Source organism: Orbicella faveolata, unplaced genomic scaffold (genome assembly GCF_042242905.1).
Source record: "Orbicella faveolata isolate gen_17 unplaced genomic scaffold, um_ofav_v1 contig_13, whole genome shotgun sequence".
NCBI lineage: Eukaryota > Metazoa > Cnidaria > Anthozoa > Scleractinia > Merulinidae > Orbicella > Orbicella faveolata.
The window spans coordinates 5883551-6168045 of NW_028301540.1; the positions used below are offsets into that span (position 1 = coordinate 5883551).

At 40.0% G+C, this 284495-nt stretch overlaps 23 protein-coding genes, 1 long non-coding RNA gene and 2 pseudogenes across 28 annotated transcripts in view; 15 read left to right on the plus strand and 11 right to left on the minus strand.

Moving 5' to 3' along the window:
• Positions 1-7447, plus strand: part of LOC110051904 (ATP-citrate synthase-like) — a 19936-nt gene extending 12489 nt beyond the window's left edge. The window contains exons 19-32 of the mRNA XM_020757992.2: positions 97-283; positions 367-477; positions 627-692; positions 1230-1291; positions 1782-1875; positions 2201-2305; positions 2874-2923; positions 3042-3106; positions 3331-3416; positions 4201-4344; positions 5004-5117; positions 5565-5647; positions 6141-6217; positions 6967-7447. Of these exons, the coding sequence (XP_020613651.2) occupies positions 97-283; positions 367-477; positions 627-692; positions 1230-1291; positions 1782-1875; positions 2201-2305; positions 2874-2923; positions 3042-3106; positions 3331-3416; positions 4201-4344; positions 5004-5117; positions 5565-5647; positions 6141-6217; positions 6967-7082 (1360 nt within the window). The 3' untranslated portion in view covers positions 7083-7447. The remainder of the gene's footprint in view (positions 1-96; positions 284-366; positions 478-626; positions 693-1229; positions 1292-1781; positions 1876-2200; positions 2306-2873; positions 2924-3041; positions 3107-3330; positions 3417-4200; positions 4345-5003; positions 5118-5564; positions 5648-6140; positions 6218-6966) is intronic.
• Positions 7448-11200: 3753 nt separating this feature from the next.
• Positions 11201-40830, plus strand: LOC110051903 (uncharacterized). Its single transcript, XM_020757991.2, has 27 exons — positions 11201-11575; positions 17027-17137; positions 18073-18167; positions 18250-18325; positions 19019-19188; positions 19572-19714; positions 20287-20390; positions 20706-23645; positions 24646-24732; positions 26992-27055; positions 27181-27619; positions 28065-28147; positions 28598-28700; positions 29205-29303; positions 29688-29775; positions 30481-30577; positions 30666-30749; positions 30837-31121; positions 31790-31903; positions 32417-32569; positions 33710-33808; positions 34173-34302; positions 35318-35464; positions 36162-36276; positions 36763-36848; positions 37766-37878; positions 38318-40830. The coding sequence occupies exons 1-27, from the start codon at positions 11326-11328 to the stop codon at positions 38427-38429; spliced, it is 6387 nt and encodes a 2128-aa protein (XP_020613650.2). The 5' UTR covers positions 11201-11325; the 3' UTR covers positions 38430-40830.
• On the minus strand, positions 15255-18311 carry LOC110051905 (uncharacterized). Its single transcript, XR_002296991.2, has 2 exons — positions 18229-18311; positions 15255-17642 (listed from the first exon to the last, which is right to left on the minus strand). It is a non-coding gene; the product is annotated as an uncharacterized LOC110051905 (long non-coding RNA).
• Positions 40831-42245: 1415 nt separating the features above from the next.
• On the plus strand, positions 42246-51524 carry LOC110052086 (serine/threonine-protein kinase 17A-like). Its single transcript, XM_089284272.1, has 9 exons — positions 42246-42510; positions 42607-42828; positions 42924-43080; positions 47346-47472; positions 48013-48061; positions 48676-48702; positions 49052-49204; positions 49453-49616; positions 49813-51524. The coding sequence occupies exons 1-9, from the start codon at positions 42446-42448 to the stop codon at positions 49851-49853; spliced, it is 1005 nt and encodes a 334-aa protein (XP_089140398.1). The 5' UTR covers positions 42246-42445; the 3' UTR covers positions 49854-51524.
• Positions 51525-52596: 1072 nt separating this feature from the next.
• LOC110051918 (uncharacterized) lies at positions 52597-82794 on the minus strand. Of its 4 annotated transcripts, none has more exons than XM_020758019.2 (15): positions 82484-82794; positions 70786-71232; positions 68973-69120; positions 67409-67545; positions 66650-66785; positions 66044-66139; positions 65352-65482; positions 64268-64359; positions 63765-63849; positions 61135-61206; positions 60497-60595; positions 59584-59703; positions 58853-58891; positions 58304-58399; positions 52597-56113 (listed from the first exon to the last, which is right to left on the minus strand). In XM_020758019.2, the coding sequence occupies exons 2-15, from the start codon at positions 71182-71184 to the stop codon at positions 55661-55663; spliced, it is 2103 nt and encodes a 700-aa protein (XP_020613678.1). In that variant the 5' UTR covers positions 71185-71232; positions 82484-82794; the 3' UTR covers positions 52597-55660. The 4 variants fall into 4 exon arrangements, with proteins under 4 accessions (XP_020613678.1, XP_020613677.1, XP_020613676.1 ...); XM_020758018.2 differs by lacking the exon at positions 82484-82794 and adding an exon at positions 81421-81598; XM_020758017.2 differs by lacking the exon at positions 82484-82794 and adding an exon at positions 77002-77124.
• A 3146-nt stretch (positions 82795-85940) lies between these two features.
• On the minus strand, positions 85941-124305 carry LOC110052090 (protocadherin-like protein). The gene is made up of 21 exons (XM_089284273.1): positions 121967-124305; positions 119436-120072; positions 117133-117227; positions 116171-116643; positions 115622-115761; positions 113896-114347; positions 111728-111955; positions 107040-110243; positions 104863-105722; positions 103198-103497; positions 100877-102809; positions 99922-100200; positions 98420-98626; positions 95967-96130; positions 94882-94997; positions 92992-93275; positions 92036-92370; positions 90858-91602; positions 90082-90321; positions 88083-88482; positions 85941-87466 (listed from the first exon to the last, which is right to left on the minus strand). The coding sequence occupies exons 1-21, from the start codon at positions 124122-124124 to the stop codon at positions 87172-87174; spliced, it is 13545 nt and encodes a 4514-aa protein (XP_089140399.1). The 5' UTR covers positions 124125-124305; the 3' UTR covers positions 85941-87171.
• Positions 124306-126525: 2220 nt separating this feature from the next.
• LOC110052092 (uncharacterized) lies at positions 126526-130760 on the plus strand. The gene is made up of 2 exons (XM_089284274.1): positions 126526-127210; positions 128970-130760. Exon 2 carries the CDS (start codon positions 128979-128981, stop codon positions 129801-129803), a length of 825 nt encoding a protein of 274 aa, XP_089140400.1. The 5' UTR covers positions 126526-127210; positions 128970-128978; the 3' UTR covers positions 129804-130760.
• Positions 130761-131112: 352 nt separating this feature from the next.
• On the plus strand, positions 131113-134628 carry LOC110051860 (uncharacterized). The gene is made up of 2 exons (XM_020757940.2): positions 131113-131667; positions 133486-134628. Exons 1-2 carry the CDS (start codon positions 131614-131616, stop codon positions 134296-134298), a joined length of 867 nt encoding a protein of 288 aa, XP_020613599.2. The 5' UTR covers positions 131113-131613; the 3' UTR covers positions 134299-134628.
• A 3728-nt stretch (positions 134629-138356) lies between these two features.
• Positions 138357-143740, plus strand: LOC110052094 (uncharacterized). Its single transcript, XM_089284275.1, has 2 exons — positions 138357-138625; positions 141809-143740. The coding sequence occupies exons 1-2, from the start codon at positions 138572-138574 to the stop codon at positions 142619-142621; spliced, it is 867 nt and encodes a 288-aa protein (XP_089140401.1). The 5' UTR covers positions 138357-138571; the 3' UTR covers positions 142622-143740.
• A 79-nt stretch (positions 143741-143819) lies between these two features.
• On the plus strand, positions 143820-151689 carry LOC110052151 (cytochrome P450 3A2-like). The gene is made up of 3 exons (XM_020758282.2): positions 143820-145445; positions 146846-147561; positions 148543-151689. The coding sequence occupies exons 1-3, from the start codon at positions 144923-144925 to the stop codon at positions 148831-148833; spliced, it is 1530 nt and encodes a 509-aa protein (XP_020613941.1). The 5' UTR covers positions 143820-144922; the 3' UTR covers positions 148834-151689.
• Positions 151690-153041: 1352 nt separating this feature from the next.
• Positions 153042-154339, plus strand: LOC149114749 (uncharacterized). Its single transcript, XM_089284276.1, has one exon. The coding sequence runs from the start codon at positions 153695-153697 to the stop codon at positions 154127-154129; it is 435 nt and encodes a 144-aa protein (XP_089140402.1). The 5' UTR covers positions 153042-153694; the 3' UTR covers positions 154130-154339.
• Positions 154340-155402: 1063 nt separating this feature from the next.
• On the plus strand, positions 155403-156027 carry LOC149114750 (uncharacterized). Its single transcript, XM_089283943.1, has 2 exons — positions 155403-155427; positions 155549-156027. Exons 1-2 carry the CDS (start codon positions 155403-155405, stop codon positions 156025-156027), a joined length of 504 nt encoding a protein of 167 aa, XP_089140069.1.
• Positions 156028-162010: 5983 nt separating this feature from the next.
• On the plus strand, positions 162011-163780 carry LOC149114751 (uncharacterized; annotated as a pseudogene).
• A 1138-nt stretch (positions 163781-164918) lies between these two features.
• Positions 164919-166590, plus strand: LOC149114752 (uncharacterized). The gene has a single exon (XM_089284277.1). The coding sequence runs from the start codon at positions 165090-165092 to the stop codon at positions 165594-165596; it is 507 nt and encodes a 168-aa protein (XP_089140403.1). The 5' UTR covers positions 164919-165089; the 3' UTR covers positions 165597-166590.
• A 3940-nt stretch (positions 166591-170530) lies between these two features.
• On the minus strand, positions 170531-175191 carry LOC110052008 (uncharacterized). The gene is made up of 2 exons (XM_020758124.2): positions 175114-175191; positions 170531-174032 (listed from the first exon to the last, which is right to left on the minus strand). Exon 2 carries the CDS (start codon positions 173987-173989, stop codon positions 171110-171112), a length of 2880 nt encoding a protein of 959 aa, XP_020613783.2. The 5' UTR covers positions 173990-174032; positions 175114-175191; the 3' UTR covers positions 170531-171109.
• A 512-nt stretch (positions 175192-175703) lies between these two features.
• LOC110052009 (cytochrome P450 3A2-like) lies at positions 175704-180252 on the plus strand. Its single transcript, XM_020758127.2, has 3 exons — positions 175704-176537; positions 178110-178822; positions 179573-180252. Exons 1-3 carry the CDS (start codon positions 175919-175921, stop codon positions 179843-179845), a joined length of 1605 nt encoding a protein of 534 aa, XP_020613786.2. The 5' UTR covers positions 175704-175918; the 3' UTR covers positions 179846-180252.
• A 350-nt stretch (positions 180253-180602) lies between these two features.
• On the minus strand, positions 180603-191092 carry LOC110052095 (plexin domain-containing protein 2-like). Its single transcript, XM_089284279.1, has 13 exons — positions 190988-191092; positions 190568-190685; positions 189624-189751; positions 187940-188135; positions 187515-187637; positions 186542-186595; positions 186216-186280; positions 185918-186020; positions 185499-185594; positions 184630-184717; positions 183928-184000; positions 182870-183040; positions 180603-181951 (listed from the first exon to the last, which is right to left on the minus strand). Exons 1-13 carry the CDS (start codon positions 191018-191020, stop codon positions 181859-181861), a joined length of 1341 nt encoding a protein of 446 aa, XP_089140405.1. The 5' UTR covers positions 191021-191092; the 3' UTR covers positions 180603-181858.
• Positions 191093-194743: 3651 nt separating this feature from the next.
• On the minus strand, positions 194744-208266 carry LOC110052122 (plexin domain-containing protein 2-like). Its single transcript, XM_089284281.1, has 13 exons — positions 207510-208266; positions 206731-206885; positions 206002-206162; positions 204732-204854; positions 203921-203990; positions 203198-203320; positions 202939-202998; positions 202284-202348; positions 200893-201088; positions 199936-200023; positions 198582-198654; positions 197784-197966; positions 194744-197034 (listed from the first exon to the last, which is right to left on the minus strand). Exons 2-13 carry the CDS (start codon positions 206795-206797, stop codon positions 196942-196944), a joined length of 1302 nt encoding a protein of 433 aa, XP_089140407.1. The 5' UTR covers positions 206798-206885; positions 207510-208266; the 3' UTR covers positions 194744-196941.
• On the plus strand, positions 207649-216403 carry LOC110051792 (deoxyribonuclease TATDN1-like). Its single transcript, XM_089284283.1, has 13 exons — positions 207649-207713; positions 207849-207869; positions 207946-207990; positions 209082-209131; positions 209441-209504; positions 210814-210963; positions 211427-211469; positions 212434-212519; positions 213367-213407; positions 214207-214283; positions 214389-214459; positions 215223-215355; positions 215696-216403. Exons 1-13 carry the CDS (start codon positions 207674-207676, stop codon positions 215790-215792), a joined length of 918 nt encoding a protein of 305 aa, XP_089140409.1. The 5' UTR covers positions 207649-207673; the 3' UTR covers positions 215793-216403.
• Positions 215935-228694, minus strand: LOC110052099 (beta-secretase 2-like). Its single transcript, XM_089284280.1, has 19 exons — positions 226915-228694; positions 226704-226757; positions 226128-226173; positions 225663-225757; positions 225005-225077; positions 224817-224873; positions 224433-224497; positions 223848-223919; positions 223110-223214; positions 222211-222274; positions 221884-221945; positions 221256-221352; positions 220718-220772; positions 219758-219909; positions 219416-219448; positions 218373-218505; positions 218190-218227; positions 217552-217665; positions 215935-216894 (listed from the first exon to the last, which is right to left on the minus strand). The coding sequence occupies exons 1-19, from the start codon at positions 227128-227130 to the stop codon at positions 216719-216721; spliced, it is 1707 nt and encodes a 568-aa protein (XP_089140406.1). The 5' UTR covers positions 227131-228694; the 3' UTR covers positions 215935-216718.
• Positions 228695-228817: 123 nt separating this feature from the next.
• On the minus strand, positions 228818-238659 carry LOC110051861 (BTB/POZ domain-containing protein 6 pseudogene; annotated as a pseudogene). Its single transcript, XR_016205889.1, has 3 exons — positions 237801-238659; positions 232382-232470; positions 228818-231118 (listed from the first exon to the last, which is right to left on the minus strand). The product of XR_016205889.1 is annotated as a BTB/POZ domain-containing protein 6 pseudogene (transcript).
• On the plus strand, positions 233568-236405 carry LOC110052136 (3-galactosyl-N-acetylglucosaminide 4-alpha-L-fucosyltransferase FUT3-like). Its single transcript, XM_020758266.2, has one exon. It carries the CDS (start codon positions 233618-233620, stop codon positions 234983-234985), a length of 1368 nt encoding a protein of 455 aa, XP_020613925.1. The 5' UTR covers positions 233568-233617; the 3' UTR covers positions 234986-236405.
• Positions 238660-238823: 164 nt separating the features above from the next.
• LOC110052137 (chloride intracellular channel protein 4-like) lies at positions 238824-240388 on the minus strand. The gene is made up of 2 exons (XM_020758267.2): positions 240241-240388; positions 238824-240128 (listed from the first exon to the last, which is right to left on the minus strand). The coding sequence occupies exons 1-2, from the start codon at positions 240262-240264 to the stop codon at positions 239439-239441; spliced, it is 714 nt and encodes a 237-aa protein (XP_020613926.1). The 5' UTR covers positions 240265-240388; the 3' UTR covers positions 238824-239438.
• Positions 240389-240496: 108 nt separating this feature from the next.
• Positions 240497-250044, minus strand: LOC110052074 (actin nucleation-promoting factor WASL-like). Its single transcript, XM_089284282.1, has 11 exons — positions 249858-250044; positions 249607-249747; positions 249435-249521; positions 248506-248605; positions 247756-247860; positions 246604-246793; positions 245116-245158; positions 244090-244273; positions 243435-243907; positions 242653-242773; positions 240497-241963 (listed from the first exon to the last, which is right to left on the minus strand). Exons 1-11 carry the CDS (start codon positions 249954-249956, stop codon positions 241905-241907), a joined length of 1602 nt encoding a protein of 533 aa, XP_089140408.1. The 5' UTR covers positions 249957-250044; the 3' UTR covers positions 240497-241904.
• Positions 250045-250961: 917 nt separating this feature from the next.
• LOC110060774 (general transcription and DNA repair factor IIH helicase/translocase subunit XPB-like) lies at positions 250962-276454 on the minus strand. Its single transcript, XM_089284285.1, has 39 exons — positions 276247-276454; positions 275915-275949; positions 275790-275832; positions 273262-273314; positions 272689-272763; positions 272428-272508; positions 272099-272133; positions 271735-271780; positions 269124-269198; positions 268626-268700; positions 267964-268095; positions 266977-267027; positions 265811-265894; positions 265199-265254; positions 264501-264572; positions 263894-263933; positions 263529-263595; positions 262840-262914; positions 262380-262408; positions 260623-260695; positions 260322-260392; positions 260180-260228; positions 259615-259659; positions 259352-259416; positions 258882-258974; positions 258724-258789; positions 258410-258451; positions 257801-257823; positions 257613-257684; positions 257108-257204; positions 256444-256491; positions 256264-256293; positions 255842-255881; positions 255251-255300; positions 254197-254265; positions 253477-253506; positions 252773-252823; positions 252203-252274; positions 250962-251470 (listed from the first exon to the last, which is right to left on the minus strand). The coding sequence occupies exons 1-39, from the start codon at positions 276284-276286 to the stop codon at positions 251333-251335; spliced, it is 2388 nt and encodes a 795-aa protein (XP_089140411.1). The 5' UTR covers positions 276287-276454; the 3' UTR covers positions 250962-251332.
• A 300-nt stretch (positions 276455-276754) lies between these two features.
• Positions 276755-280962, plus strand: LOC110060781 (riboflavin-binding protein-like). The gene is made up of 3 exons (XM_020767582.2): positions 276755-277174; positions 279165-279234; positions 279591-280962. Exons 1-3 carry the CDS (start codon positions 276890-276892, stop codon positions 279965-279967), a joined length of 732 nt encoding a protein of 243 aa, XP_020623241.2. The 5' UTR covers positions 276755-276889; the 3' UTR covers positions 279968-280962.
• Positions 280963-284495: the final 3533 nt, after the last annotated feature.

Here is a 284495-nt window from a genome sequence, read left to right on the forward strand (position 1 = left end):
AGAACTTGAAAATTACCACACTGTTAAACGTTAGCCTGAGGTGTTGAACTGGACCTTCCGGTTATGAAATAAAGAAATTCTTGTTTTGCTTCGCAGCGTTGCTTACGTGTCTCGATCCGGCGGCATGTCCAATGAACTCAACAACATCATCTCGCGGACCACAAATGGTGTGTACGAGGGCGTGGCCATTGGCGGTGACAGGTATCCGGGTACAACGTTCATGGATCACGTGATGAGATATCAAGAAAACCCGGATGTCAAAATGATCGTGGTTCTTGGAGAGGTACATTTTCTGTTCGCGTTAGAATGAATAGTTGCGACCATAAAAATTCCCTCGACTCAACTCTGATGTTCTTTTGATACCAGGTTGGTGGTACTGAGGAATACAAGATTTGCGAGGCCATAAAGAGTGGCGAGGTTACCAAGCCTGTCGTTGTGTGGTGTATCGGGACATGCGCAGGAATGTTCACGTCGGAGGTGGGTAGACTGGGTTCTATTCCTGCGTTAACTCGTACCCAGTCGTCTTGTGTTATTTTCTGATGAGAATTTTCAGAGGTAATGTAAAAAGAAATTTGTCGCAAATAGTCGGTGAATGTTGCCTCCTCTCTATTGTCTTCGTCCCTCAGGTGCAGTTCGGTCACGCTGGAGCGAGTGCTCATGGTGAAAACGAAACAGCAGTCGCCAAGAACAACGTAAGTTTTTTTTAATGAATTCACAAACTAAACGTAAAATATTGCAGGACAGTTCTTATGAAATGCTCTTTAATTTGACAAAATCCACAGGCACTTGGTAAATTGTTAGGTAACTTATCAGATTGCTTGAGAGTCTAGCGTGAGTCGTGTGTAATAGACTAACGTGACAAAATGGTGAGCAAGCACAATGCGTTGGGCGAGCCTTCACAGCTAATGGGTTGGGGTGGGGGAATCTTGATACTTTGTGTGCTGCCTGCCCGGTAATGGGGCTTGCCCCTAGCTGGAAATTAATTGGCCAGTTTTGATATTTCAAACTCCTAGACTTAGGAAATAAAACAATAGATATAAATTATTCTTCCTACAAACTCGACACGATTTCTCTTGTTCTATTCCCCTGGTTAGAATTTTAATATATCGAAACTGGCCTATTGTCTGCGATTACCCAAGTTAGTTGATGGGAGCCTGGGTTCCAGTGGCCCTTTGAATGCCGGGTATTTTCCGTAGACACTAACTCACTTTACTGTAATTCACCCACAGGCTCTGAAAGAGGCAGGTGCTTATGTACCAGACAGTTTTGATTCTCTGTTTGATATGATCAAGTAAGTCACGTCTTATTTGTGTTCTCCACGCCATTGATAACAGTTGATTATAAATTCCTTTTGATGGCTTAAAAAGTTGCAAACTGTGTTTACTTAGAAATGTGAGTACCTCTTACAGTAAGGGCACTCGAAACACGAACACTTGACATTTTATTTACATGTTTTCTTTTGGCCGCTATAGAAAAAAGGTTGTTCGTGCAATGTAAAAGATAAGCGTTTACAGTGTAAAAACGCTAAATACTCTTGTTAACAGAGTATGTGAACTGGTTAGCGTCTCTTGTGGCAGCCAGAGAAAGCGTAGCAGCTCTCGCAAGCTCGTAATTTTTTTGCTTGTTAGGAACTGTTATTGTTTTGGGGCTAGGGACATTGTTTCTGTTGTTTGTTCTATTGTCCTCTCAAGGGTATCAAGCCATTCTTGTGAGACCTTACGAGAGCTGCTACCCGACCCTGAAAACACGCTGTAACTTTCCTTTTTACTTTGTTTGTTTAGGGAAGTTTATGAAGTTTTAGTGAGAGATGGGACGATTGTTCCCAAACCAGAGAAGAATCCACCCACAGTTCCTATGGATTACTCTTGGGCGCAGGTGAGTAGAAAATGAAAACAGGCAGGTTTGATTAAGAATGTTAATTTTTTTGAATGAGAGAGAATGCAGAGAGAATGCAAAAGTGCTGGAAGGAGAAGGGGGTCACTTCCATGAAAGGGTAGCAGTAGCAGTACTCCCAATGGGCTAAAGCTACTGAAGTGCAGCCTATGTACAAGGCTACTTGACTTTGTACGCGTTTCTCACTTGGGACGACGTGCAGTTCATCCCTTCCTTGCGTGAAGAACACTTTGCATACATTAATGTTTTACATACATGTATCTAATTGATTTAACTTATTTAAATTCTGCTTGTTCTATTTTTGCAGGAGCTTGGTTTGATCCGCAAACCGTCTTCGTTCATGTCGAGTATCTGTGACGAGAGAGGAGCGGAACTCTTGTATGCTGGTATGCCCATTACGGAGGTGTTCAAGGTACGGACGTTTTAAAATTTTCTTTAATGCAGAAATCGTCAAACGAGAGGCAATAGATGTCAGACACTCTAAATGGTTTTAAAATCATCAAATGTATCTCCTGTAAGAGAGACTAGGATTGGACTTTTGTACCAACCAGAAATCACACAACCGACCCACCTACCCAAAGCTACTGAAACAACTATCTCTCGCAATCTCGTCTCCAGGACTCGCGCGTTTTCGGTCACCGCTGACCGCACGCTTGTCGCTCCGGTTCGAAATCAAAAACCGGTACCAGAAAATCCTCTAGCTGGTTTGATTGTGCCCATGTGTTCAAGTTCTAAAACATTTCCTTAACATGCGTAGAGAGGGTAACCGCTGCAAGTAATGCTGGCTCATGCTTATCTTCCAATTTCGCCAAGTCTTGAGTTTTTTTATTGCTAACCATGTGTATCGCGGCCTCTGGCAACGAGATTGCCAGCTGTCGCAGGTGAAGGCATGCTAAGCCAATGTGGCTCTGTACGTCAAGACGGTAAAAAGGTGTTAGGTGCAATTTATGACAATTGTTGCCTTGACTCATATCTTGCAGGAGGACATCGGCGTTGGAGGAGTTTTGGGTCTTTTATGGTTCCAAAGAAAGTACGTTTGCTCAATTCGTGTTTACGTTGTAACCTCATCTATTTACTTTTACTTACCCAACATGAAGAAATATAGGGCAAAGGCGCTCTGACTCGATTATCGTTTGTCTCGTCACCAGATTACCCCTCTACGCAAGTGAATTTATTGAGATGTGCCTCATGATAACTGCTGATCACGGACCAGGTTAGTGTCACGCAGTAGACGTAATTCTTATAGCACACTACGAGTGTCATGCAACGAAGGACAACTCTCAAATTACCGTGTGTAGTCGCGTTTTTTTCTCGAAGTGATTATGACCTAGCTTATGATTTTGTTTTCCTGATAATTACCGGATTTGTTCAGAGAAAGAGGTAAGGAAATTATTTTCGCTTTTGTAACGCAAGTTTTTCTTCTTATGTCACGCACAGCCGTTTCAGGTGCACATAACACAATCGTGACAGCTAGAGCTGGCAAGGACCTGATATCTTCCCTGGTGTCTGGTCTCCTTACAATCGTAAGTATTTCAAAGTAAACGATTAAACCTTACCCGTAATCCGAACACCTTAAATGTCGTAGCACTGGCATCTTTTAGGGTACTCTCGACGAGTCTGCCGTTACCTCTTCTTGGCTGTTACATAATCACTGCGATTCTTAAACACGCCATTGAGATATTTTTTATCATTATTTTTATACTTCTAAACGTTTAGTGGTCAATTTCAATTTCTTATTGGTCAGTAGGACCTGGAAACTCTTTGGGTGTTGTTTTCAAGGAGCTTAATGTAACATATATAACACCCCCTCTCCTACCCTAGGCCTTGAAAATGTTGGTATCTGCGCACTTTAATCGTGATTAAAACCAAACAAGGGTGGTGCGATTGTCTTCCTTTGCCAGCTGTTTGAGTTCCACTTCTTAAATGTGAAATGATGATTCTGCAAGTGTATATCGTCTGGCAGAATTTGCCTGTTTAACCTTATCCAGCACGCGAGCTGTACAAGATTTCCGTTAATTACCATAAGGTACTCCAGTAAGGCCTGGTTCACACTATTGACATAACGACATAAACATAACGACCTAAGAAGGACGTTATGTCGTTATCTTGGTAGTGTGAACAACGTGACATAGTTACATAAAAGCAACATAACAACATGAATATAACGACATAAGGAAAAAAAAATACTGATCTTTTCCTTACGCTTTTATCTCGATAAAGCTACTATTTCGTTATTTCGTTAATGTCGTTACTGATGTCACTAGTGTGATCTATGCCTAAGCCGGTTATGGACGTTTGTGTTTTCAGGGCGATAGATTCGGCGGAGCATTAGACGCAGCTGCTCGGCTGTTTTCTCACGGCGTGGACAGTGGACAGGCGCCCATGGAATTCGTGAATGACATGAGAAAGAAAGGACAGCTCATCATGGGCATTGGACATCGGGTGAAGTCTGTAAGTACTCTGCGAACAGGTTCCCCGATGTTGATCTCGGGTGGAGATATTTTGGGAAATAAAAGGTCCAGGAAAACCTGTCTTTTCTTGCGTGTACAATTCGCTATCATGTCGTATCGCTCTCTCTATTTATAACGCCTTGCAATGTTGCTTTTAATGGGCGAAGAACGAATGAAAGTTTCGAAATGGGGATGTTTGTCCCATTGTCTCTTAGCTTCGATTGCACAATCAATCTTCAGATTGGTTTTTCAATCTGGGATGAGTTGCTAGAGATCAGGAAAAGTCACTGGCGGGGTTCAGTTGTTTTTCCAGGTCACGGAATTTTGTTAATTGAAGGTTGTTACACGTTTTCTATTTTCCTATGATGACCGTCTTATTATAGTGGATGAAAATTGTTTTCTGTTCTGGGGGAAGTCAGGAAATAGAATTGTTATTTTTTCCGTGATGCAGCAATGAGCCTGTTAAGTTATGGAGAAAAGCCCATTGCTGACAAATTCAGCAGACAGTCTAAAATTTCCGTCGTCTGTGTCGAGAATTAGAGCAGTATCGGAAGGTGTCAAAGAAACAGGAAGTTTAGGTAAGGATTTCTTTTTAATACAAACTTCTCAATGAGACGTTAATTTTATTCGATGTTCTTTGTGTTTTTTTTCTTCTTTCAGCTAAACAATCCCGACATGCGTGTGGTGATTTTGAAAGAATTTGTGAAGAAACATTTTCCCACCACCACTGTCATGGATTACGCCATAGAAGTCGAGAAGATCACCACGTCTAAGGTACCTTTACACTAGAGAAAGAGTTAAGATTCCTGTTGTCCGTAGAGAGTCCCACAGTTATACTGCTTATTTGAATCCTAGGGATACTGCTTCCCCCAGGGGTTGAACGCCCCTTCCGCCAATCCCACTTCTCCCTAGTCATGTCCAAGATCCTAGGTTTTTCTAGTCTCTATGTTCTCTGCTCAGATTCCCACTAGTTTTGTTTTCCCCGATTTTTGACTGGGTTCGCTGAGGCAAAGTTTTTCAGTGTACCCAGATATTTCTCCTTATTCTGTTCCCAAATTCTGGGTTCCTTCCATTCACAAGATAGGAAGAACTTTTGTCACTACGTTGAGTTGCTCTCAACGAAATAATTAAATTATCCGGTTTGAAAATTGAAAGCAGGGTACTTTGCTTACAGCTAACAGCTTAGGTTACTAACGGTGAAATTTAACCTCTGTTTAACAGAAGCCAAATCTTATCCTCAATGTCGACGGCTGTATTGGCGCCGCCTTTGTGGACTTACTGCGTCACTGTGGAGCTTTCACAAGGTATTTCTTTACTTTTCGTTTTTCTTGTCTTCTGACCTTCGATCTACAATAGCGCTGGGAAATAACTGAACCTGCTGTCCAGTATCAGCAAGCGGTTTTTTAGAGAAATTGGAAACAGAGCGAAGAGTTGAACACTTGTTAGATTTACTTTAGGGAAAGAAAAGTGAGGATTTCAATTACATTTTTTATTTGTGACATGCTGTGTTTGTGTCTCGTTTCTGACGCCTTCATTTTCATGTTTCTTGCAGTTTCAACCGCAGACACTGAAACTACTAAGAATTTCACTTCTCTTTGTTGTCACAACGAAAAGTTGTCGTTGTCATTGTTGTAAGCATATTGAAAAACAGGAAGTTTCTACTTTCATGATCAGTGCTTTTCCACGTTTGTTGCAGTTTCATTCCCGGAAGTTCTTTTCGTTATTTTTGTAGTAGACTAAACGAAAAGTGGGCGTTTTCTTCATATTTAATACGAAACTGTTGTTGTACTGTTTCAGAGAGGAAGCTGACGAGTTTGTGGAGATTGGGGCACTGAACGGATTGTTTGTCTTGGGAAGATCGATTGGTTTCATCGGTAAGTCTGTTTTCCTGTTGCCTTCCAACGTTTCAGAAAACAAGTGCTTGTTCAGGCCCAGAAACACTGTTAGTCGCTGCTGGTACTAGCTATATTGATCACCTGGTCGGTTGTATTGCATCATGGTAGTCTGGTACCCAGACATTCCCTTCGGAGAAGATTGACAAAAACTGGGTACGAGGACTTGGGTTTGTATCCGACAGGTCCCTTTATTGAAATTCTCTGGATCTCGATATACTTTTCACACATACCTTAACTAACAGGAGAATCTTTGTTTACAATATTTGCCTCATTAGCTTAAGTGATACAGTTTCTGATGGAGCTACAAAAAGATTAGCTCTGAATATTGAAAGGACACAGCACGATTAACTGTCTCAAGGAATTTGAGCCCGATGTATTGAATACTTTTTGTGCGACGGAGGTTTAAAAATTCAAAATTATACAAAGAATGTATGAGCTCATTTGCGCTTTTACCACTCAGAAAGTTTGCAGCTTTGTTTTTGAAAGCCAATTTCTCCTCGAATATTACACCCAAAGAGCCAAAAATGTCACCAATGACAAAGTTTCACAAGCCCTTTAGATGTTTATACTCAATTGATATTTAGCGTAATGCCTTCTATGCGCTAAGTCGTATGTTAATGAGGAAAAATGTAAACAATGACGTCAGCAAAGATTCGCCCATAACAAACGGCTCATGAGAATTTGAATGTTGACACAGGTTGCTAAAACACAGTTTTCAATTTTCTTAGGTCATTACTTAGATCAGAAGCGTTTAAAGATGGGTTTGTACAGACACCCATGGGATGATATCACCTACATTATGCCCGACCATCTAAACGACCTGCGCCCGGCCAGCTTTGAATAAGGCGTGACAGTCACGCAACACAGGCACTGGTGTAAGCGAATCGGAGGGTGTCACCAATTCCATCGGGAACCTCGGAGAGGAATATTTAAAGGAAATTGGAAATGATGCTGAGAGGAACTTTTTGAAAGAGGGAACGAATTTGAGTCAAGCTGTGATAGTGTGGGAATGAATCTCAGTTGCTTAAACTCTTTATTGCTGACAGGTTGTTCAAGAAGAAGACCGAGGTTATATTGCAGAAGAAAATATGTATCTGGTGCTGTAATGAAGTTGGCTCTGATTGAATGCTGTAATTTAAAATCCGTTAAAACTCGTTTGAGTAAAAGACACATGCAAAGCGAATTGAAATAAAATGTACTTGCAAGGTATGAGAGAGTGTGTCTGTTTAGAAACACTTTTGAATCAAAACCAGCACGTCGCTATTCATGCGAGTAACGAGTGTACTCTCTTCCCGCGCTGTAAAAACGGTAGAAACTTATCATTAACTTTTGGTCGAAAGTTTCTGGCCGCGTGGCCAAAGGTGAGCCCGAAAGATCAAAGTTAGATCGCTGACTAACTCACATCTTTTGGTCAAAGGTGACGACGTGTTTTCGGCGGGTCATGTTCCCCTTCGTACTTACAGTTGATCTTTATCTCCTTGTTTCTCTTTTGATTTCTGCGCATGCCCGAACAAAAATGTCGAAAACGCGGTGCTGATGGAGAGTAAGGCATGCTGTCGTGTTGCAAATGCCTTTTGGAGTAGACTGGAGCTAATTTGGCCCATAACCAGGCTGAAAATGTCCGAAAAATGCATATTTAGCAAAGAGCTCCAGGAGTCAAATGGGTTTAAGATAGCTGAGACGGCAATGAGAATGTCATCAAATACAAGGCTTGATGAGCAGAACAATGGGAACGCACGTGCGTTATAAATCTTTGTACCTTTCTTAGCCTACTGTGCACAACAACAACGTGAGATGACCAACTTGACGTATTTTGGAGAACGTGAACAGAGACGGCGAATTTTTCGTACTTCCTTTTGGAACTGAACGCTGTCATTATATATTAAGTTTGAAAACGTTCTTAGACGGATGGGCGCACTGAACAGATCTAGGCAGTTGCTTAAATTCGAGGACAAAATATAAATTCATGTTTCCTCGAGGTCGCCGCGGTCATTGCTTAAGCTCCCTAAATAGGCTGGTTAACTAAGCAACGCCAGAAACGTTGCGGTTTAGCCAAGTGGGAAACTTGTTCGGGAAGTAACTCTCTTAATTTCCCTAACGCACGCTTTACTTGCAAACATATTTCCTGAGCGGCTAAAACCGAGACATTACTTTTATCGACAAATGTTTTCCACTTTAGCACTTGAGCGGAGCTAGCACAACCCTTTCGTGAAGGCGCTCACTTGCTATAACGCATTGACTAGACAGTGCATTTATTTTTCAAGCCTAATCCCAATTCTAAACTTGAATCAGAGTCGATTTTCCCGCGCGTCGTGTTCCCCTTTGCTGTTATCATTGAGCTTTATCTCCTTGTTTAAGATGTTTTTCAAGATCACTTAAAAATAGCACAATGAAGGGAAAAAACACACGCTCGTGCGTCAAACTGGCTTTTTGATAGCATTCTTTTATAAATAGTCTATTGTCTTTCATGTCATTAGTGTTTTCACTGGCCCGTGCCGTCACGGAAACACGCTGATTATTCAACATGATTTAATATAACCGAGACAACAATGAGTATGTTGGCAAAGGAAGGAAGAGTGCTGAATTTTGTGAATTTGTAGAGTTTGTGTTAGTTTTCTCATCCTTGATCTCTCTCTGGGACATAATAGGAATATAGTCTCTCTATACCTTGGCCCAACGAAACGTGTGATTGATCTAAAAGAAGAAAATGGGGATGGTATAAGAGTATGGTAAGAAACTCCAACCAATAACCGGTTATCATTATCAAAAGAATTTATCAAAGCTTTCCTGTTTGGCATGTTCCCATTTTCAGTCAAATATGTTGTGGTGTATGATATTTCCGGTTAGAAAAAGGGACGCAATTGAAGCAAGATTTACAAGGATTTCTTTTTTATTTTTAGAAACACGAATGAATCGGGATGTTATGATCCTGGAAGAAATCCTTCGGGCATCGCGTAGCCCTCTCGGTTTTTCTTATATTACGTTGTACAAGGGGCTTGTTTACAAGCAAGATATAGCAGCACGACTCTATTCAATATATCGGAAAGTAAACATGGTGAACCCACCTTGACGTGGTAGAAAGATCACATGACGTACATCCACTCAGTGATCGGGCGGCACAAAAGCCCGATACTGACTCATCAAAATCCAGACAAATCATGCGTTTGTCACAACGAAATGATTTATCGAACGCACTGAGCCCTCATTTCGTCGCTCAACGTGCATGGGCAAAAACAAATAGTTTGTCTTGATGAATTATTCATCTTCTGCCCTTCTTTTTACTGGCATGTTTAAACTTCTGGACACACAATTCGTCTAATGCCTGTCTTTATACACGCAGACGGGTTATCCTTCTCAGAGGTGGAAATATATTTCTCTACGTGTGTATGCATTATACTGTTTTCGCTATGTAACATGTCCATGCTTTCCTTCGACTCACTGAAACGTGCGTTAATGGTTTTTTTCGGCAGTCATTCGTGTTGTCACTCGAAGTTCATCTCTTAGTTCGTCGTCCGAGACGCACTTAAGCAGATGGTTCGACTTGACGAATTCCGTTTTGTGTCTATAACCAGAGGCACTAAAAATACTTGCCCAAGCTTGTTCCTGATGGACTATGCGTCTTAAATAGTGTGAAAACGGCCGCTAACGGTTTCGAAGAAGGAACTAAACAAACTGAAAATGACTACCTTACTAGTGTTTCTAACTGAAGTTTCATTTGCATGAAACAAAATAAAATAACGAATGCAATGATAACCAAATTGCCAAAGATTACACGCGGGTGCTGATATGATATCAGCTCAGCTTCTCTTTCTGTGGAAAACCATGAAAATCACTCCGGTTCTGAAGTTCTGAGTGCTGAAGGAAGGTGTAAATATATATCCGGCTATTCCAAATAGGTTACCAATCTTTAATTTTCAGAATTTCCTACAAATAATGACGGAAAGAAAAGCGCTACTAATACCCTAAAAAAACACCCAACGACAAGAACCTAACCGTAACACTCCCCCTCACGTCATGAAAGGGTGTACCCCCTTCCACCCCTCCCCTAAAAACACCGGGCAATATTTCCATGGTTCCATGGCTGCAGGATGGTCGAAAGCGGCATTCTTTGATGCTTTTGTGTAAATGATCGCCTCATGACCGGCTGACTTAACGCAATACAAGACAAAAGAAATTTAACGATGAAACGTGCTTACTGAGTTTTCTGTTTTTAACCTTCAGTTGCAAGGCCCACGGTCGTCTTCGTGCATGGCCTGCGCCAGAGTCGCGTGTGATTTATTTTGTAAAATTTTTTCCCATAAATTTTGACCCGTAAACATCCGTCAAATGTACAGCCTTACATTGAAATTTCTGAGTTTTGTTATACTGATTAAAATGGCAAGGAGAAATCAGAAATTTTTCATTTCATTGCGGGGAGATGAAGCTGTAAAACGATATGTTTCGCTCTTCAGGTTCCGTGAAAGACCGAGCTATCGCCGCACGGTATGAGGAAGTTGCGGTCGCAAGTGCTGTCAGTTAAAAATGAAACAACCCAGGGGCACGTAAAAATGTGGGACTGATTCCTAAAGGACACGCGCGAAGAAGCACAAACCAGACAAATAATTACTTTGTTTTCATCTTTCTATCAAAAATATTTTCAAATTAATCCTCAGGGAGTAGATCTCATACTTTGGTATGTTTATGTTTTCTTTTTTTAATTTCTTCGGTCCTGCGAATCCACTTCCGGTTTAATTGAAAAATGACTTCCTTTGTTATGTTTATTACCAAGCTCGTAGAAAGTGTGCGAAAGAGAAATAATAAAGAAAGAGAGTGAAAGCCTAAGTCACATAGCTTAAGCGGGCGCTAATGCACAGAGGAAACAACAACAAAGAAGGTAAAGAAAATCGTGTTAAACGGAAATGCGTCGGTTCTCCGTGTTCGTTGCTTGTTCTTGTATTTCCGGTTAAAGAATGCAATGCGCGCGCATTCAAATGAACGTGATCAGTTTTTGACAACATTTCTGAACAGTTGAAGTGCCGTTGTGTCTGTGTTTTGGCAGGAATGATTCGCCTGATCCGCGAAAAGTTTACCGAAGTACTAGGCTTGAAATGCCTTCAAACGACGTGATACTTTTGGGGTACCGTCCGCGCAGTGAAATACAAGCAACGCTAAATTTACGCCGCGCGGTGAGCGACGATCGTCTTCTGGAAGCTGTGCGAGAGGCCCGCCGACAAGGACCAGCGTTTTCAATGCTCAAACTAAGCAAGACGAGAATTTCTGTGGGAGATAGTGTCACTGTTTACTGGGATGTCAGGGAACAGTGTGGAGCGAATGACTGGATCGGGCTTTTTGATCTAGGTAAGTAAACTTGCTTTTTTTTTTTTTTTTTTTATAAAATCCTTGCCTTCCCATGCATGCATACACCCGGCTTCGCAATTTACTGCAGAATCGATCGATAGAAGCCAAGTTTTTATGGCGGAAGCTCAATGTTCCCTTAAGCTATAGCTCAACTTTTTCCAGACATATATTCACTGAATATGCGTTTTCATTATAAACAGATCTTGATCCCATGTGGAGTGTTACAAATCCAAATTTATCATTTCATCTCTGGGGTTAATATTTTCGGCACACAATGAGACTTGTAGGGGACCGAATCGGAACGAATGATATTGTGGCTAGCTTCAAGATGTGATTGAGAGTAATCGCTCAGTGATGACCCAGTGATTGTTTTTGCTGCCTTGTCGTTGAAATGATATATTGTGATTATGTGGTTTCAGTTCGACAGCTCGACTGTAAGATTTCGCTCTGGATGTCATGACAGATTCAGAATTACAAGATGTAGAGTCCATATTGTGATATTCACACTGTTCGCTTAGTTTAAACTTTATATCTTGTTTACATTTTCGATTTGGCAGTTAGTTGTAATCGCACAACCCAGGTAAAAGGGCTTGTTTGGGCAAAATGTGCTAAAATGTAATGCGTGCCGATAAAGTGGTGTCTTTGCCCACGTCGTGATAGCCAGGGCTTCGGGCAGGTGTGTGTGAAACATCGCTAGGACCATTTTACATAATTGGAAGCTGTATGGTTCCGATTAAATGCTAATCAAGTTTTGCTGGTAATCTCATTTCGTATTTATTCATCCGTTTGAAGCTATTTTGTAACGAATCGATGTTAGTTTTTCATTTTTATGATCCTATGTTAATTCGATGAGGCACTCTTTCGAAGTACAGTTATGCGACATCCGAAGACGATCGATGGCACCTCATTATTTTTATCTTTCAGCAGTGTGAATATTGTTGGTTAAGTTCCACTTGACTCGGTTCCTGTCAATATTGATTCCTGAAAAAATAGGGGAAGAAAGAAAGAAAACGAAGGAAAAACCTTATCTTCAGGCCAAGTGAATGAAAACTAGTTGTAGTCAACTCGATCGGAGATAGGTGTTCATGGCATCCTGTATTTTCCTTTTCGCTTATGGATAAAGAAATCTATGTCTGGCAGATTGTTGATTCTGACTATTTGTTTACAGTATGATTGACATGCCTTTAATTGGAAGTCATTTTAAAACTGTAGCCATATTTTTAATAAGGAATATCTGACAACTATCTGTTATAATTATAATAATAAAATCGGTCTGGCAGAGAAATTAATTTTAAAATGTGTACATGTTTATTGTTTAACTTTTTGTGTAAATAGGTTTTTATTAATTTCATTGTGGTAAGTAGTTTTACTATTAAACTTATAAAAAACCTTTGTTGGCTATAAATTTTTCTCTTTCTGTTAAAGACTGCTGTTAGTTTTCTAAACAGAGTTCTTTGATTCAAGATATTTGACAGCCACTTGGCCATGCTTATACCTCAAAACGTTTCTGATTTATAACCACTGTACCTGATTTATAAACTGCAAGAATACAATAACATCCACAGAGGCACTACTATCTGTCAGGTACTAAGATCTTTGCATTGGCGAAACAAGTGCATTGTCACTGTGACAAATGTTTAATTTACTGCTGGCTTCTTAAACGTGGATTTCATTGTCATAGAATTGTGAGCTGATATCTTTCATTAACTCATCTATGTAAACACAGCTATAATGATGTGTGTTCAGTTACACAAGAATCAGATGTTCTCTGCTGTATGTAGGCCAGCAGTTAGTGTTAAATATGCCAGACCATTATTGCACAGTTGGGCATCTGTGTAATGAATTTATACAAATTAAAATTCTTATACAAATTAAAAGTCTTGTTTTCGTTTAATTGCTTTAAAGCATCTAATATAACAGGAAGATCTTCTTAAAAGTCTGTAAGTAAGTCACCCTGTTTCTTGAATAATGAACTGCGTCAGATTTAGATTTGTTAAATATTTACCCTGATGTTATATTGATGTCATAACATTTTACAAACTTTGTGAATTTCAAAGAACAGCACCACATGTCATTAAATTTTAAACATCAAAGGATGCAGTATATACAATTTTACAAATAATGATATAGGGAATAAACAAGTCAGTTTTTCAAAGGCCACAAAGGGTTTTTGTAAAAGTGAAATCAAATGTGGTTTGAAATTTGCTCATGTTTTAAAATTTTCAAACTCCCGTTTCATTTATATTTTCCTTTGTTTCGAAATATGTTAATGAAGATACAACAAAGAAAAGCGTGTTGTAAATTAGTTTGAAAATATTCAAACCAAAACCAAATTTAAACCACAACAATTACTCTTTGTATTATTAGAGCTGTGATATTTTCATAGCAAATATGTCTTGAATAGTCTCATCCCTGGTAAGAATTAAATCTCTACAGTGTAATGCATTAAGTTTTGATTTCTGACTGAAATAAATTTGTGGATATGTTTAAAAATTATGTTTTGTTCGTGTATTCATCCACATGTAGCATGTAGATTTTTGTATATACATGTAAACAAGAGTAATGTATTATTTTGTGAGTAGTTTTAGTATGAGGAGCAAGTCAATTGTGTCTATATAATATAGAGGCACATATACATGTACTGTAGAAAAAATCTTTGGTGTAAGTATACAAATGAATTGGAGGCAAGTTGTTGAAACACCAAAGGCTTCAGATTTTACATGGGTTGCTGCTTTCAATTAATTGGTGATGATTCACATTTTTTCAAACTTTCATGTTCTTTGTTTTATAGAAGCACAAAATTTCAGAAAGCTTTCACCATCACATCAAGATCTCCTAACACGTTATATACGTAAACATGTCTTGTCAGAATTTTTGGCCACAAACATGAACAACAGTGTAAATTTGCTATAACTGAAAGTAAACAGTTCAACCCTCCAAGTTGCGACCATTTTAGTCGCCATGGTGACTAGAATTTTGGAGCTGGCGATCAAATTAGAACCCAAGTCGCCAGCTCGGCGACTAAAATTAACGTGACCTATGCGTCAGGAGCTTGAGCGGACTATCATCCGGAGCGAAAAGAAAAACAGTCTGAGCATTAAGAATTCACTTTGCAAAGCTAGTTGTTGTGGGATTTTAACCAACAGAAATGGAGACTGAATAAAATGAAGTGTTACACGGTAAACAAAGGTCATGGAATTGCATTCAGTTGAGCTTGGGACGCGACGAAATTCGTTCCACTCGACTGAACTTTGGCACGTGACAATGTTACCTGGAAGCGTGAGACAACGCACGCAATCCGGTCATTTGCCATCGAAAAGAAGAGGAATTGCAAAAGCTTGGAAAGCTCGACGGTGACAGGATCCACAATATATTTGAGAAACATCCAGATGTATTTGAGAAACGTATTTTGTTTCAGTGGACATGAAAATACTTTACAGCAAACTTGATAACACAAGCACGGGAGATTCTTTAAATAACAAAAACTGTGATGAAAAGTGGCTCGCAGTTGTAAATAAATTTCACTTGTGTGAACGAACCTGGGTTTATTTTTGAATTGTCAAAGATTTCATCAATAAAAAATATCCGTCTTAGTGGTTGCCCTAAAACTTGTGAAAGTATTTTCGCATTGAGTATTCGCGTTCCGCGGTTCGCATATTAAATTCAAAATGACAAACAATTTGAGCGTGAACTTTTCTGTCCATTTCAATACAGTCTTTAATTTTCAGATGAAGTTTTATTTCGTTTGCTTGTTCAAGCAGAAAACGAGGTTGAACATTTAAAAAAGATCATAAACGATAAGGTAAAAATAGTGTTTACTTTATGGTCTCAGCAAGAATTTGATGCCGCCTTGATAAACACTGGAAAACTTTCCGCCATTCAGCTGCGAATGAGGCTATCTGATTTTAATTTGGTATAATCTGTGCCGTTTGCACTGCTCCTGTTGTGTGAATTATAAATGATATACACAAATATTTCTGTGTTTTGTGAAGCGACTTTTTTTCTTAATTTTCATTTTCATTTGATCATCAATCATTCCAATAAAAGCATATTTGAATCAACATTAGGTAGTTCTTTCACTGAACGGGACTTCAATTTACTTGGTGGTTCAAGGAAAATGTTATTAATAATACAGTTAGATAATAATAAGATCATTATTTATTATTAATTAATTATTAATTTATGCATATATTTTGGCGACTAAAATTTTTCACTGGCGACCAAACCTGAACAGTCAGTGACCAAATGGCCACTAAGGAAAAAAGTTAACTTGGAGGGTTGCAGTTAGTAATAATAAGTACATGTAAAATGGAATACAATGTACATTCCTCTGTTTTGCTCTGATGCACTATAAAACATGAATTTATTTAACTGAAACATTTAACCAGTAGACAGTAGTGTCATAATTTAAAGTCAAGACGTCGTATTTTGTGCTCATTTAAGGCCAAAAATGGACAAAAACATAAAGCCTGGTTCACCTTTTTAGACAAGCACAAGGGTTAACACAAGCACAAGGCTGTTCACACTAGAGACATATGCATGTGCTGTGCGAGTTACATCACTGAAACAAGATGCCGATTGGTTGAATTCTTGCAGTTATGCTTCTGCTCATTTCATGCCAGCTCCCCACTGGTGAAATAATGTTTTTTCTTGTGTTTATGCTTATGCCTATTGCACTTCGGTGCACAGTTATGTTTTCTTGTGCTTATGCTTGCGCTTATTTCACCTCTGAGCATACTAACATTTTCTTGTGGTTACACTTGTACTTCTCTCCAAATGTCAACCAGGCTTAAGTATGCAACAACAACGAACTTTATAAAGATAGGATTGATCATCACAGTTACATATACACAACGCATTATAATTCTACTTGTAAAAACTTCCTTGGATAACTAATTAAAGTAAATAGATATTAAATAAGATAACAGATAAAGTTTCAAAATTTCCTAGCTGAGGGAAATTCTCCTTGACTAATTATTGTGGACACTAATTTTTCCATTTGATTAATCAATTAAAAATGTGAAAGTTACAATCACTTAACTTATATTTTACAATAAATATCTCAATATTAAAATGTGCACTGGGAACTCATGTGATGCATAGACCGCAACCCTTACAATTATTGATGTTGCTAACGAGAGCAGTGAGATCCTGTTTGGATATTCAAAATTGAAATGTTGTATAGAGAACTTCATAATATAAATGTCAAAAAAATCAAAAAAAATCTTATATGATTTTCATGAAACTGGTCAGTTTAGAAGTCACTCATTTTTATTAGTATATTCTGACTTGAAATGATTCAGTTTCATACATATACATACATACATCTTTTCTTGTTGGTATGTTTTTGTTATTGAGCATAATAACTTAGTATTTTGTCATAAGTAAGCTAGTACTTACATATTATGTGTTATTGTCACTAATCTTACAATATCTGATATTGGTGTTTAGATGGCCCAACATCACTGTCAAACTATTTAGACTGCAAGCAGAGAGGAGTGACTGGAGCAAAGCGAGGGGCTATCAAGTGGGCAATCAACAGAGACGTCACACTTGGAGAAGGTATAAAAAATTGTGTCACACTGTTGGAGCTAGTATCAGATTAAAGGGCAGCCAGCATGCTTATAGGCAAGACGCACCAACATAGTACAGTGCAATACTGAATGCAGTATTTAACACTGACAAGAAATATGTTCACACAACACTGTTCAGACTATTCTAAAGTTATCTAAACCCAGTTATAATTGCATGTGGTGTGTTTGGACTGGTGGTTTGATCTTTGGACTCTGTCAGATTGATCGGTGAGGGATCTGGATCTCTGTCAGAATGATAGGTACAGGATTGTTTTCAATTGTTGTCCTGTGTTCCTGGGTGTCACACTCTACTTTCACATCCACAGAAGGATTTGCAGGATTGGGCTCTTACTGATGTCTTTTTAGATGTGGGAAAGCCCCTTTATCTTTTTCATAGATCTTCTTCATCTTGATAACTAGAGCCTCTTTCTATCCAGCATTTAAAACAATTATTTTAGTTATCTAAGATTTTCTTTTCCTCTCAGTTTTGGTACCTGTAAATGCAAAGTACTCTTAGTTGGTGATTAAAAAAAAATGAAACAATACTTCTGTACATGTACAGTGCTTTTCATAGCCATACTTTACGGGCTGTATTAGGCCCTTGCATGGTATTGTGGTGAAATGTACAGCTGCCATCTTTTTTCCTATGGAGGATTGGGCTAGTGGATTTTGTCCTTCACTTGCCTGATAGGCAAGTAAGGTTTTGTGGGAAATTTTTTAAGGAAATACCGTTAAGAGATCTCGACTAAAGAATGTTTGGGAGGGTTAATGAGAATGACTTTCAGGTAGCACATCATATTTACTAGCTTGCCCTTTTGGGTTAGCTAGAAAATTTGTCTTTTTTTAATCATCCTGAATAGGAGAAGAACTTTCTCAACACTTGTCTGTTCTTTAATCATGATTTCATAACCTTCTATTTTTCAGTTGAAAACAAGTGTATTTTCAAGTACATACATGGCAACACCAGTTCTGTGAAAGCCATAAGCCCTACTCTTTACATCTACAACCCTTATGCTGAGGTAACGAAGTTGTTTTCTCGCATATGAGCAAGTTTGTCAGATGCAAATGAATTTCATTTACCTTGATTTCTATTTTCCACAGCTTGCGTCACCTCATGGGAGACCACGCCTTGGGTCACTGGTCCCCCAAGAGACTCTGTTGGAATTCTCCATTGCAGGTAAAATGAAGCTCATATCTACATGTATAAACACTGCCCAGGATTAGTACTTAAAATAAAGCTCACATTTTTCAACACTGTCCGGAATTAACCTTTAAACCTACCATAATAATTTATGGAGGAAGGAGCGGAGGAGACATTTAAAGTAAAATTTTAAAGTGCATCTTTCATACCTTGCCATGAACATGAAACTGGCCAGACTACACTGTAATACCAAACCATGCAACCTTACTGTTGATAACTGGAAACAGTGCATGCAATAAAGATAATACAGGGTGAGTACTTACAGCTGGTGTTCACAACAAAATCAGGAAAAAAAGAATGCTGAAATGGGAAATTTCTAATTAAGTGCTACACTAGAAAGAGGGTCAGTGTAGGCAGATGGTAACAAAGAAAGTTAACTTGGAAAAGTATGCAGTCATGTTACCTACCTGTACATTGTGCAGTGTAGACCTCTGGCCTTCTACAACCCAGGCTCTTGTGTAATTCACCTCTCCCCCCCCCTGCACACCAGAACCCAAACTTTCATGCATATGTCCCAGATCTCTTACACACCACAGCCTCTGGATATCACAATCAAGGCTCTAACTACATAACTGCATGTTACTGTTCTCCTCTTATTTTTTTACTCTACTAGCAGAAAACTACCTCCATGACATTATAAGGTTATTTCTTGATAATTGTGTTCAATAGGCATACAGGCAAATGGTTTGAAGAAAAACATATTTGGCAAGCCTAGTCCTTATGTAAAGCTATCAATTATGCCCTCACGACGGCATCTGAGGTCATGGAAACAGCACCACGGGCAGATTGCCAAAACATCTTCACAAACCAATACCATCAATCCAAAATGGTCTAGTGAGGTAAGCTCGGTCATGTACAGCTCTCATGCTGTTGGTGGGAAGTGTGTTATCCTACCTTAAATATAGTCGGTAGTTCTTTGTCATACATGTACGTTTATCAGATGTGTATCTATGATAAAGAGCACAAAAGGTGCAAACTTCCAGAGGAGTTCGGGGCCATGCTTCCCAAGAAATGTTTTGGATTTCACCCCCTGTAAGTCCCCTTTCCTGGGTTTCTGGGTCATTCTAAAAAATCTGGTCCACCTCTGTGTATCTGTAGTATCTCGTACTAGTAATTGTCACCTCCCCCAAGAGAGTAATTAACTATGTTCCCAGCTATCCCTGAAAAATCTTTATTTGACTGTGTAACTTTCTTAAATGCTTTATGAACATTACCTTTGTAGGAGTTTGTGTTTCTGGGTGGTGCAGATGACATGTTGGAAGTTGAAGTGCGGAATAAGTTTTCTGGTACACGCCCAGCCTTTAGCCGTTTTTTGGGGAAACTTACTGTTCCTCTTGTGGATATCTTTGAATGCCAGAGAAACAGGTTTGTTTCTTGATGTAGTTACCATGTGGAAATAGAAATGTCTCTCTGTCTGTCTGTCTGTCTGTCTGTTACCACAGGTACATTGTACTATTACTTAAGTTGTGGCCAGTGTTTGGCATAGGAGAGAAATGAAAATAAGTTGTAACTACATGAAGCAGGGTGCAAAGAAAACCGAAGTCCACTTTCAAGTGGCAGTCAGAAATTTCTTTCTTTGCACACTGAGTAGCCGAGTGTGAATGAATTGCATCTGCCGTTGTTATAGTCCTTTGTTTAAGAAACAATGAATTGCCTTTAGTTAGATTTGTCAAAAATAGCAACTTACACAGTAAATGTAAACGTGTGAAAATTTTATGTCAAGTGTGTATGTTGTAGGTCAAAATGAAATTCAGGTTTTAATGATATTCCGTTGTCTTCTAACGCTAATTATTCATGGTCGTGTTAGAAAACAAAGGAAATTGAGAATCAAATTAAGTTGAAATAATTTTAACCTGAATTTCATTTTGACCTACAACATATACATGTATGTACCTGCTGTTTCACCTGCCATATCCATGTTGTTTGGCACATAACAGGCCGGAAGAGTTCACTAAAACACTTGGTAGAAGGACCCCCGCTGACAGAGTGCAGGGCACAATAACACTGACCATCACTATTATTGAACCATCCACAAGTCCAGGTGAGTTGAAATAATGAGCTACATTAGGGGAAAAACAGAAGGTCAAATTGTTTCTTCTGACTGAGTCACTGTAGAAAATATTCGCACAGAACAGAGTTAAAATGCTAGGACAGGTTTTATGTAGGGAACATTAATGGTGCAGTGTCATCGGTCTGTTTAACACCACTCATTGGATAAATAACTATACAGTGGATACACCTGCAAATCATTTGAGTCACTTGGCCCAGATACACACTTCCACAACGTACATGTGTACTCTTTAAACATTGTTATAGATGACGGAATTAAGATGTTGTTTTTGCCTTCTTTCCTCAGCTGCTGCTTCCGCTGAGCAGGAAAATGTTCCACCCGCTTCACCCTCAGGAGAGACATCTACTGGAAGCCCTCTGCAAAATAACCCAAGGTGTACCTTATCAAACTCATCCCTTATGTCATCAGCACCTAATATTTTACAACCTCTTACCTTGAACTCCAGCAATGGTCTGCTTGAAACCATTTTCCCTGTGGACACTCCTTCTCCTTTGTCCCCGCATGGGACAAGTGAACAGGGAACGTTTGGTGACGCAGCAAATTGCAGAAGGAGATTGCCTGTACAATCTAGACCATTCTCCGAGCTGTACTCAGAGGAGTTTGTCCCCTTAGATGATGTTGATATAACCAACCCAGAGCTTTCACAAACCTCTCAAGCAGCAAGCGATGAGAATACTCTCAGTGGAAATGAAAGCACAGAGGGGGGTATTTCAGGCGAGAGCAGGACTTCTAGTAGTTTAGCAAATTCATTAGAAGTCGAATCTCCTGATGGCACAGTTATTGATCAACGGCAGGACTCACAAAATGCACTCGATAATGCAGATGGGATTCCTTGCCATGAAGGCAGTGAAACCTCCACACCAACTCAAGGACCTGGAGATAACAACCCAGACTCGGACAACCAACCAATGGAAATCCCCGAAGAAATTAATGGTGTCAACAGTTCTGAAGCAGAAATGAGTTCAACAGACGTAGGGCAAAGGAATAGTACTGGAAGCATTGAGCTGACAGAGGACTCACCGCTAAGAATTTTAGAGGAGTGCGAGAGGGTGCGTGAGGAGACGATTGCCCTGTCAAGGGAAAACCTTCTTCAAGGTCCCACTGCCGAATCAGATGATGAACTTGAACAGATGGATATCACTGACGAGACTATTACTACAGAACGTGATAGTTCACATAATTCAGACTATTCCATGGACGATGCGTTGACTAGTGAAAACCTCACGCAGTCAACTTTGAATGGAAGCAGTTCTACAGAAACCCAGCCAATGGCTGAGCAAGAAACCGATTTGCTAGAAGCTGCAAGTAGTGGCCTCCTTGATGAGGAGGTCAATGATGCGATTTTGTCGTCTCTTGAAGAACATGAGGGGTCCAGAACTTCACCTGCTGCGGTAGAGTGCGTGCCAGGACCTTCAGTTGCCACGGCATTGATAGAACCAGAGACGGGAGAAATGGCGGCTGAAGGGAACCTTCAGCAACCAGCGGAAAATACCGAGCACAATCCTGCAGAGCAGCAGGAGATCGGTGTTAGGGAGGAACCAGTGTCACTTCTTGAGTATGTAGATCAAATAATGGATGATGAGCCCGAAGAGCAGAGTGGGGACAATGCAATGATTATCGAGTCTGTTGGAGACAATACTCAAGAAAGTACATCATCGCCTGGTTCTAATTTGGGAACCTCTGAACCTTCTGGTGTGGATTCACCTAGTGTAGCAGTATCTTCTGTAACTCTTCCAATGGAGGCATCAGAACCTGTGTGCTTAGGTGCCACGTCAGTGCAGTCAACTTCAACTTCAGAAATGATAGTTGACACCCCACTGACAGTGCACAGTGGAGTGGGCGATGATGACAGGGCGATCCCACAGAGGCCCCCTCGAGGTAAACGTCTTTCTCGATCCACTAGTGATCCAAGAAGTGCCCACTCAAGGAGACTTGCTGAGAGAACAAGAAATGCGTCGCGAGGCTCTAACCAAGGAGAGAACTCCCCAAGGCTTACTCGTCCACCATTAATTCGACGAGTGACCGAACCCACCACCATGCCAACCAATGCTGTGGATCCCACAATTGTGCCTGTTAACACGGGTGTATCGTCACAAGCATCTAATACCACGGCTTTTGTTACTCCAGTAACTGAACCTGTGGCAGAAGCGGTAGTGTTGTCTCCGACAGAATCAGTTGTAATGGCAGTGCCGCTGTCTCCACCGCAACAGCGCAGCTCTTTATCGAGTGCACGTTCACCTGTTGTTGTAGCAGATGTTGTGGCTGAAGCTCCGGCATTAGTTACGCCATTACCATCACCTGATCTGGTTTCGGAGAGGACTAACTCCACATTTGATGAACTAACTGCCGTTGCTGCAGTTAGTCTGGAAGCGAGTGGAAGTGCTGCAGGTGAAGCTTCAACATCAAGAGATTCACCAGATGATTATGTGTTAATTGTGCCATCTGATGGTAGACAACCCTCGTCTGCTCCATCGACGTTAAGGAGAAAGGAAGCTGCTTCAGCTGTTGATTCACTGTTAACAAACGGAACACGAGCTTCCCACAGAAGAAACTCATCACAAGATAATTCTTCTGTTCTTTACGCTACGCCGCTATCAGGACTAGGCAGAGAGTTACCTGACCAGCAAAGTGCAAGCTTTCCTAGGCCAAGCAGCTCAGCAAGGGTCACTGCACTCTCAGGCGGCCGACGGCGCAGTAGTAGCAGTAGTAACAGTGGTTATACAGTTAGCAGGGCTGTGCCTGATGAATCTCAGTCTTTACCTCGGAGTTATGGACAAACTGCCTCTGCATCAAGTTCTCCTGCTGCTGCTACGAGTGCCACAGTAAACCCCGAACAAGTCAGGCATAATGCTCCTGAGAGAGTTAACAACACTTCCCCCGGTGCCGCCTCTCTGCCGGGACCTAGTAGCCAGTCTGGTAGTGATCTAAGTCAGTCACGCGAAGCAATACAAACCATGCTTAGGTCCTACTACATTAAGTCAACACAGGTGCCAGGCGGACAACCACCTGTAATACAGCTGCCAAGAGCATCCACCTCCTCGGCGCAGGAACCTGAGGCAGCTAGAAGACCATCTCAGCCAAATAATCGCAATGGGAATCGGAGAAGCTCTGGTCGGAGACAGCAAGGCAATCCAGTTCATGTGTCCATTCAGGACCAGCAGCAGAGCAGAGAGCAGCGGGCTCGGCCAGAACAGCAAGCCACGGAGGAAGAACCTCTACCACCTAGTAAGCAATTTGGAGGCTGTTTTAGAATCGCGTGAAGACTGCGTCGTAGTCTTTTGCCAAACATTAGTGTCTTAAGTTTCATATTGAGAAAAATGCCTAAAATCATTTTGCAAAAAGAAAAAGACTTTCAGAACAAGGCGGTTCGTTGAACGTGCTCGGTTCTAATTGCCCCGCTCCCTAGTACACTGTAGTCTGCATGCAAAAGTACTTTAAGTAGGCAATTTCCGAGTTACATTGTGCCTCTGTTTCAAAACGAGTCCCGATGAAAAACTTTTCATATGAAAATGAGTTTGATTTGCATGAAAATGAACCTGCAGGCGGAATTCATTTTCATATGAATGGTTTCGCACGGAGACTCGTTTTGACACAGAGGCAAAAGGCAACTCGGGAATAGGCCCTTTGCAGGATCCGGTCACATGGTACTGAATTAACTACGCTGGGACGCAAGTTACACAGTGGGACTTCCAAAACAAAGGAACTCGTACCAGTCCAGCCCGACTTTCCTTTGTTTTGGAAGTCCCACTGTGTAACTTGCGTCCCAGCCTAATTAATTCCGTACCATGTGACCGGATCCTGCAAAGGGCCTGTTAGCACCTACGGTTCGTTTACCAGATGAAATCTGAAGGTTGTCTTAACGGGGTGTATACAGAGTAAGTTAACAAATGAATCATGCTTTAGCGTGCATCTTCGAGTTACGATGCACGCGGGAAGTTTGGAAGGCATGAAAGAAGCGTAAGAGGTGCTCGATGCGCAATGGAAAATCGAATAGATATACGAAGACTACCACTCGCGCGAGAAAAAAAATTCTCTGGCGAAGCGAAGTTAACGTTGCTAATAGCGCCAACGTGTATTATTAGTAGCGCGAATGTATATTCTTGCATATCGGTCACGCTTATGAACAAACAAAGCGATACATACTCGCGTGGTTCGTCACTTCATTAAGCTTTTGTTGTAGCCTGTATCTTGTTTGGCGAGCACTGATAGAGTTTTATTTCTTTAGATTGGGAGCGGGGCGTGGATTCTCATGGAAGAGTTTACTACATTGATCATGTCAATAGGACGACTACTTGGAACAGACCTCGGACAAGTAAGACTTTCTTTTACCGCTGTGTTCTCACTGTTGGTTTGGCACTCTTTGTGTCAATGGTCAAGCCACGAAAGTTGGTAACAAAATGTACCAAAGCCGGCAATAATGCCTTGATTTTGTAAAATAGTATTTCACAAATAGCTGGAAGACATTAGAAGGTGAAGACGATTAACTATGTTGAAAGCGAATCTGGAAGATTGACTTTACCTTCGACTTGCTTTGAAATGTAGTAAAATTAAGATTTTTCTCAATTTTGAGTAATTGTTTTTCGGCCGTGATTTTGTTATGAACAACACAACTTGCATTGCACGACCAGAGTTAATATATGCCATCAGACAATTGTGACCCTTCCGTTGAGTGAGAATGCTAATGATACGAAATTTTCTTACCTAAAATGTTTGTTGAATAATAGTGTTTGAACCTTGCGTATAAGTATTGTCAAGTTTACTTTGGCGAACGGTTCGCGAAAAGTGCTATTTAGCCGTTCGATGTCGGCTGGCCGTGAGCAAAATTGGCCGCTATTTCAGAGCGGCCAAATAACTTTATGACGTCACTGGTTGAATTACATGTCTCGCTGAGAATGATTGAACATGGGACAAGAGACTAGTGGGAGTCTCATCTTAGGCACACTTCAGAGCTGTAGGTAGTCAATAACAGGTAGTCTCACTTATGATTTACGGGAAGAATTGATGCTTTAGCCTTTATCTAAGTTGGATTTTTCCAGTATATTTTACGCAAGCGATCGAGTGTGGTGTACAATGTACATAGTTCTTTATCTCATCCAGACATGTTATGACCTGCTAGTGAATGTGGTTAAGTAGACATAAATCCTCGGTGAACCGGCTTTGAAAATATTTATCCCGGGATTTGCTGCTCGAATTAAGGACACTGTTAACTCGCTTTGATCTGTAGACTTCAACAGGGAAGGTTTTAACTTTTGGTTTTTGTACGTTTTCATGGGTGAGTCCCCGATAGCTTCACTCAAAAATTTCGATTAAACATTGAAGGAAACTGTTTAGTGATTCAGAGGTTTTAGTTTAAGATATTTTTTTTCAAATTCACGCGCAACCAGATGCTACTTGCATTTGTTGTTTTATTATTTCATCTCCTCGGGCGTTTCTCCGGCAAGATTGCGTAACAAGTGTCACTCTTGTTTTTTGGTCAGGTGATATCAGCTAGACACTGTTACTCGCCCCTGCAGTAACAATTAATCAGAAACATTCTATTCTCTGAAAGGGATTTTCTAACTCAGCTCCTCAGCCATTTTCCTTTTTCAGACCACGAGTGAAAGTGTGACAGCGTTTGGGGTGAGAGGTCACATACGTGAAATAAAACCCTTGTATTTACCCCAAAGTAAGCTACTACGGTATCGAATCTCGTGATGTTCTTGTGAATTGCCGACTTTGATACTTATAAATACAGATTGCAGGTCGAAGTGTTAATGATTGTTAAAAGAATCTGAAGCAGCCATCCGTCAATTATTCACAGCCGATGGCATCGGCTTTGGATAATTGACGGATAAAAGTGTGAAAGTAAAAAGTGGAAATTCCTGTTGTTACGTTCACATGTGAATTAAAAGACCAAAAAACAAACCCGCAAATACTTCGTCTGCTGACCCTCAAGCAGAGCACAATTTTTGAAAGATTCTCTTGGTCTATTACAACAACTTCCACTTATTAAATCGTACTTCCTGCATGCGGTATGACGTCTGATTCCCTTTACCTCCTGAAAAGTTTAGCCTAAATTTTTCAAATTTGTGGTTTGTAATCTGTGTTAATTTTCTCCATCGTTAACTATATTTGTTCCTTAAGGCGTTGTTACTATTTCTTTAGTGTTTTTCCAGGTAAACCACTGTTTTCAGGTTTTCTTCAATTTAAAGGTTATTTTATACATGACCAAACTACCGTGACAAGGCTCTTGTAAGTTCCTTCAGTTATAATCATGCATAACGTGAGAATCCAAGCTTAAGGTTCACTAAATCGATTGATGAATAAAACAATGATTTCAAAACATGTCCATCAAAAATAAGTCACTTGAAATTGTACTAATAAGGACTTTACAGTGCTCGAACAATGTTTTACTCCAGAAGGTCAACAAAACACTTTTCAAAAGCATTTTAAAAACAAAATTCGCCATAAGTGTATTGGGCGAATAAAAAAACACGGACATATCATTTCAGGAGCAGTTTAAAGGGTGTGATGAAAAGTAGCTGAATTCAAGAGTTAAATTATTTAAATACACGATTTTTTCTTTCTTCAGATGCCCCTGAAAGTGAATCAAACATGAATGAGATTAACACCCATTGGCAAAGCCTTGATAGAAGGTAAGTTTCACGTGAAAATCCCTGATTTTCCTCAGCTGCGGTTATTCTCGAAAGATAAATTAAAGCTACCACTCCGGATGACAAAACGCTCCGTTTCATTTTTTCTCGCGTGTTTTTATTTCAAGATATCAAAGCTTCCGCCGGACGCTCCGTGGTCGAAGCAGCCGCCATTCACGCGTACCTCTACCCATGGTCGACAACCGGGAGAATCAGACAGCTGGCGAATCAAGTGCCAGTGGCAGCGCAGAAACTGGGGCTGCTTCGCTGAGACCTTCTCATCCACCAGGAGCGTCAGCTTCCTCCTCGCCAGTGGCTTCTACCCCCTCGACACCGTCTGCGTCCTCCTCACCATCTACCTCTAATGAACCGTCTAGTTCGTCCACACTGTCTACTTTTCACCCACCGCCTCCTCCCTCCACACCGTCCATCTCATCCGAACCCTCCTCGTCCTCTGCCCCGTCCACTTCTTCAGCATCTTCGTCAAGGAATGCCAATTATTTGCAGTCTCCTGCGGTGAAATTTCTCACCAGACATGACTTAATAGACTTTCTCAAGAGTAAAGGGGTATGAATTTGTTTTATTTTGAGTAAACGCTCCTTGTGAGTTTATATGCATGTGTTTTTATGTCAGAGAACAACCCGGAAACATAACTGAAAATGTGTTTCTGTGACTCCTTAAAAACAGTTGTGTGGGGTTCATAAAGACGAAGACTCCAATGAAGTTACGTCTCGGTTTTGCATCTTAAAAAGTTTAGCCTAAATTTTTCAAGTTCGTCGTTTGTAATCCGTGTTAATCTTCTCCATCTCTAACCATCCTTGTTCCTTTATGGTTTATTGTTATCTCTTTGTTGTTTTTCCATTTGGTAAGTCACTATTTTCAGGTTTCTTTCAGTTTAAATGTAATTTTGTACGTGGCCAATACAACTCAAAATACCACGGTGACTGAGTTCCTTTAAGCAAGTGGTACTACCGTCTATAACACTGGTCTAATCTTCATTCCTGTTCACTAGGTGGCTGGTCATTACTATTTCCAAAGCCAGATGTTAAAACTCATAGTTTCTAAGATCAGAAGCGAACCCAATCAGTTTGAGAGGTAAACGGGCTTCTTTTGATTTCCTATTCACTTCCTCTGTGTAACACGGCAATAAGAAGCACACAATCTCAAGCTCAAAAACATTACCAGATCATACGAAACACAAAAATAAAGCTATGATTTTGTAGAACAGTATTTGACAAACAGCAGGAACCCTATAAGAAGCGAGAATGACAATCAATGGCAAGGATTGAAATGGATTGCAATAGGAACAAACTTGAAAACAGAGACAGAAATCATAGGTGGATAGCAGGAAACCCAACAAAATGATATGATTTTCTAGAGCAATATTCGACAAAATAAGAAGACCCATTAAGGGTGTGAGGATGATTGACGATGGCAAAATGCACTAACTTGACGCGAGGCTTTTCGAGTTATTTCAAGTTCCAGGTACTTCGATTGTAAGCACGCATGCCGTTACCAGTGGATAACAACTGCCTTTTCTCCAAGGTATCGCCATCAAGTAGAGCTTGTTAGGTTTCTAAATCAGTTCGCCGATCCTCAGATGGACATGCCGGCTGGCTGGGATAAGAAAGTTGATCAATCCGGACGGGTAAGTCTCTGATCTGGTCTGATCTGATCTGATCTCTCTGTCGGTGATTAGAACGGTTTTGCTATGAATACAGACAGAGAAAAGGTATGTCCAGACCTGCAGAGTGTCCACTACGCAAAAACCCAAAAGGCCAAAACATACATGTAATTAGAAGGCTCGCCCAAAAACTGATCAGTTTGTCAACATTTCCAACTAGAAACTCAGCGCCACTTGGACTACAGTTCAACCCCTATTAAACGGCCACCCTCGGGGAAATGGATAGTGGCCGATTAAAGGGAGCTGGCCGCTTAATAGAGGTAGAAACAATAGATGAACCCTCATCGGGACTTTGATTACCGGCCGCGTAATAGGAGTGGCCGTTTAATTGGGGTTTAGTACAAAAAAAAGCATCCTACACTCTGTTGCAAATCCGAGAACTCCTTTCTAGAACCCTTTAGGTTTGGTGGTTTTGTTCGTCCATTAAAATAATGGTTTATGTTTTTGATGTTTTCTTCTTTGTTGTAGCTGTACTTCATTGATCACAATTCGCGAACAACGACCTTCATTGATCCACGCCTTCCCGTGGAGGAGACTCTTCCAAGACGAAACCGCTCGCAAACGGAGGTACATTTCTTTAATCGATTTGTGTGTCCTGTCGCGTTACGTGACTTGAATGCACGCAACACGACAGGTATATAAACAGTTCCATTATAGCCTCGCTCTTGGATAACTGTTAGCTTCGAGGAAAAGATATTGTCCTGGGACAAAATCTGAGCGTATTTGTTTAGTCAAATGGGGGCTGTTGTGTTTATTATCCTTCAAATATTTTTCACCACGCGCGGGATCCTCCAAAATTAGGGAATATCATTCGGCCAGCCAGTTTTGGCTAGGGCATATTCAGTCATGTGACCTATTTAGACTAATCGCGTGCGAGCGAAAATATTTGATGGACTATAAGTAATACTATAGCACAGTGTCGTTGAAAAGTTGTCTGTCATCTGGTTACAGCCTCGAGGCGGACGTGTTCCTCCGCCTAGGCCTCCACCACCAAGGACGCCGTCTCGGTCAAACAGTTTGAACAATTCCACGCCAATGAGTAAGTAAATGCTTTGCCGAGTGACACTTAAAATGATCACAGGTACTTGGTCACCTACTAAAGTATAAATATGTGAGCAAATGAACTGCCTACATGCACACATTCATTGCAACTTGAAAGTGTAATTCATTCTTTCCCAAAGGACCTAACCCCCACGCCCCCTTCCCCTCCCCTACACCTCCCTGCACGTCTAGGTTGTACTTTCTGTTCTTTCCTCGCTTACAACCGTCACCATACCGAAATAACTCCCTGATAACCGTTCTTCCGACCCCTTTCGGCATAAAAAGAGTATCAAATGTGTTCAGAATAGGGAAAAAAACAACTTACGTTGTACGTGGAAAAAGGTCAACATTTTCAAAATGTTAACCTTCGTATTCACAAAATTAACTTTGCATTTTGGCTTAAAGTGTGAGGATATTACGATGGTTAGCGATACATAAATATGTTTCGTTTCTGCCAAGGGACTCATCAGAGACCTTTCAGCTAACTCGTCAAACATCACGTTTGAAGTCCCGCTAGCATCAAAATGATGGTGGCAATCTGGCCTTATATCACATAAGGATTCCCAATTGCGTAATATGCCATTCAACTTGAAACAAGTGTGACATTCATATGCGGTTGATCATTCATTTTATTTCAGTCTTGCAATGTTGTATTTCTAGTCTTTTTATTTATCTGACAATTTTGTCTTCTCTCTCTTCGCAGCTTACAACCAGCAAGTCGTGGCGTTTTTGTCTCAACCGGGCATTGACGATATTCTTAAAGATAAATACCAAGGATACGCTCGAAGCCCCACTCTGAAGTGAGTAGCTAATTTGCCGCAATTACTCGTGTCTTCTTCTCAGCTGTAGTTCTGTAAGTAACTTATTTCAATGTCTCTTCGCTTCCAGAGCCAACGTGAGAAGAGTGCAGACAGAGGGCGAGAGGGCCCTGGCGCGAATGTCTAGTAATCTCGACTTCATTATGTTACTGAGGTAATATGTAGTGTTGTCTCTTCCATGACACCATGTAAGACTGTCAAGTGATTTCTTTGGTATTGATTTGTATTTTTTATGATCTAGTGTTATGGAGGAGAGCATTGTCAGCCATGTCCCAGTAGACGTAGCGCAAACAACTGAGCCCACATCCCAACCGTCGTCACCCACGCGTCACTCGCCTAGCCCCCAGGCCACTCCTGGAACCCGGTCAAGATCAAGCTCCACCGAGGTTTCGCTGAAAGGTGCAATGGGTGATTCTACTGCTAGTTCCAGTCCTGCTCCTTATAAACGCGATTTCGAGGCTAAAGTTCGCTCGTTCCATCGTCAGCTCTACCACAAGGGTTACGGTCAGGGACCTAATAAAATCAAGTAAGTGCTGTAACTGATTTCGTGACAAGCCAAAGAACGTCGACATTGGAGGCCCTTATCTATGTATAGTGGTTTTGCCTCTCAGAGAGAAACAGAGTATCATTAAGGCCCCGTCCACACTTGAATACGGAGGTTTCACTCTGAAAATGCATCAAATGTTTTCCGTCCACACTACGCCAGAGAAATTTAAAAACGCAACAATCACCGGTCATTTTGGATTTGTGTTTGAGGAAAACTCGGGCAGGCAAATCATATGATTATGGTGAGGTCAGCGTTTTCGAAAAGCTTCGTTTTCAAAATGTTTTCCGACCACACGAAAACGCAAAGCCGGCGTTTTCAAATTTCTCCGGTTTGAAGAGTGTTTTCGAAAAGCTCCGTTTTCGTGAAGGATTAGTGTGGACGGTAGGCCTAACGGTAGAAATAAAGCTGCGTTTTGAAAATTCTCTTGGGTAGTGTGGGCGCTGCATAAGTAAGATCGATACGTGCGATTCATACGAATCTTTCAAAATTTGCTTTTAGCTTTAATAGGTTTACCTAGTTGAGAAATGTATCTTGCCAGCTTGGTTATGAACTTGATTGGAACATCAAAGCAAAACATACATTACGTAACAAAGAAATCCGATTTATGTGCATCAAAACTGAAATGTTATTGTGGCTTCTCTCGGCAGGTTGAGTATACGACGGGACCATATTTTAGAAGACGCTTATGATCAAATCATGAAGGAGCCTGCCAGAGCGATTCAAAGAAACCGCTTAGAAATTCAGTTCGCTGGCGAGGAAGGGTAAGATATCATCGCGGAATTAAGCCTTACACTTGAACAGCAGCAATGATCCAAATCGAAAAACATTAACCAAAACTTATTTTGCAAACTGACTTTATTTGCATTTCATCAGAAGCTTTCCACTGAATGGTCATTCATTAGGTATTTATCCCCAGACTTAAAAGTTAGAACCATCTAACACAGCACAGAAAAAACACTTATTTTTTCACGAAGAACTCTTCCGTACCTTCCACAAGGGTTTCATCTAGAAACGATAAAATTAGAACCACTTGGTACAGCATCATAAAAAGTACTCCATGAAAGAACTGCCCAGTAGCTTTCATTTCAATGGTCACACACTAGGGTCCTCATACACAGACCTTAAAGTAAGGCCTCATTTGTTGACACGACATAAAGCTTTATTTCTGCAGTCCTGTAAATTCTCTAGTTTCAGTTTTTCCACGGTCGTTATTAGCAAACCACTGACAAAAAAATAACGTTTCGTAACAGAGGGGTTTTTTTTTACTGTTTCAGTTTGGATTATGGCGGACCAGCGAGGGAGTTCTTTTTCCTTTTGTCTCGTCAAGTGTTCAATCCATATTACGGCCTGTTTGAGTATTCTGCAAATGATACTTACACTGTGCAAGTGAGCCCGGTATCGCTGTATGTGGACAACTCTCACGAGTGGTGGGTATCGTGGATTTGTGTTTATACAATATTTAAGACAGTACGCGCTCTCTCATTGGCCGATAGATGTGTTTAGACGTGAGTATGTAAACACGGTTGTTACGTTTTAGATTCGCGCGTTTTCTTGAGAAATATTTTGTAAAAGTAACAGGGTACTTTTCCGTGTTTACATAGCCTCATCGAAACACTCGGAGGGTTGGAAGAATTTTCAAAAGTTATGTAGCCCCTTGACTGCGTCTCGGGTTTGGATAACTGTCTCGAATCCTCCAAACCCCTCATGTTTAGATGACGCTATGTAAACACGGAAAAAGTGCTTTATTGCTTAAATATACCCACCTTGTCTTAACACGCATTTATTGTGCTGATAATTTTTCCCTCTGTTACTGTACTAATAAATGTCTTTGTGCTTTCTCTGGCTTAAGCAGCGTCTGTAGCGACAGCACAACTGAAATCGGTTTTCTTTTTAATTTTGCATTAGTCTGTTTTTAATTGTTTACACTCTTCTCTGACAGTTGTTTTTAAACTGAACAACGGTATTAGTTTCTTAAGCAACTGTCAGGCTGCGTTTGTGGTAGTTAATTGGCCTGACGCTCGAAAACCTGAGCATCACAAGCTCGCTTAGGCGGTGAACTTACCTTTATCTTTTTCAAGATGATAAACAGCCTTAAACAGGCCTACTATGCTACTTCGGTTAAAATTCCTACACGTGGTCTTGGATGTTCCCTTTAGAGTAAAAGATGACTGAGGGCCCAACATAGGAGGCGGGATACGGGATGACATGACCTTTAATGGCGGGATGCGGGATAAAAATATTTCGGTGGGAGCGGGATTTACTCATTTTGACAGACGTGATTCAGGATAGCTTTAAAATTGAAGGCGGGATGTGGGATGAAAAACGGAAAATCACAGGTCGTAGACGTTACGTGGAGAACTGCGACTCTAACCAGGCTGGATCAGGATAAACATTCTGACTGTGGCGGGATGGCGGGATTGAGCCTAAAAGCGGGATGCGAGGTTGAAAAAAACCATGTTGGACCCTATGAATTCAGTATCCGCGGTATAAATATGCCCCAGGTGGCCTACACTACGGAAGCTGTTTTTAAGGTTGTAGAATTTACAGAAAAAAATGTTATTTTTCAGGTTCCGTTTCTGCGGGCGAATCGTTGGTCTTGTGATCATACATCAGCACCTGTTAGATGCTTTTTTCACTCGTCCCTTCTACAAGGCTTTGCTCAGAAGGTACAGTTACTTACTGCCTTGTTGGTACATCCACACTGCTTTATTTTGGGTCAGGTAACAGCTCTCGTAAGGCCTCAATACCCTTTGAGAGGACAATAGAACAATCAACAGAAACAATGTCCCTAGCCCCAAAACAACAACAGCTGCTAACAAGCAAACGAATTACAAGCCTACGAGAGCTGCTACACTTTTGCGGTTTTTTCTTTGCTCTTAAAAGTTCGTAAGCATTAATTTTACAGATTGAGGAATATTTCCTTCATTTACTTCAATGTTGATGGACTATCTGTCGTCCTTCGACCTTGCTTTTGTTTTGTTTTGAATTTTTTTGTTCCTATTCACTGTGTCTTTGGCTACGTTTTTTCAGTCCGTGTGATCTCAGTGACGTCGAGGCAATGGACTCTCTGTTTCACCAGAGCATGACGTGGCTGACGGAAAATGACATCACAGGAGCGCTTGATTTGTCTTTTACTGTTAGTGAAGAGATTTTTGGACAGGTAAGAGCTACATGTAGTCACAGGCGAACTGAGGCACTTGGTTCAGTCAGTTTTTTGCGTGATCTCAGTGTTATGTTTAAATGAAGTCATCATAAACACTTTAAATATCTAGGAAGAGCATTCAACCATGGACATTGCCTCAGTCACAATTGCTTCTGGCTACGGCCCTGGAGTGTTCTAAAGCTCGCTTGATAGATCAATTGGTAGAGCATTGCAATGGTATCGCAGAGGTCATGGGTTAAAATCCCGCCCAAGCCAAACATTTTTTTCAGGCGTTATTTTCACAACTGCTTTTGCACAACTTAAAAGTTGTGTACATAACTGTGGCGATCATTTATGCCTTTACATCTTTCTCCTCTCTTCAAATTTAATGCATTAAATATATTCACTTTTAAGAGTTTTCTACCAACCAAAGAAAGAAATGGTTTATTTTCCAAATCCTTTGCAATCCCGACCAAAACGAGAAGAGATACTGCGCCCTGACCATTTGTATCTTACGGTTTCTTTAGTCACAAAACTTTGGCCAAACATTTATCGCCCAAAATTCCACGCAAATGACGATTGTAAGCTTATCCTACCACACCCATCTATTGACTAATCCTCCATTTCAATTCCATACCTTGTAGGAAATTTCCTTTGCACAAGCGAATGCTGAAAAGCTGTTTAATTTTTTCCCTGTTAAAGCAGCCCTGTTTCTTCCCGACATCGCAGTTACCACTTTGTTTCCCGCCGAAAACTCGGCGTTCGGTGCGCGCTCGTTGCGCTACCCGTTTCCCGCCAAAATCTGCAGTTACCCGCTTTGTGATAAGTTTACGGGTGATAAAGACGTGGCTACAGTTAATGTATATAGGGGATATTACACGGCGGCGCGAAGAACTAAGCTTAAGTAAGCACTTTACACATCTACCTACTTCTAATTAACTTAAAGGCTCGTACCCTTCACCTGATGATTGCAGAACATCGCGAAACTCTCCCATAAATCTTCGCTCATTCATCAATCCTTCGACTCTTTCAGGTGACAGAGCGCGAGCTCATTCCAGGCGGCAAAGAAATTGAAGTCACAGAAAGCAACAAGCACGAGTACGTGGAGCAGATGGTGAGATGGCGCGTCGAAAGAGGAGTCGCTGAACAGATGGAAAGCATTGTCAATGGATTCAATGAGGTACTTGAACGCCGCGAAATTTGAAATATTTCCAAGACGACAGATTATTAATCAACCGCGGTCGTACTATCTGGATCTAGATCAGTGATTTTTCCGTGTTCGTTCACTGTGGGCGTCTTATGACACACCCTTAATCCTTTTGTACGTCATTTGGCGCTAATAGTAATCCGTTTGCGATCATCTGAACCTTGTTAACTTCACTTGGAACGAAGTTTTATCCAAAATTTATCATGGGCTGGGAGTGGCTTCGATACGACCTCTCTGGCCCTAACATTTTTTTTATTTTAGTTATTTATTTTTTTGCAGCCTTTTCATGAAAAGAAGAAAACAGCATAAAAACAATTAACTTCATTAGGCAAAAAACTACTCAGAATAGTAGGAAAACTAAACAAGCTGAGTAGGTTGGAAAAAAATTATGCATCCTGAAAACTGTTCTTTTGGTGAATCAGGCCTGACAATGTTGTACGGTTATTTTTACGTCATAAAATGAATCGCTTTGATTTTGGAAGTTTTATTTTTCTTTTGGCGAGATAAACTAACATAGCAGTTAGGAACCAAGTTAGAAACCTAACTCGGTTTAAAGGATATTCTCAGTTTCTGACAGCGTTTTACAAATTTGACTCAAACTTATAAGATTTTAACGCTATTTTTCGGGCAAACGGTATCCTATTTATTTACCGTAACCATTTTTCTCTAGGTCCTAGATCCTAACTTGATCAATCTGTTTGATGCCCGCGAGCTGGAACTTGTGATCTCAGGCACGGCAGATATCGACATCGAAGACTGGAGAAAGAACACAGAATATCGCTCAGGTAAAGAGAGAAGTCGATTGAACGTAGTGCACGAGGAATTTTCACTTAGCAAGGTTTTATTCGACAAGTTGAAACCTGTGAACAGACTCCCTTGTGAGGTATAGGGCGGAAACAAGACATCGGAAAGTCGACAGGTTCGCTCACTTGGCTTTCCGAGTTCCGATTATATATCGCCATATACTCCACTAAAACAATTCCCCCTTTTATAAAAAGCTCACCTCGTTCGAAAAGTTGGATGCTGACATTTTGACAAGAGGACTTCTCTATGGAAAAAATATTTTGTCGTACGTACGAGCAAATAAATCTTGTCACTGCCTTGTTGGCACTCTTACTCACGAGATCATGAATCTGTGAAGAGAGCTTGAGAGAGAAACCTTGCTTGTGCTTTTGCTTTACACTTTTGTTACTATTTTAGTCACACAGTCAAATAAAGAAGAACTTTCCTTTTTGATGTCTTAAATTGACCATTGCTATGTATAATTTCAGGTTACCATGGCAATCACAAAGTGATAAAGTGGTTCTGGAAGGTCGTCCGGTCTTTTGATAACGAGCAGAAGTTAAGACTCTTACAGGTATGTGCGTGTTTAAACGTACCATCACATTTCTAGCAGCTTCTAGGTTTTGGTCCAGAAATTTTACAAATAGTTCGGTGTCGACCGGTCTGCCGTTCCAGCTGCAAAAATGCAGTTTCACAGTTAGTAATCTGGTTTTTGTTGATTTGGCAGTCCGTTTTGTCAAGATTCCAATGTGTTCTGGGCTTTACGGCATTTTCTACGCTACTGTTGATCTTTGTTAAAACTTTGATAAGATTTATTAGAGTTTCGCGTTGTATGGCAAAATTGTGATCTCTTGGGAAATCCGATTTGGCTTAGAGTTTGTGGTTATATTTGATCTTTTAATAGTATTAACTCTGTCTTTGCTTTTCTCAAGCAAGCGTATTAGTCATTTCGCATTTAATCAAAATTTGATCACTACAGTTCATCTCTGTTAATCTGCTTTGCGTCTCGGATAAGCTTTATGTGTAAATCTCTACTTAATACAAAGTGAATCATACCATGTGATTCTTACTCTGAGTGTCAGAGGCCTTACGCGCGCTTTTTTCCGCGGCCTTTTTCAGTCAATTGCATTGGATATTTGTGTTAAGTCAGCATAAGAGATCCAAAAGTGTCCTTACGTGCAAGAATGTAGATGGCTTACAATAGCTGTTACTATCAGTGGTTTGACGTACAAACGAGGCGAAATTGTCCATTCAGCTTAGTATTGACCCTTTGGCCTCGTTCGCATGTCTTTTTTAAACAGGAGTATTTGACCGCAGACTCCACTGTAATAACAGCTATACTGTCCTTCATTTTGTGAATCACTAGAGCACCAAAATTGTATTAACTCTTGAGGTTTTTGCAGCTGGTAGCGTGCACACCTTTTTTCAGAATTATTCGGTGGCGTACACTGGGATTCGTTTTGCCTAACCATTGGTTTTGTTGCTTTACAGTTCGTCACTGGGACCTCTAGCATACCTTACGAAGGTTTTGCTGCTCTACGCGGCAGTACAGGACCAAGAAAGTTTTGTATCGAGAGATGGGGAGACTACACTAAACTACCCAGGTGGGTTTTCAGCACTTTGGCGGTGGCCTGTTAATTACAAACTCACTATAGAACCCTTGACAAAAGAGGTGGGGAGGGTATCTATTGCTCGCCATCTCCATACTGGTGTTCATAACAAGGAAACGGTGGCCATGTTGGTGTCTAAGACCAATCCTCTGGGAATTGAACTCTTTCCTTATGTAAACACCTCGTTTTGTTCGATAAATTTGCATGGGTGCTGGTGCCTGGCCACTTGAGTGAAGAGAATGCTTTGTTGGATCAGCATGCCATAAATGATTATGACAAAATGTATGAGACGGTGATTATCGGCGAATAATCAACCCTGGAACAGCCCATCAAATGGACTGGATCTCAATAGACCACTGCTAAACACTGGGTAAACTAACTGCTATATTGTTGTTACTGACAAAGTCTGCTTGTTTTTGTGTTTGCAACGCAGGGCTCATACCTGTTTTAACCGGTTGGACCTGCCTTTGTATCGCTCTTATGAAGAACTTCTGGAGAAGCTCACGTTTGCCGTGGAGGAGTCGGAAACCTTTGCAATGCAGTGATCTGTCAGTCAAACTGATCTACAAAGGATAGTGGAATTGAAGATACGTCAACTAATGCGAGTATTTGTCTGTTTCTACGGAAGGTGCTTTTCGTACACATATGAAATACACCGGCTGCTCTTTGGATTTGTAAGGATTGAAGCGATTCCCGCCTTGTGTGGCAGTTAAGCGGTGACTAAATTCCGCCCGGCTTGTCCTAAATGTAACATTAATCTACAAACGCTGGGAACGTTTAAATCACTATTTCAATTGAGAACTTTTAACTGATGCTTCAAAATAGTTCGGCGAGTCAAAAATAACACGAAAGTAGGTGGAGTGGTCTATTTGTCAGCTAAAGATATCACTGAATGTGATTGACATAAATATTTCTAAAAATTCTTTGTTAAGGTATTGTTGCAAAGGGAAGCTCTGTGAGTTTGAGTGAAAATTTTCACTCTCTTTGCTAGAAATCTTTTGGGCCATACTTACCGCTTCCTACTTAACCAAGTGGAGGTGCTATCTTAATAGAACAAAACGTCCTGCGTACAAAAAAAAAACTGGCTAAAATCGAGAATTTTCATCTACTTTGTCCTAGAGATGGAGAGGGGTGGGGGGGGGGGATTAATTGTACACATAAAGATAGAAATTATTATACTAAAATGTAGTAGAGAAAGAATAGTTTACATGATTTGCCATTGCAGACCTTTGAACGTCTTTAGATGATTCTGCGATATCAAGTGATAGCTTCTAGAATGGTTTTTAAAGTAAGAAGAAATGCAAATGCATTAAGGCGTGGAGAGGGCCGTTGTAATTCCCAGAAGTTCGTCTTGTCGGTAAAGCAGCAAAGATTTATCAGTGAATGAAGATGTCATTGTTATTTTTGCGTGCACGGTTCCAATGGGCGATAAAAATATAAAGATTTCTCCATATTTTCGTCGAACTTCGTAGCCTCTGTCGGGCTCAGCTTATAAAGAGGCTGTTCCTTATTGATAGGATTATTTGTGATATGTATCGAGGTGCCTTCATCGAGAGTAGTCGCTTTAGGTTTACCACTGGATTAAAAGTGATGCACAGATGGGAGGAAATTCCTTGAATAATTTCTTAATTTGTTATGAGTGAGAGCGTGGTTAAAATGTGTTTAAAAACTGATTCAGATCTGTGGTTATAGGTGTGACTGATTGACAGTTTTATTGGTCTGTTAAATGGCTTTAGGGGGTAGGAAACTGTGGACCGGAGGGTGTAGACCGGTGTGAAGTAGGGAGGGTAGTGTTGGTAGCAGGAAACTAAAGTTGTTTCTGTATACGCATATGGATGACAGACGAATTTTGAGTTATTTTGGCGCGCCCGCTCGCTAGCATACAGCTGTTTCGACAAAGGTCCTATAAGAGCATAATAGCGTGCGCGACAATGCCAATTATTGGTAATGTAGGTAGTGATGGTGTATCGTTGCTTGGTTGAAGTTCACACTGTTTCAGCAAGAATGAAGGGGAAGCATGAATACACGTGTTTGTGCTGCTTCCTTCTATCACACTGAAACACCTTGAGCTTCAATCAAGCAACAGGAAACCAACATCCACAATACCTTTCGACATTGTCACGCTCGCTTACACGCTTTTGTAGGGCAAACTTTCTTCAAACAGCTGTATGGAGGACAGACGAATTTTGGGTAATTCTGGTGCACCCGCTATCTAATATAGAATTGGATTTACTAAGTGTAAGTGTTGGACGCGAGGGCCCTAAATTTTTATCCGGCAAATTGTCTCCTCTTCAGGTTCAAGTGACAACTGATAAACGTCTAAAACGTGTACCGATAGGCCAAATTAGTGCTCCACGCCACCCATGTAGATCTAAAAATATGACAGGTAAAAATAACGGCAGATGTAAGAATAACTCGCTGGTACAGCTTTTCCATAGAAATTGTGTTAATTGTAGATATGTCGCGTTGCCTCGTGCCAATTTATTGACGCACAAGAGTTCTCAGCGCCGCTAGGAACCGGAATAGGTTCACCAATTGTGCAAGTAATCTATTTTAACATAAGACTAAAACATTATAAAAAAAAATCCAAATTAACTGTAATGAAAAGATAAATTATCTAAAGCTGTGAAATTGTAATATTTCCTCATTATGAGGAGGAAAGCACCCTTACTTTGGTCGTCGCGCAACCGGAGAAGCATTACGTGACAATCAAATTGCGTGACAATCGAGTTTGCGAGTCATAGGTCTTAAACCTAATAGGGTATTTATTAGAATTTTTAAATGTAAAGTTTCCGTTCTCTAAGTTGTTTTTCATTTGTATGAAGTAAATATAAATATGTATTAGGTTTTGTTTTCCTTAGTTTTGTACTTACAGTCAATATCTGCTGTGCTTTCGTAGTGATTTCTGTGAAATTTTTAACAAATAAAGAAAATTGAAAACAGGCATTTGACTTGAAAAATTAGTGTACTGTTGAGCGGAGGGGTGATGAAAATAAGTTTAAATTAATAAAGAACATTGTTTTTTTTGAGGGGGGGGGTGGTATTTTTTGACGTGCCAACAAAGTCTGAAAATGGACATTTTCCTGTGGTGGTCACGCAGCGAAGACTCAAATAGCTGCTTATAAAGGTAGTAACAGTTAATCGACTCTGTGCGGAAATCTCGGATATTCGGTGTTTGTGAGATTCCAGCCACCAGATGCCAGGATTGCTTTGCGCGCAGGTAAATACCAGCGTGACTTAACAAGCTTTGAGAGTGAGAGACGGACGAATGCACGTGCGTTGTAAACTATGAAAAATTTTGTTATGTAAGTTTTGTTGTGTATGTTGTGTCACACGGCAAGGGTCGCAAAAGGTTACTTTATTACGGTTTCAGGAATCGGTGGTATGGTTTCGTCCCAGAGATTAGGACATTGTTTACATGTTTTTGTCATTGACACGCAATTAGGTTCATAAGCCGTCGGTTGTTTGCGATAACCCTAAGTAAAATACCTTCAGATAAGATCGAATCGAAATGGAAAGCTGACGATGCTATCCGATTTTGGCAACAAAAATACGACAGAAACAACAGGATGTTGGATTGAAATGTCAAATATTTCCTCTGGAATACAATTTCGTCGATATTTCACATTCTCCGAACTAAAATAGCTCCTGAACGATTCTTTCTTGGTAGGTTGACAAACTGTAAACGTCTCCTTTTAAAGTACTTGAAAGTAAATTTGGCACGGGGTAATTTTTCCACAAGTGATGGTAATTTGAAGATGGACTATTGACCACTGTTTGCCCACCGGTAGCTAAAAATTATTGCTGTTGCACGAGCTATTTGTCCTAATGTTTTCGCATATACAAAAATAATAGTTTCTGCTTCGCCTGGAAGAGAACCAAAACAATCGAAGGTGGCGATAAACCGCACGTTGAAAAGAGTTGTTTATTTTCATTTTTAAGAATATTCCTGTCATCGCCTTCTTGGCAGAAGGGCCGGAGCGACTTTATTTCTTCTGTTATTCATGCTTAGATTTCGAAGAAAGCCATAGTCAAAACATGCCTTGCTGGCCATTATACCTTCCACCTAACGTCCCTTTTTCTTATACAATCATTCCGATCTCCTGTGCACTTCAACTTGAGTGCGAAATGTTTGGCGGTTTTACCTTTAACTGTTGTCAGCTAGTCGGAGGCTGAAAAACAGATGCGTTTTCTCCTCAAATCATTTTGGGAGATCAATCCGCTGAGAAACCAAAACAGGTTTTCTAAGGAGATTTCGATGACAGTTCGGCATTCCAGAGGGTGATCATACGGGAACTGCGCGAGTGGGCGGAAGTGACGATAAAGGGAAGGCGGACACCGAATAACATTCGACGATTCTGATTGGTCGATCAATTAGCAAATGCGCGGCAAGAACGCGCGGAGTTAATGAAGTACCTATTTTCTGAGCGAGATTGAGTGTGACAGGTCAAGGCTGCCCGAATATTTCTATACTGGCTGGGCGTACAGGAAGGTGACTTCGGATTGAAACTCTTCGACTTGTAGATTTGTGACAAGCGGGGAGCCTTGACTATCATTCACAATGGCCCTTACCCCGCGCACAGAACCGATTGAAAATTACTTCGATATTTTCGACGAAATTGGAAGGTGAGTACGGGAGCATGTTGAGTTGTTGCGTGAAATATATCTTAGATTCTTCTGTTCAGCGTTTATGACTAATGGCGTTAATCTTTCACTTTTCAGAGGGCAGTATGCAGTCGTGAAACGTTGTAGAGAAAAGGCAACGGGGAAGGAATTCGCTGCTAAGTTTGTCCGCAAGAGAAGGAAAGGCAAAGACTGCAGAGCCGAGGTCTGGCATGAAGTGGAAGTGTTGAACGCGACGAATTTTCCTCATCAACATCCACAGATAATCACACTTTACGATGTGTTTGAGACCAGGAGCGAGGTCATTCTCATCTTAGAACTGTGAGTATTTCTTCGTCGTTCGAGAATTTTGTTCGATAATTTTATTTTAAGGATAGAGCGGTCTGTGATGTTGACGCTGTGTGTTTTATCCACAGCGCACTCGGCGGGGATCTACATCGGCACTGCATCGCTTACGATAGCGACGAACCTGCTTCGAGTAGAAGCGAAAGAGAAGTGGTGTTTTTACTCAGACAGATTCTCGAAGGTGTCAAACACATGCACGATCAGGACTACGTTCATTTAGACATTAAGGTGAGAAGTGTGAGGCCTGTGGTGTTGATATTGTGTTTGAGTTGTTCTTGCTTCCTAATGTTTGTTTGGGTCTAAATTTTCGTGAGGGCTGTCGTTACGCCTGGAGACTTCAGCAAACATTGAACAGTCAATTTCTTTGTCACAGACAAATTCAATCAATTTACCCAGGGAGATGCTTGTTTGCTCAGCGGGTCGCGCGTAATGAGCGATTTCCAATTACGATTTACGGTTTTGCAATGCATGTACAATTATTCTCGAAAATTGAACATTTGTATATTGAAATACGCGTCTGGCCCTTGCTTGAGCAATGTATGTGGTCTGTTGCGTATTGCTCATCAAAAAAATCATTCTAGACGCTTTAATATTTCACGTCTACAGATCTTCGCTTTTCATTTCACAGGCATTTCAAAGCTCATTATTAATGAACACGGCAATGATCAACATTTAATGGAAATCTCGTAAATGAGCGTCTACACAAATAAGACTTAATTCCCTTCCGCGGCAACATAACACAGAGCTTATTTGCATAGTAGAATTAGGCGCATATAATGTTTGATACTTTCGATCTCGCCGCCTGGAGCTAAATTAGCCGAAGAAGTCGTTGTTATCAGTTGTAGACATTATGTCATGCGGAGAATGTTTTCTTGTAGACCCGGTTTATACAGTGACATGTCACACTTTTGTTGAGCAAGGAAATAATTTTAAAGTGTTTCCGAGATGCTGCGGTTCTACATATAGAAATCTCAAAGTGGGGTCGGACTTATTCAAGCTTAACGGAACAGTATTTTTTCGTGGGTTTCGTAAAATTATGCCACCTGCCTTGGTTGGTGAGTTTTCATGACAATCCGTGGCACAAAAGATTCATGTTTTCCTCCTTTGTGTAGGAAATGATGTCATTGTCATCGTAATAGAGTGTGACACATTTTTCAAGGGCTCAACTTAATGACTTCCCAATAATTTCATTCCTAAAATATGTTTGTAATTTTGTTTTTTTGCTGCACGCGGTATTGTAAAAATGTTGACCTGAATGTAATCGACCATCCCCGCAGAGAAACATTTTGCATGTCACGGTTAAAACGAAATGTATGTGGACAGACGATAAGGGAAGACTGATTTTCCGTATTGAAATTAAAAGCGTCGGTATAACTTCATTAAATCTGAGTTCTGTGCTGTTTTATTACTTTCCACGATTGTTTTAACAAACACGACTAGTTATGGTTTTTGCACCCCATCACGCAATCTTATCCTGTCAACAACATGCCCTTATATGGTCTTTACTGAAATACATGGTTAATCAAAGAGCCGGTATCTATCAAAGTACCTAAGAGGTCGTCAAAGAGTTTATTTAAATCTTTTATGTTCTGTTTATATCACACTCAAACCAGATCCTGTTTCATTCTCCTGCCGTCTGCCCCATGCCAAGCATTCCTTCTGTATTCCCTTGAATTTGGTAAATAAACGAAACAACATATTAAAAATTATTGTCAACAAAGAAGTGCTCAATACTTGTCTTGGAAACAGCATTTTGTTAGTGTTTTTTAATGTAGCAAAGTGTAAAACTGCAGGTTCTTATTTGTACGCATTCCTGTGCTCTGTGTGAAAGTGAACTATTTGTAGGTCACCACAAGAGGTTCTTGTGTTGTAGTATTTGCTTTCCTGTGTTAAAAACTGGTAGAGAAAAAATGACAGTTTATCTTGATTGGACGCAAGCAAGAGATTCACTTGTCACATAGTTTTCAAGAGGGGTTAAGCTTGTCTTTGTTCCATTTGGCTTTGTTCTATTGCTGAACTGTTGTACAGGCTGTTGTATGTTATGTGTGAAGCCTGCCTGAGAATGATTGATCAAATGGCATTTGGTGGGACTGCTTGTGTTGCATTCACATAACAAGTCTGCCTTACAAAAGAGCACTTCTGATTTTTTGCAGCTAGAGTATTGCTTTTAGACACGAGTTATATAAGGATGGTGAATGGTAAAATGTGCGACTTTGCAAGAAGTCAAGATTAGCATTTTTCTTTGCCAGCCCGAGACATTTTGACTTCTGCAACTGTGAGACTGAGTCTTCAAAATGTTTTACATGCAAGCTCCAGAATTTCAGGCTCTAAGACATTCAGACGTCATTTATTAAAAAAAATAAAATAAACATATTAAATACTTGGAGACTTTCTTAGCATTGCAAAAAATTAAGACTGCTAAACAGCTTAGTGAAAAAACTCGAGTACAAGACCTGTGATATTTAAATGACCATTCGCCACCCCTGATTTAACAGGGACTGAAGCAAGACTTAAAGTGTGGCTGTAATTGGCCCCAGAGTTTTACTTAGCTTACTTAGCCTGCAATATGGCATTGTTCTTTTCTGCAAAAGAAAAATCTCCTGCTTGTTTCCTCAAATTGTTGTCATGATGGCCTCAGTCTCAGATTTACAAAACATCACCTCATTAAATTAATCCTATAAATGATCAGCAAAAAATGTGGGTCTTAAGGTTGGCATGTGGTGCAGACCCCCTTGTCCAGAACGTGCTTAAGAATATACCCCATGCACAGAGGTACTTTAGAACTGTCAAGGACAGAAAAACAAATACAACAATTTTTTTCACCACTTTGTAGCATATTTTATAATAATAAAGTAGAACCTTCTAAAATAAAATAACATAAAATAGAAATGTCAACAATTAGATTTGTACTGCTATGAAATACATTGTTTTGGGAATTTGGTGGAAATATAGAACAAGGTAATTAAAACATGAAACTAAGTACTTAAAATGTTTAGTACAGTTCGGTATTATTTTAGGTCTGACATTTCCTTCTTAGTGCAAACCACAGACACAATATCTAGAGGTTGTTTTAGTAAATTAAATCAACTGCCAGAACCCCACTGCTAAGTGAACCATGACCTGTTAACTGCCTATTTTTAATTAACATCTTTTTGGCATTTTCAATATCTTTTAATGGCCTGAATTACCCAACATGACTGCAGGCAAGGTTAGGATTAAGACAGCCTTTATTCACCACAATGCAATATGAAGTTAATTGGCAGAACATCAGTAAGTAGAAATTAATCAAAGTAAAACTAATTACACTCAACAACAAAAACAAAGGCAAAGTTCAAGATAAACAAGGATACAAAAACCAATGTACATGGCCGTGAAGAATATTGTAAATGATGGCAACAAGGAGACTGAGTACCAAAACCCTAGAGGGGACTGTCAATGTCAATAGCGATTGCGATTGCTGGCTATTGCATACTGTGAATGAACTAAAAGTTTAAATATGCATGCTTCATATAGTGTGATTGTACTTTCACTAGGAGCTAGTAATCAATTATCTATAGAAATTAGGTACATGTACATAGGTACATACAGTGAAATTTTTATTACAAAATATATTGTGCAGTAAAGCTGACCGAGTCCCAGTAGACACTTCATAATTTAGACAGGCCTCACCAAGGATGCCAATGTCTTCCTTGGTTATGTTCCAGGGCTAGTATAATAAATACACTTGACCTGGATGTATGTAAGTGATGCAAAATAAGATTATGGACCCCTGGTGGGATGGATTTTTGCCAAGTTTGAGTTAAAAACATGGAGAAAATCTATCGACTAGAAGTTTGAATTTTTTGCGAAATGCACCATCGAATTCTGTTCTTTTTGGCTCTTCCTTTATCTGTGTGAAGGTTTCAATTGCCTCTTGAAGGGTTAAGTTTTGTGGAAACATTGGTAACATTTGGAATTATTTAAGCAACAGACCCACTTCTACTAAATATGACTAAGATCGTTTGCCTCCGTTGACTCACCTTCAATATTTTAAAATATGAACCCCTGTAGACCTGATGCTGAATTACGTGCACCAATTTTTCAAAATCAGGGTAGTTTTCCACATGCTACTGAAGTAGTCGGTGACCCCAGTTTTTTTTTTTTTTTTTTTTTTCGCATTTCTGACACAAGTAACTCATATTCTGACTGCAGTAAAAATAAAAAAAATATCTATGTTGACTGGAAAATTTGCACGCGAATGTCCTTAAGCGGTAAGTTTATGCATAGGTATATGAAAATGATAGTTTTACTGCACCCTCAAGGTTTTACAGCTAACGGAGAATCAACAAGCATATTATCAAGCTGTTATGTCTCAGCTAATGTTTGTTCCGCAAAGGAACTTTGGATGATTAAAATTTGGATGCTTATCAAATTTCAGACTTTTCATCCACAATTTTTCACAAGTGATGTAGATTTTAACAAAACCTTTTTTGTGTGTGTTTATCTCTTGGCAGCCCAACAATATACTTCTGATGACAGAGCATGCATATCCAGAGATCAAGATAATTGATTTTGGTTTAGCACGACAGATTAAAGATGGCGAGCAAATCTGCTTAATAGTTGGAACACCTGAGTATGTTGGTAAGCATTGTATTTGCACTTTTATCACACACCATTCATTTAACTAACTGTATTAATCTGTCCATAAAAAAAGGGCAGGGGTACTCATAGTAGGGTTTACAAAAGTGATTTTTGGTACCTCTTGGGGTTTCAGCCTCAAAAAGTACACAGCAGGAGCTTTTGCAGTAGCTTTTAGAGTATTGAGCCAAAAAAATAGGGCAGGGGATTAATAATTGTTGTTTCAGAATTGGTACCTCTAAGGGGTGAAAAAAAATTTCAAGCCACGCCCACAAAGCACGATCTTGGTACCTCTTAGGGGATCTTTTCAAACTTTTTGACAAGCACCCATGTCCTTTTTATATGAAAGTCCCTCCCCCTCCCAGGAGTTAAACCTTGAAAGCTTGAGAATTAGCTTTTGTACCCCAATATAGCTTAGGTAATAATCTGACAAAAGATCAAACTGTTTCAAAATTGTTGACTCTATTTAAACATGATTCAATATGTAACATGTAATGGATGCTTAATTATTATATATATTTTCTCTCATTACTTTGATTTTAGCGCCTGAAATACTTGAATTTGAGCCTGTGGGAAAGCCCAGTGATATTTGGTAAGGGTTAGTTGTTATTTTGCATGTAAGTATTTAAGTTTCAGGTGTAAATCGTAGGAAGTAAGAATCAATCAATTTACTTTTTACTGATAATCAAAGGTTGCATTTTTAGTTTAGATATAGTCGAGGAATCACTATTCATTAAATTAACTGGTGTTAGGCCTTTAGTGCTCTAACATCACTCAAGACTGGTATTAATATATGTAAAAACTGGACTTTGTTGTACAACAATTAATTGATTGAAGGATCAAAAACGTATTTATTGAGGCTGTGGGAGGTGTGGTGGCCTCGTGGTTAGTACGCTTATCTCCGGATCGAGCGGTCTGGGTTTGAGCCCTGGCCGGGGACATTGTGTTGTGTTCTTGGGCGAGACACTTTACTCTCACAATGTCTCTCTCCACCCAGGTGAAGAAATGGGTACTGGCAAACTTAATGCTAGGGGTATCCCTGCGATGGACTAGCATTCCATTCAGGGGGGAGTAGTAATACTCCTAGTTGCCTCATGCTACGGAAACCAGGAAAAGCTCTGGCCCGATGGGCCACTTGGCTCGTCCTAAGTAGTAAACCAGCACTGATGATGAAAATTTACTGATCTGTATTTTCTACGCTTTCAGGAGTATTGGTGTAGTTGCCTACGTCATGTAAGTTTCTTCTCAGTAAATTATTTATCATAAACCTCTGCATTTCAGTATACAGGCTTGGCAAGGTGGAGATAACTGGTACACCTTTTTATGTTGTGTTGCTGCAAATACCATTTTGCTCAACCATAACGTGTGCAAGTTACACTCCGCATCTCCCCCCTCCCAGGTGTTTAGATTTTAACTGAGAACTTAAACACTGCCTACTGGTCAGATTATTTTTTCTTTTTCTTTTTGAACCTTCAAAATTGTTTACAGGTGTTGATGGCAGCTAACCTCATCAGCTTACATTATCCTACATTATCCTACACTGACACACAATCTTTAAATTTGTCTTTGCAACTACTAACAGGCTGACTGGACTGTCACCATTTGCTGGAGAAGATAAACAAGAAACATGCTACAATGTTTCCTTAGCTTCGCTAGATTTTCCAGAGGAGTATTTTAAGAACATCTCTCACACTGCACAGGATTTTATTAAGAGACTTCTTCAAAGAGATGCAGAGTAAGTGATGCTTAGAGAAAGAAATGATAAAATTGTTATGTATGTAAACCTTATTTTAACCCTACTGTAAATTCTGCTTACGTATTGCACTTGTGTTCACGCATGGCTTCACCATCACAAAATCTTGTCAGCCATGCAGGCTAAGCTGCAGTGTAGACCTTGCCAGATGTAGACTTAACCTTCCCTCACTTTACAAATATGCAACCAAATCAAACCTTATCTCAAAATGGCTCTTGCTATTTTTTCAGTGACAGGCTGTCAGTCCAAGAATGTTTAAATCACCCCTGGCTAAATACAGAGGAACTTTTCCAACGAAGTCCCATACGGAAGAGTAGACGGTCTTATGGTTCAGAGCAAAGTAAAAAGAGGAAAAAGATTCGAAAGATGCAACAGCAAAATGGGATAGCTGATGGTGAGTAGTTTACAAAGTTGTTTAAAAGCTCTCTGTTTTTGTAATTAGCATATAATTATTATTTAAAATAAATGATATAAATCACTGATATAATCATAAATTATGCAGTTTTACGATATGTTGAAGAGTTAAGGTTTCATCATTTTTTCAAACAAAATCAAAAATTGAAAACACTGCTTCTTCAATTTTTTTTTAGGGAAAGTGATGACCATTGTGAATGGCAATGATTCAAGATGAGAAAACCTTCCACCACGCCATCATGATGTGCTCAGCAGTATTCCAGGAATTTGCATAATTGCGATACAGAAGCAGAAATTTTTGCTGTGGAATGTAGATACATTTGACTGGTCCTACTGTACATGTGGTTGCCCAGTATTTTATCTGAACCACAATGGATCCAAGTCTCCACTGGCTGGAAATGGTGAGAATTTCCAGGCCCAGTAAGATCCTGAACCTACAAGTTACAGAATGGAAAAGTATAATAATATATTTAAAGACTTCTGTTCTGGAATCTGTAAATGCCAAATGCCGTTACAGTAAAGGCACTTTTGGGACTGCAATGTCACATTTGTTTGCAGATACCAACAGGACTGTGTCGGGATAATTTGTTATCATTGTCATTTGGCTCAAATAAGAAAATATTTTTATGTTTTAATGATTAATTATGTATTTAGTACTGGATCATTTTTGTGTTCCTGGTAAAGAAATCAAGGCAGTTTAACAAAACACCAAACAAGGAAAACTGTTGTAAATGTAGAGCTTCAGAATATATTAGCCTTTAGGGGTGTTACTCAAGAACCCATTAGGGGCTACATCTAGAAATTAGAGAGCAATAAATTGTGTCAGGATTGGGTAATTAAAAGACTGAAGGCAACGTTGCTGTTATCGTAATGAAAAGTCCGAGTCTGTTGAAAAGTCTTTCTTTGAAGACCATAGAAATATAATGCTACGTTTTGTGAATATTTGCTTTCAAATTAGAGACTGCAGTTTGTTTTATATTTTCAGATGTATTCTTTAGGAGACTCCTGTATAAATTATTGTTCAAACATTTGTTGAAACATTATACTTTTGTGTACAGGCAGTTAATGTATTGCAAAAAGCAAACATGGCATTTAATGTTAACAGTTATTTGCTAGAGAGTTACGTCATTCTAGTATCTTAGGCTGTGTTGACACTTGGTACCTGAGCACTGGTGCCTGGGGGCTGGTATGAAATAGTGGTGTAGTACAAAAAAAGGTGTGTTCACATTAGTGCCCAGCAAAAATCATTTGGGCACCATGCACGGGTACCAAGTGTGAACATAGTCTTAATCATAATGGAAGGTTCTCCTCAAGTGTTAGTAAGTTATTGCTGCTGTCATGTGTTCAATATTGCCTAGTTTAAGACAAAGTCATCTCTTGGAGATCCTCACAGCTGCAAGGCGGGTCTATGTTGGCATGTCAGGAAGACATTGTTGATATCTTTTGTGATACCAATTTTTGAGGGTCTTAATTTTCTTTTTGGTGTAACGAATCACAGTTTGTTACAAAATCAAAAGAACCTCTTGCACTGAGGGCATCGAGAGTTAAGGTCCGTGGGGTTAAGGTTTGTTAGGCTAATATTTAACTTCTTGGGTTGAAAAGTTAACTGGCATAAAATAGCAAAATTAATTTATTTGACCTACAGTTTTCATTTCAAGGGAAAAGATATGAAAATTACGTAGAGTACTGGCTGCCTGAACTAGCTCTACTGGCTGCTGTACTTGGCAAGTATTAAGCTTAATTATTGCAAGTCAGGTGACTTTGCCTGTTCACGTGTAAATAACTGGTTTAACAATTTTGCCTGAAGCACCAAATAAATGTCAGCTGTGCCATTAGTAGCCTTGCTAAGTAAGGAAATCCTTTCTCCAATAAATGAAGCTTAAGTGTCGATTTACGTGTCAATTTCGATGCATTTAGTAGACTTGATAAAGGCGGTATTGCCCGGGCATATTGATTACAGATTCTGGACTGATACAGATTCTGCAAATGTCATACACCGCGCATCAACTCATTTGCGATCATACAGCCTTACCTTGTAGTTAAAAGTAGATTATACTGAATGTTTTGTTTGTATACCCAACCCGAAAAACATTCATCCGCAGCAAAGCGCAAGCAGTATTCGCAGTGGTGTACTATTTCTTAATAAATGTTGAAACAGGTCTCTCCGTCGAAATTCCCTAATGCTTCGACTTTCAATCTCCCATAAATTCTTAACGGCGGCAACACAGTTATTTTACAGTATGCTCAACCTCCAACTAGACAACCAAAATGACTTGAGCAATCGCTTACCATTTCTTAAGAGACAATAACGTTTTCCGGGGAAAATCTGTAAACATTGTTCCCAGTTGCCGCGACTATAGTCATTGTGTAAGATAAACAATCCACGATTGTCATTTACAAGTTTTTATGTTTACTTCATTAAAAAATATTCGATACGAATACAAAGAGCACCTCAAAATAAGTGATCCGACCAACTTCCAGCACGAAGTGAAGTGAAGAAGTGAAAGGAACCTTAATTTTAAAAAAACTGACATTTTATTGCTCTCGTTTCCTTTCGCAAACCACGGTGATCGTCATAGAGCACATGACATCACGACAAACATCGCTGTGCTTTGAATGAAACTTTCAGTCTGGCTCAAATAAAACACTTTAAAAACCACCCAAAAAACATAAATCTCCAACCCAGCTTTCTACAATGGGTAATTTTGTTATTCCACTCACTACACATTTTTTCCTATTGACATTTATGATGACCGACTCCGACTCGATGTTTTCAATCTTTTCAACTATGTGGCGACCGAACTTCCACTCTGTCCCGTTCTCAACGTGAAGTCAACCTTCTCACAATGTCCAAAATGGATCATTTTGGTTTCTGGTCAAAAATGCCCCGCACTTAGGTCCAAAAATGGATTTCCTCGGAGATTTAAAATCAGTCAATAATTGATTGTCATGAAACAACCTTTCTTACAAAAATAAACATTTTATTTCATGTAACACTATATGCAATGCACGTTACGGAAAACATTACCAAAAATGTATGATCATCATAGGAAAATATAATTCATTTACATTTCAATTTTGACCAGACTTTTAAATAAATTATATATTTTGAATAATTCACGTAAGTTGCTTTATGTATTCAACAGCTTTTGAGATGGACTAGCCTGCGTAACAAACGCTTCCTTTCCATTTCCAGGCGGGGAGATCAAGCAAGCGAGCGAGCAAACGCACGCACCTGCAGTTCAGCAAAAAATAAAGAGAAGGGGGAGGCGGTGGGGAAAAGCAATAATTTCCTTTGCCCTACCCCGTTCCCCTACTCCTTATTTTTTCGCACTCGCTCGAAGTTCCGTTCCCTTCGTGTGCTTTTGGAAATGAACGCCCGCTACGCATGCCATCTTTTTATAACCTTGTTTTACTCACGCCCCAAGAGCAAAGGAATGCACTGAATTGAAAGCCAACCACACGTGATCTATGTAAAATCCTAACGTGAACACGTGATCTTTGCAAAAGGGATAACATGCACACGTGATCCGTTGTAACCTGCAAACGAGATCTTTGTAAAAAAAAAAAAACACACGAGAACAGAAAACCCTTAAAGATGCCGTTAAATTCTGAAAATAAGCTCCGACTCTTACATGTTATTCCAGCACACCTATCCGCAAATCAAATATTTGAACTTTATAGTATTTCCGTGTAGAACAATATAACCTGGTTAAGGACAAAACGCGCAATATTTCAACACAACAGATTGCAGCATTGCAATTTTGGCTACCATGTTGCAATATTTTGCGTTAAAATATTGCGATGTCTTAAGGCTTAAGATATCCATTTGATAGCTGTGGAGCTTTAACAATTATCCTGCTACGTCGCTCGAAAATTCATGAATTTTCGCAAGGTCTAACAGGATAATAGACCAATTTCGATATATTAAAATTCAGCCTAACACAAAAGACCTCAGCACGAGGCCCTGGGGAATAAACCCAACAAACTCTGTAGTTATTCCCCCTGGGCCTCGTACTGAAGTCTATTGTTTTAGGCTGAATTTTAATATATCGAAATTGGTCTATCATTTAATAGTCAACAAATTGTCTCCGAATTGCATATTTTTACAGCTCGATAACTCTGGTTGTGCAACCCTTTGGAAGGTCTCGGAGTCGGACGAATCTTCTTGAACGCACTTCCAATCATAGCAAACTGATGTCTGTTGAGTACGGAAGACATTAAATGCATTTCTTGATCAAATATAGCCATCGTGACAATTTGTTGAATAACAATATCCGGTATAGTGGTTCGTAAGAAGTTGTTGTACATGGACATACATGCATATTTCATGCTGTAAGTCACCTTGAGATTATTTTCCAACAGTAACAAACAAAATCACTGATCGCAGTGGATTACAAAACCACAAAATGGACAGGGTCAGCTCCTAACCACCTCTTTTACATGGAAACTGACGGAGCAGACCTTAAAGGAGCTCAGTCACGGTTTGCGCAAATTGAAAAGTTTGGCCTCAATTTTTCAAATTCGTCGTTTGTAATCCGTGTTAATCTTCTCCATCCTTAGCCATCCCTGTTCCCTTACGCTTTATCACTATGTCTTTGGTGTTTTTCCATCTTATTAAACTGTTATTTTCAGGTTTCCTACCATTTAAAGGTAATTTTGTATGTGCCCAAAATAACTCAAAATACGGCGACGGAGCAGACCTTAAGTATAGGCCTCTCTTTTATAAACAAAGGTGCTTCGAAGAAGAAAAGAAAATAATGCATATTCTATTGACATGGTCATCCTTTGTACAAAAAAAAAACTTCAAAAATTTAAACAATTGGTCAACCTATACAACAAAATGTACATCAACCCAACCTTACCCAACCCACTTGTACTGAGCCTGTAGTCTCGTGAGATAATCTGCGGTGATCGTAAAGCGTTTACGTCACCAAAATAAAGGGCGTTTACCTCCATGTTCTACCCATATAATTGTCTAATACACTTGTAACCAGAGTATCAAAATTACAAGATTTAAGGGAAAAAGATACATCTCTTTTGTATTCTGACAATCACGTAACAACAACAAGCTTGTGCAGTTGCAAAGGAAGCTCAAGCATGGAAAAGAACCAGGCTTTAACTTGGATTCAAAAAAACTATGTCATCTGTAGCCACATTCACCAGCAAGTCCTTCGCTTTTAATTGTTTAAAAGACTTTTTCGGTGGGATTATTTAATTGTTTAGACTATTTACCAACTCCTATTGATTCACAACTCAGTACCACGGCGGTGTACTGACATCACAAAGTTCTTGGGTTCATTTCGTTGAAGCCTGATTGGTTTCCAGATTTCTTTGCCACCTCTTCAGTTATTACATATTTAACAGCTACGATAACTGTTTTTGTTGACAATTTTAACCATAGCTTCGTGCAATAAAAACTACAAGTTTAAGCTTAAATTTTGAGCCTGTTTAAAATATTTCCAATGTTAGTTTGACTAAATGTACTATGGAGTAAGCCCACCAAATTTCACTTTTACAAAATATCCAAACTTCATTATAATCTGACTGCTTTTCTCTATAACTGGTTTCTTTCTAAGATAAGTCCTCGTGAACCTTTTTGTTTCCCTACCGAGACCAGTGTAAATCTCTCCGTGGTAAAAAAGCACATATTTGTGGCTCATCGACAAATACGCAATCCAGGACATCCTCTAAGACAACTCAAGATTCTCGTTGTTCGCTTTGTTCTTCCGTGCTCGAGAAAGACGTCAGGAAGACCTCACTGATGACGTAATTTTACGGAGATCCTTGAAGTGCTCTGTTTGTTTGTAACTAACCCGGGAAAATTCAAACACGAGCAAGTACCAATCAGCCACTGCATCGATGTCTGTGGAGCTACGTCATCAGAATGGAATTTTTCGCGCCAATTCCAACGCCGTCATCTCTCGAGTTGAGAAGGAGAGAAAGAAATCTGTTTGCACAAGCTAACACAGAGTATTGTCGTCATACAGCCCTTGACTGGCAATAAATAGTATTAACTATAACTTAACTTGATATGTCACCAATTCTGGTATTTATTCGACCGCCAAGCCTTGGACTTCGTCCCACATCAACATCGACCTTTCTCGCGCTCGTCACACTGTCCCCAGACCCCTCTCTGTCAGTCATAGGTGGGTTCGTCCCCGACGTTTTTTTCTCATGTGACAGGGGAGGCAGGCGAAAGGCTAACCCTTTGCGAGCGGACGACTCATCCAGGCTTGATTCTAATGACGTGACTGAAGTCACAGAATTGCGCTGTTTGTCACTGGGTGAGTTAGAAGAGTCCAAGCGATCTCGTGAGACCTTTGTTGAAGTCTCTGGTGAGTTTGAGGCACATCTAACCTTAACAGTTACTCTTGATTGTTGGGGAGCAATGCTAGATGCGTTTAGTTTCTCCCTCTCTTTCTCCAAGCGTTGTTTGTACTCTCGAAGAAACGCCTTGGTCGCTCTTCTACCAGACTAGAGGAAAACGGGGAAATGAAAATAATTCAGCACTACAAGAATCTACATCACATCTCATATGTACTTTCTCATTAGGACATCTATACATTTGAAGACATGACACATCGTCTGTGCATTATCAAGCACACAGATGACAAGAACACTTATGTTCATGTTTGCACGCTAATTAGATGCATCACATCTGTGAGAAGCATCACAAACTGTCATTTTCATGTTACTTCATATTGACAGTATGCGTTGTGTTGACAACGTCGATTAAAAAATGAATTTATATTTTACCTAAGAATCTCGCGGTGCTCTTAAGGTGGCCGAACACAGTTTTCAAGTGCTTATGCCTAATTCACCATTACTTTTAAAATATTTATGCTTTGGCGCCCGTTTTCTGCGAGAGTCAAGGTTAACCACAGAAGGGTTTATTCTCGCATTTTGGCTAAGGGGTGTGCTGTTGCCATGGCAACGGAGCTGGTTGAAAACAAGGCTTAACAAATGGTTTTTGTTTCCTTAAAAGAAATCCAATCGTTAGATTTTTTTCATCATTTGCCCACTACGAATTGACATTAAATCCCTTCTGTCAACGCTGTTCTAATAAAATTTTGACACAGACGATTTTCGTAATTCGCCGTAAATCGTTTTCACTACATGTTCTGTATTATTGAAAATTCCCTATGTCAAAATTCAGATTTTTTGTGATAGATCATTTACGTGGTTTTTGAACTATTTTTTTGCCAAATTTCTTGAAATTCTAACGACTGGATCGTTGGAAATTGGCAAGTTTCTGCAAAAGCAATCGGTCTCAATTTTACGAGCAACTGCGCACGCAGTGCATTTAACTGGGTTGAAAAAGCTGAGAATTGCTGGGTTCTCTGCATCGTTACCTTTTCTAATATATCTTTGTAATAAAAGACTAAAGCCATCAACACACTGCGTTCAAAAATAGAGAAAAATAGCACACATAGTGCGGGTGTTGAGTAAATAAAATGATCGAGGGATCGCTCTATTGACGGCATATTTGTTTTTTCCAATCCTTGTGCGCGCGCTGAATTGCATCAGCAAAGCGCACACGAAAACTGTGTTCGGCCACCTTAAGTCATTTACTTTGTTTATCACTGTCAAAACAATCAGAAAACTAAGTCTGGAACACAGCGAAAAATTTGAAATAGGAATTTTAAAAAATTAGCCGTCGTGGTTCACATTCTCCAGACAACGCAGAATTCGGTCATTTCACTTTGTTGTTTTGCAGAGGAAGGCAAAGAAATGTACCAAGAATTATAACGCACGTGCACAGCCATTGCTCCGCTCATTAAACCTTTTGTTTAGCGACGTTCCCGTCGCCGTTGCCATCGTGGTTTTCTTAAACTCCCTATTTTACAAATGAAGATGCTTATCATAAAGAGCATTAATTTTGTCTCATTGGCGTGCAATCCTTGACGTTTCTGGATGAGACTAAAGAAAAGTATCAACTAGAAGGTAAATAGACTCATGGAAAAACCGTGTACAAATGAAGTTATCGTATCGTATCGATATTGTTTTGATGTGGCACCAAATTCAAATCATGAATAACATGAAAGGAAATCTTTGTAAATCAGTAGGAGCAATTAATCTTGAAATTATGTAGGGTTCAATCCCTACATAGAGCGGGAAAGGCAGAGTATAGGGACTGAACTAATGTCACTAATAGACCACTTTAACGATGTCACACAATGTCAATGTCACACAATGTCAACTGAGGCCCCGTCCACACGTATCCGAATATTTTTGAATCCGCAACTTTTTCTTTCCGGATTCAAAAATTTACCCGTCCACACGTAGCGTATCCAAATCGAAGTCGCCTGTCCACACGCATCCGATGGTATCCGGATTCACTCCAGAGAAACTAGGCCTTCACGTTGTGCCGCCAAATTGGTTTATTGTTCGGTAAGAGACTGGACACGATTTTACTACGTCATCGGACTCGAACATATCCGGATTCGCGGTCCACACGTTATCGGATTCGTTGCGGATTTATTTTTTTCCACTCTGGAGAGCGGATTCAAAAATATCCTGAATGTTTCGTCTTCTTCATACAACTAAGTTAAAAAAAAAAAACCTCCATTGCTCAATTGCTCATGGACTATCGGGAAAAGCGTCGAGCGTTTGAAGAGACGTGTCTGCGTGTACAAGGGACTTCATATGTAGAAAGGGTCTTACTTCAATGAGGAAGAGTTTGTCGGCAGGCTCCAAATTGAAGTCGTTTGTCTCAATGTAATCAGTATCGATGCCAATCGTTCGCTCGACGTCCTTTTTCTGCCGGTAAGAAGGGAAACTAAATGTAAGTGTTTGTAAGTTAATATATTGTACGTAAGTAATGTAATGTATTCTAAGTAGGCAATGCCATGTATTGTAAGTAATGCATGCAAGTGATAAAGCCATTGTAAGTACTGTTACGTAACGCATTGCAAGTAGGTAAAGTCGTATATAGTAAGCGATGCTTGTAAGTTGGTAATATGGTGCATTGTAAGTAGCTAATGTAAAATAACACTTTGTAAGTGATAGATGTAAAGTAGTAATGTGGCGTATTCTAGGTAGATTTAGGGCCTGTCTTCTCAGTGCAAGCATTGTAATGTGAGTGATGTACTGTGAGTGTAATGTTACATATGCAGTGTAAATAAAATTTAAAAAACAAGTAAAAGTAAAACATACACATTAGAAAGTAGCAGAAAACTGCGGCTTTCCAGTAATGCTTTAATCATCACTTACCTCTACATATACTCTCTTCACATTAACAGATAATGCGGTCTAAAAAACGTGGAGAAAAGAAATGTTACGATGTGCTCATTATACACTAAACTACATGTACCACCACGGAACCCCATGCATCAATAATCATAAATGGTTACGTCTACACAGTGCCGAAGTAGGAGTACACACTACGTCATGCTTTGGTCAACTATGTCAAGACAGTCGCAAGTAAGTCTTACATATAATCACATTGTACACGAAATTACTAAGCACGACCTTTTACCGTCTAAATTGGCCCTTTCGAAGTTCAAGCGACAATAAGTAGCGAAGGCGAGGACGGAAAACAGTTAAATTGGGTTTCGTTCTGGAAGGTTTCCACGTTTCGTTGGAATCTCACGAATCTTGCCACCTTGCGAAATTCTAGTTGTACATGTAACAAAGAATAACTGAAAAAGTTTCGTTGTGAACTTTCAGAAGTGTAGCAGCTCTCGTAAGCTTGTAATTCTCTTCATTGTTAGCAGCTGTTATTGTTTTAGGGCTAGGGGCATTGTTTCTGTTGTTTGTTCCATTGTTCTCTCAAAGGGTAGCACGCCATTCATGTGAGACCTTACGACAGCTGCTACATCAACCCGAACTTTGCCTTGAGCCTCTTCATAACGGTTTTAGTACGTTTCTGTTTTGAATTAAATTTCATTATTTCTGGATGGGGCGAACATCCAACAAAGGTAATCCCAAACAGTTAAACTGACCTGTAGTGTTTGTATAAACTCTCCTAAATGTTTGATATCCTTTCTAGCATAGCCCAAAAATCTTGTTTGAAGGTTTACCCCCTTTTTCTCAATAAACGCCATTAATTCTTGAAAGGTGATCTGCAAAGGAAAATAAACTTATATTACAGTGAAATGAAATCACCATGAAACAATTATAAGCCCGAGCTTGTCATACAGTAAGGTATAAAGAAGTTATGTTGGTTACCACGGCATATGACGTCATAAGATATCATTAGATCCGCCATCTTGGGTTTGAGTAATTTCTTATGACGCCAGAAAAGAGTTAGTTTACAAGAACAGTGTGTATCTAAAAGTGTTAAGTGCAGGTGATAGCACCTGGGTTTATCTAAATTTCGAATTCAAGTTTCAAGTTGAAGTTTCTTAATTTCCACACTACAAAATAAAGATTAAACAGAGATTAAAAAAACATAGAGCTTACAAAGGAGTTCACGTAACTGATCTTATAAAATCATATTTACTTCATGTACCTAGTGAACATAAATCTTACGAAGAGAAAATGAAATGAGCATGTGGCCTGGAATGCCACGACACATCCGGGACTTTCATACAGGGTCCGCGCGAAAATTCAAACCAATTAGCGCACAAAATAAAGAAAATGACCTGAAAATGGCTAACACCGTGTGGGTTTTGCGCATTTTTTAACTTGTTTATACTACTTTGCTTTCACAGTAGTCAGCATATTGCTTTTGTAGAACGCAAAACACTGCAGTCATGGAATAAACAGTAAGTCTCGGAACATTCTGTAAGGATCTAACTTTTGGAGCAACAAGCTTTTGAACAGACTACACTGAGTCGCTCTCTACGAGCTATTTTATTATAAGCCCCCATGTAAGGTCTCCGATTGCACTCCAACCTAAGAATCCTCTCTCACCTCCCCGTCTTCGTCTGTATCCAGCTCTTCAAAAGCTGCCTTGTAATCGGCATCAGGACCAAACAACAACTCCGCATCATCTTTGGTAAACTCTAAAGGCTGTTTTAGATAAGAACAATGAATATAAACACCATACCTTGAAGAGCACCGCAATTTTAGGTTTACGAAACTCTACCGACTTTACATGCACAACCTTCATCCCTTTGATTTCAATCTCGCAAACTCTTATGGCAAACAAACAGCCTCAAAATGGAGAAGAAATTCATGTGCAACCCTTCTTGTTGCTAGCAGTTTGAAGAAAAAATCGTCACACGATCGAGGACTTACTATCATAGTAAAAGCAGAGAGTCGTTTTACAAGTATTTCTCCAAATGTCACGAACTAATGGGTAAAAGAGTTCCTTTTCTTCAGCATTTGAAAAATTTTACGACAGCGCTTCCTCTTTGCAGTGTGAAAGATTTCCTTCAGAGCAAAGGTAAAAACGCACTGAAGAGGAAACTAACGAAAAAGGGGCTCAGAAATATGACGATTCCTTGGTGCTCGTAAAACGGGAAAACTCGCTAAGTGACTCGTTAAGATATTCCACCCTATTTTGAGCGAAAACAAATAGATGTCTTTGGAAACGTTTCTTTACTTACATTCCTAAAAACTCCTCTTAATTCTTTTAAATTAATAATGCTGTCTTCATCTAGATTGTTCCTTTGTAGTTCCTGCAAGAAAGACGTTGTCACTTAATTGTTAGAATACACTGTACTTGACGCGATAACCAAAGTGGATGCATGCCTGGTTGTTCAAAGACTGGACAATTCTATCTCCACGATAAATCTGTGTCCAGTACACAAGGTTCACGCTTGAGCCAGAGAGTTTTTGTTACCATCATCTGATAGGTCACATGCTGCCATCAAAACGACAATGTGAAACTGTAGTCAAATTCTGTCGAGTTCTACTTGTGAATCTAACTGGTTCAATTCTAACTTAAGTACAATTGAGTCACAGTAGAGTAATTGTATCAGTTAATGTACATTGTAATTCTTCTTTAATTAAGTAGCACCTTTTGGTTGAGAAAATGCAGAAAAATTATCACCACATTTTGTTTTCATTATGTAATTGTTCGTATCATAAATTGTCTTCCACTAACACAATCAAGGATGGAAATTTATTATCTCTGTTATCTCTCAGTTAGTACGTGCGTTGTGATTGGTCAGTTTAGCGGGCCGTGTTCCACTGTACGGCCCGCTAAAATTTAAGGTTACTTCCCACCTTCAGAGGTCAAAAAAAATCGTTTTTTCTTTTATTTGACAAAACTTAAGTTCGTCATTTTATCTAGTGTTTCCAATGGGAAAGCATTAAAAATCTCAAAAAGCGGCCGAGTTATTTGGAAAAAACGTATTTTCAAATAAAGTTAATAAACTAGGAAGGTGTCATAATCTTGTCAACGGGGTAGAACCCTGGGGAAATTTTCGCGGCAAACGCTCATCGCTCGTATTTCGTGTCATTTGCATATTTTTATTTACATCACGCACTTGACAAAAATTCCCACGTGAAAGCTCTTTACGCTAACTCCTATGGAAAAACCAAAAGCAGAAAAAAGTCCTTGGGTAAAGAAAACGAAAAAAACAGGCCCAGAGAGGAAAGAAAAAGTTCCATATTGTCAAGGAAAGAAAAAAAAAACAGAACCCTTGCCGGGAGTGACAAAGGCTCTTGGTTTGGCCAAACGCCTTCGACAATCTCGGCATCTGCTGAAGATCCGGAGCGTTCAAATATCCTTGGAACAAGTAGCTTAAAAATCAAAGTCAACGTCAGTGCAGGCTGCGAACAAGATTCTTCGTCGGAATCTGGCGGAAGCGATGAAGAAAATGAAACCTACCTGGGGGAACTCATTTCAGCAATAAAGGTATTTCCTAAGCTGTCCGTCGATTTCTTAACGTCTTGTTTTTCAGCGGCACATTTTCCGCCTTGAACATTTTTGGCGCGTATTTTGCCTTTGCCTTTGCCTTTGCCTTTGGCGTCTTTGCCCATTATATTACGTCGCCGTCCTAAACTGAACTCCACTGAGCGAGATAAAAAAAACATGTTGCAATGCGATGCTTTTCCCGGGAAATCTTGATCTATTGTCAGAGACACTAGGAGGTCCTGTTTTTGCATTGGTTGCGGTTTTATTAGGCGTGATAATCTCCGGGCGTGGCGCTAGTTGTTTACGAACCCTTACAAGCTAAAATCTCGGATTTGATTTTTGGCGGAATACATCCACTTTGAGCGAATTTATAGGGTATGCAGATTTGACGGATTTTCGTGAAATTTCGCCAGAACATTTCAGAGATAATGACAAACCAAAGTGTGTCGGGAAATTTTGATATTTAACACATTTTTCCCGTGGCGTCCATTTACGCAACACGTCTCGCATATTTTTAGCTACTCCAACTTTAGATGTGGATATCTAGACAACCAATCAGAATATCGAAAAAGCCCGACACACTTTTGTTGATTGATGCCTTGTGAATAAGACTGTGCAGCCATTTCGCTCGAACTGCGGAATCCGATAGCCTATAAATTCAATAGAAGAAGCCTCGGTCGTTTCACGCCTTACCGCCTCCTGACACTTCCTAAAAGAAAACATTGCTGAAATTGTATTTTTTTCGTAAAGTACAGTTGTTAAGCTTTCTTATGATATATAGTTTATTGGGGTTTTATTGAAACTGACGCGCGTACGATTTTTTTCCCAAAGGGCACCCGCGAAGGTGGGAAGTAACCTTAATGCTTTTGTTGCCAAAATGTTTCGTGATTTATCACGAATTGTTCTTAACTTTTGTACCAAGTAAAAGTTTAAAATTTTCTTTTACTTTAAATAGTTTATTAAAACGTGCTAACGACTTAACAACGATTTCAAATTGACTTGTTTTGCTTTCGAAGTGCCGCAGAAATTTGAAGCCGTTTCGCGTGAATAAAAATCGTTCCCGAAGCCGTCAGACACACCGTAGAGATAAAATAAATATCTTACTAACCTCGTCTTCTCGGTCCGTACTGTAAGTTACGGATTCTCGTTTTTTTCCCCGTCGATTTATGGCCCGCACGCTTTAGCGCTTGGGCCATAAATCGAAGGGGAAAAAACTCGGTTAGTAAGAGGTATGTATTCCACGTATCTGAGCTTTCCCGTCTTCCCCAATACACCCCTCCCTTAACACTCCTGAAGACGTTGTATAAAATTCCGAGGACCTAACTCCTAAAACATGGACTGTCCATTGTCAGTGAAAGGAAACCCTGCACATACCGCCATAAATCTACCAACAGCTTTCACCATGGTTTGATGTTCCTGATGCATTATGGCTTGCTGATGCTGCAATTTAAGTCTTTGTCTGAAAAATGAACCAAACAAGATTATCAGAAAAATGTGAAGTACACTGTACAGTGTGGAGGTGGGGTGGCCTCATGGTTAGTGTGCTAGGGTGGAGCCCTCGCCAGGGGTCACTGTGTTGTGTTCTTGGGCAGGAGACTTTACTCTCAGGGTCTGCTGGAATGCTGAGGGGGGGATGGCTATGCAATGGACAAGCATCACTTTCAGGAGGGGGGAGTAGAAATAATCCTTAGGCTAGTCATTTCATGCTACAGAAACCAGGATAAGTTCTGGCTGGTGGGCCACCAGGCCTACACTGTAAAATGTGGTTAAAACATCACAATATGTGCGACCATCGCTGGAAAAGTGCTCCACAATGTATGTTACTATGGTAATATTATGATAAATATTATAATAAGAATAATACATGTAATTATTACTTTGCTAGTTTGGTGACAGGTGGTTTTGGAGGCTTGTTGCCTTCACGTTCTGTAAGCAGAGTCTTCATTAATTCTGTCTCAGTATGGGAATACTGTAACAAAAGAGAAAAAAAAAATACATAAAGCATTCAGCTGCAAGCTAAGTATGGTCATTGCAATATAAGGCCCAGTTAAACTGGGAATGTTTTTTTGCAACTTATGTTGCAGTTTTGTTCCAACAGAGGTTGCATAATAAGATACTTAGGGGGGTCATGTATGGCCAATATAAGTCAATGTTGCATTCAACAACAGTAGCGGGGGTGCTATATAAGGCAGTTTCTGATCTACATGTGTTTACAACTTGTCTTTAATTTCGTTAAATTTACAAGTTGCAAGCTAAGTTAAAAAAAGACAACCCCTTGAACTAACATGTCTTACAACAAAGAGACATGTTCTGTTCAAATTCTGGGTTTTGCACAGTGACACATGTACATGCACTTACATGGCACAAAATATCATAACTTAATTGAAAATAGTGACTTAAAGAGACATATCAATATCCCATCTTTGCCGTGTGATCCTAGAGGTGTTCAACAGAGTGAGGTTTATGACATGTAACATGTTACTGTATGCACAAAGTAGAGTTCACTTACTGTACGCAAAAGTGTCCACTACTGGAGGTTACCTACTCATGAAGGGGGGAGGGGAGACGTCTACTCAAATAGACTACGAGTAGTCCCTCTTTTGCTTAGTCCACTGAGCGAGACCGGAAATAAATCGCATAGAAAAAATGGCCCTGTGAATTTTTTCTCTCATATGACAGACTAAGCAAAAGAGGGGCCACTGGTAGTCTACTACTCAAGGGAGGGTGACTCCACTCAGGACCGTCATTGTCTTGGTCTTCACAAACTAAACAAACTTGATGCTTTGTGGGTGAATTACATGTACAGCTGTATGTCAACAAAAGGAAGTTCACCCGTAACACCAAAGGCCCAGGTGTTGCAGGTTGTGGTCCTTATCACAACCTTTATGAAAAGTGTCCGTGTACAATACAAACAGTTTCTGGCTGTCAAGTGCCATTTCTTTCAAATGTTTCATTACTTACCAAAACTATTCCTAATGTTTTTGAGTTCCATGTCCCAAACCTCTCTGACTTTTCAAAGAGCTTTGCAAAGTCTTCAAGAGGTTGCAGTTTCTTGAAAAATGTGTCTTTAGGGTCCATGGACAACCACCAACCTTAAGGAAATTTTAAAAAAAGGCACGTGCACATCAGCAAAGAAACTAAATTATTCATTAAATTACAACATTTAGAGAGGAAGCCACACTGGCCTCAGCTGGTTTTCATGTTGGTTCTCTATCCTGGTCAAATTGGAATTTCGAGTGTTGGTTTCTCTGGAGGGAGGAAAACTGGAGAACCTTGAGAAAAACCCTCGGAGCAAGGCGAGAACCAGCAACAAACTCAACCCACATATGGCACCAGGCCACAACCGAACCCTGGCCACACTGGTGGAAGGCCAGCGCTCTCACCACTGCACCATCCCTGCTCCACAAAAGGATTGACCAAAGTATTAATCATACACTTGCTGAGTTCCGATTGGCTAAGAGGAATGCAATCGCATTTACAATCACATGAATTAAAGAATGTATTCATTGCACCTATAAACGTTCTCTCTATAATAGCAAAAAAGTAATGCAGATGTCCTTAATCCTTTTCTAGGAATCAAAAACTACATATTAAATTTTTTTCAATTGTTAAAAATGTAGCTTAAGTTTAATCTCCAAGCTTTAAGTACATACCATCAAATGCATGAATCGGGTAATTGCACAAAAGTCCTCCATCGACATAAACATCTTCATAGTCATTGTTTATTTCACGTACACACTGGAATACACCTGAAATATAAAAACCTCACATTGTTAACTGTCACTACATCTAGATTGCAGTATTTATGGTTCCAGGATGGCCTTCAGAGTCTGTGACTCCTTCACTGGTTCAAAGCAATTTATTGCTCACTTAATTTGAGTGCAAAGGAGAAACTGCTTGCACAGAATAATACAAAAATCATGCACTTTCACAAATAATTTTCACAAATAATTTTATTTTTAACTGATGTACTGCCCAATTCTAAAGACTGCAATCATTTTAATAAATTTTAACGATTAAAAGTACTTAAAAGTAGAGTGTAATATATATTCACTAATAACAGTACAATGAACATGAATAGAGCAGTTTTCACTTGAGTGTCGAACACTACATGTGCATTACTGCGCCGCATCATTGGCTTAAAAAAGTCAAACCGCTTTTTCATCCAATCAAAAGTAAAACCCAAACAAAATGTTTGCTTATTAATATTTCTGTAATATGTATTTCTATAAAATGTGATCCAGCAAGAGTTTACTAACCTGGGAGTGCAACTGACATTCTAACAGCTCTTCTTATTGGTGTATTTGGTGTTGTCTTGGGGTGAAAGTACTCCACTGACATCTGATTCAAGTTGGTAACAACGATGCAGAGTTCTTTACCAAACCTCTCCCATACCTACATGTACGTGTATTGACAACAAATAAACTGTTAACGCATATTCTCCCAACTAGTACATGTACTATAAGAAATGTACAGAGACCAACAACGAGAATTTGTATGTTGACCCTGGGGAGTACCCCCTATAATGGCCCATATGGAGAGGCTCTGCCTGAAAGGGGTAACATTTTCAGGCTTCAGGTATATAAAAGGTTAGGAATTTCACAAGTTGAAGTATATGAAAGGGTAGGGAAATCTGTCATTTAGTTATTTTAAAGGGCCTTTGCTTAAACTGTTTCAAGCAGACGCACCTTATGACAAGAAGACTTCCTTCTTAACCGATTCATTTCTAAAACAGGCCAGTTGTGAAAGTATGGGAAAGGGATACCTTTTTCAATTAAAGGCATACAAAAGGGACACCTTTTCTGTCAAAAATAGTATACAACAGAGTAAGGGGTTGGACCTCGGGGTGGAGCCTCCAGGTATAGAACTTTATAGAGTTAACCCCCCCCCCCTCCCCCCGTTCCGAGAGATGTTGACATATCAGAGCTATTAAAAAGGGATAATACATCATCAAATTCTCCCAGCTAGTACATCAAGAATGATGGACACCAGTAAGGAGAATTTATTTGTTGACTCACCTCTTTGAATGTAATATCACTATCACCAGTCCTCTCTTTAAGCTGCTCACCAAACCATCTCAACATCCTCTTTCCAGGATTCCATCCAAATCCCTTGAGCAAGTTAGGAAGAAGGCTACAGTATCCACAATTGTGATCTGTGAACAACAAAAAAAGATTTGGTTATTACATTCATGTGAAAGGACAGTGCCATCCCACAAATCAGTCATAAGACTAGAGCCACAGGGCTATAAGGTAGGGCTTCCACTGGAGTTTGTGACTCCTGATCTGGGATCTAATTAATGCAGTCAAACATTTACATGGATGACAACATGGTGCTCACTATTTTCCTGTTCTATACACCATAAAACAAATTTAGTTGTATTTGTAAGGGTGCATTCCATTGGGATGATCTGGATCTGGATCTGGATCAGTGATATCAGATCATCAGGATTATGGTGCATCAAAGGAACCCATGAAATCACTCTGAGCAAGGGTTCATCAGTTCCTTTTACCTATCATGATCTGAGTGATCTTGGATCGTAGATCCTAACAAGGCTCATTCCAAAGGAAAATTAATTAACCCTAAGAAACTACAGGGCCAATGAGTACGCTATGTCTTAAGACAGAAATATGGTACAGGAGTGCATGTCCTGTATGTTAGTCTTGAGAGAAGGAGGTGAGAAAAGTAATTTATGTCCACAGGGGCTTAACCAGTTACCAAAAAGAAATGTTTGGGAGGACTATGAATCAACACAGACAGCTGCTAAACCATTGAAAAGAGATACAGCACTTATGGTTTACAAATATTATTAGATTTCTGGTTTTTGTTGCCCTTGATGGAAATAGGAACAACAAACAAATGGTACACTGAGTTTTCCAGTGGTTCATATATGTATCAAGTGGGATAAAATAACTACCTCCAAATGAAGTCTACAATTTCCAATTGAAATTTCCCAAATTTGCTGTGGTATTCGCTTTTCGAAAAAACTTCTCAGGATTTTGGTAAGCCCCTAAGATTAGGAGAAGTGATAAAAAAAATGTGTATAGGGAAGATATCTGTTTACAAACATTGCTTTTGCTATTTAACTGTACAAAAAGTTAATCAAAAGAACTTTTAGTTTGACCAGTCAATAGTTCTCTGGCAGTTGGCATACTAATAAAATAGGTGACATCACAGTAGCTGATACATTGTTTTTGTATCTTTGCTACATTGTTCACGTATCATAGTAAATGGTTTGAACCCAGGACTATCAGTTATTCATATAGTGTGATTGTCCGGCTGAGGGTCACCAACAACAGTTCTTTTCAGAACTAACCTCACCCAGGCAATCACACTATACAAACTATTGTTCACATGAATGTTGTAGGTCAAAAAGAAATTAAGGTTAAAATGATTTTAACCTAGTTTGATTCTCAATTTCCTATGTCTTCTTACCCTAATATTATTATTCATGATCCATAAATAATTAGGGTTAAGAGACAAAGGAATTTCATTTTGACCCACCACATATATCTGTTTTCACACATCAGCAAGATTAGACATTACACAGCAAAATTATTATTATGCACTCAGTCAGCTCACCTACTAAAATTCTTCGTAGATCCTGCTCAAGAAATTCTCTCAGCTCACGAGAGTCATAACCAAGAGCTATAAGTGTTGCAATGATCGCTCCTGCACTAGCGCCAGCCACTCTTTTGATACTCTTCATGACACCAGCAGTCTCTAACACCTGTCAGATCAATAAAGGAAAATTATACGACTTTCATGTACATGAGAGGTCACTTGTTGTAATATCATATATTGTAATATAGCCATAGCGGAAGTTTAAGGTTTGAATTGAAAAGCATTCAAAACAAAACTCTCCACCTGACTGCCTTCATGTCACCCTTGCTAATTATTTGTTTCCTCACATCCCAATTTCCATAAGTATGCCTTGCCATTATTTTTAGTTTATTTATTTGACAACGATGACATTAAGTTGTCAAAACGTCATGTTGCGTTTTTTTGGTTAATTCTCTCGCTAACCTGACAAAAGAAAATATTTAAAAAATAACCTACTCCTTCTATAGTTGGGGTATATCCTTAAATTATAGCTTCATTTGCAGCTCTTGGTACATGGGTTATTTATTGTTACATATTTACTTGACCATCAAAGTTTCTAAGCAAAAAGTTGCAAAAAAAGAGGGGGATATAATTATATGCTAAAAGACCTTCAAACTTTTGCTGTTCAAGTAAATTTGATACAAGCTGATTAAATATTTTAAGCGTTGGTATTTTCTGCATTTAATTTAGTTCCACTACAAAATGTTAGTTCAAAACTTCTCTTTACAATCTTTTAGTTCCTGTCCTGACCTTACCGAATTAATCATATTCCACTAACGTACAGTGTTTAGTCATATACAAAGAAGACTGATCATCACACACAATGTACGGTCTTACAAATTTCATCAAATAAGTCAAACCTTGACAGTGAATTACACGCTCCAACCCATAAGAACTACAAGGCCATTAGAACACGTTTGTCAAGTCTCACGAATAATACATATTCGTGTTTTGAAAAATCTTCCTGACCTCAAAAATAATACCTCAGATCGATGAACTATCGCTCAGTCTGATGTATTTCTGTGTTAACGAATCAAACAAAAATAAAAACAAATACATGGATCGTCAGATATCGCTTTGCGAAATTTTTCGTTCAACCAACATGATGTACAATTCCCTCAAATATTGACACACATGCTGAGCGGCAAAGAAGACCTTCGTCTCGGGGAACATTTTCCACAGAAAACTATCCTGTTATCGAGGAGTACAGTAGAAGCAATTATTTCCTTTCCTTGTGGTAGACATCTTGACAGAAGCAAATTATGATTACATAAGTTAATATGTATTCACCCAATATCGTAGTTAACTTACTGCTGTATGTTAATTAATGAAGTGATTCACTCAAAACTTGAAGCACACAATCGACCTATATCAGTATTTTCTCTTAAATGGAGTGAAGAAATTTCAAAACTTTTCACAGTCCCTAAACAGGACATAAGATTTTGTGTTCTTCATATTTTTCGCAGATTGAGTAAACTAAATCTTGTCACCTAATAGCGTTTCTGAGCTTAAGAGCTAAGCTTACATGTAAGAGTTAACTTACTATACGCGAAGGAATTCACGGTCAACAAGTAAATTTTGATTTAGAGAAAGATGCGGCTGTCTAACGCAAACTAAGATTAATATCGGAATAAAAACATGCCGGAAACTTAAACTGACTAATATGATTCAAGTGGAAGTTCCATGGAAAATTCTTTGTGACCGCGCGGTAGCGAAGGAATCTGTGACCTTCATTTATCAAAACAAAAGAACACAACAACACAAAATAAAGGCATAAATGGAGAAAACATACCTGAAGTGCACCAACATAAGCCATTCCCTTGTTCCCACCGCCTTCGAACACCAAATTTTCAAATGGGAAAGGAAATCCTTTATAGATGTCTTCCTCATAAGAAGTACTCCCGCGCCGAACTCGTTCCGTTGTCTCAGCAGCTTTTAGCGAACCTACACTACCAAGCAACGTAGCCGCTTCGAAGAAAGTGTTCGGATCTAAAGAAGTCTTGGACACATTCCTCACTTTTCCATTCAGCATCTCATGATGTTTGACGTTCCCGTTCACATTCCTGTTGGCCATTCGAGCGATATCTGTTGGTTCGATTTTCCTACTCTCATGAAACTTTCTGGACGAAGAAACCCTTCTCACAGCTCCATGGATCACCCCATTAGCGTTTTGATCTGTTGTTCTGTGCATAGCCGGGGGAGACTATCCCACAATGCGTTGCGGAGCACCCGGTGGCATCTGTAAGTATAAAAACGAAAGAGATTTTGAGGCAAAAGATCAAGACTGCAGTTTAACGTAAAATATACTGAGGATAGGACCTATACACATCAACTCGATTGGACAAAAAGGAAAAAGTACGGCGTGCTCTGCATTTATTTAGCTTGCAGCGAGCAAGGTCAAAATTTTGGCTCAAATTCGAGCAAAGATTTCGGAACAGATAACTACAAACAAAACCCCGGCCTAAATGCGCTCTCAAGACAAATTGAACAACTGTAAACATTAATAAGCCAGAACAAACGAGTAATTGCAGCGAATTCCTCTTTTTAAGGTTCACACAAATTACATAAGCTTAGGTTACATTTACGAATCAACGTAATGCAAATCGACTTGGCACTGTTGTGTTGACGCAATGGCCACACAAGACGCAATTCGCACCTGATTCAGAAATGATCGAAGTCTTTCTTCTTGTGAGCTGTTCTCTTCATTGGTGATAAGTGTCTCGCACACTTTGCCGTTAATGTGAGGCTACATTGTATCTCGCGCACACTGCTGTGACATAACTGCATGCCATCGTGTCGTGTCGCGAGTTGGGATTTTCAGTTCTGCAGATTTGTGATGTCTTCCGAACCAATGGCAGAAAACTGAACTAGACAGGACGGGTAATTTGAATGACAACACACGAGGTCACACACACAAAAGACCTCCCCTTTATTAGCCAAAATAACTATTATATTGCTGAATGGCAGGAAGGTAAACAAGTTGCCATGGAAACTGGCGCGCGAACAAATACTGTGTGATTAAAGGCGAAAGTGAGTTTACCAACCTCACGGACAATTGCATTTTTTCTGGCCGGTGTTGCAATTTTTTTTTTTTTTTCATTTAAGAAAGGGACAATAGCAGATATGCAACTGCTATATTGTAAGTGCCACAATAGGCCGGTGACAAAAAGCACTTTAGATACTTTTAAAATACGATTTTCATTGTATGCGTTGAAATCAAAGCGGTTGCAGAAGAAATTAAATTATTCACAGCATTTTTGAACTTTAATTGGCTCTGTTTCTGTCAACCAGCTTAACTGTGTCATATGTGGTTTTCGAATTATAAGGCTTTCAAGCAAGGATGTTTACCACAACGTTTGATTTGCATTGTTAGAACTAAAAATCATTGTAGAACAATATCTCTCCCATGAGTCCTAAGTGAAATTACACGTTCTACTTCGTTTGTTTTCTTGTACGTACACGACAATAGTGTGCTTTGAATAAAGGTTGCTAGGACTTGCAGAATCAACAAAACACAATAAGTTTGTAATCCAGGCTTGTTTTAGCCCTCATCGGTGACTGATTCACAACCTCATGAGCGATTTCGCACAAAATCTTTCATTGAATAAAGATTGATTAGTTTGTCGAATTTCTCATGCGACTGCAAATTTCTACTTAATTTTCAGGCCTTTTAAATGCACTAATCTTATTAACACGATATAATGAGGCAAGTTCGTTTCTCTCAATCTTTTAATTCATACGAAAGAGCGGACAGGTAATTTGTCCTCGCAATATCGATGTCTTTTCCAAGTCCCGGTCAAGTAGATACTGCAATAACGGATGAGAGTGACGAGGATCGATAAAAAACAAAGATGTTGCCTTCTTGTGCATGTAAATAAATTCCCAGAGCTATCATTAAACTCAGAATTTCGAGCTGAAACCAGAATCTTAACCCTGCACTTTCCGGCCACTAAGAAATACGAAGATGACCTTATTTTGTTGATAGCTTTTGACAATCAGCCTCTGTAAACATCCGGATATGTACTCAAGAAATCGGCTGACTTTGACCAAAAAATCCTTAGTTTGCTGACTAAAAATATCTTTCAATTTCCTTTGACGTCGTAGTTTAGAAATATCCGGCTTTGCGCTGACAGCTATCCAGGTGTGTTATCTTAGGCGGTTTTCTTTGATCTGCAAACTTCAAAAAATATGTTTCATTTAGTAACATTTCATGACTTTTCAAGTCAAAACAAACTTTGATTTTCGAAGGGCTCTTTTAAAAGTTTTGTCGCGCGTTAATCGAATGCGTTAGTGGGTTATTTAAGATTTGCAAAAGCTTCCTTCAGGGAGAAAACGTGAATATAGCATGTTTAGGTTTATCAAAGGACATCGATCGAACTGATTTTTATACTTCCTGCAATGCTTAAAAGCTTTTTGAAAAAATAAGCATCACAAAACTGATAAATTCCATGAATAGGGTATCAGTTCCAGTTGCGCTTCGGAAGCACTCATCTTTTCACTGTGAACTAGCCACAATTCTCGCGTGTTGAAATCTCATACTGATTTAGATTTAATCTAGGCCATAGGTACTAGGTCGAGCCCCTCATCAGGAAAGCAGCGTACTTTAATATCTCAGTGCAGTAATTAGAAATGGCCGTCTTACCCACGGATTCTTTGGCTTTACCGCGCTTGCTGCGAGAGACAGTTTTCTTGGTTAGTCAACTGAACTTCTCGACCTTGCGAGAGTTCTTGCATGTGGGCTGGGCGTGTGAGTCCGTGCAAACATCGAGAGAAAGGACACCTATTAAATAAATTGTGCAGTGTATACACTGCAGGAAAAGTCAGTTAAAATATTCGGAGAGAAAAACTTTGACTTGTAGCTTAAATGAAGATGCTTTTGGAGAGCTTTGCAGCTCTATACTACACATCTATTTATTATTTCTCACGAAGATGTGAAATTGTAATCATCGCTGTAACATATCGAGACACATTCTGACTAAAAAAAAAATTACCGGATTCCGTTTCGATCAGTCGCCAGTTGCCGGCGTTTTCACCATATACATCGTTTGTATACCATACAGCCTAAGAAATTATGAACTTGACCTCTAGCTTGGAAAAAATTGAAACATGTTCACACAAATGCACTGTTCAGTGGCTTTCATTTGAATGGTTACACACTGACAACAAATTGAGAGGCACCTTGCTCTCGACAAAATATACAGCATCACTTCAAAATGCTGCTAGTTTTCTTCGAATTGTTAGATACATTGCAGGGCTTCATTTGTAGGCAAAACAAAGTCAGAACCACCTTTTACAATATAATTAACACCACCTCATGAAAGTACTGCTAAGTAGGCAGTCAAAAACATTAGAACTACCAAGAGCAAGTTTAAGGACGAAGGTGCTCCTCAACGTGTGATCGACATGAGCTCCACTTGAGTGGTTTCTAGAATCTAGGAACCGAACGATACGCATGTAATTGTTGCAAGCTTGTTAGATCCAGGGACGAAAAGGTTAATATATTACAGTTTGGTAAATTCGTAAATTGACCTACAATTAGAGAGAGACCGGAGTTTTAAACCGGCTGGCTAACTTGCCAGCCAGTTCTTCCTGCCTTCACGAGAAAGAGGTATAGTGAGTAGTATGTACGTTGAACATGTTGAACGGAAATTCTTGAAACACCGAACTAAGTTCCTATTGTTTTCTACTTCACACGAAAAGTGCTAAGAGGTTCTTCAGTTCTTTTGTAGGTTATAATTACCGGACCTATCTATAGGGACAATCAATCCCCCGGGGATCGGAAATGGGTATTCAAGCAAAGGATGGATTTTCGGAACTCATATTTTAGCAGTTTACCGCCGACAATATGTGACTCTGTGACAAGGAAAAAAATTTGATTTTTAGCCTGTTCCAGGCTCTCGGTCAGTGGGGACGATCGAAAAGCACACGGGCGACGACCGGGAAAAGGAGCTCGTCGCCCGCCCGCTTTTTCGATCGTCCCCAATGACCGAGAGCCTGGAATAGGCTATCTGATTTCAGACGTTGTAGTCAAAGGAAAGTGTAGTTAATTTTCATCGATTTTGATATGCGAGTAAGTTAGTCGTTTCGCTGATATTCGATCTTACATGGAGTAGGATACGTTTTTCAATCTCTGTGACATCGATTTAGTCCACGTCTTAACATGCAAAACAACCCCTGACATTCATCTACAACCGCAGTTCATATATGAATTATTTCATATAAACTTCACATCATTTCACTCCTCACGGGAAGATATGAACTCAATTAAGTGGCCTCGCTCCCAATGTGTGGCTTCATAGCTCAGTTGGTAGAGCATCGCACCGGTATCGCGGAGGTCACGGGTTCGAATCCCGTTGAAGCCCTGATTTTCTTCAGGCTTCTTCTTTCCAATTGCTTAAATTGGAAAATATACTGCGATGATCATTTTTCACTTTCATCTACAACCGCAGTTCATATATGAATTATTTCATATAAACTTCACATCATTTCACTCCTCACGGGAAGATATGAACTCAATTAAGTGGCCTCGCTCCCAATGTGTGGCTTCATAGCTCAGTTGGTAGAGCATCGCACCGGTATCGCGGAGGTCACGGGTTCGAATCCCGTTGAAGCCCTGATTTTCTTCAGGCTTCTTCTTTCCAATTGCTTAAATTGGAAAATATACTGCGATGATCATTCTTCACTTTCAATATTTGTTTTATTCTTGAATTTCAATTATTCTAGTTAAAAGTCCTCCTTGATCTATCGCCGCTGAAACTCGGCATAACAGGGACTAGCTAGTACGAAGGGTTTTTCGAATAGGCCACTTTCGAGATTAAAATTCAGCTTGATAGTGCGGCCTAGAGGACACAAACAAAAGAAATGAATAAACATGGTCATTCAATGTCCTTTGTTTGTGTCCTCTAAGCTTCGCTGCCAAGCTGAATTCTAACATATCGAAAACAGTCTATTGCGAGATTCACCAAACAAGAACCCGTCACCTCTAGATTTAAACTAAGATTTTGCGATCTAAAGCTGAAAATGTTGAGATCTAGAGATTCGACCCACATTCTGCCGATGATAGTTTCACAGGTGATTAAATTTTTAATCAGATGTTGATTAGTTCACATGCAGATCTGCATGTCATTGGCGCGCTCTGATTGGTTGGCTAGACTTTAGGATTCATGATGACGTCACAATAATGCCAACCGTCGGGTAGTAACCATAAGTAAGCTGACCGGAGAGAGAGAGAGATCTTGGAATAACTTAGTCATCGAGTCGAGTAAGCCCTGCTTCGCTTGCAGTTTCGGTCTGACCTACACAATTTTTTTTTTCTCATTTTCATTCTAAACAATCTGCACACGCACGTTTTCCACTCTGATGAGCATGCCAGTTTGCACGAGCTCAGCTAAGTAGATGAGGACAGTAGGGTGAACTGGCATATGCACTAGTTCAGAAAGCACAAGTTCATTGAGTCATTTTTGAGACTATACTCCAAAAGAAAAAAAAAAGGGCAGGAGAGCAAAGTGTGTGCACCCAACGAAATCGTGAAAATCAGTTACGTTGTGGAAAGAAAAGATTTAGATTCTATGATCCAGTACAACATTACAGTGTTTCAGTTTGGTTCAATCTGTCTGGTAATTATCTTTCAGGGTCAGATTATCCCATGTCTGCTGAAGCAGGACCATGCATGTAAAGTTTGCCTCCAAGTCACGTCCGCCCTAAACCCAGAATTTAATCATTTTCACTTCATTGTTGTGGTTTCACATGGTGAAATAATGTACCAAGATTTATATAAAAGAAAGCCTTTGTACAATCCTTGTAAAACAAAAGCGATCGTTTTCCACGTTGTTGCTGCCGCGGCAGACTTGGTCAGGTCTGAACAGGTTCCAGTGTCACTGGTTCTAGTGATTAACTCGCGGTCTTGCTTGTCTTACGAATAGCAGAACAAGTTCAGAAGTGTTTAGTGTGTCGGTCATGAAATCCCTAAGTTTATACGCCATTTGAAAAACATATGAAGCATACTTACGCCACGGTATTGCACAAGGAGAAAATTTGCCCTCAGTTAGAAGTTCGCTGTTTAAAATTCAAGCGAACGTGCGTGGGATCACATGATGTCCTTCCATATTGTCCGTCATCATAAACTGTTCTGTGTCTATTTCTATGCTCAACAATTGTTTAAATTGTTGAGGTAATCAGTTTGAAGAGTCAAGGGTGCGTGGTTTTATATGCCCGCCTGTCCAACCATTGAAGGGATTTATCGTATTATGTTATTTTTGTTCTGTACGAAGAACTCGTGGAATTCCACTGAGCTAATGAATGGGGAATTTTGTCTGACGTAAAAACTTTCGTCTAAAAGCTCTATTTCCGTGAAATGCACTGGTTTGAGTCTAGAGAAAAGACGATCAGAATCGGCCACAAAGAGTTGAAGCGATGTCCTTTTGTTCTGTTTGTTTAACAGGAATCATCGATTAAATGAGGATTAGGAACAATCGAAGTGTTTTCTATAGAGAAATTGTCTTCAAGTACACCATCCAGGTTAGTCAGATAACTGTTCAAGAAGGGTAGGAGGTGAATGGAGCAAACTCACGCATCAGCGACGTTTTGTAGCAGATGAACTCAGGAATTTTCAAAGGAAGATTTCAGGTATGCTATAATGTCAGACTTCAAACCAAATAATCCACTAGCTAGTCACTTGGAGTAATCAATGGTACCCATCAATCACAGTCCAGAGAAGAGAGACATGAATAGGGTCTGTTTTAAAGATTAAAATTCATTTGTGTCACACTTTATGGGCCAAATCTGGAAGTTTCTTTTGGTGAGTCGCAGCTTGTATATCTGTTTTGTTGCGGTAACAATTCAGTAAGAGCTTGCTGCAACCTTGAAAAAATCTCAGAAGTTTCCAAATATAGTATATAATAAGGCAGTCGGAATTTTTTTTTAATTTCTCGCCGCCGATAAAAAACTACGTAATCCAACTGAAGCACAGAACAGACTTTTACTAGGCATTAAGAACAATAATGGCAAAAATTAAGTTACCAGGAAAACCTCATAGCATGGTAATATTTGGAACACAGTAAAGAAAAATCGAAGAACTTATCGAGACTAAAGCTCTCAAGCTTACCCCGCGAGAGAAAATTGAACTTGAAGTTATCCATATTTTAATCAAAACAGACGTTTCGCGTTAGTTAAAAAAACACCAGAACACACGCTTTAAGCATTCTTACGAGGTTTCGCTTTAACTTGAGAAAGCTTGAGAATTTAATCACGGGGTCACTTAGAGAAATTAACTAAAGTGAGTTGATTTAAATAGTATTAATTCCAAAAGTTACCTTGCTATGAGTAGATTTTTAGCATATAATTTTTGCACTTATTGCTCAAACTTTGAGCGGAATCCGTCTTATTTGTTTGATTTTTAATAAAAGACAGTTAAGACTGCTTTTTACTGAAAAACTTCTAGACCGATTAGAAACAACGTGACTAGCGTTAGTGCACAGAAAAAGAGTTTCTCAGGCACCTGAGTTAACTAAGGCTAATATTGAAACTGTTTCAAATTAGGTTTTTTCAAGATCTGTTGAAATTGTTTTATTTAATGTTGATTCTCGATGGATGAAAATTTATTAGTCGCAAAATGTTCTCAATAGATGAAAAATTTTCGATCGATAAAAAAATTGCTCGACTGATAGAAAATCTTCCAGTCTTGACAGACATCTCGAGATCATATTGAAAAGGCGTTTTCCAAAGGGCACATACCTTTTAAGTTGTTGCACGGTGTCTCAAGTACTCATTATCAATTAGAATTTTACTGACCTCCCCGGATCATAAGGTGTGATTCAGAAATGCCACAGATTTTTTTGAATTGTTGCACGGTGCTTCAAGTACTCATTGTCAATTAGAATTTCACCGACTTTTCCAGATCAGAAAGTGTGATTCAGAAATGCCACAGGTTTTTTTGACTCGGTGCACGACGTCTCAAGTACGCACCATCAATCAACGTCTTAAAAGGTGGGTTTACATTTCGCTCGTGGAATGGCATCTGCGCTCAATGATGTGTCGTATTTGACTATACCAGGCTATGCTTCATTGGAAAATACTAAGGCCTCCTTACATACATATGTAGGTTACTTTATCTGGATTGAGTGAAGGATCACATCCGGACCTACCCACCACAACGAATAAGGAAGTTTTTTGTAATCTTTGTAACAGAACGCTACTGTGAGCAGGATAAGTAGGGAGATTAAGCAAACCACGACGAGGACGGCAACGAGAACCTCACCAACAAAAGGTTTGATGAGCGAAACAATAGCTGTGCACGTGCGTTATAAATCTTTGTACACTTCTTTACCATCCTCTGCAAAACAAGAACGTGTAATGATCAAGTTCTGCTTAGTTTGGTGAACGCGAGCGACGACGGCTAATATTTGTATTTCCATTTGCAATTGAATGCTGTCATTGCATGTTTAGCCTAAGCTCGTTTTTAGAGCCATAGGTGTACTGAACAGATCTAGACAATTGCTAATTTCGCTGGTAAAATATAAATTCATTTTTGACTAGGCGTCGTCCTCGGCGTCGCCGTTGTCGTCGGCTTTAAGCTCCCTTACAACAAATGTCGTCAACTGATCATGATAATATTAATAAGGTCTCTTTCTGACATGCAAGACCGTTTTGCCTTTTAATTCTTTCGAGGGAAGCTGAATGCATTGCTATGTTTACCGGGACTGAAATATAGCCAAGTTGCCGGCATGGTGTATGTAAAAGTCAGTTAGAAGGTTTCCAATCAACGTCTGCAGAGTTGTTTAACATATAATAGGGAGCTTAAGAAAACCACGACGGCAACGGCAACGTCGCTAAACACAATGGCTGTGAACGTGCATTATAATTCTTTGTACATATTTTGCCGTCCTCTGCAAAACAACAACGTGAAATGACCAAATTCTGCGTTGTCAGGAGAACGTGAACCACGACGGCTAATTTTCTAAATTTTATTTCGAATTTATCGATGTGTCCTAGATTCAGTTTCGTGATAGCTTTGACAGTCATAAACAAAGTAAATGACTTCAGGGTGCCACGAGATTCTTAGGTAAAATATAAAATCATGTTTCAATCGACGTTGTCCTCAGCGTCGCCGTCGTGGATTCTTAAGCTCCCTATTTTAATGCCGCCAAACCCATAGAATCTGTAAATTGCACAACTCGATCACTATTAACTGACGTATCAGACGGTCATAAAACATGCAGGTCTTTTGTCAATGTAAGAGAAATTTATTCACTCACCGTTGTATATATGCAGCCGTGCAACACGAACATTTGCAAACATTTGAGAAATGATCTGATATGCTGTACAAGTTAACCGCGGATTACTTTCCTATTGGCCCAAAATCCCAGCCAAACTTGTGTACGAGTATGCAAACTGTTCAAATTGATTCTTAATTCAATTTGGATAGTGTCCAAATTAACAAGTAATTTGGACAGTTCTCTGTGCAAAATAATTGATAAGTACGACAACTACCCCCTGGTCCAATTTGCAGATAATTGGATTCAAAAAAATCGTTTGAATTGATTGTTAAATTGGACTCGGCCAAGAGCATCGTCTAATTTTGGCTGTCGTTGGAATGTTTTTCGTCCAGTTGTTCGCAAATTAGACAGCATGTAATAAGACAATTGCTATTAATAGATGTACTAATTTAGTGAAAGTCAAATTATAATTTATATATCTGCCGGTTGATACAAAAATATACGCTTAAAATGTGTGTTACGATTTATATGTCATTAATCGTAGTTTCCTTTTTTCAGTGATCATGTCTAAATGAAGTCTGGATCATACAGATTCGACTGTTTTAAGTCAGTCAGAGATTTCCTGTTCTTCGTTGTCATGGTAATATAGATTTGTGAAAATACTCCATGCTGTGCGTATGATATTAATATCTGTCTAAAAGACGCACAAAAGCCGATTAAAATAGTTAGTTACGGTAAAGCGAAACCGCACCGAAACATTTTGAAAAGCACACATATGTTCTTCCGTGCTGCTCTTAGTCAGCAAAATTTCACTGTCTCCAGCGAGGCTTATATAATGAGTTTTCTAATCTTGCAAAACTGCGCACAATAATCTCTGGCAAACAACAATAGTTTAAGTGAATGTAAATAGCTATCACGCTTTGATTACAACTGAGAGCCTCAAAAAGCTCGCTGTTCAGTTGTTTGCACTAACATCATAGCACGAGAGTTAAAATCCAAGTTTAAATATCAATGAAATATTCCTCGGCATCAATTCAAAATCAGCAATTGATATTGTACGTTGATCGCAGTCTAGAACACAAGTTATCGAGAGACAATTACACACGTAAAAGTGCACTTAAAACTCATGTATATTAATGCTTTGGTAATTAAGATACACACAATACCTTTATGATTGTAGAAGGTATTTATTACCAAAAGCCTGGCTTTCTTACCTTGAACTTATACCGACCGATCAGTCCAATTTTTTTCTGCACACCGGCTTATCTTTAATGCAAGTCAGTCTGGTTTCACCCCACTGTTTAGCTGCTATTTTCACATCTCTGTGAGCATCTCGTTATGGTTCACTTCCTTAGCACGTCATGGCCATATGTAGACGGATGCTAAACTCGTCCGAATGACGTCATTTACCGAAAGTACGTCATAACCAGGAACAGTTTTGCTTGGCGTTGTCAGGGTTGCTATAAATGCTTAGCGGATTTGTATAAAACAACTGCAAATAAGGTAACTTTTTATTTTTAGCTGCGAACAGTCTTTGGATTTGTCAAACAACTGCGTCAAATAGAAAGAAAGGGTCAACTGAGAACTGAGGGGCAGTTTTGACCCTACACAACAAAATAGGATTAACAGATTGACGATAAGCTAATTTGCACAGTAAACCGTCAACAAGTGGGAATTAAAACACTCTGAACGTTCCTCGATCCGTCAATTCAAGATAGCAAGGACATAACAAGTCTGTTCAGAGACTACATTAAGCAGCTTGAAATTGAGAAAAGTTACAAAATTCTTCAAAAAGTTTAAAACCATGGACCTTTTAGGGCCTTAGCTGGTAACAGGCAAGGCGAGGCACTTGCCTCAGTCATTGTTTTTCACGAGTAGTGATAGCCAGCGTAGCGTAGTTAGAATGAGATATAGCAGTTAGTAAAGGAAGAAATAATTCACTCGCTCGATAGGTCGTGAACAATTTTTTGGTGGTAATTCCGGTCATTCAGATGACCAGGATATTTCACGAGAGGGTTGGCAATTGTGAACAGAATGGCTGCCAAAGGGAAAAATTGTTCTTTCGCGTTTGGAGTCGAATAATTGCTTCCAAATTGGTATGCAACAAAAGTGGTTGTATAATTCGATCCATCGATAACTTTGACAGCGGCTTCAAACCGCGAAACTTTGCCAAAAATCATGTGCGAAGGTTTCATGAATTATTTCAAATTTCCATGTCGTCTCACTTTTTCTTTTATCTAATTGTATTACTTTTATTTGTTAAATATTTTTATTTACCTGTTTAAACGCAAACCATCCTTTAGTAGCTTGAAGGCAAAAAAAGGTTCCCACGTCAGGATTGGAACGGACCTTCGATTAGACTCCGATTCCCTGACTTACACCACGGCGCCAACCTGCGATTATAAAGTCATCACGAGAAAAAAAGCTCTTTTTGAGTTATGTTACCATATGTATCGATGCTAACCTCGGTAGAGTGTAAGCTCGAAGTCCAAAATAACAACTCGTCAAGTATGTAAAAAAATATTCATGAATAATTCTGCACTGTCATGTAGGCTTTCCCTTAAATTCTGACCTCTGTAGATGATGAGCTCAAAGTCCAAAGAAAAACTCGTCAAGCATGTAAAAATATGCATGAATAGATAACATGACCAGTGAAACAAGTCATTTAGTATGTACATTGAGTGGTTTCACGCAGAAAACGCAGCTCGACCTTTCCTTCGTTCACAATGTCCTTGGGATATTTCAGTTGATGTTAAGAAACCAATTAATGATAAAATCCCAGATGATCTAACCAAGACAATGGGTTTATATTCACTAGTCTCCAAGTTACAGACTATTTGGTGTATAGCCAAGGTGGTTGCATAATTCGATCCATGCATCAATATAGTGAGGTTTCCGTATTTTCAGAGTAAATTGTTGCATCTTACGCGACAATAAGATTCTCAGGCCCGTATCTCTGAACCCATGTGATAGGCAGCGAACGACACTGAACAATTTTAAAAATAACATTAGACAAAGAGACCTTAATGTTTTCATTGAGGGCACGTGCACAAAGTGCGTTATCTGCACTACTTGATCAATTTATATAATATAGTCTTAAATACCTTTATCATGATTGCAAATAGATAATAAGCTTTACGTTGTACATTCTTAACCTAGGATAATTTTAACATGTGTGTACAAATCTAAATCTCTTATTCATTTATCTATCTACTTATTTTCTTGTTATTATTATTGTTATTATTATTGTTATTATTATTATTATTACTACTATTATTATTATTACTATTATTATTATTATTATTATTATTATTATTATTACCATGTCACGGATCAGGGCAAGAGTGTCTTTTGCGCTGCTGAGATCAGCATTACTTTGCTTAAGAGGCTCGCGAGCTTCTAGGAGAGTCCACTTAGAACTGTCAGACATTGACTTAGATATTAAAAAAGAACATGTAAACGCTATTTCTGGGGAACTCTTGCCAAAGCCAGGAATACTTAGCCAAGAAGTGTCTGTAATTTTTGTAGTTGACACTATTTATGCTTAATAATAACAAGCTGCGAGAGTACACTTCTGCAGTGTACTAATTTTAGTGGTTTGAAATGGGACATCGACAGCGTAGCTCGTGGAAAACTATGAGCTTCGAGGAACAGATAATGTCCAAACAAATATCTGAGCATATTTTCGTGCAAAATGGAGGCTACTGAGTTTATTATCCTTCAAATCTTTTTCGCAACACGCGTAGTGTTGAAAATTGGGGAATATTCTCGGATATTCCCCAGTTTTAGTTGGGGAATGTTCGGTCACGTGACGTGTTTAGACCAATCGCGCGCGCGAAAATATTTGATGGATTATAAGCTCAGATATTTGTCCTTGGGCATTGTCTGTTCCTCAAAGCTCACAGTTTTCTTCGTGCTGCGGTCTCGGAAAACTTTTCGCTTCTCGGAACAGGTAATGTCCGCGAACAAGTATCCGAGCATCTGTCCGCACCAATTCTTAATATATCCAACCCGCGCTCGTGGAATAATTGTTAAATTTACCGTGATGGCTAAGCCACTCTTGAATTGCGTTATCCAATAATCCAGTTTTTGATAATAAGAGATATATGGATTTTGAATGACAGCTAAATGTTATCAGTCATTTATTATACGCAGGGGGCATACAACCGGCATTTGAACGTCTCCTCCATCTTTATATACTGCAGCTATCGAACTACATTGGAGCGGAGTGGTCCGTCTTTACCTCGCTAACCTGAACCACGAGTCGCAGTTGAGTTAAATAGCTTACCGGGGTAATGGTCCAAGACATGGCAGTTTTCACTTTAACTATTTAACCTCCCAGCTGTGATAGGTGCGCTTGCAGAATTCTTCCAATAAAACTTATCGATTCTACGAGTTAAAGAATTAATGAGGTCGTATCCCAAAGATCTTACTACTAACTTATAATTTACTCTCTAGAGGTCAACACCTCATGCACATCGAAGCACAAAGCATTTATAACATTCCCCATCAGACTGCAGCCACACAACATATCAAACGCATCCCCCAATCTATGATCACTCCTAGACATAACATTATTTATATTGTAACTGTTATTATCCAAGGATTGTCGCGTGTAATATTGAACTATGAATCAATGTCAGTAGTCAATGTTACACGCTACATTCCTCAGATCAGTGATTCTGTCGTAAAACGCAGTACTTTCCCAAACGTGCCTTATTTACTTAACAGAATCAACTTTCCCCTCATAGGAATCGAGAGAAAATAATCTGATATGCTTGTTTAAGTACAATTCTAACCAAATTTCCTTCAAATAACAATTTTCAATTACAAATCTCTACTTATTGGATAGTATTAAACTTCATACTTTAGCAAAATCGCGCGCGGGTTGAATTGTTGTGTTCTGTTTGCAATCAGGCCCCGCTGGACAAAAAACATGGCGGCCCTACATTTTATCACAATACCATGCGAGCCTTACACAGTTCATAGAGTACAAGGAAAGCCATATTTTTGCAATATTTGTCCCTGTTCTTACGACATGGTGTATGCTGGATTTGAGAATATGGGAACTTTTCCGTAAGTTTTTATGAGCGTTGTTTAAGTTTTCGTGTGCTAAGAACTATGGGTAAATGTACCAGTCGCCATCTTTTTTCTTACAGTGGACTGGAAGCTGTTTACACGCGTTCCTCAGTTCAGCGAACTATTCAATTTTGTTCTAATATTAGTTTCCTTTCTCTAGCACTCTTGGGGCCAGTGTTGAACGATTCTGCAATATTTCAAACACTTCCTCTAATACACCAGAGAAACGAGAAAACGTCAAATTAATGGCCGAAGGTGTGCAATAGCTCAGCCAATCAGATTGCAGCTTTTGCATTGGTATACCTGTAGAATTGTACTAAAATGCCTGATAGCGTGGCGCACTTTCTCGTCCCTCGGTTTTATGTGCGCATTTTCAGTCTGGTCTGAAATTCTAGCTGTAAATGTTATTTCTTTAAAAATAACAGACAGAGTCCGACTTGGCGCGAAGAAAACGAATAAGAGTTTCCTAACGCGACACTGTAACTATCAGATACCTACTTGTAACCACTGCCTCTGTCTTGGTGTACTGTTAAATGCTTAGAACTGAAAAATGTAAAGCATCCAAAAAGGAGATTTAATTTTCAGATAACTCCGGACAAAGTAGACACAGGTGACAGTACTGAGTTTAGTTGAAGAAAAATGTCGACATCGTCCAAGCGGTTTACGCGAAATTTATTTGGCAAAAGCTTCTTGTCTGTCTGTACATGCATACATGTTACATTGAAGATAACTGTTTAACCAGTTCTATCTGTTACAAAAAGACTTGAGACCCTAGTTTGGCTTTATCTATGCAGAGAGCTTTGATTTCCCTGGTAAAAACTTCTTATTTTCTGAAGAGTTTCTAAACAATATTGCAATCACTGTGACTATTGCTATGCACTCGGCGACGTACAGCGAAATTGAAATATTTAACAAAGGCATGCTTCTACACAATGTTAACATCGTCAATGGCCAAACTCTATCTAGAAGAATGACGATGTCGTCTAATGCAGTAAAAACCAGGCGAAGCATTTATAAAATTCTAATCGTACATTGATGTTATCCAGATTTTACAAGCTGTGCTATTTCTGTGCATTACAAGTTAACTCCACGCTAAGAGTTCTCCGTCTCCTTGTGCGCCACAAAGGGCTAAACCAAGGCGGCTGGATCTGTTTTAGGTTGGGCCTGAGATAACCTCGCATCCTGAGTCTTCGTTCATCTTGACCTGCGGACGGAAAACGAGCGACCCTGGAAACATTTGAATTGAAGTCCGAAAATGTAGGACTTCCGGTTGAATTTCGCACGACTAGATGACAAAAACACGCGGCTCAATCGAGACGCTGGTGTTTTATTTTCGCTCATTTCCATTGTTTTTAAAATTAACCTATCAAAATCGAGTCAGTAACTGGACTCTCGAGAGTCGCTCGTATTCGTTAAAGAACGAAGACTCGAGGAATGAGATTGGAGCCTGAGGCGAGGCAGCATACTGGTCAAACAATACAACCAGAATGATGTCACGTGTATAGCGTAACCAATTTCCCAGTTCAGGGAAAAAGTTTTCATTGATCTACAACGAACTCATAAAATCAGTGTTTATCGATAACAAAATTGACGCTGCCTTTTAGTTAGCCTGTCTCCTGATCGTTCCTGATCGCTTTGCTCTTCGCCGCTCACGCGCGTGACTCAAAGGTGCGCCTGCTCGCAGATCACCTTTTAGTAAGCCGGTAGATCGAGAAAATTCGATTCGACATTAAGGATTTGATTAAAGTAATTGTAAGTTAGTCTCGACAATACAATCGTGTGCCTTACCTACTGTTGGTATGTGCTAATCAATAAAATATATTTGTCATTTTCAGTGTTTGCGTTGCGTCATTTTCTTGTCAAACTAAACCGTTTGATTTTAGAAATCATTGGCGGGTGAGTGTTATAAACCGTCTGTTCCAATTATCTTCATCCTGTCTGTCCCAGTCCCCGTCGTCTCCACTCCCTATCTCGCTCAGGTCATCCACGTCCGAGTCCATTCCTTCGTCTTCGAACGAGCGCACCTCGTCACGAGACAACGACAGATTGCTGTCGGCGTGCCTCACATGGTTCACGATCGTCGTGTGTAAGTATGACGTCACCACGGTCGTTGAACCGTGGAAGCCTGGATTGCTTGTTCCCACCTGACTGTGGCTCCCGCTCCCTGAGGTGACGTGATTTCTACAAGAAAAACGAGATCATTTTTTTTACAGTGAGCAATCATCTCCACACCCGCCATGTTGATTCCTCACAGCTTATAGGATACTTTACAAAGTAATTGTCGCGTAACAGAAATTAAATGAAATGTTTAATTTACGTAACTGGTGATTTGTAAAAGAAAGAAAGGAGAGAGGAAAAAAGAAGGGGCTTCGGGGACAAACAATGCTGTAAGGAAAGATCTTTTAGATGGAGCATTTGTACGATTGCACTTTTAGTGATGGAGATTTATATCTAAGCGACCTTTTCTCATGCGAGTTATGTCTGTTTCGCATCGCGTTCCCGAATCGAAAGTGGTTAAATACATTAAAAGGGCTCAGTCACGTTTGTGCACATTGAAAAGTTTAGCCTCAATTTTTGAAATTCGCCGTTTGTAATCCGTGTTAATCTCCTCCATCCTTAGCCATCCTTGTTCCTTTATGGTTTATCATTATGTCTTTGGTGTTTTTCCATCTTATTAAACTGTTATTTTCAGGTTTCCTAGCATTTAAAGGTAATTTTGTATGTGGCCAAAATAACTAAAAATACCGTGACTGACCTCCTTTACGAACGCTTTACGTTTTTCAAAAGAGTTACTTACGTGTGGGTCATCAAATGCGTGAGATCAAACTGGTGATTGTCAGTTCCACGGACACCCGGGTCCTTGTAGGACCTAATATTGGCGTGTTCATGGCCGTGCTCTAGATCCACTGCTCCCACTATCCTTTCGGTGTACATGTACTTCATCAGATGACGCAGGTCGTAGTCGCTGTTGTCCGCTTCCCCAGCTCCCTGATCAGAATACAACCTGACGGTACCGTGCCCAGATGGTGCCACTGCGGCCTTGGCAGGCCCTGTCGCCGCATCCACGGCGTCTGCCTTGTCCTTTTTGCAATTCCGACAGAGCAGATACAGCGCCAGCAGAATCAGGAGGATGAGTAGGATCAGAAGAAAAGCAAGAATGGCGGGCCAGTTCCATTTTTGCTTCGGTACGTCATCGGCTGAAGCAATGAAAAATAATTAATAATGCAAAAAAATAATGCTACGAGGAAGCAGCTTCGCCGAGTGATTAGGGCGCCGAACTTGAAATGCGGAGGTCGCGGGTTCAAGTCCCTCTTGAGCACTTAGCTGGAGTCGTTTCTCGGTAGACCCTAGTTCAATTCCTCGGTTATGCTTCTAAATAGCCAACTAGTTTGCCTCCCGCCAGTTGGTATTTTTAAACCTATTAGTGTTGATTTGAAATATGTGTTTCTTTCAGTTTAAGTTGCATGCCTTTGAACAAGCTAGATGTACCTTAGCTCGTTTACCACTATAAACAACAAAATTTGAACATTTGAACATAATTGACCCTCTAGTTGTCTCAAAAACTATTCATCTGTTATCTTCTGTAACTGATACTGATACTATCCTTGTAAAGGAATCTCTTTCAATGAATCCGTATCTCTTAATCTCCGATGCATTTGTTTGGCATTTAACATTTTTAAATCTTCAGGGCGTGGTCAATGCCCCATGGTGGGACCCTGTTGAGCTAGACTACTACTACTGAAATCCTCACATAAGAGTTTTCCTGCAAACATGCACAACTGGTACAGCCATGCACAGGAACAAACAAATGTGGTAATTTCCAAAGCATCTCCTCTAAGTTATTAGAAATGAAGACATGATTGATCTTTCATGTATTCACTTGCAAGTTATTGGAGTTATTGTTAACATAGAATTCTTTTTCCCAGACGTATATCAAAAGCCATAATTTTATGATTTCCAACAATGTTCTCTTATTATCAGGTAACGGGTATTCAAATTATTTTCAAACTCATGGGTTCTCTTTAAGTCGCCTCATACCTTTATTAACAGACTCAAAAGATACAAACATTTACTGCACTTTCAGCCTTTTCGCAGCCTGTGTACATCCGCCCCTACCCTAAAAAAAATCTGGTAAATGTGCACAGGCTATATTTTCATAAACTGGGGTCAAATTAATCGTAACGAGAGTTTTAGCGATACCGTTTGTGCCACTCGTGTAGCTCGTCCGTGCAATTCGTTCGTTCGCACGTTTTCGAGCAGGTTTACTCGTTCATTCGTTCATCCGTATATTCGCATGTTGATAGACCATATTCGTATTCTCGGTATTAGACTGGAACTAGCCTGTAATGGAGACTCATGCGAGTAATGTTATTAAAAAGAGATGAATGTCATTTGCATTTGAAACGACTCTCCGCATTAGCCTCGGTTGCACGCTAGTTCCAGTCCAATACCAAGAATACGAATGTGGCGTATTCGTTGGCTCACTGGTTTGTTCTTTTGTTGGTTGTTTTGTTGCTTCGTTAGTTCGCTAGCTCGCTCGCTCGTTTTTATTTCTCTTCTCCGTTTGTTCGTTCGTTCGTTTGTTTGCCCGGCTGCCGTTCCGTCCGTTTGTTCATTGTTTTGTTCGCCCGTCCGTCCCTTCACTCGTTCACTCAATCGTTCCTTTGCAAGTCTTTCGATTGTCCTCCGCTAGTTCGTCCGTGCCTCCGTGCATCCGTGTTTATCTGCTTCCGTCAATTCGTTCGTTGGTTTTTACCTGCGTTCTAGCCTTCGTTTAGAATATTAGAAATACTCACGTGGGGCGGCTCCCTTGATCGGAATTTTTTCATCCTTTTCGCATCGAAGTCCACCCCAAGTTCCAACACACTTGCATACGTTAACAAGTGGTGTAGTGACATTGACCACACAGCTTCCATTGTTAGCACAGTCTCCTTTTTCACACGGACATCCAAACACGACATTCTGACGCTGGACCTTTACTGGGCTTTTTTCCTGATCAAGATCCACGCCATTGAGTCGATTTTGTGGGATACAGCCTGGAATTAAAAAGATAAATAAAAATAAATTACAATGTTTGTAGAGGAAGCCACATCAGCCCTAGCTGATTTTCATGCAGGTCCTCTATCCTGGTAGAATTGGAATTTGGAGATGTTGGTTATTGCAGAGGGAGTAAAACCGCAGAACCCAGAGAAATACCTTCGGAGCAGGGCGAGAGCCAACAACAAACTCAACCTACATATGACACCCAGCCACATTGGTGGAAGGTGAGTGCTCTCACCACCGCGCAATCCCCACTCCCCAAAAATTAAGACTTTCTATGATAAGTACTCAACGGCAAAATGGTCTTCGAAACTACGAAAATTGTTGAATATGACTGAGCAAATATCTTCATGTGTCTGCTTATAAGTTTAACTCTGTTTCAATCTCTTCTGCTTGTCGCGAGGATCAGTTTTCTTTTTTTTTTGACTTTTAATGTAACGAGATTCAGCGAACCCCCTCACTGGTTAGTTGAAATTTTGACTTACTAGAAGGCCCTAAACTGCCCTAAAGTGTAGAAAAGAATACATCTCACCTGCATAAGATTCATCCACACCTTCTTTAGTTTGGTTTTTCTCTCCTGCGGTTGTTTGTTTTAACTCTATTTTTGAACCGTAGTTGCCTACGGAACTGATTTTCCCGCCACTGACCACGGCGTTCGTGCCAATAGCAGCCACGTTCCTAGCGCCGGCTGCTCCCTTTGCATTTTGCTGGTTTCTTCGCTGTAAGACCTGCTGAACGCTTTGATGACTGCTGTTGCTAAGGCGTACCTCGGTCACACTAACTCCCGCGCTTCCAATGACAATTTTCTGGGAACTTGAATTATAAACGGATCGAATGGTATGCTTCAGATACTGGCGAATGAGAGTTGCGTTTTTGAGCTTCGTAACGGAAACATCGCCTTTGTTGTTGATCGTTATCAAACTCACTCCGGACAAAGAACCCACGAACGAAGAAAACGTTGAGATAAGGCTCCCGTTTGCCGTTTGCACGATTGCTTTACCATTGCTTTTCACGATCGCCTGCAGCACCTTTAGAGCTGTTAGCTTTCTCAGTCCTCCAGAAAACAAAGCTCCACCGCCATTATCTATCAGGTGATTGCTGCCACCTGTGCTACCCTGCACTTTACCCGCATAATCGACCTGTAATGTGGCAGTGTTACCCATCCGTTCCACCTTGACTATGTGGGGTTTGTTATCGGTGATGTTTACATCAGGAAGCGAAAGTATTTTCGTCCTGCCCGCCATTCTGATCACGCAACGCAGTATTTGTTTGAATATCTGGAAAAGAAATCAAAAGCATGCATGTGGATTTCTGTAACTTTTGATTAATCGCGCGTCACCGATTTATTTTGGATGACAGATGCCCGGACTTGATTATCCAAGAGGTGGGAAATTATAAGTCCTTGCATGGGGTCATGTATTACTTCGTACAAACCAGCATAAAAAATTAAAACATAAATTTGCGATTGGACGGTTTCATAGTAGATTGAAAGGGCCAGACTGTAATGAAACTAATAAAATTCTCTCTGAAGTAGAACCTTTCGTTTCTAATGAAGTGTTGTTAAGTTTACTTTACAAGACATATTTGACATCAGACTCCCTTTGAAAGTCCTTAAAATCCTGATTCTTGTCAATTCCAATTGTATAATTTTCTCTTCCAATACTGGGATAATATCATATTTCACTGTTTAAATTAATTGGTGTAACTTACGCCAACCCTGACGAATTCCGTTCCAAATCTGTTGGTGATCAGGAATAGAAGACTGTCATTGACAGAAGGTTTGGCTGTGACCTTGAGCGCGATTAGAGTAAAGTATTTACTTGTTATTGGTTTAGGCGGTTCTGCAATTTCACGTCTTCTTCTCGACGAAGTCGATGAGGACGAAGACGAAGACGAAGACGAAGACGAAGACGAGGACGAGGACGATGATGACGATGACGATGATGACGACGACGATGATGATGACGATGATGATGTTGATGACGTCAACGATGTGTCCTCGTACTGAGAGTAGCTATTTTCTAAATAGAAATTTCCAATCGCCTCTGTATGAAGTTAAGCAAAAGAAACACTTTGAATTAGTGGCTACACAGGAAGGCAACATAGCAAATGTTGTCAGGAAGAGAACATAGTAAATGTTAGTAAAAAGACATAGTATCTGTTAATGTCCTCAGGGTTATTTCGTTAAAATGTGTTTCATAAGTTGTCAACAATGATTTCTGTTTTTTTTAAAAATTAATTTCTGGTTTCTTATTTTATTGAATGTAGCTCGTTTATCGTCAGTAAATTTTCAGCCTTTGAAGGAGCCGCAATATCTTATTCTTGGACAAGAAAATGTTCTCTCACTGTACTTCTCTCAAAAGATTAGAGAAGCTAACAAAATGGTAAGTAGATTTTAAATTAGGTTTTCATTTACCCGGCGTCGACGTCGTGATTGCGTCATTTAAAAACAAAGAAGTGGTGCACACAGCTACAGTGGTCGCTCACGATATTGCAGACTTTGAAAGCAATTACATACTCCTTCAGCGAAGCGGTTAGGATAAACAATACATGATCTGCTCAACAACGGTTCTAGACGTGAACGTATATACGGTGCAAGCAATATTACGTGGTACATCGTGCACAGTGTTGTATAGTGTGTCTGGGTCTCTACTGCGCATGCTTACTTGTCGCACAATTTGTGCCGGAGAATCCAACATCACAAACACAAACACTTGCTTTCTTCAAGTACGGCTCGCAGTACCCTTTGTTGTTACAATTCGGACAGCGCGCTTTTGTGCAGCCCTCGGGAGAATTTACTACCTTCAGTGGATCTTTGAGATCGTACATAAGCTTGTTGTTTGAAATCTTTCGTATGCAGCCAGTGAAGCCCGTGTAGTTAAGTTCCGGATACTTAATTTGTGGATTCTCGACACCTCCGATCTGTAGTGGCCAGAGACTGTTCAGGTAACTGCAGGAAAAACATTAATGCGTCGAATTCAATCATGAAAATTTAGCGGTATCTTTCTCTCTAACTGTATTCAGACACAAACTATGGGAAAGGAAAAAATTCTCTGAAAGGAGTAGAATCCATGGCCCTTCTCACGCTTCTCTGACTCTGTACGCGCTGAGCTTCAGGACACTAGTGGCAACCTGGGATATACAGCCGCACAAGGTTTATCTATGCCGTCACGAGTCTTCTCTCGCTCAGAGTTTTAGCGTCTTACCAATGTGCGGGAGGCCGTCATCCTACTCATATCAAGGGGAACACTTTGTATCATGCTCGCGACGCAGCTGTCCTTTTCGTAAACGTTCGATGCCATTTTCGCCGCACTTAGAAATTTTTTAACTATCAACGAATTTTTCTCTACTAAATTAATGAAAAAAGAAAATTTGTAAGTAAGCACTCAGTATCGAACACGGAACCTCTGTTGCCTAACATCCCTCTTTTACCACTACACTACCAGGCTGACCCGCCAAGTCTCCGCAAATTTAACTGTAAAACGTGACTTTCTTAACTATTAATGACAGATTTGCCCCAACCATCAAATAAAAGTTAACCGCAAGCAAACCAGTGTGAAGACGAACAATTAAGCATTTGGTGAGTGCCTTTTGCTCCATCAACAAATTTTACAGTTTTCAGTTTCTACGGTTCTACCAGGCCTTCCCTTGTCAATGAGGACCAACGAGGCAAGCTACGAACGTTAACACCTTTAAGCGTTTAGTTAAGTCTCATTTGTTCTCTAAGGCCTTTTGTTAAGATTTTGTTGTAAGTCCAGTCCTCGAATATATTATAGGATTTTAGGTGTTAAATTTCAGGAAGCGTTGGTAGTTTTAATTCTCAATTTGTAATTTGTAAGAATTTATCTAATTATAATGCACTTTTGACTATTTTTATAGAAAAAGCGCAGATAAGTAATAAATGTTGTTGTTGTTGTAAACTAAAGCAGATATGGCATCGTCCATTCTGAAAGGCTTGTATTGGTTACCAATGATGGGAAATGGCATCGACCGTTTGCGAAACAGAAATCAGCGCTCGCGACAGACGAAATACAATTACTAACCACCGTGGGGCCGAACTTATAATTCATCACCATTGTATTTATCACATCGAATATCTTTCATGTTGTTAGTTTCTTATACATATACTTTAATACGCGACTAAGTTAAGCTGCACCTTAAATTTAAGGGACCGTCCCCAATACGCTGGAGGAATTTGAGAAAAGCAACATCCTCGGTCATTTTGGATTTGTGTTTGAGGAAAACTCGGGAAGCGATATCACATGATTATCGGGACGACATCGTTTTCGAAAAGCTCCGGTTTCAAAATGTTTTCTGTCTCACGACAACGAGAAGCCGGCGTTTTCAAATTCCTCCGGCTTGAAGAGCGTTTTTGAATAGCACCGTTTTCGTGGCAGGTTAGTGTGAACGGTAGGCCTTACCAAAAGAAAATAAAGCTGCGTTCTTAAATTTTTCTGGCGTAGTGTGAACTTCGACTCAATTTTTTTTATAAAATGACCGCGATGTGTATGGTGAATTTAGAAGGGATCACTGGCTGGACTGTATTAGATACTTACTAGCTTGTTCCTCTGATGTTTCCTGATATTTTGCACTCGCTTTCATCTTCCACCAGCTCATCACCTAGTTGTATCATGCGTGCGTTCCTGCAGTAGTCAACTGTTACCGTAATAGTCTGTAAAACAAAAAAACGTTTAGTTACGATTCTGGGACGAAGTTTTCCCTTTCACAGTAGTTGGATCCTCTTGGATTAGGACCATAATGCTAGTTTAAACGGACCCGTTATCAATCTACAATCCATGCCTTTTCTTAGGATACATGACCTCCTAATGGGCCACGTTCGACATATCAATATTCTAACATGGATCCGAGGCTTTCGGGTCAAAATTGAAAAATTTTCAAGTCTCTTTTGTCTCTCAATTCCCAAAAGAGACTTGGAAACAAAGGAAACACCACCAAATGTAGAAGTTTGTCCTGAAAGCCTCGTGACCATGGCAGAATACTGATAAATCGAACGTGACCTGTTGAAACAAGGCGTTTAATACGGGTTTCCTCTAGAGATTTAAACTTTGAAATATATATCAGTACACGTACCGTTTATATATGCGTGCACTTCTTATAAGAATCATTTATAACAGTCATTTGTGATCACGTTGCTTGGTTAACCAATCAGAAGCAAAACCTACACCCAATCGTGGGCTTGCTTAGACGCGTTTCCCCGCGCTTGACACAAAAAGCGGAGGATGCGTGGCCTAGTGATCAAAGCGCTGGATTTGTAATCCGGAGGTCCTGGGTTCAAATTCTCTTCCCTGCCACTAGATGGATTTGTGTTAGGTGGTCCCGAATTCAGGTCGTCTTCGTCTTGAAAATAGCCAATTGGTTAGCCTCCGACTAGTTTTAAACAACAACTTGTTCTTTTTAAACAAGTTTTAATTCTATTTACACTATTTGTTTCTTCATTTTCAGTGTCCCTAATTGCCACAGCGGTGCTGAAGTGATTTATTTTATGCTGTTATTTGAAATATTTGTTAGCTTCTAGTTCTGACTTGTTTATTGAGTTATGTACGATTGTAGTGAGTTACAAGATGATGAGGTCGATGTCACGACACGTCACGACCACGGAAATTAAAGTGTATGTTAATACCTTCAGCTCCTGGCGCACTTCGACGTGATGCCAGTCACCATCATCCAGTCGAGGGCCACGTGCAACTGTTAATGTCAAAGGCTGGTCTCCTAATGATATGACGACACGGATGAATCCACCATACAGGACAATGGCCATGAAATCACGTGAGTCACCAAGGCCCACTGTACAAAGGTTTAAATAAAAAAAAAATAACAGCTCCGTCACATTTTTCCTTCAAATACAACTTCAAGCACAATTGACCACAGTTTCTTTTCAAACTACATAAATTATCAGCAGAGGTGTGATAAAAGTCAACAAATTGTAAATTACGAGATAAGATGAGGAGTGAGGCAGCTTATCTACACACAGTCCTTATTCTTAAGGTATCCCTCTCAAAGTATTTTTAGATTTCTCCGGATTTTAGAAATTCCAGGGGAGTCTAGATCAGCCAATCCTGTGACGCGGATTTTGCTCGCGTGAACAGCCCAATTTGATTCTCCACGAAAACATCCGCCCAACGCGCGCGGTAACATTATCCGCGGAAGAATTGGGTAACAGTCCTAAAAATAACTTGAGGGGATTACCTTGGGAATAAGGCCCATATGGGATATTAAGTCTTTTGTCCTTAATCCTTGCTTGTAAATAATCAGTGACATTGTCGAATGCAGCGAACCGGAGAATATGTCAAGTTGCACTGAGGGCAACCAGTATTTTTAGGAGGATCTCATCAAAAAGGCGTGTGTTGATGTAATCACCCCATTTTATGGATTAAGTGCCACGCGCACGCTGGGGTTGACATTGACGCAATCAACTACGCTACCAAATACACGACTGAAATGAAAGCAAAATTTTCCTACTGTGACCAAATCAAGTTTAATGAACCTGTACTTAAACCAGGAACACCAGAATAGCAGCATATTGCTAAGCACTAACTGTTAACGGCTTCCAGCTGAAAAACTAGCTGTTATCTGTCGAAAATTATACCGAAATCCAACTGTAACCTTTTACCTGCAGATGGCGTACGTAGTGCGCGCGCAAAATAAGTACGAGATACGCAAATGATTTACTTACTGGGGAGGTGACAAGAACAAATGTAACGGGCACCGTAAAAGTTTTCAAAAAAGATCAATAACTTTAAAAAACACGTGGTTACCCCTTCATTTTATGTTATGAAATGGAAGTGGCAAGGCTATTCAACACATGATTAGTTTCTGGTTGTGAGCAAAAGGTATTTAGACTGTATTTTAGCTGAACTAGAGGAATGCTGTCAGAGGCACTAACAGCACTGTTGCAACGATTTTGTTATTAAAAACATATCAAAAATGGTTTTTATGTTACCATTTACCATGTAGTTTTAATATCTTTATATATTTGTTTGCTTTTTTTTGTATGTAAAGGCGAATTCTAGGGAAATCTGTGAAGAAATATCATTTTCCCATTTTTTTCAGAAAAATGCTGACGTCAGCATTTTTGTTGAGCTTCAAGGCTAATTATCTCGAAAAAATGCGTGGCTACCCCATTTTTCTCTGTGGATTCCAATAGCCCTTGCAAAAATCTACTTTTTCCGCGTGGTCCTAACCTGGCGCAAAAACCTATGTATTTAGTAGGCACCGTCCTTAAGACAATAATGTCCTGTGCCTCTCGTTTGCCCGCCCGCTCACGTGCACCCACTAACTAACCCACATCTTGTTTTTGCACCGTGAATCTTGTCGTGTTAGCGAATTTTACCTAATGCATATGTGAAATGTGATGTAACAATTGTTTCAGTGGTAGGCCAGTAGTATTCTATCTAAAACTCTTGACTTGAGGCGGGGCTACAAACAAAAACACACCATTTTTTTATGGCTAAGATTTAATTCCAAACCGTGGCAAAGTATACATTTTTAGAAAAGTTTAAGACCAAAGATTATGAAAAAAAAACATTTTGTACCCTAAAACTGTATTGTAATCTGATACCATCTGATTAAATCTGTCACCTGCTGAGGAATGCTAAGGCTTACTTGAGAAAAGATAACTCCCACAAGAATTGATCAAAATGAATAATTTTTACATTTTTTAAAAAAAAAAGACAAATAGCTTACTGTTTTAAGCATAGAAATTTTTGAATAGTTAAAAACACATGAAATGGTGACCAGTGAAATCTGATAGAGAAAATCCAGCATAGACCAACATACGTTTCAATGCATAACTTCGACAAAATATACTGGATGGAAAAAAGTTCTATGCTTAAAACACAAAACTTACTGAGAACAACAAATCCTGAAAATTTGAGCTCAATTGGACGAATCCTTCTCAAAAAATCTTTTCTCAAAGACAAAAATAATTCTTTTTGGAAAAAACGAGCTTTGAACTCACAGTGGCAGAAATGTTTCTGAAAATAAAACTTTAAATTACGATTCAAATCCCGGAAAAACAAAAATTTGATCTTCTACAGAATTTTCATGTGTGTCCCCGCCTTAAGAGGTACAAACCTTCCAGTAAAGGCCCTTGATAAAGGATAAGTCCTTCTGCGACGATTGTCGTGAACTCCAACGTTACAACATTCCTTTCGTAAGCAGCCAGCGTTTGGAGCCAGATGTAGGATGTACCCAGACCTCCCTCAAACGTGCGAGTCGTTTCCTCGCAGAGAGGCCCGGGGACCAGCCCCTTTGATTTGTGCTTGCACTGGCAGATAAATCCTGAGCAAAACAAAGAGAAAAATGCGTGATTTCAAAACGCGTTGTTTAACCCTATATGGTCCGTGGAAAGCATAGGCTCGTAGTCTAATTGTTAATTAGCCCCCTCCCCCTGGGGAGTGTGTCACGTAGGGGTAAGTGAATTTTTTTCCTATTTCAGTTTTAGTTCTCGAGTTAAACAATTACAAAGAATTTTCGCAGCGTGGTTCTCATTCTGGTGCAGTCTTCGCACTAGTACACATCCCTTCCTTGTCAGCGGAATGCAATCTGCACAGCTATGCAAGTAACTCGTGGGCTCCCTCTGCAGTGACTTAGTTTCTACAAGCTATGCAGGATATGTTGGTTCCATGCAAGGTGGAGGTAGTCGTTATCAGAAACGCATTCGGAAGCAAAACACCAGTTCTGCTTATGACTCTATCGCTCATGATTTAGTGAAAACTTGATTTTCGGAGTCGCAAAGCTTGATTCCAGGCAATTAAATGTGATGGGTAAGCTCTTCCACTTATGCTTTGGACTCCAACAATCTAGTTTTCACAGGATCAAAAACGGCAGACTTGTAAACGGAATCGGAAGAAATGGAAACGTTCTGACTTTTCCGACTCCGATTCCGTCAAGCTTATGACTTCGCTTGCGACTCCCATTTTCGATTTTCACTAGGCCATTAAGGCGAATAAACGCCCCGTCGTTAGTGATAAGAAACACTTAGTGACTCGCCCTAGTAGAAACAGTGAGTTTTGTTTCTCCGAGACCCTCCCTCGAGGGGAAACAAAACTCACTGTTTCCCGTGGGGCCAGTCATTAGAGCGTGGTTCACACTTGTGGCATAAGCGTAACACTAGTGAAATAAGCAAGCTCCCACTTGTGAGATAAGCGTAACACTAGTGAAATAAGCACAAGAAAAAGAAACGTTCCTTTTTTCTTGTGCTTGCGCCTATGCTTATTTCACTTGTGTTATGCTTACCTCACAAGTGGGAACCCGGTTTAAGTGTTTTGTTTTCCCAATTCAAAAATAGGAAAACAACTGCGAAAAAATAAATTGCTAGAGCCGGCTGGCTAACAAATTTGCCGCGTCTTCAAGGTGCACGACCTGATCACGTGCAAGTCCAAAGTTCAAGTTGTTGTTTCCCTAGGGAGTTAGTGAGGTTTGTTCGCGGTAGGGAGTAAGTGAGTTTTGATCCCGGCCATGACACGTGACACGTTCACTTCCAATCGGAAAGCGTATTTGCGTTGGGAGGTGTAACAACCACCCTTGAGCGATATGTTGGGTTTTGCAAGTGGATTGATATAAACAACACTCACCGTCTGGCTTTACGTCATGGCATATCCCATCATTCAGGCATGGTTTGTCCGCGCATCTTTTTTTACTCATGATCTGACTCTTGAAGATCGGCGAGTACTCCGCTCCAAGCTGGACGTCGATGGACACAAACGTTAACGAGTTGTCTGGCGCAGGAAATTGACCGTAATCATCGCTGATAACTGTGAATGTGTTGTAAGCCTTCACTACGTTCTGGCAAACACCAGTTTTGTTGGTTTCCTTAGCGCAGCTGTCAATACCTAACGCTCCAATGGTTAAACCTGTAATTCAACGAAATGCAGTGGTGCAAATATTGAACTTTCCCGCTTTAAATGTTAGAATACTAATTGTCCTTTGTAACTGAAGATAAGTTCGAATCTGTCTGACGTTCGTCTAAGACAATTTTAGACACTGTCGGGTATAACCCAGGAGCCGAACCTGATAGACTTTCATTCTGATTGGTTGATCATGAGTACCCCATCAGAGGCTTCCCATGGAAAGTTAGTGACACCCAGAGTGCTCTGTTGGAAATTTACGAATCTTATTGGTTATCCCTAATCTGAAATCCTGCCTATGGAAAACAGTTAAACTTCAAACCCGGCGTCGTTTTTTCAGAGGGATAATTAACTCGAATGCGGCACGTTCACTACTCATTCGCAGAAATGAAGCCTCGTAGTCCAATTGTTAAATACAACACCTAGTTGCACCCACTCGATGATTTAAAATAATTTAAAATTACGGAAAAGTGGCAAACAAAACCATAAAGAAGGTTGTGGATCAGTTCTAGGTCTAATAAGTCATCCGTTGCGTAGCCATCTCCAGTATAAAGCATTAGCTTGTTGACCCTCGGTTTTCATCAGCCTAAAGAAATCTTGACCCTGAGGTCAAATTCTTAATTATTTCCTTCACTATATAAATTATAAAGCTATTCAAAATAACGTTCATTAATAATTTTACCGATTTTTTCAAGGGAAGCTCCCTTTTCATTCAGAATCACCAGGACCTCTGTCGAGGGCATGTACTCCACTGCAAACTGCACGTTGATAGCTTGGGGATTCTCTAAATCTGTTTGAATGCTGAAGATAAAAACATCGTACGGGAACACGACGTCGCCGTCTGCTTGATATATGAAAATCTCCTCCAAGGTTTCTTGGAGTCTAGAATAGTAATCACCAACAAGAATAGCTTCTTCGTGGATGTTCACAAACTGCACTGTGGTACTCATAGACACAGTCGTCTCTGAGATATTCCGAACAATGACGTTTACTCCAGAATACGCATCCTTAAGCTTCGATGCACCCTTTCTGTTTTTTTCTTTTATGTGAACAAAAAGCCCATAGGTACCCATTGGGATGTCTCTTTGCGCTGATAAATGACCAGTGTTTGCGTCGATATTGAAGTAAACTCCTGGGTTTTGGGTCAGAATCTTGTAGCCATTTTCGTCCACTTCAAAGTCGTTGTCTTTATAGTAAACCTTTCCTATGTCACCGCCTTCAAAACGTCCGTGAAAGGCGTTCAAAATAATCGTCATCGTGGCATTGAAAGGTTCGTTGTTGTTCTCGGAGTCTTTGACCACTATGTAAACCACGGTAATATTGCTCATGGCCGGGTTGCCACTGTCCGTTACTTGCACCCAAAGCTTCCATTCACGCTTGATTTCGTAACTGAACTCGTATCTCTCTGAGGAATAGATTTCCGCCGTGGTGCTGGTCTTAGAACTAGGCTCTATGTAGAAATTCCCGTTGACAGTGCCATTGAGTATCTTGTAATCAAACGGGGGTCCGTTCCACGGTTCATCAGGGTCATAGGCATTGAGTTTAACAACAAACTGCGGTGCCTTAACCTTTTCCACAATACTTCCTAAGTAAAGAGGCGGGACAAAATGCGGTCCGTTGTCGTTAACATCTAGTACTGTTACTGTCACGACGCAAGTGGCAAAGAGACCGTCTGCATCTTCCGCTTGTATCTCTAATATATAACCATCAACGGCCTCTCGATCCAGTCTGGCTGTTGTATACAAGATTCCCACACTAGAATTATTCGGATCCGGCCTGACATCAAAGATATTGGCAGGGTCTCCAAACAGCACGGTAAACCAGAGCCTCGTTTGAATGCCCTGATCGATATCTGTAGTTACTAGGCTTAACAAAGAAGTTCCAATGGCCACGTCTTCTTTAACAGAAATGGTGTACTCATCCGGCTGAAACACAGGGGAATGATCATTTGCGTCAAGTATGGTGATCAACACCGTCGCAAGCTCCAAAGAGGTCTGCTGAGGCATGCCTTGGTCCGATACATTTATTTTCAGGGTGTAACTCGGTATTGTTTCATAGTCTAACTCCCCTGAAACCAAAATCTCGCCAGTAGCAGGTTTGATGTAAAATGCGTAAGGTTCGTTTCCGGAAACGATCGTAAATTCTAACCGAGCGTTGTAACCAATATCTTCGTCCGAAGCATTTACTTTTGTGACGAAGAATGCAGGATATGCATTTTCAGGAACAGATGCCCTGTACTCCAGGGGATTAAACTTTGGCCTGTGATCGTTTGCGTCTTCTACTCTAATAGTGACGAGCGTTGTTCCACTAAGTGGGTTTACTGCTTTATCTGTCGCCCTAACGGTGATGTTGTACTCGTTGGACTTGCCTTCCCTGTCAAAGGTCATGGTGTTGGTAATGAGGCCAGAATCTTCGTCAATTACAAATCGACCATTACTATCGTCATCCAAGGAGTAGGTTAGGTCGGTGTGCCCGCCACCCGCACTCGGGTCATCCTCGTCAACAGCCTGTACCACGATCACACTTGTGCCCGGTGGCTTGTTTTCTTCAATTGTACCGATGTAGGGTGGATTTGGAAAGTATGGCGCTTCGTCGTTGATATCGAGTACCACAATCTGAAGGAAAGTATAAAAATCATGGTGTTACTATAAAGTAGTAACGTTTTCCCCACATAAAATAAAGGTAAAAATTATGGAGAAGTTACAATTTCAAAGCTAAAGGATTTGACGGTAACTTCTTGCTTCCCAAAATGTAAAATTGCTAACTTTGAGTTGTGTCCGCATATATAAGTGCATAGCGCGTCCTTAACAATTTCACGCACGTGTAGCGCTCGGGCATCAAGAAAATGATTTCTTTTCCTTTCTGCTTTTTCTTTTCGTAATCTTCTTTTTCTGTCTCTCTTTTTCTTTTTCCATGGCTTAGCTTACCAGAGATATAGACCATCATCCTCTGGAGCATTGCTCACCAAAATAAACATTTGAGGTTCGACCATGATAACCTCACCTTAATTCCAGCCACTCCAGTCCTTTCTTCCCCATCAGACGCTTTAACATCGAAATACAACACGGGAGTTTTCTCTCTATCGAGTAGTATTTGACTTGTTCTTAACTCTCCAGTCTTCGTTCCAATCGTGAAATACATGTCATCCAGTTCGTCTAACGAGTAGGAGATGCTATTTGAAGGGGTGTCTACATCTGTGGCGGTTACACTGAGCACGAGCTTGTTCGCGGGAGTACCTTCCACTACAGATGCGTCATACCGGAGCTGAGTAAACACCGGGGCATTGTCGTCGACGTCAAGGACCTAAACATCAGTTAAAATAGACTCAAAACACCCCAAGTTCCTTTTAGTTCTCTTGGCGAAAGAAAAGAACTAATGAAATTTAGAAGTAATATATCAAACACGAAAGACCATGTTTGACCACATTTCCAAACACCAAAAGAGAGAGTTGGAAATACGACGCGCAGCGGAGTATTTCTGATGAACTTCGATGTGTTTGGAAACGTGGTCAAGCAATGTCTTGAGTGCATGATATATCTTCACAATCGAAACTAAAACTAAGGAGAAAACGGGGATATAAAATCGTCAAAATCTATGCCAATTTAGATCAGATATCCAAACACTGTCACGGTATTGATTTTCTTTGTTTAAACTTGAAAGATTGAAACTGGTAGACGTGATCAAATTCCAAGGGTTAACAAACTCTGCCCCATTTCTAAATCTACTGAATCAACTTGAAGATGAATCTCACTTTCTTATATACCGCATTAAATACTCTATTCTACGGAATAAACTTTAAAGAAATATAGAGAATATCATTCCGGCTTTTAAACAATTATCTTCATTACAACCAATCGGCGAACTTATGACTTTTGACATTCAATTAGCAAAACTAATTTCATCTCGCTTTGATCTACGAAATATTCGTCTTTCAAATCAAACCGATGTAACTTGATTGCTATACGATAACCTTATTATATGTTCACCAAAATCATTACTGTTTAAGTTTACAAAAGCTTTTGCAACACTGAACGTATTTATGGTCATGCAAATATAGCCAGTTGTTGCTGTTGTCGACCTGGAGCCATTTGGCGTGTTAAAATCTAAGAATGCAGCCGTTAGTATTATCCCATGTACTCGGAATCAGATCTCACAGAAATTACTTGTCAGAGAAGAACGTATTCGAACTTTCGTCTTTGTCTCTGTTACTGTTCAGAATTTTGAAGGCAGCAAGGGGCACTGGTTTGCTTTTCTTTGGTTTTTAATTTGTACTTCTTAAGTACAAATGAATTCGAATTACGCGCCCCAAAAAATTAGAATTATAGAATCTTTTAGAAGTTTCTTTCAAAATTTCACCGGAGATCCTCGCAACCTCTCTTATGAAGGAGTGCCCCCCAGTTAATACATACCCAGTTGCTATGTTTTATGTGATCAGTGATAAGAGGTGGTCATTAAATTGAATAAAAACTTAAAAATAAGCCATGCAACTCTATTTAACCATTTCCTCACATTTGGGTGTAAAAAAGGCTGAGAACTAAAACAGATTTAACAACTGACTTCATTTGTTTACCTCACTTTTCAGGTACTAGTTTTTAACGAATGACATCTACAATCTTAGTATGGTTTAAAAATTTGGAAAAAATACCATAATGCAAAAGTCAGGCTTACTTTGATGATCACGTTTGCCGGCGATGGACTATTCCTCCTGCCATCCGTAGCAATGATCTTCAGTTTGTATTCCTTGGTCGTTTCATAGTCTAACTTGTTGTCCACAACAAGCTTTCCCCCAGTCGTCAAGTGAAACGCGTGAGCTTGATTTCCATCGGAGATGTAAAATTCCGTCTTCGTGTTGACACCGAAGTCACTGTCTTTTACAGTGAACTCGTATACAACTTTGCCCACAGGGACGTTTTCCTTAACAGTGAGCGAGTAGTCAGTTGGCTCGAACTTCGGGCCATTATCGTTGTCGTCAACTACTATGATTTCGATAGAGACTCCTCTTTTATTCGGGGAAACTCCGTTATCACGAGCTACACAGGTAATCAAAAACCGTTCTTGGTCTTTAGTCTCTCGGTCAAAGAGTTGAGTGGTTCTTATAACTCCAGTGTCGCGATCGACGGTGAAATACGGACTAAATGGGTCAATGGAGTATGTAACTTTTCCACCATCTCCTGTGTCTACATCGTGGGCTTGAATGCGAAGGACTTCAGTGTTTGGGGGAGAATTCTCAAGAACTCTGCCCTCGTACCAAGCAGCCCCGAAAATAGGCGAGTTGTCGTTGACATCTGTCACATTTATTAGCACGAGACACGTGGAAATAAGGTCAGTGATGGTGTCTTTAGCGAGAAACTGCATTCGGAATACCGAGTGTTCTTCGTAATCTATAGCCTTACCGCCAGTTGTAATCACTCCAGTGTTCGGGTGGATGTTGAAGTACTCTCGGTCTTTTTGAACTTTCCGGTTGTCAGATAAAACCTGGTAGCTCACCTGGTTCTGGGAAACGGCTTTGATTTGAAGGATGCTGGTACCTGACAATAGAGCACAAATTATGGAGTGAAGTGACTAGGTGATCTTCGAGTTGTTTTGATATATGTGTTGAAGCAAATTCGTTCGTCTAATTCTTTGTACCGAAAGTAGAAAGTAAGGTGAATTGCCACATGTCAGCCTAGGATCAATCTCGTTCCCAGAGTCTTCGTTCCCCTTGACCAGCGGCCGGAGAACGAGAGCTGAGGGAGCAACAATTTCAGGCATGCGCCATAGATGCAGACTGCGCAGTGAAACCGGATGGGCAGAATTCGGTTATTTCAAAATGGTTGCTCACGGAGCTCTCGTTTTCCGACCGCTGGTCAAGGAGAACGAAGACTCTGGGAACGAGATTGGCCTAGGGTATGTCAGCCTTGCGTGTAATTTCAAGTAAAGTGGAATCCCGCATCTCAAACTTTTAAAGAAACAACAAAAAGTTCCAGATAGAGGTGATCGAGATCAGGCCGATAGCTGAGAGTTCGAGATAGTGAGATGTCCAACTGTAACTTTCTTGGTAAATTCTCACCTTCGTTGTTGTCACGGAATTTTTTATTTCACAGAATTTTTAACAAAACTAACTTACTGCATTTTGTGAATGGCAAGTGGGACGCAGCATTTTCAACGAGAGTCGCGGTCAAAGCCACGTTCCCAACTCCATTCACAAGTTTTTTATCATGAGTAATTCAGCTTTATAATAAGTAATTCAGCTTTATAATAAATAGGATGCATTGCATTTCAATTTGATCGAGAGAGCATGAGAAGCAATGGGGTTTCTCCCACTCATAATTGGCCTTTTTTAAAACGTTATCATCGTCAATTTATTTTTAAATCAATTAAATTGGTTTTGGTTTACCACGGTTTGAGATTGGCTGGGTAGAGCAGTTTTCATTTGAGTATCGTAAAACCAAAACCCAATCAATTACTTACCAATTAGACTACTCAGCCAATCTCAAACTGAAGTAAAACCAAAACCCAAACCAAAGTAATTGCCTGATTACTTTCGACACTCAACTGAAAACCGTTGAAGTCCAATTGGTAAGTAATTGGTTTGGTTTTGGTTTTACGACACTCAATCAAAAACTTCTCTACCCATGGTACACACGAGCCACACACGCGTGTCATTATTTTGAAATTATAAGGTCTAAAAATATTAGAGGTAACAAAGAAGGAGCAATATGCATGGGTGAGGATTGCTAATTATATTCTACAAAAAAGCGTCTTTTTTCAAGATGTGCATTCTATGACGTTGCTACCTCAAATCTTTTGACTAAAGCTCAGCTGCAAATTTGAGTTGTAACCTTAATTTAGTGATCACAGATTACCTGTAGGTGTATTTTCGGTGAGCGTTGTGGTGTATATTTGCTTGGTAAACTTAGGAGGCTGCAGATCCGAAATGTAGATCTCAATCGTTGCACTGCGCAATTCAGGATCTACATCACCCACAGTCATAGGCTCCGTATTTGACGCGACGACCGACGAAGTTATCATTGTTCCTGTAAAAGACTGCAACGATACTTTGGTCGATATGACACCCCGGTCAGAGATCTTGAGTAGATCGTCAGGGTTCAAGTGGTATTCCACTTTTCGGTTCTCACCAGAATCGGGATCTAATGCGTGCACAGTCATGATGGAAGTCCCTACTACAGCGTTCCGTAAAACACTCCCCGTGTACGTTTTAATACTGAAGTAAGGATAGTTGTCATTTACATCTTCGATTGTTACTTTCAGAACGCAATATCTGAGAAGTCGTTCCTTTGCTGGGCGCCCATGACCACCGTCCTCAGCTGCGATAACAATCCTGTATTCAGGTCTCTTTTCGCGATCAAATTCCACGGTACTTGTTAATTCGCCGGTGGAATTATCAATATCAAAAAAAGATCTCTGGTCGGCGTTCACGATACTGTATTCCACCTCTCCGTTTTTACCTCGATCCTTGTCGGTAGCCAGAACCTGAGTCACCAGCTGTCCGGGAGGAAGATTCTCTCTAACTTTGGAATCCTCGCACTTTTCAAACACTGGGCGGTTGTTGTTCTCGTCCTTGATGTAAATGATAACTCTGGTGTCGCTATAGCTCCCATCCGGATCGCTCGCTCGGATGGTGTAAGTGTACTCCCAAGGGGTGCTTGGAATACTTTGCCTGACGGATATAATCCCTGTCTTGGAACCTACTTGAAAAGGACCGCTCCCGGCAATGATCGAATAGCTAATGTCAACATGGTCAGCGTCTTCGGCCACAACTGCTCCTATTCCAGTTCCGTCTGGTGCATCTTCGTAGACAGAAAACCTGTACTCTGAATTTTCAAACTGGGGCGGATTGTCATTCGAGTTAGTCACAGTTATGTTGACATACGCCAGGGCGACATGCGTCACATTTCCCAAAGTATCAGAAACCTGCACTTGAAAGATGTGAATCTGCTGGCTTTCGAAATCTAAAGACCTAGCCGGCGATATAACGCCAGTTTCTGGATTAACGGTAAACATCTCGGTTTTTTGGACGGAGTACTCCAGGTGCTCTTGTGGACAGCTGCCGTCCTGACCACAGTCACCATCTGTTGCACGTACTGTCAGTATGGGGCTTCCTATAGGCCAATCCTCTGCTATTGTCCTTGCGTAATCTCCCCTTTCAAACACAGGGTAATAATCATTAGCATTCAGCACAGAGACTTTTACTTTCACTTTGGAGGAGAGACCCGTGGTTATCAACTCCACTGCTTGCACCAGCAACTCATATTTCATCGCTTGCGTTTCGTAGTCCAGGAGAGAGTTCAGCCTTACCTCACCGTTACCAGTGATTTTGAATTTTTTATCCGGGTCACCTTTCACAATGGTGTATCCCACTCTGCTTCCTGAGGCACTCACAGCTTCGATTTTTCCTATTATTGTTCCAACTTTGGCGTCCTCTGGCACTTCAAACCTGTAACCATCATCATCGAAGTCAATAAATGTCGGAGGAGACTGGCTTAAATCCACTCGCACTTTAACAGGTAAGTTCTCGCGTCGAGGTATCCCAAAATCGAACGGACGTAACTCTAGGTCGAATTGAGATTGCGTAAGAGGAGGATTGCCAACTACAATAGTATCGTCCTCCGGGTTGATACCGAAAGGAGTGTTAGCAGTCATTAGCTGATAACCTGCAAGTCCATTTGGACCAGAGTCTGGGTCAGAAACTTGCAGTTGGAGCACCACAACACCTGCCCGTGAGTTTTTATTAACTCTCCCGTGTCTTCGCCGCATTTCAAACCTGGGGTTATTATCGTTTACGTCTACGACGGATAATTCCAAGTCAATGTCGTTGACGATCGGACCCGTCGACGCAAAACCTTCTTCCCGAACTGTCAAAGCGTGCGTAGTTCGAACCTCGAAATCAACCTCTTTCGCAAGTCGAACTTTTCCGTCTTCGTCCACAGTGAAATAGGTTTTCTCCGGATACAAAATCGACATCTTTCCTCCAGGGATGTATCTGGGAACCACGGCTATCACTTTACCCTCAGGCGTGTCTTCTCGCACCCTCACAGCCAGGGCCTCTTGACCTGCTTGGTACCTAGTAAATGCTAGACGTACAGGTGCTGTTACAGAATTCGGGGGAGTGGCACCATCAGTAGCTGTCACCTCAAATGAGAGTGACGACAGAGGATCAGTAGACCGCTTGCCTGGAACACTGTCTTTCAATGTTCTCTTAGCGCGAAGAACGGCCTGGGTGTCAATAGTAAAGAACGCCTCCCCCTCAGTAGACAGCTTGTATTCCAAGAAAGCCTCGTCATCGAGATCGTCCGCTTCTATTCGAGTCACCTCTTCACCTTCGAGGATTCCTGCTTGCACTCTATATTCCATTAATTTGTCGATAGAGTCTATATAATCGATGAAAATTGGATCGTTGTCATTGATGTCTTTAACGTTGATGGTAACATTTGCTTCCGCAGTTCGGCCCTTGATGTCCCGAGCTATCACGTGCAGCTTGTACTGAGAAGACTTCTCGCGATCCAGCTCCTCCGCTGTCACTAAATCGCCGGAGGAAGAATCAATTTTAATAACGCCATCCTCGTTTCCTGACAGTATTTGATACCTGAGAAACTCTGTGGTTGCTGCAGCCACAGACAGAAATGCACGGCAGGCAGGAATTCCCTCATCGACATCGAAACTCAGCGAAGGATCTGGGTACTTTGGGGGTCCGTCGGGAGGGAAAACATTCACCAGCACTTGAGCCTCATCTTTTTTATTTCGATCGTTTTCGTCGCAGGCTTCCACAGTTAAAGTAAACTTGTCTTGCGCGGCGGACGCAAGTGACTTACTGCCCAGGCTGATACGTCCGTTGGCACTGTTGATCGCAAAAATACCGTCCTTGTTGCCTTTTCTGATATTGTAGTATATCAGGCCGTTAAGGCCACTGTCCAGGTCAGTTGCCGACAGCTGGACCACGTGATCTCCCTGTTTAGCGTCTGCTGGTATCGAGGCTTGATAGGAAGAAGTCGAGAACCTTGGTAGGTTATCGTTAACATCCGTGACTCTGATAATCAGCTTGACCATATCTGAAAATACGAACGATATTGAATGTTTTTATTTTAGTTTGTACAGTGTTCAAGGAATCTTTATATGCATTGTGAACAATTCTCCTCCCTACAGCTATCTGGATTTGTTCTCGGTAGTCCCGAGTTCAACTCCTCCACCGCGTTGTGTAAATAGCCAACTGGTCAGCCTACCACCAGTTGGGATTCTTAATAGTTTATGTTCTATTTGCATTCATTGTTTATTCATTTACAGTGTCCTCAATTAGCATAACAGTGCTAAGTACATTTGACGCTTAAATAGTTATTTATTTTATCTTATTTCCCTTAATGAGGACTAGAATGAACGAATAAATGGATGAATGATGAGTCGATGGATGACTGACTGACGGGCTAACTGACTGATTGACTGGCTGGCTGATTGGCTGACTGGCTGACTGGCTGACTAGCTGACTGAGTGACTGGCTGACTGGCTGACTGACTGACAGGCTGACAGACTGACTGGCTGACTGGCTGACTGGCTGACTGGCGGACTGGCTGACTGGCGGACTGGCTGACTGGCGGACTGGCTGACTGGCGGACTGGCTGACTGGCGGACTGGCTGACTGGCGGACTGGCTGACTGGCGGACTGGCTGACTGGCGGACTGGCTGACTGGCGGACTGGCTGACTGGCGGACTGGCTGACTGGCGGACTGGCTGACTGGCGGACTGGCTGACTGGCGGACTGGCTGACTGGCGGACTGGCTGACTGGCGGACTGGCTGACTGGCGGACTGGCTGACTGGCGGACTGGCTGACTGGCGGACTGGCTGACTGGCGGACTGGCTGACTGGCGGACTGGCTGACTGGCGGACTGGCTGACTGGCGGACTGGCTGACTGGCGGACTGGCTGACTGGCGGACTGGCTGACTGGCGGACTGGCTGACTGGCGGACTGGCTGACTGGCGGACTGGCTGACTGGCGGACTGGCTGACTGGCGGACTGGCTGACTGGCGGACTGGCTGACTGGCGGACTGGCTGACTGGCGGACTGGCTGACTGGCGGACTGGCTGACTGGCGGACTGGCTGACTGGCGGACTGGCTGACTGGCGGACTGGCTGACTGGCGGACTGGCTGACTGGCGGACTGGCTGACTGGCGGACTGGCTGACTGGCGGACTGGCTGACTGGCGGACTGGCTGACTGGCGGACTGGCTGACTGGCGGACTGGCTGACTGGCGGACTGGCTGACTGGCGGACTGGCTGACTGGCTGACTGGCTGACTGGCTGACTAGCTGACCGAGTGACCGACTGACTGACTAACTGGCTGGCTGACTGGCTAAAGGACTAACTAACTGACTGACTGAGTGACTGACTGAATGAATGACTGACTCTGGAAGCTGAACTTATTGGCTAAGAGGACATTCTCATTCTGAACTGAGGATTATCGCGTGATCCTTGCCCATAAGAATTTTACCAAGTGACCTATTGTGAACAATCAGAAGGACACCCTACCGGTTCATCACTTACCACTTAACTGAGGAGTTGCGTTGTCTTGCGCCATGATAAACAGAATATGTTTGGCGGCCTTTTCGCGATCCAAGGATTTCTCGAGAGTGACCATGCCGGTGTTGGCGTCTACCGCAAAAAGATCAGTGCTGTCACTCCTAACAGTCTGTAGAATGGAGTATGTCACCCGGCCATTCTCGCCCTTATCCTGGTCAGTGGCTGTCAGTAGTTTCAAGTTGGAGCCGACGGCTGCGTAAACGGAGGAATTAAAACAAGAAGCGTAAGAATGCGACTCGTAATACTAACAAATTTTTTTTTTCATTTTGCTATGATTTTTAATGCCAGGGAGAACTGAGAGGAGGACAAATTTCGTTATTAATGTACGGTGGTGCTAGTGAGAATTTGTAACATATCGTGGCCATGTACTGGTAGGGATAATATCATGCGTTAATTTTGCAATGGAGTAGGCTAGATTCAGTAGTGGTTCCAGGAATTTTCAGTTTGAAATCTCTCAGATATGGTACCGGAAACATTTTTCTTAAGCATGGCTCAAATCCTCTCTCCTGTCCCTAAGAGATGCCAAGACAACCAGCTTTATATACCGTCAAAGGCTGGTTATAAGCTCGTGGCTTGGATAACTTCGTAAGACCTTTTGGTGGGTTCATAAACTTGATGAACGTATACCGGGACAGTTACACAACTTTTGTTATAAGTGGGATAATGAGCTGAAAAGAAACGACTTAGGCTCCGTTTACATTACACTAGAGATATTTGAGGACGCAGCTTTATTTCTCCGGTTAGACCTGCTGTCCACACTAATCCGTCAGGAAATCGGACCTTCTCGACAACACTCTCCAAACGGGAGGAGTTTGAAAACGCCAGCTTTGTATTTTTGTGTGGAGGAAAACATTTTGAATACAGAGTTTTTCATGAACGATGATGTTACGATAATCAGGTGATTTCCCTGCCTGGGTCAGTCATCAAAGGACCGCTGATTGCTGCGTTTTCAAATTTCTCCGGCGTATTGTGGACGGAAAACATTACCAATTCGTAAACCTGGGTGGAGAGAGGCACTCTGAGAGTAAAATGTCTTGCCCAAGAACACAACACGATGTCCCCGGCCAGGGCTCGAACCCGGAAAGTGGAGCGCACTAACCATGTGGCCACCGCGCCTCCACACACCATACACATTACGGTCATTTTAAACAAGAGTTTTTATTTAAGGTCCCGGGGGGTACTCCCTTATATGGGCTATATATTTATGTACGGCCCCAAAGGGTATTGTTTTTCAGCCGTTTTGGCCATAAATAAGGTATCGATTTCGGTCATTTTGGTCTCAAGTAGGATATGGTTTTTTCACTCTAGTCTTGAATTGGGTATGCTTTTTAGGAGAAGCTACTTTTTCATCATTATCGACAAGACCTTCATCAAAAGCCCTTCATAAATTATATTTAGGGCAACTCTGTCAGCCGCAACGGTCATAAATAGAGTGCTGAATTTTTGTTCAGTCATAAATAGGGTATTGGAAAATCGCAGATTTTGGTCATAAATAGGGTAGGGGTTTTGGGGCCGCATACCCCCTCCCAATTTTTCTGGGAGTACCTCCGGGTTTAAATTACAGCTTCACTTGTACATATATGTATAAAAACACTATTAGCATGAAAGATATTCGGCGTGATAAATCGCTAAAGGTAATAACTTATAGCTTAAAAGGTATCGCTTAAATGGACTCACTCCACGTGTTTAATCCCAAATGCAAAGTAGGAAGACTTCAAGTCGGTATTTTTTGCTGCTTTTTCCGTGATGGCAAGTTTTGACTGGTGCCATTAATATTCGGATCGACTAAGCTGATTTGTCGCAATGTTACAAGTTCAGGCCGCGCGAGTTTGGGAAACAACATCCAAACTATTTACAGAAAATGCGAAAGCGATAAACGGGCCTGCCACTTTGTGTCACTAGGATGCTAAGTGGCATGAAGCAAAGCATTTTCGTGGTGCATTGTTCAATTGACAACGTCGGGAGACCTCTGGGCGTTGCAAAGGCGGGAGGGTTGTAAAATTGGGAAACTCTTTTAGGATATCTGTTGAAGTGGCACTGTACATGTGATTTGAAATAAGTAAGAAATTCAAGAATTAACCGATTACAATATAAACATTCTATTGATAAACATTTATTTTTTTACAACAAACCTTGGTTTTCCGGAATCTCCATTTCAACAATGGACTTCCCAAAGGAAGGTGCATGATCATTAGCGTCCCTCAGGGTAACCTTGACAACGGTAGTATCGTTCTTGTTATCAAGGGACACCATAACCAAGAGCTCGTACGAAGGCACCTTCTCGCGATCCAGGGGCTGGGCCACACTTATTATGCCCAGGTAATCGATGCAGAACATGTTTTGTGAGTTGCCTTTGATGAAGGAATACTTTAAGAGGGCAGTAGAGTCATCATAAACTGCTGAGACGTCGATGACACTGGTACCAACCTTGCTGTTCTCACTGATGGTTTTGACGTATTCATCTTGCCTGAATGTTGGGGGTCTGCTGATGTCTAGGACTCGTATGTCAATAGCCGTTGCACTGATCCTTCCGCCTCCATCTTTAGCTCTCACCACCAAGGAGTAGCTGTTTCGCTCTGAAAATCTGATTACCAAAGACAGAGTGTCACGCACGACTTCTAGAGACTTATAGCTCATTTTATTCCACTGTTATTTTTTAGGATTTGAAATTTCACTGTATGGTCCTGTATATATTTAATCCTTAATGCTGACGTTTAGTTAATAGTTAATTAGTGTGTATCAGATGATAGAAAATTTTCAATGCTTTAGATTTTATAACCTTGTAAATTATGTAAATCTTTGTATTTTAGGAATACATGTACGTATATATTTTAAACGAGCTTGTACAGCTCTTAGACGTGACATTTCTAAAGAAACTATTGTATTGCATTGCATTGTATTGTATTGTAAGGGTCTGAACTGAGTGCGAGCGAACATGCGACTCATTCCGGTTAGCTTAAATGTTACAGTCTGTTAAGCCTCGATAGCATCTGGTTAGACTAAATAGCTCCCCCAACCCCCCAGATAATGGGCTGGCTTGTGAGCTTGTGGTAAGCCTTTTTATTGGGGTTAGGGATTGGGGTTAGGGATCCTGGCTCTCATGGCTCGCATGCTTAACTTGTTAGCTCGCTGGCTTGCTGGCCTACTGGCTCGCAAATTGTCCACCCTCGAGAACTAGCAGGAATCCTCAAAGAGTATGTTTTCACAAAAAAGATACGTTTATCGTGAAGAGAGAGGGTCGATCCCCGTAAAGGGAGAAGCAAAGCTTGCGGATAATGTAACGAGTCGAGTCAAAAACAAAACAAAACAAAACAAAAAAAATTAAGTGAGTGTTTTCGAGCTTTCATACGATAACTTAATTATTATATGACTAGGAAAATTGCGAACACGCGGGCGTTAATTTGCACTGCATTGCAAATTAACTAAATTTACGATCCAATCACAATGAAGTAATTTTCGCAGTCATATAATAAAGCTACAGTTGAACCCCGCTATTTCGAACCCTTCAGGAGAAACGAAAAATAGTTCGAAATAGCGGGCGATGTCGAAATAACCGATCACGGCAAATGACTGAACTGAGGGCAAATGCAAGGGTAATGACTCAAGTTGAGTTCGAAATAACGGAGAATTCGAAAAAACCGAGTTCGAATTAGCGGGGTTCAACTCTATTTTCAAGTTGAAACGTGCTAAAATTATGATCGTCTCAAATTCTACACAGTGTTTTTAGAATTGTTTGAATGTGCTATCAATGGAACTGCGACCTTCTCGAAACAGATAATGCCCGGGGACAAATATCCGAGCACATTTTGGCGCCAAATGGAGGCTATTGTTTATATACAAACATAAATACCTACATACATGATTTCTCTGTTGGTTCTGATAACGCCCGTATTCAGATCGATCGAGAATGGAATGTTGATGGTGGGAACACTTCCTGGCTTGTAAATACTGTACGTCACCGAGCCTGAGGTTCCTGTGTCCTTATCTGTTGCTTTCACCTACAGGAAAATAAAACAACGCATCAGTGCAAACTATGAGTTGATGAGAATAAATGATCACAGAAATGTATGGATGCCAATAAGGAGAATTTATATGTGCACATCAGAGCTTAACCCTCACCCTACTAACATATTTTACATACAGATCATACCAACTGGGATCTAGTTGGACTCCGTGAAAAAATGTTCTAAAATGCTAACTTTTGGAAAATCAATGTTGATTATACTTCCATTTGGTAATGCAAATATTAAAATAGCTCCGTGAAATTTAAGGAGAGTGTTTACGTGTCAATTAGACAAACATGCTTAGGCAATTCAATTGTCCAGTACTTCACTCAGTACACTTGAATTTTCCTTTTGCTTCGAAAAAACTAGCTAGAGTAAAATTATTTCAACATATTTAATTTACCTGCATAACTTCAGTCCCGCTTGGTGTATAGCTCTCTACAGCAATCTTAGTTGGGGACTGGTAAACAAGGAACCTGGGACTATTATCATTAGTGTCTTTTACAGTAACCACGCCTTCTGTCTCGGCTGTAACATCCGGGGAACTTCCATCAGAAAACTTGAAAGTTGCCCGGATAATCAACTTGAAGCTCTCCACAGTTTCGTAGTCAAGGCTCTTTGCTAAGGTAACTTTGCCGTTAGCCGAATTAATTTTAAAGGTGCTATCAAAATTGCCACCCACTATAGAGTATTCTAGAGTCCCAGCGTCTGAACCAGGGCGCGAGGCGCTGGCGGTGAACACGGTCGAGTCGTCAACGGGAGAGTCTTCGAGAAGAGACGCGCGGTAGCTAGGGCTGCTAAATTCTACTGCAACAAACGGCGTACTATGCACTGAGATTTTAAGAGGCACTTCGATCTCTTTTACTTTGTTGTTCCCTAGATACGAGACAAGGCAGAAGACAAAATGAGGATCTTTGGCCAGCTAGTATAAGTGATCACGTAGTCTCGTTGATACGTAATGTCAGCCTTGCTTTGTTGATCATTGTTATTCCATATCTATTGTTGGGTGATAAGATCTTTTACAGATCCTAAGTATACCAGCAGGATTTTTGTTGCTTTCCTTGCCACATTTGCATTTACTCTAAGAGTATTTTTATGAGAGTATAGGCTCACTAGCGCAGGAGTATAAACAGATAAGCAGCTTACTCAGACGCAATGAAATATTGAAAATAAAAAACTATAGGAATATTTCCAAAAGAGGCCCTATTTAAAATACGGGGAAGGAACGTTGCTGCGTCTGTGCCTGTGTGATACTAAAAACAAGCCTTAACCACTCCAAGGTGCTAAATTTGAGTGCTGTAAACGACGTTGCTGCCCTTAGCGAGTGCAAAAGTATCCGAGATTTAAGATGGCAAGCTTTGTTACCTGTTTCTTTAGCCGTGACTTTCAAGTTGAAAATTCTGTTTTCAGGCAACGTAGTTGACGTGGTGCTAACAATGCCTTGGCTGTTTATTTGAAATCTGGTAAAAAAGAAGAAATAAATAAAAAGGAAAGAGAAAACATTTTATGGATACTTCAGAGAAAATCTAAGTTCCTTCTAAGCTAATTTTCATCTCACGCGAAAGAACAGGAACGACAATTTAATATGGTAACGTTTCATGGTAATTTTCTAGGCCTCTTCCCTTCGGTATCTATGGCCCCAGTTATGATCACGGGTACCCAAGACAACCCTCCCCCCGAGGGAAGTTTAGCGAGCGTTTATAAGTGAAAACGTAGTCCCTGCAGGCCGAGTCAAAGTTGACTCAGCATGATTATTCATAACCTTTTTCGAACAATCAAATGTGCAAATATCCCTCTTTCTTTGAGTTTCCCGCGGTTATTCGATCACGGTGGGTTTTGCCGAGTTAATTTTCACTTCCTTGATACGAATTTCTGCTTTAAATCCTAAATCTGGAAATAACGTGACTCTCGCCACGCCGAGAGTTGTCCCGGTTAGGCGAACCAAAGCGTTTATGTGAAGAAAACAGTTGTCCCGCTTGCCAGAGTTACCCTACCTGCCGTGGCGGGACAACTCGTCCACCCGCGTTGTCTCGTCTCCCTAGACGGGTTCGCGATCCTAATGTAAACGGTTGGTTGAAGTTTGAAAAGAAATAAGCTTAAAGTTGCTAAGTGTTGTCTCGGGTATCCGAGACCATATAAACGGTTCCTATGTTTCTTTAAATTTCCAAGTTTCTTGTAAGCCCCCTAATTCCTAGGCTAATTGCTTTGCACGTTCTGAGAATATGGCACCACATCAAGATAGTAGGGAGCTTAAGCATACCACGACGGCAACGGCAACGAGAGCATTGCCGAAAAAATTCTAAGTTTAATCGTTTAGTCGTCTCAATAACAAAATTGTCGATCGTACCCTCCGCTTGCCTATTTGTCATGTAATCGGCGCGCGATCAAGTGGGTGTCCCATTACAGGTATTCAATTACAAAAAACGTTGTAATTGGATACGCCATTCGCACGTCAATTACCTGCGCTCTTATGGCTTCGCTCTTATGGCTTCCCTCTTAGTGTTTCTTACATTTTTTGAAACTTACGGACAACGCTAGTAACTTTTTGGCTCAAAAGAAGTTCTGAAAAGACGTAATTTCGAAATTTGTCGTTGGGTAGGCTGGAGTGTGGTAGGTATTCCAATAACTTCGAACATTTCCGAAAATGTTCGCAAAAATTCCAAAAATGTTCGAAAGTCTTCGGCGAACTTCGGGTGATCTTCGGCGGTCTCTAAGAAATCTTAGGAAGGGTTCGTCTGATTGTTGGAGGAGTTCAAAATTTTCGGGTGAACTTCGTACTCCTTCGAAATTCCTCGGATTACCATCAATATCCACGAGTGTCTTCGTATTAACTTCGGATGTCTTCTTTGTAACTTGCACTGGTGTTTCAAATTTGCACTGATGTTACATGAAAACTGCACTTCTTTTTAGCCAATCAGAATCGAGAATTTTTTTCAAGTGTATTATTACTCCCTGAATTGTACGATAGGAGGTTCGATTACTAATTAATCGTATCTATAAAAAGATTTCGAAATTAAAAAGGTATTTTCTTACGAATGAAAAAATCAGTTGCGCTTTGCATAAGTCTAAAAAATTGTAGAGAACATTAAAAAGTGAGCCATTGAAGCGCTTAATTGACGTGCGAATGGCGTAGGTAACTAATGACAGGTATCCAATTACAAAGAGATGTAATTGGATACCTGTAATTGGGCACTCACGTGATCGCGCGCCGATTATAGGCGCGCGGAGAATCAATCATGATCGAGAATTTAAGTTATAGGTACGATTACTCCCTGAACTGTACTCCACTCGATCCAGTTACTATTACTAATGAGCAGAACAATGGCTGTGCACGTGCGTTATAAATCTTCGTACATTTCGTAGCCGTCTTCTGCAAAACAACAACGTGAAATGACCAAGTTCTGCGTAGTTTGGAGAACGTTAGCCACCTCGGCTTTTTTGTTTTTTTGGCATATTTAGTTTAAGCAGGTTGTTAGACCGATGGGCGTACTGAAAAGATCTAGATAAGTCGAAGATAAACTGTGAATCCATTTTTACTAGGCATTGTCCTCGGCGTCGCCATCGCTTAAGCTCTCAAATATTGTGCTGTAGTTTATATTCTCCCTACAGCTAATTGGACTTAGAAAATAGATTTAGTCGTGGCTGATTAACATAAAATAGTCACACACCTTTCTTTAGGCAGAAGGTCATACACGAAGTCAGTTTTCCCTGGGTTATCCTTGTCGGTAGCTGTAACTTGTAACAGACTAGTACCCGAGGGAGTATCGCTGGCGACAGACACCCAATACGAGGATTGCGTGAACTCAGGAAGGTGGTCATCCGTATCTGTCACTTTGACTGTCACGCCAGCTGTACCGAATAGATTTCGCTGCAAGATGTTGGTCACGCGCACTTGGAATTTAAATTCTCGGGTGGAAAGCTGAATGAAATTTTTAATCACTGTTAATTGGCATTCCCAGCCGGCACGAGAGACTCGAAAGTGATCAAGTATGTCTGTTGTTTTGATATCATCCAAAGTACATTCAAAATCAGATGAAGATTTGTCTTCTTCGACAGAGAAGCGAAACGCTCCTTCGCCACCGCTGTCACCACTTGCAAGAAGTATGGTTCCCGAAGCCACGTTTTCCACTGTTGTAACGTCATAGTTCTTCTTCGTGAAGATTGGTGGTCCATCTTCATTTGTAATTAGCACTGTCACCGACGCAGGTGACGGTTTGGGAGAGCTTTCGTCTTTAGCTTCAACTTGAAATCTGTAGCCGCTTCTCTCGAGCTTGTAGTCGAACGATTTCTCCGCGGATAGCGTTCCTGTTGGTCAGAATGGATTTTGATCAGGATAGATTTTACTTCTAATGTATTTTAAGAGACCTTTTCATTATATTTTTAACATTGGCAACAATAGCGACCCTGTCCGCTTGTTTTTCTGGAGACCTGCGCATATTGTAACAGCATGTTTCCAAAAAAATGCCATTGTAGGATTAAAAAAACAAAAAGAAAATTTTACATTTTGACAATTTGGCCTCGTAATTTAAAGCGAGCGCCTCGGGAAAAGTATCGCAAGAAACAGTATAACTGAACTAAAAATTGAGAAAGAAACCTCTCTCTGAAAGCTACAGTTTCGTGAGATATGTGCTTACTTTTCGAGCTTTCCGTCGTTTACAAGGAGTCACACAGCGAACCTCCTCCTCTATTTTCAATGATATTGATTTTTTGGCGGATCCTCATGCAAGTGAACCAATTAAATCACGGGTTTATCTCCCCTAAGGTTTAAAACGCAACTGACACCTGCAGAGTTCTTTTCATTGAGCTAATAACTTTTTAATTAAAGTAAAAAACACCCTTCTTGTAAGCCAGAAATGAAATTATGTTTATACGAAAGTTAAATTAGCACAACTTAAACATTTCCTTTCGTCAAAAATCTTGGCAAATTATCTGGTTCTAATCACGAAATTTGATTCAAAATCCTCATTTACGATTCAGGAAAAAAAAATATTGTGTATACAGGACAAAGCACTGATTCATTTCAGATCAAAATAATTTGTGGTTTATGTAGAAAAACCAACTAGACACAAGCTTAATTAATAAAGCGCCCTGAAACTATTTTTGAGTTATTCTTCCAATTTCGATGTCGTCTATAAAAATAAGATAAGACTGAATGTAGTATTTGCTCCTAATTTTCCAAATATTTTGACGGCTGCTCAATATACTTTCACAAATTCAAGATCTAATTTCTGTCGCAACCTCAAACTTTATATCCTAAATAAATTGCTCGTTATCTATTAGTAAAGACAATCTGCAGTCTCAAAATGAAATGCGCCGATATTGATATCACAATTAAAAACATAATGGCTGTTTTGTCGTGGTTGCTTAAGATCTAGAAAAGGTTATTTCTTTCTTGTTAAAGAATGTCACGATTCAATATGGCAACATGTCCTTCCTCATATTCAGACTGATTTAATTAATTGATCAGTGGAGATAAAATGCAGTGTAAGAATTACGAGTCTAATTGTAAGGATAAGTCTGGTTACACTGAAGAAGGGTTTGTCAAATGCTTGAATCCGATAAAATTGCGGCCTGAAAAAAAAAGACCCAGAACTACAGTCCGATAAAACAAAAAGTTAAAAATAAACGCAGGAGGTGAATAATGGATCACTATATTTTTCTGGGAGGGAAGGGTTGCTGAAAAAAAATTTCTATAGGAGAAAACTCGAGAAAAAGTGCTGTGCAAAGCGAGTCACGAACAAGAAGTGTGTGGAACAAATAGAATCAAAAAGAATAACTATTACGTAACCTGAACCGAAGGAAAATCTTCCCACTCAACAGTATGATAATCTGTCTCTTACAGGAAAGGCGTTATTAAACTGCAAAAAGTTTAAAAGCCACTGCAGTGTCACTTATGCGTATTCTATTTAACAACTGAGAATATTGATTGCCCCGCGGACTAAACCAAATTGGAACAGCTTGGCTTAGGGGAGATCGAGTCTAGCGGTACGACCCGGGCCGTTCCCAGATCCGCGCTCCCCTGGAAAACCGGGTGGAAAACCGAGCACGAATGGGGTGAACAAGTCGTCTCGGTATTTATTGAAAAGCTATTACGTAGCTAGTGCGAACAATGCTCACCTAGTCGAGAAAGCGGCATTGTTGTTACTTATTTCAACTTTGCATATCGTTACGAGTGTTCTGAATAATGGTTAATTCTTACCTGTGATCTCGTTGATCTTAAATTTGTCTGCTGGACCAGATTTTAATGAATATTTCACTGCTCCGTTACTTCCGGTCGCGGCGATGCACAATAAGTTCGGCACCTTTCCCTGGCCTTCACGCACAGAAACCTTGTACGATTCCGAGTTAAATTTGGGAGCTGAATCTTGAGCACTGGTGACGTCGATATTTACGATCGCGCTCGAGGTCTTTCCTACTCCGTCCGTTGCCGTCACATAAAGTAGAAATCGTCTGTCGCCAGTTGCTCTGTCAAGCTTTCTTTTCGTTCTTATTACACCTGTGCTCGCTTCAATTTTAAATTCGGGCGAGCTGGAAACGTCGTAAGTGATAGAAGCACTGTCTTGATCTATTGCATGGATTACGGTGACAAAGGTCCCTTCTGGGTTACGCTCAGGCACGCTGGCGTCGTAAACTGGCTTGGTGAAGTCCGGGTAGGAATCGTCCACATCTGTTATGTGTATGACGAGGTAGAGATGGCTATGGCGGGGAATTTTCTCTTCGTTTCTCGCCTCTATCATCAAATCATACTCTGAGTGTGTTTCTCTGTCCAGTGGGGCGGCGGTCTTCAACACCCCCGTCTTCTCGTCCAGTTCGAAGTATGGCATCGCGGAACCGAAGATTGCCGAGTATACTACGCCTTTGCTCGAGCTTGAGCCGGAGTTCGCCGAAGCTCGAAATACAGATTTACCCACCGCAGTATTCTCTGCAACTGTTATAGCTTGTATGGGATTACTGAAGGTAGGATGGTTAAAGGGATCGTCAACATTCTGCACTTTGATTTTCACTTGGGCCTCGGCGGTTTTTTTAGGGCTACCCTGATCTTGCGCACGCACCACCAAACTGTATGTCTGTGCAGCAAGGTCATTATTCACTGTCAAAACACCACTGTAAGTGTCGAGGCTAAACTGACTGGAGGAGCTGCCTAGAGAGTACCGCAGCTCCTTGCTGGGTCCTGGTGGATCATCGTCCCGCGCATAGATGGCGCCAAGACTCGCCTTTACCGGAAATGACGTGTAAATTGTAAAGTGGCACGGTGCTTCTGGGAAGGAAGGGGCAGTGTTTTGTTGATCGGAGTTCGGGGACGCTTGGAAAGGATAGTTAGGGATATCTTTAGCCACAGTGATCTTAACAGTGGCTGACGTTTCCTTAAAGGGAATTCCTGCGTCACGTGCTCTTACCGTCAGTTGATGCAGGCGCTGTGCGCTCTGTGAGTAATCTAACTCGCGAACCAGAGTTATCTCTCCTGTGAAGGCATTAATGGTAAAAAAGCTTGACAAAGTCTGAAAGAAATAATACACCTCTCCACTTATTCCTTCGTCTTTGTCTGTAGCTTGCACCTTCATAATTGATGTCATGAGCGGGGTGTCTTCACTTATTTCTCGCTCGTAGCTGCTTTCGTTAAAAACAGGAGGGTAGTCGTTCACTTCTTCGATCCTGACGCCGATGGTTGTACGGGCTGTTAATGGCGGAACCCTCATGTCTTCAGCTTCGACGACCAACGTAATGAAGGGTGTGGTTTTCCCTCGCTTGATAGGCGTGTTTGTCGCTAGCAAACGCAAGAAACTTTTCACACCCACGTCGTATTTTTCAACTTTAAGATATCCCCTCTCGTTCCCTTTGATAATTTTGTATGTTTTTATCCCGGATTCATCGCGGTCTTCGGCGTGGCAGTTTTCCAAACCCAGAACTACAGTCCCTTCTGGCGAATTTTCTCTGATGGTACCATTGTATAAACTAAAAGGAAAAGCTGGCGGAAAGATATTCGCGTCTTGCACCGTCACCCGCACAGTGGCGGCCTGTCCTCCGTTTGTCTTCTTGGAAGATCTTCGGACGATCGTTAAGTCGTACTGGTTTGCTTTTCCTTTCTCGTAAATCAGAGGTTGGACTGTTGTTATGACGCCTATGTCGGAGACCTGGAATAAGACAACTTCGTAGAGCGAATCTCCTTTCTGGGCGTATAACAGCGTATACTTTTCATCACCGGTTGGATAAGGAAACTCATTGTAAATAACAGGGTCTTCTAACTTTCCTTCCGGCACGTTCACTTTGATAAGATTCTTCCATTCTGCTCTCGCGTCAAGCGCCAAGTGTGATAAAATCAGAAGCGCGCAAAATTTCGTGATGACAAACAGCCGCATTTTTTAACCAAGTTTACCGTTTTGTTAGTTGCGCCACAGCTTATCCAGAAATGTTTGCATCTGTTTAAAGTTTGAGAAAAGATCTGTCGCCACTAAATGTTATATTCCTGCGCAGATGCTTCAAAAACTCCTGAGTCTATAACTTTCAGTTGTGTTGTGCAACGCAGGTGCCAAACGTAAAATAATCGAGTGGAAAAATCATTTAAGGTATCCGTTGGATACCGCTGTGCTGAACGTCTGACGAGTTTGTCTGCGGTCCAGCACGAGAAGACATTTGTCTTCGAAAGACACCTTGCAACTTGCAGACTCACGACTTGCGTTTCAGTGTTTCCACGTTATGGTTTTCTTTGCTTGATTAAGTGCTAATGAAATCACGAAAGTTAACTTTTGGTTAGCTTTGTTTATAGTTGGCTTAGGCTCAGAAGCCGCCGAGATTTGCGAGTTAAGCGTTACAATCAAGTTCTGGCAGGCTAAATGTCGTCGGTAATTGGTTAAAATCGCTTCCTCCGCTATTTTGTGGCCGGCCCCTGCCAGCGCAAAGCGTGTAAACAAAACAGGTGAATTTAATTCCAGACGTAAATAAACATGATGAACGTAAAAGTAAGTAAAGCTGCGACGTGTTTGGCTATAATTAAACTGTTTTTACCTGCGCATAAGGAAGTTGGGTTTTTCATATGAAAATTGTTATTGTTGTCTATTTTAAGGAAGTTGCGCTAGCTGTAGGATAATTAACGTTAGGAGAAACTTGAATAGGAATCAAAGCCAATAAACGAATTTAAATAACTAATTAACACACCTGCAACATTGCATCATGTCTCCTATTTTTTTTGATCACAAGAATTTGTCTGTTAGCAATTATGCGGCATATCTCAAAATCAGGTCAGTTCTTGCACACAGCATCTAAATACGCTTAATATACTTTATTTTCGGTGGACTAAGAGAGGGCGTGTCTTAGGCAAAGATCCCACCACCCAGATGCTAGCAGCGAGCAGCTTCTCCTGACACATTGAACAATTCCCAGGGCCCCTTCCAGCTGGCTGGGAAGTGGGGGAGGGGTAAGTGCAAGTGTTGTCTTGCGCACGGGGGACTCCATGCTTAGAGGTCTTAGAGATGATCATTATTTGAAGCTAGTAATAGCCAGTGGTGAATAAGCAACGTTTCAAATCTTTCATTCGTTTCTAAGAAATTAATAAATCGTAAAAGGCCGGCGACACTGGTGGAGGGGAAGAGCAAGCTGCAGCGGAACATTAAAACATCCGAGATAATTGATTATAACAAGCGCTCTGAATTACTCTAAGCAAAAATAACAAGTAAAATAAATACGTTCACTTGATTAAGTTTCTTTTTTATAATTCTCTTTCGTCTGCTTTAGTCGTGTTTAATGCTATCTCCTGTCGCTACAACGAAAAAACAAATTTATTTCGGTTACATGGCTCCCTGCCACGCAAAAAGGCTCCCTTGAATAGGTCGCCGCAAATGAAATGTATTACTATAATTTCGAAGCTGAGAATGTGGCTATTTTCAGTCGCCAGTTAAATTAATTAAATATAATTGCAGACTCCTGTAATTTAACAAAAGCAGGTTTTGTCTTTGTGTGAAGTGTTGTTACCAAAATGCTCTAAGTAGCTTAAATGATAAGACAAAAAATAATTGGCATAAATATCATTTATGTTTTCTTTCAAATGCTCTGCCAGAGTAAACGTTTTTCCCTAGAACTGAACTCAGTGTTTCTGTGCGTGAAAAATTAGTAGTGAAGACTTTCTAGTTGCAGGGAAACTAAACATGTCATTTAATCCTTGTTGCCAGTAAAACTATTTACAATGCTGCAATTCGTAAAGAGAAAATGTCATATCGCAACAGGTACCAGTTTTGACTAATTCTACCAGTTTTATGGTTTACCTCCTCAAGCGGTGAGGTGAATTACGTAACTTGTATATTTGGGCTTGTTTTACTTTGAACCAATGAAAAACAAATGAACCGACAGCAAGGAAGTGAAAAGTAATTCTTAGCTAGTTTTTACCGATCACCATAGGCAGCCACCCCTCCCTCCCTCCGTCCTCTCCGAAATTTGTAAACAAGGCACTCAATCATAAATGAGCACAGAACTCGAAGGAAATACAAACACCAACAAGCAAGGAGAACTCGCTCTCGGTTTAAAAACTCGGCAGTGCTTGATAAATTTTTGATCTAACGTTGCGTTTCATTCAATTTCCAGAACGACCTTTCTGTAAACCTTTGTAAATTGATTGATTAATGCACTTTGACAGTTATAAATGCTTTATTGTTACAAATAAATTAAAGTGTCGAAAATACTACATTTATTCTTGGAACGCCGTCAGTTGGATTCCACGAAGCGAGGCGGTACAACTAATAAAGAACAATATACTCACAAGTTTTTTCTTCTGACGTTAAGGGTAAAATAACTCGTGACTTAAATAACCCAAAACGAGTAGATTCAATGATAACAGACCATAATATTTTGCCTGTCCGACTGCTCAGCATTTCGCAGACTTAAACACAGTAACTACATCCTACTGAACATAACGTATTCAGGCTATGGCAGAAGGTTTGATTCCCGAAAGAGTCCATAATATTCCAACGTAAAAAGGGGGGAATTCGAATTTTCATAATGACTTTACTCAATTCAGCCTGGCTGCGCCATGTAGCATCGCCGTGGGATGAGGCACCGTATTTCTTTAATAACATAACAGCTTTTTTACTTCCGTTTTTCGCGGAATGTCATCATTCAACAACATGCAACGAGATCAATCTTTTTTCTAAAGAAATGCGATCCAAAATGTTACTGATATTACCAAGCAGGCTACGGAAAATCAAGTCTGCATTATTTCACTTTATTTATGTCGCTGTGCAGTTCGTTTGGCTTGATGTTGACACTTATATTACGTCGTAGCAAGTTCTCGTAATTCACTTGCGGTATAGTACTGGGGAGAGTCACGCAGAACCATCCAGAAGTCCCGATTCACTGAATGTTTCCAAAGAAGGCCAAGCTGGCGATGAAATCGTAACTTCCACTTGAGCGGCGATCCAGTAGTGCGTAACTTAGTGAGAACTAAGTCAAGGCGTAAGTAAGTGCATTTTTATTCACGTTTTGGCAAGCACCGCACATAATTTTAGCATACAATTTAGTTTAAGAGCTGATTCGCGGACGCACTAGAAGCGGCATCGACCACCGGGGTTGCAACTGAGCATCGATTAATAAACCGAAGTTCATATGGTTCTTACAATCTTGAAAAGGTCTTGAATTCTAGTAGTTGTCTTGAAAAGTTCTGGAATCTGGTTAAGGTCCTTGAAAAGTACTTGATTTCATTATTAGGCCTGATAAAGCCCTTGAAATGTAGTAATTTGCAAATCACTTTTCTGAGAAATTTGAACATGATTTTGCTAATGAAATTTGTCAGTTAACGACAAAAACTAGCGATAACCATGGAACAAATGGTCGATATGAAATATGAACGGGTTCATGAAGCAAAATTGGATCTTTGCACGCTGAACTAGGCCTCTGATGTGGATTTGTCAGCCAAACTGAGGTGTTTAAGGGGCTATGTGATCGATATTGTGTATGGTATTTGGCGACGTATTTCATTTGCAATTTTAGGGAGCGATGCGCAAATGTGTATTCAGTCTTAAAGGCGACAAACACAAGGACATCTGTTGTGTTTGTCATAAAGTGATTGGTCCCATTATTCTTAACAAATTTTATTTCAGTGGGAGGCGCGGTCACCTCATGGTTTGTGCGCTCGACGATCCGGGTTCGAGCGCTGGCTGGGGACATTGTGTTGTGTCTCGATCAAGACACTTTACTCTCGCAGTGCCTCTCTTCACCCAGGTGAATAAATGGGCATCGGCGAATTCAATGCTGTTTGTAACCCTGCGATGAACTAGCATCCCATCAAGGGGGGAGTGGAAATACTCCTAGTCTCTACTGATGGGCCACTTGGCTCGTATGCAGACTTTACCTTACCTATTTCAAGTCAAATAGCCAGTGACTGTGAGCTACTGTGATCAGTTTAAAACCTGTTGTTACATCTATGGCTGGATTGTCTTTAAACTGCGAATGACCAAATTAAGTGAACATAGTCGACTAATTAGATACTAGCGTTACGTTTTGGAGTCACGGGGTTCGACTCTACTGACAGGGAGGAGGAGAACATTGCGAATGGTGTGGAAAGAAGCAATCTTTTTCCTAACCGACATTTCATCGACAAGGCAAAGACAAATCATTGACATCATTTCATCGACATCATCATCATTTTTAGAACGTCTTGTGATCAGATTATCTAAATTAGTTTATTTTAGCATTTTCTATTTCATTCTTTTATTTTTCAACATTTATTTTGACTGGTATTTTAAACTTTATGACCTTTTTGTTTGAGGACCTCCCTGAAACTGAACCACTTTTAAGTGATGGGAATATTCCTCTTAAAAGACTTCTGATTATTATGATTAAGATTCCATAATTAGTAGAACGTGTATTGTAAAGTTGAGAGTAATTTTCTTTTGTTTTTTATTATTTCTGGCGTACAATCGACGACACAAACCGCAGATACTTTTGTTACGTTTCGGCGACATTTTAAACAAGTCATTCTAATTGTCAGCTTTTTCCAGTTTTATTCATTTCTGTAAACTACATTTTGCTTCCTTTTTAAACGACTTTATTAGAATTGTTATTTCTAAATAGTTTTGTGCCGTAAATAATAATCACGCAACGTTTACGTGAAGAATTTGAACGAGCTCAATAAATAATTAATAAACATTTTCAAATTATAATTGTTATTATTATTATTATTATTACTGACAACACAACATCATCGTTTTCTTCCACAGCTTTGCAGAATGCTTGTCGATCTGGTTTCTTCGTGTTTTCCACCACTTTGCATCCTTTTCCAGCTGTTTAGGTTGGGTTCATTGGTGATGTTTTCCACATTCCAGGTGGACTGTATGTTATACCACGGTTCATCCACTGTGGACTGCACCAACTTTACAGTGTATGATACTCCAAAATGTGATGCATATTGTTGGAAGACTTTGTGGCTGATTTGCTCAATTTTAACGTCGACCGTATACATCTGTTTGCTTAACAGAACAGTGCTACCTGAACTAAGGCCAGTGGGGAATAAAGTAATATTGAAGAGCCTCGTCCGAAAGCCCTACTTCTGGTCTCTTAATACTATCACAGCTCTTGTAGTTCTGTACGATGTCTTAATTATGATTCAAAATAAAAAGGCAAAGATCGGTATCGAATGTTTAGTGACCGTTTCTAAGCTGTGGACGTTATATTTACTACTTCAACTGAATTTCACCTTTCCTCCTTGTACACAGAGAGGTTTTCGACGTATTTCAAGAGCTGCTTACTGCATCACGTTGTCCATTTACGTTCTGGACAATCTTTGCAAGTTGTTAGCGACTTCAGCTCAAGTCGCCTTTAAGTTTTATACAGTCAACAATAATAGTCGCGATATTTTGCCTAAACCGCTGGAAATCATCAACCTCATGCTGATGGTAGTAAACGCTTCACTGTATCATAGTTTTCTTCAATTCTTTTGGCAGAAACTTTTCCGTGGTGATAAGGATATTTTGAAAGAGGTCAAGCAGAAGTTTGTGGATGCCACGGGAATGAGAGGGCACATACAGAATGACCAGAATGGTAACCCAGTGTGAACATTGCAAAGTTAACATAGCATAGCACATAGAACATAGCATTTCCTATTTTTTTTTCTCTTTTACATCTGCAGTGATATGGGTAATTCCCTTTGCAGATTACACATGTAGATTTAGATGTAGAACATACAGTTTTCAGTTTCGTAAAAAGTTGTAATGAGTTGTGCATTGTGCACGGGGAATCTTTGTTTACAATATTTGCCTCGATCCACTTTCTGAGCAAGCTACAAAAATATCAGTTCTGAATATTGAAAGGGTATAGCACGATTTATCGTGCCATGAAATTTGTACACGGAAAAATAGACCAATTTCGATATATGAAGATTCAGCCTAACACAATAGACCTCAGCAAGAGGTTCTGGGGAATAAACCCCACAAACTCTGTAGTTATTCCCTAGAGCCTCGTACTGAGGTCTATTGTTTTAAGCTAAATTTTGATTTATCGAAATTGGTCTATTAAATGTATACTTTTTCTGCGACGCGGAAACTCAAATTTACACAAATTTAAACAAAATTTACAGAGGATGTATGAGCTCATTAGCACTTTTGCAACCAGAGATTTTGAAGTTTTGCAGTGAAAGCAAATTTCTCTTCGAATATTTCACCCAAAGGGCCAAAATACCAAGTATCATAAGCTCCTTAAATATTTGAAGTCGATAAGTATCTTGCATGATGCTAGGTCTTGAGAAGATTTGCAGTGAGTTAAATGAATTCAAGAGAAACATCCTTTTCAGTTTTTATAATTTCAATATCTAATTTTTAGTAATACTGATGTGTATGTTTTATTTTGAAACATTTTTCTTTTCAATAGTTAAAAATTGTACACATTCAACCGAGGCAAAAATGGGGGGTCGTCATTACTCGTATGCTTTATATTTAGTGTAATTTGTAAATTATTATATTATATTCTTATAGTTGTATTTTTAAATTTGTAGTAAACTTCAGTTGCACGCCGCATATTTGAACCTGGTTATTTCTAACTGATTTTGGTTTCCCTCAGCCTAATATCAACTCCATCGCTAGAGTTGAAAGAGTTGGGTGCATGCATATATGTTATGAATATTGAATTTTAAATCAGTATTAGTGAAATTCGTCAGTTATAACCACCCCACCCACCCACCCACCCACCAACCCAGTCACACACACGAGGAGTTAATGAGTTTTATCACTTTTACGTGTAAAATGTTCATATTTCGGAATATTTAGCGTTACAAATCGAACATATTTCGCTCTCCACACAATTCCTTATAAAGCTTTCAAATTCTCAACCGTTCCGAGCGTGACCAAACACCACGTCAGTTGACACTCCTCAGGGCTCTTTCCGCCCTGGGCTCACGCAACGCGTGACGCTTTCAAGAATAAATACGTACGTGTCCGAGAATCGATTTTTCGCTTTTCTCGAGACGTGAGTTTGGAAGGCCTGTCAAAAAACCAAAACAAATGTGTAATATTCATAATGATTTTCATTTAGCCGTGGCGACGGGCTTGTCAGCTTTATCTTATCGTACTTCCGCTTTTCTGGGAAGCATGTCAAAATGATTCCAGAGCAGTTGGGCATAAACATAAACAGGCAATCTTTTCTCAATAGAACTTTGACCCAACATATTATATTACTTTGAAGGCTTCGAAAAATCCTCGAAAACGTCTGCTCTTGTTTGACTTCGCTGTACATTTATTTCAGCCCAATGGTCTGATAATTGTATCGTAGAAAGCATTTGGAAGAAACAACAGTATATTACACAACATTTCAATGGATATAACATCCGATTGATAAACAAATGATCCCAAAGAAGGTGATGTGGGTTTCACGATGAATGAAGATCCAGAAGGTGCACAACTTATTCAAGACATTGCGCGGCCGCAAGTAAGTAAATTGATATCTACGTTTTGACAACTGGTGCGCATTCCTTTAACATCGATGGAACTCCAATCTTAGCGCAGAGAAAATTCAAAACACGCTGTTTAACAGAACTGAGTATCATCAGATGAATAAAGTTGAATCCCGTAAAGGACAAACACACTGTTTATACAACCGATTATCGATCATTGAGATGAATTAAGTTTGAGTAATTCCAAAAGAAGATACTAACCGATTCATTCTTCATTGTGGATTAATCGTTGCCAGACTTCATATAAAACCCATGGGATGCGTATCCAGAGGTCATCTTTTTCTAGGAAGCAGCTTCGCTGACTAAAAGCTCCATAATTAGAGACGGGTGACCTCGAACTTTGTTGCAGTTTTTTTTCACTGCTTGTCAACTGTCTTAAACTTTGTTTACCTTCCTGCACTTGGTTAGCTTAGCCAGCTTTAATTTTATACTTTTAAAAATCCCTCTAGTGTAATCCAAATTCGAGATGGTGGTTGGTGTCCCGGGTATGCTCTTGAAAGGGGCAATTCAACGAAACGAAACATATACCCAGTCCTTTCAAACGCAAATCTATCTTTATATTTTCATTACTCGGCTTGCCATTTACTGTTTTTCATCGTTCTTTCATTCCCTGAAACATGAAAACAATTTCCGAGTCTGATGCTATATCAACCATCCTGAATTCTAAGAATCGATAAGACGCCACATTCAGAATGTCACCTTGTCATGATGTTGTCGAGTTTCTCTCCGTGACTCGGAGAGCCGAAAAGACGGCGAATTGCGTCCGATCCAGCCGGTTTAACCAGATTGTCTGGTCAATACGGGTAGAAACATCATATACAGCACAGAGCAATCCCTGGAGAGTATTCCATTCAATGAAAAATTTCCGGTTTGAATTTCTGGGATTTCCAGTGACGAATGGTACAGCAGTCCCCTGAATTTCCGGAAAACTGGACAACCTTGTGAGGTATACCGAAATTTCCGGAAATTTCTTCCGGAAATTTGTGCTCCATTTGACTTTCCTCTCGGGATTTCCGGAATTTTCGGTTGAATGGTTTGCTTTTTGGAAATTCAACAATTTCCGGATTTTCTGGAAACTTTCTCAGGATATTTCCGTTCCATTTGTCCCCTTTTCGAAATTTTTGGAATTTTTTGTTGAATGGAAGGCGCCCTAGTTGTTTCCCATTTACACGGAGAAATCGGTTCGTCAATGGTTGTGCAAATGGTAAGCAAAAATGCCCGAAGGTAGGTTCCCTTCGGATTGGCCATTTACCATTTACTCAAAAATTCCCCATTGACGAGAGAAACAAGGCAGAGTTAAACATCCGAGATGGCGGTGAAGAATTGCAAATGTAAGCACATTTTCCACTCGGATATTTCGGTTGGAACTGAATTTTAGACCACCTTTCAAGACGTTCCGTTTATTTCGCAAATTTTCTGGTCAGTCGGGCCAAAATTTTCTAACCATGTACATTCTGACCAAAAATTCCGGAATGTTTGGGTAAATGGTATACAACCCTGGACAGGGGCTAACTCACCCTATCAAAAACCTCGTAAACAAAACTAGCCAAAGCATACTCCAGGTGAAGGAATGTTCCATTGGCTGAATTCCTTTTCAACGAAAGCTTGCATTTTTATGTATAGAGGATTCCATCATTCAATGACTAATTTACTTTCTTTTGTTGAAGTTTTTGTTAATTTAAGACTAGTTACAAAATAGCAAACTAAAAAGTAAACATGCACCACAAACTGTAATATTATTGTTAATGATTCAATTGGACACTTTTTTAATAATGAATTTCTTTCTTCTCCAGTTTCGCAGAATACTCATCAACCTGGTTTTGCCTGGCTTTCCACCACTTTGCGTCCTTTTCCAGCTGTTTAGATTAGCTTCATTGGTGATGTTTTCCATGTTCCTGTTTGACTGTATTTTGTACCACGACACAACGAGTGTGGATTGCACATACTTCACAGTGTACAATACTCCACCGTGCGATCCGTACTGCTGGAAGACTGTATGGCTGGTCTGCTCAATTTTAACGTCAACTGTGTTCATCTGTTTGCTAAACAGAACAATGTTACCTGAGCTAAGGCCAGTGAGGAACAAAGTAGTATTGAAGAGTCTCATCCGAATGCCCTACTTCTGGTCTCTTAATACTACCACAGCACTTGCAGTTCTGTACGACGCCTTAATTATGATTCAAAACAAAAAGGCAAAGATCTCTATCGAATGCCTGGAAATTGTCTCCAAACCGTGGACTTTGTGTTTGTTATATCAGTTGAATTTCACCTTTCCTCCTTGTACACAGAGAGGTTTTCGACGTATTTCAAGAGCTGCTTACTGCATCACATTGTCCATTTATGTCTTGGACAATCTTTCCAGGTTCGCGGCAGATACAGCTCAAGTCGCCTTTAAGTTTTATACAATCAACCGTGATTTGCCGAAACCGCTGACCATCATTAACCTTATGTTGATGATAATCAATGCGTCAGTATACTATAATTTTATGCAGTTCTTTTGGAAGAAGCTTTTCCGTGACGATAAGGAAATTTTGAAAGTGTTTAAACAAAAGTTTGTGGACAGTAAGGGGATAAAAGAGTTTGTACAGAATGGCAACCAAGAGTGACAGAACATGGCGTCTCCTGTATGAAGTCTCGGTTCTTCGGGACCAAGTGAACTAATATAGACGTGTCCATAACAATAGATTCGACTGTATTTTCCTATACAATAAAACAATTTACTGCGAAAATAGATTTTTTTAGCCACTCAAAATTCCCATCGGTATAAGTGACAGAAAAACAAATTAGAATAGTTTAATTAAAATGTGAACTGTACCTTGAGACGGAGTAACCGTGTAGAATGACATTCTTTAAAACTGAGGGATTAGTACTAGTACAGTAAGAGTGATTGTTAACGTGTACTTCCAGGTTATTTTAGTACATTGGCGTATCTTGAATACTTTTTGTGTACTTTTTGAATGGTAACCCAGAGTGATCAAAGTCATTGCCTGTAGCCCCGTCTAGGGCAAAGGCCACCAATAAGCACCCTCCAGTCATCACGGTCCTGGGCCAGTCGTTGCAGTTCTCCCCACGTGTAGCCATTTCTCCTCATGTCTGCCTCTAGGTCACGCCGCCACGAGTTTCTTGGTCGGCCCCCCCTTCCTTTTCCCCTGAGGATTCCAGGTGAGGGCTTGCCTTGTGATGTTAGATGAGGGCTTCCGAAGGGTGTGGCCGATCCACTTCCAGGGTCTTTGAAAAATGTCATCTTCTATAGGCTGCTGTCTTGTTCGTTTCCACAGATCTTGGTTCCTGATGATGTCTGGCCAGAGTATCTTAAGGTCATTCCACTAAAATAGAACCTGCAATGAGAATTTTGTGAAACTTTGCCTATTGATTGTTTATATTATAGGAACTTAAATTTTGAAATAAAAATGAGGGGTCTCCGTGTTCGTTTAGGAGCAAAAGCACCTTGTTTATACTCATATAAATCCCTATAATAGCACCATGATTGTCACGATTGCTTGCTAAATTCACGTTTCCGACGATTGCTTTTTGTTCTACACTGAGAATTGGTCCATATTTATTTTACACAGAGAAATTTATTACTCAATTCAAAACAACAGAAAAAAATGATAGGTCACCATACTCGTTTGCGAGAAAATGACGATTTACCTCTATGGCGAGGTCCAGCTGTAAAGAAAAAGCCGCCATTTTTTGATGCGCGCGCGCGCTAATCACGCCTGAAATTATGCGCAGTATGGATGCGCAATGCAATGCTGGGGAATAACCTTAAGAATCCTTCTGAAGCAGGTGTTAATGAAAGTCTGGATTCTTTTCATAGTGGCGACGGTGGTTCTCCAGGTTTCGGCTCCGTAGAGCAATACAGGCTTCACGATGGCGTTAAAGATCCTGATTTTAGTGCTGGCGCCGAGAAGTGATGTTCTCCAGACATTCTTCAGCTGTTGGAAAGCTGCTCTCGCCTTGCCGATGCGAGCTCTTACATCAGCTTTTGTCCCCCCGGTGTCCACCTCATCCAGTGATTCACCTTCCAGCATAATGGGAGTATCTGTGACCGTGTTGACCTTCAGGACTTTACTCTTCCCCCTACGGATCTTAAAGCCCAAACGTGCTGAGGCGCCTGCAACAGCGCTGGTCTTTTCCTGCATCTGATGTCGAGTGTGCGAAAGAATGACCAGGTCGTCAGCATAGTCCAGGTCATCCAACTGTTTCCAAAGTGTCCACTGGATGCCATTTCGCCCTTGGGCTGTAGATGTCTTCATTACCTAGTCCATCGTCAGAAGAAACATAACTGGCGACAGCAGGCCTCCTTGCCTCACTCCAGTTCTTACCTCAAAGGCAACAGTGAGTTGCCGTCCATGGACCACCCTGCAGGTCATCCCTTCGTACGAGTTTCTGATGATATTGGTTATTTTCTCCGGTATTCCGTAGCGTCTCAGTAGCTTCCAGAGGGTCTGCCGGTCCACGCTGTCAAAATGCTTTTTCATAGTCCCCAAAGTTGATATAAGAGGTGAATTCCACTCCAGGGACTGCTCCAGGATGATACGTAGCGTGGCGATTTGGTCGGAAACCAGCTTGCTGCTCGCGAAGCTGTGGGTCCATGAACATAGCGTCTCTTATATGAATTCTGGGTTGTTTGGGACCAAGAGTACTGTCCTGATAATATAGATAGATTCGGCTGTATTTTCTTACAAGATAAGAAAATTTAATGTTGAAATAGATTTTTTTGCTACTCAAAATTCCCTATAGTATAAGTGACATAAAAACTTGTGTCAAATTACAGTAAAATGAGTTAGTTGTGTTCGCTGGCTATGCTTGTCGAAACGTGACAAAATTATATTAAGTTCACCAATTTTCACGTTAACTAAGACCATCTTGATATGCAAGCCGTTACCGTTCTCTTTCCCGTTATCGCCGAGCAAATCACTTGGTTTGTTTATTTAACAACATAAGGTTATAAACAAAATGTGTATAAGTTATGCCAATCCACTAGAATAGCCCGAAAGTGCATGTTTACAATTCCTTCTACTACTCTACTAGCACTAGATAACCGGCCTGCCTACCATAAGAACTTAAAACCAGCCAATCAAAACTCGAAGGAGATATAAATAAACGTTGGAAACGCTCGACAGCGAACTCATTTCACCTGTGGGTCATGCGACTGAGTAACGCACCGGCAACGGGCACATAGGTCATATAGCGGTGTGGCAGTCTGACTAACAAAATAATCTTGGCGGTCATACGCTTAAACTTGAAATTCTCGAAAACACCTGAAGATCTGTCTGAATTCGTAGAACTTCAATTGTTTTTTCGCGCATGAAGGCCGGAAGATCGTTTGAGTGAAGTAGTAAGACCAGAGGGAGTTTAAAAAGAGTTTTATAAACCTGCGAGCCAGCGAGCCATGCGAGCCAAAGGGCGAGCCATGCGAGCCATGCGAGCCATGCGAGTCATGCGAGTCATGCGAGCCCTAGTAAAAATGTTAAGATTTTTTATTTGTTACATTTACATTTACATGAGAACAAGAACAAGAGCAACGGAACAAGATGAATAAGATCGTAATATTAAATTCTTGCAATATTAAATTCTAAGGGAAGGGACAACCACATGCAGCAGTCAGCCAACCGACAAAGTTTTGGTAACTCTGATTCACTAAAGAACGAACCTGTTAAAATTACGCGATTCACTCACCATTCTTGACGCCAATACACGGAGTTGCCCTGAAGTACTGTTCTCTTTTTTCTTGAATGATTTTCAACGTGGATATCAATGAATGACAGGTGCCAATGGATACCATTCACTTACCCATTCGAGCAGCGGTGGGGCGGTGGAGCCGTACGTTTCTCTCAGAAAATTTCTTTACTTTAGTCCTGAACCTTAATAAATTTTTGACGCATCGTTTTTATTTTTTGCGGATCCTGGGCGATTTGAATAAACAAAATTTTCTCCAAACAACAAAAGTATGAAACAAAGAAAAAAATTCATCACACTTAGGGTAGCCATTACTATGACGCAAGACTTGGCACGATGTGCAGATGTTTAGAGCATTTTTCATATTTACCGCACCAGCAATAGTTCTTGTAACCGAAGCGAGATTAGGATTTTCTTTTGGGAATATTTCAATTGTAGGCACTTTTGTAGCTAAATTTTTATTTAAAATTAATTTCCCAGGCCCGGAAAGAGAGAGTACCCTAGGAGCGAGGTTGTACCGTTTATACTCGTCCCCAGGGTCATCTCCGCTTTCAAGATGGCGGGCGAGCGGTTTATAGCGATAGTTTAGTGATAGTCGGGCGCGAGATCTATGTTTCTTGGCGAAAAGTCGACGACCTTCCAGACCAGTTGAAGAAAAAAAAAATACTCGCATAAATGGCTCGCATGACTCGCATGACTCGCATGACTCGCATGGCTCGCTGGCTCGCAGATTTAGCAGACCCGTTTAAAAACAATTCTGAGAAACTCAGAGAAATATCACGCTCAAATGATTCTTGCGACCGTGCAAAAGAAGATCTGTGACAGTTTCTCGAGAAAAACCTTTAAACAGAGTTAAGGGAAGCATATACTCAGCAAATAAAGCTATATAATGAAGCTGACATGCAATTTCAAAATTATTTTCATTAAGCCGTGACGATCGACCCGCCTGTTGACTTTGTACTTCCGCTTTTCTCCGAATGCGATTTGCCTGAGTACATGTTAATTTCCAGAGAGCTCTTCTTGAACTTTGCTGCTAATTTATTTCAGCTTGACGTCAGAAAAATGTCGTAGCAAGCATTCAGACAAAAAGATAGAATGCTGAACAACATTTTAATCGATGTAATGCCGAAGAGAGAGGATCCAAATGTTTCCGTCCGTAGGAGGTGAATTCGTTATGCTATTGTGGGTTTCGACATGAGCGAAAATCTTGAAGGAGCACAGCTTATTCAAAACAATGCGCAGCCACAGGTAAGCGAATTCGTAAATGTCGGATGATTACGTTTTGAGAAGCCTAAAATTCTTATAGATTTCAAGCAAAATATCTCATTTAACTCATTAAAGTGATTTCGAGAGTTATTTTGGCTTTGTAGTTGAGGATTTTTTCGAGCCCGGGCACCTTATAATATCTCGATATTTGTGCTCTGACTCCCAGTGTAAACCCTCATAGTATAAATTTCCACAAAAATTACAATTGAGTATTCGATATTTGTTGAGAAATGCCAAATGATTGGTGATTGTTATTAATGTTTTGCTTCTGTACAGGACGAATTCTCCCAGCTTCTTGAATGAAATAACGCTCTCAGACCATAGCAATTTTTTGTGCACGATGAGAGTTGACCTCTTGGATCACAGCACAAATATATTCTAAGTGTCGAAAACATCGAGAACTTACAAGTATGTCCAGTCTCGAATTGAAATATTCATTAGGTACAAAGCTAAAATAATACTTGACATCGCTTGACATTTCTAGACAAAGATCCAAGAGGAATTAAATGAGATATTTCGTGGAAATTCTGTAAGGATATTGGACTGCCGGGTATCTAGTTTCAGTTTGACCACTCTTCCCTGCTGCCGGTTATCAAGACCGGCAACGAATCAATAAAGTTTTAGTAATTGTCATAAGGGGCAAAAACATGATGTTAACGCACTCATTCCTTAATGTGTCATTCAAAAGAGATTTAGTCAGGCAAACACGTGCAAAAATGAAGGAAAGATTTCTCGCTCGACGTTTTGGTGTCGCCAATACTGAGGGCCTGTTACGGGGGGGGGGGGGGGGAGGGTTAGTCATCCCTTATCCTTAAAATTCCGGGTGCAGTTATGCCTTATCCCTAATATTAGACTGTTATCCCCAAAATTACTTATGTTTGGAATTTGACAATAGGTGGCAATTTTAGGGACCTGTCATTTATTAGGGGGGAGGGGAGGGGGGGCAGGGCTGGTGCAAGTGGGGGAGGGTCATTAAATGTTATGTAGCCAAAAAGGGGAAGGTCGCCAAAAATTTAAGCTGTGCTTTGGGGAGGGCCATACCATTTTTTGTAAACATTGCTGTTCACTTAAAGTAAAAATAAACAAACAAATAAAATATATTACTAAAGAAAATAAGTCCCTTGCACAGTAAGCATTTTAAACTTTAATAATGATCAACCTGAACAACCCAACAACCTATATGTATGTCAGCTGTTGCATAGAAAAAGGTCTTTACATATCAAACAAAACATTTTTGTATCTAAACGTTCTTGAAGATTTTCTGTCAGAACCAACTAATCAACACTTATTAACTGTTGCAACAGTATAAATTAATCCAGCTCAATGGGGCATCACAATATTTAAGGTTTGGTCACCACATTCCTCATTCTCTGTCAAGCTGTCAGTATCTTCCCCAGAGAGACTTTCATCTGTATGCGGTTCTTCCTCACTTTCTTCCATAAAACCTTCTAGATAGTCTTGTGCTTTTGCAATGGCTCTTTCTGTCAAGTGACCATACTTTGCCTTTTTTGTCAGCGGCCGTACCTGACTTGTCTAACTGAAAGGTTTACAAGAGACTCTACATTTACATTGTCAATACTGAATTTAAGTCTGCTGACAAAAGCTGATGAAGCAGTTTAAAATTTTTACTTTCTCTCTGATGTTTCCTTTTTCGCTCTTCCTTTTGTTCTGTTTCTGTGACAGTAACACACCGTGAAACATGTCTGTGCATTGTCAAGTTTCTCATCAAGATATTTCAATTCACTGTTTACTCTTTGTTTAACTTCATCAAGCCTTGTAATAACATCTTAATCAAACGATTTAGAGGACTCTTCTCGTATCAAATTACCAGTCTTTGAGTGAAACAGGGTGTTGAGGTGAGCTTTAATGCGTCTATTCATATCTGATATGTTCTCTAGTAACTCACTGAACTTTATAATGTTCGCCCTCAGTATTAAGTGAGCAACACGCTTACTGTTATGAACTGCACAAGGTAAATGTTGATCTCATTAACAATCCCTGTCATATCTTTTAACGTGGGGAGGGTCATAAGTTTTTTGGTTAATACTGAAGGGGGAGGGTTACAGTTTTTTCTGCGGGAAATTTGGGGAGGGCATAAAAAAACTTCACCTGGGAAAAAAAATTGCACCAGCCCTCTCCCCCCGTCTAATAAATGACAGGTCCCTTAGAGTGTAAAGGGACTTGCTTCTTAATAGATAACCTAATTAACAAATGGTAAACGCCATAGCGTGTACTATTGAGTTATGGATGCACGCGGGAGGTTGCTAAGCACGAAAGAAGCGTAAGAGACGCACTCGGCTATCGCCTCGTGCGACTCTAGCTTCTTGAGTGCTTAGCAAACCTCCCAAGTGCATCCATAACTCAATAGTGCACGCTATGGCGTTTACCACTTGTTTCATAACATAACGTTGAGACATTGGAACAACAGAAGTCCTTTTATTGAGCTACATAAAAAAAAAAAATGTTCGTGTAGTGTTACATGACAAGAAAAAACAAGTGCGCGAAAATTCATTTATGACAACCGACTGCACACCAGTAACTCGATAAAGTTTCATCTTCAGACAACTGTGAAGACAGTTTCGCATTTCTGGCAGAAGAACGTCGGCCATTACTTTGGAAACAATGTCTGTCAAAAGATTTGCTTTGTAAACATAAGCACACACGTCAGCAGCGTACACCCATGGGCAAATAGTAGACGCTAAATTAACCATTCAGAGCGCGCGCTTTGCTTTAGTTATGTTATAATACTGCATAATTATACGAAAACTCTACAGTTTTATATGACCTTACCTTAAAATATTCTCCTGACTCTGGTCAGCAGCTGACCGAATAGAAGAACCTGGAAGCAAATCTTGGTTGAATTTGTACTGTTCGTTACCGGTCGCCGGTGATGCAAATCCTCAGCTACAGTGACCAAACGCGTGACAATTGAGAAATCAAAACTATTTTTTTGTTATCCCTAAAACTCAGTTAGCCCTTATCCCTATAATTATTTAGTCAGTTATCCCTTATCCCTAAAATTATTTTGCCAGATATCCCTTATCCCTAAAACCCCTAACAGGGCCTCAATACTAAGAGTAAATAGAGTATGACAAAACGAATATATAGATGATATAAGCAGGCTAGAGCTGGACATTTTTATAAGGAATTTTTTTTCTTTCCCAGTTTCGCAGAGTATTGGTCAACCTGGTAAGGTCTGGTTTTCCATCACTTTGTATCATTTTCCAGCTATTTAGGCTAGTGTCATTGGTGATGTTCTCAATATTCGTGGTAGACTGTACCTTGTACCATGATTCAACGAGTGTGGATTGTACCAACTTCACAGTTTACAATAGTCTACCGTGCGATCCGTACTGCTGGAAGACTGTATGGCTGTCCTGCTCAATTTCAACGTCGATCGTCGGGATTTGTTTACTCAACAGGACACTGCTACCCGAGCTAAGACCCGTGGGGAACAAAGCAATATTGAAGTGTCTGATCAGAAAGCCCTACTTCTGGTCCTTAAACACCATCATAGTTCTTGTGGTCCTCTACGATGTTTTAATCATGGCCCAAAACGAAAATGCTAAGATATATGTCGAGTGCCTTGTGATCCTTTCCAAACTGTGCACTGTATATCTGTTATACCAGTTGAATTTCACCTTCCCTCCCTGCAGGCAAAAGGATTTTCGACCTGTTTCCAGAGGTGCTTATTGCATTACGCTGTCCATTTTCGTCTTGGACAATCTTTGCAAGTTCTTAGTGTTGTCAGCTCAAGTTGCTTTTAAGTTTTATACAGTCAACCACAACAAGCCTAAACCACTGACAATCATCGACCTCATGTTGATGGTAATAAACGCTTCACTGTATCACAGTTTTCTTCAGTTCTTTTGGCACAAACTTTTCCGTGCTGATAAGGATATTTTGAAAGTGGTCAAGGAGAATTTCGTAGATACTACGGGGATAAGAGAGCACATAAAGGATGGAAACCCAGTATGAAGCTTACACGACGTGCTTGATGCCAGTCTCCTATTTGGATAACACGTCTGTGCTGAAACCAATGCGCAACTAATGCAAGGAGTGCTCACATTTGTGAACATCTCTTTCCTACATTAGTCTTGTTAGGTTCCCTATATCAGCCTTCCAACCAGCTTCAAACTTTTGGTGATTTATTAAAAACTTGATGTAATGCACATATATGGGGTCTGTTATATAAAACGTTTATAAACAAGTTCAGAAAGTTTCTACAGTTTCAAGAAAATTTTAGAAAAACATTTCAGTAATTTGTATCTTGTGTTATCATTACACGGTCGAACCCCTATTAAGCGGCCACATTCAGGGAAATGGGAAATGGGCGCGGTTCGTTTGGTTGTGAATTGAATATGTTTCACCATCGGCCGGGTTAAAATGTAATCACGTCAAGACAATCATAATAAACATGTGTTTGAAGGTTTTATCGGTCGTCAAATTTTATTTTGGACTGTTATCTTTCATCGTCTTTACTTAACTGAAACAAAGCCAATCTAGGTGTATTAAATTTTGTGTGGCCGCTTAATAGGGGTAAAGACATCGGGACGACCAAAAGGTTGGCCGTTTAATAGAGATGGCCGTTTAATAGGGGTTTTATTTGCAGTATTTTACTAACAATAATTTCGGGACTTTGATATCTGGCCACCTAATAAGGGGTGACCGCTTAATAGGTGGCCGCTTAATAGAGGTTCGACTGTATAACATTTATTTTGAGATTTCGCTTTACTACGTTCTTAGGTTATCGCTGCATGTTTTATAATGCCATTACTTGTGCGTGGTTCACGTATACTGTTAAGAAATAAGTAGGCGATGTATTTGTCCATTTTTTTGCAAGCATTTACCACAAATCGTTATCTCAGCCTTGCTAGATTGACAATATACACTAACAACTATAATTTGATGTATGAAACCATACGTGTTGTTTCAATAGACAGACGAAGAACATTTTAACACAGGCAAACTTCACTAAACAAGAATATTTCATATTTCAAATAAATATAAGAGTTCTTACATATTTTACATATGACGAGATTCGAACGAGATACAAGAGGAAATGAAGCCAATTGTGAATAAATAGTTTTTCAATAAGAGGACACAGTTGATTTGTTTGGAGTCCAAGTTTAAGCAAGGTTGGAGCAAACAACTAATTCTGAGTCAGAGAACGCACATTTTCAGTATCGAATGACGCCGAGATTTTATAGTACACCCAAGCTCAAAAACTTCCTCCACTACAAAGCCAAAGTGATGTTTAAACTTGCTTGAAATTTCAAAACAAAAATCGACTATTTCTCAGAAGAATTGACTGAGATATTACGTGGAAATTGGTGAGAATTTCTGTAGACTGCCGTGTATCTGCAACTGCATCGGGATTTTTAAAGACACTTCTCGGCTGTCGCGTATCTATGGACAACATTGGCCTTTTTGCAGTTGTCATCATCTAGTCATTATGCATGCATGAATGACCTCCTGACGTCCACATATATATTCTAAAGTTACTGTTATAGTTGAGAAAAATAATGTGAAGGATTTTTTTAGCGTCTCTTTGCCTATGAAACTGCTTTTTTTTCTTGTTATATGCTAATGTTATATTGTTATATTGTTATATGCTAATGTCTTCACTTAATAGTCTGTATTACTTTCATTTTTGTGGTTTTATGTTGTTTGTTTTTTTGAAACAACTGTCATCGCGAGCACTACACCTTTGATCGTCCTGTTTTGGCTGGTGCCAATCAAATTTAAGGAGAGCTGTCACGGAATGAACTGATTGGATTAGAGGGAAATGACAGGATGTTTTTAATTACTGTTTATACTCATTCATAGCTTATATGTAATAACGTCTTGTTGGAGCAAACTAGTCCGTGCACTCGATTCTAAACCTTCGAATTCCTCTTTCATGGTGATAACTATTCTTTTTGTTTTCAAAACCAAAATTCAAAACCAATTTGTCGAGTCATAAAGAGGCCGCAGAAGAAAGGCAAATAACTCTATCCTTCATCATTTTAGAACAACAAGCTTGTCTTAGCAGCTATTTTAAGGGTTGCATCAGAGACTTATGATTGGCAGTCCTGTAAGACCGTTGTCAAGTACAATTTCATTTCGTTCTCTGGAACAAAAGGTTTGTAATGTTATGTTATATTATGTTTACTTAGGGCCTTAGCGTTTTCTTTCAGTAAAAAGTATTTATATATCCGCTGGGCTAATAACACAACAGATCCATCATATTGCTGACAGACGTGAACTTTGTTGGTTTTTGAAGGCAAACGAACAGAAATGCTGGATGTGGTTAACGTTACAGGGTTACCGAACTGTTATTTTGGCTGGATAAGTCTGTTATTTCTCCTAGCAGCGCTTATTTACTGGTTCGGTATCTCGGGTTATGCCGTGACCAATCATGTACCTCTCCCGGGACCCAAACCTTGGCCTTATCTTGGAAACCTCTTGGATGCCTTCAAATATGGCGGTCTACACAAAGCGTTCCTGGAATACGGCAAGAGATATGGAAAAGTTTTCAAAATGTACATGGGGAGAGATGCTATTATTGCTGTTGCAGATCCGGAAATGCTGAAACACATACTTGTCACGGACTTTCATAAATTCAGAAACAGGCCAGAGTTTTTAGCTGGGAGAGCTCCTTTAAGCAAAGGTTTGTTTGGCGCTCGAGACGATGATTGGAAGCGCGTACGGTCCATTTTGACCCCAACCTTCAGCTCGTTTAAATTAAAGGAGCTCGTACCTATCATGGAAGAAGCCGCTGATATATTGCTGTCGAAGTTTGAAAACTTTGCAAAGGAAGGTAGGAGAAATAAATTCCAAGATAGGTTGGATAGATTACAAGCTTGTAAACATTCCAAGTTGTCCGTTGTCACGAGAGACGAACAATATAAATGTCAGTTAGGGACCAGCTAAAGTGTCCGCAATTCCGTAATAGCTTGAGTCAGGTTTCCATGAATTTCTTTGTAGTTTCAGTCGGGGATGTAGCTTCGTTCCTTAAAGAGTGGGGTGTTCGCAAGACGAGAGTTGATTTTAATGCGTGACTTAGGTTAATTAACATTGCGTCATAACAGCGCCGGGCGCAGGTAACAGTAAACACAGGTTAAGCAACGTATCAGAACATTTTGCCTTCACTACACTACAGAATTCACTCAAAGGTTATGAGACATGGGTGCGTTGGTCAGCCAGGCCCAAGATATGTTTTAATTGACATAATAATGATACAACAAAGTGGATGGAAGATAGGTCAAATAACATCCTACATACGCTAAGGTCGGACATGTAAACCCCCAAAACATCTTATTAGAAAAAAGGGACCGTGTATCCCCCACCAAACACAAAACTCAGAATGAAAGATAAATCGGATGACGCTATTTACATAACACTAGAACAGAAAAATAAACCTCATCCGATAGTGCTAGTGTTATTTTAGGTAACTATTTATACCTTTAGCTTTAAGAAAATGTAAAAAGGACTGCAAAATACTTAAAATTATTCTGGTACCAGATTTTTGTCCTCTAAAACCTGAAATTGCTTGTTCTTCTATCGGATTTCGTCTTATTTTATGTTATCATATGACTGTGTCTCACAAGGACGGGGAACTACCGAATTCATGAATTTGATTGGCTGAAATTGATATTGAAAGCGGTCTAGATTTTCCCATCTAGACCGGCATCTAGACCGGTAATTTTATGCGGCGAAAAAGTTGCAAACTAAAATGCAAAATCATTGACTATTTTCTTCTAACAATATTTAATTATGAAAGTGCTAAAAAGCCTGATGAGAAAAAAAGTAAAGAGGACGAGCAAACTTTGGCAGAATTAAGCTCAGCTCATTGCTGTTCGCAAGCGAAACGTCAGTTAGTACAAGCCAATGGCATTAAACGAATTAAATTGTTCTTGTTTGCCATATAATAAACATCTCATTAACCGAGTTTAGTCGGTCTGTATGGGAGAATCTTGACCTCGGTCGTGTGTACAGACCGAACGCAGTGAGGTCTGTACTCACGACCTCGGTCAAGATTCTCCCATACAGACCTACAGCTTGATTGATAAGAGCTGATTAATGCCGATAATGACAAATTTCATTTTTTGTTCAAAGTCTGGCGTGATTGTTACCATCTTGCCGGGGACTATAGAATAATTTTCTCAATCATGTAATAAGTAAATTAATTAACGTGATGTTTTTTTCTATATGTTTCAGAGAAAAGTGTCGACGTCAGCACACCCTTTGGTCAGTTCACTCTTGATATAATCCTATCGGCTGGTTTTGGTCTTAAAGCAGATGTCCAAACCAACCCGGCGGATCCAGACCTTGTGAAAAAGGCATTGAGCGTGTTCATAGTACCCGTGTACATCCGAGCTCTGACCATGTTTCCTTTCTATCGCCACCTGAAAAAGATCTTCGACTTAAATCCAATTCAGCATGTTCCGTACTTCGCGAAACTGGCTAGAGGTATTCTAGAACTCAGACGCAGTGGCTCGGTGGGACGGAGAGATCTTGTTCAGCTCATGTTAGAGGCCACAGAAGAGAGCAACAACGAAGTCAAAACACTGACAGATGAAGAAATTATAGCTCAGTGCATCACCTTCTTGGTGGCGGGCAGTGAAACAACCGGGTCTACACTGGCTCTTATTGCATACCATCTCGCTTATTACCCTGAGATACAAGAGAGACTTCTGCGTGAAATTGACGACGCTACAAAGTCGCGCGGTGATGTTTCAATCTACGAGTTTGTTCAGAGCCTTGAGTACCTTGACCGAGTTGTCTCCGAGGTTCTCCGTTTGTGCACGGTTGGTTATGTTAATGTCCGTGATTGCATGGAGACCTGTGTAATCAACGGCGTGGAATTCCCTGCTGGAGCCTGTGTTTATATTCTGTCGTATTGTGTCCATCGTGATCCTGATTACTGGCCAGAGGTAGGTTGTTGTTTCATTATTATTATTTTATTATATGGACACGAGTGTTTTACTCGTAAAATTTAGACAAAACTACACCCGGGACTAGAGTGGCGTATTTTCGATATCCTTACTACTGAAGATATCGATGAGTTCTTTGATCTCATGTTTGACTCAAGTACTTACCCTTAAATTGTACTTAAATGTATTGGTGTATGATCGAAATATCTTCGGATCTTTCTCAGAGGTCTTCGGTGATCTTGGGAAATCTTCAGTAACCTTCGGAAATTTTCGGAAAATGTTCGCAAACGTTCTTGTAGCCTTTGTACAACTCTTGGAGAATCTTCGAAAATCTTCGGAAGGTGGTCGAAAATCTTCGGAAAATCGTCAAACACGTCGTTATTACAGGTCGTAATTAGTATGTTTATATAATAAACAAAATAATGAATGATTGCTTGTAGATTTCTCTTCTTGTGTTATCGTGAGATATCGAGCTGAACACTTGAAGAGAAATTCCATATCTACGCGCGCCCATGTATTGTTCTCTTTGTGCCAAACAGCTATATCTTAATCCATCAAGTCAACCTCTTCCCAATGGCTGGTTTCCAGTCCTTCGAAAGCGGTTGCCACAGATCAGAACATGCAGGGTGTCGTGGAAAAATAATCCATGGATCGGACTCTAGATCAAGTGGTCTGAGTTTGATCTCCGGCCGGAGTCTCCGGCTGTGTTTTCGAATAAGACACTTTGCTTCTACCACACCAGAGATATGACGGACAAATCAGCAGTATCAATCAGGAAGTGCTGATTACTTGCGTTGGAATAACACCGACAGCATGACAGGAAACAGTACCTGGCTATCACTAGGTGCCACATAAACTTGGAACAATACCACACACACTCCACAGAGGAAAAAAAGCTTGGAAATGTTCTCTTTTGCTTAAGGCACAAAAATTAAATCAAGAGCCAAACCATGCTAATTAGAGAGTGCTTTTCTTTTGCAGCCTGAGAAATTCGATCCAGATCGCTTCCTTCCTGAAGTAGCCGAAAAGCGGCCAACCTTCTCTTACTTACCTTTTGGCCTGGGTCCTAAACAGTGCATTGGCATAAGAATGGCTCAACTTGAAATGAAGTTGGCGCTGGTTAAAATTCTGCGGAAAATGAAATTTGAGAGGGGATTGGGTACTACCGAAACCATCAAGTTGCACGCTTCCACCATTTTAGTGCCACGTGAGCCTATTTGTGTCAGGGTTGTGGCAAGATCTTCTCAAACCATGGCTACAGCATCAAAATGAGCCTGCAGAGTTCACTGTTCTGATTAATTGAAATTTGACTACATATACACTGTACTCACAGGGCGCTTTCCATTTCACCAAAATACACGGTTTGAATTTCCGTCAAGGCGAATAAAAGAGCATTTTGCGGAATTTCCCTAAAAGAGGACAACCTTGCGAGCTGTGGACACATTTTCGAAAATTTTTACCCGGGATTTCAATTCTATTTGACTTATTACTCGGAATTTGCAGTTGAATGGTTCGTATTTAAGAATTTTCCGGGAATTCTTTCAGGAAATTTCCGTACCAATTGCCCCTGTTTCAAAGGTTTCGGAATTTTTGGTTGAATGAAAAGCGCCACTAGAAAGCTTAGCCTATTATAACTCTTATACTCGTTCAAATTAAGTCAGTTAAAGATAAATAACAAAGAGCGCTAGCTAGAGTTATGATATCATGGGTGACAAATTACACCTTAATTTTTGCGCGAAATTTACAACCAACGAGTCAACAACCCATAATTTTAGGTGTAATTTGTCACCCATGTTATTAAAATGTAATCAAATTGTGTACTCGTGAACTACGAAATAATTTCACTTGCGCTTTATCCAAATTCTAATAATTTCCCTCGCCTTAAAATGCGCGTGAAATTATTTCCTAATTTCACTCGTCACCATTTGATTACCCATACGAATCGTCTTGAGTCATATAAAAGAGAGTGCCGCTTGAAAGTACGACTCATTAGTTTTTATTTGAATTGTGTCACTTCAGAGTTTTTCCACAGACTGGAAAGATAAGATCATCTTTAGTTCGTATAGTGTGATCGTCCGGGCGAGTGTAGTTCTGAAAAGAACTGTTGTTGGTGACTGACGTTTCGACAACCTGAGCGGAAGTCATCTTCAGAGTCAAGTCAATAGTGTTTGTCAGTCGATGATCTTATAAGTCTGGTCCGTTGAACGTGATTGGTCAGTATAGCCATGATGGTATTGGCTGAAAGACTCGTGTAAAGTTTGTCATCAGTCATTGGTGGGTTTCGATCCGTCTATTGTTAGTCAAGTAGGTCGGTTTTGGTCCGTGTATTGTTAAGTCGGTCTGTTAGAAGTCCGTTTGTCGGTTTCGTTTCTGTCGTGGATAAGTCGTTTGTAAGGCGCCGGTAGTTGTTGACATCTGTTAAGAGGCGTTTGTTCTAGGTTAGTGTACCAGCTTTCCAGAGTCAGTCGTTGAAAATAGTTTGTACTGTAGGTTAAGCACTGAGCAGAGTCCCAGTCAATGTTGTGGTTTGTCAGTTGATGATGTACAGCAATGTGATTGTTGGCATCACCATTTCTCGTGGCTCGTTTGTGTTCAGTCAGTCTCGTGTTAAGGTTTCTGCCAGTCTCACCAATGTAGGAAGCCTGGCAGTCGGAGCATTTGATCTTGTAAACTGCTCCCTGTCTGTCGTTAGGTTCGTCTCTGTCTTTCACGTTGGTCAGTAAGAGTCGTAACGTAGTTGTAGGTTTGTGGGCTACGCGAATGTTGTAGGGCTGTAGGATCCGCGAGATGGTCTCAGAAGTGCCCTTAATGTAAGGTATAGTCACTGTAGTAACAGGCGTAGGGTTCCTGTTCGTAGCGTCAGCTTCAGTAGGTTGGTAAATGTTTCGTCTAATAAAGTCAGCGTTGTAGTTGTTTTTGTGAAAAACACGTTCAAGGTATCTGTTTTCGTCACGTAAGCTGTCCGGTGTGTCACAAACTAGTTGCGCTCGTCTCGTCAAAGTCTTTATAGTCGTGGCTTTGTGTGAAGTCGGGTTGTAGGATGATTCGTCAAGTAATCTGTCGGTATGCGTCGGTTTTCTGTAGACTGTCGTTCGTAGTTCGTTGTTGTCGCGGCTTACCAAACAGTCTAGAAAAGGAAGTTTTCCATTTTCTTCGATCTCTTTAGTAAACTGGATGTCGGCGTTCTGTTCGTTTAGGTGGTTGTGAAAATCGTCAATTTCGTCTTTGTGAACGGCGGTAAAGGTGTCGTCAACGTAGCGTAACCAAAGCGGTATCGTTTGTCGGCAAGTTGCAAGGGCGCGTTCCTCCACGTGTTGCATCACAATTTCTGCGACAACAACAGAAACAGGTGACCCCGTTGCTGTTCCATGCAACTGTTTGTAGTGTTTTTTTTGTACTGTAGGTTAAACACTGAGCAGAGTCCCAGTCAATGTTGTGGTTTGTCAGTTGATGATGTACAGCAATGTGATTGTTGGCATCACCATTTCGACAAACCATTTCACCATTTCGACAAACGGACTTCTAACAGACCGACTTAACAATACACGGACCAAAACCGACCTACTTGACTAACAATAGACGGATCGAAACCCACCAATGACTGATGACAAACTTTACACGAGTCTTTCAGCCAATACCATCATGGCTATACTGACCAATCACGTTCAACGGACCAGACTTATAAGATCATCGACTGACAAACACTATTCACTTGACTCTGAAGATGACTTCCGCTCAGGTTGTCGAAACGTCAGTCACCAACAACAGTTCTTTTCAGAACTACACTCACCCGGACGATCACACTATACGAACTACTGATACTCCTGGGTTCAAACCATTTACTGTGATAAGATCATCTTGTACGACATAATACACTTCTACATTTATCATATATTCTCTTTGGAAAATGATTTTTAAAGATTAGCAGTCTCTTGATCATTTTACCTTACAAATATCTTATCGTGTGTTTACATTTATTTCATATAGTTTTTCAGATTTTTAGTAATTTTTACCTGTGAAAATCTTAATTCTAGTATATTTATTATCCTGTAAGAGGGCCACTAGTTTATTAGTACATGTATACATTATTTTGTGTTACCCTCGTTAAATAAAGACTTTACTTACTTAGTTACATGCAGTACTCATCGACATAGCGTAAAAGGTGGCTCAACCAGGAGTCCATGTGCATTACACGGAGCCTCCAACTCCTTTACTAACCCTTTGAGCCAACCCTTTGCCGTTTCTTTGTATTTTTAGAAACAGCTCTTGTGGAAATTTTTACACGGCCACTTTTCAATACCCAATGACAGCCGAGCTGAGACCATTCTTTGTTACAACAAAGACGGAGATCCCACTTTTGCACTCTATTTTGCATTTTCTTTCTGCAGAAACAGGATCTTTCGTGGGAAACCAAGAGACCTTTGTGCCAATTACAGTTCTAAGAAAAGAATGATACGGGAAAGGGTTGACAGTACGTTATAGTGCGGATGGAGGCTCCGCGTGATGAGCTCCTGGGTTCAACCTTCAACCGAATCGATCCCTCCCATGGTTTACTTCCAAACAGGCTAGTGTTTTATATAGTATACTAATATACTAATACTAGTATACTAATATACTAGACAGTATATTAGGTTAGACAGTATCATCTAATGAAATTCACCCATTTAACACCCTGCGAACAATACTTACACATTCCGTTTTGATGAAAGAGCTATACTTGAGTGGAACTCACTTCCTGCTGAAATGACAGAACAACCAAGTGTTGAGGCGTTTAGGGCCAGTCTCATCTCTTTTTTATCTCATTACGGATTTACTTACATTTATTTCCATTTTATTCTTTGACTTCTGCAGTGATGGGTTCAGATCCCTTTGCAGATTAAAAAATCTGGATGCATAGATCAAAATATACAATATAATAACTGGATGATGAATTAATGAGTCAACTGTTAAATGAATGACCAGAAATCTTACCTTCGTCATATTCTAAATCAAAGCATGATAACAGAGTTAGGAAAACGAGAACTTCTGCCTCACCCTTAACTGATCAGCTTGAGAATTGTCTTTATAATAAAAACTAGTCACTTTTCTTGCTAGCATTGACCCACAGTTTAAAATTGAGATCCAAATAAATATACAGAAAGGTACCTAATTCACAATGATAGCACTAGTAACATTGCTAGGAATGAAAAACACCGGACATTTCCTAGAAACTGCAATAATGCAATATCATGGTTTTGTGTGTCACGAATATTGTACTCTTTGTTTTCCGACCTTTGCACATGTGACGTGTTTCTCTCCTACACCATGATACCAGGATTCTAAAAAGTTCTGAACTTATCAAACAGATATTCCGGCTGAATAAAGGTTGGAATCTTTTACATGTTATAGTTTCATGTAAGTGTTTCTTCTTAGAAAAGGACTGAATAACTGTTATCTCCACGTTAAGATGGACAAGAAACTTAACTTAATATGCTTACAACAAGTTCAGTCTTATTTAGGTTTACTCCAACTTTTTTCCTTTCATTTTCCATGAAAATACTTTGGGTTTGGCTATCGTTTTTTGTTTTGTTTAGTTTAGTTTGAGTGTCAGTTCGAGAAATACAAAGTAGCGTCCAGTGGTGGAACCAGCTGTTGTGCAAAGAATAGAACGCAGCGTGAAAAGTTCATGCCAAGAGAGGTTTGGAACCTGTCATAAGAGCTAGTAGGAGGATAATTTGAATGATAATAGAAAAAATTGTAGTCGTAATTAAGGTTTAAGGACCTGACCTGACCATGGGTATGACTTGAAAAGTCAAAACCTTTAAAGAGTATTTTCATTGATGAAAACCAAAAGAAGGGTCTTAGTGAGTTAAAACATTACTATATCTGTGCACTGGATGGAGCTATAAGAAGAGTGTTAAAGTGGGTTTCGCATGCGCAAGATTGCGATGTCGAAAAAAAAAAGCCTGGTAGATGTTTTAAACTTTTTCACGTTGTCTTGGAAGAATCGAAAAAAATAACTAATAATAACAAATTACTCTCCCTTTCAACATATTCCTAGTCCACGATTCCTAGTCCACGCTTTCCTCGAGAACATGCTAAGGAAGCAGCATCTCCTCTTCTTCGGCACGGATGGTCCGACTGGGTGAAGGCTATGGTACCTCAGGCTGACCAACAGCCCCAGTTTTCTACTCCGAGGCCGAATGGATGGAGGCAGGAATCTAGGGAGATTTTGGCAACTGCTCCCGGTCTGTACTATGATGTGGGATGTGGGTATGGTATTTACGAATGGCAGGCAAGAAAAGTCGAGAAATGGAACGAGACGAAGATCGCGGTGCACATTGGAAGTACCTCCACTGTACATCCTGAATCATCGTTGAGAGATAGAGTTAATGGATATTGCACTAATGGATCTCACAAAGCAGATCTTTTAAACGACGCCTTGACCAAGGGATACGAGTTGTGGTTTCGTGTTAAAAGTGCCCCGGATAGGCAGACTGCTGAAGACCTAGAGAACGAGCTTCTAGATCGCTATGATTACGCATGGAATGTGAGACGTAATGGTGAATTAAAGCATATATTGCGCTGATGTGATATGAAGTGTAACGGCACAGTAACACACTAAAATTCGCTCAGTGAACCGTTTTACGAGACTCGTTGGTCTTCATGACGAGTTTAAATGAAGGTGTAATTAGTATCAGTGAAACTCTTGCCTCGTAAGTAGAGTAAGTAGCTGTATAAGTATTGAAACCAGTGTGTGTAACAATGCATTAAAAAAAAAAAATTAGTGAAACCCCAACTCAACTGTATTAGATATTTATCGCAAGTTAAGCTAGACCTGTTTCTTTTGTATCGAACTTCAATTTTAAGTTTGTGGTTCTAGTCAACTATTACTTCAATATTATACCTATTCAAAGAAAGCAATGGGAATAGTCTTCGCTACCATCTCGGAAAAATTAATTAGGAGAAAAATTAATCTGCGGCAAAAGTCTGTACTGATAAGTACAACATACTGAACACCTGACGCTTTTTCCTAGAATTGATCGAAAAACTCTCACCATTTCCAAGGAACTATAAATCATGCATACATTAATCTGGTACACAGAACTGATTTAATTATGGTTTTTCCCTTTAGGTGGGGTTCTTTTTCTTGGAATTAAGAAGTAACAGTAGGGAGCCTGTACATACACAGAGGCGAGAAATATGAAAAATAATTTAACAATTTGGAATATAATACGGGTGTTACTCGATCTACGCATTTATTCTGAGAATCCCTACCTAAGCTTGAACTGAGGATCTTAATGAACGAGACGTCTATAATACTCATTAGTGTTATTTTGTGTAACATTCATGATGGGTTCAAGAAGAGTCTCCATTGGAAGCAAAATAAATAAACAGCTGCTGACGTTCATGGAAAGCAAAGACAAACACGTCTTTCCAAGAAACGCGCAACAGGGGGATATTTTTTATGAACGTAGAATTTGACTCATTACCATTCAGAAAAAAGGTAAATTTTAACTATAGTTTTCATCTCGTGTGGGAATTAGACGTATCGGATTCGTGAGTGTGTTATTCTTTTTAGTTAATAATAAGCGTTGCTTTCAAGATTTCGAAATTTTGACCACTGACTTCAGTTGCACTCAAAGGAAATTTCAGGCTTAAAGTTAAAAAAAAAAATCTTGGCTAAACCCAATTTCAAATTTCTTGTCATAACATGACGGACAGAGGAGGATTATCGAATGTAAACAAATTCTAAACCTCCATCTCTTTCAAGTTGTCAGAAATCCGAAAGATGAAGTACAAGAGATTTTGATTGGTTAGTTCAGTGTGTAAGCCACTTATTTGTCAGTCACATGATAAAAATGATGATGTCTTATTGGGTAAAAGGTTGGACCGTTTGAGTGTGACATCAGATAAAATCCCGATAGTAAGGCAAGATCTATTTCAACCTCATACCGTTTAAGAGGTAAACAAATGAAGCTTGAACCTTCGAGTCGCTGAATAATAGCCTTACCTTGGCGAGAAAACAGTCATCTTCCAGCAGCAGAATGGTCAGTTTGGAGGAGGGCCATGGTACCACCAGAAAGCGTAGTTTGTAATCTTGAACCACGAGGACCAAATCAAGTTGGTTTCATTTGCTCAAGCATAAGAAACGCTTTCCCTGATCAAGCAGAGCACTGTGGAATTTATGAATGGGAAGCTAGAGATACATTGCACCGTCAACCCAATCATGTCGTTTATGTTGGAAGCACGTGCAGTTGTAAGCCAGGGTCATTAAGGGGCAGAATTCTTGAATACTGCACAAACGGATCCCATAAAGATGATCTCATTAACGACGCCTTGCGCAGAGGGTATGAGCTCTGGGTTCGAGTAAAGAGTGCTCGAGATAGGGAGATGGCTGAAGACCTAGAGAACGATCTCCTGGATCACTACAATTACGCCTGGAATGTGAGATGCAATGGCGTATTAAGACGTATACTGCCGTGACGTGGCATGAAGTGCAACTGAAGAAACATATTAACTAAGATTCACTGACTGAACTCGGTGGGTCTTCGTGACAAATTTAAGAACTGACTGAGGCGCAATTGGCATCAGTGAAACACCACCAACTTAACTGAATACAAATTTGTCCAAGCTAGTCTAATGCTGCTTCAGTTTGCATCGGACTTCAAGGTTATGTTTTAGTGAATTTCAGTTGTATTACTTATTATTTCAGTAGTTCGTATTAATTCCTTTAATAGTACACCAATTCACAGAAAGTGAAGCATGCTGAATCGCATGCTAAATCAGAGTTTTTTTTCCTTATTAACAGCAGCACAGGAGTGCCCAAACAAAAAAAGGCCTAACTTTTACACAGCGAGATACTGGAAAGGTGTAATGTTATTCGTGAAATAAAAGATGTAGTGAAACGCTGACAAGGCATCACTATACTCTTTTCCCCAACTGGGAATTTGGTCTTGCTGACAAGGATATCTTACGTTAACTATGTCTGACATCTTGACATTAATATTCATTTGCGCTTCAATTAGCATCGATTGAAGAGGAATACGCATGAACGCCCATTCTTTACTAATGCGTGACTATTCGCAATGATTTCATTACTCAGCTAATTTTTTCTGTGAAGTATTTCTTTGAAAATGATCAATATATATTCCTTCACGATTTTCGTCAGTCAGTATTTAACATTCCTGTGCGATTTTAAATCAGGGCAACGTAAGAAAGGACTGGCTGGTACATCACCTGAACCTTGCGATGAGTCACTTCATCAATGCGTAACTTTAACTTCAGTCTTGCTTCACGAGAGATGCGCCTATCGTATTTGCCTTAACTACACTGTCACAAAACAAAGCTTTACCAGAAATATAACTATCAATAACCCTAAATAACAGGAGCATTTTTCAACTCAGGGCTAATGCTTTTTCTCGAAATTGGGAAACCTTCGCCTTTTCCAGGAATCCGTAAATCCTGCTGACATTAATAGACTGACATGGACAATTTCATCCTCAACGTTTACTCCTCCTATTCCCAAAGGCATTTTTGGTCCTGCCGTTACAGACGCTAGAAACGTGTAACAAACATCGCTTTCGCAATTCCCTAAAAGCAGTGCTGAGGTCAAGGATCATAAACATCTTCGATGTTAGGTTTCATTTTCTTGGAACTGAGAACTAACTGGGGCGAGCAAATCAAGGCTAAGTTGAAGATTTTGATCTCGAGTATAAGCAGCGTTTTCCTTGAATCTATCATTTACGATGTGTCTAACAGTCACCAACGTTGTTTGATGTATCTTTCATGATAAATTTGAGGTGAGTTCCCATTAAAAGGAACTGAATCACTGCATTTGTTGGAAAGACTCGATGTAAAAATAGGAAGTACTTGTCTCTCCGTGAAATGCGCTTTCCACTTCCTTTTGTGTAGGAGCGGGGCGGGTTTATATGAGGATGCAGATAAATCACAGGCTGAACTTCTCGATATTGGAAAAACAGCCCTGATCCAGTTACATTCAAGATGAATTTACAGGTTAACCTAGGCGATATCTACATTTTGAATTGAACTCTTGATAGCGTTAGGATAGCGTAATACCGTCCAGTATGCAAGGACTTCCACGTTTTCTTATTAGCTGTATTTTCTATGCTATGGTCTAAATTAAAATTCTTCTCAGTGTTATTTTCAGTCTAGCATCATGATAGATTCGAGAAGCGTCTCCGTTGAAAAGAAAACTGTAAATAGAGAGCTGCTGACGTCATGGAACGCCTGATTTAAAAACAAGACAAACATATCTTTCCAAGAAATGCACACCCTGTCCGCTTTGTTTATTGATAAAAATACACGACAGCTGCCAGTCATGCGTGAAAAGCCTGATTTTCAAACAGGAAAAGCATATTTCCAAACGACTTTTAGCTTCACTATTCCGGCTTATCTCTTTATAGATACAGTGAAGCAAAAAAGAAACGTAGTCGATTTTGATTGGCTAGTTATGTGTACACTAATTTGTTTTGGTCACGTAATAATGGTCCGTTACGTTCAAGAGGTAACGAGGCCTGAGCCCTCGAGTCGTTGAATAATGGCTGCACGTCTGCGAGAAAAGAGTCATCTTCCAACCGCAGATTGGTCAGTTTATGAGAGGGCCATGGTACTCCCAGAAACCGTAGGCTCTAATCTTAAACAACGACGAAATCAAGTTGGTCTCTACTGCTCAAGCATAAAAAACGCTTTCCCTGATCAGGCCGAGCACTGTGGAATTTATGAATGGGCAGCTAGATTGCCCGGTGAACACAACAACAGAGTCGTTTATGTTGGTAGCACATGCAGGGGCAAGCGAGGGTCATTAAGAGACAGAATCCTTGAATACTGCAGAAACGGATCCCATAAAAAAGATCTCATAAATGACGCCTTAGAAAGAGGGTACGAACTATGGGTTCTCGTTAAGATTTCGGCTCCGAGAAGGAACTGTAGGGAGGATGCTGAAAGGATGGAAAACGAGCTTTTAGCTGAGTATAACTATGCTTGGAACACAGTACGAAGTATCCTGCCATGATCTCAACACTCCTGATAAACAGCAGGATCGTGACATAACTGTTAAGTGAGCTACTTTGTAGCTTAATCTTCGCTTTCTGTACAACGCTATACCTTAAAGCCACGAGTTCTTGGTTCATTACATTAAGTAGATCTAAGTAATTTATTAATGGCGAGTTAAGGTTTTCTGTCAGGCGCTAAGTGTATTTCAGACATAATGAAAAAAGCTGAATTTTGGCGGGTCCTACTGTGTGGATACAGACGATACAGTGTACCGTTGTTTGATCAGCAATATGTTGTAAACAGCAAAGCGCTTCCTTCAGTATAATAACCCCAACATTTTGTCTAGTGCTTTTTCTCGGAACTGGCCTGACGCCACGCTGTTTGTAAGCGTGTATGTCCCATATGCATGCATCATGATGATCAAGACTATAGAAGCCGTGCATTTCTAACATTTTCCTTGCAAACTTGATTAAGGTCGATTAACGGTCGCAAAACATGGTTGACACTAAATGTGCGAGAAGTTTCCGCTTCAAAAATGGACCGAACAGCTTAAGGTACGGTCAAACTGAAATTCATGAATATGCTAATAAATTTGTATAAAATACGCATAAAATCGTTGAATATTGTCGTTAACGCTCAATAGGTCATGGTTGCCTGGAATTTTTATGGATAGATCGATGTGAATGAACTTGTTGTCAATAACAGTCACTCCTTTATTATGTTTTATGAATGTAACTTTCATTTGCGCTTGGTTGACTGTTTAAATAATCACGCCACTATTGGCTACAGAAAATGTTTCAACATTTGTTCTGCATCATTTATTGTCTTTCCAAGAAACGTGCAAGGGGCGGAATATTTTAGGATTGAAGGGATAACTGTTTTTAATCAATGAGATCGGTGACCCGTAGAGCGCGCATCTCGGTGAAAACAATCAACTGTTGTCATAGATGAATATGCACAACAAGAAGCTCAATCTAAGAAGCGTTTTTCACCTCCAGTTTTTTTTTTCTTGGAATTGGGAGATCCCGCCTTTTCCAAGAATCTGTAAATAATGCCGAGTACTAAAAGGGAGATAATTTTAGAGCTTATAGCAATGTTTCCGCGAGGTTGACTGATTAATCCAAGAAACCAGTTTCCTCGTTTTCCGCTTTGTATTTTTTTTTCAACAAAGGGTAGCAAATCTTTTTATTAGTGCCGTGCAGTCTAGCCTTTTGTTGTTTTAGTTTCGACTGATTCTAAGACATTTAAACGGAGCTTTCTCAGAAAACCGGAAGAACATACTGCGTCAAGTTGATTGGTCAATCATGAAACATTATAGTACGGTGAGATATAGATGAAGTCCTTTTGTATCTGCCATAGCACAGTCTCGGATGCCACCAATCGTTTGAAAGCCAAGCACAAAACTTCAGGCGCTGAATGTTTGAATGGCTGCACCTGATCGTTTGAGAGAAAGCAGTCGACTTCAGGGAGAACAACGCCGTGGATGGTCAGCGTGGACGAGGGCCATGGTACCTCCAGATTCCAATGGAAGAAATCTTGAACCACGCGGACCAGGTCAGCTTGGATACAAATCTTCAAGCATTGAAGACGCTCTCGGTAACCTAGACGAGCTTTGTGGAATCTATGAATGGAGGGCCAAGGGAACTCGACCCAATCAGCCAAACTATGTCGTTTATGTTGGAAGTACGTGTGTCCGTCGTAAACCTCAAAAATTGGGGGGCAGAATCATTCGATACTGCAAATACGGAAATCATAAAGAAGATCTCATAAATGAGGCATTGGCAACAGGATATGAACTGTGGGTTCGTGTAAACCTGCTTCGAGTGAGAGGGAGGCCCAGGGCCTGGAGAACGCACTACTGCGTGATTATGATTACGCTTGGAATAAAAGACAGAATGGTGGAGATGATGGCTTAAGACTAGATATACTACCCTGAGACTCGGAGGACAGCGAGGACAGCGACGACAGCAGCGACAGCGAGGACGACGACGGCGACGACGACGACAACGCGGAGGAGACATACATTTGAAATTAACAGAATGTAAGAAAAGCCAGCGTACTGTAAGCAGCAACTTTGACAGTGGAGTTCAAGTTTAAGTTTGAAGTTTTGTATCAATCATTAATTCAATTCAGACTTTTCATCACGTGTTGGAATGTGGCCCATCAGATTGATGGTGGGTATGTTATTTCTTTGTAATCAATAACGTTTGGTTTTCAATGTTGGCTTGGACAAAACAAAATAAGCCCCACTTCAAAATATTTTTGATAGCGAGGATTAAAGGCTTAAAAACGGCGAGGGTAATTTGCTGAACGCCAAACAACGAATGCAGAGCGCCGATAGTTCAGCTCTATAGTTATCTTGGGTGACAAGCTACCGTGCGTATTTTAAATTAGTATAGGTAATTGTATGGAGGCGAGTGTATTTAAGGATTTACACAACTCGCGATATTTGAAAATGCTCTCAAAACTGCACGAGCCTTTAGGCGTTTATTATATGACTGAGAAAATTGCGAACTTACGCGCGTTAAGCATTGCAGTGTATTAATGATAAAGTGGCCTGCTCCCAGCATATCACAATATAATGAAGTAATTTTCTCAGTCATATAGTAAATCTATTAATTTGTTTATTTTTGTAAATTACAGTCCAAATAAGCGTGGTCTTTTCTTGTGATGTGAAGTATATATGAAATAATTCATATTTGAACTGCGGTTGTAGATGAAAGTGAAGAATGATCATCGCAGTAAATTTTCCAATTTAAGCAATTGGAAAGAAGAAGCCTAAAAAATCAGGGCTTCAACGGGAAGCCCTGACTTTTTCAGGCTTCTTCTTTCCAATTGCTTAAATTGGAAAATTTGTTGCGATGATCATTCTTCACTTTCGTCTTTTCTTGTCTTGTCAAACGTCGAATACAATATTTGCTTGCGGTTAGTTTCTCTCATGTTTCCTTGTGGTTAGATTTTATTGGGTGGAAAGGGCATCATAATATAGTATTTAATCCTTTCCAACAAATAAAAACAAACCGCAAACAAACATGAGTGTAACTCGTTACAAGCAAACAGAGCATTCGGCGTTCTGCAAAATACCCCTGCCGCCGGCTTAAACAGTAGATTCCCTCTGACATGGCTGAGAGAGGAAAATAATCAAACGTAAAAATTATCCCAGCCTCACGGTCGCTCTCAACTAAGTTTCAAGTGTATTGTGGAGCCATTTCTAAGAAAACCGGAAGAAGAAACGAAGGCAATTTTAATTGACTACTAGCTATGAGCGAGCAGTCACATGATAACAATTACGATGTCTTATTGGCTAAAATGCTGGACCGTTGAAATTTGACATCAGGTAAAATCTCAAACCGTAAAGCAAAGTCTTTCTCAAATTCATACCTTTCAAGACGTAACGTTTGAAAGGCAAAGTCCGTGTCAGACTAACCAAGGTGAACCCTCGAGTCGCTGAATCATGGCTAAACCTCGACGAGAAAGATGCCGTCTTCCAAGTAAAGGTTGGTCCAAATGGACAAAGGCCGTGGTTCCCCCATACTATACCGTCGGCAAAAATCTTCAACGACGAAGACCAAATCAAGTTGGTTTCATTTGGTCAAGCATAAGAAAGGCTTTCCCTGATCTGGCCCGAAACTGCGGAATTTATGAATGGGGAGTTAAGAGACCATTGCTCGGTCAAACCAAGATAAGAGTCGTTTATGTTGGCAGCACATGCAGGGACAAACCGGGATCATTAAGAAGCAGAATCCTGAATTACTGCCGAAACGGATCTCATAAAAAAGATCTCATAAATGACGCCCTGCTTAGAGGGTACGAGTTGTAGGTTCGCGTTAAGTCGACAAGGGCTCGCCGCAAGCTGAATGCTGAAAGGATGGAAAACGAGCTTTTGGCTAAGTATGACTATGCCTGGAACAAAAGAAACAACGGAAATCGAGTGCGAAACATACTGCCATGAGTCGACCACATCAAAGCCACCTAAATGGCGTAGTAATCGGGATGAACGATTACGAAATCAGCGAAATCTACCTTGCCTTGATTAGCGTAACTGTAATTGATTTGTTTCTCTGTCTGTGATACTTTGATAGATATTCGCTAAAATGACTGATAACAAGTGCTGAATTTTGGCTTTTGGCGGACTTAACTGTGAACTCTTCTGTCCGTCACTGGAGTTCGTGTTTGCACCTGTGTCTCCAGAAAGAATTGAAAGATAATTTTTTTGATAGCAAGTAGCAGGCGAGAGAAAGGTACTTTTCTTTTCTGATCTTTAATAGTGTTATAAAATACTTGAAGTTTTGAAGTCTTATGTAAGAGAGAAGAGATATTTTACGGGACAACTCTTCAATATCATCATACCCTTCATATTATTGGGTAACACACTTAGCAGTTTCACATCTGGGAAAATTCCCAAACGCTAGACATGGCCTGTTTTATTCATTTTAATTTTACATTATTCAGCACTGCGCCCTCGTTCAAGAGTTAACGTTTGGAAATCAAACTGTCCGTGATTAACTAAGTGATCGCTCCGTTTTTTTGCATACACGCTTTCATACATTGATCAAGTATTGATCACTGTTCATTCTCTGTTTTACGTTTTCTCGGTATCTTTCCCCACCATGATCAGAGATCTTAATTAGCAGTGAAGAAAATTCAAAAGTTAACTGGCGCTTCAAATATTCGTAGCGGTAAATTTAAATTAAACTGGCGCTTTACAATTCAAGGACAACTGCCAAAAAATTTTGTGAGTTTAATATTTACTAAAACGACCCAGCTAAGGATCATTCTTTACCAGAACGATCTGAACGTCTCCGTAGTAATGTTATTTCGTGTTCTTTGACTAACGATAGCGTCCCCGTGAAAAGTGAATAACTTACGCAAAATGATAATGTCATACTCTAGCAATTTTCATTATGACGATACAGTCTTGGCTTTTGGTACGGCCGATTCTGAGAAATCAAATAGAACTTTTCTTAGAAAACCGGAAGCCGACATCCTGTTCCAAGTTGATTTGTCAATCATGCGACATGACTAATCTGGATTTCCCTCGGACAGACTGAGATCCCAGGTTCAGACAAAGGTGAGAGAGCCTGGGATAGAGGTTGGGTACGTCATTCAGACATGACGTCTGTTTATTAGATTACAGGTCATGTACAGGTGAAGAACAACGAAAAACAAGGCATGCCTTTTGTAGTTGCCATAGAGCAGTAATACAGGCCACCTTTTGAAACTCGGAATTGACTTTGTAAGATGTTGGTTTAGCCAGGCTATGTTGGACTACGATAGTAATGAGGTTTCAGCATGGAAAGTACCTAGTCTGGTATAGGGTAGGGGATTTTGGTGCCTAGTCTAGAATAGGATTACAAAATCAAGCTGATCATGGTCTAGGGCAAGGGTTTAAGTGTCCTAGCAGCACATCCCTTCCCAAAGATTTTCAGAGGCCCCACACACCCCTGGCCCAAGGTATAGCAACAGGATCACTGAAACAGACAAGAGTTTGTCTCATGCATGGAGTGCATGATCAAAGCATAACACTACATGTATAGGAGAACTTCATTTCTCACATCACCCCAGGGAACTTGATTAACGGTCGCAAAACACGTTTGGCACTTTATGTGCGCGAAGTTTCCGCTTGTAAAATCGAAAGTACATGAATATTCTACTAAATTTGCCAGTGGCGATGGGGGAGGGGGGGGGGGGTGTTTTGCTTGCCCCGCCGGCTTTCCTTCCTTCTCTGATTTCTTCTTTTTTAACCCAACCCCTCCCCTAGATCCGCCACTGTTCGTCTAGAATAAACATAAGCTGTTGAATACGTGCTAAAGGTCAACCGATGGCGACTGCATGGATTTTTATGGTTTGATCCATGTGAATGAACTTGATGCCTTTCCCTTGTTTCGTGTCACATAAATTTCAATTTTATCTGTATCTCAGTTGACTGTTAAAGTAATCACGCCAATATTTACGCCGGAAAATAGTTTTAACATTTGTTCTGCATCATTTAACGTTGTTCTTGTCTACTGAGAAACCGTCGCCTTTTCTGAGAATCCGTGACATTAAAAGAGTACATGGATGATTTCAATGTCAATTTTCACTGTTTTATTTTTCCTGTGGTTTTTCTCTTGCCGTCACTGAAAGAAACATGCCTAAAATGGATCCCATTAATGAGCTGGATTTGTGCTTTGGGTGCATTTTCTTGGAACTGGGAATTAATAGCGGGGAGCATGGAAAGGCTATAATTACCCAGAAATTGTTGAACAGTTAAATCTTTCAAAACACGCTTCATGATGGAACCATTTCTAAGAAAACCGGAAGAAGAAACGTGGGCAATTTTGATTGGTTAGTTATGCCTAGCTGTAAGTTTTTTTGGTCATGTGATACAAATGATGATCTGTTATTGGGTAACAAGTTTTACAGTGACATATCAGTTCAAATTCACAGACGCTGGGCACGGTCTACTTTTACACTCAATATCGTTCGAGAGGTAACGTTTGGGAAGCAAACTTCGTGATCAGCTAAGCAAGCGTCAATCCCTGGATCGCTAAATGGCTGCAAATCGACGCCAGAAAAGGGAACGTAGTCATCTTCCAATAGCAGGATGGTCACATTGGGAGCAGGCCATGGTACCCACTTTTCGCGAGGGTGTTGATGAGCCACGGGGACCAGGTCAAGATGGTTTCATGTGCTCAAGCATAAGGACAGCTTTTCCTGATCAGGCCCGACACTGTGGAATTTACGAATGGGCAGCTGTGGGAACATTGCGTGGTCAACCCGATAACAGAGTCGTTGTATATATTGGAAGCACATGCAGGGACAAGCCAGGAGCATTAAGACGCAGAATCCTAGAATACTGCACAAATGGATCCCATAAAGAAGATCTCATTAATGAGGCCTTGCACAGAGGGTATGAGCTCTGGGTTCGTGTTAGAATTGTTGAAGGAAGCAATCCTAGCAGGAAAAATGCTGAAGCCATGGAAAACGAATTTTTAGCTAGGTATGACTATGCTTGGAACACTAGAAACAACGGACATATACGAGATATACTTCCATGATGTCCACACTCCTATGGAATGGACAGCAGGATCGTGACATTATTGATCTGACCGAGTGAGCTAAATTGACTTTCGCCTCGTATTAGAAGGCATCTTTTAAGCCACGAGTTTTGCTTTATTACATCGAGTAATTTATGAATGGCGAGCAAAGGTTTTCTGTCGGGCGTTCAGTGTATTTTAGACATAACCAAAAAGCTGAATCTTGGCGGGCTCCGGCTGTGTGGATACTGAGGTGGTCCGTTGTTTGATCAGCCATATGTTGTAAATAGGCTGCACTCTGTCAATAGCGAACAGAAGATAGTTGTACCTAAGTGGAGTTAGGCTTATGAGTTTTCTTTCTTTTTCAGTTATGCTTTCGGAACTAAGATGATGTTGGTTACATTTATATTTGATTTCGAGGAAAAAATGATCCGCGACATGTCCAAAGAAAGCAATCACTGAAACAGTCAATTCCCAACTTAATGTCAGGTTTTCACATTTATATTATCGAGTGGAGAATACTCTTTCCAGCAGAAAACATACATAAATTCCAATTTTTAGCAAGCGCTTCACTCGGTAAGCTACAACATTATGTCGAGTGCTTTTTCTCGGAACTTACCTGACGTCATCGTTGTTTTCAAGAGCCTGTCTCATACATACATGATCAAAGCATAAGCGGGGTAAAGAAGCCGTACATTTCTAACGTTTTCTCTTGAAACATGATTAAAGTTGACACTATATGTGCGAGAAGTTTTCCGAGATCGGGCGAAAATCGATAGGTACGGTCATAACTCATGAGTATTCTTATAAATCTGCCTTTGAATATTGATGTCAACACTTGAGTCAATTGATGGTGACTACATAGTGTTTTATTATTGGGATGATCGGAATGCACTTGATGTTTTTACTAATCAGTCCATTATTTTGTGTCGCAAGAATGTCAATTTCATTTGCGTCCCAGTGGACTATTAAAGTAATCACATACCTGTTTACGCCAGGGAAAGCTTTATCACTACATTTGTTCTGCATCATTTAGTATCGTTCCTGTCTTTCCAAGAAAAATGAAAGGGGCGGAATATTTTTAGGACAGCAGAGATTACTGTTTATCTATTTACTAATATTTTAATCAATGAAAGCGGTGCCAGTAGTCTCATTTAGATGCTTAGCTCCTTGGTGGAAAAGGGCTAAACACTAAAATGTTGCCCCCTTGTTAAGATTAGAAAGCTTCGATGAACATGCTAAACAATGCTTTTTCTCGGAAATGGGAAACCCTCACCTTTTCAATTCCAAGAATCCGTAAATAATGCTGACTTAAGAGGCCCTGCGCCTAAGAAACGACCGATGATTTCCGGCTAAAAAAAAAAAAACGGCCGATTTTTATCTCCCAAGTAGAGGTTACCGAATACTATTTAAAAATGAATTTCTTTCGTTTCAGTTTCGCTTTAAACCAAAAATATCGAGCCGCAAACTTTTTCCGTCTGATAGCAGCAAAATCAGGCCGAAAATAAGCCCCCGCAAAAGACTGTTCAGAAATTACTATCGCAACGCAAAATAATGAGAAAACTACACAGTGTTGAAGAAAAAGGCCTTTTAATGCAATATCATTCGATAAACATCAAAAAACTGCCGAAGCGATTAAAAAATAAATTTTCAAATGTTGCATACTAAATTAGATGGAGCGTTGGAGCTGATTTTAAAATAATTATTTCTCAAAAGTCCAACGCTGTTGAAAGCAATCACAGTGATGAATTAGACATTGGAGGGATACACATCACGTTTCTGGAAAAACATTTTTAAGCCAAAGTATATTGACCTTGTACAAAGCGTTCAAAGTTACCGTGTTTACCGTTATTCTGCTACTTCGGCGAAACACTTTTCTTTTGCCAATACGGCCGTGGATAGCGTGTTAAACGCCACTTTAAACCTTGCTAGGCATTCAAAGACCATCCTGCGTAGAAGGATGTAGAATTGAAAGAGAAAGGAAGATGAAAAATACGCAGAAAAAGAAAATAACTCGAAATTACCATCTGCTAACGAAAGTTGAATCTGGAAAATGTCGTCGTGTGACAGCGGCCATTTGTCACGTCAAGTCGCAAGAGCGTGGGAAAACGACTCTGCAATGTCCTCCGGGCGGTCAGCGGCTGGGGTTCCAGTCGTGACCCCATAACTCTGATCACGCTGCGGCCAAAACGGTGTGGCGCTTGGGGAAGTTTTTCTTTTTGAGTGACCATCATTTGTGACAAATAACATAACATTGTTCCACTAAACGTTTTCTGGCCGGGAAAAATTGTTTCCCTATTTGTGCATTCGTCTGGATTCCGCCGCTATTTGTACAAATGACGTCAATGGCCGCTGTCACGCGACGACATTTTCCAGATTCAACTTTCGTTAGCAGATGGTAATTTCGAGTTATTTTCTTTTTCTGCGTATTTTTCATCTTCCTTTCTCTTTCAATTCTACATCCTTCTACGCAGGATGGTCTTTGAATGCCTAGCAAGGTTTAAAGTGGCGTTTAACACGCTATCCACGGCCGTATTGGCAAAAGAAAAGTGTTTCGCCGAAGTAGCAGAATAACGGTAAACACGGTAACTTTGAACGCTTTGTACAAGGTCAATATACTTTGGCTTAAAAATGTTTTTCCAGAAACGTGATGTGTATCCCTCCAATGTCTAATTCATCACTGTGATTGCTTTCAACAGCGTTGGACTTTTGAGAAATAATTATTTTAAAATCAGCTCCAACGCTCCATCTAATTTAGTATGCAACATTTGAAAATTTATTTTTTAATCGCTTCGGCAGTTTTTTGATGTTTATCGAATGATATTGCATTAAAAGGCCTTTTTCTTCAACACTGTGTAGTTTTCTCATTATTTTGCGTTGCGATAGTAATTTCTGAACAGTCTTTTGCGGGGGCTTATTTTCGGCCTGATTTTGCTGCTATCAGACGGAAAAAGTTTGCGGCTCGATATTTTTGGTTTAAAGCGAAACTGAAACAAAAGAAATTCATTTTTAAATAGTATTCGGTAACCTCTACTTGGGAGATAAAAATCGGCCGATTTTATTTTTTAGCCGGAAATCATCGGTCGTTTCTTAGGCGCAGGGCCTCTTAACTTGTAATAGAGTACATGGACGATTTCATTGTCAGTGTTTACTTCTCCCCTCCCCAATGGATTTTCTCCTGTCGTTACAGAAAGAAAAACTATGCCGAAAAAATATTGCTTTCGGAATTCCATAAAAAGTAGTGCTGCGGTCTTGGATCATAAGCATTTGTGGTGTTTGGGTTTCATTTTCTTGGAACTGATGAACTAACGAACAGCTGGCAGCCTCGCTGTACTAGGGCGAACAATTAAAGGAAAATAAGAGAAAGAAGGTGTTACCTCTATATATTCGTTAAATGACTGATGACAGGAGCTGAATTTTTGCTTTTGGTGGACTCAACCGCTTTGAACTTCTTGATTCGCTCTTTCGTTTCTGTATCCATGTATCCAATAGGAACTGAAAGACTGCTCTGTTTACAGCAAGCAGCGGGCGAAAGAAAGTTATAATTAGACTAGTTTGAGTGTTTTCTTCTTTGATCTGTAATATTTTTGTTAATTAAAATGCTAGAAGTTCTCATTGCACTGAGTCTTACGTAAGCGAGAAATTAAGATATTTCTATAGATAAAACGCTAAAAATTCCCAAACGCTGGACATGGCCTATTTTATTCGTTTGATTTAATATCGTTCAAGGGGTAACGTTTGGAAGCCAAACTGGGCTGTTCGCTCCGGTATTTTGCGTACATACGATTTCAAAGCAGGTTAAACAAGTATAGATCACTGTTTCCCTACCATGATGAAAGATAAAAAAAAAAAAGAAAAAAAAAAACGGTGAACAACGTCTCACTAATGTTAAAATTTCGTGTTCTTTGACTGATTACGCGTCCTCGTGAAAAGTGAATAACTTACGCACAATGGGGATGTCAATGCTCTAGCAATTTTCATTATGACAGTGCAGCTTTGTATTTTGTTGCGATTCTGAGAAATCAAATGGAACTTTTCTTAGAAAACCGGAAGAACATTCTGTGCCAAGTTGCTCGGTCATTCATGCGACATGACTTAACTGTAACCCAGATCTCCCTCGGACAAACTGAAATTTTTGCGGCGCACCTTTTCCTTTGAGAGAAGAAAGTCTTCTTCAAGGCAAACAAAGATGCGGATAGTCATTGTGGAAGAGGGCCACGCTGAATCCAAATTCCAGTGACAGGAATTTGGAGCCACGCGGTTCAAATCAAGTTGGATATATGCGGCTCGAGCACTGGAACCGCTCTCAGTGAGCCGGACTATTTCTGTGGAGTCAGTGGGAATGGAGGACAAAGGATCGAAAAGGAACTCGACCTAGACAGAAAAATAATCGTTTAAAGCTGTTTCGAGAAATGTTGTTCTACAAAAGCGTAAAATCGGAAGCGATAATTAATGACGAAAGATATTACGGGTGGTCGAAATTCAAGCTGTTTTCCGCCAATGAAGGGGCAAAAATCGCCCTGAAATTAAACACCGTGAACTTCGATCAGCCAGCCGTTAACTACTCTCTGCCCAAAGTACTGTTCGGTATTGTTGCGTGCGCTTTTACACTTTCGTAAGACAACCTTTCTCGAAACAGCTGTATATAAGAAGCTCACGCTCACGTCTCTGTCGCAAGTCTCGTTAATTGGAGAGTAGAATCATTCGATGTTGCAAATCCTGAATTCTTAAAAAAGATCTCATAAATAGAGCATTGAAAACTGAGAGGGGCTGAAACGTGGGCTCGTGTTCAACATGTTACCTGCGAGAAGTATGCCTAAAACAAGGAGAATGATTTTTGAGGTATGCACGTGTAAGCGACACAACGGACAGTAGCAATTTATGCCATCTTGCAAGGACTGGTTGAGGTTGAAGGGGAAGGAGTGGGAAAGAAATTTATCAAATAATCAAAAGAATACGTTCATTTTCCGAATTATTTTACGTCGTGAATGGTTTCTACATCCAAGAAAGGTCGCTGTCAAAAATGTCCAAAAAATACAAGGACACTCCTCTGGGATCAAACGCAGCTCACCCCATCCTCGCAAGCTAATTGACATTCTTGTTATGTTGCATATATTTAGAATCTGTGTTATAAGAACTGGAAAATAACATAATAATAGATATATATACTAAAGTGTCTGGCTATTCACGCGTTCCATTATTCACGTGTTCCACGATCCCACGTTATGCGTGAGAAACGCAGTTCAAACAGGCTGAAAACCAATAGGTTTAGCTCGCCAACCCTGTTTGAAAACACTACGAAGTGAGTCCTCCTTGGTCCTAGTCATCAAATATGCACAGGCATTGTCCGTGGCTTTTGGACACACTAAGTGTGCCGTGTAAACACGCTGTGAGCGTGCTATCGCCTTTGGCAACAAAGTGCTCGTATCATTATGATAACCCAGTGATGTTCACTCTTATTCCGAGGGTACACACGAGCACGAGGCCATGCAGATGAGATCCGATGGTTATGCATTGCTCATGCATCTAGGCATTCAAAGTACTGTGCAAGTTGTGCCACGAGAACGGGAATGCTCCCTACTCTGTTCCTGAAGCTCAGCCAAGCTGTGCCCAATGGCCAACGCACGATCATAATACTCTTTTGCCAGCTCCAGATCACCCAGATCAGCATGAACGTTGGCTAAATTATTGTAAGTAACTGCGACGTGAACATGGTTAGATCCGAGCTTTTTTAAATTAATGGCTAGCGCACGATCGAAACATTCTTTCGCTTGCTCTGGAACACCCGACATAAGGTGAACGATACCCAGGTTGTTGTATGTAGTTGCAACGTCCACGTGCTCAGGTCCAAGCTTTTTCAAACGAATGGCCAAGGCACAATTGTAGCATTCCTTTGCTTCCTCCAGCTTATCCAATTTTCGGTACACTTTCCCCAGGTTACCATATGAAGCTGCCACGTGAACGTGCTCAGATCCGAGCTCACCAAGACGAATAGTCAGCGCATGACAGTAATACACTTTGGCCTGCTTCAAATTTCCCAGTTCAAGATGCACGTTGCCTAAGTTGTTGTAAGTGGCTGCGGCATGAATATGGTCAGGACCGAGCTTTTCTATGATGATGATCAGAGCATGATCATAATAACTTTTTGCTCGCTTCAGCTCACCCAAGTCAAGGTGAACGTTTCCCAGGTTTCCATAAGTGACTGCAACATCAACATGGTTACGTCCTTGCTTTTTCTTTCGAATGGCTAACTCACGTTCATAGTACTCTCTCGCCTGCAGAGGATCACCCAGATCTTGATGGACAGTGCCCATGTAAAAATTAGCATTTGCTTCATCTACACCACTTAATAGTTTACTATGCTTAACGAACTCTAATGCTACTTTAAAGTATTTCATTGCCGTATAGAATTCACAATGGTTTTGAGAAACACGACCAAGATTTTGAAAGATACGTGGAAAGCATTGCAAGTTCAAAGCTGGGTTTTTGACAACTTTAGATATTTCTTCTTTAGACAACAAAATTTCAATTTTTACAATCAGGGCTTTCAAATGAGGAACTATCTGCTTGTTGCTAACAAGAGAATCTAACTCATCCGAATTCCCGTCTAAAATATCGCCTATGAACTGGTCAAATGATCTGATCGCTTCAAGCTGTTGAATCATGGGATAGTCTTGAACTACAGCGTTGATGACGTCATGCACAACCTGATGCACGCGAATGTGGACGCCAGTCTCTTCTTCTTCAAGTAACAGCAGCGAACATCTTTGGATCCTGTTGCCAATCATCTCTTTATCGTCAATTTCTTCATCTACGTTGAGAATGTAATTGATCACGATGTCTAGACCCAGTGGTTTTGGCGCGCAGAGAGAAAGGAAATTGAATGTGTGATGGATAACTTTGTCGGACGTCATTGCTTTTTCAACAGCCAGTGTTGTTGCAGTGGTCATGGATTCTTGGTAGCTTGGATTGGTCTCAGCAAGGATGGTCTCAGTGCTACCTCGTTGGCCCTTGTTCAGCTTCTCCAGGTAGTCATTCCAGCCAAAATTTGAAGTCACTTTGTTCTGCCGAACCTGTCTGACATAGGTTGCGGCGCTTGCTAAGGCAAGAGGCTGGAAGTCCAATGCCTGCGCAACTTCTTTTTCCATCTCGCTGTCAGCAACACCAGAAAGCATTGTCAGTAAGGAAATGGCGTCGTGAGGGTCCATGCCCTCACTTATTGAAATATGATCGATGAAAGAGCTTTTCAAAGGGATTGACGCAGTGTCCTGTGTTGTGATTAGCAACTGGCCTCTCATCCACTGCTCGCTTCCAGGCTGCGGCAAATGAACATGCACAGATGATATGCTGGTAACGTTGTCCACTACTAGTAGCCACGACGTGTAAAGTTCGATTTTTGTGCTAATCAGCGTTTTTAAATTGGTGATCTTCCCGTTTATGTTCCCATCCTTGGCGTTCAGGGCGTTGGTAACTGCATATTCTGGACACTTAAGATGCCGCGCGAAAGAGGCGTACGATTCCAGAAGTGTGTCTAAGCTGTCGCCATTCAAAGTCATCACAAATGTGGTGGCACTCGGAACGTTGTTTACTTCCTCAAAAAATCGCTTGGCTACGAAACCGGCTAGCTGAGATTTGCCACTTCCAGGATTCCCTGAGATATACAGGTAACTTAAACCGTTTTCGTTGGCGCATCTAAGTTCTTTGAGTTGTTGCGTAATCGCATCTACTTCACAGTCGCGCCTAGCGACCTCGTGTGAAGGTTTGGTAGGGAGATTGCAAAAGGGGGAGGCATCACTCTGTAACTGATCTTCAAGGACCTGTCGTTGCTCCTCCTTTTCTTGAAGTTCCTTTCCTTTTTCTTGAAGTTCCCTCTTCAGGTCTTCAACGTTGTCCAACACATTTCTTAACTCCTCCGTGGGAAAACTTGTCTGGTTTCTGATATCTTGAATTTGCACTGTGGAGAGACCGAGCCCTTGAAATGCAGTATGAACTTTACCAATGGCATTTTGAAACTCGAGGCCAGACAGATGACCTCGCGGGATGTGAGCAAACTGTTCATTGCGAAACGTTCTGAGATCAGAAACATTTGAGTACACAGCTGTGCTCAGACCATAAATGCAGTCGGAGTTAAGTATGGCGTAGAACAACATAGTGCAATCCCATTCCGCTCTGTTTCCGTTAATCATGGTAGCCAAGAGGAGGGAATTTCTTCTTTGGTTCCGAGGAGACTCCCCGTTATAAAAGTCCAGTCCATTCCGAGGCTCGTCTTTCCATTCTCCCTTAGTTGCCTTGTAGCGATTGTCCCACTCTTGTTTGAAGATTGTTCGCAGACCTTCGGCTAGTATGTCAGTGGTAAGATAACAAATTCTGTAGTAGTTTAGTTGCTCGTCATTGTATTCTGCTGCACAGGCCATGTTTAGTTTTGCATGGTTGCGATCCTTTAATTAGATTTTTAGGCTGGAGAGAAATGATATGTTCATAATTAATAAGACGAGAATTTGCGATCGCGATGCTTAATTAGTTGTAAAACAGAGGGCCGGCAAAGTTTAACCTTTTTCTTCATCCATTTCCGGGTACACTGCAATTCATAGTACTGACCCGTTGAACATAAATTCAATCCCATAGAAGGACGTTTCATTATAATCAGTACCTTATCCACTGCTTTATCTCTGAGTGTGAGTTCTGAAAGAAATTTTGTCCTCCAAAACGCTGTTTTGAAATGGAATACAGCGTGTGCTTGGATATTTTTGTGTAACTCGAGATTCTCAGAAACTTGGAATCTTTCGACTTCCGGTTTACGGGCCATTCATGTAACAACTATCACAAAATTTCCTGTGTTAGGTTGCCCTATGTTTGGTTCAATTGATCCTTCTGTGAAGTTCTCTCAACCTCCTATTCCCCGCTATCTTTGGTCACTAAAAGCAACACCAAACATGAAATTTTCAAGGTCGGCGCTGATGACTGCGATCAACGTGACAACAATTTCCGCAGCAGCTCTGTTCGTCAACAGATGGCGGCGATATCGATTGAGTTCACCGTAGCTGTCTGTGAGTAAACAGCTAGTAAAAGGCTATTTAGATCGCGCACAATTCAGTACAACTAAATGCGGTTTAGTGGTCAATTTACTCGGTCTTCAGACCTGTAGATGATTCCAAGTCTTTCCAATTACTGGAATGGATCGGCTCCCACACAAACTGACGAAGGTTATTAAGTCCAAACGAGAATACTCATTTCTATTATTTTAGAATTTAACAAACCTAGCGAGCAGTAGAAATGTCGATAGATTTGGACTGAAATATGTTCTTTAATTTGCGTGCCTTACTTTCAATGTATAGACAGAAAGGAAATAAGGATCTGGGAGAAGATTTGTGTACCATGAGTAGTAGCTAATGACAGTGGCATATGAAGAATTCTGTTTCGTAACGTGACTCTTAGCCGCTCTTCGGGGTACACATGACTTCCACGGTTGGCTACGGCATTTTAAAACGTTCTGACTAGGTTGCAGCTAAATAAAATCAGTGTTATAACGTATACTCACCGAAAATGTTATAGGAGTTCCCCTTCGCGTACAGTGAAATTCGGCAACCCTGGAATTCTGCACACACAAAACAGCATCGAACGGAAGTCATAAGAAGTGTTGAGATAATAACCTCGTGACGCGTTACCACGCGTCACGTGTATACACGCCTGACCACGCCTTCCCGCGCAATGGCATAACCCAACTATTTCGATATCTTTAATTTACTCAGGTAAGATTCCCGTGATGATCCATATGGTTAGGGTAGCAAGCGCACATCTGTACAACAGAATATATATATACGACAGCCTCCATTTGGCGTGAAAATATACACTGGGACGTTGTCTGCTCCGAGAAGCGAAAAGTTCTCGAGGGTAGTGTGAGTTTCGAGGAACAGATAACGTCCAAGGACAAATATACGAGCACATTTTTCAGTGAAATGGGAACTATTGTGTTCATTGCTATCCTTCAAATAATCTTTGCAACACACGGGATCTGAAAATTGGGGAACATCACTCGGAAATGCGCCAGTTTAAGCTGGAGAAATTCAGTCACATGACGCGTTTAGACCAATCGCGTTACTAGCGAAAATATTTGATGGATTAAAAGTCTTGATATGCACCGAAAAGTGCAGAAAGTAATATTTCAGAAATTCGAAATTGACTCTGATTAAACATTCCGGTAAGATACTAAAATAAATATATCTGACTTTTAATTCGCAACTAGTAACCAAAATGTCAAATTTTTCTTGATATAGCTGTATAGCTTTATTATTCCTGTCATCCTACATGGCCACTAAGTCTTTGTCATTTGAATCTCGAGTGGAATGTTGTTTTTATTTTTCGAAAACCAAAGCAAACAAATGGTAATTTCCACCGCAACTAAGGTCACGCCACTACAAATTTCATTGTCATATATCTACAACATGTTTGATGCAGTTACAAGCTTTCTAACCTCTTATGGCGGGTGGATAAGCCTGTTATTTTTTATAACTGCGCTTATTTACTGGTTTGGTGTTTCGGAGTTCGCTTTGATAAGCCAAGTTCGCCTTCCAGGCCCGAAACCTTGGCCGTACTTTGGGAATCTGATTGAGGTCGCCCGATATGGCGGCTTGCACAAAGCGTTCATAATCTATGGCAAGAAATACGGCAAAGTTTACAAAATGTACTTGGGAAGAAGTCCGATGATCACTGTGGCGGACCCAGAAATGCTGAAGCACATTCTAGTCAAAGACTTCCACAAGTTTCAAAACAGGCCTGACGTGATGAGAGGAAACGCTCCAATGGACAAAGGTCTGTTTGACGCTAGAGATGAAGCTTGGAGAAGAGTCCGCTCCGTTCTTACGCCAACATTCAGCGCTTTAAAAGTCAAAGAACTTGTTCCGCTTATCGACGATGCGGTTGGCATCTTGCTGGGTAAGCTCGAAACGTTTGCAGCAAAGAATGGTAAGTTCCATGGGTGAATTTGTAAAGCAACATCAATTGAGTCTAGTCAATTCGAGGTCGGACGTACCGTGGAATACCGTTTGTGCCATTTTACGAGAACATCTTACTTTCGAGTCGAGGCTGCAAGAGTGAGTTTTCTTATTTTTTCTACAAATTTGAACGGCTAGAACTTCACGTGTTTTATTTCGACATTTTTTAAGGTTGTTTTCTACGTGTTTACGGTCAATTAAACAAAGAAATGTCTAATACGATAAAAATTGTGCCCTTAAGCACTTCGTCGTATATCGACGTATTTTACCGAGTCATTTCATACTAACTATGGTCATTTCAAATACTTTATTGTGGAGTACTGTTTTTAGAGCTCGAAGGAAAACGACTGTAGAAAATTATCTGGGTATTTCGAGTACGCTTTTAGCATGTTCTTGAAATCTTTGTCAATCTTAGCCTCAAAGTACAGTTCTTACAACAAAGGTTCTGACATTAGAAGAGTGTAGCCGGTTGGAATAATGGTTCATTAGAGCCCGGAGGGGTATTCGCAGTATACATGATGGGCGGGGGGGGGGGGGGGAGGGGTCCGGTGGAGCTTCATATTGCGAACCAAGAAAAACATGAGCCTGAAATTTTACACCAGCAAAAACACCTGGCATCAAAATTTCCTACCCAAAATAATACAGGACTTCCACTGATCGCAACAATCATTTCGTTCGGAGATGTGTAACTTCCCCCCAAAAATACACGTATACGCACCTAAAAAAAGAAATACGTGACAGATCTCTTGACTCGACCCAAAAAAATACCGTTGGTTTAAAAAAAAAATTAGTCGGACCTCCCGTCATGTATACTGTAGGTTCCCCCCTCCCCCCGCCCCTCCCTGGGCATTAGAGAGGCCTTAAGGATGATCTTTACGGCAAGTAACAAACTGCAAATATCACCTTGGATTTGTTTTCCCCTTTAATCTTTAATCACGCAAAAAAATTAAAATAAACCATCCGGCAACTATAGATAGCTATTCAGCACAAACACCTATAATCCACTCTTCTGTACAACAGCTGAAAACAGAGGGCAAAAATTTCACTTTTGCCGTTTCCAGTTTGCCGTACAATTAATGCTAACCGTGGTCACCTATGAGAACTCGGTGGGCCATGCTCGAGCGCGCTCGTTTACTCAACTTTCGACTGCCCCCTATTTTGTATTTTGTAACTGTACGTATTAATGCCACTGAAAAGCTTCAGCAGGGAAGAGTCAATACAGCTATTCTATTCTATTATTTCTGTCATCAAATCGTCTCGTGTTGCCTTCACATCTGGTTCGCGCAAAATTCATGTTTTACCGATTTTCATTTTTTTTTGTTTATGGTTTCCCTGGAAATATCGATTGCCTTAAGAAATACATTATACCCAACGTAAAACTTAAACCCATTTTCAATTAATGGTGTAATTTTCATGTCGACCCGACCGAGTTAAAAGGTGATTGAAAATGCTTGGTATGGTCCAGAAATAATGTATTGAGACACCTCAACCTAGCAGCGAATTTCTTATTTATTTAAGTCATTGTTATTTCCTTGTCTTGCAGAGAGCAGTGTTGATGTTAGCCGACTATTTGCTCTGTTTTCCTTCGATGTGATTATGCGCTCAGCATTTGGTGTTGAGGCAGAAATCCAAACAAATCCTGACCCAGATCTGTTGCAAAAGGCTTTGACTCTCTTCGACGTGCCACTTTACAACCGGGCTCTGTCCTTGTTTCCTTTTTGGCAGAAGGTCAAAAAACTCTTCGACATAAATCCCATTCAGCATGTTCGTTTCTTTGAGAAACTTAGCCGAAACGTGCTGGAAATCAGGAAAAAGTCTCCCTCGGGAAGAAGAGACCTGTTTCAGCTTATGCTCGAGGCGAAAGAAGATAACGTAAACAGAACCCAGAAATTGACAGATGAAGAAATCATCGCACAAACCATAGTCATTCTGGCGGCTGGCTTCGAAACAACTGGATCTACGTTGGCTTTTATTGCCTACTACCTCACTCTTTATCCAGAGATACAAGCAAGACTACGGCAAGAAATTGAGGAAGCCACCAGATCACATGACCATGCCTCGACGTTGGACTTAGTCAATGGTCTCGAATACCTTGACCGAGTAATTTCCGAAGTCTTACGAATCATACCGATTGGATTCGTGAACGTTCGTCAGTGTAACGAGTCTTGTGTTATCAAAGGAGTGCATTTCCCGGCGGGTGTTGTTGTAAATATTCCTTCGTACGCTGTTCACCACGATCCAGCGTTCTGGCCTGAGGTAATTAACACTTATTTTTACTGAACAATAGGAAGCGTGTGCTTAGTTCGCTGGCCTCTGGATCGAGCCCTGGCCGGGGACACTCAGTGGGTTGAATTCTTGGGCAAGACACTTAACTTTCGCATTGCCTCTCTGCACCCAGGCGAAGAAATGAGTACCGGCGAATTTAATGCCGGGGTAACCCCGCAATGGACTAGCATCCCATGAATGGGGAGCAGAAATACTCATAGTCGTTTCATGATACATAGAAACCGCAGATAAGCGCCGGACGTGATGGGCCATTTGGTTCGTATGCAGACTTAACTTTAACTGAATAGTCAGGACAAACGCGCTGTTGTTTTGCTTTAAAAACCAATCAACAAGAAGCCAAACCCGCCAACTTGATATCCATAGCCTTTTCAAGTCGATCCATGGCAGGTTTCCCTCCAGAACTTTATTTGGTTTCCCTAAAGTCTTTGTATTTATACTCCCAGATGGAACCGCGAGAATCAAACTCCGTGCTTGTCCATGTGACTGTGAAATAAATGATTCGTTTGAGTCAACTTGGACTCCTCTAACGGGCGTGACACCATGTAACTTTTTTTTACTATAATACTTCCACACATCGAAAAAACGACCCCAAGAACCCCAGCGTGCGCGACAATTTCTGAACTGGCCACTTGACAGTGTCATGAGAGTGCGTTTTTTTAAAGGAGCTATTGATGGCTTTCTAGTTTTTTTAACCCCCTGTTTTTGCTCTCTCCGACACAGCCAGAGAAGTTTGACCCAGACCGCTTTCTTCCGAGTGAAATCAAGAAGCGGCCATCTTTCTCTTATATGCCTTTTAGCCACGGGCCTCGCCAGTGTATTGGCATGCGGTTGGCACTTCTGGAGATCAAGATGGCGCTGGTCAAAATCTTACAAAAAGTCAAGTTTGAGAGAGGAGTGGGAACTACTGATACATTAGAGCTGAATGCTGCTCTTCTCTTACGAGCACGTGATCCAATCAGAGTGAAAGTTGTGCCCATATTAGAAAGTTTGTAAAGAAGCTGGAGTAAGAGTTAAGTAGCTATGACTGCAGGGGGCTGGGGCCTATGTTCCTTGAAATAACATCCAAAAGCCGCACAATTAAGTTGCCTGTTCCGCAGAATATTCACACACAGCTCGAGCCGGATAGTTCCTCAAAATATGACAACAAAATACGATAACTCTTTGCTTGCCCAAACCCTTGAAGGACCCTGTAAAGAAACTCGTATAGTGTATCTCACCTCTGTTAGGCTTAGTTAACTCCTGGGACCCGTTTCTCGAAAGCCCCGGAAACGTTTCGGACCAGTAAAGCCATTTGTAGTTCATGTGTATCTAAAAACGAAGAAGTGTATACGCCTGAAACTTCTCGTATGAAGGGAACCTCTGCTCAAATTAAGAATATGTGAATAAAACAGCTCTGTAAGGTTCGAAAGCTATGGCTTTCCGGATGCGAAAACTTTTCGGGACCTTCGAGAAACGGGCCCCTGGGCCGGAGTGTTCGAAAGCAGGTTAACGCTAACCCAGGATTCAAAGTTAACCGAAGAATTAATTTTTCTTTTATAAAAATGCTTCTCAGTGCTTATGTTTTGTGTAGTTTGATATTTTTCAAGTTCAAAACTGTAGGACAAACAAAATAAACAGAGAACCTCACCGATAAGTTGCAAATTTGAAATCAAAATTCGCGCTGACCCTGGGTTGACTGAACCAGGCTTTAAACAACCCGGCCCTGGTGGCGTAGAAAGTCAGCTGTAAGACAAACCCAGTGGACAAGGGATCAACGGACAAGGCCTTTCGCTTTATTGTATACTACGTCTAGCTGATGTAATGTAAAGGATCTAAAGGATTGCATATTTAACAGAAACTTTCTAAGAAGCTTCACCACCGTCGTGAACAAGTTGTAAGGAGTATTATAGCAAAGCTCGATGGCAGAAGTAAAAGATGCAACATTACAATGTGTATTTTGTTAAACATCCTCACAAATTTATCAGTTAGTAAGATCCTTTGTAAAATAGGTCTAGCTTGAGTGGTTTTAGATGTATATTTTACTTTTATTTCAGAAGTAAGTGATAAGGATTCTATATACCACAAGCGTCATACATTTAATACAGTAAAACCCGCATAAAGGAACACATGTTTTGGGGGTTCAGGCTGAATTTGTTCTTATACATCGGGTGTTTTCTGCAAAATCAGCCTGAAAATGTTCTTAAGGTGTTCTTAGACTTCTTAAAATTGTTTCTAAAAATTAAATACTGTATAGACTACCAACAGATGAAATCAATGTGCAAGCACAACATTTTAATTAATTAATGGATAGCACATATATTGATCTACTTAGTGCTGTACTAAGTACTCTTCCATAGTAGGTTATTCTAATCTAACTGGCAGCCAATTTTTTTTTTTTATATAAGGACAATTTTCATATTTCAGGCTGAATGTGTTCTTATGTATATGGTACTTTTTTGACCAAATTTCAGCCGAGTGTTGTTAATCCACTTGTTCTTTTATGCGGGTTTTTACCAACAACAATAGCTGCTGTAACCTTTGCAATTCTTAGAGACTACCTATTATATACCCATTGTTTTATTGTACAATTTATACACGCTACATATTTTAATCGTATATGCATTTTTATTATTATTCCGTACTTGTAAATAATCTTAATTTTTTTTGTTGTGTCCCCAATTAGTTGTGAAAACTAAATACAATGACACATTAATAAAGCTTTCACTTACCGGTATTTACAACACTCCGCTGACCTTTTGTTTCCCTTTTAGTATACAAGTACACAATGTTATTGCGAGCCCAACAACACGCAGAGTTAAGCAGAACATTCTGTTTTGTTTTGTTTTTTTACAGATCTTTTACCTTAGGTCATTATCCATTTAGATAACTATGATTTTTTTTTTTTTTTTTTTTTTTTTGCCACTTTGGAGTTGAAGGTAGATCGCAAAAGGGCGATTATAATACGCTTCGTTACTAGACACAATATATCTGTTACATGAAGTTTGGAACCATCTGTGGTCTGTCAGATTAAAAAAGAACTTTGTTAAACACATAAGAGTTTGTTGGACCAGTTTCTTGGTAATTTGCTCTACACTTCCTGCAGCATCTTCCAGGGCAGTGCTGTGTAAGTAAGAGAAGAAAAAAAACAAAGGGTGTACAACTGAAACTTCTTGTTAAAGCTTCTCCGGTAGCATGCGATCTTACTCGCGCACCAAGGTCATTTTTATTCAACTTACATTGTTTGATCTTACGAAGACCTGCATGCAGTATGCAGCATAAGACAACATCACGATGAAGCGTCAAGTTTGCTAGAGACAGGAAGAGTAGGGAGTCCACTTTAAAGAGCCATCTCACACTGATTAACTCTTCCTCAAGTTTAAACAAAGGAAATCTTACACTGACGGTGTTTGGATATCTGATCTTAGCACAGACTTTTTCTCCATTTTCTCCTTAGTTTTAGTTTCGAATGAGAAAATACATCTAACACTCAAAACAGTGTTTGACCAAATTTTCAAAGACCTCCAAGTTCGGCGAAAATACTCCACTGCGCGTCGTAGTTTCATCTCTTCTCGGTATTTGGAAATGTGGTCAAACACGGTCTTTCTTTCATGCTTGATATATTACTTCAACACGGTCTCTCGTGTTTGATAAATTACGTCTGTTATGTTGAAGAGTCTGTAATCCTGGCCAAAACGATTGGGACACTTTCTCATTTTTCCACAAACTGAACATTTCAATCTATCCCCCCCTGGACAATGTTGGTTGTCAGGAGTCACGGATGTGTTATGACTTCAACATTGTTCAGGGGGAGCAGGGAAAAGATCTTTGTAACACTATTAATATGACTTCAAATTGTTGGTTTCTCACAGCTGCCACGCAAAAAAGTGAGAACAAGGGGAAGTGTCCCAAACCCTTTTGGCCAGGATTGTAGTTTAGAGTAGTGTCTGTTTAGAGACGTGTTTGGTCCAACAAGGGTTCCATAGAGTGCACATACTTCTTAAATAAGAAGGCAAACGATCTACAGTCCCATGTACATACCTGAAGACAAAGTCCCGATCTGGAGGTAGGATGCGCGAAAGCATAGACAAGCCACGCCAACGCACCAAACACGACTACAGCACACACACAGATTACCGCTATTAACCATGGGGCGAGGCCTGAGGTACGTTCATCCTCTGTCTGTTTGTCTTGGATGACACATTTTTCTGACTAAAAAAGACACAGATAAGAAAACAAATGCTAAGAAATAAGCCCCTTTCACTTGACTTCTGCGAGTTCCTGTTCAAAATGTTTCAAATGAAAATCACTTTGCTTCAAAGTAAAGTCATTCCCACTTTGAAGGGATTCGCATACTACACTGTAGTCTCGTAGTTAGCAGTTTAAGACCCCACAAAAGTTATTTTTCCTTCTTACCGGCTAGTATAGTAGAGTCTCAGTGGTTTTTTGGGAACTTGAAAAAAGTCTTAAAATTTAACCTGATTTCATTCAAGCCTTGACGGAGAGTCGGGCGCATTTAACGAGATAAAAATGGTACCTTCTTCTTGCAGATCAGTTTACAAATTCTGAATTCAGCATTTATATATACAACGGTACAACTTTAACACTCAATACAAACAAATTTAACAAGTTGCCGCTCATTGCAAGATTGAGATTCATATCGTGCATCCAAGGAATGTAGCAGACAGGCTTTGATCAGCAGTTTGGGCGCCAGAAAGCCGAGAAAGGTTCACAACTACATTGGATTTGTCACAATGATGACACCAAACTTATCCCGGAATCTGCAGCATGAAGCGACTAGGAGTATCTCGACTCCCCCCTGGATGGGATGCTAGTCCATCGCAGGGTTACTTCGCAACATTATATTCACCGGTACTCATTCGTACACCTGGGTGAAGAGGGGCACTGTGAGAGTGAAGTGCCTTGCCTAAAAACAAAACTCAGTGTCCCCCGCCAGGGCTCGAACCCGGACCGCTCGATCAGGAGTCCGGTCCACTAACCAAGAGGCCGCCGCGCCTCCGCGTCATGTCAGAGTGCATAGTAATGTACTAATTCACTCATGGGATAAACTACGTTTGTGTTATACATTGAAGTCTTACTTGGACGATTCCTGACGTGTTGCAACCCGCTTTAAGCCATTCACTGCGATGACGGTCAAATCCATCCGAACACCTGGCAGAAATAAAAAGAACAACAACACGTAAATGTGAGATCTTGGATGTACATGTATGTCAGAATTCTCGTTGGCATATGTGCACCTCACTGCTCTCCAGTGTTGGGAGAAGCACTTTCTCTACTCACCAGTCATTTTATCAACATTGATATGGTCACAGCATTACATTGCGACATACGTCCACCCCCAAAATAGCCAACAAAAACATACAACAAAGAACTTTGCCAGGTGTCCTAACCATTTCCCTTTGCTAACTATGGCTAAAGAGAGCTAGATCATCTACAGTTGTGAGCCCCAAATCTATGCAGATGAGAGACGACAACCTATATGTACAAGTAAGGTAGGGAGCTTAGCCCTAGCTCAGTGTATATGTCCACTCGTGCCCTTCTCCATTTTTCCAATGTTGAATGCAGCCACTACTGTGTTCAAATCGTTTTTATCGATATTGATGGCAGGCAGGAAGAACGTGCCCCAGCGATATCCACACGAAACTAGCCATTGAGGTATTGAAACTTCTGTTTGCTTGGTCACACAATATTTTTGCAGAATGATTGCGTGACAACCTTCAAGGAAGAGGCCTGCATAAGATGGTAGAGTGGAAAATAATTAATACAGTAAAGTTTGAAACCTGTTAAGTTTGTTACACCAGGTGCAATGAAACTCTGTGCTGCTTCGTATTTCCATGCAGTCTTTACATGTACTGGCCATGATGCAATCTGTTGGAAATGAAAAGATCTCAAACTCTCATTTGACATAATTGAGCATGACAGTAAAAATTATTACATCCAAAACATTTCCGGCCCCTTATCAGTGAAACGTGAAGTGAACACAGAGGTACTGATTTGGATGAATGATTTTAGAATTCTTGTATTGAACAACCGTCTAAGAAAAAATTGACAAAAATTAACAAAATCAGAAGCTTCAAATTGCTGTTAGCCAACCAACTTTAAACAGAACACTGCTTTGATAAACAAAACCTTTCTGTTTGTTTATGCCACAAACTGTAAAAGTAATCATAAGAAAACACTAACATGGATACTACCAAATGAGCATCAGTCAATTTCAATAAATTTTCTCTAAAACACCCAGTGGACCTCAAGAACATCCGATTCATATCATCCAATCAAAAATAAGCATGAGCTCATTGACAGGAATGACGTCAGCATGTGTTCATCAAGACACACGATGTTGCTTAGCAACATCCCAATGTTGTAGTGTGGATGACGAGCGCAGTGCATGTTGGTATTTGTTTTCGGTTTGAGCGTGTTTACTTGTGACTGCTATAGTGTGATGATGTCTGACAAACATCGAAATAACCACTGTTTGATGAGAATATCTCTGCTTCTACCAAACTTTCCATTGGGAAACTTTCTTTGCCATGTTATTGTCCCAAGGAATTAATGTTTTCCTTGGAACTGAGATTCTATGATGTACATTATTTTGCACTTGTGCTATATTTCCTGCCTGTGACATTTGTTGTTTTGAAGACAAACTCACTTTTCTTGGGACGAAGTATGATAACAGTGTCATTGACCACCCTGCTCTGATTGATGTTCACTGCATCATAAGTATAAAATGTGCGAAATATTTGCCCTGAAATTGACAAAGAAAATGCACTTTTGTTATGTTTTCACACCTACAGCTACTTCAGAGTGGTTCTTAACACCCTAACTAGAGCTAACTACAGGCCAATACACATCCAAGGTGATGTGTCACAGGTAATTAATCTTGACCTCATGCTTGGTCAACAATGCATATGCATTACGCTCTAGCGCATCCTCTGTTTTTAACCTTAACTACATAAATTTACATCTTACTTATCACTGAATTAATTAAGACTGATTCATATTTCAACAGTTAGTACACTGCCTGCATGTTGATTGGCAAGTTGACATCATTTGTGAAGCTTGACTTACAAATGCCATAATAATGCCTCAGTTTGTCCACATAGTACGCATCTGAAATGCCAACGTTAACAGCGTGCTCAGCACGTGATATGTTTGTCACTGGAATTGCAATCTGTTGAAATGAAATGGACACTTGTTATGCAACACTTTGAGTGGTAGGCCATGGAACATTCCACAAGTCACTGGTATTTTCTCAGTTTTCACACAAGTACTACCTTTCAGGTCTGGCTGAACTGTGTATAAAACTGTAAACTTTAACTATAGTTAATTACTCCATGTGACAGTATTTCTTTAAATTATCCTTTACCTTGTGGTAAGAAAAAACAATTTCTCCAGTCTTGTTCAGCATGCACTGAAAAGTGAATCTGCCAGCTGAAAACAGAGTGAAGAAATTGATAAGTCTGAATTTGAACAAACTACTTCCTGAGTAATTTTACTGTACCTAAATTCACATTTAACAATGCCAAACAGAAACTTTGTCCTCATCATACTCCTGCAATATCAAGTAACTAACCTTACAAGATGAAAGTTTTGAAAGTGAAGGGAGGGGAGGGGATGGGGTGGGGTAGGAGGAGTCTGTTGTGTAATAACTATTTATTAATGAGACACGAGACCTAAGTCAATGTTCATTACCTTGAGGATTGTCATGTAGTAAGACATCTGACCATTGAACAATGAAATTGTTTCCTAATGCAAAAGAGGAGAAAAGAACAGGTTTTATTTACATGTGCATGTAAGCGCATCATATTAAGTTTTATAATTAATTAGCATTTTTTTCTTAAAGTATTATTGCACAAATTAAAGGGTCAGTGCATATTTACTTAATTACTGGTCCCTTAGGAAACAAAGGAAACACTGAGATTTTTGGACCAGTAATTAACCAGTTTGTTCTATAGCTGGAGTTTAGTGTAAAGTAATATGGCAACAAGAATTACTGCCACGTTAGAGTGAATAAAGTGGTTCATTTCTTTTATTAATTACTTAATGTAAAGTGTCTGGTTAGTGGGAGAGTGCATAAAAATTGCCTTCAAAAATGTTGCCCACTGAGTGACAATGGGATACAAATCCAAGGATCTTTTCAATGACTTTCAACTAGAAATGTGAGTCCAGTAATTGAAGGACACATTCAACAAAAAAGCTATTGATACATGTATCTACAGTACCATTTGAGAGAGATTTGAAGTTTGCAGGACAATACTGAAAACAACAAAATTTAAAGACTTCTAACTCATCAATAAATTTATTGCTCTTAAACATCTTTCCAATGACCTTAAAGAATTGTAATTTGATGCTCAAGGACATTTATGGTGTGCATGAACCATGAGCAAGTCATAAATTCATAATTCAGGCAACACAAAATATTTACATTTAAGCATTCATGTAGCTTAGGGCTTTGCCAGCTAATATTACTGGCCAGGTTGAAAGAGAGCTTATCACTGGTTGATATTTCACTAGAAAACAAGACTTTGAGTAATTTTGAACATGTAATTTAAGGTCAGAAAAGACAACTGAGCATGTTAATGAGCCTGGTTGGCTTTTTCTAAAGCTCCATATCCTAATAATTTGTAAGAAATATTCCTTACTAAGTCACAAACAAAACCCCTACCACTGTCAAGGTGATGAACACTACTGCTGCCGTCAAGGGAAGGATCAAAGTACGCCAAGAGTGGAGCAACATATTGGAAATTAGCAATTTGACGATTCTGTGATGTGCCAAGGTTAATAAAACCTGCCAAAAAGAGTTAGACTGTTTTTCAAAACTAAGGAATAATACAATTACTGTAGTAAGTACCACATAACGATACATGTAATTGTTTCAACAAGGACACTCAAACTAATTGAACACTTGGAATTTCTGGACGTCTTCTCGCCAAATCTTTGGAACAATGTCTCTTTATGGCTTTAAATTATTGCTTAAACTAAAATGATATTAATAACTCTTTTACTCTTTTGAATGTTTTCGATGAAATTATTTATTTCTTTAACTGTATGAAGTTGCATGCTACATGTAACTTGTGCATGCCTTATTACCTCCAGTGGTGAGAGTTACATTCGTCACCATATGACCATAGTAAGGAAAATCAAATGACAGTTTGACATTCTTAATGGCCAGCTTGTTATTTGATAAATGTTCATCATGTACGCTCTCTAATTTCCCTCTAAGATCAGACCACACGTGGAGTAAACTATCATGAAAGATCTCTACTGAATAGTACTTGTGATGATCCTACAAGAAGAATTAACCTAGAATTGTAAATCAAAACACAGCCTACAGATAGCATCTTATTGACTAAAATCCATCTCTAAGAGACTTAGAAATAGACTGAATGTGTTGTTCCAGAAAATATCCACATAGACCCCAAGGAGGGTTATTGGAAATTTCAAGGGGGAGGGGGTCCCACAGACCAAAATTTTTAAAGGAAAGTATGGACCAAAACTGTGGGAAGCGAAATGTCCTCATGGTTAGTACACTCACCTCCTGATTGAACAGTCCGAGCTTGAGCCCTGGCTGGGGACATTGAGTTGTGTTCTTGGGCAAGACACTTTACCCTCATAGTACCTCTCTCCACCCAGGTGTATGAATGAGTACAGGGGAATGTAATGCTGGAAGAAACCCTGTGATGCACTAGCATTCCATCTAAGGGGAGAGATACAGTGCCAGCCTGATTGGCCACTTGGTTCATATGCAGACTTAACCATGAACCAAAACTGGAATTTTCAGAGGGATGGGGAGCGGGTTTAAACCAAAAAAGCCCTCCCTGGGAAGCATACGGATTTTTTATGGAACAACACAATCAGTGTCAGATAATTTGCATTTAACATTATATTGCATGAAAGACTAAGGATTTTGCTTAATGCAAGCTGGTGGCTGACGATCCAGACATACTTTTGATTGCAGACTAACCTTCACCTTCACCTTAACCCTACAAATGAACACTGACCCTAGGTACTAATCTAAAATTAATCTTATCCTCAAAGCTAACTGTTAGGCTTCACAGTTAAATCTACATGGCATTGAGTTAGTTTTTAGGAATGGGTCAGTTTTATGGTACAGTTTATTTCCAGGGCTAGGCTTTAATTAGTTTTTGAACATGGTTTAGTTTGTTGATCTGCAGTCTGCATTATTTTATACAGAGCCAGACTGCAATAAAAAGTATGGGAAATATCTGGAATGGGTTTACAGGATGTGAAGTGAGTAACTGGCTACCTGAGGCTGTGGGGCATGTCATGGACCATGGGCTGGTGGCCTGCTTTCAGAAACTCATTGGTTAAAACAGCTTTCTAGTGGAAACTTAGCATAGTCTTGAACTGTGATTTGTGACCGTGATATAATGGCTGCATGTGTACATCATTCACGTTGATAGTAAGTGCTTGCAGTACTTGAGACTGCTACACTGTAGCTCTCTTTTTCAGTCCAGATTACATGTAATTGGTGATAGCAAATGATAAATAAAATTAATATAGATTTAAATGATTTCTAGCTTTCTTCCTTATCCAACCTTTTCCTTTTCATCCTTCAATCAATCAAGGGAAATTGATCTCTAATCAAACTTTCCAAACTAAAAGGGGGGTCTAGAAATGTATTAAGAATTGTAAGGAGAGTTTGTACTGAAAGTGTGTGCCGACATTGCCTTACATCATAGTGTATATGTAGTGTGCTCAAAGTACAGATATTAGTGTCAAGAATATATATGGAAGAGCTTGTGTGATATACCTGCACTGTTATATTTGAAACTACATTATTCTGCCTCTTATCACGGCTCTTGCCAAGGTTCCTTTTGACTCTGAACAAAGTGCTTTGAGAAAAATCATTTCTATATTGGATTTCACCAGCTGCAAAACCTGTCATAGAAGAAACAAAAGTACTAAAAATACAAGCGTCTTTAACTATAATAGTACAGATCCATTAGAATCTAGCATAGCACAATAGCATATATAGTAAACAGAAGACATCAATCATACAGCAATGAAATTGCCAGTAGTAGTAAGACTAAAAACCTGAGTAAAAAGAGGCTTCTCAGTAAATTAAACACATGCGAGGCTGCGAAAACCTCCTTCTTCTAAGTGCTCAAAGAATTTTAATTAGGTTGCATCAGTTGTGTGGATTGATGTGTCTCTAAATCATAAGAAAAGGCATACTGAGGGAGTGTACAGGATAAGGAATAATCAAGACACTTTTCCAAATCACATAGTGTCTCACAATTTCTTGCCATATTTGGGTATTCAAGGCCTCTGGGATTTACAGCATGCACATAGCTACTGTAGAGTCATAGTGACTAGTGTTTGACAATATTCAGTTCACAACAGAAATAATTGCAGATTATTGTCTTATCGCCAGGATCAGTTGGCGTATATCACAAGATGCTCCACTGTTTTTCTCAAGTGAGGCCTTCATATTTATCTAGTACAAGTTCTCAAAACAAGCCTTGCATGGCAGCCTTAGAACGTTATCTGACTTACATGTATGTAGCTGAGTGTTTCATTAACGTTTTCAGCAGGAGGGCAACTGGTTTTCACAGACGGGCAAAAGTTTTTGAACTGAACTTCTTTATAAGAAAAACTTTCCTCTAGATGGTCAAACCAGGGAGGCAAAATGGTCCTCACAGCCGATCAATTTGCCCGGTGCCCAGCTTTTAATGGAACCTGTAATATACGTACCTTGAAGAGTCAAAATATCGCAGGATGCTACAAGCACAAAAGTCACAAAACAGAGAGAAGTGAATCTTTCGTCTATCCACAGGACAAAGGAGTACATAACTGGACTACATTGGTCAAGCTAGTAGCAAACGTATAAAGATCTCAGAATCATGGCTAATTGCAGCTAATAACCTCGAGCTCGATAAGCGAGCGCAGTTTGCAGAAGTAATGAACCGTGCTAGAATAAGCTAACTACGACAATGTTTACTTCAAACAGGAACCAACTCATCACACATCATGTTCAATGCATGACTTGTCTCCAACGAACCGAGACAAAATTGCTAAACAGGTGTGTTTTGAAGTTCTTTGTTGTCGAATAAATTGATGAATTGATGATGGGGTGGAATAAAGTATTTAAGCTCAATTTTCAATCAGTAATACCTTGAATGACAGAAAAATGTAGCTGTTTAACATTTTTGCTCCAGGTTTGCCAAGTTTCCAGACGAAAGCGCCAGCGTTGCCCCCTTGCCAGTCTAATCCGCCATGTTGGACGCTGCAAACTAGGGGCTTGGTATCTAGTGTGGTTTTTGGTTCGAAACGAGCAAGAGACTGGGTATGAATAATTAAAATTGATAATTATTATTTTGAAAAACTGAGCATAGTTCACCAAATGTCAGTGTTTTTAGTTCAAACAGAAAGATGAAATACACTTTTGGAAAGCTGTGATATGGTTTGGAGGGGAGAATCAGGAAACCGAAATCAGACCCGGGATCCTGGAATTCGGAAACCAGATTATTGATATTGAGAATGACGACAGAAACAATTTACTTCAGCAATGTCCAATAAATAAATAAGGGACAAATTATTTTATTGTTGTTTTTTTTCCCCTTTGCTTTCAGCTTCAACCACATGTTTTGAACATCCCCTAGCTATGCATCTGGCCAGAAGCATATCACCTTGTTCGAGGTGATATGCTTCTGATCTGGCCCAGTTGTTTAAAAGGTGGATCCGCTATCATTGGGCAACTCACTCTTCAGTCAGGGTCAGTGATTTTTGGGGGTAGATAGAGCTCAGTACCCATCCTTTGTTCAACCTGACCGAAGGTGGAGCGCGGTTCTTGTCCAGATTAGATTCTAGGACTTCGGGATTCCGGTTACCGTGTTTTAGGGTTGCCGTGTTGAAAGATTTCTGACGCGTAAACATGGCTTTGACGCCAATCAGCTGTGACTTTGTGCTACTCTCCAGTCTTCTCCGGGAAAGAAATGCGCTCCTGTCGGGGCCAGGTTGATCAAGGGCTATCAAAGGATGGCTAATTCTATTCACCAGAAAAATTAGTAACCCTGTCCAGATAATGATATGTTTATCCAATGGATGGCGTTATCCACCTTTTGCACAACCGGGCCACGTATATAGGTACTAACCGGTTGTTCAACTCTAGTCTCTTTTTAAAGAAAAGCACAAATTTTCTCCAAAACTTTCTTTTTCGCCATAGATCGGTCCAATTGACCATTGTTAGTCTCTAACGAGCAAAATTTGGCTTGATGAAGGATTTCATACATTTTTGGTTAACAGTTACAGTTTGTGGTTTAAGCAGTAAAGCAGCGAAAATTAACAACACTCGAAAACATTTCTTTTTTCCTATACACTGGATTCATTTCTTGGACACTGTTGAAGTGATTTTTTTCTATCATCTTTCTCAATTTCAGTTATTCCAGATTTTAGATTCCAGTCCCTTGCTCGTTTAGAACAAGGCTAATTTCCTGCATTTTATTGCCCTCCAACTGAAGTAGCCCAATAATTAGAGAAGTAGAGATAATGCAAGATAACAGAACCTCTCTATCAATAGGCAGGTCTTTAAATATTCCTAAGGCAGTCGTTCTCAAGTTATTTTGACATCATTTCCAGTTTCGAAAACCAAGAAGGGTCAAGAAATAACCAGCAACAACAGCAACAACAACAACAACAACAACAACAACAACAACAGAGTTACATAACTACACAAGCTAAGCCAATTCAGTTTTACCAAATAACTAAGAACCTTGCCCCGTATTACTTAATTGAATTACTTCGCAAGCTACCTAGTGAACTTACAGGTTTCCGTCTTACATCAAGGGAAAATTTCACACAATTATATTCCTTGCAGAACTGTTCTCGATTTCAAAAGTCCTTTTTTTTCCATCCCCAATCACTGGCTGGAATTCTCTGGACCTCAAGGTCCGAAACCCTGTACGTCTTCCTACTTTTAAAGCTAAAATACGGTCAACCCTTTTTCCTCAATCTTACAACAGGTTGTTTGATTTTTCTTTCTCTCGCCTTAGACTTGGGTTTACTTGTGTTAGAGAAGATCTGCTTAAAACTAATCGTTGTGCGTCACCTATTTGCGAGTGCCGTCTTGTCTCTGAATCGGTGAAACACTCTTCTTGTTTTTCTAAGGTATGCCGCTCAACGTTATGACCTCTGCTGCTAATATTCTTGGTTAAACATAGTCATATCGAGCAGTGATGCTAGGAAACTAAATTTTTTAATTGTACAGTGTTCAGTCTGTAAATTACGATGTCAACTGCGCTTTTTTCTAGAAGTACAAAGTTTTATAATTAATACTAATCGTTTCTCGGTGGCCACTGTTTGACTGTTAAAATAACATATTTCTAGACATATAAGCTTGACTCGTTTTAGTGCAATTTCTGTGTGTTGTTTGCGTGTGAGCCTGTATAAACATAGGCGTACAGGCCGGGGGGTTGGGGGGACTGCATCAAAGTTTATAAAAGACAGCATGCAATGATCTTTTAAAAATTGTATTTGCTCGACTGTTTTGTAAAAAATTGGGCAAGTTGAGAAAATCTTTTGGGAAAGTGATTCACCGCCCCCCCCCCCCCCCCCCCCACCTGAAAAAAACTCCCCGTACGCCTATGTGTATAAATGAAGTAAAAATTCTGATATTGTAATCCCTTTTGATAAGCTTAGGTGCTTTGGGTAAAACAATAACAAATATGTCTAAACAACCAAAAATAAACAACAAAGTTAGAGTGGAGAAGAATTTACCGTGTTATAATAGCTGACCGTTATAAGAATTCAAACAAACCACGCGAACAAGGCCTAGGAAGTCTGTTTCCACAATTTCCAACCCGGCATTAACATAAAGCAAGACTTCAGTTCACGAAACTGTTTTCCTTCTCTTCGATTCTCAACAAGAACTACAACTACTACAAAGCTGAACTAACATGCGGTAAACAAGCAATAAACTGAGCTAAATTTACATACGCTACCAGCATTTGTCCGCCAGGTGCAAATGCAAAAAATGCATAAACTATGAATACTGTGAAAACACAATAACGAATTACGCTCGGGACACTCCCATATAAAAAGGGCGCGGGGGCTCGTCGGAAATTTTGAAAGAAAAACCTATAAGAGGTATCAAGAACCTGTTTTGTGGGCGCCGGCGGCGTGAAATTCTTTTCAGCCCTAAGAGGTAGCAATTCTAAACCAACACAATTACTGACACCTTCATTATTGTTAATAGCGATAAAGACCATTGCTTCAAATACCTCAGTTCTACTCAGTTGATTTTCAAATATCTCCTGTCCTATTATTTCGGCTCAACACCCTAAAAGGTAGCGCAAAAGCTCCCGCTGTGGACCTTTTGAGGCTGAACACCATAAGAGTACGCACTAAAACCGCTTTGTTTACCCCTGAAAGGTACAATGAGCAGACGTAACCTTTTTATGTGGGAGTTCCCCTCCTGAGGGGGGTGAGGTGGCGTACGTCCACGCTAGGTAAAACATATCCTAAAAAAGAAGGATTTCCTTGACACTAAGGCCTATATGGGGGATTCATTCTTTTTCCCTTTATCTGCTCTTGTCGTCAATAATTGAAATTCATGCTGATAGTGGTGTAGTTCCTGTTTGGCCATGGCCAGTGACACATGAACTCAACAATTAACGAAAAAGCGATACCTTTTACTTTGAGGAATGCAAAACAACGAGCTACGCCCAAACTCCTTTTAGGTGTTTTTTTTTTTTTTTTTTTTTAGAATTTCCGATCATCTTGCCACCACTTTCACTGGTAAAGGCCCAGAATTTGTAACCATGATTCCCGGGCTAAAAAGGGCGAGGCGAAAAGAGCACAACAGATCTTCCCTCTCAGGAAAACCGAGCTGTTTTTATATGTGCACTAGTCCGCATCAAACGACACCAAAGAGACGGCAAGCGTAATTTAATTATCAAATTCTTACATTTCCTACGAATCATGTTGCTTTAATTTGCAACCTCTCATACATGTAACAAGCGGGGCTAACATTATCAACTTTGCACTAATATTATGTGAGTGCTTGTGCAAGTTACGTATAGGACAATATAAAACTCAGATAACAAAGGATTATTAATACCACAGAATATAAATATAACGACAAGTTGACTATTGCAATGATTGCTCAACTCCTTATCCAGCTTCTAAGAATTTCCAGCAGCTAAGTCCTGGATCTACATATCAGAACACCTTTATAAATATGCACACCTCAAGCTCGGAACGTTTTAACGTTACACTCAAACCGCTATATATCGTTACCATGTCGGGGAAGGATTACCAGAGGAGCATTCCTTACACTATTCTGGCTACTACAGAAACAACAGAGCGCTTGCAAAGAAAGTTTATTCTGTAACGGCAGGCTCATGAGAACTAATTGTAACCGCGAGCGCACAAATTAAAAAATCCAAGCATGGCGGAGAGGATAAAGTGGCTAGACAGACGGCATATTTTTCACACATTCCTCGCTAAATTCTCAAAGCATGGCTGGTTTTATTTTCGTTAAAAACAAGCCAAGAACACTGTCTACTGATCGCTGATATCCTTATACATAGCACAATAGTCACAAAGGAATGCACCTCTAGAATAAAGAGTTTTCAACCCAACATAGCCACCGTTTTCATTGCTTTGGGACACCAACATGGCTGCCGTGAGGTCATGTGAAAACACTCTACAGCAACCCTGCCTCCAGAGGCTAATGCATTTATAAATTAAGCAGTTTCCTTGACACTACACTACTGTGGTTCTTAAATACTAATAAAAACAATAAATATCAACAAAGACTTGCTCCAAAACGATGGTTTTGATTCTATATGGCAGACAACTTTGGTTATCTCTCTGAGAAAGGACAAGTTTGTAAGGCGCTTTTGAAAAAACGCTTGAAAATTGCGAGAGGATGCGAGGATGCGAGGATGCGAAAATACGGACGCAAGCGCGACGCGCGAGAATAAATGCGTGTGAAACTCGTGATTTATTATACTCTTGTTGTTTAAGCGCGTGTGGGAGAATTCGTATCAAAACAATCGATTTGGAGAAAGCCAACTATAAATTTTACGTGAACGAAAACGTGACTCGCATTTTTCGAAATTGCTGACTAACCATACCTTGTGCCTCTTACAAAAAGTTTTACATAGAAAACGTTTTTCCGTTCCTCGACTCAAGCAACAGATATGTTCGCTCATGCTGAACGACGCGAAGCAATTTTTTTTTACTATTCGAGGGTTGAAATAAGGAAAGCTTTATAACAACTTTAATCAGTCAGTTACAATAAAATGCCTTTTTCTTCGTTGTAATTATCGCCAACTTAATCACCACCCCTCTAGGGGTGGACTCCTATATAAAAAGGCCGAGGGTGCTGATCGGAAATTTTGAAAAGATCCCCTAAGAGGTACCAAGATCCTGTTTTGTGGGCGTGGCTTGAAATGTTTTTCACCCTTAACAGGTACCAATTCTGAAACAGCAAATTATCTCCTGTCATACGGTATTTTTTTTGGCTCAGTACCCTAAAAGGTAGCGCGAAAGCTCCCGCTGTAGATCTTTTGAGGTTGAGCACCCTAAGAGATACCAATTCTAAAACAGCAAATTTTCTCTCGTCATATTTTTTTAGCTCAGTACCCTAAAAGATACTGCAAAAGTTCTCGCTGTGAACCTTTTGAGGCTGAGCACACTAAGAGGTACCAAAACCGTGCTTTTAACCTCTGGATGGTACGACGAGCACCCCTGTCCGTTTTATATGGGAGTCCCCCCCCCCCCCCCACCCCGGGGATCACCGTCTCAAACCCCAGCCAAGATGGCGTTGAAGACCACGAACGATTCTGATCTCCGGGGTTACAGTTGATCTAGATCTGTTCTGACTGCTTAAATTGCTTCACCACATACGCTAACACCCACAGTTGGCCAATTATTCTGAAATTGCCAGTTAGCATATAGAAACAAGGGTTAGTCACTTAATTAAAAAAAATAGTGTGCAAGTATTAGCTATGATATCAGACTGTTGTGCTGGCGTTGAAATTTGCAATCACCCTCCCTCTTCAAACAGGATCAATATGATCCCTTTAGAGCCGAGAGGGACGGGTGCATTATGCTGTATTGCCTTACAGCACCTGGGGCTTTATGTCTGAAGGATCAGCCGTGGTCCCACTCGTACCAGGACTGCGCCTGAAAAACTCCCTTGGACGGCGGGTAGCCTGTTAAGAAATGGGATGACGTGATTCATTAGTTGTTCAAGTGTTCTAAAAAACACTTCATGTACTCATCTTGAGATTCCCTCCGTGAACGTTGGATCCAGTCCTAAACTAATTATGAACATTACCTTGACATGTTCGGTTTACTTGCTGATCAAAAAGTACATACCGCAAATATCAAAAACTTGTTCAAAAGCTGGTTTCTTAAACTTATTAAAGGGCCACTGTCACGAATAAGTTTGCCTAAAACTGAGGGGGGAAGGGGTACTACCAGAAAAATTGGGGGTGAGTGGTCCACTTCCCAAAATCCTTACCCTATTTATGACCAAAATCTGGGATTTTCCCTACCCTGTTTATGACCTGACCAAAATTTCGATACCCTTTTCATGACGTGATCCTTTAATCAATACCCTGTTTTAGACCTTCCTTATGATTAGTCATCTAGTTCAGACCAAGGCATTGTGAAGGCCTTTTGTTGATGATCTTATCGACAATGATAAAAAAGTAGCTTCTCTTAAAAAAAACACACACACACACAAACCCATTTCAAGACGAGCGCAAAAACCATCCCTGCTTATGGCCAAAATCGATGCCCTCTTTATGACCAAAACGACTGAAAACCCATGCCCTTTGGGGCCGCACATACCTATATAGCCCATATAAGAGAGAGACCCCCCCCCCCCAGCTCCACCCCCCGCGAGGTGATCCAACAGAGAATTCTTTTTCAGAAGCATGAGAGAGAAAAACTTTACCTCAATGAAGAATAAGCCTGATTTGGAGGTGGGATGCCTGTAAGCATACACACACCAAGCGGCGATACCAATAACAAAGAGGAGTAAAAGGACAATCCCAAAGATGGCTCCACCTCCTAGTCCCTTTTTCTCTTTGATTTTTTGTTCTTCTTTCTTAGGGCCAAAAACACACACTTCGTTGAGCTGTAATTAAAGATACAATTAGCCAAGCTTTAACACTGTTTTTACAGGAGGGTCAAAAGAATGATGTTCAGATTTCAGGTTACAGAGTCGCAGGAACATTATCATGTTTCCAGAGACAGCCTCCAGGCTCGAGGCATGAGGCTTCCAGTAATAAAGAGCATGCTGAGAGTTCCTTATGATTGTGTGTGTGTGTGTGATGTTGCAGACAGGATGACACATTGAGATCGTTGCTGCAAAACAGAATTGGATATCGCTTCTGCAATGCAGCACCTAGTCAACGTTTAGCCAAATCCTCCCTCCCTTGGGGGGTGGATGGGTGCAGCTACACAGATCCCAATCTTTAGCGTAACAATGTCACTGAGGGGTGGGTACCAGGTAAAAAAAGGCTTCCACTTTGTTTGTTAAGAACTTATAATAACAATTTTTAACTAGGAGAGTACTAGTTGATGTAGTTTCACAGAAAAGAACAGGGTGATCGCAGTTTGGAGTCAAAGGAAAAACAAAATTAACAAAACACTGACTTGGACGATTGACTTTTCATCGTATCACAGGTACAATTAAAATTACATACATCCTTTATTATCTGTAACTTGGTAGCTGGCAGAAGATATTTACCTCTTTGATGGAATTGTCGCTACATTCATTGTCCTCCCATTCCTGGCGATGTCGATCCGCTCCATCAGAGCATCTTAAACGAGAACAACGCAGTTATGATAATAAACAACAGTTCAACTTAAAAGGGTAATATTAAATACAGTATAAAATAGGGTAAAATACAATAGAAAAGCCCTCATCGGGACTTTGATTACTGGCCACCTAATAGGGGTGGCCGTTCAATAGGTGGCTGCTTAATAGGTGTTCCACCATATAGTTTTTAGGCATTACTCGGATATGCATAGTAGTGTTCTTTTGGCCATTATTACACTTTGCACCAACCAGTTCTGAAACTGGTTTAGAGAGTTTCGATCTCATTCCAAGTCTCTCCTCTGCTGTTATGACACCTTGAAAACCAAGGTCACATGAGAGTCACGAGTGTCTCAGTGGTGATAATAACTACTTATTAACCGAGAGTGAGGTCTTTATTGGAAAATCTCAAACCGAGACTTTGCAGTATTGACAGAGCGATAGTAAGGTCAATACGACAAGACTGAGTTTTAAGATTTTTCTGTAAAGACCGAACGTTCCAGGTTAATAAGTTGTTATCATATGGCTTTCTCATTTGGTTTTGCAAGCCCGGAATGCACCCACGGGCATTACAGCAGAAAAATGCACTAGAATTAGCGAATCAGAACGCGCGTTATACCAGCTAAAAAAACAAGTCATATACTGGTAATAAATATGGGTTATTGATCAAGCATGAGGTCAAGATGTTGAGGTTCATAAACATGCAAAAATGAACCAGGCCAATATCCATCCATCTTGACCAAACACTTGGTCAATAAAGGAATTACTATATGGCTTCTACTTTGGCTTGGGATAAATTTTTCTTGCGGGGCACAGTGGCATCTTGCCCACTCAGGTAGCCAATCGCAGTGCAGGGTTTGGTTCATCTTGCCCGCTCACAGAGTTAGCCATATAGCAATAAACTATTTTTATTCAAGGTAATGAATGCTACCTGATTTATTGTTAGCTTGGTCCGGATTTTCCTATCTCTAGCCACGGTCATGGTAACGCTTTCATTTTTTTTCTATACCGGATTTCTTTTTTACTCGAGAGAGAGGGGGTGGGGAGGGGGAGGTGAACGAAATAAGTTGTAGTTTACCAGCTTAGGGTCAGTCCATATAGTGATGAAAAATAAAACTGTGACCTCGGTCTTGAAAATGCATTTCAAAACCTTCATCATAGTTTTTCACTCTAAGGACCTCCCAGCCAGCAAGGATCATTTAGCAATTTGTAATTCTCTTAGATTTACAACACAACATGTGTTGCATACGTTGCAATGTACTAAAAAGAGTTACAATGTACTAACTTCTCTGTTTTAGTACACCACTGGCAGGAAAAATTTGTTGCTGCAGTTCGCTCGATACACTCAGTACATGTTTGGGCACCCACACAACCTGTGACACAATAACAGACAGACACAAAAGTCATTTTGTAAATGATGTTAAACATGCATGCTTGACTAATTACAGAGTGTGAAATCAAATTTTGGGGTAGTCTACAATTAGTCTCGGACTTTCCAAGCGTAAAACATACTTCCAAACTTCTCCAAGTTTTCCCTGACTGAGAAAAAATTTACTTACTATAAAACTAGTGGTTAGTTCAGTTACTTTGTAAATCAGTTCAGGCTACCACAGCTCTGCCAAAATTCTCTGACCTTGGAAAGAAATTGATTGATTCTTGATCTTCATTCCCTGGTCAGATACAAAAGTCACTCCAATCTTTGCCACAATCATCCCTTCCCCCGCCCCCCTCACACACCACCACCACCACCACTCCCAAGGGAGGGAAGTCCCAACAGTATAAAAGTAATATAGTTAACTGTGCCACAAAGGGTGGATCATACATTTTGCCATTTTGATCTAAAATTGTATCGCAGAATATTAGGGGCTGGACACAACTGACAACCCTCACCAAAAATGCTTTCCAAGGGGAATAAAACTGTATAAAAATTAATTAATCAGAGATTTGTCAAAGTGGAAATGACTTGGTGTTTGGTCTGGCACTTCACTGTAACTAAACATTCAATCAATATTGTGTTGTTCCAGAAAAGCTCCATACTTCCCCCACAGAAGGGATTGGAATTTCCTCAGGGCTGGGGGGCTCTGTAAGACCAAAAAAATAAAGAAAGAAGTGTATGAAGCTCAATTGAAATTTCCAAAGGTCTAGAGAGAGGGGGGGGGGGGGGGGTCTTAGAAAAAAAAGCCCTTCCATGAGGAGGTATGGATATTTTCTGGAAAGTTCTACACATTTAACATTTACTAACTTAGCAGAGGTTGAAATATCACTGCTGCATTGTTAACAACACTGTCCTTGGAGATGTTAATTGCGCTATATATGTAAAAATATCGGAAGAGAATGTTCCTTCGGGTGTCTAGATGCCTGATGACAAAAGCATCTGCTATGCCAACTTTCACTGGGTGGTATGGCAAGGAAGGAATCTTTCCTACTTCAATTGGGATCTGAAACATAAGACTGTATTAGCCTCAAAAGAGATTAAAGTCCTGTGGAGACCGCATAGACACAGTACAGCAGTTTCAGTACATCTAATTTGATAGCCTGCATAGCAAGCGTTCCTGTACAAAGAGCTTTTCTGCATTCTGGCCACGCATACATTGGTAAATTTGCTTTTGCAGGGAAAACAACAACCAGTCATCAGCTTCTAAAATTTGGTCTTTCGTTATCTGGACACAAAAAATGACTCAGTAAAGCTAAGCAAGGTTGCCAAAAAAGACTATCAAACATTAGTACTCCTTCACTGGTTCCTGTTTGGCACATGATCGATAACTAAAACAGCAGCTGAAAAATTTTAAAAGCTTTTGAACTGAATCCAGCTGGTAATAGAGCCACCAAGTACATAACCTCTAAAAGATAGTGTCTTCTGAGTAAAATCGTATATGTACCATCCACATCAAGTCTAACAAATCTTCGCTAAGGCTAGCACAGTTTCACAAACCCTCCTCCACGACACTGTGCAAGTTACACTCGAGTTATTCCTGGAATCATTTAATCGAACTTGATATACTTGTCAATCAAGATGACCATGCTGCACCAATCAGGAGGCCCGTTCGTGGGCAAACAGGATTTTCAAAATCAAGGGGTTTGCAGGCAACATTCCCTCTCTCGCCCAACTACCCCCTGCTTCATCAAATTTTTGCTCTTGCTCCAATTTATGTGCGGTCAGAATGCAGAAAAGCTCTTTCTACAGGAACTAGCAGGCTACTGCTTTGATGGATCATACATAAATTCATACATACTTAATTTCATACTTAGGTAAAACTATGGCGACAGTATAGCAGATGTGGGTCGACCTACCATAGTACATGTAAGTAATACCTTACTAATGAAAAAATAGTAAGTATTACCGAGAGACAGAATTGTTCAGGTCCCTGTTCAAATTTGTAACCTTCTGACATAAATCTTGAAGTCTATGTTTGCTCACTGATGTTTGGTATTCATGAAGAGTTTTACTTCAGATTGAGACTTTACAGGTGGAACATCCATGGTCATTAATAAAAGTACCTAAATCTATATATTGAATACCTTTCTGTACTCTGATGAAGGCTGACAGAAGCCACCATAATAATAATAATTAATTATTATTATAATTACAATAATTATTGATGTCACATTCATTTGATAAGGCTGTACATGTACCTGTTTGTATGCAAACCAGATTCTGCCATCTTTATGTAGGGTGCACTGGAAGGTGAATGGTTTATCTATGTGTGGAAGAATAAAGCAAAACAATATCTGTTACTTGCAATTTGTCAGCTCCAGGGAAATTCAAAAAAATTTAATACAGAAACCTTTTGCTGAACACTATTGCATATAGTTTGACATAATTGATTTAAATCTACAGATGCTTACACCGTATAATTTATCCCTCAGCTGGTTAATTCATATTTAATCAGGGTCCAATCATTCACTAACACGGGTAAAGACAGTACTTACTGTTTGTATGCATTAAAATCCCTAGAGGGGGTAACTCCCAGAAAAATTGGGTGGGGGCATGCAGCCCGCTTCCCAAAACCCTCCCTATTTAAGACCAATCTGCTTATAACCAGAAGTAATTATAAAACAGGATTTAACAGAAGTAGAAGACAGTTAATCTACTGGCAAAAAAAGCATTTTTGCTATCAGTCAGGATCTGTGAACCTCACTCTGAAGTACAAATTTGATTTCCTGTTAGCTACAAAATTGCCAGCTGCCAGTACATTTTGACAGGGCTGCTCACGTCTAAATAAATTTGCCCCAACCTGTTGATTGGAAATGCATAATAAGATAAAAATGTCTCGTTATATAAATTTACCAGTAGCGTTCTCATGTACATGTAGATGAACGTTATACCACTCTACAGTCAACTTTGATTCTACGATCAGAGATAAACAGAATAAGTCAAGAACTTTTAATAATAAATATGAATTTTCACTTTTTGAATAAACTTAAGAATACACTAATTAATATTTATTTAATATCACAATTAACAGGTGCATGAAATTAGCTAAGGCCCTGGCAAAAATATAGCATCATTCAAAGTAATATGTACACACAAAAATTAACTTAATTACCATCATCAAGTGTGTAAACCTTTGAGTCCTTGCTCAAATGAGGATTAAAGTACGCCATTAGTGGTGCTAGATACTGAACCTGTGTCATGAGCTTAGTGTCATGTACATCCATGTACAGGAAACCTTAAAAAAGATTGATGGTAAAACCACAATAAGGATAGAAATGACATCTCATTAAAATGCAAGTACTGTAAGCGTGACTGACTATTAAAATTACACACCCTTGAGTAGTTTTTACTGTGCTACTATGTCATTAATAAACAAAAATATGCATGAATTAATATTAGATGCATCTCCACTACCGCTACATGGAAATGAGTGATATCTTTTGTTTCTTAAATATGCATACATGGGAGGTGTGGTGGCCTCATGGTGAGTGTGGATCGAGCAGTCCTGAGGGTCAAGCCCTGGCTGGTGACACTGTGTTGTGTTCTTGGGCAAGACACTTTACTCCTACAGTGTCTCTTTCCACACAGGTGTTATAAATCAGTGAACTTAATGCTGGGGGTAACCATGCAATGGACTTAAATAAGCATCCCATCCAGGGGGAGCAGATTACTCCTAAAACTCCTATTACTCCAGAACCGAGATATTAGCTCTGGCCTAATGGGCCACTTGGCTCGTATGCAGACTTAACCTTTTTTTCTCCATATGCACACAACAACCAGATGAAAGCCTTGAATTTGTTTGATATTGTCATTGAATGTTTTACACTGTTCCTACCTCCTGTTGTAAGCATTACTTCATTAAGCAAGTGACCATAGTAGGGAAACTGAAAACTCAACTTGTGCGTCTACCAAAAATGAACTATGGTTAATAGGTTTATTCACTGATCTGCTTATTAATAAAACTGTTAATCTGTTAATAAGTTAACTAGATACTGTTAATCTGCAAGTCTCAGAACTGTTTAGTCTAGGCTTACTCAAAACAACAAAACATGTCAGATGCCATTTTATGACAATTTATAACTACATGTACTTTAAATTGACTGAAGATATAATCTGTACATAAATTCTTATTGCCAAGTAACCAAGAAACTGTCTACTAAATCATGTGCAGTTGAAATCTAAAGAGTGTTTTTTTTTTTTTTGCTAAATAATGTGGTACATGTGTTATATCAATAATCACTTATTTAATAATATTATTAAATATTTTAACATATTTTTTCACTGACTACTCAGTGTTAAATTGTGCCAGCACTTTACATAGCCATCAGTCTGGGTTCCGTAAAACAAGCTACAGGTTACAACAAAGTGACGTGCTGAACACAGTTTCTTTCTTTGAGTAAAATATAGTTATCCAAATCAACTTGCAGCTCAAATTAGCACCACCATGGAAACCTAACCTGTTACAAATAAAAGTGAATTTTAATTCTGATTTCAGAAAATTCAGTCATTTACAATTTCTTCACACATGCACAGTAAACCCTGACATTTCTACAATTTCAATGTGGACTTAATAAAGTTCTCACAGAAATAGTTTCAATACAATTTTTAGCTCTAGGAAAAAAATTAATAATTTCATGCCAACATACCTGCCTAAGAAGATAACTGTCCGAAAGGTAAGGATGAACTTTGTGATTTTTATTTCCTCGAACATTTATCCAATACTCTTGACCATTTTTGATAATCTGGGATACATAATATTTATGGTCTTCCTGAAATAGGAAATAAAGAAGATTTGAAGTGGCTGAAAAGTGCAAAATGAAAACTATATTTATCTACAAGAACGTGGTATTAGTCAGTTAATTAAAAAAATTACTAGTAACAGACACTAACAAAAATTTTCTTTAGAAGATTTCCCTGACTCAAACTGGGACTTTTAATTAACTTAATAACTTAATTTTTCATGATAAAAATTAGCTGGCACTATAAACGAACAACATTTTGGCCAATCAACAGTCATTTTCAAGTTCGGGGGAAGAATATAATTACATGCATAAATATATGGTTAAAACCACTAAAATATGTGTATGGAAACGTGTACAATAGGCGATAAAAGTTAAAAAGCTTAATGCGCATGGTATGCACAGTGCATACCCTGCATACTACTTTTAACTTACAATTTTTTTCAAGGAAGTCCCCCTTCAGGACATTCATGCAAAATATTACTTTGTATATGTGGATTTTTTCACAATACTGTGATCAGATATTGGGTATTGTGTCAGAAATGAAAGAAAGCTTGAGGGTCACTACCTTTGCTTCAGAGATGAAGAGGGCAGAAAATCCAAAATACAAAAGCCACATTAAATTCAAAAATTTAAGAGGTCTCTGAACCTTACCTATAGAATTTTTTTAAACTTTGCCAAAAGTTATGTCTTATCATACTTATCACAAGTTAATAATATAAAAAAAATTCACTGTGCCGTTTTTGAATTATAAGTCCCTAAAGCTGTATTTAAGGGTGTATTTAGCAAGTCATACTGTTGCTATGGTAACCTATTACATCACAAAAATGATAACATCATGTTCACTGATGATTGGGCAGTTTGTTTAATACCATGATTGTAGCCTTAAGTGATAAAGAGTGGTAATAATGACCCCTCAGAATCTAAACGCTGGAAACTGTTTTGAGTCACCTTAAAAAATAATTTTGGATCTATGAGCTACGTAGATTTTGACAATTACCAAAGTATTGCTACTTGATAATAATCTTTCTTCAAGGTCAAATCCTCAAATATCTAGAACAATTAAGTAAGTAAACGTATTTTACAAATTGTTTTATTAATTACTCCTTTGCGTGCTTTAGTTAACAATAATTGATGTCTAAATAGAGATTACAAACGTCAAATGAATGAAACTGACCTGAGTTGTCGTATCGTTACAAGACAAGCTTTCATTCTGACATTCGGTGTTATTTATAATAGGAACATTTCTTCTATATCGGTGGTGACGAACTTCGTCTATCGTGTTTTCGGCCTCCAACAAAGATCTGCCATGGTGACGCGAGTCACGATATTTGAAGGCTATGAACAGACAAAATAAGAAAATGAAAACAATTACTATACGTGTAATTTACGAAATGTCAAGTAATTGTCAGATAAAGCAATGATGCAGCAATCAAAAACAGTCAAAAATATCCGGCAAATTGTTACATCAGGTTGTGGTTGACTCGACAAACAAACACCAACAAGTAGGCAAATTTATTTACAGTAGTTAAACAAAATTACGTAATTTTACTTAGCATACTTTCTAGAGAGCCCGTTAAGGAACGGATCTTGACTAATATTTCCGTGTGAGCTTAAATGAACCCACCTTAAACATCAAGAAACACAAAATGACTTGCTCTTAAAAACAGAACGTTATTTTAAGTGCTTTACAAGCCGAAAAGCTAGAAGGAAGTTGCTAATTTCAAAAAAAAAGCTTAGTCATTCCATATATAACCTCCCGAAAACATAACGGGAAATATTTTCGCAGCTTTGTACACTAATAACTCGTAACCGATATTCTCGTGAAAATATTCTAAAAGCAAGCTTACGTAGTTAAGCTTACGTACTTTTTAGAGAACTTTAAATAAGTTAAGTAACGTCTTACCTGCACAATGAAGATGAAAACTTGGAAGAAGAACTCCGAAAACGAGCAGAAGAGACGAACACTTCATGGCGCCGATCAAAACAACAGAAATGAAGACTTACTGTATTTCTGGAAAATGTCGTCACCGTCAGCAGGTTCGGTGCTATGCAACTGAACTGAATTACGTGAAAACAAATTCACTAAATATTAGCAAGCAGTAGTCCACTTATTGGTCGACAATTACATGAGCAATATGCGAAGTCTGCACGTCATATTAAATTCCTTGAATTAAGCTTTCATCAGCCTATCGAAACTACAATTTTGTTAGCAAAAACTGGGCTAAAGCCCGGAGGCTAAACTACAGAGGCACACATAATTTTACTTCTCCTTGCATGACCACGCAGCTGGCTCGTTCTGTACAGCGCTGAGAATGTTGATTAAAGCTTGTGTAAAATAATACTTCTCGTCCAAATGGCATCTGCCATCCGTCACGATATCAAAATCACAAATCCCTCACCCGACGAAAAGCACAAAAAAACCAAACTTTACTTGATTATAAACAGAGTCAAACCCACTCGAATGCTCGAGCAGCGAACGGAAAAAACCTAGGTTATACTGAGTGAGCGATCTGTGACAGCCGGAATTAGGAACTTCATTTTGCCGCTCGTTGTTGTGAAAACAAACATAGTTAGCCATGCGTTCTCCGATATACCTTTTCTAGACTAATTAATCTCTGCATTACGGGGGAAAAGCGACTAGAATTCCATCATCAAAATACAGATGACAGACAAAAATCTTACCGTAGGATTCCAATGTGTTCTCCCAGCCGAACAGCTCGGTCTAAACAGCCGGTATCCGCAGGGACCCGTCCCTGGGCGTTTTGTCTTAGTCTTTTACGCAACATAAAATCAGCGGCGGAAACGGTTTTTCTTTATGTAGGATGACATGAAGTGTATCAGAATCCATGATTCGCAAGATGGCGGCCAGCTCACTTCGTTTTATTGGTGAAGTTTACTCGATTTTTGTTTAAATCGTTAGCTTTTTGATTATTTGTACTGAGAGTTATTTTTCACAAGTTTTCAGTTATGACAAGTGTGAAATAATTAATAATCACTTAATTTTTTTATTCACAAAAAAAGATATCGGGGTGAATTTAACAGGTAAGGTAAATGGATGAGCACATTGAAAGATTTCGTATTGTCTTGTACAGTATAATAACGCTATATTTTCTCCTAGATTCTATGTTCAAGGGAATCTATCATGGAAAACAAGTTCATAAAGGCAAGTCAGTAGTAGTGCCAATGCTGGAAGATTCTTTTGATATTTGATGTGCTCTGTTATTTACTATGATAATCATGTTTTGCGGGTTTTGGGGTGTTAACGAGAGACAAATCACTAATCCCAGATTTTGACTTTTTGAGGTTGATCTCTCTATGTACATACTGCTAGGATCAGTAATGTCAAAATTGTCCAACTGGTACAGTCAAACCTCTGTTAACTAAAACATGTTCACCTTGATATGTCTAATTATATGGGAGCTTGAAATTGTGACATTTGTACTTGACCGGGACCATTATTAAGTGTCTTCTCAAGGGAATTGACCTCCAACAAGATGTGTTTGTTTAAAATACATATATTTTTTAATACAGCACTGGCTAGACTGTAACAGAACTTTACTGTATGGTGACTTGTCCCCAGTATGTTTAATTCATTAATCCATTGACTCTGGTCCCATGCCACCCCTAACTGGCTGTGATAAGCATTGGCCTTTGTTCCACTTCTGACGTCATCACCTTTGACTAAAATTGGCATCATCTATACTCAAGTTCTGCAGAAGGAAAAGATCTTTCCAACAATACCCAGATCACAGTGATTGACTCAATGGAGCCTGAAACATGCACAAAAATACTCAGAAATTTGAGGGAAAAACTGGCAGCAAAATTTCCTGTGACAACACAGTTTAGCTGCTCTATGGTAAAAATTGCCTGTCTTGGTGATGCTTTCTCATTTAAACTGGAAGCAAGCCCAGTAGAAGGTCAATCATTGCAGAAAAAAGATAAGAAAAGGAGAAAAAGGGAAGGCCAAAAAATTTTAAAAAACCAAAAAGCCTAAAGATGTACCTACAGGTGTAGGTCACTTTCTCGTCCAAAACCTATCTCGCAATAATTTGATTTCTGCACATGCCCGAGCAAAAATGTTGTAAAATGCGATGCTGGTGGAAAGAAAGGCATGCTGTCATCTTGCAAATGCCTTTTTGAGTTAAGTGGCCCATATTCTGGCTGAAAATCTCCAAAATGTCCAAAAAATGCATTTTTGGCAAAAAGCTCCAAGTCAGTGGGTTAACTAGTGATTCTGTAAAATTTTGTTTGCAGATGACTTCACACAGGTTTTAAAGAGAGCATCTGATACTGGTGTTCAACAGGTGATGAAAAGTTGTAAAACATATTTAATAAGTAAACTTCCACTTTCAAAAGAGTGAGAAATAAGCCATCTTCAGCAAAAAAGAAAGCCCATTGAAGGTGTCAGTTAAATGGTCATTTATTAATCAGTGCATCAGTCAGTCATGTGATCCGTCAATTGATAAATCAAAATCTTTTTTAATACCTAAAAATTACCAATTTGAAGAAAAAGATAAGTTATTTTTTGCATCAACCCCCTGGTCCTAAAGTCATGCCCTTAAAAATTTGCATGCATAAGTTTATATTTGTATTTGCCTCTGTTGTACGTGTAGATGATTATTACAGCAGGAAATTTATCTGAGAGTCGAAATGCATTGGATCTTGCAAGAACAGATGGTAAGCAGAATATTTTATTGTAGTTGGATCTTCAACTTTTATGTAATCATGACAAACTCAGCAACCATTTTCAAGATGTAAAACATCTTGTTCCTTTTTTTGGGGGGAGGGGACATTTAAACATAATGAAATAGACTTTTAATGCTGTCATTGTGAGAACAATCTTAAGAAATTGGTCTTCTTCGTCTATTGTACCTGAAATTTAAAAATATGAGTAGCATTATGGGTTAATATGTGTAGGACAGTACTCTATCAAGGAGTCAGGTTTGAGCTCTAGCTGTGACTGTTGCATTGTCAGTTAGATAGTTTGTGAATATATAATATATAGTTACACATGTACAGCTTTGACTCACGGTAACTCAATCATTCAAGGGAAATCAGGATAGAGTTTTTAGGAGTTCAGTTTATTGGGTCGAGATGGGAACAAATTATTATTTAAAAATAGGAGATCATCTGTCCACAGACCCGCTATTTTTTCCTTGAGTTCAGTTAGCAAACTAATCATATCTATAACAAACTTCTTGATTGTGATTGGTTCTCTGCGTGCCTATTTGCCACGTAATCAACGTGCAATCACGTGGGTGTCCAATTACAGGTATCCAATTTGAACTTTTTGTAACTGGACACCTGTAATTGGATAGCCACGTGATTTGCATGTCAATTGCACATGCTTTAATGGCTTTCTTTGCAATGTTTCCTACAGTTTTCAAAACTTATGAAATGTGCTGCAGACGTTTTCACTCAAAAGAACTTCTCAAAAGACATTTTTAATTATGAAATTTGTGTGGGCTATGAACAAACCAAAATTCAAGGGGGCAGCATGCTCAACGAAAAAAAAAAAAAGCAGAAAAAAACCACCTTTGACAGAAAGACTAGAGAAGAGAATAAAATGATGTGGGCTTTGAGTCAGCAAAGGGTTCAAGTCATTGAATGTTCAGATTACCAAGGGTAAAATCACAGTTAATGTTAAAAGCAAATCTAGGGGAAATCTATTTTGGTTTGAATTAGTGCAAGACTTGAGTTATCAGGGACTCTAACTTTCTGGGTACTGGTAAATGGTTGCTCAAGGCAATGTGATAAAATACTGTCCCCTCTGACAGATTGGCCACCTATTGATTGTAAGGGGAAATTGAAATACTGTAAGTTGTTTCTTCATGCTACAAAAAAGGAGTCAAATATCAGTGAGGTTGAATGTCAGTTCTCAGAGTTTCCCTGATATCCCTCCAGTTAACGATAACTTTTAATTATCCTTCTCTTTTAATAAATATATTTTATTATCTACAATTATAAAACCCTTTGCTTCCTGTAGAATCTTTTCACAGCACTGTTGGGTGCCATCCCACTCGCTGCAGTGAATTTGAACAAGATGGCCAAGATCCAAATGACTATCTTTGTCAACTAATTGCTATTGCACAGGAAAATAAAGGAAAAGTTGTAGCTGTTGGTGAATGTGGTTTGGGTAAGTAAAAGATGTAGTTTATGGCCACTCATTTCTGACAAGTTATTATATGCTGTGTCAGTTTCTCAAAATGTAGTGTATTGTAGTAGCATTGTAATTTACAAAAGTAAAAGCAGTGATCTTTATTTCTCCATAATGGTATTGGTAGATTGGCAAGTGGCTGTTGACAAGATTATATTATTAGAAAACTAACAACATCCACTTTCATTTAATTGGTATCGCAGACCTGTTAAGTGTGGAAAAAGCTGCAGCTGAACAATAAGCCCCTCTGTATGTATTCCCCATCTGCACGCATTGAGTACCTATGAACCTAAGTGCACGTAACATTATGATGTGCATAAGATATCATAGCTATAATGCGGTTACCTTAGATTGCTCATGTCGATCTACTTGGTGAACTTAATAACATCACTATTTGTTCCTGAAACAATCTGTATGCTTGACTATTTTTTTTTTTTTTTAGATTATGACCGGACCCATTTTTGTCCAAAAGAGGTTCAGTTGAAGTAAGCCAAACAATTTTAAAATAGTATACAAATGGTATTTAAAGAATTTAAAGGAGCCAAAAAAAAAATGAATGTTCTTTTTCATGGCTTACACACGTCTTGAAAAGTTACATCTTTGAAAAGTTACATCTTTGAAAAGTCCCTGAACTTGAAGAAGATAGCTAGGTTTTATCACAGGGGCAGATCTAGGGGTGCAGGGGGTGCACACCCCTCCCCCTGAGACGAAGCCTTCTTCGTATTTTCTTTTAAAATTTGTTACCTCACCAGCCAGTTACCACATTCCTTTGTGGTGCACCCCGGCTAAGAAAAATCCTGGATCCGCCCCTGTACCAGTGGTCCTTGCATTTTAGTAAGAAATCCTTGAATGCTTTAGGCTACCACAAAAATTCAACATTCTCCTACAGAAGGTTCGAGGGGAGGCAATGAGAATAGCAGGGAAAAATTTTTCTTAGTCTCAAAAAGCTAATATGGTGATACCAGAATTTATTAATAAGTGATTGTTATTTGAAGTACCTAACAATGCAAGTTATTCCGGCCCAGTCTAGAAAATTTTGAAAGAAAAAAAAGCTAAAGTCCGCATGCAGTCCAAGTGGCCCATCAGGCCGGAACTTATCCTGGTTTCTGTAGCATGAAGCGACTAGGAATATTTCTACTCACCCCTGGATGGGATGCTACTCCATCACAGGGTTACCCCCAGCATTAAATTCGCCGGTACCCATTTGAACACCTGGGTGGAGAGAGGCACTGTGAGAGTAAACTGTCTTGCCCAAGAACACAACGAAATGTCCCCGGCCAGAGCTCAAACCTGGACCGCTCGATCTGGAGTCGAGCTCACTAAGCATGAGGCCACCGCACCTCCACAGAAAATAAGTTATTGATGATTGCTGAGTTATCATGAAAAGTTCCGAAAAGAAAAGTTCTGAGGTCTGTATCAGAATTTTAAGGGTTGTTTCTGTGTTTGTAGGTATTTTGAGAAACAGTTTCAATTAGCTGAAGAAACCAAGCTACCAATGTTTCTACATTCAAGAAGTGCACATCAGGATTTCATTGGTAGGTGAACAGGCATATATCAGTCACAAGAAACCGAGGGAAAATATCTTGCATGTAATATGCCGACGTGACTATAGCTTGTAACTTACATTGCCTTAGAAAACGCTCCGCTGATTTTTCCGCGTCCTTACTGATACGATAGAGTTCAGTGGTACGATGTCTACGAATCAGTGTGGACGAGAGGCGAAAAAAACGCGTTGTTGTAAACGATTTAGCGTGGATGGGATCTTAAATTCACGGTTACTTTATGTAACATGTCGAATTATTCTCGCATTTTGATTGGTTATTACTTATGATCTATTGGAAGACAGACGGGTAGATGACGTCATTGGCAACTTTTGTTTATTTTTTTATGAAACAAGAAGATTTCATGTTGCCGTGCGTCTGTTCAGCAATGGATCGCAGATGACGTCACAATATAACGGCGTGTGTAACATTTTTGTTTTTAACACATTTAGATGTCATCTTTGATCGTATTACAGAAGAGACGCACGGCAACATGGAGTCTACTTGTTAAATAGAGCAACTTGTCTCCAAATTTAGTCTCTGTCGCTCTCTTCTTTAATTCCTTTTCAGTTTAATAAGCAAAGTGTGAACTTAACGTTTTCTCCCATATTTCTGCCTCGGTCTTTTGGACGCCTTTCTGTTGCCCGGTCAGAGTCCTATTAAACTAAGAATCGAGACCGTTCTTTCATTTCTGCGACATGTGGACGCGTTTACTTCAGCTTTCAAACCAATTTATGTTATTATCGGTCAAGCATTTAGAAGGAACAAAAACCTTCCATCTCTCTGCCACTCACGAACTGCTCTTTACCAAATGTATCATTTTTCAGCGTGTTTCTTTCAGATATCATCAGAAGAAACAGGGATAGGTTTGTTGGTGGTGTGGTAAGTGGTGTCATTTTGTTTCTTGCATCATATAACGGGTCAAGTGTCCACTACAGTCGAACCTCCACTAACGGCCACCTCTCTACAACGGCGACTTTTTTTATCCCGGCGGACAGTCCATGCATTCACTCTTATTTTAACTTCTCTACAAAGGCCACCTCTCCACAACGGCAACGCGTCCCGCTACCAAAATAACCTCTTCACACCGCCCAGTTAACAGTTACTGACGAATGGTGTATACAAAGCCCCATTTTGTATTGGAAAAGGTCGCCAAACTTGATACGTACAACGCTTCGCTGGTCCCTGTTTCTGTTTAGTTTCTGTTTTATTGATACAATTTGATTGCGTTACGTACAGTTATTTTTGTTTAAATAAGGCAAAATGTTGCACCTCCGAAAAAGCAGGTGTCATGTTACACTCCTACCTCCCCATAACGGCCACCTCTTTACAACGGCCACTCTCCTCTGTCCCCAAGGTGGCCGTTTTGGAGAGGTTCGACTGTAATTTGTTTTTTCCATCATAGTTTGTTTCAACGAGGTAGCCTTAAAAACTTCCGTAATTAATAGTTAATATGTATTTTATCTTGTGTACTCGCACGCTTTTTTTTACAACTTTGAAGCCAAATTATCGTTGTTTGTTATTTAAACTTGCTTTTACGTGTTTCTTTTTTTTTTATAACCGTATGAGACCCTTATTGTGGTTGGCGGTGAGATTGGTGCTGGCAAATTTGAGAGCTGTGTTTTACTTAATGTCTAAACATATTGTGATACAGCTCCTTAACTTTGCATTTCGTTTTTAGGCTCACTGCTTCACTGGCACGAAGGAAGAGGCGTCTGACTATCTGGATCAGGGTTTATATATCGGCATTACAGGGTGGTGAGTGTGTTACGAAATATCAATAACGCTAAAAATTAAATTTGTAGAAAATGTTGTGAGGTAGTGGATTAACAAACGATTATTATTTTCTACTTGTCGTTGTAGCTCGTTGAAAACTGAAGACAACATTGAAGTCATGAAAACAATTCCTTCCGAGAAGTTACTGCTCGAAACAGGTGAATTATTTTTTAAACAAAAGATTGTTTTGTTTTCAACGCAACTGGAGCGCGCGCGTGATTTCTTACGTCTTGACCCTAAATTGGAACTGTTTTCATGTTTCCTACAGCCGATACTTAGATGTTTTTGAAAGAATTTATGACAATGGCAACCTAGGCTCCTAGATTACCGTAGAAACCCGCTTGTAAGAACCTAGTGGCTTAAGAACCTGCTGGCTGAAATTTGCCATTTTAATACCCAAAAATATAAGAACCTGTTTAGCCAAGCAAGATCAAGCAGGTTCTTATACGTTGGTTACACTTCAATTTTGAACACATTTTACTCAAGGAGTGTAACTTTGAGATTTAAAATTTATATTGCGAGAAAATAGATAATACAGTTGTGAATAAATACTGTATATTCAAGGACCAGTCCGACGTTTATTTATTTTTTCTCAGTGATAATCAACAACTATGTCTCTTTCATAGAAATTAAGTACCTACTTAGCCTAAATTGCCAGCAAGTACCCCAAAATACAAAAATCTATTTTGCCAGACTTCAAAAATGTAGGTTCTTACTTGCGGGTTCTTACTGTATTTCTCTTTGGCGACGTCCTATTGTCGAGTCACCTATGACGGCAGCTTTCTGAAGTTATCGAGTAATGAAAAAATCGGAAGAAAGCGCTTGGGTCCTAGCCTATCAGAGTGGTACCTCTTTTAACTTTTTTCATCGTGCAAGAGTTACACTTTTGTTCATTTCTTTTCTCTCTTGCAAACCATCTAGATGCACCTTGGTGTGACATTCGTCCAACTCACGCCGGCTTTAAGCACGTAAAGACAAAGTTTGAAAGCAGAAAAAAAGAGAAGTGGGAAGCTGGACTTTGTGTGAAGGGACGCAATGAGCCTGCAAACATCATGTAAGTACCACAGGCTTCCCAGTCTCGAACGTGACCGAGAGGTGTGACGAGGAGGTAACCAGGAAGATTTTAGTCCAGTTCCTGTTTGTGTCACGTGTCTGTGTCTGACGCTGTCGGTGTCACGGTCTCTTCCGAAGCCGTAGTGTTGCTTGACACTGAGATCGGAATGAGATTTAAATTCTCTTCAAATTTCAAGAACTCTCTCTTCCATGCAATTCCATTTATTTTCAAATGAATGTATTTTGGACTCCTGACTTGGCTCAATTTCATGAGAACTCATGTTTCTTCGATTTCTTTTCCTCTCTACAATTTTTTCGTTTACTTTATTTTATTTTTGCAGTCAAGTGCTAGAAGTTGTCGCAGGAAGCCGAGGAGAAGATGTGCATTCACTCGCTGAAACCGTTTACGAAAATACACTAAAATTGTTTTTCAGATAGCAGTAGCAGTAGGTGTTATTTACACACAAATTATTATGTTTACTTCGTGGAATGTACGGCTAGATATGATTCGCATATTGTGAAAATATTAAACACAATGTGACTGCCTATGAGGTCTGTTGAAAACACAGTTGAAGCAATGTGGACAGACAGATATATTTATTTATGTGTCAATCAACTCTTCCTGCCGACTGCAAATGACTCAATAATTTACATTTACGAGCTGCAATAATCTTGAGATCACACTCGTACATGCCATGATTTAAGATTTTAAGTCTCGCCATGCACGATTGCAGAAACAAGTAACAAGACAAGAGAGTAATAACGTGAATTTCTCTCAAAACGCGAGGTAAAGTAAATCTACTCTAGCTCATAAAACTAATTAGAAATACAATGGGTTTATAATGAACTACCGTATATCAAAACTAATTATAATAAAAGAGATTTCCTGATACTAACTAATTAAGATTCATAAAAATTCGTAAAAAAATTCTTATTTGATTTGAATATTTCTGAGCAAAAGGAGAGAATTGTTGAAAAATATTATGCCTTTGCCTAACGTTTTTGATGGTGATAATTCTGGTATTAAAGTGTCTTATAAAAAAGTTGAATTAAGCGTATAAAGAATATATCATCACTCGCGCGACTTTCAAAGCCATCCCCCCCCCCCCCCCATCAAAAGATTTGAGCCGTCAATCTTACTTTCTTGATCAGCAGCGTTGCTAGGTAGCATGGCTTCTCACCTATGACGTCACCTATCGCATAGGTGTAGGTATCGTGATTGTTTTATAGTTTCCGGGCATAGTTAAAACTGTAAAACAATAATGTCTGGACGCAATCTAACGTGTAATTTTTCACAGAAGGCAAATGTACGTAATTACGCATTATATGATAAGCATGTCATTGAGGTTTCTTGTGTCTTGTTATCAACGGGAAAGAGCTTTGTTCCCATGAAACGGCGGAGACTCGTCGTTGTCGCTCGGATTCTGGCGATCTCCAATCGATTTAGGTTTCGTGCTCCTTCGACAGCTCACGAACAAGAACAGTGAACAAAGGGTAAAAAATATCGAGCCACTCAGAACTAAGATCCAAATACCCTCCACTGAAATAGACAAAAACAGAAAAGAAAGTGAAACAAAGCAACGAATAAGCAAAATCACAGAAGATGCTTGGTTCATCATACGTAAAACGAAACAAGTGAGCGACCATTCAGATGAAAGCCTTTTGCGCAGTACTTTTCATGTGGTACTGTTTGGAAGTTTCAAAGCCTGTGGATGACACCCTAGCGCGGAGTGACCATTCAACTGAATGCATGAAAACAGAAGCATATCACCTTCTATGTGATATGCTTCTGAAGAAAAACGAAATTACAAGTAAAAACGACGAACATTTTTACTTGTAACTTTTAATCGTGAGTTTTTATATGTTTTCCAATGTACGTAGTTTTGCCTTTTTAACTTTTTACCTTTGTTAAATTTTTAAATTTTTAAATCTTACAGGACCCCTTTGATAACAGCACTTTATAGTACTGATGGGTTAATCCTGTCTAAAGATTCGTTTATTATTATTATTATTATTATTATTATTATTATTATTAAAACCATTAAGCAATGGCTTTACGAGGCCCTGTTTATTGTGCCATGCAAAATGGTGCGAACTTTAAATCGGTTTGTGCTTCAAACCCAAATGTGAGACCCACAAGATTCACTTGAAGGGCGCAAGAATACCTTTTCTACGACAGTGCTGTAATTTCACGTACCTGAACACTGCTTGTACATTGGAACAAACGAGTCACAATAAGCCTGGAATTCAGCGCTACCATGTCCTGTGAGAAAGGTCTGAACTTTGGTATCGTCTAAAGTGAACAGGCCTCCTATAGTGCAAGAGAATACGGATCAGTACGAGATAAGTTTCATGGAACAACTTTAGAAAGGCTAACACTTGAATGTCGAAATTTATTGCTTTCGGGATCCTTAGGCCCCGTCCACAACTACGCCGGAGGACTTGAAAACGAAACTTTCTTTCTCCGATTAGGTCTTTCGTCTACACTAATTCGTCACGAAAACGGAGCTTTTTCCAAAACGCTGTTCAAACTGCTGGAATTTGAAATGCAGGCTTCGCGTTTTAGTGTGGACAGAAAACATTTTGAATTAAAACGAAGCTTTTCGAAATCGATGAGGTTCAGATAATCATGATATTTCCCTCCCCGAGTTTTACTCAAACACAAATCCAAAATGACCGGTGATTGTTGCGTGTTCAAATTTCTTCAGCGTAGTGTGGACGGAAAACATTTGATGCGTTTTCGGAGTGAAACCTCCGTTTTCAAATTCCTACGCCGTAGGGTAGACACGGCCTTAGTTTTGCATTACTTCGTTAAATATGTAAAGTAAATTTTACCTGGCCAGCAGAAGCCTCTTTTAGTGCTAAGAACAGATCTGCAATAACAAGTATAACAAGGAATTAGAATGCCCGTGCTTTAGCGAGAATCACAGGTCCTCGTCCATTACCTAGCTTACAGTACAAGCTAATTAAGGATCTATATACGTCATATTACGTATCAAGCAAGGTCGCGTCATTCACCTGACGCCATTTATCCACACAACCACGTGACCACTAGGACACCATACGCCTCCATATTTGATGCAGGACTTGCAGCCCATGAAGCACGTCTCCTGAGGCATGTCGGGAGCACGGCAATATTTATGAAGACGCCCTGCAACAGGAAAATAAAAGTTATAGCTCTTTTTATACAATGACTTTATTATGTCAGTCTCCGTTATTACACACGCTGTGATTGGCCAATTTAGCGTGCCTTATTCTATATTGTACGATCTGCTAAAATTTGAATTTGCTGTCAAAATGTCCGGTGATCTATCGTCAGGTTTTCATTATGGCAAATAACAGCGTAAGATATCTCTGTTTTCTTAAAATTTTGACCACACGGTACGTGTTAACGACTTAGCAATAATTTCAAATGGGCTCGTTTGGCCGTTGACGTACGTCGGCGATTTTAAGCCGTTGCGTGTGAATGACTTGAGATATGGTTTGTCTAGCAGTAGAGATATGATAAATGTCTCTCTAACCTGGTCTTCTCGGTCCGTACTGTAAGTTACGGACCCTCGTTTTTCCCCTTTGATCCATGGCCTGCGTTCTTCGGGCCGGTGCCATAAATGTAAAGGGAAAAAACTCGATCCGTAAGTTACAGCACGCGACCTCGAACTCGGTTAGTAGAAGAGGTTTTGAGGTAAATGCGAGCGCTTTGATTGGTTTTTCTAGGTCGGGGTTTTGCCATACGGACCGTTTCCATGGAGACGGGCATAAGCCGTGTATTTTTTGTTTTCAAAAGGCGGTAAACTCAAATTCGAGTGCCATATAATAAACTTTTTACTAGCCAAGCTTGCTCGCGCCGTACTGCCACGACTTGGTGCCAATAATCCCCAGTGACTCGATAAGTAAGGGATTAGTAATAAGAAGAGGATGCCAATTTGTTAAAATGGTCTCGAATGGTACGATAAAAATATAGAATCAGCTCGGTTTGAAGCGTTCAACACTTTAGAAAACGCAAATGCAGGGAAGAAACTACTAAAATTAATGTCGGTACAATCTTGGAAAATAAAAGTTACCTTTAACTGTATTATTTACACGGATAGGATTGCCTGAAACATGAAAATGACATTTGCATTAAGAGGGGAAGAGAACCAAACGCGAGAACTAATTTAAGTTAAAGGGTGGTATGGATGGGTATGTGGAGGGTATGGGTATGGGTATGTGCAGAGAATCGAATGTACAGCATAAAATATATTGTTACTCTTCCGTTCCAGGATATCTTGTCGATTCTTTGGTTTTATTTTATTTCCTTTTTCAAAGCTTGTTTATATCATAACACATCATGGGATAGTATTTAACAAACTCTAACACGCAAGCTTCAAAGAAGCCTTTACGAGTCCCTCTCGGTGATTTCTTACCGCATGGTCCAACATCCGGGTGTGACATATTGCTCGGTGCAAATCCGATCCGCTGATTGGCTCGATCAAACACTACTACATTTCCCTCCATGACGACCTCGCCCAAAACTGCTCCAGAGCGTTTAACACCAATACTTAGACAGTAAAATTCACTGGTGAAAGGGAAACAAAGGCAATATTCAATATTCAAAATCTGTTCCAAAACTAATGATCGCAGAAGTCTGGTTGTCTTTTATCAGTGCGACTGTTTATTAAACCTCCAGGCTGATGAGCAATTTTAGTTCAACCAGACAACCCTAGCTGGTCTCAGGCCTGTAGCGCTGGCTTGGTCAAGACGACAAAGATAGAGAATGCCGTTAGAGGAACTTTATTATCTTAAGCAAAATATTTACATTATAAAGTTTGAAGTTGTTTCAGTCTCCTATGATCGCGCTCAATGATGATTGAAGAGACTGACTGACTGACCGATTAACTGACTAACTGACTGACTGACTGACTGAATGACAGACAGACTGACTAATTGACTGACTTACTGACTGACGGACTGACTGACTGACTGACTGACTAACTGACTAACAGACAGACTGGCTGTTTAACTGACCGGCCGACCGACTGACCGGCTGACCGGCTGACCGGCCTACCGGCTGACCGGCTGACCGGTTGACCGGCTGACTGGTTGACTGGCTGGCTGACTGATCAACTGACTGACTGGCGGCTGACTGACTGAACGACTGACTGATTGACTGACTGACTGACTGACTGACTGACCGCGTTCAATTTCATTGACTCTAAAAATTATTTCTCTGACAGAAGTACGAGTTGTGAAAATTTGTTATTTAAAGGTTATTTAAAACTGTGGAAGTGTTTTCTCTGGACTATTTAGTTTAACCTTTCAACAGAAAAGCTTTCGATTGGCTGACTACAATAGTTCTTTATTAATATTATTCCATGTTTACTCACTCTTGTTTTCTAACATAGTGTTTCCCAAGAACAGTCAATCCAAACGAACCTCCAACTAGATAAAAATAAAATAAACTGACCATAAGGCATATATCATTGTCATCATAACATTATCATCATCATGCGACAAGCAGTAAAATTACCTACATACTTCGTCTACATCAAATGTGTTGAGTGGAGGTTGGTAATGAAGATTAATTATTGCGAGGTTTATTACTTCCGCATTCAATCGTTAAAAAAGGGAAGTGACAATCACAGGAGATGCCATCCTCAATTAATCGTGTTTTTTAAAGTTTTTGTGTATTAAACCTTCATATAAACATTTACAGTGCAAACGTAATAACAACCTCGATTACATTAATTACCTCTTCCTTAATTGAATCATTATTTTCTATTTACAGCCGGAATTTTTGCAAAAAAGAAAAATAACAAGGATGGAAGAGATTAGGGAAAAACTGAGAGCCGTTATTAACAACAATTCAAGTTCGAACAGTTCATTCTGTCGTTTCAGAATCAAAAAGAACGCTTCAAAACTCACTCATGTCTTTTAGGTAGATAGTAATGTAAGGCCATTGATAGGGATCTGTATCGACACAGTAACTCTTCCAAAATCGTTCATCAACGGGCGGGCCACGCTAGTAAGATAAAAAAAAAAGGACGTTGAATTCACACAACGTGCTGTGAGGGAAGCGGTGGTCTCATGGTTAGTACACTCGACTCCGGATTGAGTGGCCCGGGCCGGGGACATTATGTTGTGTTCTTGCATGGGCGAGACACTTTACTCTCAAAGTACCTCTTTTCTCCCAGGTGTAATATGTAGATATAGCCAAGCCTAAAAGCGGAGCTCCTGATTGCAATAACCATAAAGGAAAAAGGAAAAAGAGGATTTGCTTCTCTGGGATCAGAAACTCAAAAAAATCAGTTGTGAGCATGTAACCCCAGATATGGTCACGTAATTTTGGTCAGCGGATACCTTGTTTTGACAGGTTTCAAATGACCGCATGTCTCTGTAAACCTATTAGCTGGAGTATGGCCGCCATGTTGCACGACTCTGTCGTCGTGCGTACGCGCCCACGAGTAATACCGCTAGTCATGATAACCATGAGAAAATCAGAGAGATATGAAACAGTTTAAAAACTCTTCAGAAAATTCTAACTTCGATTTACCTCTTTGAGTTGTGCTATGACTGCAGCGTAAATTTCGGGCTGCAATAATATGTCTGTTGTGCCTATGGAAAAAAAAAATTGTCATGAAAGAGGTCAAAGGGTTTTAACATTTAGCAGATGATATAAGAACTTCACTGAACCTCCTGTCTTTAAAATGGATTGAGCCAGCGGTATTTCAGCAGATGTTGCCAGGCAACACGACATATGCTTATGTTGCTATCTCGCGTGAAAACGTTTGGCGTGTTCGGGCGTGTTTGACTTTAATCGGAAATTCTCGGACTGTTTCTACGAAATTTTTCGAAAAACGATTGCTGCAACGACACTTACCACTGTCAACAATGGCGGCGGGAAAACTGGGCGGCAATAAACCCAGACTGTTGCCTGCAACATCCTGAAACGTAAAAAAGAAAAAAAAGGTCACGGGGGAAACTGTAGGACGATTGTCGAGAATATCATGCATAACGATCGAACCCGGGGGTTAATCCCATATGAAAAGGTCGCGGATGCTCGTCGGAAAATTCAAATTAAACCTCTAACGTTAAAGAGACCAATCTGGGCGTAGCTCAAGCTTTATTTGACCCCAAAAAGATACCCCTTAAAACTGAACAGACTCGATTACCAGCCGCTGTTCAGGAAAGGAGCCCGCGCTGGTAGGCCAGACTCGAAAATCGAGTCTAAAACGGAAATAAGAGCGCTTTTAATTATAAATTCAAAAATCAATTTATATTTTTACCTTCAAATTTCGTAATTGTCTAGATCTGTTTAGTGCGCCTAATGGTCTCAGAAATATGTAACGCCAGCGTTTAATTCCAAATTAAATGAAAATGCGAAAAATTATCCGCCGTCCTATGCGTTCTCCAAAATACGAGTTAAATAGTCACTGGAAGTTATCTCTGATTGTACCATGCCTAAGAATACACAGCTAAACACAAAAGCCGTTGTATACGGTGTTACACCCAAGAGCCGAAAGCTCGCATTTTAAAATTCTTAACCAAGGAACGTTTTTACTCAAGATGATTTGTAATCCTGGCTACTCCTCCATTTTTAACTACAATAGTGCTGAGCATCGTTTTTTTTTTTTCGGGGGGGGGGGGGCGGTCAAATCCTCGTACAATTCATCTGTTACTTAGCAACAGCATTAGCGATAACTGCGGCTCGGTGCAACTCACTTTCCCGCGCTTTTCAGTAAACGTTAAGATCCCAAACACAACACTAGACTCACTCACAATGCCTGTCATGGTAACACTGTACCAAGTCTCTTGGTTTATGCTCGTGTAGTGGATGGGTCCGCGATACGCTGAGGGTTCCGGAGCATCCAGCCAGATTTTCCCCTTCAGTGGCAAAAAAGGTCGATGTTAATAAATATGAGAACGTTAAGGTCGCGTCCACACTACTTCGGAGAAATTTGAAAACGGTGTTTTCACTCTGACAACGCGTCAAATGTTTTCCGTCCATATTACGCCGGAGAAATTTGAAAATGCAACAGTCAGCGGTCATTTTGGATTTTGCTTGAGAAAAACTTGAGGAGGGAAATCACATGATTACCGTAACTTCCGCGTTTTTGAAAAGCTCCGTTTTTAAAATGTTTTCAGTCCACAAGAAAACCCAGAGTCGGTGTTTTCAAATTCCTCAGGTTTAAAGAGCGTTTTCGAAAAACTCCGTTTTCGTGACGGATTAGCGTGGTCGGCAGGGCTAACCGGAGAAATAAGTGACCAAGCAAGGTTTCCATTTGAAATTGTAAACGTGGAAAACAGGACATTACCTTATTACTACATGTAACAAAACATATTTTCAACTTAACCAATAAGAAGCTAGTTTAATACATACGGTAATCAACTTCATGTGAATGTAAATGTATCAGCATTTGAAAAAAACTATGGAAAACTATAAAAATGATTAAATTACTGAAATAAAAAAAAATTATCTAAATATAGTTTGAACAGGGATTCATTTCTTTCACTTACCATTCCATTACACAGTCCAAGAGTGAAAACATTTGGAACTTTATTGTCTTGGACCAGCTGATCGTAAAGTGGCTGCAAGAACACAATTACGTTTAAAACTCAACCTAGAGAATCAAAACATTGCGCTCATTTGGCGGGCTTTTTACAGTAATTGTTTTCAATACACCTGCACCTTGGGGCGCCTAGCCCTGGCCATAAAAAAAAAAATAATAATTTCAAATGAAAGCCGATTGTGCTGACCTATTTCGGTCGGTTTCTTTCACCTTCTTACGAAAATCCTAAAACAATTAAACTAGCTGGAAGTGGTCGTAAGTAGTGACAACGCACGGATATTTTTTCACTGCCTGACGTGGATTGGGTCTGACCTTGGATCTGCTTTAGTATAAGACACCAGTTTATTTGTTGGTTCTGTCTTTTCTCATGAACTTACAACCGAGACAATTTTGAGTCGCGAAGAAGAGAGAAAAACCTCTACGCCTGAGCAGTTTCTATCCTTTTAACCAGCGGGCCGTCTTCATACCTCTCTGTGAAAACGCTTGACAGTAAACTGGTATCAAATTAACTTGTTTACTTAACAATTACTACCTGCACGTCATCCGTCGCCAAAGTCTTATACGCAAGACCAAGAATACCCTCATTTATAGAATTCCCTGCAATTAAATATCAACCATGACAGTCAGAACCAAACTAGCACCCGATAGAAAAAAAATACAGTGGAACCCCGTTAATCCGTTCACCAACGGGCCACAAAAATCTGGCCGTATTAACGGGGTGGCCGTATTAAAGGATTCTTTAAATAAGAAAATGACTGACTGAGCTTTTATTCGGGCCGGAATAAAGTGGCCGTAATAACGAGGTGGTCGTGTTAACGGGTTGGCCGTAAGGTGGGGTTCCACTATAGAACGCAGATAACGGTTTTTATTACGGAAACTGACAGCTAGAAATCGAACAGTTTCATCAGGAACTTACTGAGGAAGAAATCTTTTTCGTGACTTATAACTGCAAACTCTGCTGTCGTTCTTGGACCTGAAAACGCAAATTAAACAATTGAATGTGCACACGGTTTACTCATACACTCTGCTCCCCAACTAAATCTGACTATAAAAAAAAATACGGTTTTTATTTCATGATCACAAAGTATACAGCTCTCAACTTACCATCACCTGGAAACGCTACGACATCCCGATAAATGTCTCCCGACCACGCCCCTTTACCATATTCTGTTTCTATCTGTGTTACAGAAAAATACAAGTTGTTCAACGGATCGGAGTAGTGAACAAGGAAATATATTCACACATGGGATGTTTTACATCCGTCGTGCCAGCAAATAGAGAGATGGCGACCTCGAGCACAACGCCTAGTCAAAAATGAATTTACCTTTTACCTTCGAATTTCGCAATTGTCTAGATCTTTTCAGTGCGCCTATTGGTCTCAGAACTTGTTCAAGCTAAATATGTAACGCCAGCGTTTAATTTCAAATTAAATGAAAATTCGAAAAATGCAGCCGCCGTCCTACGCGTTCTCCAAAATAAGAGTTTAAAAGTCACTGGAAGTTATCTCTAATTATACCATGCTCAAGAAAATACAGCCAAACAGAAAAGCCGTTGTATACTCGACGGTATTATCCCCAGCCTTCCCATTGTGCGTACACGGATTGTGTTAACCACTTTATTTTCTATGACGTGGTGTATAATAAAAAAAAAAAATCGTGTTTATACCGAGAAAATGCAAGTGACTCGTGCGAGATTCCATGGTATACCACTCGAAAGCGTTACATAAACACACCAGCTATATAACGCAACCAATTACACTCACTGGTATATGTTGGTCTACGGATGTACTTGACTTTTCAGGATAATAATACGTTTCTATCTCACACTTGTGATCCATTTCATCCTGACACTTTGGACCTTCAGAGAATGGACAAAACGAAAAAAACAGAGGTGAGTTGATTGTGATTGCAAGTTATTTAGTCAAACACTTCGGCTTCAGCAGTGACAGAACAAAACTTGCAAGTTTTTGTTCCGGATAATTTACCCGCCGTGAAATGACCTAATTTTCAGATTCACTCAGATTTTATTTTAATAGAGTCACTTTCTGTGCTTCCTATGCTAATTTCAGTAGGGAGGCGGCTCAAAAAAGCATTACTCAACGGCAAAAATTGAAGCGAGAACCTGTTAAGAATTTGTTTATGTAAACCCCGTCATAGCTTGGAGTTTATTAGATATAGGAGCAGTCTAGTTATAACTGAACACATACAACCAAACGTTAAGTTCACACCTGCAATAGCCATGTTCGAAGAACCGGTATCAATTAAAAATTCCAACTGTAGAGAAAACAAATTCAAAATATTTTAAAGCAGAAAAAATGAGAAGAAATTTAATTTAAATCGCCACTCAAACATTAGGCCATCATTTGTACCACGCCCCCTACCCCCACTCCCTCCCAGCATCTTTGACAGGTAGACTCAACTACATGCACCACCCATTTTTACACAACGAGGTAGAGAAAGGCACTGTGGCAGAGCCGTTCCTTGCCGTCCCAGGTACGCAACATATATATAACAAATCTAGCCAAACTTCAAACGTATACTTCAAGATACGGACTCAAACGGTCAACATTATATCAACCTGTCAACGATCTGTAGTTAAACATTATTTTAAAAGACATCAGTGATATAAAGTTGGCTTTGTGGTTTATAAACCACTCTTGTTGGAGCACATATCGTTTCAATAGCAGTTTTAAATTGCTTGATGGTTTAATTTATTGCCACTACCTGTCCACTGACAATGCAAGGACAATACTTGGTGAAATTTTAAGTTGATCAATCTTCTTGGTGAACAAATAGTACGTTACCCGTTGTGGAGGCGTTCCCAAATCCAATTCAATAACATAAGCATATGATGTACTCTGTGTATATGAGACAAAACAGAATTAAAACTCCTTGTGAAGACGTACAAATAAGATTTTCCAGGCATATATAAGAGTACGGCAACATTGACACCTGTATAAAGTTTGTTTAGGTTTGACGTTTATGTGTACGCGCAACTTCGTTAAATAAACAAACCCGCAGAGTGAATTCCATCTCCTCTTGATCGCCGTCTGTTTTTGGCGCGGGTGTTGGAGTCATAGTGGTGCTAGAGTTCCTCTGTCGGTGATGCTTGGTCTTTCGACGTAAATCAAACGACAACATCGTCGACATTTTCTGTTCAAGCTTGGGCGAGTGTAGCGCGCCAACTAGGGGCAACACGACAAGTCCAAAAACCACCCATCGAACGAACATAACCGTAAAACCACGTAACTCGACATCGAAGAACGTCAAAAGTCCATCCGATTCAGAGGCAAACTGTGAAAGGGGAGTTCCACGAGACGCTGTTCTGTTATGAAGTTATTTTGGACACTCGCGCCAGCACAAGAGTAGACTGCTGTGTGAAATCACGCGTGTCGTCATTGTCCACAATACCTGTAAGTTTTGACACCTCCACAATCAAACAAATTTTTATCCTCCGCACACACGTCTATTACAGTTCCTTCCTCGCGGAAAAAGTGGCTTTTTCAGCGTGAAAGGAAATAGTGCACGTATGCGCGCAGACTAAAAAATTCAACGCACGAGATTTAAGACATACCAGCTACTTTTTATAGCGGTAAACTCGTCCGAAAGAAAATTCAATCAAGTTAATTAGAGCACACCGTACTGTTGTACAAAGTTTGTTTCAGGTTGGAGCTGCCTCACAGCATATTATGTAAACAAATTAAGAAATACTGCATCTCGTATTTACCTGTCTCGCGGTGTTAACTGGCTGGATCACTGTGTAATGAAGAACTAGCTTGTGGTCAATATTATCTTCTAGATGTTTACTCCATAAGATCCGAAGGAAAAGTAAGCACCAAGATGCCCTAGCTTGTTCCTGTGCTTTAGGGGAGGGGAGAGGATTTCAAGTTGATAAAATTACACTACACGAGATAGCCAATGCAGAGAAACAAGGAAAACAAAAAATATGTGATGCAGTAGGGTTGTTCTACTTTGCCTATCTCAGTCCCTCTTTTCACACCTGGGAAGATGAGCGTTCTTTTAATTGGTTTTAATTATGTTTTTAACTAAAGTTCGTTAACCGCGTTTGATTTTAGACAGATTGTAAGCTGTCGAGACACTCGGGATGAATCAGACATGTTGCAAATTCTAGCCGGTTTAGCTGACAACTGAAATTAGCGACAAAGCAAATCACAACGCCCTCAAAACTCCTAAATATGGTCTTCTTTTTTCGCTTTTTCCAACCTCGTTCACAGGGGCTTTTCCCTTAGAGGTTGGGAGAAGCGCTGGGAACGAAGTTTTTTAACGTACTAGTAAACGGCCCTCTGACTTATCCACAGTCTTCCCGTTCTCATTACTAAAATAGTAAAGAGTACAAGAGACGGGTGTCTGGAAAACCGGAACAGCGAATAGTAGCGAATAGCGAATGGCGAATAGTCCCTAAAGGCGAACAGTACAAATAGTGCGAATAGTGGCGAGCAGTCGAGAATAGTGGCGAATAGTGGCAAACAGAGGGGGAATAGTGACGAATGGCGGAAATTTGGTACCCAATACCTCGCAGTCAACCTCGCAGCAACGTGGGATGGGATTTTCCTACTAAAAACATAGAGGCTTACCACGACAAATTAAAAGATGTTTCTAAACGTAATCTCTTCTGTTTTCATCGCTGCACTTAGGGTTTGGAACAACTCCACAAAGATGGTGAGCGATATAGCTGCTAAGCTCGCAGTCACAGTCCGCAGTCTTGTCTAGCGAGGCTACCACTGCATGTAATGCAAAACCAAAATGACTCGAACAACGCCTCATTTTTATGTCGAAGCACCGAAAGTTGTACTTGTAAGCGATCACCGTTTCGATTTGACTTAGGAAGAATGGAGTAGCCTTGAATACACATAAAAAGAGCTTTCATATCACAATTGTGTGGCCAGATGAGATGGCCTTTCCGGAAAAAAAAAACGTTTATTGATATCTTTTTTGTCCTATCTTTCACTATTTGCAATTAAACACTATTTTTAATTGAAACATACATACATATGTAGGAGTCTAAAGATAGCAATTTTGGCATTTAAGAAATTTGTCGAGAGAAAACATCCTCGAAGACTCGAGTAACGCTTTTAGTCTATCAGTGACGGTATGGGATGTTCCTAAATGGGAACAAAGCGTGAAGAGAAAAAATCGATGGAAAAACATTAACTTTTGCCAGGAGCCCATCACCCGGAGCCTCCATACGTACTATAACCTGGAGTCAACCCCTTCCCCTATCATTCTACTTTTAGAACTGTAATTAGCGCAAGGGTCTCTTTGTTTCCCACGCAATATCTTGTTTCTGTAAGTAAAAAAAGCAAAACAGCGGCCAAAGCGGATCCCAGTCATTGTTGTGACATAAAATAATGTCAGCTCCTCGGGTATCATTGGCTGTTAAAAAAAGGGTCGTGTGAAAACTACCACAAGAACATTACTGTTTGTAAAAAGAAAGATACGGGAAAGGGTTGACTCAGAGGGTTGGTATAGGAGATGGAGGCTCCGTGTAATGGGCTCCCGCTTTTGCGAATGCCCAAGAGAGGACGAAGGGTAGAAAATTAATCCCCTATTTAGGCTTATTCCAGAAGTAATCTCTCTTACATTTTTTTTCTAGAGTGATCTAAAAATAACTCGAGTGATACCTGAAGAATAAGGTCAATATTGGGGGTTGATTCTTTAACCCTTCATGCTCTGTTGCGATGTCTCATTGAACAATCCGCCATCTAGATTTTGAAGACAATATCTGGAATTTGTCCGTCAGCTGTTGTTGTTCCATTAAAACTGGCTTCATCCACATCAAACCTAAATCTGATGCCCTCCGTGATCACATCCCTCATCCCGTCAGTACCCCCCAGAGTGGATGGACCCTTGAGCAGGACCCGTATGATGTAGGGCCGATGACCCCTTACGATCACGGGCTCGTCAAACAGTATATCGTGTACTCGCTTGTTCACATCGGCAAAGAACGTTCCTTCGTAGGTACACATGACATCGTTATGGGAATCTAGAAGTTCCACGTCCACACTAAACGATCTTGTAGTGTCTTCCTTGTTGCTTATACCGTAAAGTCCCACCCCAAGCACAGTAATATCTCGATCAACTGTGAATTTAATGCTGTCGACGTTTGTTCCCTCACACATCCAATCCTGCCCGTAACTGGGAAACCTCGTGCAGCGGTACACTCTATGCGCACCCGGGCGGGGGTGGGTTAGAAAGCTGTTCACTTTGGAATCATCTTTAGAGCCGAAGTATAGAAATATATTTATCGTTTCCTCTGACGTGAGAATCCCTGACTGCGCAGCGTCCTCCGAAAACTCCTTCAGGGTCATGACAGGAAACCTTATGAAATTCAGCGCACTCGAAAGCACGCTACGTTTGTTCTCCGGTGTTGGTGGGAGAATTCTCCGATTGCATTCCGCTTCGGCCCAGCGCTTTATAGCTTTGAACAGCTCTGCCTCAAGCACCGTGAGGGTATCACGTGTTAGAACAGCAAGTAATGTCTCGTGGTCTATTTCTGTGAAGGCTTCGGAGGAGAGAACCCGAGAGGTTTCTCTGTCAATTATTTCCCAGCACTTTTCTTCCAGTTTTGGCTCGCAAAAGTAGCGCGCCTGAGCGAGCAACGTGAAAGCATTTTGATGGTCAATGTTCTCTTCGAGAAAATACACGCACTTCTCAGCCAAAAACGGGAGGATGTACTTCTTCGCCAAGTACAGAACACCAAAAACGTTCAACGGATCGATTTTTGCCTCGTCATAGTAAATGTACCTTAAGAGTTCAAGAAAACTATTCGCTTCGCAGTCTCCAATTTTTATCTCATTTTCTCGCTCGGCCATTTTGCCGTAGAACATCGCGTAGAACACGGGGCTGCTGATAGCCATCACGTATTTATGCGCCGGAATTCTCAATTTTTCCGACCTCCCAACGAGAAAATGAACATCGCTCATAAGCTCATTATTAAACATGTGTCGACTGCGTTCAGCGATGGTTCTTTTTTCGGTTTGCCAAGTTTCGCTCTCCTGGTTATCTCTATGAGTATACCCCGCCATCTTGCAGTCTAAGGCTGTTTACCTCGAGGCCAATTTGTTTTTGTCGAGATGCAATCCACCTGTTTATATTTGGAGAGCCACCAGTCTTTATCCGAACCCATTCAAGTGCCTTTCAGCCAATGAGAGTGAGTGGCATGGAAAACACGTGCAAACCAATCCGATGGAATTTAAATCTTTAATGAAAACAAGTAATAGATACCTTAGCAGGTTGCCAAATTCAGGTCAGTTGAGGGGGTAGAAAAAACTGTCAGATTGAGGAAAACGTATGGACGGGGTCTTGAAGCAACAAATGCAATGTCGAAACAGCATGGAAATCTCGTGTGAATAGCGTTGCTCTTAAAACAGCTATCGTTTTTTTGTAGCAACCATCATCCTTTGCCAAAGCGTTTTAAAGTCGATTACAGAGTTCTAATCTATGATTAAAATTCTTAAAAGTGATCGAGGTTTCAATTTCACTGTACTACGAGGTCTTCAATAGCTTGTGTTCATAGACCAGAAGCACATAATAATACTAAAGGTGACTCAAATATCAACAGTCTCTCACCCAAACGTAACGCTAGTTCTGTACTAGTAGAGTTCTAATACAGCTGCTGCAATCTGAATGGCCGAGCTATCTTACACTATGGCTTTTGCCACGTTATTCCTCGATAATGGGTGAATCAATTGAAAAGCAAAGGTGAAATAATAATGAACCCTCTAAACACCAATGGCAACACATTAGCACTGAATAAACTGTCTTACAACTCTGCTAGTCAGGTGTTCGTTGAACTAAAATTCGAGACACCTACAGCTGAGAGGAGAATGAAACAAGCAAACTTTGATGCATAACCAATACAAACTACCCACAGAATTCTGTTCAAAGTCACTATGAACATTAGACACTACATTTTGGCCCCCCAACGTCACCCTTTTCAGGGACTCATTCGCTCAACAACAGAATTGTCACCTTTGTTTTCGTGAAACACAAACCTTAAAATATTTTTTTTTAAATCTGTCCCTTCGTGCAAACTTTTTGGAATCAATTTGCCCTTTGGTGGAACAGAAAAAATCCAAATCTAATCATCCTATCCGAAGAAGAAATAATTTGTGGGTTCACCGTCATCTTGGCTTGAACCTCTGAGTAATTAATTATTGCTAAATCTGCATCGAGAAGAGAAGGGTATATTTGGGAAGCCATCTTAGTGTCGTTGAAATATCGTCTCGAAAACGAAAGACATAAATCTAGATTGCAAATACGTTTTTGAGCTTCTACTTTTTTCGCTATTACTTCGTTTGGTTAATTCTTGCCGGGTTCTAGTATCGCTAGTTGGTATTATATTCTGTCTTTATTAATTGCGTCGTTAGCTTAGTTGCTGGTTTAGTTAGTTGCTTCGTATTGTCGCTGGTTAGCAATACAGCAGGTGTTTCATGAGGGGCCTGGCACTGGGCAAACTTACCGGCTGTGAGGTGATTTTGCCCGCCTGTTTGACCATCTAGAGGAAAGGTTTTCTTAAGTTCACTTTAAAAAGGTTTGCCCTCCTGCATGCTGAAAACATTAATAATGAATCCCCTGTTAGTTGCTTCGTATTCTATTGTATTGTATGTACTGTAATCTTGTTTTGTAAGTAGTCTCACAGATATTTTATTTTAACTTTCTTTCGTTAGTAGGTTCTGTTTTGTAAACCTCGTTTTGTAAGTACTGCTTTTCGTGTGCAATCATAATAAAAATGCTTTCTGTAAAAAAAATAAATAAATACAAAAAACTATCATCTTTAACGTTATTGCGTATAACGATTTCTTAAAGCATCAACAAGCGAATATTAACGTTAAAAGCCGACGTTTCGGCGTCATCGTGACACCATTCTCAAGGCAAAGTGAACAAATAATGCGATAAGGTATTCACTTGAAGAATTTGTGATCCTTTTGTTATTATGTTAATTTGTAGAGACTATAGAAATCAAATCATCGATATCGCATTATTTGTTCACTTTGCCTTGAGAATGGTGTCACGATGACGCCGAAACGTCGGCTTTTAACGTCAATATTCGCTTGTTATTGCGTATGTAAGAGAAATTTGTAAATCTCTCATGTTCAAGTTTTGCACGCATGTGAATGTCTTTTGACGCCAAAAATGTTATACAATGAAAGATTGTGCGGAATTTTATTGTCGTTCGCAAATCGTTGAAAAATTCTCTCTAAAATTGTCGCTGTGCATTGCTAACCTCGAAAGGTTGATACAGACCCGTTTCATGTTTTTTGTTCTTCTCCGAGTCTCTTTGTTCAACCAGCTGATTCAGCTGTTGCATGCTTAATTTACAAATCTCTTAGCTAGAGGCCCGGCAAAAAACTTGAGCTCGAAATTTGGTAGAATTATCTTCCTCATCGCTGGAAGAATTATTAGATTTTTTCATATTTTAGGGAAAAAAAATAGGAATTATGTTTTGAAAAGTGGCAACCGTCCGCTGACATCGATGAAAAAATTGCCGTGAAAAAGTACAAATAAACAAACTGGCGTCAGCGTAAATGGATCGTGCGTATTAGCCAGTCAGAACGCGCGCTTCACTAAGGCTTTGTTATAAATCTATATATTATGCATGACCCACAAACAGTTGTAATTGTCATTTATAAGTTTTCACTACAAATACTTCACGGCCAGAGCTTTTGTTTTGCAGTTAGAGCTTCGAGAGTTTGCGATGAATCGGATGAAGAAACATTTTTTGTGGCTGTTATTCTTCACCGCCGTTGTGCTTGTTTGGTTCATTTACAATGAATCAATGTACCAAAATAATTTTGAAATCACTGTTCTGAGACAGACAACATTGCCACGAAACGAGCCTCAAATGGTATTGATTTACACCAGTTTTAATGGTCGTTTGCCGTGGCCAGGGCTGAAAAATTCTCAAGACTTCACTCAATTTAAAGGCCAGAAATGCCGGGAAACCAACTGCAAGCTAAGTTATGACAAGCGAGACTTCACGAATAGCAAGGTCGTGATTTTTCATTCGTATAACATGCCTTCTCGAAAAGAAATGTTTGATCTCCAACAAAGAAGACCGCAAGATCAAATCTGGGTTTATTTCACGCTCGAAAACCCAATCGTGACGTCATACATCGCCCCTCACAAGAATCGTCGTGATCTGGACAACGTTTTCAATTGGACAATGAATTATATGCGAGATTCGGACATCTACCATCCATATGGCTTTTACTTGCCTTTAAACCACAGTGAATTTACCCCGCTGAGCAGCAGTATAAATCATGCGAAAGGCAAGAGTAAGCTTGCAGTATGGACTTGTAGTGGTCACGGACAAATTGTCAATGAAAGAAAACTTCGAGTTCTGTATGTACGTCAACTTAGGAAACACATACCAATAGATGTATACGGCAAGAGTGCAATATATTTTCATCAACCAAGTTTGAAGGAGACGTGCATTAAAGATAAAGCTTATGCAACTCCAGACTGCAGATCTCTTTTGCAAAACTACAAATTTTTTCTAGCTTTCGAAAACATGAACTGCGAAGACTATATCACTGAGAAATACTGGTGCACCCCCCTTGAACTTGGTTTAGTTCCTGTAGTTATGGGGGGAGCAGACTATAAAGCTCTCGCTATACCAGGTTCCTATATAAACGTGATGGATTTTCCGTCTATTAAAAAGCTGGTAGAGTATTTGTTGTTTCTTGATCAAAATGATAACGAATATAATCGATATTTTGAATGGAAGAAGTATTACAAAGTTGGCGGTTGTTTAAGACCTAAGCTGAACATGTCAAATAATTATCCTTGGATGTGCGAAGTTTGCGCCGCTGCAGATAACCATTCGCTTGCAAAGAAAACCTACAGGAAGATACAAGACTTTTATAATCCTGACAAACGATGCGCCATACAATATTCAAGGCTTAACGAAATCATCTCAGAAGCTGCGGAAATCTCACTTAAAGAGACACTGGACCGGCAGACACCCAGACCATCTAAAAAGACAGACGCCCTGGACACTAACATGCTCGCACGTGGACAAACAGACACTGGTGAAAAGAAGGGTAACAAGAAAAATCAATAAGTAAATGGTTTTTGGTAGCGAGATTAGCAGGATCTGTAAATAGTTGGACCCCTTGTTATGATCAGCTGCCATCCTTCCACCTGACGGTTACGATGTAACCTCAACTTTCCGCCTACCTGTGTTTATTTCATCAATGTGTGTGTGCGCGGCAAACTCACGTACCAAGAGTTTCTTTATTCTATGGACAGTGGTACTCGGGGGGTGGGGAGACTCCCATGCATATGAAAAGGTCGTCGTCTCGCTTTGGGTTGTAAATCTAGGATTTTGGTCTCACCTAGGATGTTCAAGACAAAACGTCACTATTTTTAGCTGTCAATATCTTTTATGGTACACTGTAAGAGATAACAATTAAGAAAACACTCTCATTTCCGTGTTTAGGCTCGAATTCCTCCGATCTCTCGAGACCGGACCACTAGCATCCCCGACCTTTTCATATGGGAGACCCCGCTGGACTGGGGAACAAGACTTGTTTTGCCTGATGGGGTCACTTCTAATGTTACCCGGTTGTAATGTCCACCAGAAGCTCGTGAAAATTCCGATAACGAACCCTGAAAATACCATGCCTAAAGGCATAACTCCAACACAGGCACATACCAATAACGATTTAGTTTCCTGTAGTCTGCGTGGCCGGCGCGATTTCGTGCGCGTGTGATTTGTTTCCCGAAAGCAGAGTCTCAAACGAAAGAGGCAAAGTCGAGAGGAGAATGCTGAGTAGTCAAGTTTCCTCACGGCTCTCTGTTTTGTTTCCGAAAGTCCTCGAGCGCGAAATCCCACCGGCTACACTACGCTACGCCTGTCATCGCTCGCAACGCATAGACATATCGAGAGAAAAATAGGATGAGAAAGAAACTATTTTGTAGCCTATAGAGTAAGTAGAACTAAATTACACAAAATTGCGCTGCTAATATGGACATTCTCGTCTTCAAAGCCGCCCGTCTCTCTTAGCCGGCGGGACGGGTGGGAGCTTCTCGGCAATTCGTTGCCTTGCTCCGTCCTCGCGCGCCAACCGCGTACCATAGAGATTTTGAGAAAATAATATGACGAGAGAAAAACTGTTTTGCAGCCTGTATACCCATTTCATTAATCACTGCCACCTATAGATTCTCTTGTAAGTATTAAACTAGCCTTACAAACGTCGTTTTTCAGTTGATAATTCAAAGGAATTCTTACTCTCAAACGAGGTTAGTGAGGCTAATTTAAATGCATGCAAAATAATTTTAAACTGATAGCCATTTATGAAAAGGGTCTATAGTGTAAGTGAAACAAAATTCAAATTGCACTTCTAATATGGACATTTTCGCCCTAACAGCCGCTCGTCTCTCTTTAAGAGAGCCGGCGGGACCTTGACGGGACAGCTGACTCTTACGGATTGTTATTAGGAGTGCACGCTGAAGACAATAAATAGAAAATACCAAAACAATTTTGGGTAATTGAGAAGGCTGACACTGTATTTGCTAAAGGTTTGGCTTGTTTTAAGTCAGATGTCTAGTTTAAACACCAACTGATGGTTATCTAATCTGCAGCTGATCTTCATAATCACTGCATCACTGCATTTCTTTCCCGTATTTAAGTCCCGCAGCATTTTAACATCGTTACGTAAATTTACGATTTTAGAAAATTCTTGATCGAGATAAAATTACAATGGGATTATAAAAGTGTTAGAGAGAAAGCTAATGATACGGCTGATGACTATAAAAAACACTAAGTAATTTTTTCAGCTATTTTAATTTTTCTTCTATCAAACGGTTAAAGAGAAAGCCAAAAATAACTGAATTGTTCTTCGATTTTACCTTAGGCCATCTCTGTAAGATGTTTCGTTTCTTGCCCGACCGACCCAATTTAGACCTTGTTATCTGCTATCCTCTCTTGGGTGTTCCAAGTTTAAAAGGCTTTGTGTACATCTTCAAGAAGCTCTGGCAAGTACACCTTTTAGAGTGAAAGTAGCTTGTGCCAAACTGCATGGCTGTCATGGGGAAAGTTCCCTTACAGTCATATATTTTACGGTATCTTCTGATTAGCCGGCGAGCAGGGTTTGTTAAGGTACCTCTTTTCTCGGTTTTTCACTTTCACAACCAACCCAGTTTCACGAAAGAGAGCGCAACGAGATACAAAGCATTTTATGGGAATGATTTTATCTGTAATCTAGCCATTTGGTTATGGCTTGTTCTAACAAACTAATTTTGTCATATTTGGTCACATTATTAAAACAAAATATGCTGTTAAAATGTGCCCTCTGTGAACTACGTTAATTTAAAGAACAGTTTACGCTGAACAACTAGCAATTCAAAATTTCGCATGGCCGTATAAACCTAGGAAGACGTATAGCAAGTCTGACGTTAAATTCGGCAAAATGAATACGCATAAACCCGTTCGTTGACAGATGAGAGACTATGGAGCATACAACATTATCAGGACGCCCCCACACCAGCGATGCAAACGTCGATCAATCAATAATTTCGCATTTTATGTGTAAATAAGAGTCATCTAGAACAGCCCTCTAACAGAATAATTTATGTCAAAATATCTCTCCATCCCAAAAACAAACAACAACAAAAATCCGCGTCACTGTTTTCACCTAATTTGGTGATTCTTATAACTTGTTTTTAGCGGAGGAAGGCTAAAAGATGCACCTAAATGTAAAACCCACGTGCAAAGTCGTTGTTCTGCTTATTGAATCTTTTGTTTGCCATACGTTTTAATTGCCTTCGTGATTTGTGAAAGCTCTCTTGGCGGTACATCGAATTTTTACTTAGTGTAATTTGTTTTTAATTAAAGGAAAATTCGCGAGAGGCTTCAGTTTCAGGTGTATACTTACCTTTCGATTCGCTGAGTCAGTTGAGAGATGCCATCGACGCCATCTTGAACAATGCGAATGAGAGATTACAAAGTTTGATGGACGGTTGCACAGTTCGCTGTCGTTTCATTATATGCAGTGGTAAACAGGAACACTAAAAAATCACAGCAACAAAATCTTTGCTTCCGTTGTACTACCACTGCATTTCTTTTTCTTATTTTTCACACGCATTTTGAAAAAAAAAAAAATACTGCACGTGAATTGAAGCATATGGCTTTCCGAAAAGAAGAAAGGAAAAAGAATCAGTTGGACTTCTTTATTAAAAAAATTGGCAAACAATCTAGTTTCCTACTATTGTATTATAACGCTGGGAAGCCTGTGTTGTTAAGAATATTTTTTCATGATAATTGCGGCGCGTCACGAAACCGCGAGACTTCCTAAAAGTTTTTTCCAACATTACTTTTCCGAGAAGTTGATTTAGTCGAGCTCGCACAACTTCGTCACTCAAAGGTCGCAATGGCTCACTTTCGAGAACGACGCGCGCTTGTCTGCAAGTCCTCTTTATCGCTAAATTGCTAAAAATGCGAATCCGATTAGCACTGAATATCGAAATTGAACCGGGGCGTCTAAGGTCCAACAAATTTTTAACCATTTCTTGCAATTGGATGATGGCGATCACTGTTTGTTGCCATGGCTGTCACATTGCCCAAAGCATCAAAGTTGGTTTTCATTTTAAATGCAAACACCACAACCACAATATTCTTCCTTATATGGATTTGTTAAATACGAGTGCCAGTCGTTTGTCAGTGGAGAAAATAAATACAACTAAAAAAGGCAAGCATTGTAGAACGCACCGAGATTATATAGCTTATGCAAGGCTCTTGAATAAGATTTAAGAAACTGAAACATAAAACAGATGCGAAATATATTTAATTATAGCTGATCAGTAAACACAAACCCCAAAGCTTTGATCTCAGCTACCACGAATCTAAATAAACCACATTCTATTTGCATAATTTTATTTCCAATATTGAAACGTCTGAGTTGCTTTAATTCTTTATTTCTTTCAGTCTTTTCAAGGATGTGCAGTACATTGTTCAATTGTAAAAGTTAATTTTTTTTTCTCCCCCCAAAAAAAGAGAAAAAAGAAAGAAAGAAAGAATTAATTCGCGTATTGTTTTCGCACGTTCGACCCCATACAAGTGTGCTTTCCAAATGAATAATTTACTGTTTTCAACTTTGAAAATGAGAACGATTTTTGCGGTTCTGTTGGTGAAAAATATGTCGAGCTTTGCAAATGATCGAAATGTTTGTTGCGATATTCGGATGCAAAAACTTGTGAATTTCGAAAAAACGACATGAAAAACACAAAAGTGAAATGATAACTGCTACTTGCTAATTTGCAAATGTTGGCCTTCCGTTTAGACAATGCCTTTAATTTCAAGCGTGACAGATCTTTAGCGAAATGTCGTTAGAAGCGCCATCCCCTCAAGTTTCGCTTCAAAACTCGTTAAGTTCCAACACTTTAAAAAGCTCCAACGTCGCTTACGATTTCAGAAAATCCTCAATTCGAAAATTCCTTGAAATTTATTCTACAAAATTGAGATACTACACTATACTCTAAAAATCTCTATCAAAACGTCTGCAACGACGGTGGGTTTACTTCCGAGAATTACAACCGGCCGCTGAATTCCCCATTTTCTTTCTCCAGCCCGCCTCGATGTCCTTCTTTACGCTGTCTGTGAATGTATCTTTGAACGCGTTCTGTTGAGACGCTTTCTCCAGATATTCCACGACGAATTGGAAATTTTTTAATTCCAATCCTTTCAGTTCGCCGGCCACCTTGACATGCATTAGTTTAGGCAATAAATTGCAATCTGGTAGCTTCAACTCGTCTCCGTCCAGATATTTGCCGGGACTTTCCACGGAATCTAAAAACTCGTTCAATTTTGTGAGTTCCTTGTTGAGCGCGTCTCGGAGTTTCTCGTCTTTCTCAGGGTTGTTGTTTCGCATAAACAACGCGAACTTTGAATACAGATCGCGGCCAGCGTTGTTTGCTTTCTCGTTTTTACTCTTGAGGCTTGGCTCAAAGGTTTCGTCTAAGTACATCTCGATCCTGTCCGAATCTTCCATCGGCTCTAAATCTCCGTGTAGCAGAACAGGCAGTTTTAATCGGCCCTGCGACATTCCTACAAACTCTTCCCATTTCTTCGTGTCCTTTTTATTTGGATCGACGAAGTATTCCTTGAAAGGAGGAACAACCTTCTTCAGTCGCAAAATCATGAGAATTCGCTGACTGGTGGGACAGTCTCCCAGTTCCTTGTGAACTTTACGGCTATCGTTCGAACCCTACATACACAAAACAACATTTTAGGAACAGAACGCTGCTTTCTCTAGGCAAAATAAAACTCCGCATGTTTAAAAAGCCTGAATACGAAGACTCAACAAGTTAATTACGTACCTTAACACAGATCGTAAGGGCCATTACTGTGTTAATCCAGCCCTTCAGCGGAATAAATTCGAAATGTGTAGAACCGAAGCTTTATTCGTGCTCCAAAATCAACTTGTCCCACCCCGAAAATAAACAAAACAAAACATATGCCCCAGGTCTTCGCGGAATTTTAAAACGAAGCGTCGCCGTCACTGCACCTGTCACTTTTCTTGATAGCATCAGTTTAATTTGAATTATGCGGCGAAAAAAGAAGACTGCAAATTCGTATCATTAATTCATTCACGTTTTATTATCAGCATATCAAACATAGAAATTATTGAACAAGTAATTTAGTCTACTCTAGCTACGTCTACGTGGAAAGCACCTTTGGTTTGACCGTCATTGACAAAAAGTTTTTACGTCCACGCCTGATCGATGCTTATCCAGTTTTTACATAATTTGAAAAGATTTGCTTAAATTTCCCCACCATTAGTTTTGTATATTAACATGAAAAGAATTGCATTCATCACGGGTTCAGCGCTTAATTTCTCTATAATTTCACAGAGAAACTCCGTGAAAATATGTTCATTAGTTGCATTAGACATTTTTAACAATTATTCGCCTCAGGCTCAGTGAATATTTACCTCGACTTAGCTTCGGTAAAGATCCACCAATGTTCACTTCGCCTTCGGCGAATAATAGGGAGCTTAAGCAAACCATGACGACGACGGCAACGAGAACGTCCCCAAACACTGAAAAGGTTTAATGAGCAGAACAATGGCTGTGCACGTGCGTTATAAATCTTGGTACATTTAATAGCCGTCCTCTGCAAAACAACAACGTGAAATGACCAAGTTCTGCGTAGCCTGAGGAACGCTTTCGTATTTCCATTTGGAATTGAAAGCTTTCACTGCATATTTAGCCTGAGCTCGATTTTACAACTATTGGCGTGCTGAACAGATCTAGACAATTGCGAATTTCGCTGGTAAAGTATAAATTCATTCTTGACTAGGCGTCGTCCTCGTCCTCGTCGTCGCTTAAACTCCCTTATAGTTAACTATTACAATAACCATTCGCGTTCAAGGAAAAGTGACAAAAGAAGTACACTTCTGACTTCATTTCGGACTACTGGGGGCTTTTTGCCAGCAGAGTTTCTCTTTTTCATGATTGTCCAAGCCTTAAAGACCGACCTACGGCACTTTTCGTAAAGCAGGTGAACGGTTTCTTTATGATCGCTGACGATCGCTTCATCACATTTTCGAAGACTTAATAGATCGAGAAGAACATTCTTGGGAAGATATACGATGCATCTGATCACATTTTAATTTGGAACTTTGTCCAGCCCCCTAAAAAATCTTTCCTCCCACCAATAGCTCTCTGACTAACACAAAACCAATCCAGTCACGTCATCGGTATTATTGCTCCTCGGCACATGAGCTATAAGAACTCACCCCGAGTGAGTTTTGAAACTCGTGCAATCAATTCCAGTGATCGACATCGACCATATGAAAACCGTCCTATTAAAAGGTACTTATTTTTTGCTACACAAGGAGTTGAGCCGTGCAAGCCCAAGGAAAAATATTCCTTTCATTTCTAAAATGTTAAGAACTAATTGTAATGCTATAATATAATATTAAGTGTGCAGTCTATCGTGAGGATTAGTTATAATGTCCATTTCACATACTGTTGTGGACCTAGTCCATCCATTCATCGTCATCGTCTTCAAACTCAGAAGCACTGTCGCTTTCGCTTTCTGAAAACGAAATAACAAAAGTCGTTTTACTTACTGTGAGAAGCGAGGAGAGATATCAGTTGAGAGTCACTTCGGTTATTTAAAAGCACTTAGCAAATTAGACTTTCGAACGTCAAGAAAATTTGCTCACTTGAAGTAAGTAAAAATATGTAACAGTAATTTGTCACTAGTGCGAAGCAAAAAACACTGAAGGTCGTCCATGGAATTCGAACCCATGATCTTTGTAATAGTAGTAATCACTCTCATTGGAGACTCAGACTTTTGACTCCTTCCCATGCTTAAAAAAACAAACTGATTACAATTACACTACACTAAGGCCGCGCTTAACATTTAATACACTTACTCTCTTGCCTAGGAGAGTGGTTTATTATTAATTGCTACCCGCTTTTAAGAGCTTATAATATGGCGTGCATAAAAAACGAGAAGAGTGTGTTTCTTTCTACTATATATTTTTCGCTTGTCCATCTTTTGCAAATCATGAAGACTAGCAAAATCAAGGATAAGAAAACACTTCCAAACAGCACTAAACTGATGTTTTATTTCCTGTTTTTAAGGCACTACTTAGAAAGTAGAAACCCACTCTGAACTGTTTTCTTTTTTTAAATCACGCAGCATGCTCTGACATCATAATCCACCTGACATCACACGTCACCTATGACGTTCAACGCCTTCTAGGCCAAGACACTTACCTGACGAGTGAATGGCTTTTTCTCTTTGCTCCAAAGCAAGTTGAAGAGCTCCTAAGATTCCTCCACCTCCACCCCCCACAGGAGGTTTGGAATTCTTAGCTGGGCCGTCTACTTCTGACACCTAAAACAAAGACAAATAACATTCAGTCGTTTATCCTCGCACATACAGCGTCCGCGGGCTTCCGTGTTGCAGCAACTAACTCTCGAGTCTCCAAGTGACACTGTAGTGTGCAGCGACTCAAATGAGAGTTATTCAGCACAACCTTCGTATGGTAGCGTTTATAGGCGAATCTTTACCTCATTGGCTCAAGTGACCAAGTTTCTGATCACGCCAAGAAAATATCATTTCTCAAAGTATAAAGGGCATAACACGATTAACAGTCCCAAGGAATTTGATATATTAATACAGAATACTGTTCTTGTGACGTGGGTTTAAAAACTCACAATTTTACGAAGTATGGAGGAGCTTATCAGCGTTTCTTGTACTTTATTCAGTTTTATTGATTTGAAAAGTTCTACAGTCCAACCTCTCCACAAAGGCCACCTTGGGGACAGAAGAAAGTGGCCGTTGTACAGAGGAGGCCGTGAGTGGAGATTTGACTGTATATAATGTTTTATAGACACAAAAAAATTCATAGAATGACGCACTGCATCACACATACCTACACTTACATAATTATGCACAACTGCATATGCAGTACCTGTTACCTCTCTTCTACAACTATGGTACTGATGAGCGGTGCCATTCGTTTCTAACGCCCAGAGTTATCAATTGCACTCACCCTCTTCAGCTGCTTGCCCGTCCTAATTTCACTCAACAGATCTCCTCGACCATCAGAGCTGCTTTGTCTTCCTTCATTGGGTGTCACCTTCTTCAGGGTAGCTCCTCCTTTAATCTGATCCAGAAGTGCTCCACGACCACCTCCACCAACCATGGGAGCAGGAGGGGCAGGAGCGGGGCCGCCTCTAAGCATCGGTGGCGGTGGTGGGGGCACTCCACCAGCTGGTGGAGGAGGAGGTGGGGCAGGGGGTGGAGGAACTCCAGATGGAGGACGAGGGGGTGCTCTTCCCATTGGAGGTGGAGGAGGCAAGGCTCCTCGTGAAGGAGGTGGAGGGGGTGGAGGTCCACCACGGGATGGAGGTGGGGGTGGTGGAGCACCTCCTACCCTTGCTGGGGGTGGTGGTGGGGCACCACGCGAGGGGGGAGGTGGCGGTGGGGGTCCTCTTGATTGACCTCTGGATGGAGTTGGTGGTGCTAAAAAGAAAAGTTTAATGATGTATCAAGTTAAAATTATGATTATTGAGTACCTTAATTGGTTCTCAGGTACAAATCTATGCTCTTGAACACAGGAAGGTAAACAACTAATAGTTTGCTTCAAGATCAAAGATGCCATGCAGATAATAATTGCTTATGAAAACTACCTTAATGATTCTTACCTGGAGCTACAGGGCCACCTTGTTTTTCCAACTCTATTTCCCGGGTAACATTTTCAATTCCGCCTCTCTTTTCCACAAAGTCATAAATGAATTCCATTGTTTCCTTCTTCTGCATCTGGTCCTCTGTCACACCAACCAAGTCAAGCAACTTCTTCCAGTTGCCATCCATCTCCACATTATTAACCTTCAAAACAAAAATTATTTATTACAATTATTATTAATTAAACAGGCACATGGAATAAGTCCAGTGACACATCAGGCATTTTGCAAGGTGGGCAGCTCTTTGATGCAGACATCAAGCAAAACATCTCAAGTCAACAACTCAACATATCTCAAATGTGCACCTCTTGTAAACTCATTTATTTCTAGAATTAACATTTTTTAAACTTCTCTTAGAGGAGATCCTTCCTAATTGAAACATTGTTCAAAGCTGGAGCTATCTAAAGATTACTCCTCTTTTACCTGGACAGCTGTTCACTGTATGCCTCTCCAAAGCAAACATATGCACCAGGTCCAGTAGTACACAACCAGTAATTTACACTTAAAAAGACACTGTCACTATTTTAGCATGATTTTGGAAATCTCAAAAAACATATATCGATCACTGGAAGCTCAACAATAATGGTTTTGTTTTGTAGAGCAGTACTCGACTAATGATTAAAATCCATTAGGAAGTGAGGATGACTAACAATGGCGAGGATGGAAACGGATTGCGATATGGATTTTTGAAAAAGCATCAGAATATCAGTTTTTCACAGGTTCGAGTTTGGCTTGAAAATCATTGAAATTTTGCAAAAATGTTACTGCAGTGTGGACTTTCTTCAAGAAATTGTCTTTAATCATTTAGTTAGAGCTAATTAAGTTCTTACTACATTAATTTAGGGGCCATTTCGTGAAATTACAACAGTTCTAAGCCAATATATCATGACAGTATCCCTTTAATATCTTACCACAAAGCCATATTAACCAACTAAATATTACCGGTACTTAATATTTTATAATAAATAGGGTCCCCAGTTTGCTTACATCAAATCCACCTTGTGGATCCCAGCCAATATGTCCAACATGCCTGAAAATAAGTTAATGGTAGTAATGGTGGTTATGTCTTAGGTACATTATTGACCATAAATTTAAAAATTCGCATCGAAAAGCCAGTAACACTTTTAATTCAGTATTACATGTAATTAATCTGTATACCCAATGCAACATTGCAAACAATCCATGGAAACAATTTTAACAGGGACTGAAAATTGCAACTCGGGCAACCAAAATTTTGGTTTTAGTCCCGAGTTGTCGCGAGTTGGTGACTAATTTTGAGCTGTTTAACAAGGATTAGTCTCAAGATTGCATTCATCCAGCATGTGAGGTCCAGAAAAAAATGGTTTCAAAAATGAATCAATGGTCTCTTTTAGCCAGTGACTGAACTGTAAAAATGGTTAAAGTCTATCTGCTTTGTTGCTGACAAAAATAAATACACATAATCAACAGCTTGCTTGCCAAGAAATGGTTATGAAACTTAACACGTAATACAATACATGGATGACCAATGTGACATCTACGTAAGAAAAATGATCCCTGTGTTAAAGTTGTTATCTTAACAGTTAATCAAAAGTTTTCTTTTGTTTACAATTTGCATTGGATATTCCTTATTGTCCAGGAGCATTGCCACAAGTGGCAATTGCTTTTTGACTGTTGCTGATTCTTGCCAAGCTTAATATTTACAAATTCCTAATCTGCCCATCCTTCCTTCTGCCAGCCTGTCACCATCTCTTGACCCCTCTCCCTGCTCATCTCCCACTCCCCCCCCCCCCCCACCCCCTCAGCCACCCGTCTCTCTTCTCCTGCTCTTATGGGCCAAAAGGTACATTTTAGAACTGCAAACTGTACCTCCCAGTCAGCAGCCAGTCAGTGGAATTACACAAAGAGTTTTACAACCAATCTACTGACAGATCGGGCAAGCAAGTAACTTTTCTCTCAACACTCTTTTAGAAGACTTCTCCATTCTCGCACTCAGCCATAAAAAGGAACAGACAGCCCTTTCTTGCTTGCCGGCATGCAGCTATTGGCTCACTTGGGTTCCCTCTTAGAGAGCAGTGTTGCCCCTTGTGTTCAAAAGGGAAGGGGCTGAGCTATACATGCTGCACTATTTTATGTACAATACACTTCATCATACTTTAAAAAAAATCAAAGTATATCTCTGTATGATCCAACATTAGAGTAATGAAGGAACAAGACATCCACTACAGGGGTGAATCCAGGATTTTTCTTAGGATGGGGTGCATCACTAAGGAATGGCATAACTGACTGGTGAGGTAAACAAATTTTAAAAGTGAATATGAAAAAGAAGGCTTCATCTCAGGGAGGTGCATACCCCCTGCACCCTCCTCTAGAACCACCCCTGCACTGTACAAACAAAAAGCATGTTGTTTTACAAATAACAGTGGAGTCAAAACAACTTACATGTACACTCTAGGTTTAGTCAGAGTAAATCATTAAGAAAGCAGAAAAACTTACTGAAAGTTCTCTGGTTTGCCAATGTCCTCTTTGGTAATTCTTCTCTTTCCACCTTTTTTGTTGTTGGATCCTGTACTACTCTTGCTTTCCTTTCTTTCTTTGCTTTTCCTTCTGTTCAAGGAACTGCTAGAGCCATCCACAGATGAAAGGCTGGTCTGTGATGGGGAATGACTCACATTGACAGTGTTATCTATGAAAAACCATATGACCATTTGTTATATATACAGCTTGAGTTGCATTAAATCTAACATGCACTCCCATCGGTTGATTTACAGTTACGCGGCAATGGTCAAATCTAAATATTACCCAGCAGGCAGCGATGAAGCAATTGCCACCAGCTCTCCCACTAACCCGAGGTTACTTTGGTGTAAAGTTCCTTGACTTATAACTTAACAGCAAACTCTGGGGTCATGTGGCAGCTCTCGTAAGGTCTCACATGAACGGCTTGATGCCTTCAAGGGAACAATTGAACAAACAACAGAACAATGCCTCTAGCCCCAGAACAATAATGGCTGCTAGTATAATAAAACAATAGCACCTTTGAGAGCTGCAACACCTCTGAAACTCTACCTACAGTGTATATAACAAAACACTTAATCACTGGTCCCTTAGGAAACAGTTTGTTTTGTTTTCCCTCAAATCTCAAAGTTTCTCAACACCACACTTATCCAAAGCACTCCTCTTAATGAGTTTTATAGGTCCACTTACATTGTACTTACAATCCGACAAAGCCACTTGTCGAATCCAAATAGGAAAAAAAAATACTGACATCAACATTTGAATCTGAGTTTTGATTGTTGCAGCTATTGTTAAAATAGCAACTCATCAAAAACGTTTTTACGTGAGTTTTTAATAAGTCCCAGCTCTGACCAAGTTCCTGACCAGAAAGTTGAAAGTGACGCAAGGTAAAGTTCTCCATTTTAAAAATACTTTGTCAATATTTATTAACTGTTTTACAAACCAATTTACTTAATGTACATTCTCACTGGCTTTAAGCCAGAATTTGAAAAGTGGCCATCCCAAATGTGGTGTAGGGCCTGCTCAAATGAGCAATTTATGAGGCAACATATGAAATATAAAACAATTTTGTTTAGAAAGTGGCTGACCACAGGACGCCTGGACACCCATCTGGCTAAAAGCATGCATTCTCACCATGGGACTGCAAAGAGTTCCTCTTTCCAATCTCCACATGGCCACCCACAGCTGGTGGCGGGGGAGGTTGCTTGTTGTGTCGTGAAGAATTCTCTTTTCTCCTTTCTGTAAATTAGACCAAGATATAGGAATTAGTTCATTATAACTAGAGCTTAACTTCAGTTTCTGTATATCACAAATTGCCACCAAAAGTATCGAGGACTCCAATAGGGGCTATGCACAGGGCAAATTGACCTGCTGTGGGGACGATTTTGCGTACCTGGTAACAGAGGAAAGTTTTCTTATGAAGAAGTTGCCTTCCTGCTGAAAACATTAATGAAAGCCCTGAATATTATTATTCTATTCCCAGCAGGGTTTTCCCAAACATTTGAAGTACACAGAGGTGTACATGTAGTATGCAACACTGAGAATTCAAACCCTCCCAGCCAACCAACATTTCCCCAATATGGACCTCACAGTAGTTCAATAACATACATACAGGCCGTGGAACCACATTAATATGGTCACCAACAGGCCACAAAAATCTGGCCATATTAATGTGGTGCCTGTATTAAAGGGGTTCTTAAAATATTAACATGTCTGACCGAGCTTCTGTTCTAGCCAGAATAAAATGGCCTTAATAATGAGGTGGCCATATTAATTAACAGGGTGGCTAAGAGGTGAAGTTCCATGTACATGTAAACTTTGGTTCACAGTACATGTTTACATATTACAGGTACATCTATGGCTATTCCATTTGAATCTCTTTACCTTGACGTCTCACTAGCTTTTCCTGCAGCTTCTTTTCAATCTCATTGATAAAGTTCCGGGCTTCGTTGACATTTGCAAAGTTAAGACCAGCATTGTAAGCCTGCAAAAAAATGAGAGGTAACAAGTTACATCGTAATTCATGTACTGTAATAATAATTATTATTATTGTCCAGTTGATAGAAGTCCACAAATGGACCCAAGTATTGTTGGACTGACACCATTTACAACAACCTGAGCTAGACTCATCTTGAGAGTCAAGTGGAAAGTTGTTTATCAGCCTGGTCTGTTAAAACTGATAGATCACCTTGCCATGATGTTATCAGCTGTAAGCTAGTGTACCTATAATAATCTATCTACGCCATAAGGCACATAAGGCTAGTGTAACATTTGGTTAACAGTGATTGGTCAGTTCTACATATTTTAGCTTAAGGTCTATAACCATCCATTGCTAATGTATGTGTTAGTACTCAACATGAATTCTCAGACACACTGGTTCAAATGGGGACAGAATCATGAAAAATAATAATTCCTGTTACTTAGGACAAAGGAAGCTATCAGACGATAATTTAATTTGTACCTAAAAATCGAAGCATTGCAAAGACCTGAATATTGCTGGTAAGGCCTGGTGAATTTGACGACTGAAATTTGATGCATGTTGGAAACATGCAAGATTCTATAATTAGAAAGTGATTTTAACCTACATGTAATTCTTCATATAAGCTTATTAAAACAACAAAATGATTGAGCCGAACTACAGTGTATCCGAACAATCCGAGCTAACAAAGTCGAATTTCTGATTCAGTTGATAGGTAGTTCTTTATTGAAGCGACAGATTAATAGCATCGTTTTCAGAGAACAATCTTTGAGGTGATTACTGAACTTAGCTTATAACAATTTAATATTTTACGCGTTACTTAGCTTGTACTCACATCAGCTGCAAAAGTGTGAAAATGAGGTCTAGGAGCAGTATACTTGAACTGATTGTACAGTTCTTGTTCCCATTCCAATGCTTTCGTCTAAAACGTAATGTAGACAATAATAACATAAATCAAAGTCTCCTTCCTTGAAGATTATGAAATAAAACGCTATTTATGGGCTTACCACCAGACTGTACATTCGAAGGAAGTAAGATCGTTTCCCGTTATCTTTCACAAAACAAATCACTCCTGTGACCATCTTTTTCCATCTGTTTCGAGATTCAGGCGGTGCAATGTACAGCTGGGCTACCGAGGTCGCCAGAGTCTGTCGAAAAAGAGATCAAACTTCACCGCAAAGTTACAAACATTCGTTCCACAAGGACAACAAGCCTACAAAGAATACAGCTTACTTTGAGTGGAATCTGCTCAACTTACCGTGCAACGTCGACCCAACATACCGAAAATTTCTTCATTTTCAGATTGCTTAAGACATGAAGATGGCTTGTGAACGCTCTCAGACCTCGTTCCTGACATGATTTCGAGGATATCTATATTCGTCAGAAGCTTGATTCTTGCTGTAGCGGAACCTCCGTTCGAAAACAGGCCTGGTTCCAGAATACTGTGTTCAGTTCCGGCATTACGTCACGCAGAAGTACGGAGACGAGGCACTCTCATCCCCAGATCTCCCCTAACCCAACTTATAACCCAGGGGAGGGAACTCTCATATATAACGGACAGGAATGCTCGTTGTACCTTTTAGGGGTTAAAAAAATGCGGTTTTGGTACCTCTTAGATTGTTCAGCCTCAAAAGGTCCACAGCGGAATCTTTTGCGGTACCGACGTACCTTTTAGGGTGTTGAGCCGCAAAAAAATATGACAGGAGATGTGTTGTTTAGAACTGGTACCTAACTCTAAGCCTAACTCTAATCCTTGCAGTCTCCCGGCCACAACTAGCCTTACACACAGCTTTTGACTTTTGACCACATTTGAGAACTGTCTATCCTCTCCTGGTAGGCATAAAAGACTTTATGCTTTGAGTGCTTTGAAAAATAACCCGAAAGTAAAAGCAACCATAAAATTTCTTGATGTGAGCCTTCAGCTGTTTGGTAATAATTTTTCTTTGTAACCTAGACCTAAATGAGGTAGAATTAAGAGTATTTCCTTTTTGGGGACTGTGGTGGTTGGTTTTCTCTCTCTGTTTTGTTGCCAACATCACTGAGTAGGGTAACTGTTTTGTCAAAACAACTTTCTCAGTTCATCCAAAGAAGAGCGCAACAGTTTGACAACAGAGAAGGTGACGACCAAATGCGGGAGCAATGAACTTTAGCGTACGGATAAGGTCTACTCTGCATTTCCTGGGAAACCCGCTTGCTAGGGTAACCCTCCCTCCTTGTAAACAGGCCCTTAGGCTAAAAACTGGATTCTATGCAATCAACAGGTTTCCCTCGAACTACTGACGGGCAAGGTGTTTCTCTGTTTCTCAGACCACCGAAATACATTACGGCATTCACAAAAGTTTGGAGACAATATACAAGAGAATGGAGCTAGAGTTTGTTTAATCTTACTCTTAACAATAACTTTACATATGTTTTTTTAATTCTATTTCAATGTCACTATTATTACGGTAAATATAACCTCGATCCCAGGCTCTCTCTCCTTTTTCTTTCTTACAAGGGAGGAAAGGGAGAGACGCCGAGAGTGGACCAACATTCACTTTTCACTGACGTCACAAGTCTTTCCTTTGAGATGGTTAGTACCCAAGAAGGGTAGCCTGGCCACTCCAAGGTCGAGGGAAGAATTGAGAAGACCAAAAAAAGGAGCTTCCATCTTCCAAGCTATTTTGACACTGACGTTTGATCTGAACGTTGCTAACCCACAAGCAGAGCAAGCGTACGCAGAAATAAACGGGACTATTTCTTCCTGAACTGTTTAAACAGAGGATGCCTGTTCTTGGATTGTTTTGCACCGCTCTTGTACTCGAGGTACATCATGTCATCCGCTCCAGACATGGACGCCATGGAACCTTGTCGGCGAGACACGAGTGAATTCTGAAACCATCATGGAATGTTAATCAGTAAAACAACCAAAGTAGTTCAGTTGAAAGTTTGCTTTTGTTGATGGTCTTATCGATAACCATAAAAAAGTAGCTTCTTCTAAAAATTATACCCAATTCAAGACTAGAGTACAAAACCGTACCCTATTTGAGACCAGATGGCCAAAATCGATACCCTATCTCTGACCAAAACGGCTAAAAACCATACCCTTTGGGGCCGCACATAACCATATGGCCCATATAAGGGAGTACACCCCCGGGTTAAGCCCCATCTTGGTTGTGTTTCTCCTGAACTGTCCCTCTCAATACTGACACACTGACACAATATCAGGACTCTTTGTGGCCCGTTAGGAATGGTCGTTAAACTATATAAAGAAACTGGAAACCGGACCATGTACGATCGCCGGTTCTACCGGATGAGACGAACTCAAAGCCAGGAGCCTCTCAGCTTTTGTGACCGTTAATAACTAAATATCTGCACCCCTGTGACCTTTCTCTCACCCTCCTTTCTAACAATGGCCTAGTTACGACCATCCCCTCTACTATAATCCAGAGAATTAGTTACTAGTAATTGGCATAAAAAGACGTACATGTACCACTGACGTCCTCAACGGAACCTATACCTTCCCCTGTCGTACAGAAAATGTAACAGTGACCCTCCCCTCCCGCATCATATCTTCAAGGACGCACAAGTGACCCTCGTCTCCACGCCCAAACCAAAACATACCTGTGAACTACTTCGGCTCAGTTCAGTACCGACTCGCTCTTCATCAGCATCAGCGTCACTGGCAGCAAGCACCTGATGAGAAATGCACATTTGGTCTCACTCTTTAGGCACGTCACGAAATCGTTGTTCCCGTTCGAATCTAAGAGCAGATTGCGTGACGTTTACTCGGAGGAGGGATGTATGTGATCATAATCAATCGAAACTTGACCACAAATTTGGCAGGACAACGTCAGAGACGCAAAGATTATTTACCGGCGCTCGAGACTGTTTGCAAACAACCCAGGTTAAAACAAAACCTGGTTTTTAGTAGGGCAACCATTTAAAAGACCAGCTAAGGCAAAGGGAGTAGAAATCAAACACGCCATTTCGGTCTGCATATGAGAATTTCGAGAACCTGGCGGTGCACCCTTTACCACAACATTCAATTACAACTTTTCCCGCCCCAGCTTTCTCCCTCCCAGGTCTAGAAGCAGTTATAGTTACACAACGCGACAGAAGAACTCCGATGCACAAGTTTCCTGTCGTGTAATGTTGAAAAAAACATAAATTGCTCGGCAGTACCATACCCACCTGTTGGAGCAATTCTTGCTGCTTCCTCTTTTCTCCGAGTTCTAGATTCTCCTGTTCCGAGCAACAAATGTTATAAATTTTTGTTGTAAGTTCAGTTTTGCAATCAACTATAATTGTAACTCAACGAGAGTAATTTTCAATTGAGTGTTGTCACACCAAAACCAATGTAATCACCCTATCCAGTCACAAAGGACACAGACAATTCAATGAACCAATCAACACCTGACGTAAATACACGTAGCTGACGCGAAGCGCGGGAAAACTTGTGTGAGCGAGTCACGATTGGTTTTGGTTTTAACTCTGACTGGAAGGAACAGGTGGCGTGAGTTTTAACGCCAATCGTGTAGCGTAGTAAATGCAAAACCAATTACTTTTTGCCCTAACAAGTCCAGTCTGCAGTGAGTCATATAGTTTCTACACACTTTGCGTCCGTGGACGGCCCGCATAAAACATCAGGGCCACCTAGATACCTACAGGTCCAAATATTACAACAATCTTAAAATCTATCGAGATAAACATTATTTTTTATCAAGGGTATACAGAGAGCACGTGAAAATGACTTGTTTTTGACTGATCTTGAGGTTGAATTTCACAATTTCTCTTCAACTTGCAACTTACTGGAGATACGAAAGGTGTGTGTATCGTGATCAGGGGAACTAAGAAAAATGCGAGAATTTTGAGAAAGTTGCATTTGAACCCGTTACCTCTTCCATGCCTGCCAGTCTTGTTATAACCTTAAGCAAAAGGGAAAAAGAAAAATGGTTATATTTTAAACGAGTTCTAACCAGTCAGGAAATAACATTTGATCGTGATCTTGAGACACGCGCAGTTTTCGTTACTGAAAAGCTGATTGGACAAGAACGATGTACCATTTTCTTCATGAATTAAAAGGGCACAATCTTCGTTGACTGAACCTTAGAAGTCCACATTGGTTTCAACTCCATACAGTGTCTTATACTGATACAATGTTGAATGTCCCATAACAACCACAAAAGTCAGAGTCAGGCTCGACTCGTAACGCTTATATGAATCAGTAATTAGTCAATTTATTGAAAACTGGATCATTGGATAACGCAATTCGAGAGTTTTCATTGGCTTCGCCATCATGGTAAAATGAGCCATTATACTATGCTCTACAAATATGGTGAGCGCATGCGTAGTTTTTTGGGGCGTAGTTTTCGATTTTAGTTTTCTATATTTTGGGGCGTTTTTTAATAAAACAAATATTCCACTCCCTAATGTTGGATATGAGATGACTACGGCCAACTCATAATCCACAGCTCGCTCATGGAATAATTGTTAATTATTTAATGGGTAGCCTTTGGTTGGGCTAAGTTGCGGTTTTATAGAGCACTATCGCCCATGTTTACAACACATTGCGGCCACACTAGGTGAACAAACAGGAGCAAAACCAAGCTATATACCTTGAAGCTGTAACCTTGATTCACCAAAAAGCGCTGTCGTTTCGCTGAATAATACATTTCTTCAGTGTCCTGTGAAGTCCGAAATCAGTCGAATTAAAGAGATGATATCAGTTCTCGCTACATGTGTATAATGTGATGATTATATCGCGATTACAATTGGGGCATCAAGATCAAAATGCACGTAAGATTGGGCAGTTTGAACGTTTCCTAGCAGAGTGGTAGACGTGGGGTGATACCGAGACCAGAGAGTGCGTGTGCCCTATGGTCTGATTTGCTCTTACCAAAGCGTAACGTTCCCAATGTTAGCTTTTAATCTAAGACGGAAATTTTGTTCATTTCAAACAAGAAATACCTCAAACTAAGTTATAAAAGCTAGCAAAGTCGCGCTAGTCAAACTCTGTACACGTACGGTAGGCGAGCATCATAAGCCAATGAACTTCACTTCGTCATTTCCATTACCGATGAAGGGTGAACCATTTGACTTTTGGATTGCGGGTGGGTGACTGTTTATAGCTTTGAAAAGGCTTGAATGTTGTTTAACCCTTTCATGCACCAGGAATTTTTCCTCTCAGGAGGTGTGTATGCATGTTATTTTTTCCTCCGCGTAACATGCTCTTTTTTTCGGCTCCTTGAACGTGCGTAAATCTTATTTTGTTTTCTTTTTTTGGGCAACTGTCGTGTGCATGAATTTTTTTTGGTAAGAGTATGCTTGCAGGACATGTTTTGACATTTTTCAAAACATCCACTACTCCCCTCACAAAGTCAAATGGTCCACCCCTTAGTAATAGTGTAAGCTAGAATTACTCTCGGCTGTGCCTCAAGCAACTCGTCCGTTTAAGTGCTCTCCAAAACTTTCCGCGCACATCATAACGGTATGATGCAAGCTAAATAATGATCCAATGGTTACAAATTATTTCAAATCGCACGGCACGGTACCATACTTATCTCTAGCACTGAAACGTAGGAAAGATCTCCAAAAAAGCTACTGAACTTAAAGCTAAGTGACGAGTTTGTATAAAGTCTGTGTAAGATGTTGGGTGGCCTGTGGACTCACCGTGGAGACGAGAGTGTAAAAGAATGCGTTATATTCCTCAGCGGCCATGTCTAACCAAAAGGAAAATAAAAAGGTGAAACACAAAAACAGAATGGTTTTGTAATGCTTTCACGTACTTATAGTGCACTCTAAGAAAATGTGTATTACAAACAATGTGCTAGCAGGAAGGGGCATAGTTGGCCAACATATTGAATATACGGATATGTACCACTGCAAGCACATAAAATCAAGAGTCGTTTCTTCGCAAGAACCTATTCAGTGGGCATTTCACAGGGCTGTCAATAAGGGCCGCAACCCGTAGCATCTGTTACGGCTGAGCATGCCTAATGGGTCCCCGATGTTATGTGTGAACTTGTCTGTAGTTGATACAATTCAGCCATGATTGAAGTAACAAGTTTGCTACGGGTATGAAGATTAAGGTTACAGGTCAATCAAAACTTAATTAATGACAGCCCTGTTTAATACCAGTTTGTAAAGAATTTTCGAGTATTTACTGACCAGGATTCTGTCTATTACACCTGGATGGGATGGGGGTCCATTACAGGTCAGCAGCAACCTTCAGTTTAGGACAAGACACAAATTGAAACCTACCTTTCTTCGCTCGGAGAATTCTACCAAGTCGTTGGGCTTCCTGCAAAGAAAAAGTGACAGAACGAAATTTAAAGAAAAACGTGTCTTGTAAACGACTCATACAAACTAAGCCAAATTTACCCCATTCCCAGGTTAAAGTTTCGGTTGATTTAGTGAGAGCTTAGAACTATAACCCAGCCCTTTTGAGAATAATTCAGTCCGTTTTTAACATTAATCAGGGTAATTTATTTCGATCGAGAAAACGAGGAGCGTTTTCGGTAAATCTTCGCAGAGAATTCCCGATCCCTATTGACCAATCAGAAAATAGCGCGACCACTCCGAGTATACCAAAGGTTGTGACGTCACTGTTCTACAGCGAAAACCTGATTCTCGGAGAAAATCCGCCAGGGAAATAAGGAATACAAGTGATATAGCACACTAACCTGCCTTCTTGAACCACCGTGCGAAGAAATCTTAAAAGGAGTAAGAACATATGCCCTTAACAATGTGCTCGTGCGTAAAACAAAAATCCAGAAGCAAACCTTGTAGGATAGAGGTATTGCGTCCAAATGAATAATTCGTATTTTAGTGTACGTGAAGTAAATGTTTTTAACTTGACGTACCTGAATCAGAACATTTGCTTCTGGGAGATCAAAGGAATTATCTCCAACCTGTGAAAAGAAAAGAGCCGTTGCAAATGACGTCGAAATTAGGCCATTTCCGAATTGCCTTAAGGAGCCTCTTTCTCAAAGCCAATTTTGGTGCCCATTCTTTCATATGAAAATGAGATTTCATTCTCATGCAAATGAAACTCGTTTTCATGTGAATGGTTGAGCACCAGGCCTCGCTTTGATAGGGAGGCTTACGGCAACTCGGAAATGAGCTATTGAATTGCTTTCTGCCAAATATCATAAAAGGATAACCGATTCTCTTGAGCACACACCTTCCTAAATCGTAAAATTATTCAGTTTGTCCATTTCATATGGGAGTTTAGTCCCTTGTTCATAGAATTAAAAGCAATTTTACCAAAGTTGACATAATTCAATTACAAGTCTAGACATTACCTATTCAAATGGCCGCTTCCAAGATTTTTGTTTATTTATTCAACAGTTCACTGTCGACACAATCAATTAGACTACATAAGTGCTATTTTCTTGTGTACTTCTAGGATCGTGAGAAGCGAAAAGCGAAAGAAAGAGCAAAGTGAAAACAATTTACATGACTCAATTTACCATAGATTTCAGCCTCGTTCCAGTGCACCAGTGAGAACAAGTAGTTTTGTCTTACCTTGGAGATAAATATCGTATTGACCAAAGGATTGTGCTGGAAGTTCTGCAAAATCTGCATTCGCTCACTTTGATGAGTTGGTCCGTAGATAAATGGTCTGAAAACAGCAACGTTAACTGAAATTATCTTCAAAAGAAATGCTGTTGTGTGCTGAACTTGGCTGAATGGCACGGAAAAAACATTTCATCAGTCTATGATATAACACATAATCTGCTCGAACATTCACAAATCTTCCTCAGAGCTGCAGAGGACTCGAGGGAGGTAGGCGTTATAACTAAATATTCGCCTCCTATACTTACCAGGGAGCGAAATGCCATGGGTTCGTCTCCTATTGTTAGATCTTGGAAATATTTTCCGGGTAACTCCCATTACCGACTGATGAATCTTTTTTTAAATTATATTGACACGAAATCCATATGAATGAGACTTAAAAAGAAACAGCCGAAGTTGGGCACAAAAAGCTACATAATTGATAAATCTTTGTAACTGTAGAAATCAAACTCACTTCTTTAGTTTCTCAGCGTATTTCTTGAGTGCAAACACATTGTCAGAGAAAACAATGACTTTATCATTGCGTCTAAAAAAAGAAATAGAACATACAACAATTGAAACAAAGTTTATTTTTTACCTATTTTACATAGGAAAATAACTTCTTACACGACAAAGCTGCTTTCTTCAGTGGTTTGACCTTACCTTTCATGAAAACGAATCAAAAACTGCAGAAAAAGAGAGGAAAAAAGTTTAAGTGTAAAAGGACGATACAAAAGAAGACCACTAACTGAAATACGCAACAGTGACAAATGGTAACCAAGCTAGCGTTCATATGAACTTAGTTTTTGTTCGCTCTTTAGTGACTTCTCCACGCGCGGGTTTCATTTTCCCGGCAACGTAATCAAGAGAACAGTTTCTTCATTGCATAAATTGAATCAAACTGTATATTGACGTATAATAAAATGAAAGGTTTCCAGAAGAAACTTACAATGGCCAGCAAACGATGTGAAAATCCAACTGACTGGTAAGCTGATTGCAAACACAAGGCGTTTATATGATTCTCAAGTCTCAACCGCAAAATGCTAAATCTCTTTACCGACTGCCATACCTTTCTCAGTTCTGAGAACTTGGTGCTACATAACAACAATGTCACTTAGTTTAAGGTTTACTTTATTCTCATCACCTGTTTGCTGTACAATGTATGAATTATTTTAAGAGAAATCCGATGTCGACTTAGTTTGGAATAGACACTGTTACCACAGGAAAACAAACAGCAAATCACCACGTCATTCAAAGCAAGTTTTATCATACCTCGCATGATCGGAACTTGTTTGGGTTCATGACGTATAACAGCTAAAAAGAAGAAAAAAATAGAGTGATGAAATATTACCTTTTCTTTGAGTGTATATTAAAGGGTTTTTGTTTTAGAGCGGTTTTCTGATACCATGCAGTTGTCGAAAAATAAGCTTAAACAAATACTTTGATTTTCGACATGAATGGTGGAAAAGAGAACATTGTCACTGTAATCAGCAGGTGGAACCACGGAATCAGTTCTATCAATGCCCATGGAAACACAATTTAGAAAAAAAAAACACCAATATGGTGAAATGCTGTAAATGATATACCTTTCTCTTTCGTGTTCTGATGTTGAGATATTCTCTGTAGAACTCAGGCGTCATTGGACACCACACCTAAAAGATGATAGAGTATTGTTTACTGCACTGCAAGGATAAAAATCGCTACGGTGTGTAAAAGAACCATTGAAATAAGTAAGATATCACACCTCGGCACACTGGACCCGTGCAATAAATCCATTGTTTTGTAGTTCCATCCAGTTGGCCTCGTATAGCTTAGGTCCAATAAGGAAATTTAAGTCCTGAAATAGCAATGGAAAGGAATTTCATATCGACTTTGCTGTAACAAAATATTTTTATTTCCAAAAGATTACGATTTTCCAAGTTAAGGCAGGAATGCATTTCTGGAAACAAGCATCCTCTGTGCTTAGTCGATGAGACAACTAATCTTTCAGGAGAATTATCGTTAAGAGAGCACAACAACCTCTAAAGGAATCTGGAAAGTTTGCTGTTACCATACCATTTTGCCGCTGTACTCCGAGGAATACTGCAGTCTCCTTTTCGGACCGTAAATTGTGCTTGATCTTCTGAATGAAAGCACAATCTCAGCCTGCACGCGGCTCAATAAACCGCGAGGGGTTTGGATTGAGATCGGGAAAAAGTGCTACCGAGTACGAACCTGGATCTTGTCATCTTCTCGGACAAGAGTTGCTGTGAGTCCCAGTTTACAGTGCGCTTGAACGACTATTGAGGACAAAAGAAGACAAGATATGTTTGACTACTTTTTAACATCAAAAAGCATAAGAACATAGCATAAATCTAAGACTTCTTTAGTGCGAAACACCGCATTTGTATATTTGTAACATAAAGGAACTTAGGGAAGCGCAGCAATAATTAACGAAACTTAAAGCATATTCAACAGGTCTAAACTAACGTCCTCACCTGTTAAAACTCTTCTGAACTGCTTGGCTGGAATAGTGTGAACTTCTAAACAAACGCAAAAATAAAGATACTTTAGGTTAAAGAGCTCTTTAAGCCAGACAGATAATCCATGGCAAAAGCGCCCCCCGAGAAAGTTGACTTAGAGTATACTTAAGGGCTACGAGCAAAGCCATCCCCAAGACAGGGGAATCTCCACATAGGAAGCATTTGTTGTTGCAATTGGAAGAGAGATCGTGTTTTACCAGATTTCCAAACACCAAAAGGTGAGTTGAAAATACAACATGTAGCGGAGTATTTTTTACGAACTTTTAATTTTAAATTTTAAAATTCGAGGTGTCTGGAAATTTGGTAAAACACGGTCTCGAGTGTTTGATATATCCTCTTAACCGAGGTTAAAATTAAGGAGAAAAAAGGGGGAAAAAATCGTAAAATCTATGCTGATTAAGATCAGATATCTAAACACCGTCACGGCTCTCTATGATTTCCTTTGAGTATAATTCATGAGTTTGACAAAGTATTTTTAGAATTTTGTTTTCTTTTCAAGCTGTTCTTGATTAAATCTTACCATCTAGAATCATTAAGCCCCATTCCTGTGTCTGCATAAAATTCATAACCTAGATAGGAAAAGGAAACACTTCTTTCAGATGTGCTGCCAAAAAACACTAATAAGGCAACCCATTGCACGCTGTTTTACTGTTTTCACTTACCTCTCCAGCCTCCCAGGATCTTTTCCCAGTGAACGACACCATAGAATACGTTGAAATAGCAATATTACAATCTGTAGAGAAAGAGTGATAAAGTGAAACTGAAAACAAACAAGCCTACACGAATGACGGGAAGTCACATGAGCTTGCACCTGATTGGCAGGTGAAAAGAACATCTTTGTTATGATTGGCTAAATCATGTTGCAGGCGCTTTACGAGTCAACTCTAGTACTTATACCTAAGAACATGCAGGGCCACATAGTTTTCTTTCCAAATTTTATTTTCTGTAAATAAATATACTCACTGACAGGTTTATCTTTGGCGTCTGAGGTAAAGCGACAGATCGTGCGATCATCGATGGTGGACCACATCTTAAACTGAAGTTAAAAGCACAATTTAGGACAATGAGCAACTGAAAAATGCATCGTCAGTTCCTCAGCAATTTTATTTTTTATACTGCGTCAATTGGCAAGATCAGTACTGGTGTTTACTGACAGACGCGGCCAAGAACCGCAAGTGATATAATGCTGACTGGCGTTACATAGGCAGACGAATAATGCGTTTTAGGTGTGATATTCGTCTTGGTTAATACGGATAATAAGACACGTTTAATATAAGTCGAACTTAACAATTTTATGCGTCCAGAGGAGACATAAAGGTAAAGTCTGCATACAAGCCAAGTGGCCCATCAGGCCGGAGCTTATCTCGTTTTCTGTAACATGAAGCGACCAGGAGTATTTCTACTCCCCCCTGGATGGGATGCTAGTCCATCGCAGGGTTACTCCCAGCATTAGGTTCAGTGGTACCCATTTATACACCTGGGTGGGGAGAGGCACTGTGAGAGTAAGTGTCTTTCTTCAAGAACACTCGAACCTCGAATGTCTAAATGGATTTATAAATCACGAATTGACTTTAGTAACACAACAACATCAGCATAATTATAACACCAGACATAAAGTCAATCTTAGACTCCCCTGCGTTAGAACGAATTGGGGAAAACAAAGAACTGCCTATCACGCTGTTAATGATTTTAATTCTCTCAGCCAGATAATACGAGACTCTACTAATGTGGATATTTTTAAGAGACAGGTTTTTAATTTTTAACTTAAGTGTTTTATAAATTTCATATTTTTAGTTCTATTAATTAGTATTAATCTTTGAGGTCCTTTTCGAAAACCACATGTACGTGAAAAAATTTCCTCAATAAAGATTATTATTATTATTAACCCGAAACGCTCGATCTGGAGACGAGCGCACTAACCATGAGGTGAGGCCACCGCGCCTTCCAGAGGCATAAAACAGACACAATAAATGTCTCAGATGTGTCTCGCGTTTAGGTTAATAAAGGCCCAAAAATAAAAAATAGGTAAATGCGAGACGCAAAAAACAGACTTATCTGAACTGTTGAGGTCTGCTTGAAGAAGCTGTGTATCAATAAAAGGGTCGCCTAATTCTCTGTAAATTTTAGTGTCGTCGGCATAGAGTTTAATAGTGGATGACACACATTCGGTTATGTCATTGATGTACAGTAGAAATAATAAAGACCCAAAAATAAAAAATAGGTAAATGCGAGACGCAAAAAACAGACTCATCTGAACTGTAAATCCATTCGACTGGAATTGAAATTTGTCATCAAACAATCAAGTCTCTCACAATACTTCAGTTTATTTCTGTCAACACAAGAGTTATCGTGTCAGACCTAGACGCAACCTCGTTCCCAGGGTCTCTGGGAACGAGGTTGACATTGACGCACTCAATGGTTGACGCATCATTCGTCTTCCTGAGTAAATGCGGCCTTTATGATTAGTTGACAGCTGCAGGCGTTTCACTTGTCCTGCCCAATAGTTATGCTGATCCATAAAGCAACGTTTTCAATTTTATTTCAGACTTATTAATTTTACTTTTTTTAAGCCGAAAGGATGACGTCTAGCCTCTAACGCAGACAAAAACAAAACAAACCAAAAAAAGAATGTCCGCGTACGAGGCTAAAAAGAGTCAGATTAATCTAGCCCTTCTCATTTCTCACTTCCTCTAAGTGGATAATTAAATAACAAGGAATACCTGTGTTCTCCACTGTTCAACTGCGACACCTAACAAGAAACCAAAGTTGACATTCTTACATATGAATTAAAAATAATAATTGAACAATCAATAGAGCGCCCACAACGCTAAAGTTTGGTTTAGGCAGTTTCAAAAAAATACATAGGGGTGTAACGCTTCTGGGTATGGCCGGTTTTCAGTGTCATGCCATCGAAAATAATCACGAGTCAGCTCATTCATGCGTACTATCTCTATTGCACGGGATGCGTAGGTTGCACTTCTTTCGCAAAAAGAATGGGCGGGTACTGGAATCTCACCGATAATTTTTAGCGATTTCTCAGCTCTTACATGTAGTTAAAATTCCAGCCCATTTCTCAGCAATCAGTGAATTATGCCGATCTCAGATCTCAGTTCCAGCTGTCAGTTAAAAAACGCGTCATTTCTAAGCTAGCAATTAAAATTCTGACCTATTCTCATTTACCTGAAGTACACAGAACAAGGCATCGCTTCCTTACTGTACAAGCTGCTGTCACACCCACAAGGGTCTTACCGGCTCCTGTTTGTGAAGAAACAATAGGAACATTATGCTCTTCAACCTCTCAGACTATGTTGTATACCCGGGGGGGGGGGGGCACTGCCATACATGGGCTATATAGGTATGTGCCGCTGTGAAGGGTATGGTTTTCCAGCAGTTTACTCTAGGATAGGGTATATAAATCAGAGCGTTTGGGTCTAGAATAGGGTATAATTTTTCACAAAACTGACTGGTTGGTTGAAGATTTTATCTAGAGTAAGGAAACCAGGAATTGCCACTCAAAAATATAAAAAAGCAAATCGGCAAGTTTAAATTTATGCAAATCAGCCTCAACAATGTCGATAGATGGGGGGATTTGGGGAGTTTACTCTAGTATAGGTTAGCAAAATTCAGCTGAACTAGCGCTGGTATAGGCTAAGGGTTCCAGGGTCCCAGCGGCACATCCCCACCCAGAAATTCCCAAAGTACCCTCCCCCCCGGGGGCTGTATAAACTGTAGTACCTCACAACTTCATTTCTCTCGTCATAAATGAACACACTTTTTTTTACAGTTGTTACAGTCGGAGTGATGTCGTAAATTTTTTAGCGACCTCACTTATGTAGACGTAGATGTAGATGTATTACTTTAAGACTTACCACATGGTAATACAATAACACCGGATCTGGCTCTGCCGTTACCAAACATTTTCCGAAGGCTCTTTTCCTAATAAATGATAAAAGATTTCTTTTAAAATATCATTCTTTCTCCATCTCTGCCATCTGCGGTTTTAGACCAAGCTCGCATACAAATGTTCCTGAACTGACGATTTAAGAAATTCCCTTTTAGGCAAAAACACTGAACGAAATACAATAACACAAATCCTAATTACTATCAGGGAAAAAGCATTATTTCATTCATTTCAATAATGGTGATCTGTGTATATGTCGATTAACTGCTGATCTTATTTTTCAAGCTATGGAGAAACAAAATTAAAATAATGTGTGAAGATATTCTGATGTACCTGGTACGGCCTTAGAACTGTAGTTGGCTTCAAGTCCATGCTAAATGGAGAAGCGGATAGATTAGCGTTTCATTGCAAATTGAAGAAACATTTACTAATTTTGAGACTACTTTTAATTAGTTAGCGCTTTGTAAAGTTGTGCAAATATTGCTAAATACAAACTCCCTGAGTTTAAGATAGCATCGTGTTTTCTTCATTTTAAGTTTATTAACAACTTAAGGTTACTAATCTGGTGATATGTGTTTTAACATGTAATCAGTTGTTTTCCCCATTTAGGGCAAAACTCACAACACTGAGTTCAAACACTGACAAAGGTAGGTAGGTAGGTAGGTAGGTAAGACTTTATTTTACGAGGGCAACATTTGACAGTATTAAAACTGATAACCTAATGGTCCTCATTGTGTTACCTCAAAAAAATGTTATTTGAGGGTTACTACTGACAATAATTGTTCTTCACCATTTAATTAACAACATTTTTTTATTGCTGACACCATGTTTAACGTATTGAAGTAATAAATGTGTCCACTTCACTATTGGATAATGCTCGAACAAAAATCTAATCCCAAAACATTCCATATTTAACAGAAGGTTTGGACAGTAAACTCACTTCAGATCTGGATTCACTGTATCATTTTTAAAATCATATTCTGCCAATAAAGGATAGTCCAGTTCAATACATCTGTGAGAAAAGAAGTAAGTTTAGTAATAGGCAATTTGCACAATGGTGTCATTTGACAACAACTACCAGAATCCTTAACTTTTTCTGTTTCTTAAGTTAATTAGCTAAGAGTAATTTATTGTTATTTAAACCCCACTGGGGCTTCAAAATTTAAAAAATAAAGAGAAAAAAACAAAATGAATTCTGGTAGTTGTAGTAAAATGATGATATTAGAAAAATTCCAGAAAAATTAGTTAAGAAAAACTTCAGTCGATAAAAATTTGTTCTTTGGAAAAGTTTAATGAGATCCAAGAATGTTTTATATGCTACGTGAAGATCAAGCAAAATAATAACACTCTCCAATTGTTATTTTCCGATTCCTTCAAATATTATAAATTAAGAAAATTTTGCAAGAAAATGTTATGCTTTGAAAACAGTTTCTACAGGCTTCAGAAAGCATAACAAATCTGATAATGAAGAATCTTTGGTGGGGGTGGGGGGGGGGGGGTTTGCAGGGGGTGGCCTTGTTTGGAGTGAGTGGGTACACAGGGTGTCCATAAGAGGTTGGAATCATTACTGAGTGTCTTGTACTCATAGTGCTGCAGCTGCAATGTCCATTTGAGGAGTCTCAAAACTAAGTGACTTACTTTCTCTGTAGAGTTTCAATGTGCTCCTGATCCACTTCAAAAGAATATGTTTGACTCTGAAAATGTCAAGTAGAAGTGTGCAAAATTTCAGCAGGGAAAACTGTCAAAATTTGAATAATAGTATGCCAAGTGGCTTGGCAATAATATTTGTCATTGTCGTAACATTTGCTTAATTTAATGCTTTTCCACAAACAAAAGCATGGATCTAACTAAAGAGAACTCACTGTTGCTTTGTGTGAAAGAAACTAGACTCTCTGGTCAGTGAAAGTGTAGAGAGTGTTGGGTGGGTTTGGAGAGCAAGCTGATTTTCCACACCACCGACTGGTAATTGAGCCTACAAGGCATACAACAGCTAGCTGGCTTATATCAGCTTGTTAAATGTACATGTAAGTTGTAGTTTGGCTGCATGCAATGATTCGACCAACATAAAAACCATCAATTCAATTACTGGGCATTTTTGTCGGTCTGTGACGTGCAATCATCTGTATGCAAACTCAAGTTGGAACAGCCCATCAAACACACTGTCTCACAATTATTCCCAGTAGACTACTGGCAAAAGTTCAGTCTACTACAGTCGGTGATTAAATTTAATCTAAGCTATTTTTCACAGACCTCTTCCTCATCTTCATCTTGATCTATCTTCTCGATATAATCAGAAATGTCTGTAGGAATGGCTGTCCCTTCAGACGGCTGATCCTATGAAATGTAATATGGACTTAAAACATAAATATGTTAACACCATCCATGAGCAATCCATTAACCAATTAGACAAGTTTTCAATTGACTATCGAAAGTACTCAGGCAATTACTATGGTTTTGGTTTACGTCACTCAATTGAACACCACTCTAATTGGTAGTTTATTCCTGTTATTTTAAATTAGTAGGTGTTGTCTATGAAAAGCCCAATTGGGGAAAGTCGATAAAAGATGTATGTAATATATAATTGATGATTTTTCCTTGATTCATACAAAACATTTTAAATGCAAAATTTATTGGTTTTTTTTTTCTTCTGATTTTCATGCCTGTGTACAATTTTAAACACCTGAACTACAGTCAAACCTCCGGTTGCGACCACCTCCCGTAAGCCACCACCTCTCCTCAGCAACCAGTTTTCCAGAATATCAAAAGTTTCCAAGTCAGATCACTATATTTGAAGCCTCTTGTAAGGGACTACCTCTTGTAAGTGACTGCGACCACTTTTAGAGCTAAAAGTTTGAAATTTTCTTTTGTTTTTAACCTCCCATAAGCGACCACTTCACAGATAATAGAGCGGAAATTGGATAATAAGGTATTGTAATGTTATCGTATTCCTGGGTAGTATAAGAGACGGAAGTATTTCAATGGGAAACCAGATTTTTTTTACATGAATAAAATGTTTAAAAGATGGGGTAAGTCTCTTGTGTCACAATATGCTAATGAGGTAAAAGTTTGATCCACTATGGTCTAAGCTGTTGTAAGCGACCACCTCCTGTAAGCGACCACCTAGGCTTGACATTTTGGGTGGTTGCTTACGGGAGGTTCGACTGTAGAATTTTTTAACACCATACTTTGTTCCTGCCACAAAAACTGATTTATTACAGCAAATTTTTAACAACAACAACAGCAACAATGATTGAATAACAATTTAGAAAGAAAAATACTCAATGATAAAAGAAAATCATACCAAATGGCTATACATGTACAGGTGTAGCTGTAAAATGTGAAACAGAAGGATTTACAACTCTCTCATCTGGTTTCAAAAGTTGAATTCTTTTTATAAGTTTGTCATTCAGAATTACCTGCTCTGTTGTTTGAGAAGTCTCTCCATTAGATTCCTGTGGTTTGTTTAGCTGTTTACAGTTGCAAAAAAAAGAGAAAAAAAGACTGATTGTCAAATGAAAAAACCCCTCATTACAAGACAACACTACTAACCTGTAAGTATAAGTGACCAAAACAAAATCAATTGACTGGTCAAAATTCTATACACTCAAAAACATTCAAACAGTAGTGCAGATGGTGTGGGGGTCTAATGGCCCAGGGGAGCGGGGTACTCCCAGAAAAATTGGGTTGGGGTGTGCAGCCCGCTTCCCAAAACCCTTACCCTATTTATGAACAAATTCTGTGATTTTCCCTACCCTATTTATGACCTGACCAAAAATTTGATATGGTCCTATTTACGGCCATTGCCGCTGGCACAGTTGCTCTAAACATAATTTATGCACGGGCTCTTGTTGATGGTCTCATTGATAATGATGAAAAAGTAGCTTCATCTACATTTAATTCAACGCCAGAGTGCAAAAACCACACCACATTTCTGACCAAAATGGCCAAAATTGATACCCTATTTATGACCAGAACGGCTGAAAAACCATACCCTTTGGCGCCGCACATACCTATATAGCCCATATAAGGGAGTACCCCATCCCCGGGTCTAATGATTAGTGCACTGCACTCTAGATCCAGTGGTCTGGGTTTAATTTTAACCCTGTTGGAGGTTGTACATTTTGTTCCTGGGCAATACACGTCACTCTGACTTACAGTGCCTCTCTCCACCCAGGTGTATACATGGTAATACCTGTCCAGCAAATTTAGTGAGTCATTTCACATGCTACACAAACAGAAGATAAGAACCATATTGATGGGCCACTATGTGCAAATGCAGACAATCTACATGTATACAGTAACAAACTGTTTATTGTGTTGCCATTGTAGGATTGCTTACTCATCACAATGGGCATACAAAATCACGCAATACACTGTACATGTATCCATTTCTCATTTCCCACCTTCAGTGAAGACTTTCCACCCACAGTAGATTTAACAAGCTGATCCTCTCCTAAACCAAGCTCAATGTCCTCATCTGTGCGCTTTCGACATTCTTGAATCTCTGGGTCTCTGAGAAGATGCTGAAGCACTTCCTATTCAATTTTTTAAAAAATATACATGTATTAATATTTTCTAATTTATACATCAAACGTAATGTCTTTTTCTGGTCTCAAGCAGTTTAACTTCAAGTCTGTCTCTCAAATCTTACGGGAAGTCTTAAGGTCATCTCCAAAATCTTTAGAAGAGCTATGTCACAGTTCACACATCTTGAAAAGTCTAACCTAAATTTTTCAAGTTCATTGTTTATAATCTGTGTCAATCTTTGCCATCCTTAACCAGCCATCTGTGTTCCTATATGGTTTATTATAATTATCTCTTTGGTGTTTTGCTACTCTTACTAGCAAATTACTATTTTTCAGGTTTCCTTCAATTTAAAGGTAAATCTTTTCACGGCCTTAATAACCGTGACTGAACTCCTGAACAAATTATCTTTACATGTACAAGTCCTTGAGTAACCTAATGTCTCAGAATTATATTATTTGTTTCAAAAAATTATGTTTGAGGTAGAAAAATTAAAGATTTTGAGTATTTTCTTTTTGGCTTTAAGGATAAATTCACTCACTGGATGACTGCTTTCCACAAAGTATCTGTTGTGTTTTAAGACAAGCTTCACTTTTCCATAGCTTAGAGTACAGATCTGAAAGACAGAATCACAACGGGAGATTTAAACACACACCAAAACAACACCCAAGCATTCAAAAAAGTTTATGCTAGTTTGACATACAGGGTAAAGGACCGTAAATTGCTGAGTTCAACTGATTCCCTTTTCCTTTGGATAGCAATTAAAAATTAAGCTTATGAACTCACATACAGTGTACACAGTACTAGGACTGTAAACAGTTTTTGTAAGGTAGAGTTTTGCCCTGAAAGCATTGGATCATCTCATTCTGGCTACCATGGAGCTGCCATCTTAAATAAAGTGGTGAGCAAAATCAAGGAAAAGGATTAAACTACTACGACTAAGTACAAATGTAGCAGATGGGAAGGCATATAATTTAAAATGGACTCAGATATTGTATTTAAAATTTAATTTTACAGTCATCCAGGGAGTCATGCATACCTTAATAAACTGAATTATGCCATCAGGGATAGTAGTCTTGCTCAAACGTCTTAGATATTCAATGATATCACTTGTCTGAAAGAGACGACATTGCAGCGGGCATTAGGTATGGCTAATGACAAATTTAAGATGGAGGAGGGGGCAGGAAGTACGAATTTAAAAATTACACTGTATTAGCAGAAGAAAAACCATCAACAGACATGGATTCATACCGCTTTCCACTGTCTTACAGAAATCAGTCAGATTTTAAAGGGACTTCAGGGAGATAAAATCCAAAAGATTGAAATCCTTGGGGAGCAAAGCCCTGGAGCCCATTTCTCGAAGGTCCCAAATGTTTTTGCGCCCGAAAAGCTGTAGCAAAATCTCAAAGCTAATGATTACAGAGCTGTTTTATTCGCATATTCTTAATATGAACAGAGGTTCTCTTCATACAAGAAGTTTTAGGCGTATACACTTCTCAGTTTCTAGATACAGATGAGCTAAAAATGGCTTTACAGACCCGAAAAGTTTCCGGGGCTTTCAAGAAACGACCCTTGGACTCCTCTAGAGGCTTGCGCCTTTAGACTCATTGTTTTGAAAATTGGTCAGCATTTATCTGATATCTGTGCCTGATTATACAATCAATATTGTTACAAAGCATGAAGGACCTTGAAAAATTTTGTGACTCATTGCTGTCAGTATTAATAATAAATTATTATTTTACACATGGTTTGGAACTGATTTTTATACACTTGAATGTTTCATGATACAGATTTATATATTACATAAAACAATGAAATACCAGTACTTAAGGTTACAGTATACCTTCGGGTCGGCAATTTTCTTCAAATTTGGATTTTTGGGTCAAAATAGTGGTCGAAGAATAATCTCTAATTTCTGAAAAAAATTTTTGAAAAAGGCTTAATATTAGCGGAGAAATGGCGGTTTTATGTTTTCACCGGAAGTAAAAGTTTACCTCTTGATTGACAGCCCTATGGCGCGTATGCAATCAACCGAGACGATTTTCGCGGGAATTACCTATATGGATGTCACGAATTGACTACTCAGTTGATCAGCATTGTTGTTCTGACTACCCAGCATTTTTGATATTAGGCGTGTCTCTATTAAGTTATAAGTAAACATAGACCACGTTTAAACCATGGACCGGTTCGAGAAAGCGAAAACAGTGAAGAACGAATGAAAATACATCAATGAGTGAAGAAGCGAACGTTCGCCACGCGGATGAAGCTATAGTTATCGTATAAGGCGGGCAAATATTCGTGGTAAGAGAAAAGAAAGGTTCTGTAAAAATTTCGGAACTTGACAGCAATAACAGGGATGCTGACAGAGACTCTTCTGATGAGTCCGATATCGATGAATCGTCGGACTCATGCACAGTTGCCCACACACAGTTGCACTCCGCGCTATCTTTTGTTTGTTTCCTTCGCTCAGCCACTCTAGTGTTCGTATCCTTTTTAGTATTTCCCATTTTGCCAGACCAGCTTCAAGAAAAACCGAGCTACAGAAAAATTATCTCTCTGCCTTCGGTTCCTTGAGCGCATTGCGAAACACAAGAGTTTTTTAGAGATTCGCGCGTAAATTTCAGCAGGAGGTTAACGGTAGTAAACTTTCCCTGCACTGATTGGCTTAGTTATCTGAGAACCCAGTTGAAGGCGTTTGTGGGCGGAGTTTGTTTGCGAAGCAGAAAATTTTTCTTAGCGCTGTTTTCTCGAATAAATTTTTTCACTTGAAGCAGACACTTTAAAGAGTTATAACTCAAAGGGAATTTGTTCAATCGCTCTTAAATTTGGACAGTGGCTAGTTTAACATATAAACTACAAAAGCGTGTCTGGGAATTGTTAATTTCGAAATACTTTTTCTTCGAGAGCGATTTTTGTACGATCACTCCGCATTTTTTAAATCCTATTTCGAAAATGTTCTGTAACTTTTTACTGCAATCGAATATGCCAAAACGCAGACACGTTTTTTAAGCGCTTTGGGCCCTGAAACCGAGGAAAACATTAAATTGGCGAAAAACGAAATTCACTTTGACTTGTAGCTTTCGAAAGGTATTTCGGGCGCTCGCATTTAGTGGTCGTGAAAAATTCAACAATTCATTTTCTTTCAAAATTCTTGGTATAGTTTGATAGCCAGCTCCATAAGCTTTAATTTGATATAGGGGTTTAGGTATCTACAGCTTAAACTGCACGCGCTACATCGCTTGCACGTGAGACACCCCTGAAGGTATACTGTAACCTTAAGATAACAGTAAACTGTGTTTTAATGTGATTGGGAATGGTTGCTAAAAGTATATTGTAGCTAGCTGCTGACTAAAATCACCATCTATCTCATGACCTTAGCAGCCTAACTCAGATGGGTTGTTCTAACATCCGAAAAAGATGGCTTGACTCAACTGCCTAATAAAACCACCTCTCTGTGACAACCCTGACAGAGCCTTATGGGCCCTATTGCACAGGATAGATTAGTTAAGTTGGTTGCACACAAAAACCAGCGAGCTTTCAATTTTTAGCTCAGCAGAGTGTGCACAAAACCAAACTGCATATTAATAATTTAATATTATTCTATTATAACATTTATAATATAAATATAACTGCTGATCATAAATTCTGACCTGTAGGCCAACAGAGACAGCAGCATAGAGAGAATATGCTGTCAATCTACAGTTAAAAAAATCCCACAAAAATTAGCACCTTCTGCCTAAAAGAAAAAATGATGCCAATCGTTGTTAGCGAAGCTTGATCAGTTGGAACATCAGCTGTGCCCTTGTCAACTATCATACGATAGCAATCTTGGGTTCATGTACTATACCTGTCTAAATGGGTTACCTTAAAAAATTCTATAATTCATTTTGTCCTGACCAGTTCCATAGTATCTTTTAAAAAGCAATCTACATAATTAATTTTTTCAAATTGGCAAATCTTCAGGAATGTTTACAAAATACTAGTTTGCAAAGTAACTCAGCAAACACCCCTCACCTGTATTCATGTATATGCTCTGGTCTGCAAACAGGCTATTGAGAAATTAAGAGCATAAATTCTTGATCATTCTTAATCAATAAATAATTAATTATTATTTTCAACAATTTACTATTAATTAATAATATAAAAGTTATGTACACCTAACGCTATGTAGTGCATATAGATGTGTTCAGAATTTAATTAAAATTAGATTTTATATAATATTATAACAACTCAGATTACAGCCTAATTCTGTACATAATCTAGGAGTATAATCTAAAATAAGCATGATATAACTAAATGGCTGAAACTGACTTTTCATTATGTCACTGAATGACCTATAGTACCTCCGAAATAGCAATAAGAAAGTCATGTGCATGTTTGTAGACAGGAGAAAATGACTCCAGGAAAATGTGGCCGTCAGGAGCCTGAGAAAAAAAGGAATTCATAAAGATGTTTAATTTGGACCAAAATTTAATGCACTATAAAGAAATATTTCAATTAATTATAGTCTAACTAAATTTCTGGCCTTGTTTACCCAAATCAAGATGAACTAGAACACGAGAAGACCAGCTGTGCTTATAAGCAAGTGTAATTAATCTTCTTACCACCCAGAGGGGTCTGGAGGAGTGATCTGCTTTAAGCTCTGTTATCTTGCGATAATCTTTGGCACCAAACTCATCCTGTTAGAAATTAATTTAAAATTATAATATTTCAATCATTCAATTAATTAAATAAATATGAATAAATGATGAACTAATTAAAACTGATCTATATGTCATCTTTGACAGAACTTTGTGAGTTACTTCTCCAGTGCATTCATGAACATGACTGTGCTGGTGCAGCACCCAACATCTTCCTCAGTCTATATATAGTTTGGGCCCGATTTTTGAAAACTGCTCACAGTATTCATGACAGAATACATGCCATAGCTCTGGCATGCACCAGATATCATTAAACTTACATGTACTGCTTCTAGTTAGTTGCTTTATCCTACAGTATAGGAACTGGAATAAATTGCACACTTGCAGTGTGGTTCTTTCAGAATGAGTACACTGAAGACCTGAAACATGTCCCTCTAAACTTTTATGTATTGCTAAGACCATATAATGTCCATATTCACAAATGACAACCTGCCCATTTTAAATACAGATTAACATAATAATTATTAAATAACGTACTTCATTTGTCTCATCACTCACTGCGGCAGATGAAGACTTGGGTGCAGTCTCAACTAAAAACCAATGAATTTAATTAAACTGACTGTAAGTCTTGTTTAAGGAGACAACATGTTTCAATTGAAAATATTCAAGATTAGCAGATAAATGTGCTGCATAAATAATAGACATTGCTCATATTAAGCTTTGTAAATCTACTTATCTAGAACTGTAAATCTATAATGCAAATAAAATTATCATTCTGGCAACCTAACAATAGGCTTTTGCTGTATTTCATTCTCAATAGCATTGTTATTACGTGCTCATGTATTTATCATACCACTTTATGAATTCACTAATATATGTAATCTATAGAGTATATTAAACTGCAAGCTGCAGGGTCAGCCTGGTTGCTGTTAGCTAGTCCAGAAAATAAAAGGAATCCATTCCTGGACACAGGTATGTCAACAATTCTCTCAGTGCATGCAATTCGCAGTGATCACTGATACATTTTCACAACTTTCCAACATAACCATTAGCTCACAGTATGGTGGCATGAGAGAATACTAAATAAATTATATATCTGACTGATTAAGGTTGCTCCAGAAAGGAAAATATCTAGCTCTCTGTAATTTAGCACAGACCTCCCTGCATTTGGTCAATATATAGCTGATTACCTAGAACCAAGTACAGCACATATATTTCCTTAGTTCGCATAGTGTGACTGTCTGGGTGAGTGTAGTTTTGAGAAGAACTCTTGTTGGTGACTGACCTTTCCACAACCTGAGCAGAAGTCATCTTCAGAGTCAAGTGAGTAGTGTTTGTCAGTCGATGATGTTATAAGTCTGGTCCATTGAATGTGATTGGTCAGTTTAGCCATGATGGTATTAGCAGAAAGACTTGTGTTAAGTTTGTCATCATTGGTTGGTTTTGATCCGTCTATTGTTAGTCAAATTAGTCGGTTTTTGGTCCGTTTATTGTTAGTCAAATTAAGTCGGTCTGTTCGAAGTCCATTTGTCGGTTTCATTTCCATCATGGATAAGTCATTTGTAAGGCATCGGTAGTTGTTGACATCTGTTAAGGTGGCTCCTTAGAGTAATTACAAAAACCCTCCCTATAGAGCGTGAGTTAAAAGGGAAACTTAGTTAATTTCTCTTTAAGTTTTCCCCGTCGAGACTTAACAGTATGGGTACTGTTAAAATAAGGTTTATGTTTTGGCTGTCAATTTTTGGATTAAGGCCGTTACCATGGCAACATCTCATCTAATGACAGGCAGATATATTCCTCATTTTGAGCTAAAATCCTTAATATTTATACTTTCCTTCCATGAAATTTTTTCATACTTCGCCACATCATGGAAATGATATTGCCTGACATTTTGAATTGGTAAAAAGTCAAGGTTGTTCAGATGGTTTTTCCAGTATTCTGTAATTTGTCAAATGTTGCTTTAAATATATTAGATTAGCTCTGACAGATTTTAACAAAAATAGGGTAATTTATAGGAATTGCACGTGGTTAGAACTGAGCCAAATTAAAAAAAAATTCACCGAAGGGAACACGAGAAAATTAGCATTTATTTGGTCACACTGACGTCACAAAAGTCAGAAAAACACACGTGGTTATTCATTTAGCTGCACACTCATGTGACGCCATGTATTGCATGCGAGAAAGCGAGAGTAAATTACAGCTCTTTTACCAGTTATTTATAGAGCTTTTTTGTCATATTTGTTTTGGCCCTAGGCTTAAACACATGTTTGAACGGAGTTTGAAATTATTGCTACTTATACCGAAGGGATTTAACGCCTTTCAAGTGCTGAAGTGATTTCGTTTCTTCTTAGGGTTACTTGCGTCATTTTTGAATGCACAATTAATGCTGATGTTTGGCAGGCAGTTGTAGCACGTGCTATTGAGTCTCAGAAAAACTGTAGTAAGCCACCTTAAGAGGCATTTATTCTAGGTTAGTGTACCAGCTTTCCAGAATCAGTCATTGAAAATAGTTTGTACTGTAGGTTAAGCAAAGAGCAGAGTCACAGTCAATGTAAGTTGTGGTTTGTCAGTTGATGATGTACAGCAATGTGATTGTTAGCATCACTATTTCTTGTTGCTCGTTTGTGTTCAGTCAGTATCATGTTAAAGTTTCTGTCAGTCTCACCAGTGTAGGAAGCCTGGCAGTCAGAGCATTTGATCTTGTAAACTGCTTCCTGTCTGTTGTTAGGTTCCTCCCTGTCTTTAACATTGGTCAGTAAGTGTCATAACGTAGTTGTAGGTTTGTGGGCTACACGGATGTTGTAGGGCTGTAGGATCTGTGAGATGGTCTCAGAAGTACCCTTAATGTAATAACAGGTGTTGGGTTCCTGTTTGTTACATCAGCTTCAGTAGGTCAGTAAATGTTTCATCTAATAAAGTCAGCATTGTAATTGTTTTTGTGAAAAACACCTTCAAGGTGTCTGATACTCCTGGGTTCAAACCATTAACTATATATTTTCTTGTTCTGCCCTCTCAGTCAACAGGTTCACAAGCAGATAAGTGGATATTTCATTCTTACTACCTACCATCCTCAACAGATTCATCATCAAAATCTTCCTCTTCATCCACCTGATAAGAAAAAATTTAGGTTTAGTTACCTGTTATGGGATATGCAAGACGACTGATTGAGACAATGCTTAACATCATGTACCTTACTCCTCTTGGCTTTCCTTGATGATTTTGAAGCTGTAAGAGAAAGTACACACTGTTGACAGCAATTTTTTTCTTTTTAATGAACCCATTTACAATTACGTTTAACCTTGTAACATTTATAATGAACGAACTTCATCAGGTTTACAAAGCCCAGTGAAAACCTAAATTCAGTGTGTGTTACTGTTTCTTACCGACCCTTAACTTCCGTTTTAGATCTTGGAAAATTTTCTTTAAGTCAAGAAAAACTTATTTGATTCAGACTGCGTCAAAAAAAAACTTTAGAATTACTGATATGATGGTATAGTTCAGTGGAACCAACAGTCCACTTACAATCTCCATTCGTCTTCAGCTTACGCTTTTGGCTTTTCATTACGATCTTTCAGCGACCTATGTTACCACAAACAATATGCCATGCCATGCACCACTTAAACTGGACTTATTTTCCAATGTATTCAGTTATTTTCTCGCGAGAAGTTTCCCTTTCTTATGAGATGTTCCTGCAAATCAACTGACCAGAGTGTTTTTTCAATCAGGCGTTCCTCGCTGACAATGGAAGAGATTGGAACCGAACCCAGGAACACGCGATCCTGAGACCGAACAAAAATCATCCTTTGTCTACTCAGGCGCTATACTTAGGGAAAACCATTAAGTCTTACTGGAACATCTTTCCTAGGCTGTAAAATCGTGAATCCAGGCGAGCTCCAGAAAATAACAGTCACTATGAATGTTTTTTTGAAACGTTTTCTTTTTGTTTCTTTTTCCTTGAAGAATGTGAATAATTTATGCTACGCCCTTCCGTCCCCTCCCCCGACTGAATTTCAAGCGGGGTCCTGAGGGCTCTGCACCTGCGTTTGCAGTGATTACTCGTTCTTCGACCTCGCTAACTACACGTGTTGAGACAGGCTGTGTAGTTAATTCAGTTTCTAGTAAGTCTTTATTTAGTGCTTTTATCAACGAGCGCCATCTCCTGGATATGGCGAAGTTTGTTCTGACCGTTTCTGTAGCTATACTCCTTCAAGTCATTTCAGTTCTCGCAGTTTATACAGAAGACAAATGCATCAATGGAACATGGCACAAAGCGTCACCATCGCCCGAAACAGATGCGTTCAAAACGTGCCATGCCTTCAAAAACAGCAGTTGCTGTACGGCCGAGTTTACAGTGGAATTGATGGCTAATGAAACCCGCAATTTGTACAACCATTCTTGGCATCGTTGCGGGCAATTGTCGGAGAAATGCCAACAGTTTTGGGTCACACAGGTACAGTTGTAGCTTTAATTTTTAGGTGATTTACACTCGCCCAGACTGCAAAACTGATTTGCCCAGTCAGGCGCGAACGAATACTCCGTTCGCCCGCACAAAAGCAATTGATACAGTATGTTGCTCAGGCCCAGTTCAGACGTCGTGCTTCTGTCGTGCCGAACTAAATTGCAATTAGGTTTGACTGTAGCACGACAGGAAAACTGACTCAAACGTCGTGCCAGAGTCGAACCAAATTCAGAATATACCGTGATGCCTCGTAACAATTCTCCTCCTAGCTCCCCGTGGGAACGCAACCTCGCCAAAATACATTAATATAATTTATGAATTTTGTTTGGCGCGGCAGAAGCACGACGTTTAAATCACTGCCGTGCCAGAGTCGTGTAGCACGGCAGAGCTTGTTGAAATTAATTGCTTGCCGAACTTAATTCAAACGTTTGATTCAGACGCCGTGCTTCTGCCCTGCTTTTGTCGAACTTAATTCCTGAATTTAGTTTGGCACCGCAAAAGCATGAGGTCTGAACTGAGCCTCAGTTAGTTCAAAATTGCACTTGTGGGAAGATTTGCCTATACGCATTTACCATACCCTAATCCATGATATTGGCCGCTTTTATGCTAGGGACGTTAATGTCGTCATGGACGTTAAAGCTGTCTCGAGACGACTTTAATGTCTAGTATGTATGAAAACAGAAAATGAGTAAGACGCTTTTAAAGTCCGTCTACTTTAACGTCTTCTCTTAAGAGCGTCTGAACGACGCTCTTCTCAGTCGCCTTTAATGTTTGAGACGTTAAACCTGTCTAGTATAAAATTGTGACACCCTTAGCTGCCTGTCATGTTATCAGCTAGTAGATTTGTTCGTATACTGGCACACTAAAAGTTGCTTGTTTCCAGTGTCCTCTGAGTGTAGAACCCAGTCTTCTTTTATATAAAAAATATATATATATATATTTTTTTTTTTCAGGCTGTGTATTTAAATGCATCTCATTTTTATACTAGACACTTTAACATCTCAGACATTAACAGTGTCTAGACAGCTTAAACGTCTCTAGCATAAAAACAGCCATTGTAGCCATATATGGTCAATGACCTAATATCACAGGATATCAAGACTTCTGATTGGCTTATTGCAAATTTGGGTATGGTAAAGGGAGTAATCAGGCAAGTGATTTTAAAGCCAGCGGATGAGAATGCAGTGAGGCTGATTTGAAGTAGGCCTTTTATCATGCTTTTTAATGCCATCTTGATGGGTTAGCAAAGTAGTAAACAACTACAGTGTTTGTGTGGTAATCGGATGGCAAATAAGTTTTTAAATATTGATTTTGCACAACTTATGAATTACAAATTTACCATACTAGGTAGCAGATTAATTTCCCATATGTTTGTCCATAATTTTTTTTCCCACGAAACACGTCTTCCCAGCCAAATTTACAGGCGAATGTATGGAAAATTAGAAAAATTAACTGAGCATCTTCTAGCCAAGCTACATCCTTTAATCTTGGTGAATACAATCTTCTACCCAGTATTTTAATGTTGTAAGTCACAAATTGTGTAAAATTCAGTTTTGGAAAAAGTTGTTTGCCATCAGATTCCCATACAAACACTCTAATTTCTGACCGCTTTGCGTACCTGTCAAGATGGCATTGAAAACCATGATAAGGCATATTAGAAGCCCCATTACTCCCTGAATTGTTCAACACAAGGTCCAATTACTAAAATTTTAAAACTTATCAGTAACAAATTTCAAAGTTAAGAGTAAACAGCTGTTTACACGTGGGTCGAGAGAAGCAATGTTGGGAGTTAGGTGTCTTGCCCAAGAACACAACACTGGGCTCTAATCCAGTACTTCTGGAGTCCAGCACACAGACCACTGAAAAGAATTTTGAGCAAGTGTGACTCAGTATAAGTTACACTGATTTCATTAACTGCATAACAGCTGACTTGAGAACCACTATTTTTTTTGCTCTTGTTTAATTTTTTTTAACTTTACAGGAATGTTTTTACCAATGTTCTCCAAAAGTTTATCAGTGGGCACATCCATCTGTTGATGGTGCACTACTAGGTAAGCAGTTAATCATTTTATATATTGTTGACTATATTGTGTTTGTTTTGTGAACAAATAATGGCTTGTCAGGGATGATTGCTTAACAGCTTGTGATATACTTGTAACTGCCTTAAAAAGATTCTGTGGCTACAAGTGGACCGAGATGAAACACCTGGCCAGAGACAGATGGGACTGGAAGTGATTCATCAGTGGCCTATGCTCCAAAATGGATTGAATAGGCTTCAAATCAGATCAGATTCTCTGCCAGGCCTTTACTAGCCTACTGTATATATGTTGCCTGACAGAAGAGACTAACAAGAATAATATCTGGCTGGTTAATTGAGAGTGAGTTTTTTTTTCCTGTTGTCTTTCAGGTGTGCCAGTTTGTTCTGACGTCTGTGATCAGTGGTTTAATGCCTGCAAGAATGATCAGATTTGTGTGGAAAATGTTCTTGTAGACTATAACTTCACTGTTCATGGTGAAAACTTCTGCCCTGCGAACAAGAGCTGCATAACATACCAAGCAATGTACGGAAATGGCAAAAACCTCTGTGAGAAAATGTGGGCAGGATCCTATAATTACACAATGCCGAATGCTGATTACTCCAACTGCCTCATGATGGACGGCTCAGTCAAACCAGTCAAACCAGTCAAACCAGTCAAACCAACTGTAGAGAGTGAAGGTGTTATCAACACTGCCTACATTGCCTTATTGCAGCTACTCCTGTTTGTTGTGGCTGTTATGCTATAAATAATTTATTGTAAGCATTTAAATTTCTTTGTTATTTAAACAGTTCTGCAGTTGTGGAAAAGACAGTCTTAAACTAGCATGAAGTAGTAAGCTTATTGCAATAAGATATGTTCTTTGAATTGCCCTTGTAAATTATCGAAAATTTAAAAAGTGGACTGCTTTTTCAGATTTCACAATCAGATCCATTGTTCTGGTTTTTATTAGCTATCAGCTTCAGTAGGTTTCTTTCGCTGAAATGTGCAGTGCTTTTTTATGCTCTAAGCTTTAGTTTATATCTGGTGTTTTTTAGTTCTATATTTAGTTTTTTGAAAGCCTGTTGCCTTTCTTAAAGTGGTGTCTGGCCATGGGCATGTGCTTCTCCTCAAGTTATTTACAAAAAACAATTTTGCTCATGTTTTCCTCAATTCTGAGTAGCAGTTATTACCCCAGGGGAGGGGGGGGGGGTACTTCCATACAAGAAGGATGACCCCAAGCGAAGTCACCTCGCCACCAAGCGAAGTTTCCTCGCCACCAAGCGAAGTCACCTCGCCACCAAGCGAAGTCACCTCGCCACCAAGCGAAGTCACCTCGCCACCAAGCGAAGTTTCCTCGCCACCAAGCGAAGTTTCCTCGCCAAGGCAGTGGATAAAAGAACGAGGAATAATCTCTATATGCGACTCGATCTGGTTGAGGGCGAACTCGATCAAGTTGAGTCGATGTGGGGGCAAACTCGGTGGGGGCGAACTCGCCATGGGGCAAAACTGGCAGCTACCCGTTGTGTGACGGCGCTAGTTGCCATAGACTCGCAAGTTCAATAAGACTAAAGTATCTACATCAGCCTTTAAATTTCGTACTAAATATTTTTAAATTAACTCGTAATGTTTAAGAGTAAAAACTGACTTGTAAAAGTATGTTTTTACGAACATTATTCTAAGCTGGAAGCTCAAATATAAACAAACATTTGCAATCGCGTGCTCGTTCATCCTTCATCCTGAATAAAATAGACAGTATTTACATTTCCGTTTCTTGGTTCAGGCTCACTCTTATGGATCTTGCCTTCAGAGTACTTCTCCACCGATTCCAAACAATATGCGACCGGATAAGGGCTGAGCTATCTGTCGCGACTGGAACTAATCAACAAATGCAATCAAATACAGCTGTTTCCACGGTTAATATCCCAAAGCCAAGGCGATTCAAAGTCGTGTTCGTGAACATATAAAATAAACCAGGGCAATTCCCACAGATTTCGATAAAGGCTACCGTCGAAGCATTTAAATTCACCAAAACCAGCCAAAACAAAATAGCAAGGCCTACGAAAGATCCAGCGTTAATCAAACTCACGTACAATAACAACTGCGCGAAATCAAATGTTTGGGCCATAACCGGGCAGTTTAATGTACTTCCATTTGGGGAAATTACAGCTGCCATGGGAGGGTGAGGCGGGGAGAAAACGCACAAATACAACGTCAGTACAAACACGAGGCGTATCGGTGGTTAGGGCGGCCCATTTCACGTTGTCATCGTCACTCCTTGAGTTGAGAAAAGGCTTGACAGCAGATAGAATGTCAAAAGTAAGAGGCAGCTTCTGTTTGGGCGCTGAAAAATGTTGACGTTCGATGCCACGCAATGTTTGCTTTAACTTTAAGCCAGGTTGAAGGGGATTGGAGAGACCATGAGCAACGTGAAGAGAGCGTACCGCGGCAAGGTAGACGGTAATTGATTGAGGCTTTATTCGTTGGGCGAGGTGCGTAGCGAACAGTATAAGGGTTTCTTCAGAGGCTGGGAAAGGGTCGAAAGAGAATTCCCGGCAGAATTGTAGAAACTGTCGCTGGGCGCTATTGTAGGTGCGATGAGATGAGTCGGCTAGTCCTCCAGCGAAGTACTCGTGCGCCTTTACTTGAAGCGTGGAAAGGGGAGTGGCGTCACGGGATGTCGGATGACGAGAGGCCATAGGGCAGGAGGCCAGGAACTTGGCGACCTACGAACGAGAAAGAGCGTCAGCCCAGTTGTTATCAACACTGTTTATGTGTATTGCCCGTAGCATAATATTGTGATGAGCGCACGTGTAAAACAGGAAACGGAGGAGGATCATGGTATGTCTGCATTTGCTTGTACCGCTAGACAAAATATGCACGACTGACAAGTTATCGCAGTTTGAAAAGAATATTGCGACAAGCGAGCGAGTCTGACCAGGTGTGGACCGCTGCAGCAATGGCGTAGAGTTCTTTAAACGTGATTGATCGGGAATTGGGAATATCATGGTCCGCAAATAATCCATACAACCAGTGGCCTGAAAAGTAGGCTCCGAAGCCAGATTCACAGGCGTCAGTGTAAAGTTCTAGATGTGTAGACGAGATCCATTCGTCATCGAAGAAAAAGCTACAGCCGTTCCAAGACGGAAGAAAAATCCTCCACCATGAAAGGTCCATGTGAAAGGCGCGGTTTAAGCGAAGGTGATGGATGGGATGATGAACTTTGCAAAGGACGTCGATCATACAGCCGAGGAAAGTTCTCCCGGGGCGGCAAACGTTGCAAATGAAGTGCAACTTGCCGATAAGAGATTGTAGTTGTCGTTTTGTACAACGGCGTTTAGTGGACCACGTATTAAGTAGGTTGAATATTTCCGTGAGACGAGAGGAGTCGATGCGCATCTTTTGGGTGACGGTGTCCATTTGAACTCCAAGGAGAACCAAGGTTGTTGTAGGGTGAACCGTTTTTTTCAGGATTGACAGCGAATCCCGTGTCAGAGCATGTACGAAGCATGATGTCAAGAGTCTGAGCGCAGGAGTCGTCAGGAGCGGGAGGGCCACAAGCCCAAAAGTCATCCAAGTAATTCCAAAGGGGTGTGGCGCCACGTTCGGCCATCGCATACCGCAAACCGTCAATAAATTTCAGAAAGAGCGCTGGCGAACTGCGAAGACGAAACGGAAGGAACATATCGAAGAAATAGCCGGTTTGTGTGGAACCGTCGGATGTTACGATTGGCTATGTGGATCCTAGGAGTTCCCAGTCAAGGGGGTCAACCAGGATGTGGCGAAAGGCGTCGGAAAGATCGAGTTTGCTCATAAGAGCATTGGGTCCAAACATTTTCAGGTAGGCAATAGCATTGTCTAGCGAGTCGTAAGAGCACGTGTAGAGCTCTTTGGGAATGGCGTCGTTGACGGATTGGCCTGCGGGCCACGAAAGATCAGTTATGATACGCCATTTAGTAGGCTGTGAGTGCTTTTTCGGAATAGCACCCATCGGCGATCCGACAAAATGCGAAAAAGGGGGTGAAAGGAAAGGCCCAGCCTTTCTGTTCAGTGAAAGCTCTCGTTCCATTTCCATAGCGACGGGTGTAGGGTTTGACGTAGCCGAAAAGTGATTTGGAGAAATCAAGGGCGAGCGATCATGGTGAAAACCAATACGAACACCATGTTCAATATCATGTACAAAGTAATAAATCATTTACTAAGTCACTGTCCGGGTGATTACGAAGGGCATCACGCCATACGTCAATTGGAAACGGGGATTGTACCCGAGGGAGTGAGTGCGCAATCGGCCTGAGGATGGCCCCCCCGACAAGATTTGCAGATGTGGGCTCACTTACAGTTGGTACCCTGGTAGCAGGCTTTTCGCTGGTAAAGACTGCATCCTTCCTGGCCTGCGGGGAGTACCACCTGGTGTATTTCCAAGAGAGGTTTTGATTACCGACGGAGGTCCTGGCGCCATATCCGGTCGATTTTTGCAGTGAATTCTCCTCCATCTGGTCTTGCGCGAGAAATGTACAGTCCTTGGCCAAATGGTCAAAGGACTTACAACGCGAACATTGGCGGGGGGTGAGGGCGTAAGGCAGAGGCATCTACGTACAGCGTGGTACCAATGACATCAAGACTTGTGCTGTTTCCGAGTTGAATTTGTTTGGCGTACGCCATCCTGGAGTGAATGTCAAGCATATACACCGATGACCAGCGAAATTTACGATTGGCAAATTGAATCTGTTCGCGATACGAGGCAAGCTCAGTATAACGTGATGGTTGCGCGGCCATTACCACCTTCTGGTATACGTTTCATGCTTGTAACCAGGTGTCAAACGAGTCGATTTGGCGTTTTCGGTGCCCCTTGACTACGTAAGTTACACAGTTTATATCGCTCTGGGGAGGAGGTATGCTTCCGTTGTTGGGGAAATTTGCGAACGGGCTAAGGGTGGATAATAGATCAGAGAAATCAATGTACTCACCCTTAGCAGCCGCCTGCAAAAGCTTCTCGGACACGCTTGTTGTTAGTGCTGTTGCGGTATTCGCAGCTGGAGCTGGGGAGACGGTCGCGATGGGTGTCTGTTAAGATGATTGTTGGTTTGTTTTGCTGGCCTGTTCGACGAGAACCGGAGGAGGCTGAGGCGGAGGCGATTGGACTTGCTTTTTTAAATCGTTGTGCTGCGTTTGAAGGGTCTCCATTTGTGAAGAAGGGTTGCGGATGGCCTCCAAAAGAACCGACGTTGACGGCTCATCTGACGTTGGAGATTCCTGAATCTCCGTTCCATCACGGGGCCCGTACAGCTCTTTCCTGG

Coding starts and splice junctions, on each gene's coding strand:
- LOC110051903 (XM_020757991.2), top strand. CDS start 11,326: ATGCCTTCAAACGACGTGATACTTTTGGGGTACCGTCCGCGCAGTGAA. Junction 11,576..17,026: donor GATCGGGCTTTTTGATCTAG/GTAAGTAAACTT, acceptor ATTGGTGTTTAG/ATGGCCCAACATCACTGTCA. Junction 20,391..20,705: donor TGAACCATCCACAAGTCCAG/GTGAGTTGAAAT, acceptor TTCTTTCCTCAG/CTGCTGCTTCCGCTGAGCAG.
- LOC110051792 (XM_089284283.1), top strand. CDS start 207,674: ATGATTCGCAAGATGGCGGCCAGCTCACTTCGTTTTATTG. Junction 212,520..213,366: donor TGCACATCAGGATTTCATTG/GTAGGTGAACAG, acceptor TGTTTCTTTCAG/ATATCATCAGAAGAAACAGG. Junction 214,284..214,388: donor TATATCGGCATTACAGGGTG/GTGAGTGTGTTA, acceptor TTGTCGTTGTAG/CTCGTTGAAAACTGAAGACA.
- LOC149114749 (XM_089284276.1), top strand. CDS start 153,695: ATGGTACCTCAGGCTGACCAACAGCCCCAGTTTTCTACTCCGAGGCCG.
- LOC110052090 (XM_089284273.1), bottom strand. CDS start 124,124: ATGCGGCTGTTTGTCATCACGAAATTTTGCGCGCTTCTGATTTTATCA. Junction 115,762..116,170: donor GCGGGACTGAAGTTATGCAG/GTAAATTAAATA, acceptor ATTTTCCTGTAG/GTGAAAGCAACAGATAAGGA. Junction 91,603..92,035: donor CGGAATTCGTCAGGGTTGGC/GTAAGTTACACC, acceptor TTTCTTTTCCAG/ATATTCAAACAAATACTGCG.
- LOC149114750 (XM_089283943.1), top strand. CDS start 155,403: ATGATGATGTCTTATTGGGTAAAAG. Junction 155,428..155,548: donor GATGTCTTATTGGGTAAAAG/GTTGGACCGTTT, acceptor GCTGAATAATAG/CCTTACCTTGGCGAGAAAAC.
- LOC110060781 (XM_020767582.2), top strand. CDS start 276,890: ATGGCGAAGTTTGTTCTGACCGTTTCTGTAGCTATACTCCTTCAAGTC. Junction 277,175..279,164: donor AACAGTTTTGGGTCACACAG/GTACAGTTGTAG, acceptor TTAACTTTACAG/GAATGTTTTTACCAATGTTC. Junction 279,235..279,590: donor TGTTGATGGTGCACTACTAG/GTAAGCAGTTAA, acceptor GTTGTCTTTCAG/GTGTGCCAGTTTGTTCTGAC.
- LOC110060774 (XM_089284285.1), bottom strand. CDS start 276,286: ATGAAAAGCCAAAAGCGTAAGCTGAAGACGAATGGAGATT. Junction 265,255..265,810: donor AAGATGAAGATGAGGAAGAG/GTCTGTGAAAAA, acceptor TGACATTTTCAG/AGTCAAACATATTCTTTTGA. Junction 263,934..264,500: donor ACAGTGAATCCAGATCTGAA/GTGAGTTTACTG, acceptor TTCTCCATTTAG/CATGGACTTGAAGCCAACTA.
- LOC110052074 (XM_089284282.1), bottom strand. CDS start 249,956: ATGTCAGGAACGAGGTCTGAGAGCGTTCACAAGCCATCTTCATGTCTT. Junction 249,748..249,857: donor TGTTGGGTCGACGTTGCACG/GTAAGTTGAGCA, acceptor CTTTTTCGACAG/ACTCTGGCGACCTCGGTAGC. Junction 245,159..246,603: donor GGCAAACCAGAGAACTTTCA/GTAAGTTTTTCT, acceptor ACTTATTTTCAG/GCATGTTGGACATATTGGCT.
- LOC110052086 (XM_089284272.1), top strand. CDS start 42,446: ATGGCCCTTACCCCGCGCACAGAACCGATTGAAAATTACTTCGATATT. Junction 43,081..47,345: donor ACGTTCATTTAGACATTAAG/GTGAGAAGTGTG, acceptor ATCTCTTGGCAG/CCCAACAATATACTTCTGAT. Junction 48,062..48,675: donor GGAAAGCCCAGTGATATTTG/GTAAGGGTTAGT, acceptor CTACGCTTTCAG/GAGTATTGGTGTAGTTGCCT.
- LOC110052009 (XM_020758127.2), top strand. CDS start 175,919: ATGTTGTTTTTATTTTTCGAAAACCAAAGCAAACAAATGGTAATTTCC. Junction 176,538..178,109: donor AACGTTTGCAGCAAAGAATG/GTAAGTTCCATG, acceptor CTTGTCTTGCAG/AGAGCAGTGTTGATGTTAGC. Junction 178,823..179,572: donor ATCCAGCGTTCTGGCCTGAG/GTAATTAACACT, acceptor TCTCCGACACAG/CCAGAGAAGTTTGACCCAGA.
- LOC110052094 (XM_089284275.1), top strand. CDS start 138,572: ATGAGCGAAAATCTTGAAGGAGCACAGCTTATTCAAAACAATGCGCAG. Junction 138,626..141,808: donor AAAACAATGCGCAGCCACAG/GTAAGCGAATTC, acceptor TTTCTTTCCCAG/TTTCGCAGAGTATTGGTCAA.
- LOC110052137 (XM_020758267.2), bottom strand. CDS start 240,264: ATGGCCCTTACGATCTGTGTTAAG. Junction 240,129..240,240: donor CCCTTACGATCTGTGTTAAG/GTACGTAATTAA, acceptor TTGTGTATGTAG/GGTTCGAACGATAGCCGTAA.
- LOC110052095 (XM_089284279.1), bottom strand. CDS start 191,020: ATGTTAAACAGCTACATTTTTCTGTCATTCAAG. Junction 189,752..190,567: donor CGATATTTTGACTCTTCAAG/GTACGTATATTA, acceptor CTTCTATGACAG/GTTTTGCAGCTGGTGAAATC. Junction 186,281..186,541: donor ACTACATGACAATCCTCAAG/GTAATGAACATT, acceptor CTCTGTTTTCAG/CTGGCAGATTCACTTTTCAG.
- LOC110052122 (XM_089284281.1), bottom strand. CDS start 206,797: ATGAAGTGTTCGTCTCTTCTGCTCGTTTTCGGAGTTCTTCTTCCAAGT. Junction 202,349..202,938: donor TGTACATGAGAACGCTACTG/GTAAATTTATAT, acceptor TTCCACACATAG/ATAAACCATTCACCTTCCAG. Junction 197,035..197,783: donor CAGGCTTATTCTTCATTGAG/GTAAAGTTTTTC, acceptor ATTTCTTAACAG/GCTACCCGCCGTCCAAGGGA.
- LOC110051860 (XM_020757940.2), top strand. CDS start 131,614: ATGAATGAAGATCCAGAAGGTGCACAACTTATTCAAGACATTGCGCGG. Junction 131,668..133,485: donor AAGACATTGCGCGGCCGCAA/GTAAGTAAATTG, acceptor TTTCTTCTCCAG/TTTCGCAGAATACTCATCAA.
- LOC110052151 (XM_020758282.2), top strand. CDS start 144,923: ATGCTGGATGTGGTTAACGTTACAGGGTTACCGAACTGTTATTTTGGC. Junction 145,446..146,845: donor TGAAAACTTTGCAAAGGAAG/GTAGGAGAAATA, acceptor TATATGTTTCAG/AGAAAAGTGTCGACGTCAGC. Junction 147,562..148,542: donor ATCCTGATTACTGGCCAGAG/GTAGGTTGTTGT, acceptor TTTCTTTTGCAG/CCTGAGAAATTCGATCCAGA.
- LOC110052092 (XM_089284274.1), top strand. CDS start 128,979: ATGCTTGTCGATCTGGTTTCTTCGTGTTTTCCACCACTTTGCATCCTT.
- LOC149114752 (XM_089284277.1), top strand. CDS start 165,090: ATGGCTGCAAATCGACGCCAGAAAAGGGAACGTAGTCATCTTCCAATA.
- LOC110052099 (XM_089284280.1), bottom strand. CDS start 227,130: ATGTTCGTTCGATGGGTGGTTTTTGGACTTGTCGTGTTGCCCCTAGTT. Junction 224,874..225,004: donor CGTAGCGTTTCCAGGTGATG/GTAAGTTGAGAG, acceptor TTGCGTTTTCAG/GTCCAAGAACGACAGCAGAG. Junction 224,498..224,816: donor CGAAAAAGATTTCTTCCTCA/GTAAGTTCCTGA, acceptor ATTTAATTGCAG/GGAATTCTATAAATGAGGGT.
- LOC110052008 (XM_020758124.2), bottom strand. CDS start 173,989: ATGGCCTGTGCAGCAGAATACAATGACGAGCAACTAAACTACTACAGA.
- LOC110052136 (XM_020758266.2), top strand. CDS start 233,618: ATGAATCGGATGAAGAAACATTTTTTGTGGCTGTTATTCTTCACCGCC.
- LOC110051918 (XM_020758019.2), bottom strand. CDS start 71,184: ATGCACAGAACAACAGATCAAAACGCTAATGGGGTGATCCATGGAGCT. Junction 66,786..67,408: donor GTGATATTACATTCAAAGAG/GTGAGTCAACAA, acceptor ACGTACATGTAG/GTATGGGAGAGGTTTGGTAA. Junction 60,596..61,134: donor TAAGAGGAGTTTTTAGGAAT/GTAAGTAAAGAA, acceptor TATCTAAAACAG/CCTTTAGAGTTTACCAAAGA.